The 249,494-nt window shown below is 49.0% G+C and overlaps 1 protein-coding gene across 3 annotated transcripts; it reads right to left on the bottom strand.

Moving 5' to 3' along the window:
- Positions 1-1,462: 1,462 nt before the first annotated feature.
- LOC134983037 (uncharacterized) lies at positions 1,463-242,498 on the bottom strand. 3 transcript variants are annotated; one of them, XM_063948737.1, is made up of 9 exons: positions 242,300-242,498; positions 136,503-136,628; positions 136,037-136,330; positions 118,867-119,106; positions 39,392-39,487; positions 24,129-24,185; positions 19,373-19,435; positions 5,709-5,785; positions 1,463-4,573 (listed from the first exon to the last, which is right to left on the bottom strand). In XM_063948737.1, the coding sequence occupies exons 2-8, from the start codon at positions 136,516-136,518 to the stop codon at positions 5,709-5,711; spliced, it is 843 nt and encodes a 280-aa protein (XP_063804807.1). In that variant the 5' UTR covers positions 136,519-136,628; positions 242,300-242,498; the 3' UTR covers positions 1,463-4,573. The 3 variants fall into 3 exon arrangements, with proteins under 3 accessions (XP_063804807.1, XP_063804806.1, XP_063804805.1); XM_063948736.1 differs by lacking the exon at positions 136,503-136,628 and having other exon boundaries at positions 5,720-5,785; positions 242,300-242,497; XM_063948735.1 differs by lacking the exon at positions 136,503-136,628 and having other exon boundaries at positions 242,300-242,497.
- Positions 242,499-249,494: the final 6,996 nt, after the last annotated feature.

Below are 249,494 nucleotides of genomic sequence, written 5' to 3' on the forward strand. Positions count from 1 at the left end.
TTACATGTCAGATACAGCAAAGCAGGTTCACAAATTCTTAAAAATACACAACCACAAGTTATCCAGTGGACCCTAAGGTCCAGGACCCCTAACAGTAGTCATCCCCTAGCTTATCACCTAGGCAGCTTGTCCACCATCAGGAGCATTGCTTCTTGTGTCTGAAACCCTTTTAGCACAAACTGACAGGTGCCTGCAATCGGCTGCTTTTCAACCCTGGCCAACAGCAATACCTGGCCTGGATTCTCCTCAGACACAATCCTGCAGTTGTAAACCCATGTCAGATTTGCGCTGTCTGTCACAATGTGTTCTGGGTATGTCAAAATGTGCAAACAAAATAAGGGGCGGTAACCACACAGAATGAAATGTTATGACCCTGAAGTGGAAGAATAAGGTGTGATAGTGTTTGGTGGAAAGGGTGGACTGTCAAAGTCAGATACACTGGATAAAGTTAAATTTCTATAGAGAGCGCATATATTCCAATAATATTTATTATATAAAAGTTATTTTACTTCTTAAAAATCAGCATAAATAATGCATACACATACATAATAACACTTATTATGCTAGGAGACACTGCAGTGTCTGATAATCAATTTCACAGCTCCAACATGATCTCAGGATTCCTATGTATCATGGCAGTCCAGAGTCAAGTGTATTAAAAAGTCACTTTTTATGCTCCTATGTCCGAAGATATTTTTGGGGACCGTTGTTGTTTAAATGGCCCACTCTCTTCCTATAAGGATCAGACACCGTGCTAGGAAACATCTGCTGGCTCCTAAGTTTTGCTATCCTGGACGCATCTATCCTGTCTGGCTACGAGTGATCAATCCACCTGGCAGATTAACACAGCTGACTGACGTCCACCATCGGGTTCGTCTGACCGGAGAGAAGGGAGTCCGTCCATCCGGGGGCCCCTCCGTTGGAGAGACGTCTTGCTCTGTGCCGCTGCGGTTGCCGGCTGCTCCATCCTGTAAGAGGCTTCACGACGCGGTCAGCGGAGAAGTGAGGTGAGAAATCCTGCATTGACCTATCCGGTCATTGCACCTGTTCGGACCACACTGTACGCTGGCAATAGAAAAGTGAATTAGAGTGACGGCTGGTCACAGCGGGCTCCCGGCGATTATGTACCTGGTCCTATTGATTTAGAAACTGCACCTTATATCATAATCTGAAAACGCTTGGATCTAAAACCATACATGTTTTTGGTCACCAATTATATTTTTTCTAGCCATAGGAACAGAGTGGGCCATTTAAACAACAACGGTCCCCAAAAATATCTTCGGACATAGGAGCAGAAAAAGAGACTTTTTAATACACTTGACTCTGGACTGCCATGATATATAGGAATCCTGAGATCATGTTGGAGCTGTGTAATTGATTATCAGACACTGCAGTGTCTCCTAGCATAATAAGTGTTATTATGTATGTGTATGCATTATTTATGCTGATTTTTAAGACGTAAAATAACTTCTATATAATAAATATTATTGGAATATATGCGCTCTCTATAGAAATTGAATTGTTCCACAATTATAGTTTACTTCAGACTATTAAGTGGGAGCAGCTTGTTCTAATGGTTGGTGATCAGTACAGTGTATTGGGATTGATTAATTAGGATAATTGTAGATATAATTTATTTGTGCGCCCGGAAATTGTGCAAACACAGACGCACGTGGAGGTGTTCATTTTATTGACCTTTTTCGAGCGCCTGTGTGTGTACAAAAAGTGATTACACTGGATAAAGGCATTGCTTTACACAGCTCACAAGTCGCTCAGCATGACTGTCTGCGGTTTGGTCGCATGCGATTGCAGATTATTTGCATATTTAATACAGGTCACCAGTTATATTAAGATTAATAATGGTGACTTAATTAATGAATTGTGGCTTGTAAATACAGTATTATAACATTGGTGCATTTAAAAGGGATTAGCAACTAAAAGTAATAAAGACTATTTTAGGATTTAGTACACACACTGTGTACTATCTGGAAAGGGATTTGTGTACTCGGGGCCTAATTCAATAATGATTTGCAAAAGTAATCCTTACTGCATTTTGCCGATGTTCTGGTACTGCGCATGTGCAGAACACGTCCTGCGATCTCTTTTTCAAAAAGCAAACTCTGGCTGATTGAGCGGTAAAGGTGTTCGCGGGGAGGGACGGGGGCGGCCGGCGTTGGGGAAAAGAGGGGCGTGAGCCCCCTCTGTCCGGGAGTGGCAAGGCCAAGGTCTGCGTTGTGAGATGCAGTTACCTTGGCCCCGCAAGCCGCACAGCGATGGCAGGGCTGAGTAAGCTGAAGCTAGCTCAGCCTGCCACTGCAGGTGAACATTGCGACCATCTGAGATGCGATCACATAGCAAATGCAGGAAGGAGGTGGTATGGAGGCAGGAGGTGGCATGCAGGCAGGAGGTGGAATGTTCCTCCTTCTGCATTCCTATTGCTAAAGACTGCGAGCAGCTTTGCATTTGCAAACCTTAATGAATCAGTTTGAGTGACAGGAAGCCGGTGTTTCTGGGCGAAAACCCGCTGTTTTCTGGGTGTGTCTGAAAAAACGCAGGCGTGTCCAAGCATTTCAGGAGGGCCTATGACGTCAGCGATGACCACTTTCAGCCTCTTGTTTAGCAAAAATTGAGGACGACCTTGCCTGGCGCAGATAGGAAAAACCTTCAATGTTCCAGTAATTGCGTATGATTTTGCGATCAGCCCGCATGTTGCGATGCATTCGCAGTTTTTATGATGGCCATTCTCTCTCTGTTTCTGGCCGACAACTATTTGATTGCAGAACCGTTTTTTTAGCAGGAACTGCAATCCTCACTGAATGAGGCCCTATGTACTATGTAGATTGTTCTGTTCCGTATCTCAGCAGGATGTATCCGGAGGGTGTGTGGAGGTGAACAGGTGGCTATGAAACATGACGGATATGAAGTTCTGATGTATAAACTGTAGATTAGTAGCATTTCCTAGCTAGACGACACAGGTTCATATCTGCGGGACGCTGAGGGTATACATGTGGTGGGACAAAGACTCTCTTCAGGGGAACAAGACCAGAAGAAGTGACCTATGGGACGCAGAGTACTTGGGATGTCCTGACCTTTCACCCTATGAATGATGACCTGTTCACAGTTGTGATGTCACAGTCTTGTTCATGTATAAAACTGTGACCTGTGTCCCTGAAGGCAGAGCGCTCTGTATATAAGCCTGGGACAGCGCTGTCAGCGTGCCTGCGGATTGTATTGGCGGTACTTATGCTTTATATTATGGGATAAATCGCTCTTTGTGCGTGGGAACCACACGATCGGATTGGATTACCTTATTTGCGACAAAGTACATTACTTTAACAGCGCTGATGACGACGGCTGCTATCGCATACTGAGGAAGTGGAATGTGATATGTACACAGTATGGTGTGTACATAGTCACACTGGCATTCAGAAAAGCATCCGCGTCCGGATCTGCGTGTGACGCAGAACGAGCCGCGGAGTCTCTGGCCAGTGATCTGCTCGCACTCAGGAACTATTTCCTCTTCTAATAGAATACTGGTCACAGTGTCCATACATCTGCAGAAAATAAATATCTCTACATTCCAATACACAACTATATTTCACATTTAGCTTCTTGTCCAGATCCGGACTGAGGAACGTTCTCCCTCCCAGGACATCGCACATTCCAGGAGCAGCTCGGAGTGACCCTAATACTCTGTAATAGACACTGTGCAATATCAGACACAGAAATAGCAGTGATTCCAGGAGCTGACACTCTCCACATAGTCACAGAGGCTGCGTGTTCCAGGACACCGGCTGCGAGTTCCAGGACACCGGCTGCGAGTTCCAGGACACCGGCTGCGAGTTCCAGGACACCGGCTGCGAGTTCCAGGACACCGGCTGCGAGTTCCAGGACACCGGCTGCGAGTTCCAGGACACCGGCTGCGAGTTCCAGGACACCGCCTACGTGTTCCAGGACACCGCCTACGTGTTCCAGGACACCGCCTACGTGTTCCAGGACACCGACTGCGTGTTCCAGCCATTGAGGCTCTGCCATCCTGTCATCAGCTCCGATCGCAGGTTCTGAACTGGAGGCTGCTGCATTTCGCATGTTTTAAATACGTATATAATTTCTTCATGGTTCGGAGTATACAGTCAGCGAGAGAAAGACCACCCGGAGGAGTTACATAATTGGCGTTCCCGTGGCTGGATGTATACATGTCAGTACACTGACCATACACTTCACACCCTACACATGATCCAGACAGCATATAAAATGCAAAAATAAAAATATTTAAAAAAAGTTGCGGAATATAAAAAAGGTTAAAAAAATACCTGTCAGAGTTTGATATTTAGGCTTTAGGCGTGCGCCCCGTACAGAGGCGCGTGACTGGTTATAAGGGCAATACTTTGAGCGCAAGAAAAAGCAGCAGGGTCCATCTGCTGCCTCCAATTAGGCATCAGATAAAAACTTCATGACACATCGGATCTCCACAGCCGGGTGCCGGCGGAGAATTACGTCCCCGGACTGCGCTTATTAAGGCCAGAGATTCCTCCTCCAGGAGACGGGAAACTGAATGTCGGAGATCAGAAATCTGAGGAGGAAACAGAAGATTAGAGACAACACATCGCAGTACGGTAATCGTTACCAGCTGGCGCTACTGTATCATTATAAACGTTCCGTCATCCGACGCCTGGATTCTCATTATATACAAGGTATACCTGACCGAGGCCCTCATTCCGAGTTGTTCGCTCGCAAGGCGAATGTAGCAGAGTTACACACGCTAAGCCGCCGCCTACTGGGAGTGAATCTTAGCTTCTTAAAATTGCGACCGACGTACGCGCAATATTGCGATTACAAACGAGTTAGCAGTTTCTGAGTAGCTTCAGACTTACTCTGCCTGTGCGATCAGTTCAGTGCTTTTCGTTCCTGGCTGACGTCATAAACACTCCCAGCGTTCGCCCAGGCACACCCACCGTTTCTCCGGCCACTCCTGCGTTTTTTCCGGAAACGGTAGCGTTTCCAGCCACACGCCCCTAAAACGCCGTGCATCCGCCCAGTAACACCCATTTCCTGTCAATCACAATGCGAACGTCGGAGCGATGAAAATGCCGTGAGTAAACTTACTTTCTTCATAGTAAAGTTACTTGGCGCAGTCGCAGTGCGAACATTGCGCATGCGCACTAAGAGAATTCTCACTGCGATGCGATGAAAAACTCCGAGCGAACAACTCGGAATGAGGGCCAGAGTTCTACGGATACAGGTAACCTGTCGCAGTGAGAGTAATAATTGATTCATTATATTGATAAATTATCTGTCACAGAGAAATTTATTATTTTTTTCCCAGTGATATAAATCTCTCAAAAGTTTCAGAGAAATCCTCTGATGATAAATTGCATTTAAATAAAGTGAAAGTGAAAAGTACCTTTAGTGCATTACACGTGTATCACGCCTGGTGAAAGCGCCGTTTTAATATTTTTATTACAGGCATAAAACGTGTATGTAATATCGCCTGCAGGTGGCGCAGTGAAGATGGCGATCGGCTAACGCCGTTACTAAGTATATTACAGTATAATAAAGGATTGAGCATTTCCTAGTGATGCAGTCCTGCTCTGAGAACTTCTGTAGTGGAGGCGTTTGGTGTCGCTAGGGGCGTGGCTAGGACATGTGACTGTGATATGCTATGTCCTCTCTCAGACAAGATCAGGATATTCACAGCTGGTAGTCACCTATATCTCACCCGTCGAGTCCTTAGTGTTGGTCTGCGCATCCTGTCCCGGAATATCACGATTCATCCCGTCATCATCTGCGTGATAGAAGTAAAACAGGTCAAACTACCAATAGATATTATTGTGCTGTCCCGATATACAGTAATCTATCGCCCGTCTCACAGGAATTATCTATTGCTCATACCCTACCGATATCTGCCGTCTCACAGGAATTATCTGATGCCGGTACACTAGATATCTGCCGTCTCACAGGAATTATCTGATGCCGGTACCCTACCGATATCTGCCGTCTCACAGGAATTATCTGATGCTGGTACCCTACCGATATCTGCCGTCTCACAGGAATTATCTGATGCTGGTACCCTACCGATATCTGCCGTCTCACAGGAATTATCTGATGCCGGTACACTACCGATATCTGCCGTCTCACAGGAATTATCTGATGCCGGTACCCTACCGATATCTGCCGTCTCACAGGAATTATCTATTGCTCATACCCTACCGATATCTGCCGTCTCACAGGAATTATCTGATGCCGGTACACTAGATATCTGCCGTCTCACAGGAATTATCTGATGCTGGTACCCTACCGATATCTGCCGTCTCACAGGAATTATCTGATGCCGGTACCCTACCGATATCTGCCGTCTCACAGGAATTATCTGATGCTGGTACCCTACCGATATCTGCCGTCTCACAGGAATTATCTGATGCTGGTACCCTACCGATATCTGATATCTCACAGGAAATATCTGATGCTGGTACCCTACCGATATCTGACATCTCACAGTAATTATCTGATGCCGGTACCCTACCGATATCTGCCGTCTCACAGGAATTATCTAATGCTCATACCCTACCGATATCTGACGTCTCACAGGAATTATCTGATGCTGGTACCCTACCGATATCTGCCGTCTCACAGGAATTATCTGATGCTGGTACCCTACCGATATCTGATATCTCACAGGAAATATCTGATGCTGGTACCCTACCGATATCTGACATCTCACAGGAATTATCTGATGCTGGTACACTACAGATATCTGCCGTCTCACAGGAATTATCTGATGCCGGTACACTAGATATCTGCCGTCTCACAGGAATTATCTGATGCCGGTACCCTACCGATATCTGCCGTCTCACAGGAATTATCTGATGCCGGTACACTACAGATATCTGCCGTCTCACAGGAATTATCTGATGCCGGTACACTAGATATCTGCCGTCTCACAGGAATTATCTGATGCCGGTACCCTACCGATATCTGCTGTCTCACTGGAATTATCTGATGCCGGTACACTACCGATATCTGCCGTCTCACAGGAATTATCTAATGCCGGTACCCTACCGATATCTGCCGTCTCACAGGAATTATCTGATGCCGGTACCTTACCGATATCTGACATCTCACAGGAATTATCTGATGCCGGTACCTTACCGATATCTGACATCTCACAGAAATTATCTGATGCCGGTACCCTACCGATATCTGCCGTCTCACAGGAATTATCTAATGCTCATACCCTACCGATATCTGCCGTCTCACAGGAATTATCTGATGCCGGTACACTACCGATATCTGACGTCTCACAGGAATTATCTGATGCCGGTACCCTACCGATATCTGCCGTCTCACAGGAATTATCTGATGCCGGTACCCTACCGATATCTGCCGTCTCACAGGAATTATCTGATGCTGGTACCCTACCGATATCTGCCGTCTCACAGGAATTATCTGATACTCATACCCTACCAATATCTGCCGTCTCACAGGAAATATCTGATGCTGGTACCCTACCAATATCTGCCGTCTCACAGGAAATATCTGATGCTGGTACCCTACCGATATCTGCCGTCTCACAGGAAATATCTGATGCTGGTACCCTACCGATATCTGACGTCTCACAGGAATTATCTGATGCCGGCACCCTACCGGGGATCGGTATGAAATACCTCCAATCAAAATACTGACGTTCAAAATCCCGGCACCAATTGACCGATGGTCAAAATCCCGACAAGGTCAAAATCCCGACATGGACAAAATACCGACATTTAAAACACAGACAAGGTCCAAATACCGACATGTAAACTGCCGACAGGTCAAAATACCGACATGCATTTTTATGGTTTTTTGTGTGTATGTCGACATAAGTCAACATGGACACCATATAAAGTGTACCGCTGCGCTCGGCATGCTTCGGGCACGGTGCCTCGCTGCGCTCGGCACACTATTATATTCCCCCTCCAGATCCACTGGGATGGTAAAGTATGAACAAGTCGGTTTCAATTAAAAAAATCATGAAAAACTAATTTCGGTATTTTGACCTTGTCGGTATTTTAAATGTCGGTATTTTATCCATGTCGGTATTTTGACCTTGTCGGGATTTTGACCATCGGTCAATTGGTATCGGGATTTTGATTGGAGGTAAACTGACTGCATCCCCCCTACCGATATCTGCCTATCTCACAGGTATTATCTGCTGCCGGTACCCTACCGATATCTGACATCTCACAGGAATTATCTGATGCCGGTACCCTACCGATATCTGACGTCTCACAGGAATTATCTGCTGCCGGTACCCTACCGATATCTGACGTCTCACAGGAATTATCTACTGCCGGTACACTACAGATATCGAACGTCTCACAGGAATTATCTGATGCCGGTACACTACCGATATCTAACGTCTCACAGGAATTATCTGATGCCGGTACACTACAGATATCTAACGTCTCACAGGAATTAACGGATGCCGGTACACTACCAATATCTAACGTCTTACAGGAATTATCTGATGCGGGTACCCTACCGATATCTGACGTCTCACAAGAATTATCTGATGCCGGTACACTACCGATATCTGACGTCTCACAGGAATTATCTGCTGCCGGTACCCTACCGATATCTGCCGTCTCACAGGAATTATCTGCTGCCGGTACCCTACCGATATCTGACGTCTCACAGGAATTATCTGCTGCCGGTACCCTACCGATATCTGACGTCTCACAGGAATTATCTGCTGCCGGTACACTACAGATATCTAACGTCTCACAGGAATTATCTGATGCCGGTACACTACCGATATCTAACGTCTCACAGGAATTATCTGATGCCGGTACACTACAGATATCTAACGTCTCACAGGAATTATCTGATGCCGGTACACTACCGATATCTAACGTCTCACAGGAATTATCTGATGCGGGTACCCTACCGATATCTGACGTCTCACAGGAATTATCTGATGCCGGTACCCTACCGATATCTGACGTCTCACAGGAATTATCTGCTGCCGGTACCCTACCGATATCTGTCGTCTCACAGGAATTATCTGCTGCCGGTACCCTACCGATATCTGACGTTTTACAGGAATTATCTGATGCCGGTACCCTACCGATATCTGACGTCTCACAGGAATTATCTGATGCCGGTACCCTACCGATATCTGCCGTCTCACAGGAATTATCTGATGCCGGTACCCTACCGATATCTGACGTCTCACAGGAATTATCTGATGCCGGTACACTACCGATATCTGACGTCTCACAGGAATTATCTGATGCCGGTACCCTACCGATATCTGCCGTCTCACAGGAATTATCTAATGCTCATACCCTACCGATATCTGCCGTCTCACAGGAATTATCTGATGCCGGTACACTACCGATATCTGACGTCTCACAGGAATTATCTGATGCCGGTACCCTACCGATATCTGCCGTCTCACAGGAATTATCTGATGCCGGTACCCTACCGATATCTGCCGTCTCACAGGAATTATCTGATGCTGGTACCCTACCGATATCTGCCGTCTCACAGGAATTATCTGATACTCATACCCTACCAATATCTGCCGTCTCACAGGAAATATCTGATGCTGGTACCCTACCAATATCTGCCGTCTCACAGGAAATATCTGATGCTGGTACCCTACCGATATCTGCCGTCTCACAGGAAATATCTGATGCTGGTACCCTACCGATATCTGACGTCTCACAGGAATTATCTGATGCCGGCACCCTACCGGGGATCGGTATGAAATACCTCCAATCAAAATACTGACGTTCAAAATCCCGGCACCAATTGACCGATGGTCAAAATCCCGACAAGGTCAAAATCCCGACATGGACAAAATACCGACATTTAAAATACAGACAAGGTCCAAATACCGACATGTAAACTGCCGACAGGTCAAAATACCGACATGCATTTTTATGGTTTTTTGTGTGTATGTCGACATAAGTCAACATGGACACCATATAAAGTGTACCGCTGCGCTCGGCATGCTTCGGGCACGGTGCCTCGCTGCGCTCGGCACACTATTATATTCCCCCTCCAGATCCACTGGGATGGTAAAGTATGAACAAGTCGGTTTCAATTAAAAAAATCATGAAAAACTAATTTCGGTATTTTGACCTTGTCGGTATTTTAAATGTCGGTATTTTATCCATGTCGGTATTTTGACCTTGTCGGGATTTTGACCATCGGTCAATTGGTATCGGGATTTTGATTGGAGGTAAACTGACTGCATCCCCCCTACCGATATCTGCCTATCTCACAGGTATTATCTGCTGCCGGTACCCTACCGATATCTGACATCTCACAGGAATTATCTGATGCCGGTACCCTACCGATATCTGACGTCTCACAGGAATTATCTGCTGCCGGTACCCTACCGATATCTGACGTCTCACAGGAATTATCTACTGCCGGTACACTACAGATATCGAACGTCTCACAGGAATTATCTGATGCCGGTACACTACCGATATCTAACGTCTCACAGGAATTATCTGATGCCGGTACACTACAGATATCTAACGTCTCACAGGAATTAACTGATGCCGGTACACTACCAATATCTAACGTCTTACAGGAATTATCTGATGCGGGTACCCTACCGATATCTGACGTCTCACAAGAATTATCTGATGCCGGTACACTACCGATATCTGACGTCTCACAGGAATTATCTGCTGCCGGTACCCTACCGATATCTGCCGTCTCACAGGAATTATCTGCTGCCGGTACCCTACCGATATCTGACGTCTCACAGGAATTATCTGCTGCCGGTACCCTACCGATATCTGACGTCTCACAGGAATTATCTGCTGCCGGTACACTACAGATATCTAACGTCTCACAGGAATTATCTGATGCCGGTACACTACAGATATCTAACGTCTCACAGGAATTATCTGATGCCGGTACACTACCGATATCTAACGTCTCACAGGAATTATCTGATGCGGGTACCCTACCGATATCTGACGTTTTACAGGAATTATCTGATGCCGGTACCCTACCGATATCTGACGTCTCACAGGAATTATCTGATGCCGGTACCCTACCGATATCTGCCGTCTCACAGGAATTATCTGATGCCGGTACCCTACCGATATCTGACGTCTCACAGGAATTATCTGATGCCGGTACACTACCGATATCTGACGTCTCACAGGAATTATCTGATGCTGGCACCCTACCGATATCTGACGTCTCACAGGAATTATCTGATGCTGGTACCCTACCGATATCTGACGTCTCACAGGAATTATCTGATGCCGGTACACTACCGATATCTAACGTCTCACAGGAATTATCTGATGCCGGTACCCTACCGATATCTGACATCTAACAGGAATTATCTGATGCTGGTACACTACCGATATCTGCCGTCTCACAGGAATTATCTGCTGCCGGTACCCTACAGATATCTGCCGTCTCACAGGAATTATCTGCTGCCGGTACCCTATCGATATCTGACGTCTCACAGGAATTATCTGATGCCGGTACCCTACCGATATCCGACGTCTCACAGGAATTATCTGATGCCGGTACACTACCGATATCTGACGTCTCACAGAAATTATCTGATGCCGGTACCCTACCGATATCTGACGTCTCACAGGAATTATCTGATGCCGGTACCCTACCGATATCTGACGTCTCACAGGAATTATCTGATGCCGGTACACTACCGATATCTGACGTCTCACAGGAATTATCTGATGCCGGTACCCTACCGATATCTGACGTCTCACAGGAATTATCTGATGCTGGCACCCTACAGATATCTGACGTCTCACAGGAATTATCTGATGCTGGTACCCTACAGATATCTGCCGTCTCACAGGCATTATCTGATGCCGGTACCCTACCGATATCTGACATCTAACAGGAATTATCTGATGCCGGTACACTACCGATATCTGCCGTCTCACAGGAATTATCTGATGCTGGTACTCTACCGATATCTGACATCTCACAGGAATTATCTAATGCCGGTACACTACCGATATCTGACGTCTCACAGGAATTATCTGATGCCGGTACCCTACCGATATCTGACGTCTCACAGGAATTATCTGCTGCCGGTACCCTACCGATATCTGACGTCTCACAGGAATTATCTGATGCTCATACCCTACCGATATCCGACATCTCACAGGAAATATCTGATGCTCATACCCTACCGATATCTGCCGTCTCACAGGAATAATCTGATGCTCATACCCTACCGATATCTGCCGTCTCACAGGTATTATCTGATGCTCATACCCTACCGATATCTGACATCTCACAGGAAATATCTGATGCTCATACCCTACCGATATCTGAGGTCTCACAGGAATTATCTGATGCCGGTACACTACCGATATCGGACGTCTCACAGGAATTATCTGATGCCGGTAACCTACCGATATCTGACGTCTCACAGGAATTATCTGATGCTGGTACACTACCGATATAGGACGTCTCACAGGAATTATCTGCTGCCGGTACACTACCGATATCTGACGTCTCACAGGATTTATCTGATGCTGGTACCCTACCGATATCTGCCGTCTCACAGGAATGATCGGATGCTCATACCCTACCGATATCTGACGTCTCACAGGAATTATCTGATACCGGTACCCTACCGATATCTGACATCTAACAGGAGATATCTGATGCCGGTACCCTACCGATATCTAACATCTCACAGGAATTATCTGATGCTGGTACACTACCGATATCTGCATATCTCACAGGAATTATCTGATGCTCATACCCTACCGATATCTGACGTCTCACAGGAATTATCTGATGCCGGTACACTACCGATATCTGCCGTCTCACAGGAATTATCTGATGCCGGTACCCTACCGATATCTGCCGTCTCACAGGAATTATCTGATGCCGGTACCCTACCGATATCTGACATCTCACAGGAAATATCTGATGCTGGTACCCTACCGATATCTGACGTCTCACAGTAATTATCTGAAGCCGATACCCTACCGATATCTGACGTCTCACAGGAATTATCTGATGCTGGTACCCTACCGATATCTGACGTCTCACAGGAATTATCTGATGCTGGTACCCTACCGATATCGGACGTCTCACAAGAATTATCTGATGCTGGTACCCTACCGATATCTGACGTCTCACAGGAATTTTCTGATGCTGGTACCCTACCGATATCTGACGTCTCACAGGAATTATCTGATGCCGACACCAGTGGCGTAACTAGAAATTTTTCTCCCCCAAGCCAAAACATTCCCTGGCGCCCCCCCCACACCCATAATTGCCACTAGAATAGTGATGAATATGTGCGTGCCTAGGGGGGCGTGGCCTTGCGGAAATGGGCATGGCTTTGCATAAAGGGGCGTGGCATTGCAGGAAAAGACTACCTTACACCCTACCGATATCGGCCGTCTCACAGGAATTATCTATTGCTCATACCCTACCGATATCTGACATCTCACAGGAAATATCTGATGCCGGTACCCTACCGATATCGGACGTCTCACAGGAATTATCTGATGCTCATACCCTACCGATATCTGCAGTCTCACAGAAATTATCTGATGCTGGTACCCTACCGATATCTGACGTCTCACAGGAATTATCTGATGCGGGTACCCTACCGATATCTGACGTCTCACAGGAATTATCTGATGCCGGCACCCTACCGATATCTGACATCTCACAGGAATTATCTGATGCTGGTACCCTACTGATGTCTGACGTCTCACAGGAATTATCTGATGCTCATACCCTACCGATATCTGACGTCTCACAGGAATTATCTGATGCCGACACCAGTGGCGTAACTAGGAAATTTTCTCCCCCAAGCCAAAACATTCCCTGGCGCCCCCCACCCATAATTGCCACTAGAATAGTGATGAATATGCGCGTGCCTAGGGGGCGTGACCTTGCGGAAATGGGCCTGGCTTTCCAGGAAAAGACTACCTTATACCCTACCGATATCTGCCGTCTCACAGGAATTATCTGATGCCGGCATCCTACCGATATCTGCCGTCTCACAGGAATTATCTGATGCCGGTACACTACCGATATCTGACGTCTCACAGGAAATATCTGATGCTGGTACCCTACCGATATCTCACGTCTCACAGGAATTATCTGATGCTGGTACACTACCGATATCTCACGTCTCACAGGAATTATCTGATGCCGGTACACTACAGATATCTGACATCTCACAGGAATTATCTGATGCTGGTACCCTACTGATGTCTGACGTCTCACAGGAATTATCTGATGCTCATACGCTACCGATATCTGCCGTCTCACAGGAATTATCTGATGCCGGCATCCTACCGATATCTGCCGTCTCACAGGAATTATCTGATGCCGGTACACTACCGATATCTGACGTCTCACAGGAAATATCTGATGCTGGTACCCTACCGATATCTCACGTCTCACAGGAATTATCTGATGCTGGTACACTACCGATATCTCACGTCTCACAGGAATTATCTGATGCCGGTACACTACCGATATCGGACGTCTCACAGGAATTATCTGATGCCGGTACACTACCGATATCGGACGTCTCACAGGAATTATCTGATGCCGGTACACTACCGATATCGGACGTCTCACAGGAATTATCTGATGCCGGTACACTACCGATATCGGACGTCTCACAGGAATTATCTATTTCTCATACCCTACCGATATCTGCCGTCTCACAGAAATTATCTGATGCTGGTACCCTACCGATATCTGCCGTCTCACTGGAATTATCTGATGTTGGTACACTACCGATATCTGCCGTCTTACAGGAATTATCTGATGCTGGTACCATACCGATATCTGACGTCTCACAGGAATTATCTGATGCTGGTACACTACCGATATCTGCCGTCTCACAGGAATTATCTGATGCCGGTACCCTACCGATATCTGACGTCTCACAGGAATTATCTGATGCTGGTACCCTACCGATATCTGCCGTCTCACAGGAATTATCTGATGCTGGCACCCTACCGATATCTGACGTCTCACAGGAATAAACTGATGCTGGTACCCTACCGATATCTGACGTCTCACAGGAATTATCTGATGCTGGTACCCTACCGATATCTGACGTCTCACAGGAATTATCTGATGCTGGTACCCTACCGATATCTGACGTCTCACAAGAATTATCTGATGCTGGTACCCTACCGATATCTGACGTCTCACAGGAATTATCTGATGCCGGTACACTACCGATATCTGCCGTCTCACAGGAATTATCTGATGCCGGTACACTACAGATATCTGATGTCTCACAGGAATTATCTGATGCCGGTACACTACCGATATCTGGCGTCTCACAGGAATTATCTGATGCCGGTACACTACCGATATCTGACATCTCACAGGAATTATCTGATGCCGGTACACTACAGATATCTGATGTCTCACAGGAATTATCTGATGCCGGTACCATACCGATATCCGACATCTCACAGGAATTATCTGATGCTGGTACCCTACCGATATCTGACGTCTCACAGGAATTATCTGATGCCGGTACTCTACCGATATCTGACATCTCACAGGAATTATCTGATGCTGGTACCCTACCGATATCTGACATCTCACAGGAATTATCTGATGCCGGTACACTACCGATATCTGCCGTCTCACAGGAATTATCTGATGCCGGTACCCTACCGATATCCGACGTCTCACAGGAATTATCTGATGCGGGTACCCTACCAATATCTGCCGTCTCACAGGTATTATCTGATGCCGGTACACTACAGATATCTGCCGTCTCACAGGAATTATCTGATGCCGGTACACTACCGATATCTGACGTCTCACAGGAATTATCTGATGCCGGTACCCTACCGATATCTGCCGTCTCACAGGAATTATCTGATGCCGGTACCCTACCGATATCTGCCGTCTCACAGGAATTATCTGATGCGGGTACCCTACCGATATCTGCCGTCTCACAGGAATTATCTGATGCGGGTACACTACCGATATCTGACGTCTCACAGGAATTATCTGATGCGGGTACACTACCGATATCTGACGTCTCACAGGAATTATCTGATGCCGGTACACTACAGATATCTGCCGTCTCACAGGAATTATCTGATGCCGGTACCCTACCGATATCTGACGTCTCACAGGTATTATCTGATGCCGGTACACTACTGATATCTGCCGTCTTACAGGAATTATCTGATGCCGGTACCCTACCGATATCTGACATCTCACAGGAAATATCTGATGCTGGTACCCTACCGATATCTGACGTCTCACAGTAATTATCTGAAGCCGATACCCTACCGATATCTGACGTCTCACAGGAATTATCTGATGCTGGTACCCTACCGATATCTGACATCTCACAGGAAATATCTGATGCTGGTACCCTACCGATATCTGACGTCTCACAGTAATTATCTGAAGCCGATACCCTACCGATATCTGACGTCTCACAGGAATTATCTGATGCTGGTACCCTACCGATATCTGACGTCTCACAGGAATTATCTGATGCCGACACCAGTGGCGTAACTAGAAATTTTTCTCCCCCAAGCCAAAACATTCCCTGGCGCCCCCCCACACCCATAATTGCCACTAGAATAGTGATGAATATGTGCGTGCCTAGGGGGGCGTGGCCTTGCGGAAATGGGCATGGCTTTGCATAAAGGGGCGTGGCATTGCAGGAAAAGACTACCTTACACCCTACCGATATCGGCCGTCTCACAGGAATTATCTATTGCTCATACCCTACCGATATCTGACATCTCACAGGAAATATCTGATGCCGGTACCCTACCGATATCGGACGTCTCACAGGAATTATCTGATGCTCATACCCTACCGATATCTGCAGTCTCACAGAAATTATCTGATGCTCGTACCCTACCGATATCTGACGTCTCACAGGAATTATCTGATGCCGGCACCCTACCGATATCTGACATCTCACAGGAATTATCTGATGCTGGTACCCTACTGATGTCTGACGTCTCACAGGAATTATCTGATGCTCATACCCTACCTATATCTGACGTCTCACAGGAATTATCTGATGCCGACACCAGTGGCGTAACTAGGAAATTTTCTCCCCCAAGCCAAAACATTCCCTGGCGCCCCCCACCCATAATTGCCACTAGAATAGTGATGAATATGCGCGTGCCTAGGGGGCGTGACCTTGCGGAAATGGGCCTGGCTTTCCAGGAAAAGACTACCTTATACCCTACCGATATCTGCCGTCTCACAGGAATTATCTGATGCCGGCACCCTACCGATATCTGCCGTCTCACAGGAATTATCTGATGCCGGTACACTACCGATATCTGACGTCTCACAGGAAATATCTGATGCTGGTACCCTACCGATATCTCACGTCTCACAGGAATTATCTGATGCTGGTACACTACCGATATCTCACGTCTCACAGGAATTATCTGATGCCGGTACACTACCGATATCGGACGTCTCACAGGAATTATCTGATGCCGGTACACTACCGATATCGGACGTCTCACAGGAATTATCTGATGCCGGTACACTACCGATATCGGACGTCTCACAGGAATTATCTGATGCCGGTACACTACCGATATCGGACGTCTCACAGGAATTATCTGATGCCGGTACACTACCGATATCGTACGTCTCACAGGAATTATCTATTTCTCATACCCTACCGATATCTGCCGTCTCACAGAAATTATCTGATGCTGGTACCCTACCGATATCTGCCGTCTCACTGGAATTATCTGATGTTGGTACACTACCGATATCTGCCGTCTCACAGGAATTATCTGATGCTGGTACCATACCGATATCTGACGTCTCACAGGAATTATCTGATGCTGGTACACTACCGATATCTGCCGTCTCACAGGAATTATCTGATGCCGGTACCCTACCGATATCTGACGTCTCACAGGAATTATCTGATGCTGGTACCCTACCGATATCTGCCGTCTCACAGGAATTATCTGATGCTGGCACCCTACCGATATCCGACGTCTCACAGGAATAAACTGATGCTGGTACCCTACCGATATCTGACGTCTCACAGGAATTATCTGATGCTGGTACCCTACCGATATCTGACGTCTCACAGGAATTATCTGATGCTGGTACCCTACCGATATCTGACGTCTCACAAGAATTATCTGATGCTGGTACCCTATCGATATCTGACGTCTCACAGGAATTATCTGATGCCGTTACTCTACCGATATCTGCCGTCTCACAGGAATTATCTGATGCCGGTACACTACAGATATCTGATGTCTCACAGGAATTATCTGATGCCGGTACACTACCGATATCTGCCGTCTCACAGGAATTATCTGATGCCGGTACACTACCGATATCTGACATCTCACAGGAATTATCTGATGCCGGTACACTACCGATATCTGACATCTCACAGGAATTATCTGATGCCGGTACACTACCGATATCTGCCGTCTCACAGGAATTATCTGATGCCGGTACCCTACCGATATCCGACGTCTCACAGGAATTATCTGATGCGGGTACCCTACCGATATCTGCCGTCTCACAGGTATTATCTGATGCCGGTACACTACAGATATCTGCCGTCTCACAGGAATTATCTGATGCCGGTACACTACCGATATCTGACGTCTCACAGGAATTATCTGATGCCGGTACCCTACCGATATCTGCCGTCTCACAGGAATTATCTGATGCGGGTACCCTACCGATATCTGCCGTCTCACAGGAATTATCTGATGCGGGTACACTAACGATATCTGACGTCTCACAGGAATTATCTGATGCCGGTACACTACAGATATCTGACGTCTCACAGGAATTATCTGATGCCGGTACACTACAGATATCTGACGTCTTACAGGAATTATCTGATGCCGGTACACTACCGATATCTGCCGTCTCACAGTAATTATCTGAAGCCGATACCCTACCGATATCTGACGTCTCACAGGAATTATCTGATGCCGGTACACTACAGATATCTGACGTCTCACAGGAATTATCTGATGCCGGTACACTACAGATATCTGACGTCTTACAGGAATTATCTGATGCCGGTACACTACCGATATCTGACGTCTCACAGGTATTATCTGATGCCGGTACACTACAGATATCTGCCGTCTCACAGGAATTATCTGATGCCGGTACCCTACCGATATCTGACGTCTCACAGGTATTATCTGATGCCGGTACACTACCGATATCTGCCGTCTTACAGGTCTCCACTTGTGCCCACATGTAGGAATGAAGAGACGTACAGGGAGCGTGGGGGGAAGGGACAATGGTGACACAGATCAATATACTAGTAGAAAGATTTATATGGACAGTATATTAGAGCCCCCCTTTCCCAGTCACTCACCTCCGCCCAACATAGGGTTTCGTTCCTGCGGTTGTTCATCACGTTTCCCATCCTCACGTGGTCCTTAAATGTTACAAGAATGACATTAACATCTTCTATACACAGAGCCCATGTGACATCTAACCTCACTGCACATGTACAATGTGGAGGGGCGGAGTTAGAACAGCTCCACCCAGAGCAGAATTAAAGCGGAGAGGGCGGAGCTATTGTGGAGGCTGCTGATTATATATATAATATATACTGTACTGTATATTAGAATTTCATGCGTGTCATATAAGGACAGCCTGTGCCACACCTTCAATAAGAGGTCAATGACCCACAAATCAGAAATAAGAACCTGTTCCCTCATTTCTACTCAATCCTCCCCAAATTGCCTCACTCCACTGGTGAAAAGTTACCCCTGGCACAATGGGCGGGGTCTGGACGGACCTGTCCTCCTAACGGAAAGGGGACAGGTATCCCCACTACAGCTTTATACACATGGAAAGCCAAAATGCAGTATTACACCCACCGGGGAAACGCTCTGCAGTGTATTACACCCTCAGGGGAAACGCTCTGCAGTGTATTACACCCACCGGGGAAATGCTCTGCAGTATATTACACCCACAGGGGAAACGCTCTGCAGTGTATTACACCCACCGGGGAAATGCTCTGCGGTATATTACACCCACAGGGGAAACGCTCTGCGGTATATTACACCCACCGGGGAAATGCTCTGCAGTGTATTACACCCACCGGGGAAACGCTCTGCGGTTTATTACACCCACAGGGGAAACGCTCTGCTGTGTATTACACCCACAGGGAAAACGCTCTGCAGTGTATTACACCCACAGGGGAAACGCTCTGCAGTGTGTTACACCCACAGGGGAAACATTCTGCGGTATATTACACCCACAGGGGAAACGCTCTGCAGTGTATTACACCCACAGGGGAAACGTTCTGCAGTGTATTACACCCACAGGGGCAATGCTCTGCGGTGTATTACACCCACCGGGGGGAAATGCTCTGCGGTATATTACACCCACAGGGGAAATGCTCTGCTGTGTATTACACCCACAGGGGAAATGCTCTGCTGTGTATTACACCCACCGAGGAAACGCTCTGCAGTGTATTACACCCACCGGGGAAACGCTCTGCAGTGTATTACACCCACCGGGGAAATGCTCTGCAGTGTATTACACCCACCGGGGAAACGCTCTACAGTATATTACACCCACAGGAGAAATGCCCTGCCGTGTATTACACCAACAGGGAAAACGCTCTGCTGTGTACTACACCCTCTGGGGAAACGCTCTGCAGTGTATTACACCCACCGGGGAAACGCTCTGCAGTGTATTACACCCACCGGGGAAACGCTCTGCAGTGTATTACACCCACAGGGGAAACATTCTGCGGTATATTACACCCACAGGGGAAACGCTCTGCAGTGTATTACACCCACAGGGGAAACGCTCTGCAGTGTATTACACCCCAGGGGAAATGCTCTGCGGTGTATTACACCCACCAGGGGGAAACGCTCTGCGGTATATTACACCCACAGGGGAAACGCTCTGCGGTATATTACACCCACAGGGGAAACGCTCTGCTGTGTATTACACCCACCGGGGGAAACGCTCTGCTGTGTATTACACCCACCGGGGGAAACGCTCTGCAGTGTATTACACCCACCGGGGAAACGCTCTGCAGTGTATTACACCCACCGGGGAAATGCTCTGCAGTGTATTACACCCACCGGGGAAACGCTCTGCAGTATATTACACCCACAGGAGAAATGCCCTGCCGTGTATTACACCAACAGGGAAAACGCTCTGCTGTGTACTACACCCACAGGGGAAACGCTCTGCAGTGTATTACATCCACCGGGTGAAACGCTCTGCGGTATATTACACCCACAGGGGAAACGCTCTGCAGTGTATTACACCCACAGGGGAAACGCTCTGCAGTATATTACACCCACAGGGGAAACGCTCTGCAGTATATTACACCCACAGGGGAAACGCTCTGCAGTATATTACATCCACAGGTGAAACGCTCTGCAGTGTGTTACACCCACCGGGGAAACGCTCTGCGGTATATTACACCCACAGGAGAAACGCTCTGCGGTATATTACACCCACAGGGGAAACGCTCTGCGGTATATTACACCCACAGGGGAAACGCTCTGCGGTATATTACACCCACAGGGGAAACGCTCTGCGGTATATTACACCCACAGGGGAAACGCTCTGCGGTATATTACACCCACAGGGGAAACGCTCTGCGGTATATTACACCCACAGGGGAAACGCTCTGCGGTATATTACACCCACAGGAGAAACACTCTGCGATATATTATACCCACAGGGGAAACGCTCTGCTGTGTATTACACCCACAGGGGAAACGGTCTGCTGTGTATTACACCCACAGGGGAAACGCTCTGCGGTCTATTACACCCACAGGGAAAATGCCCTGCTGTGTATTATACCCACAGGGGAAACTCTCTGCTGTGTATAACACAGACAGGGGAAACGCTCTGCTGTGTACTACACCCACAGGGGAAACGCTCTGCTGTGTATTACACCCACAGGGAAACGCTCTGCTGTGTATTACACCCACAGGGAAACGCTCTGCTGTGTATTACACCTAGGGGAGACGCTCTGCTGTGTATTACACCTAGGGGAAACGCTCTGCTGTGTATTACACCTAGGGGAAACGCTCTGCTGTGTATTACACCCACCGGGGAAACGCTCTGCAGTGTATTACACCCACCGGAGAAACGCTCTGCAGTCTATTACACCCACAGGAGAAATGCCCTGCCGTGTATTACACCAACAGGGAAAACGCTCTGCTGTGTACTACACCCACAGGGGAAACGCTCTGCAGTGTATTACACCCACCGGGGAAATGCTCTGCGGTGTATTACATCCACCGGGTGAAACGCTCTGCGGTATATTACACCCACAGGGGAAACATTCTACGGTATATTACACCCACAGGGGAAACGCTCTGCAGTGTATTACACCCACAGGGGAAACGCTCTGCAGTGTATTACACCCACAGGGGAAACGCTCTGCAGTGTATTACACCCACAGGGGAAACGCTCTGCAGTATATTACACCCACAGGGGAAACGCTCTGCAGTATATTACACCCACAGGGGAAACGCTCTGCAGTATATTACATCCACAGGTGAAACGCTCTGCAGTGTGTTACACCCACCGGGGAAACGCTCTGCGGTATATTACACCCACAGGAGAAACGCTCTGCGGTATATTACACACACAGGGGAAACGCTCTGCGGTATATTACACCCACAGGGGAAACGCTCTGCGGTATATTACACCCACAGGGGAAACGCTCTGCGGTATATTACACCCACAGGGGAAACGCTCTGCGGTATATTACACCCACAGGGGAAACGCTCTGCGGTATATTACACCCACAGGGGAAACGCTCTGCAGTATATTACACCCACAGGAGAAACGCTCTGCGATATATTATACCCACAGGGGAAACGCTCTGCTGTGTATTACACCCACAGGGGAAACGGTCTGCTGTGTATTACACCCACAGGGGAAACGCTCTGCGGTGTATTACACCCACAGGGAAAATGCTCTGCTGTGTATTATACCCACAGGGGAAACTCTCTGCTGTGTATAACACAGACAGGGGAAACGCTCTGCTGTGTACTACACCCACAGGGAAAACGCTCTGTTGTGTATTACACCCTCAGGGGAAACGCTCTGCTGTGTATTACACCCACAGGGAAACGCTCTGCTGTGTATTACACCCACAGGGAAACGCTCTGCTGTGTATTACACCTAGGGGAGACGTTCTGCTGTGTATTACACCCACAGGGAAACGCTCTGCGGTGTATTAAACCCACAGGGAAACGCTCTGCGGTGTATTACACCCACAGGGAAACGCTCTGCGGTGTATTACACCCACAGGGAAACGCTCTGCGGTGTATTACACCCACAGGGAAACGCTCTGCGGTGTATTACACCCACGGGGAAACGCTTTGCTGTGCATTACACCCACAGGGAAACGCTCTGCGGTGTATAACACCCACAGGGAAATGCTATGCAGTGTATTATACCCACAGGGAAACGCTCTGCTGTGTATTACACCTAGGGGGGACGCTCTGCTGTGTATTACACCTAGGGGAAACGCTCTGCTGTGTATTACACCAACAGGGAAACGCTCTGCTGTGTATTACACCTAGGGGAGACGCTCTGCTGTGTATTACACCTAGGTGAAACGCTCTGCTGTGTATTACACCCACAGGGAAACGCTCTGCGGTGTATTACACCCACAGGGAAATGCTCTGCGGAGTATTACACCCACAGGGAAACGCTCTGCGGTGTATTACACCCACGGGGAAACGCTTTGCTGTGCATTACACCCACAGGGAAACGCTCTGCGGTGTATAACACCCACAGGGAAATGCTCTGCAGTGTATTATACCCACAGGGAAACGCTAAAAGCATATATAGAGTGGATGTATGACTGAATGAATGAATGATAGAGGAACTGTACATAATATATACACACCCACTAATAAAAACAAAGCACAAATAAAGTAAATTAACCACATTATATACTGAGAAAAACTATTACAAGAAACAAGTAAAATTAAATTCCCTATAACATTATATATATATATATATATGTATATATATATAGATATATATATATATACATACACACACACACACACACACACACACACACACACACTGCGCACACGGTAGTCTACGCTGCCCCATGGACTCACCTTCACCCTGCTGTGCTCGTTCACCATTTTCTACACGATTCGGAGCTCCACGTTTTTCTTAAATGTGGCAAAAATTGGATTTTAGTTTAAACATTTTTTTAATAACATATTCTAAGATCAAACACACAGATAGGATTACTGTCTGATGTCACTTTAGTAATAAATAGAGGTGACCTGCACAGCCCCTGTACCTACATTACAGTATGTGTAGGCAGATATTCCACGTGCTTAACTACAATACACAGCCATGGTTCACTGATGTCACTGGTTCCTAGTGACTGGATAGGCTGCACTCTCAGTGATGTCACTGGTTCCTAGTGACTGGATAGGCCGCACTGTCAGTGATGTCACTAATCCCTAGTGACTGGATAGGCTGCGCTCTCAGTGATGTCACTGGCTCCTAGTGACTGGATAGGCTGCACTCTCAGTGGGGTCACTAGTTTCTAGTGACTGGATAGGTCGCACAGTCAGTGATGTCACTGGTTTCTTGTGAATGGATAGGCTGCGCTTTCAGTGATGTCACTGGTTCCTAGTGACTGGATAGGCTGCACTCTCAGTGATGTCACTGGCTCCTAGTGACTGGATAGGCTGCACTCTCAGTGGGGTCACTAGTTTCTAGTGACTGGATAGGTCACACTGTCAGTGATGTCACTGGTTTCTTGTGAATGGATAGGCTGCGCTTTCAGTGATGTCACTAATTCCTAGTGACTGGATAGGCTGCGCTCTCAGTGATGTCACTGGCTCCTAGTGACTGGACAGGCTGCACTCTCAAAAAATAGGATTTTAATTACCTACCGGTAAATCCTTTTCTCGTAGTCCGTAGAGGATGCTGGGGTCCATATTAGTACCATGGAGTATGGATGGGTCCACCAGGAGCTATTGGCACTTTAAGAGTTTAATAGTGTGGGTTGGCTCCTCCCTCTATGCCCCTCCTACCAGACTCAGTCTAGAAACTGTGCCCGAGGAGACGACATACTTCAAGAGAAGAAATTACACAGATAGTGGCGAGATTCATACCAGATCACACAACAGGCAAATCCGGCTAACATGCCGAAACAACTCAGCAACAGCTGAAAAAGTAAATAACGCAGAACTTACCTAGGAACCAGGCAGTACTGAACCATAAAAACTATGAAAGAAAACGCAGCGCTGGGCGGGCGCCCAGCATCCTCTACGGACTACGAGAAAAGGATTTACCGGTAGGTAATTAAAATCCTATTTTCTCTTACGTCCTAGAGGATGCTGGGGTCCACATTAGTACCATGGGGATGTACCAAAGCTCCCAGTACGGGAGGGAGAGCACGGAGGCTCCTGCAACACTGCTTGACCAAACCTGAGGTCATCAGAGGCCAAAGTGTCGAACTTGTAAAACTTGGCAAACGTGTTCGACCCAGACCAAGAAGCTGCTCGGCAGAGTTGTACCGCCGAGACACCCCGGGCAGCCGCCCAGGAAGAGCCCACTTTACGAGTAGAGTGGGCCATCACAGATTTTGGACACGGTAATCCTGCCGTGGAATAAGCATGCTGGATAGTGAACCTGATCCAGCGTGAAACCAACTGCTTAGAAGCAGGACACCCAATTTTCTTGGGATCATAGAGGACAAACAGAGTGTTACTTTTCCTATGACGAGCAGTCCTCTTCACATAAATCTTCAAAGTCCTCACTACATCCAAGGCCTTTGACGCAATTGAGGAGTCAGTAGCCACTGGCACCACAATAGGTTGGTTGATATGGAAAGCCGATACAACCTTAGGCAGGAACTGTGAACGAGTCCTTAGTTCCGCCTTGTCTTCATGGAAGATCAGATAGGGGCTTTTACAAGATAAAGTCCCCAATTCCGACACACGTCGTGCAGAAGCCAAGGTCAACAAAGTGACCGCCTTCCACGTGAGAAACTTGAGATCAGCCTCCAGCAGAGGCTCGAACCAAGCAGACTGCAGGAACTGCAACACCACATCAAGATCCCAGGGTGCCATTGGCGCCATAAAGGGAGGCTGGATGTGCAGAACCCCTTTCAAAAAGGTCTGAACCTCAGGGAGGACAGCCAATTGTTTTTGGAAGAAGATGGACAAAGCAGAGATCTGGACCTTGATGGAGCCCAATCTCAGTCCCACATCCACCCTTGCTAGCAGGAAAAGGAGAAAACGTCCGAGTTGAAACTCCACCGCAGGAAACTTCTTGGACTCGCACCAAGAAACATATTTTTTCCAAATGCGATGGTAATGTTTAGACGTTACCCCCCTTCCTAGCCTGTATCAGGGTAGGAATGACCTCACTCGGGATACCCTTCCGAGCTAAGATCTGGCGTTCAACCGCCATGCCGTCAAACGTAGCCGTGGAAAGTCTTGATAAGCGAACGGCCCCTGCAGTAGCAGATCCTCCCGAAGAGGTAACGGCCTTGTATCTTCCGGCCGAAGATCCAGCAGATCCACGTACCAAGCCCTCCTTGGCCAGTCCGGAGCAATGAGGATTGCCAGAACCTTTGTTCTTCTTACGAATTGAAGAACTCTTGGTATCAGAGGAAGTGGAGGGAACACATACACTGACGTGAACACCCACGGTGTTACCAGTGCGTCCACCGCCACTGCCTGTGGGTCTCTCGACCTGGAACAGTACCTCCGCAGCCTCTTGTTGAGGCGGGAGGCCATCATGTCTATGTGAGGAACCCCCCACCAACCGGTAACCTCCTCGAACACCTCCGGATGGAGGACCCACTCTCCTGGATGGAGATCGTGTCTGCTGAGGAAGTCTGCTTCCCAGTTGTCTACACCCGGAATGAAGATTGCCGACATCGCCACCGCGTTCCTTTCTGCCCAGAGGAGGATTTTTGACACCTCTGACATGGCAGCTCTGCTCTTCGTTCCGCCTTGTCGATTTATGTAGGCCACTGTGGTCACGTTGTCAGACTGCACCTGAACAGCCCGATCCTGTAGAAGGTGTGCTGCTTGTAGAAGGCCGTTGTACACGGCTCTTAGCTCCAGAATGTTTATCGGGAGAAGGGATTCTTGATCCGACCTCCGTCCTTGGAAGGTTTTCCCCTGAGCGACTGCTCCCCAACTTAGACTTGCATCCGTGGTTAGAAGGATCCAGTCCTGAACTCTGAACCTTCGGCCTTCCAGAAGGTGAGGCAGTTGTATCCACCAGAGGAGCGAGATCCTGGCTTTCGGAGACAGACGGATCCTCTGATGCATGTGTAGGTGAGATCCCGACCACTGGTCCAAGAGATCCAGCTGAAAGGATCGAGCATGAAACCTTCCGTACTGTAGAGCCTCGTAGGAGGCAACCATCTTCCCCAGAAGGCGGATGCACTGATGAACCGAGACCCGGGTAGGCTTTAAGACATCCCGGACCATTGATTGGATCATCAATGCTTTCTCCACCGGCAGAAACACCCTCTGCACTTCCGTGTCTAGGATCATTCCCAGGAAAGACAGCCTCCTTGTCGGCTCCAGATGAGACTTTGGAAGGTTCAGGATCCAATCGTGCTCATTGAGCAGATGTGTCGTGAGAGCAATGGATCGCAACAACTTCTCCCTGGACGACGCCTTGATCAGGAGATCGTCCAGATATGGAATTATGTTCACCCCTTGCTTGCGCAGGAGAACCATCATCTCCGCCATCACCTTGGTGAAGACCCTCGGTGCTGTGGAGAGGCCAAACGGTAGCGCCTGAAACTGATAGTGATCGCCCAACAGTGCAAACCTGAGATATGCCTGATGTGGAGACCAGATGGGAACGTGGAGGTACGCATCCTTGATGTCCAGGGACACCAGGAACTCCCCCTCCGTCAGACCTGAGATAACAGCTCTCAGAGACTCCATTTTGAATTTGAACTCCCTGAGGTAGGGGTTCAAAGATTTTAAGTTCAGAATTGGCCGTATCGAACCATCCGGCTTCGGTACCACGAAAAGGTTCGAATAGTAACCTTTGTTCCACTGATGAGGTGGAACTGGAACAATGACCCTGGACACCACCAACTTTTGGATAGCTTCCAGAAGAATTGTTCTGTCTGTAAGCCTGACTTGAAGAAACGGTGAGGCGGGAGCTCTTGAAACTCCAGCCTGTACCCTCTGGACACTATATCCAGCACCCAGGAGTCCAGGCCCGACGACACCCAGACGTGGCTGAAATGCCGGAGTCTTGCCCCCACCTGACCTTCCTCCAGGCCCAGCTGTCCACCGTCATGCGGAGGACTTAGGGTATCAGAAGCGGGCTTCTGGTTCTGGGAGCCAGCGGGAGCAGGGTCCTTTCCTTTAGCATGACCACCTCTGAAGAAGGTGTTCGAAGGTTTGTTCTTTCTAGGCCTCACGGGCCGAAAGGACTGTGACGTGGCTGGTGCAAAAGGCTTCTTCGTAGCTGGTGCAGCTGAGGGGAAAAAAATAAGATTTTACTTACCGATAAATCTATTTCTCGGAGTCCGTAGTGGATGCTGGGGTTCCTGAAAGGACCATGGGGAATAGCGGCTCCGCAGGAGACAGGGCACAAAAAGTAAAGCTTTTCCAGATCAGGTGGTGTGCACTGGCTCCTCCCCCTATGACCCTCCTCCAGACTCCAGTTAGGTACTGTGCCCGGACGAGCGTACACAATAAGGGAGGATTTTGAATCCCGGGTAAGACTCATACCAGCCACACCAATCACACCGTACAACTTGTGATCTAAACCCAGTTAACAGTATGATAACCACGGAGCCTCTGAAAGATGGCTTCCTTCAACAATAACCCGAATTTGTTAACAATAACTATGTACAATTATTGCAGATAATCCGCACTTGGGATGGGCGCCCAGCATCCACTACGGACTCCGAGAAATAGATTTATCGGTAAGTAAAATCTTATTTTCTCTATCGTCCTAGTGGATGCTGGGGTTCCTGAAAGGACCATGGGGATTATACCAAAGCTCCCAAACGGGCGGGAGAGTGCGGATGACTCTGCAGTACCGAATGAGAGAACTCCAGGTCCTCCTTAGCCAGAGTATCAAATTTGTAAAATTTTACAAACGTGTTCTCCCCTGACCACGTAGCTGCTCGGCAAAGTTGTAATGCCGAGACCCCTCGGGCAGCCGCCCAAGATGAGCCCACCTTCCTTGTGGAGTGGGCCTTTACAGATTTAGGCTGTGGCAGGCCTGCCACAGAATGTGCAAGTTGGATTGTGCTACAGATCCAACGAGCAATCGTCTGCTTAGACGCAGGAGCACCCATCTTGTTGGGTGCATACAATATAAACAACGAGTCAGATTTTCTGACTCCAGCTGTCCTTGCAATATATATTTTTAATGCTCTGACAACGTCCAGTAACTTGGAGTCCTCCAAGTCACTTGTAGCCGCAGACACTACAATAGGCTGGTTCAGATGAAATGCTGACACCACCTTAGTGAGAAAATGCGGACGAGTCCGCAGTTCTGCCCTGTCCGAATGGAAAATCAGATATGGGCTTTTGTAAAATAAAGCTGCCAGTTCTGACACTCTCCTGGCCGAAGCCAGGGCTAGAAGCATGGTCACTTTCCATGTGAGATATTTCAAATCCACCTTTTTTAGTGGTTCAAACCAATGAGATTTTAGAAAGTCCAAAACCACATTGAGATCCCACGGTGCCACTGGAGGCACCACAGGAGGCTGTATATGCAGCACTCCCTTAACAAAGGTCTGGACTTCAGGGACTGAAGCCAATTCTTTTTGAAAGAAAATCGACAGGGCCGAAATTTGAACCTTAATAGATCCCAATTTGAGACCCATAGACAATCCTGATTGCAGGAAATGTAGGAATCGACCCAGTTGAAATTCCTCCGTCGGAGCACTCCGATCTTCGCACCACGCAACATATTTTCGCCAAATTCGGTGATAATGTTGCACGGTTACTTCCTTCCTTGCTTTAATCAAAGTAGGAATGACTTCTTCCGGCATGCCTTTTTCCTTTAGGATCCGGCGTTCAACCGCCATGCCGTCAAACGCAGCCGCGGTAAGTCTTGAAACAGACAGGGACCCTGCTGAAGCAAGTCCCTCCTTAGAGGTAGAGGCCACGGATCTTCCGTGATCATCTCTTGAAGTTCCGGGTACCAAGTCCTTCTTGGCCAATCCGGAACCACTAGTATCGTTCTTACGCCTCTTTGCCGTATAATTCTCAATACTTTTGGTATGAGAGGCAGAGGAGGAAACACATACACCGACTGGTACACCCAAGGCGTTACCAGCGCGTCCACAGCTATTGCCTGCGGATCTCTTGACCTGGCGCAATACCTGTCCAGTTTTTTGTTGAGGCGAGACGCCATCATATCCACCATTGGTCTTTCCCAACGGGTTACCAGCATGTGGAAGACTTCTGGATGAAGTCCCCACTCTCCCGGGTGAAGATCGTGTCTGCTGAGGAAGTCTGCTTCCCAGTTGTCCACTCCCGGGATGAACACTGCTGACAGTGCTATCACATGATTCTCTGCCCAGCGAAGAATCCTTGCAGCTTCTGCCATTGCACTCCTGCTTCTTGTGCCGCCCTGTCTGTTCACATGGGCGACTGCCGTGATGTTGTCCGACTGGATCAACACCGGTTTTCCCTGAAGCAGAGGTTCTGCCTGGCTTAGAGCATTGTAGATTGCTCTTAGTTCCAGAATGTTTATGTGAAGAGACGTTTCCAGGCTCGTCCATACTCCCTGGAAGTTTCTTCCTTGTGTGACTGCTCCCCAGCCTCTCAGGCTGGCGTCCGTGGTCACCAGGATCCAATCCTGTATGCCGAATCTGCGGCCCTCCAATAGATGAGCACTCTGCAACCACCACAGAAGAGACACCCTTGTCCTTGGAGACAGGGTTATCCGCAGGTGCATCTGAAGATGCGACCCTGACCATTTGTCCAACAGATCCCTTTGGAAAATTCTTGCGTGGAATCTGCCGAATGGAATTGCTTCGTAAGAAGCCACCATTTTTCCCAGGACTCTTGTGCATTGATGTACAGACACCTTTCCTGGTTTTAGGAGGTTCCTGACAAGCTCGGATAACTCCTTGGCTTTTTCCTCCGGGAGAAAAACCTTTTTCTGAACCGTGTCCAGAATCATCCCTAGGAACAGCAGACGAGTTGTCGGCATTAACTGGGATTTTGGAATATTCAGAATCCACCCGTGCTGTTTTAGCACTTCTTGAGACAGTGCTAATCCCATCTCTAGCTGTTCTCTGGACCTTGCTCTTATTAGGAGATCGTCCAAGTATGGGATAATTAATATGCCTTTTCTTCGAAGAAGAATCATCATCTCGGCCATTACCTTTGTAAAGACCCGAGGTGCCGTGGACAATCCGAACGGCAGCGTCTGAAACTGATAGTGACAGTTTTGTACAACGAACCTGAGGTACCCCTGGTGTGAGGGGTAAATTGGAACGTGGAGATACGCATCCTTGATGTCCAAGGATACCATAAAATCCCCCTCTTCCAGGTTCGCTATCATTGCTCTGAGTGACTCCATTTTGAACTTGAACTTCTTTATGTACAGGTTCAAGGACTTCAGATTTAGAATAGGCCTTACCGAGCCATCCGGCTTCGGTACCACAAAAAGAGTGGAATAATACCCCTTCCCTTGTTGTAGAAGAGGTACCTTGACTATCACCTGCTGAGAGTACAGCTTGTGAATGGCTTCCAAAACCGTCTCCCTTTCGGAGGGGGACGTTGGTAAAGCAGACTTCAGGAAACGGCGAGGTGGATCTGTCTCTAATTCCAACCTGTACCCCTGAGATATTATCTGCAGGATCCAGGGATCTACTTGCGAGTGAGCCCACTGCGCGCTGTAATTTTTGAGACGACCGCCCACCGTCTCCGAGTCCGCTTGAGAAGCCCCAGCGTCATGCTGAGGCTTTTGTAGAAGCCGGGGAGGGCTTCTGTTCCTGGGAAGGAGCTGCCTGTTGCTGTCTCTTCCCTCGACCTCTGCCTCGTGGCAGATATGAATAGCCCTTTGCTCTCTTATTTTTAAAGGAACGAAAGGGCTGCGGTTGAAAAGTCGGTGCCTTTTTCTGTTGGGGAGTGACTTGAGGTAGAAAGGTGGATTTCCCGGCTGTAGCCGTGGCCACCAAATCTGATAGACCGACTCCAAATAACTCCTCCCCTTTATACGGCAAAACTTCCATATGCCGTTTTGAATCCGCATCGCCTGTCCACTGTCGCGTCCATAAAGCTCTTCTGGCCGAAATGGACATAGCACTTACCCGTGATGCCAGTGTGCAGATATCCCTCTGTGCATCACGCATATAAAGAAATGCATCCTTTATTTGTTCTAACGACAGTAAAATATTGTCCCTGTCCAGGGTATCAATATTTTCAATCAGGGACTCTGACCAAACTACCCCAGCACTGCACATCCAGGCAGTCGCAATAGCTGGTCGTAGTATAACACCTGCATGTGTGTATATACTTTTTTGGATATTTTCCATCCTCCTATCTGATGGATCTTTAAGTGCGGCCGTCTCAGGAGAGGGTAACGCCACTTGTTTAGATAAGCGTGTTAGCGCCTTGTCCACCCTAGAAGATGTTTCCCAGCGCTCCCTAACCTCTGGCGGGAAAGGGTATAATGCCAATAATTTCTTTGAAATTTTCAGCTTTTTATCAGGAGCAACCCACGCTTCATTACACACGTCATTTAATTCTTCTGATTCAGGAAAAACTATAGGTAGTTTTTTCACACCCCACATAATACCCTGTTTAGTGGTACCTGTAGTATCAGCTAAATGTAACGCCTCCTTCATTGCCAAAATCATATAACGTGTGGCCCTACTGGAAAATACGGTTGATTCGTCACCGTCACCACTGGAGTCAGTGCCTGTGTCTGGGTCTGTGTCGACCGACTGAGGCAAAGGGCGTTTTACAGCCCCTGACGGTGTTTGAGTCGCCTGGACAGGCACTAATTGATTGTCCGGCCGTCTCATGTCGTCAAACGACTGCTTTAGCGTGTTGACACTATCCCGTAGTTCCATAAATAAAGGCATCCATTCTGGTGTCGACTCCCTAGGGGGTGACATCCTCATATTTGGCAATTGCTCCGCCTCCACACCAATATCGTCCTCATACATGTCGACACACACGTACCGACACACAGCAGACACACAGGGAATGCTCCTAACGAAGACAGGACCCACTAGCCCTTTGGGGAGACAGAGGGAGAGTTTGCCAGCACACACCAAAAGCGCTATATATAACAGGGATAGCCTTATAATAAGTGCTCCCTTATAGCTGCTTTATATATATATATAAAAATATCGCCATAAATTTGCCCCCCCTCTCTGTTTTACCCTGTTTCTGTAGTGCAGTGCAGGGGAGAGACCTGGGAGCCGTCCTGACCAGCGGAGCTGTGAGAGGAAATGGCGCCGTGTGCTGAGGAGATAGGCCCCGCCCCTTTTCCGGCGGGCTCGTCTCCCGCTATTTTGTGAATCCAGGCAGGGGTTAAATATCTCCATATAGCCTCTGGGGGCTATATGTGAGGTATTTTTAGCCTTTATATAGGTTACATTTGCCTCCCAGGGCGCCCCCCCCCAGCGCCCTGCACCCTCAGTGACTGCGTGTGAAGTGTGCTGAGAGGAAAATGGCGCACAGCTGCAGTGCTGTGCGCTACCTTTAGAAGACTGCAGGAGTCTTCAGCCGCCGATTTTGGACCTCTTCTGACTTCAGCATCTGCAAGGGGGCCGGCGGCGCGGCTCCGGTGACCATCCAGGCTGTACCTGTGATCGTCCCTCTGGAGCTGATGTCCAGTAGCCAAGAAGCCAATCCATCCTGCACGCAGGTGAGTTCACTTCTTCTCCCCGCAGTCCCTCGTTGCAGTGATCCTGTTGCCAGCAGGACTCACTGTAAAATAAAAAACCTAAGCTAAACTTTTTCTAAGCAGCTCTTTAGGAGAGCCACCTAGATTGCACCCTTCTCGGCCGGGCACAAAAATCTAACTGGAGTCTGGAGGAGGGTCATAGGGGGAGGAGCCAGTGCACACCACCTGATCTGGAAAAGCTTTACTTTTTGTGCCCTGTCTCCTGCGGAGCCGCTATTCCCCATGGTCCTTTCAGGAACCCCAGCATCCACTAGGACGATAGAGAAAGGAGACTTACCCGCTGTAGCCGTGGCAATCCACGCATCTAGTGCCTCCCCAAAGAGAGCCTGACCTGTATAAGGAAACTCCTCCACACTTTTTCTGGATTCCGCATCCGCAGACCATTGGCGCAGCCAGAGACCTCTGCGAGCCGAGACGGACATGGAGGAGATCCCCGCAGCCATGGAACCCAGGTCCTTCATGGAATCTACCAGGAATCCTGCAGAATCCTGAATATGGCGTAAAAATAAATCCATGTCACCTTTATCCATCGTAGTCGACTCCTCCTGCAGAGTGATTGACCACCTGGCAATAGCTTTAGCAATCCAAGCACAGGCTATAGTAGGCCGCAGTATGGCCCCTGAAGCCGTGTCAATGGATTTTAGCGTCGCATCCACCTTGCAAAATGCCGGGTCTTTCAACGCGGTAGATCCAGGGACTGGTAATACCACCTGTTTGGACAGCCTGGAGTCAGAGGCGTCAACTATCGGCGGAGACTCCCACTTTTTCCTATCTTCGTCTGGGAAAGGAAAAGCAACTAAGACCCTCTTAGGGATCTGGAATTTCTTTTCCGGATTTTCCCAGGCTTTTTCAAAGATAGCATTCAATTCTTTGGACTCCGGGAAGGTGAGGGGGGGGGCTTTTTACTGTCTGTGAAAAAGGCCTCCTCCTCCTGCTCAGGAGCTGTGTCAGTGATGTGCAACACATCCCTTACAGCTTCAATCATCAACTGCACCCCCTTAGCAAGTGATGCCGTCCCCCTCGACACATCCCCGTCACCGTTTGCAGCGTCAGAATCGGTACCCGTATCATCCTGCGGAAGCATTGCAAGTGCACGTTTGTGAGAATGTACCGCAGGGAACCCCGAGGAAGCAGTATCAGACCATACAACCATAGAGGACTGGAGGACCTGAGTGGCATGCTCAGTCCTAGCAACCCTATCAGAAATCTGAGAAATAGTCCCCTTCAGAGAGACTAACCATTCTGGCTCTCTAGCTGGGATCTGTGCTACAACAGTGCAATCCTGATTACATGGTATGGAGTCTTCCTGGGAAGATAAATCCTCTGCAGCCTATGAAACAATGTCCCTAGACATGTTGTCACACACACCAAACACCCCACAAACACACAGGGTATTTATTTAGACAGAGTTTCACCCCCAAGAATGGCAGAGACACAGAGATTGGAACCAACCCACCTACAGCGCTATAGGGAAACCCCAACTCGCACTGACTGTGTCCCTTAATAGAGAAAACTGGATATCAGTAAGGATGTTCCCTCAGGCGCTCATCACATTAAACCCATAAAATAGATAAAATGAAGAAAAAGGGAACATCCTTTCTGATATCCAGTTTTCTCTATTTTAGAATTTCTGGGTACTTTTGGAGGGGTACCTTTTGGAAATTGTGATTACTTTTAGGCTGCCGTGTGATAATTGCGCTATTTGAAGGTCCCACAAGAAATTTTACTGTACACAGTTTTGTGTCCCTTAATAGGTGACACAGCCTTTATACAGACACCCCTCCCTTCTACAACCCCCTGGTACCGCACAGATAGCTGGAGTTGCACTGGAGGGACCTGGACATCCACTGGCAGTGATTGCAGGCAGGAAAAATGGTGCTGAACGCTGCTGGGTCCGCTCTGAGGAGAAGCTCCGCCCCTTCAATGGCGCTGTCTTCCCGCTCTTGAAGATTATACTGGCCTGAGGAATTTTGTGCTGGCTGAGATCCGCAAATCCCGACAGGCTAGATGTGGTCAGTGTAGGGTTTTGTGCTGGCTCAGAGCGCCCCTCACAGCGCCGCACCGCAGTACCGCTTCCCGGAGCGCGGCCACCCTTAAGCTGCCTTTTTCACACTGACTCCCCACTTGTAAGGGGGCACAGTGACTAACTCGCCAAACTTCAGCTCTGTGAGGGGATGGCGGCTGGCTGCCGGGGTGAGCGTTCCCCTGTGGCGGGGCGCGATCTGTCTCCTCGGGAGCTCAATGTCCAGTCAGTGGAGATAGTGGCTCAAGACTCCGCAGGGCGGACACTGCTCCCCCCCCCCTCCTCAGTCCCTCGATGCAGGGAGGCTGTTACCAGCAGCCTCCTGTAAAAAAAACAAACTCTAAATAAAACTTTTCTAAAGAAGCTCAGGGGAGCTCCCCTAGCTGTGACCGGCTCCGCCGGGCACATTTTCTAAACTGAGTCTGGTAGGAGGGGCATAGAGGGAGGAGCCAGCCCACACTATAAAACTCTTAAAGTGCCAATGGCTCCTGGTGGACCCGTCTATACCCCATGGTACTGATATGGACCCCAGGATCCTCTAGGACGTAAGAGAAATATTGGTTCAGACAATATGGCTGCCTCCACTGTGGAAGACATTTACAGAAACACTGTCCCATAACACGACCATTGCACATTTGTTATGGAAACTGAAACCAGAAAAGAGCCTATGCAGGTAAAAGGATGAGCAGGTAACCATCTACACTGTGACTGAGTACACATTTCCAGTGATTAGAGGGCCGCCATTTCATTATGAAAAATTATTTTCTGCATAGGGACAATATCTATCTGTAGGGCGGGAGACCTCCGTTCGGGATATTTGTCGGCTTATCTCACCCCACCTGACAGACACCCATTCTGTTTCTGATTAATTATTTATTCTAGAAGTGAAGAAGCCATACCATAGGAGAAACAACAACTTCAGCGCATTGGGTAAAGAGCGGAGAGCAAAAAAAGGGAGGGGGGTGAAAAGGACCATAGTAAGATAAACAGTGGCATTGGGATAAAGTCTGTGGGCGGGATGCACTAAAGGAAAAATGCTGTAAAACCCCGAAAACGGGTGTTTGACCGCATTTTCAAATTTACTAAGACCCTACCGCCGCGTTTTCGCCATCCAGGGTATCGCCATCTCTGGATGGCGATACCCTATAGAAGCCTATGGGCTTCTTATCGCCGTCCGCCACAACTCGCCGCCGCAGACGCCAACCCCCCCTCCTCCCCGGCTTGCCTTCCTCCAGGCTGCCCTGGACCCGGAAGGTAATCTCCTCCTCCCCCTAGCAACGCCGGCGGACGTCCTTCCGGCTGCAGGGGGGAGGTGCTGGGGGCAGCCTGCTGCTGCTTCCCGGCGTCAAGGCAGTGTGGGGACCCCATGGAAGTGACGGAGACCCCCCGCAGACCACCTAACAGGTATCGCCTCCGTCACCGCATTGCGATATTGATCGCATATGTTAGTACATATGCTATCAACATCGCGGCGAGGGGCGTCGATGTATCTTAATATACCCCACCCTGTATATAGGTGGTCAAACAAAAGTGCCAATGTGAGTGTAGGAAATAGGTATGGGGTTATGTTAGGCAAATGTATGGATGAAGAACGGGGAAAGGGCCCAGAGACAGGAACCAGTGAGCAGTAAAAACACTATTATTGGTGAACACTCCCAAGACTCTATTAATGTCATATTTCATGTGCTCTATCTGGTGCTTATCTTATGTGTAGATGTGGGGCAGCACGGATGATGTAGTGGTTAGCATTACTGCCTCACAGCACTGAGGTCATGGGTTCAATTCCCACCATGGCTCTAACTGTGTGGAGTTTGTATATTCTCCCCGTACTTACGTGGGTTTCCTCCGGGTACACCGGTTTCCTCCCACAAGCCAAAAATATACAGGTGGGTTAACTGGCTCCCAACAAAAATTAACCCTAACATGAATGTGTCTGTGTGTACATAGGGAATATAGGGGCAGATGTATTAACCTGGAGAAGACATAAGGAAGTGATAAACCAGTGATATGTGTAAGGTGATAAAGGCACCAGCCAATCAGATCCGAACTGTTAATTTACATATTGGAGCTGATTGCTTCCTTATGCCTTCTCCAGGTTAATACATCTGCCCCATAGATTGTAAGCTCCATGTGAATGGCCAAATATTCTCTGTACAGCGCTGCGGAATATGTGTGCGCTATATAAATAACTGGTAATAATAATAATGTTCAAATTGGTGGACAAGAGCATTAGCTGCATCAAGTAAAATGGCCAGCAAAGACCTAGAGACAAAACGTGTCCTGGGCAAGAGGGCGTCGGAAGGATGTAGTAATGGGTGATCCATCAGCAGCTATCTGCTGTGCCCGGCAACAAGGGGAGTCCTAGTTACTTTCATGACTTTCTTTCATGAGAGTTAGGCAGCTCATTTTCACCCATCTGTCTTTTTTGTTGAGTTAGCTCTCAAATAATTGCACACAGAAAGCGGAGAGGAGCTGCACAGGGAAAGCGGAGAGAAAGAGGAGCTGCACAGGGAAAGCGGAGAGAGAGAGGAGCTGCACAGGGAAAGCGGAGAGAGAGAGGAGCTGCACAGGGAAAGCGGAGAGAGAGAGGAGCTGCACAGGGAAAGCGGAGAGAGAGAGGAGCTGCACAGGGAAAGCGGAGAGAGAGGGGCTGCACAGGGAAAGCGGAGAGAGAGAGGAGCTGCACAGGGAAAGCGGAGAGAGAGAGGAGCTGCACAGGGAAAGCGGAGAGAGAGAGGAGCTGCACAGGGAAAGCGGAGAGAGAGAGGAGCTGCACAGGGAAAGCGGAGAGAGAGAGGAGCTGCACAGGGAAAGCGGAGAGAGGAGCTGCACAGGGAAAGCGGAGAAAGGAGGTGCACAGGGAAAGCGGAGAAAGGAGCTGCACAGGGAAAGCGGAGAGAGAGAGGAGCTGCACAGGGAAAGCGGAGAGAGAGGAGCTGCACAGGGAAAGCGGAGAGAGGAGCTGCACAGGGAAAGCGAAGAGAGAGAGAGGAGATGCACAGGGAAAGCGGAGAGAGAGGAGCTGCACAGGGAAAGCGGAGAGATAGAGGAGCTGCACAGGGAAAGCGGAGAAAGGAGCTGCACAGGGAAAGCGGAGAAAGGAGCTGCACAGGGAAAGCAGAGAAAGGAGCTGCACAGGGAAAGCGGAGAAAGGAGCTGCACAGGGAAAGCGGAGAAAGGAGCTGCACAGGGAAAGCGGAGAAAGGAGCTGCACAGGGAAAGCGGAGAAAGGAGCTGCACAGGGAAAGCGGAGAAAGGAGCTGCACAGGGAAAGCGGAGAAAGGAGCTGCACAGGGAAAGCGGAGAAAGGAGCTGCACAGGGAAAGCGGAGAAAGTAGCTGCACAGGGAAAGTGGAGAAAGGAGCTGCACAGGGAAAGCAGAGAAAGGAGCTGCACAGGGAAAGCGGATGAAGGAGCTGCACAGGGAAAGCTGAGAATGGAGCTGCACACTGTACTCACTTTTTGAGAAATAATATACAAGGAATATTCCAATTCCAATGCCGACTACACAGATTCCAGCAAAAATCCAACCAATCACATGGCCTCTTGAGTTGCCTTTGGGAATAAAAACGAAACATGGCACAGGCATAAGTAATCAGATATGTATTATCATATTTGTGGCGTTGTTTTAGTAATAGTAGTTAGGAAACAGAGAACAGCGATCCCCATAGTAACCTGTAACCCACACATGACAAAAAGCATGTTTTAGCTATAATGGCCGGAGAAAAGGACACTATGCACTAGACACTATGGGAGCACTCTTATATTTGAAAAAAATATAACATTTAATTATGGGAGTTTAAAAAGTAAAGAGGAATGTGACCGGAAGGTGCCGTACGAAAGCCCTCCTCGCCTCACGTCTCGCCCCCAGTCACAAAATGGAGTTTTAGGTCACACGGGACCTGGCCAAATAGGGGATTCCCGCTTACCATCAGTAACAGTCTGTTACTGACTCCACCCACGGCACAGTGGGTGTGTACTACGCTGCCACCACCAGACTCCCTGTTGCCGTGGCGTCTGTAACCACGGGTCTGCTCTGTATGCGTTGACACGCTGTCTCACCACCCCTGTGTGGTGTTGACTAGTCCCCAATAGTCGCTTGCCTAAGCATGGCACGGTAGCAGACGGAAGGCGGAGCTTGGAGACTCTGGGTGCACCCTGGACAGCCGAAGAACGGAGCTAGCTTTGGCCTAGCCCTATAGGTCACAAGATGTTTTATTTGCCCAAATAGTTCTGAAAAGAACTTCAGCAATACAGCAAGATGTTTACAGCAGAGTGAAAATGGTATAAATACACTTTCATAGAGCAGCAGCCCTCCTTTTTATCCTACTCTTATACACAATACCACAGGGGGGGGTGGGGGGGGGGAGTGGTCACTCTCCTTTGACCATCCCATCCTGAAGGATTGGTATCCGCCCTGGTGACGTTCACTCTGGGCAGGGGGAAGTTTTCCCGCCTAAACTTACTTCCAGGAATCAGTCCGGGACCCAGCTCACTATCTGCAGCCTGAAATCGGGCTCCAGAGATGGGCATCCTAGATCCCAGGTCAGGGTTTCCTGCTCACCGAGGGTGATCTCTATGGAGCTCCAGAAAACCACTCAGCTTGTTAGGAAGCTGAGCTTCTCCTCTCGCTCCCCATGATACTTTTATGTGGGAGGCTAGAGGGGAAGGCATTCTGTTTTTGGGGGAAAGGACTGGAGGACTCCAACAGTCTGCGCAGTAATGGATTCCCCCCTCCTGGGACACAAATCAATCAAGTAAGTGCATTTCACTTTAATATTCATTTAGATACATTGTAACTTTCTGTTTAAATACACTTTAAGTCTGTGCCCCGCACAGGCTCCACATACTCAGGCACTGCAGCCTCACAATACAATATATTTACATTGTTTTGAAACCTTTTCTTTACTTGTGTGTTTACTTGTGAGCTCTGCAGCCCAGGAAAATCATCCTGGCTGCAGCAGCAACTTAACCGATTAATGGCTGCACTGGGAGCCGGCTATCCCGATCACCCAGCATTCGGGCAGTCCGCCTCCATACCCCTCGCCTCATGGGTAGCTGGCTAGCCAGGTCCCCCATGAGCGGCGCACTCTGGTCCCTTCGCCGCGTAGGGAGCCGGCTAGCCTCACCGAAGCGTCCGGCGGTGAGCCGGCCTGCAGTACACCCCCCTGAAGTCCAGCATGAGGCCGTGGCTTGCCACCTCCGTAGTGCTGAGGCGCCGGGAACAGAGCTCATACACAGAGCTGCAGCGGGAGCTGATCTCCCAGCTGCAGTGGCTCCCTTCTCCGCTGCGGGCCCCGGCGTTCAGCACAGAGCGCTGCAGCGTGAGCTGATCTTCATGACTGTAGCGACTCCCCTCTCGCCCGGCCCCACACATGCCAGCGCACCGGGGGTTATCCTTACTGCCGCGGTCGCCAGAGAGGTCCGGGACCATGGCGCACACATTAAAACACTTTTTCTTAAAAGATTTCTTACACTTGGCGCCTACAACATTTAAAAATGGTGCCTAACACCAGTGTATTATTAAAAGTGGCGCCAAGCGCCCATTGTTCATTAAAATGGTGCTGGGCAGCTAAGAGTTAAACCCTTTAGTGCCACGGCGGCCATTAACCATGTGGCCAACAGGGTCTCAGGCTACAAGGAGTAAAACAAACTGAAAAACTACAAAAACAAACTGCATATAAAAAGGCAAATACCACTGACTCATCACAAAATCCTGAACCATAAGGATTAGGAACCTGACATTTGGACAGTAGCTTTTGTGACGTAGGCATCCACTAAGAAGGGATTTTTCAAAATATTACCCACAAAGAGGTTAAAAGGGGTGAGATAATTCCCCCGTCACAGAGGAGAGATTAGACAGTCCACCCAGCTGGGGCTATAAAGAATGCATAGTGTCGGCGATGCCAAGTTGCGGAGGGGGGAGGACACAATGCTGTTCCTGGACTTGCAGTGGCAGTTGCAGAGCAGTCCATTATTCAAACAGGAGAGCCACATCAACTGCCACCCCTAAACACTGTCAAACATCGCTTGGTGTGGCTCCCCTATTTGAATAATGGACTGCTCTGCAACTGCCACTGGCAAGGAAGTGCAGACTAATGGTTCAGGAGATTTTGTGTTGAGTCAGTGGTATTTGCCTTTTTTATATATATATATATATATATATATATATATATATATTTCAGATATAAGTACTTAACCAACCTATTTCCAGTCAGGAGAGGATAGTATCTAAATTACCAGAGGTTAACCTGTCACTTCATCTAAACATTGCTGAACCTCTCAGAGACCAATAGGAGGAAAGGAGAGATAGATATTTTGACTCTTACATGCATTACAGGAAAGCTTGATAGTCAGCGACTGCTTATCTGCTGTGTACAGGGCACCGACAGCTCTCACAGTGACCTGAAGTATTGTGCGGAAATCTTTATCTTTTTACCTCAAAGGAGGAGCCCTAAGGAGAGCGAGAAGCTAAGCGAGGAGACCTGGTGCCCTTTGGAATAGAGTCAGCCTAACCCTGCAACCCTTACATATGTAACACACAGCGGGCGGAGCATTTACAGCACTGAGCAGGGCAGCATTAGAGGCAGGACGGGGCAGAGAAGGAGGCGGATTATTCTCCTCAGTACCAGCATGTACAGCACTGAGCAGGGCAGCATTAGAGGCAGGACGGGGCAGAGAAGGAGGCAGATTATTCTCCTAAGCACCAGCATGTACAGCACTGAGCAGGGCAGCATCAGAGGCAGGACGGGGCAGAGAAGGAGGTGGATCATTTTCCTCAGCACCAGCATGAACAGCACTGAGCAGGGCAGCATCAGAGGCGGGACGGGGCAGAGAAGGAGGCGGATTATTCTCCTCAGCACCAGCAGTTACAGCACTGAGCAGGGCAGCATCAGAGGCGGGACGGGGCAGAGAAGGAGGCGGATTATTCTCCTCAGCACCAGCAGTTACAGCACTGAGCAGGGCAGCATCAGAGGCAGGACGGGGCAGAGGAGGCGGATTATTCTCCTCAGCACCAGCAGTTACAGCACTGAGCAGGGCAGCATCAGAGGCGGGACGGGGTAGAGAAGGAGGCGGATTATTCTCCTCAGCACCAGCATGTACAGCTCTTAGCAGGGCAGCATCAGAGGCGAGACGGGGCAGAGAAGGAGGCGGATTATTCTCCTCAGCACCAGCAGCTAAAGCACTGAGCAGGGCAGCATCAGAGGCAGGACGGGCAGAGAAGGAGGTGGATTATTCTCCTCAGCACCAGCATGTACAGTACTGAGAAGGGCAGCATCAGAGGCAGGACGGGCAGAGAAGGAGGCGGATTATTGTCCTCAGCACCAGCATTTACAGCACTGAGCAGGGCAGCATCAGAGGCGGGACGGGGCAGAGAAGGAGGCGGATTATTCTCCTCAGCACCAGCAGTTACAGCACTGAGCAGGGCAGCATCAGAGGAGGGACGGGGCAGAGAAGGAGGCGTATTACTCTCCTCAGCACCAGCATTTACAGCACTGAGCAGGGCAGCATCAGAGGCGGGACGGGGCAGAGAAGGAGGCGGATTATTCTCCTCAGCACCAGCAGTTACAGCACTGAGCAGGGCAGCATCAGAGGAGGGACGGGGCAGAGAAGGAGGTGGATTATTCTCCTTAGCACCAGAATGTACAGCACTGAGCAGGGCAGCATCAGAGGCAGGACGGGGCAGAGAAGGAGACGTATTCCTCTCCTCAGCACCAGCATTTACAGCACTGAGCAAGGCAGCATCAGAGGCGGGACAGGGCAGAGAAGGAGGCGGATTATTCTCCTCAGCACCAGCAGTTACAGCACTGAGCAGGGCAGCATCAGAGGCGGGACGGGGCAGAGAAGGAGGCGGATTATTCTCCTCAGCACCAGCAGTTACAGCACTGAGCAGGGCAGCATCAGAGGTGGGACGGGGCAGAGAAGGAGGTGGATTATTCTCCTCAGCACCAGCAGTTACAGCACTGAGCAGGGCAGCATCAGAGGCGGGACGGGGCAGAGAAGGAGGCGGATTATTCTCCTCAGCACCAGCAGTAACAGCACTGAGCAGGGCAGCATCAGAGGCGGGACGGGGCAGAGAAGGAGACGGATTATTCTCCTCAGCACCAGCAGTTACAGCACTGAGCAGGGCAGCATCACAGGCGGGACGGGGCAGAGAAGGAGGCGGATTATTCTCCTCAGCACCAGCAGTTACAGCACTGAGCAGGGCAGCATCAGAGGTGGGACGGGGCAGAGAAGGAGGCGGATTATTCTCCTCAGCACCAGCAGTTACAGCACTGAGCAGGGCAGCATCAGAGGCGGGACGGGGCAGAGAAGGAGGCGGATTATTCTCCTCAGCACCAGCAGTTACAGCACTGAGCAGGGCAGCATCAGAGGTGGGACGGGGCAGAGAAGGAGGTGGATTATTCTCCTCAGCACCAGCAGTTACAGCACTGAGCAGGGCAGCATCAGAGGCGGGACGGGGCAGAGAAGGAGGCGGATTATTCTCCTCAGCACCAGCAGTAACAGCACTGAGCAGGGCAGCATCAGAGGCGGGACGGGGCAGAGAAAGAGGCGGATTATTCTCCTCAGCACCAGCAGTTACAGCACTGAGAAGGGCAGCATCAGAGGCGGGACGGGGCAGAGAAGGAGGTGGATTATTCTCCTCAGCACCAGTAGTTACAGCACTGAGCAGGACAGCATCATAGACAGGACGGGGCAGTGAAAGAGGCGGATTATTCTCCTCAGCACCAGCATGTACAGCACTGAACAGGGCAGCATCAGACAGGACGGGGCAGTGAAAGAGGCGGATTATTCTCCTCAGCACCAGCATGTACAGCACTGAACAGGGCAGCATCAGACAGGACGGGGCAGTGAAAGAGGCGGATTATTCTCCTCAGCACCAGCAGTTACAGCACTGAGCAGGGCAGCATCAGAGGCGGGACGGGGCAGAGAAGGAGGCGGATTATTGTCCTCAGCACCAGCATGTACAGCACTGAGCAGGGCAGCATCAGAGGCGGGACGAGGCAGAGGAGGGGGATTATTCTCCTCAGCATCAGCAGTTACAGCACTGAGCAGGGCAGCATCAGAGGCGGGACGGGGCAGAGAAAGAGGTGGATTATTCTCAGCACCAGCAGTTACAGCACTGAGCAGAGCAGCATTAGAGGTGGAACGAAGCAGAGAAGGAGGCGGATTATTCTCCTCAGCACCAGCATGTACAGCACTGAGCAGGGCAGCATCAGAGGTTGGATGGGACAGAGAAGGAGGCAGACTATTGTCCTCAGCGCCAGCAGTTACAGCACTGAGCAGAGCAGCATCAGAGGCAGGACGGGGCAGAGAAGGAGGCGGATTATTCTCCTCAGCACCAGCAGTTACAGCACTGAGCAGGACAGCATCAGAGGCCGGACGGGGCACAGAAGGAGGCGGATTATTCTCCTCAGCACCAGCATGCACAGCACTGAGCAGGGCAGCATCAGAGGCGGGACGGGGCAGAGAAGGAGGTGGAATATTCTCCTCAGCACCAGCAGTTACAGCACTGAGCAGGACAGCATCAGAGGTGGGATGGGGCAGAGAAGGAGGTGGATTATTCTCCTCAGCACCAGCAGTTACAGCACTGAGCAGGGCAGCATCAGAGGTGGGATGGGGCAGAGAAGGAGGTGGAATATTCTCCTCAGCACCAGCAGTTACAGCACTGAGCAGGACAGCATCAGAGGTGGGATGGGGCAGAGAAGGAGGTGGATTATTCTCCTCAGCACCAGCAGTTACAGCACTGAGCAGGGCAGCATCAGAGGTGGGATGGGGCAGAGAAGGAGGTGGATTATTCTCCTCAGCACCAGCAGTTACAGCACTGAGCAGGCAGCATCGGAGGCGGGACAGGGCAGAGAAGGAGGCGGATTATTCTCCTCAGCACCAGCATGTACAGCACTGAGCAGGGCAGCATCAGAGGCGGGATGGGGCAGAGAAGGAGGCGGATTATTCTCCTCAGTACCAGCAGTTACAGCACTGAGCAGGACAGCATCAGAGGCAGGACGGGGCAGAGAAGGAGGCGGATTATTCTCCTCAGCACCAGCAGTTACAGCACTGAGCAGGGCAGCATCAGAGGTGGGATGGGGCAGAGAAGGAGGTGGATTATTCTCCTCAGCACCAGCAGTTACAGCACTGAGCAGGACAGCATCAGAGGTGGGATGGGGCAGAGAAGGAGGTGGATTATTCTCCTCAGCACCAGCAGTTACAGCACTGAGCAGGACAGCATCAGAGGTGGGATGGGGCAGAGAAGGAGGTGGATTATTCTCCTCAGCACCAGCAGTTACAGCACTGAGCAGGGCAGCATCAGAGGCAGGACGGGGCAGAGAAGGAGACGGATTATTCTCAGCACCAGCAGTTACAGCACTGAGCAGGACAGCATCAGAGGCGGGACAGGGCAGAGAAGGAGACGGATTATTCTCAGCACCAGCAGTTACAGCACTGAGCAGGGCAGCATCAGAGGCAGGACGGGGCAGAGAAGGAGGCGGATTATTCTCCTCAACACCAGCAGTTACAGCACTGAGCAGGCAGCATCAGAGGCAGGACGGGGCAGAGAAGGAGGCGGATTATTCTCCTCAGCACCAGCAGCTACAGCACTGAGCAGGGCAGCATCAGAGGCAGGACGGGGCAGAGAAGGAGGCGGATTATTCTCCTCAGCACCAGCAGCTACAGCACTGAGCAGGGCAGCATCAGAGGCAGGACGGGGCAGAGAAGGAGGCGGATTATTCTCCTCAGCACCAGCATGTACAGCACTGAGCAGGGCAGCATCAGAGGCGGGACGGGGCAGAGAAGGAGGTGGAATATTCTCCTCAGCACCAGCAGTTACAGCACTGAGCAGGGCAGCATCAGAGGCGGGACGGGGCAGAGAAGGAGGTGGATTATTCTCCTCAGCACCAGCAGTTACAGCACTGAGCAGGGCAGCATCAGAGGTGGGATGGGGCAGAGAAGGAGGTGGAATATTCTCCTCAGCACCAGCAGTTACAGCACTGAGCAGGACAGCATCAGAGGTGGGATGGGGCAGAGAAGGAGGTGGATTATTCTCCTCAGCACCAGCAGTTACAGCACTGAGCAGGGCAGCATCAGAGGTGGGATGGGGCAGAGAAGGAGGTGGATTATTCTCCTCAGCACCAGCAGTTACAGCACTGAGCAGGCAGCATCGGAGGCGGGACAGGGCAGAGAAGGAGGCGGATTATTCTCCTCAGCACCAGCATGTACAGCACTGAGCAGGGCAGCATCAGAGGCGGGATGGGGCAGAGAAGGAGGCGGATTATTCTCCTCAGTACCAGCAGTTACAGCACTGAGCAGGACAGCATCAGAGGCAGGACGGGGCAGAGAAGGAGGCGGATTATTCTCCTCAGCACCAGCAGTTACAGCACTGAGCAGGGCAGCATCAGAGGTGGGATGGGGCAGAGAAGGAGGTGGATTATTCTCCTCAGCACCAGCAGTTACAGCACTGAGCAGGACAGCATCAGAGGTGGGATGGGGCAGAGAAGGAGGTGGATTATTCTCCTCAGCACCAGCAGTTACAGCACTGAGCAGGACAGCATCAGAGGTGGGATGGGGCAGAGAAGGAGGTGGATTATTCTCCTCAGCACCAGCAGTTACAGCACTGAGCAGGGCAGCATCAGAGGCAGGACGGGGCAGAGAAGGAGACGGATTATTCTCAGCACCAGCAGTTACAGCACTGAGCAGGACAGCATCAGAGGCGGGACAGGGCAGAGAAGGAGACGGATTATTCTCAGCACCAGCAGTTACAGCACTGAGCAGGGCAGCATCAGAGGCAGGACGGGGCAGAGAAGGAGGCGGATTATTCTCCTCAGCACCAGCAGTTACAGCACTGAGCAGGCAGCATCAGAGGCAGGACGGGGCAGAGAAGGAGGCGGATTATTCTCCTCAGCACCAGCAGCTACAGCACTGAGCAGGGCAGCATCAGAGGCAGGACGGGGCAGAGAAGGAGGCGGATTATTCTCCTCAGCACCAGCAGCTACAGCACTGAGCAGGGCAGCATCAGAGGCAGGACGGGGCAGAGAAGGAGGCGGATTATTCTCCTCAGCACCAGCATGTACAGCACTGAGCAGGGCAGCATCAGAGGTGGGACGGGGCAGAGAAGGAGGTGGATTATTCTCCTCAGCACCAGCAGTTACAGCACTGAGCAGAGCAGCATCAGAGGCGGGACGGGGCAGAGAAGGAGGCGGATTATTCTCCTCAGCACCAGCATGTACAGCACTGAGCAGGGCAGCATCAGAGGCGGGACGGGGCAGAGAAGGAGGCGGATTATTCTCCTCAGCACCAGCAGTTACAGCACTGAGTATGGCAGCATCAGAGGCGGGACGGGGCAGAGAAGGAGGCGGATTATTCTCCTCAGCAACAGCAGTTACAGCACTGAGCAGGGCAGCATCAGAGGCAGGACGGGGCAGAGAAGGAGGCGGATTATTCTCCTCAGCACCAGCAGCTACAGCACTGAGCAGGGCAGCATCAGAGGTGGGACGGGGCAGAGAAGGAGGCGGATTATTCTTCTCAGCACCAGCATGTACAGCACTGAGCAGGGCAGCATCAGAGGCGGGACGGGGCAGAGAAGGAGGCAGATTATTCTCCTCAGCACCAGCAGTTACAGCACTGAGCAGGGCAGCATCAGAGGCAGGACGGGGCAGAGAAGGAGGCGGATTATTCTCCTCAGCACCAGCAGCTACAGCACTGAGCAGGGCAGCATCAGAGGCAGGACGGGGCAGAGAAGGAGGCGGATTATTCTCCTCAGCACCAGCATGTACAGCACTGAGCAGGGCAGCATCAGAGGTGGGACGGGGCAGAGAAGGAGGTGGATTATTCTCCTCAGCACCAGCAGTTACAGCACTGAGCAGAGCAGCATCAGAGGCGGGACGGGGCAGAGAAGGAGGCGGATTATTCTCCTCAGCACCAGCATGTACAGCACTGAGCAGGGCAGCATCAGAGGCGGGACGGGGCAGAGAAGGAGGCGGATTATTCTCCTCAGCACCAGCAGTTACAGCACTGAGTATGGCAGCATCAGAGGCGGGACGGGGCAGAGAAGGAGGCGGATTATTCTCCTCAGCAACAGCAGTTACAGCACTGAGCAGGGCAGCATCAGAGGCAGGACGGGGCAGAGAAGGAGGCGGATTATTCTCCTCAGCACCAGCAGCTACAGCACTGAGCAGGGCAGCATCAGAGGTGGGACGGGGCAGAGAAGGAGGCGGATTATTCTTCTCAGCACCAGCAGTTACAGCATCAGAGGAGGGACGGGGCAGAGGCGGATTATTCTCCTCAGCACCAGCCTTTTAACAGCATCAATCCGGGAACGGCACGCCCAGAGCTGTGGCCTGACAAAGATTGGAAGCAGCAGGCAGCGCATGTCCTGTTGTAAGTCTAATTGCTGATCTTCTGTGATAAACTAACCAGTTACTTTTAGGTATGTCCCGTTGTCCAGAAAATAACACACAGACTACAGATTCCTGTACAATAAAATCTGTATTGTTTTGGTGTGTTCTCGGGCGGATTCATGGAGGAGCACTATGATACTACCAGTTCTTAACACCACCCTACCACAAGTGAGTCTATGGAATGTGAACCACGCCCGTCCTCCACAGTCGCCCCGTCAGAACCATGTCAGTCCTCCTCCGTGCTTCATCAGCCCTGTCCTGCTCTGTCACCTGATCTCAGTTCTGATGACGCTGTTCCTGCAGCTCAGGCCACATGCAAATGAAAGACAGGAGAAAAAGATTCACGGACGCTACTTGCAAAAAACAATTTAGGGATGCAGCTAAAAAATATACTCAAAATAATCCTGATGTTCATACGAGGGCAGTAAAAAATGATTCAGAATAAACTAAGTACAATGAAAAAAAAAGTGTCAGATTAAACTATTGCTTTGGATCATTAATCTATCAGGTTCAAGTATGACCGCCATGTTGATGACGCTAAGGACAAGGCTGTCGATAGTGGGACTCAGTCAGAGCCGGCATGTGCTGTAGTTGCGGCGACGTCTAGCGGGGTGTCTGAACCTCCGCACACATGTCTCACCCATCAGCACCCAGAGTCCCAGCACCGTCTCTCTGCTATCCGGAAGGACAATGGCTGCTTCCAAATAACATCTTGTGGAGCAAAGGAGGTGAATGAAGGTATATTCATGCCAACGTTCGAGGTGCAGGGCCAGTCTACCACAGAATAGGGAGCCTGATGCCGGCATCTATTACATTTGCTTAAATACCAGCGCTTTTCACCTCTTTGTGATTATACCTGAAAGAAGACCCGGGGGACTACAAACATATCCGAGCACAGAGACACCCATTGTAAACGCTCACACTGGGCCTGCTCCACATGTGGTTGTAGTGCGGCTTGCTTGCAGCAATGCACAGATAGGATAATGCACAGGAGGCATCTGGTATAAGTAGAAGCCTCCTGCATACTCGTGTGATCCAGTGCAGCGTGCGTGGACACAGCATCAGATCACCTGCGACACCATCTGCTGGCTGAGCAACAAATGAGAATGCACAGACTGGCTGCCGTAGCTCCGTCCCCGAGGCCAGGAAAAGGAGGCCATCGCCGTCCCACCCCCCAAATGACTGCAGACTGTCAATCTACAGACGTCCGCAGACTTACTGCGTCCGACAATGAAGGGCCGTGCTGCACATACGCACAGTATCAAACAAGGGTACATTGCGACTATAGCCACAACAGCGATGGGACCTGAATCAGTCCCAGCGTAACAGACAGAAGACCAGGCGTATAAGGGTAACGTTCCCAGAGAGAGGAATTACAGCAGGAACACGCTGCGGCAGGAAAGGGATGTGTGGGACGTGCACTCTGCTGGTGATGCCTGAACACAACACTTTCCTACAACCCATGCTGAGCGCCCCCCTCTCTTCTTTCATTCGGATTCTGCTGGCGATGCCTGAACACAACACTTTCCTACAACGCACGCTGAGCACCCCCTCTCTTCTTCCATTCAGATTCCGCTGGTTATGCCTGAACACAACACTTTCCTACAACCCACACTGAGCACCCCCTCTCTTCTTCCATTCAGATTCTACTGGCGATGCCTGAACACAACACTTTCCTACAACGCACACTGAGCACCCCCTCTCTTCTTCCATTCAGATTCCGCTGGTGATGCCTGAACACAACACTTTCCTACAACCCATGCTGAGCACCCCCCTCTCTTCTTCCATTCAGATTCTACTGGTGATGCCTGAACACAACACTTTCCTACAACGCACACTGAGCACCCCCTCTCCTTCCATTCAGATTCCGCTGGTGATGCCTGAACACAACACTTTCCTACAACCCATGCTGAGCACCCCCTCTCTTCTTCCATTCAGATTCTGCTGGTTATGCCTGAACACAACACTTTCCTACAACCCATGCTGAGCACCCCCTCTCTTCTTCCATTCGGATTCCGCTGGTTATGCCTGAACACAACACTTTCCCACAACACATGCTGACCACCCCCTCTCTTCTTCCATTCGGATTCCGCTGGTGATGCCTGAACACAACACTTTCTACAACCCATGCTGAGCACCCCCTTTCTTCTTCCATTCGGATTCTGCTGGTTATGCCTGAACATAAGACTTTCCTACAACCCATGCTGAGCACCCCCCTCTCTTCTTCCATTCAGATTCTGCTGGCGATACCGGAACACAACACTTTCCTACAACCCATGCTGAGCACCCCCTCTCTTCTTCCATTCAGATTCTACTGGCGATGCCTGAACACAACACTTTCCTACAACCCATGCTGAGCACCCCCTCTCTTCTTCCATTCGGATTCCGCTGGTTATGCCTGAACACAACACTTTCCTACAACCCATGCTGAGCACCCCCTCTCTTCTTCCATTCGGATTCCGCTGGTTATGCCTGAACACAACACTTTCTTACAACGCATACTGAGCACCCCCTCTCTTCTTCCATTCAGATTCTGCTGGCGATGCCTGAACACAACACTTTCCTACAACGCATGCTGAGCACCCCCTCTCTTCTTCCATTCAGATAATACTGGTGATGCCTGAACACAACACTTTCCTACAACCCATGCTGAGCACCCCCTCTCTTCTTCCATTCGGATTCCTCTGGTGATGCCTGAACACAACACTGTCTACAACCCATGCTGAGCACGCCCTCTCTTCTTCCATTCGGATTCCGCTGGTTATGCCTGAACACAACACTTTCCTACAACCCATGCTGAGCACCCCCTCTCTTCTTCCATTCGGATTCCTCTGGTGATGCCTGAACAAAACACTGTCTACAACCCATGCTGAGCACCCCCTCTCTTCTTCCATTCGGATTCCGCTGGTGATGCCTGACCAACACACTTTCTACAACCCATGCTGAGCACTCCCCTCTCTTCTTCCATTCGGATTCCAATGGTTATGCCTGAACACAACACTTTCCTACAACCCATGCTGAGCACGACCTCTCTTCTTCCATTCGGATTCCGCTGGTTATGCCTGAACACAGCACTTTACTACAACCCATGCTGAGCACCCCCTTTCTTCTTCCATTCAGATTCTGCTGGTTATGCCTGAACATAACACTTTCCTACAACCCATGCTGAGCACGACCTCTCTTCTTCCATTCGGATTCCGCTGGTGATGCCTGAACAACACACTTTCCTACAATACATGCTGAGCACCCCCGTCTCTTCTTCTATTCAGATTCCGCTGGTGATGCCTGAACACAACACTTTCCTACATCGCACGCTGAGCACGCATGTCTCTTCTATTCAGATTCCGCTGATGATGTGCCCCAGAAACTGCTAATAGAGCTTTGCGAGTGTGCAGCTATCTGGAGATTATTGCCCCGACAAGAACAATATCTTATTGCCACACAAAACAACATTATCAGGGAAATCTTTCAGTATTTTCGGCAGGGACACAGGCTCCAGTAAGCGCATTACAGTACAGCAATAGCTAATGATACCACTTTTACTTCCACGCTAAGTGCACAGCGTGGTCATCGGGCCACACACTTGTAATCATTACTTACAAGAGGGATCATTCTCTTTACAAAGTTGCATCAATGTCGCTTACAGGCCCGAGTCGCAAACGCCATCTAGAGCGGGCATTTACTACCAGGGGCAACGCATTGGAAAAACGACACTTATCTGTACCTATGGAGGCTGTTTTTGCGAGTTATGGTAAAACCTACCCTGGTTAACTCTTATTCTTCGAGGTTCATGGCATCCACAGGGATAACACTGGAATGATGTTGGATCCACAGGATTCAGGCACCAAACAGCTAAAGCTTTGGTGTCTCCCAAGATGCACTGGTCCCTTTCCACCAAACACCCCACGAACATGCTCAGGCACTCTCATTGTGTTAACAAGCCCAAAGCAGGAGCTGGAGAGGAGAGAAGGAAGGATGGCACACATAAGAAATGGAAACTCACAACCAGGAGACGGGAAACGGTGACCGAGAAGAGTAAAACACTGAAACTAGGTGTGTCACGGTGGGAGTCCTCTTGATGCTATGAAACTCAAAAAAATGGAGTTAACCAAGGTAAGTTTTACCGCAACTTATTTTCTTCTTCAGGGTCCATACAGGGATGAACTTGGGATGTCCCAAAGCAGCTGAAGTAGGAGGAGATGCTCCTAAGCAGTGAGAAGAACACTGGGTCCGAAAGAGGCATCTTGAGAGGCAAACCTATCAAAGGCATAAAACCTACGAAATGTGTGAACAGAAGGCCACATGGCTGCCTTGCAGTTGTTCAGCAGGCGCGCCACGGCGGCTTGCTCACGAAGGTCCCCACAAAGTGAGTAAAGTGAGTGGGGACTGTATCTGGCACAGGAAGGGTAGCCTGGCTATAAGCCTGTGAGATAGTTATGAGAAGCCATCTGACCAGAGCCTGTTTGTTAGCTGTCCAGCCCTGCTTGTGGAATCGATAGAGGATGAAAAGTGAGTCCGTTTTCCTAATGCCCTTAGTACGGTTCATGAAGGTCTTGAGAGCCTGGACTACATCCAAGCAGGCCTCTGCAACCGAGAGGTATGGAGTCTGGAAAGTCTGGAACTACAATTTCTTCATTTAAATGGAAGCTGGAAACCACCTTTGAGAGGTAACAGTTTTTGGTCCTCAGGACTGCCCTTTCAGGATGAAAGATCAGGAATGGAGAGCGATATGATAACGCTCCCAAAATCAGATACTCTTCTCGCTGAAGCTATAGCCAAGAGAAAAAGAGTCTTTGCCATCAACCCTTTGAGGTCCACCAAATCCAGGAGTTCAAACGGTGAATGTTGAAATGCACGTAGAACCAGAAACAAATCCCAAGGAGCCACCGGAGGAAGAAAGGGAGGTTGAATGCAGAGTACCCCCTGCAAGAAGATACGCACATTAGGCAAAAGATCAACTTTCTTCTGGAACCAAAAAGAGCTGAGACCTGTACCTTGGGGAAAACCAGGCACAAGCCCAGATCCAACTCCGCCTGGATCAAGACTAGGATTCTAGGAATCCGAAACTTATATGGATTATAGTGTCAATGGGCACAAAACTGAAAGTAAGTATGCCATACCTGGCAATAGATCACGGCTCAAGCTGGCTTCCTCGCTTGGAGCATAGTCTGAATAACCAAGCAAGAGAACCCTTTAGACCTTAGGAGGGGCTACTCGAGAGCCACGCCGTCAAAGACAGACGAGTCAAACCGGGTGTAAGGCAGGGACCTTGAGACATGAGGTCTGGTCGTAGAGGTAGTAGAACTGGGCTGTCTATGGACAGACTGTGAAGATCCATGAACCAATGGCGTCTGGGCCAGGCCGGAGCTATCAAAATCATGGTGCTGCCTTGCTGCTTGAATTTGCGAAGCACCCTGGTAAGAATACAGACTGGGATCCGAAAACGATTCTTGTCCAGGTGTGAGGTCTGTAACAAACACAAGAGGGACGCTCAAACCTGTGGAGGACAATCATTTCTGATTTTATCCGTTTGTGTTGCCCTTTCCATTTGGCCAAGATGAGGTGCTGAAGAGACCTGGAGTGGAACTGAGCATATTCCACCATGTCGAAGGCGGAAACCATGGAGCCGAGGGTTGCATTGCCGAGTGAATAGACATCCTGTGGTGTGTAACAGTCCGCGAACCTGAAGGTGAAGCTTTGTAATTTTGTCTGCAGGAAGAAAGATTCTTGTACCTGGGTGTCCAGAAGAGCCCCCAGGTGTACCATCCGCTGAGCTGGGACCAGAGAGGACTTTTTCCAGTTTATTATCCAACCCTGTCTCTGCAGTAAGGGCATGGCTATGTGAAGATGGCAGCTGAGGATTTCTGGAGAGTGTAGGGAGTATTCTGATCCCCTGACGATGAAGGTAAGCTGCCATGACTGCCATGAGTTTGGTGAATACGCTCGGTGCGCCAGAAAGTCCAAAAGCCAGTGCCTGAAATTGGAAGTGCTGGTGCAGTACAGCAAACCGAAAGTATTGCTCATTACTGCGAGCTATATGGACATGTAGGCAGGCATCCTGGACATTCAGAGAAACTATAAAGTCCCCAGGCTGCATAGCCAGGACAATGAACTGAAGGGTTTCCATTTAATACCTGGGCACTCTGAGATATTTGTTCAGCAACTTGAGTTTGAGGATGGGCCGGTAGGACCTATTGGATTTCTGAACCAGAAAGAGTGTTGAATAAAATCCTTGTCCCTGAAGTGACGGTGGGAGTGGAATGATCACGCCTGATTGTTGTAAGGAGTGAATAGCCACCGGGAGAGCATGAGCTTTGCGAGGTCTGCGGGAGGGCTTGTAAGAAAGTATTGTCTGGGGAGTCATCTCTTGAATGAGAGGGCATACCCATGAGAGACGACTTCTTGCACCCAGGCATTTATTGTGATCTGATGCCAGTAATGTGTGAACTGCAGAAGTCGGCCTCCTACCGTGGGATCCCCCAGGAGGGGGTCCGAACCGTCAGGCTGAGGGTTTATCTTCAGGTTTGTTAGCCGGCATCTTATAGCCCAGGCCTGCTTGGTTTTTGGCTTAGTTTTCTTAGCAACGAAGGGGCGAAAGGACCAAAAGGAGGCACTGCGGCCTCATCCTGGAGCTGCGAGGAGAAGGGTCCCGCACTGCTGCCTCATCCTGGAGCTGCAAGGAGAAGGGTCCCGCACTGTGGCCTCATCCTGGAGCTGAAAGGAGTAGGGTCCGCACTGTGGCCTCATCCTGGAGCTGCAAGGAGAAGGGTCCCGCACTGTGGCCTCATCCTGGAGCTGAAAGGAGAAGGGTCCGCACTGTGGCCTCATCCTGGAGCTGCAAGGAGAAGGGTCCCGCACTGCGGCCTCATCCTGGAGCTGAAAGGAGAAGGGTCCGCACTGTGGCCTCATCCTGGAGCTGCAAGGAGAAGGGTCCCGTACTGCGGCCTCATCCTGGAGCTGAAAGGAGAAGGGTCCGCACTGTGGCCTCATCCTGGAGCTGCAAGGAGAAGGGTCCCGTACTGCGGCCTCATCCTGGAGCTGCGAGGAGAAGGGTCCCGTACTGCGGCCTCATCCTGGAGCTGCAAGGAGAAGGGTCCTGCACTGCGGCCTCATCCTGGAGCTGCAAGGAGAAGGGTCCCGTACTGCGGCCTCATCCTGGAGCTGCGAGGAGAAGGGTCCCGTACTGCGGCCTCATCCTGGAGATGCAAAGAGAAGGGTCCGCACTGTGGCCTCATCCTGGAGCTGCAAGGAGAAGGGTCCCGTACTGCGGCCTCATCCTGGAGCTGCAAGGAGAAGGGTCCTGCACTGCGGCCTCATCCTGGAGCTGCAAGGAGAAGGGTCCTGCACTACGGCCTCATCCTGGAGCTGCAAGGAGAAGGGTCCTGCACTGCACTACTTTCCAAAGCCGCAATAAAACCAGGTAATAGACCGGAAGTGCAGCCCGGAGTCAGTGGCGGCGGATACAGGATGTAAAACGATCCTCATGAGATACAGTCACACCGAAAAAAGGTGTAAATATTGCCGGCTGGATTTACCACTTCATAGGGGTTTGATTTACCGGCCGTATAGTGTGCACCACGCTAGCAACAGGGGGGCTTTTCTGCCGCTAGTGCAGTGCCGCGGATGCACTACCCACATGTCCAGTAGTCACATCGTGCGAAGCCGCTCATGTTGGTCCAACACTGTCAATGAATCCCAAGCAGCGCTGCGTGCGAGGAGACGCCGGCTTGGACCGAGCGCCCTAGAACCGGGATTCCGCTTCATGTGACAGCTGAAGGCGGTGGCTCAGGTCCGGCGGGCGTTCGGCTGACCTAGCTGAAAGTGGAATGGACTCAGATAGTGAAAAGGGACCAGACAGTATATCGGCTGTAGAGTCCCACTAGAAAGATGATGTATGTGAGGACACTCAACGCGTTTCTCTGCCTCAGTTCCACCAGAAAGATGATGTATGTGAGGACACCTAACGCGTTTCTCTGCCTCAAGCTCATCGGCCACTTCCTCAGAGGTAACATGTGCAGAGGGAGCCTGAGCGGCACTCGCTACCCATCATGGACCAGTGACCTCCCTAGGGGAAGCCACTGATACCTGCGCAGCTGCAGCATGGCCAGCCCCCCTTCCTCGCTGCCCGCTGCTACAAGCCGCGCACAGCACCTATGTAAGAATTGAAAAAAAAGTTAAAGAATAATAGAAAATAAACTCCCAAAATGTGCCCTACTTCTTGAGGCACCTAAAGGACACTGGAATGGTGGGGTTGCAGGGTTTAAGTGCCAAGCTCCAGCCCAACCTGCAATCCCATGTTCCAGTGTCCCCCGGCCTTGCTGCAAGAGATATATAATTAGTGACGTGATCTATAATAAGTGACGTTAGTAAGTAATGTGATATATCAGTCTTCATGCTAGGCTGTATTAGCGGGCTCCTCGCCCTGCCTAATTTTTAAACTGCAAAATGCACTCTGCTCCTTTACTGGCACCCAGCCGCGTAAATATATGCCGTGATATATCATTAATGGCGTGACATATAATAAGTAATGTGATATATAATAAGTGACGTTATATAAAATAAGCAACTAGATATATAAGTATCATGATATAGAATTATCAGCATGATATATAATAAGTAGCATGACATATGATTAGTAAAATGGTATATAATGAGCGACGTGATATATAATAAGTGACGTGATATATTATACGCATGGTGATATAATAGGATTTTGGTACCTACCGGTAAATCCTTTTCTCGTAGTCCGTAGAGGATGCTGGGGTCCACATTAGTACCATGGAGTATAGACGGGTCCACCAGGAGCCATTGACACTTTAAGAGTTGAGAGTGTGGGCTGGCTCCTCCCTCTATTCCCCTCCTACCAGACTCAGTCAAGAAACTGTGCCCGAGGAGACGACCTACTTCGAGAGAAGGACTTAACACAGATAGTGGTGAGATTCATACCAGCTCACACATACAAGGCACATCAAGCTAACGAGCTTGAACAACTCAGCAACAGCTGAAACATTACTTACCAAGTAACAATGCAACTAAAACGAAGTGGTACTGAACCAAATAAAGTGCAGGAAAACGAAGCGCTGGGTGGGCGCCCAGCATCCTCTATGGACTACGAGAAAAGGATTTACCGGTAGGTAACCAAAATCCTATTTTCTCTTACGTCCTAGAGGATGCTGGGGTCCACATTAGTACCATGGGGATGTACCAAAGCTCCCAGAATGGGAGGGAGAGCGCGGAGGCTCCTGCAGAAATGATTGACCGAACTTCAGATCATCAGAAGCCAAAGTATAGAACTATGCAAACGTGTTCGACCCAGACCAAGTTGCAGCTCGGCAAAGTTGCACTGCCAAGACACCCCGGCCAGCCGCCCAGAAAGACCCCACCTTACGAGTAGAGTGGGCCTTAACTGATTTTGGACACGACAATCCTGCCATAGAATGAGCGTGCTGGATAGTGAACCTGATTCAGCGAGAGATCGTCTGCTTAGAAGCAGGACACCCAATTTTATTGGGATCATACAGGACAAACAGAGAGTCCGACTTTCTGTGACGAGCTGTCCTCTTCACATAAATCTTCAGAGCCCTAACGACATCCAAGGACTTTGAAGTAAGTGAGGAGTCAGTAGTCACTGGCACCACAATAGGTTGGTTGATATGAAATGCCGACACAACCTTCGGAAGAAACTGCTGACGTGTCCGGAGCTCAGCTCTATCTTTGTGGAAGATCAAATAAGGGCTTTTACAGGATAAAGCGTCTAGCAGAAGCCAAGGCCAACAAAGTGACAGCCTTCCATGTAAAAATTTGAGCTCCACCTCCTGTAGAGGCTCAAACCAATCCGACTGGAGGAACTGCAACACCACGTTAAGGTCCCATGGGGCCGTAGGCGGTACAAAGGGAGGTTGGATGTGCAGAACTCCCTTCAAAAAGGTCTGAACCTCAGGGAGGGCAGCCAATTGCTTCTGAAAGAAAATGTATAAGGCCGAAATCTGGCCCTTCACAGATCCCAACCTCAGACCCATATCCACTCCTGCTTGCAGGAAGAGGAGGAAATGTCCCAGTTGAAACTCCACCGTAGGAAACTTCTTGGACTCACACCAAGAGACATATTTCTTCCAAATACGATGGTAATGTTTAGACGTTACCCCTTTCCTAGCCTGTATGAGGGTAGGAATAACTTTCTTCGGAATACCCTTCAGAGCAAGAATCAGGCACTCAACTTCCATACCGTCAAACGTAGCCGCGGTAAGTCTTGATAGGCGGACGGCCCCTGCTGTAGCAGGTCCTCCCGAAAAGGAAGAGGAAGAGGGCTCGGCTCTTCTTGCAGTAGATTCAGAAGGTCCGCGTACCAAGCCCTTCTTGGCCAGCCTGGGGCAAAGAGGATCGCTTGAACCCTTGTTCTCCTTATGAGCTTTAGGATTCTTGGGATGAGTGGGAGTGGTGGAAACACGTACACTGACTGGAACACCCACGGAGACACCAGGGCATCCACTGCCAGTGCCTGTGGGTCCCTCGACCTGGAACAATAACGCAGAAGTTTCTTGTTGAGACGTGAGGCCATAAGGTCTATTTGGGGTAGGCCCCAAAGATCCGTTATTTCCTTGGACACCTCCGGATGGAGCCCCCACTCTCCTGGATGGAGATCGAGTCTGCTGAGGAAGTCTGCCTCCCAGTTGTCTACTCCCGGAATGAAGATGGCTGACAGTGCCAAAGCGTGTTTTTCTGTCCAGAGGAGAATTCTTTTCACCTCTGACATTGCCGCTCTGCTCTTCGTTCCGCCCTGTTGGTTTATGTAAACCACTGTTACGTTGTCAGACTGTACTTGAATGGCCCGATTTCTCAGAAGAGGGCCTGCCTGAAGAAGACAGTTGTAGACGGTTCTTAGTTCCAGGATGTTGGGCAGGCCGGCTTCCAGGCTTGACCACTGTCCTTGGAAGGTTACTCCTTGAGTGACTGCTCCCCAGCCCCGGAGGCTCGCATGCATTGTTAGCAGGAACCAGTCCTGAATCCCGAAACTGCGGCATTCCAGAAGGTGAGGCAATTGGAGCCACCAGAGGAAAGAAATCCTCGCTCTTGGCGACAGACGAATTCTCTGATGCATGTGGAGGTGAGATCCCGACCACTTGTCCAGAAGATCCAGTTGGAAGGGCCGAGCATGGAACCTCCCGTACTGGAGAGCCTCGTAGGGGGCTACCATCTTTCCCAATAGCCGAATGAATTGATGAACCGACACCCGTGGTGTCATCAAAACCTCCCGGACCATGGATTGGATCACCAATGCCTTGTCCCTCAGAAGAAACACCTGCTGCACTTCCGTATCCAGGATCATTCCCAGAAATGACAATCTCTGGGTTGGTTCCAAATTTGGAAAATTCAGAATCCACCCGTGACTCTGGAGCAGTCGCGTTGTGAGAAGAATGGACTGCAGTAGCTTCTCCTTGGACGATGCCTTTATCAGCAGATCGTCCAGATAATGGATGACATTCACACCCTAGTAGTATAGTGAACCACCTTTCATCAAACTTTTGACAGGTGCTCCACCCCCTTTTAAGCCCTGCCCCTTTTTAATTGTGTTTAATATAAAACTGATATCAAATGATATAAACTGATATCAAATGATTATTGATTGGCCATTAAGAACAGAATCCGACCCTTAGACAAGCCGCATTTATATTAAATGGCTAATCAAAAAAAGCTTATGAAAAAGGCGTATTATACGGTATTAAAGCCGGGGAGTTATTGCGGTGTCGATAAATATTATAAGGCGAATAAAGGCAAGTTCAAAAGAGCGGAAATTAAAAAATGGTTTCAAGTACAAGACGCTTACACATTACATAAGCAGGCACGAAAAACCTATAAAAGGAACATGATTTGCGTATCGGATATAAATCAACAATGGCAATGTGATCTGGTCTCGCTCATGGACATTGCAAAGTACAATGATGGTTTTAAATATATATTAACCATCATCGATATATTCAGTAAGAAAGCATGGGCGGCTGGTCTAGCAGCCAAGAATGCGACAACCGTCGCTAATGCTTTTGAAAAAATATTCCAACAGGGATGCGTGCCAAAAAAGTTGCAAACCGATAATGGTAAAGAGTTTGTAAACAAAATCTTTAAAAAAGTGTTAGAAAAATACGGCATACATCATTTCACAACCAATAATGAAGTGAAAGCGGCCATTATAGAACGCTTCAATAGGACTTTAAAAACAAGGATGTGGCGTTATTTCACAGCGCGGAACACGTACAGATATATAGATGACTTACAAGATTTCATAAACAGCTATAATAACACATATCATAGAACGATTAAGTGTACACCGTGTGCTGTGGGGCCCTCTAACGCTTTGAGAATTTTCAAGACGACGTACGGCGATTACATTAGAACTAAGAAAATTACACCACGTTTTTACATCGGTGAACATGTACGCATATCCAAATATAAGGATATATTTCAGAAAGGGTATGAACAGAATTTTTCTGAGGAAATATTTGTCATACAGAATGTGAACACTAAAGGTGTTAAGCCGCTTTATAAGTTGACGGATCTCTACGGCGAAGAAATTACCGGCAGTTTTTACCACGATGAGTTACAAAGTGTGCCAAAAAACTATAATAGAATATACAAAGTGGAAAAGATTTTAAAACATAAGACGGTAACCGGTCGAAAATACGCGTTAGTCAAGTGGCGCGGGTACCCCGCAAAATTTAACAGTTGGGTTGATGCATCAGAGATAAAAGATATATAAAACGTGCAGCACGCTAAACAAGACGAGCGATGGATGACAAATCGTTTTACATAACATTACCCAGCAATGCCTCAGCGGATACTTTTCCGCAAAATAAGATTTCAAACTATACAACAAAGCTTGCAAAGTCAATACACTTAAGCGGTGAGTGGGAAGTCGCTCTTACAGAAATACAATATCCACACACGTGGAATACCTTGGATATACATGATTGTAAGTTACAAATAACACAGGATGTTATGTTTTCCAATCCAGTTGTGGAATTTGCAGCCGTGTGCGTTAAACCCGGATTTTATAAAACAATCGACTCGCTACTGGACGTAATCAACGCTGAAATAGGGCGACATAAACTGGATGGGGGATTAAGACTAGTGTACGATCCGCTTGAACGCGTAGTAACATGCGATAGTAAGCGGCTGTATCATCTTACAGCTGGTGATAAACTGACGACGATCCTTGGATTACAACCTAAAACTAAGATTTCTAAACCATGCGCAGACATCAAAGGCGGCCAGTATACGCTGTATGTGTATACTGACATTATCGAGCACCAGCGGGTCGGTGATAGCTACGTACCGCTACTACGCACAGTTGAAATGAAGGGTTATAACAATGAGGTTGTCACAATACGATATGAGAAACCCGATTACGTACCATTGTGCAAAGCGCATTTTGACACTGTAGCCATAGAGATAAAGAACGACCAGAACAAGAACATCTCATTTAAGTTTGGTAAAGTGATCGTGAAACTACACTTTAGACGTCGCAAACACGAAATTTATTAACTAAACAGGATGGTCGCTGTTAAAAATTATGGCAATCCGGATCTCTACGCGCAATATTATAAAACGCAGGCCGGTAATGGATTACCAGGTTTTCACGGCAGCGCATACATGTACGGCTGCGGTTTAGGCGGTATTTTTCGAAGTCTTTTCAGAAAAGCTGTTCCTCTTTTCCGGAGAGGTTTAGAGTTAGCTAAACCGCATATGAAGACCGCGGCACGTAATATAGCGAAAGACGTTATCGGACAAGCCACAACATCCGTAATGAATAAGATACACGATGCGAACCAAGCAAAACAAGACGGTTCAGGACTAATATATACAAGAAAAGCGTATGATAGCACTTCCGCCTTGGGACATACCCTTTTTAAATAAAAAACAGAGACGACCCAACTCAAAGAAGAAGAGAAAGCCGAAGCGCTCCGTTGGTGATATTTTTTAAACATGTCTTTCATACACCACGAGTCCGTTGAATGTGCAAAAACAGAGCTGGATCTTTTTGACGTGCCCCCGACACAAACAAGCATAGAGAAAAGTCTATACGTCGAAGTTCAACCTTTAGCGGCATTATCCGACACAGCGCCGCTTGAATTTTATATAGCGGCCAGCGGCGAACACTACTACGATCTGAACAACACGTTGCTGTACGTGACGTGCAAGATCGTACGAACCGATAACACACCGATACCGCAAGGTGCACGGGTCGCACTTATTAATTACCCCATAGCGACTTTATTCAACCAAGTGGATGTAACTTTGGGTGACAGGCTCATATCGCAATCCAACAATCTTTACGCATACCGCGCGTACATTGAGACTATATTGAATTACAGCTCAGACGCTTTGTCAACAAAGCACACAACAGGATTATTTTACAAAGATTCGGCTGAAGAATTTAACAACACGGCGCTGGACGGACCGAATACGGGGTTCAAAAAACGAGCAAGTGCGACAGAGCAGAGTCGCACGGTTGAATTGCTAGGACCGCTTCACTGCGACCTTTTTCATCAACATAAACTCATTTTAAATGCCGTTGACCTGAAGATTAAACTAACCAGAAACAAAGACGCATTCTGCTTAATGTCAGCGGACGCGGATGCCTTTAAAATACAGATCACAGCGGCGTCACTGTTCGTGAAAAGAGTGCAAGTCTCACCGGCCGTGCGGATTGGGCACGCGCAGGCCCTGCTAAACGGCAACGCGAAATACGCGATTGACCGCGTTGGGATGAAAATCTACAGCGTACCAGCAGGCAGTAGAGTATTTAATCTAGAAAATCTATTTTTAGGTCAAGTGCCGAAAACAGTCATAGTCGGCTTTGTGGATAACGAAGCATTTTCAGGAATCCATAACCGTAATCCCCTTTGCTTTGAACATAAAAATGTAAGTTTTGCATCCCTTTATCTGGATGGAACACCGCACCCTGCAAAACCATTTCAACCAGACTTTGAACACGGTAATGCTGTAAGAGAGTATATGTCACTCATACAGATCACAAATAAACAGAAATCTGACAATGGTATACTGATTGACCGCGAAGAGTACCTCAGAGGTTACTCACTATTTGCTTTGACCTATCGCCGGAGCAGGAATGTGGAGAACACCTTTCCCTGATAAGAACAGGCAATCTACGTGCCGAATTCCGCTTTGCAGAAGCGTTGGACAGGACAGTCAATGTGATAATATACGCTCTATTTGATAACATCATCGAGATTAATCAAAGGCGCGATGTGCTGTACGATTATCTATAAATGAAATAAACTAACACTACGCTGCTGAAAAATGAACACATTACAGATAAACTGTATTCTGTATGCTGCGCAAAGCACAAGGCATATTTTTAAAGGCACGTATCCGTGTGATCTATTGCCTGCCGATAAACTGATGCATTACCCCTGCGCATTTGTAATCAACACGCATAGCAGTGGTCAGCCTGGCGAACACTGGTTGGCTGTTTATTTTAATGAAAATGGCATTTGTTATTTCTTTGATTCCTACGGTCTCTCGCCGGACAGTGACATTTTCCCAAAGAATATCATAAAGTTTTTACATTATAATTCAAAAAGTATTTGTCACCAAAACCGTGACTATGACTGTTTTCGGCACTTGACCTAAAAATAGATTTTCTAGATTAAATACTCTACTGCCTGCTGGTACGCTGTAGATTTTCATCCCAACGCGGTCAATCGCGTATTTCGCGTTGCCGTTTAGCAGGGCCTGCGCGTGCCCAATCCGCACGGCCGGTGAGACTTGCACTCTTTTCACGAACAGTGACGCCGCTGTGATCTGTATTTTAAAGGCATCCGCGTCCGCTGACATTAAGCAGAATGCGTCTTTGTTTCTGGTTAGTTTAATCTTCAGGTCAACGGCATTTAAAATTAGTTTATGTTGATGAAAAAGGTCGCAGTGAAGCGGTCCTAGCAATTCAACCGTGCGACTCTGCTCTGTCGCACCTGCTCGTTTTTTGAACCCCGTATTCAGTCCGTCCAGCGCCGTGTTGTTAAATTCTCCAGCCGAATCTTTGTAAAATAATCCTGTTGTGTGCTTTGTTGACAAAGCGTCTGAGCTGTAATTCAATATAGTCTCAATGTACGCGCGGTATGCGTAAAGATTGTTGGATTGCGATATGAGCCTGTCACCCAAAGTTACATCCACTTTGTTGAATAAAGTCGCTATGGGGTAATTAATAAGTGCGACCCGTGCACCTTGCGGTATCGGTGTGTTATCGGTTCGTACGATCTTGCACGTCACGTACAGCAACGTGTTGTTCAGATCGTAGTAGTGTTCGCCGCTGGCCTCTATATAAAATTCAAGCGGCGCTGTGTCGGATGATGCCGCTAAAGGCTGAACTTCGACGTATAGACTTTTCTCTATGCTTGTTTGTGTCGGGGGCACGTCAAAAAGATCCAGCTCTGTTTTTGCACATTCAACGGACTCGTGGTATATGAAAGACATGTTTAAAAAATATCACCAACGGAGCGCTTCGGCTTTCTCTTCTTCTTTGAGTTGGGTCGTCTCTGTTTTTTATTTAAAAAGGGTATGTCCCAAGGCGGAAGTGCTATCATACGCTTCCGTTTTCTTTTAGACACGCCTTTTCTTGTATATATTAGTCCTGAACCGTCTTGTTTTGCTTGGTTCGCATCGTGTATCTTATTCATTACGGACGTTGTGGCTTGTCCGATAACGTCTTTCGCTATATTACGTGCCGCGGTCTTCATATGCGGTTTAGCTAACTCTAAACCTCTCCGGAAAAGAGGAACAGCTTTTCTGAAAAGACTTCGAAAAATACCGCCTAAACCGCAGCCGTACATGTATGCGCTGCCGTGAAAACCTGGTAATCCATTACCGGCCTGCGTTTTATAATATTGCGCGTAGAGATCCGGATTGCCATAATTTTTAACAGCGACCATCCTGTTTAGTTAATAAATTTCGTGTTTGCGACGTCTAAAGTGTAGTTTCACGATCACTTTACCAAACTTAAATGAGATGTTCTTGTTCTGGTCGTTCTTTATCTCTATGGCTACAGTGTCAAAATGCGCTTTGCACAATGGTACGTAATCGGGTTTCTCATATCGTATTGTGACCACCTCATTGTTATATCCCTTAATTTCAACTGTGCGTAGTAGCGGTACGTAGCTATCACCGACCCGCTGGTGCTCGATAATGTCAGTATACACATACAGCGTATACTGGCCGCCTTTGATGTCTGCGCATGGTTTAGAAATCTTAGTTTTAGGTTGTAATCCAAGGATCGTCGTCAGTTTATCACCAGCTGTAAGATGATACAGCCGCTTACTATCGCATGTTACTACGCGTTCAAGCGGATCGTACACTAGTCTTAATCCCCCATCCAGTTTATGTCGCCCTATTTCAGCGTTGATTACGTCCAGTAGCGAGTCGATTGTTTTATAAAATCCAGGTTTAACGCACACGGCTGCAAATTCCACAACTGGATTGGAAAACATAACATCCTGTGTTATTTGTAACTTACAATCATGTATATCCAAGGTATTCCACGTGTGTGGATATTGTATTTCTGTAAGAGCGACTTCCCACTCACCGCTTAAGTGTATTGACTTTGCAAGCTTTGTTGTATAGTTTGAAATCTTATTTTGCGGAAAAGTATCCGCTGAGGCATTGCTGGGTAATGTTATGTAAAACGATTTGTCATCCATCGCTCGTCTTGTTTAGCGTGCTGCACGTTTTATATATCTTTTATCTCTGATGCATCAACCCAACTGTTAAATTTTGCGGGGTACCCGCGCCACTTGACTAACGCGTATTTTCGACCGGTTACCGTCTTATGTTTTAAAATCTTTTCCACTTTGTATATTCTATTATAGTTTTTTGGCACACTTTGTAACTCATCGTGGTAAAAACTGCCGGTAATTTCTTCGCCGTAGAGATCCGTCAACTTATAAAGCGGCTTAACACCTTTAGTGTTCACATTCTGTATGACAAATATTTCCTCAGAAAAATTCTGTTCATACCCTTTCTGAAATATATCCTTATATTTGGATATGCGTACATGTTCACCGATGTAAAAACGTGGTGTAATTTTCTTAGTTCTAAAGTAATCGCCGTACGTCGTCTTGAAAATTCTCAAAGCGTTAGAGGGCCCCACAGCACACGGTGTACACTTAATCGTTCTATGATATGTGTTATTATAGCTGTTTATGAAATCTTGTAAGTCATCTATATATCTGTACGTGTTCCGCGCTGTGAAATAACGCCACATCCTTGTTTTTAAAGTCCTATTGAAGCGTTCTATAATGGCCGCTTTCACTTCATTATTGGTTGTGAAATGATGTATGCCGTATTTTTCTAACACTTTTTTAAAGATTTTGTTTACAAACTCTTTACCATTATCGGTTTGCAACTTTTTTGGCACGCATCCCTGTTGGAATATTTTTTCAAAAGCATTAGCGACGGTTGTCGCATTCTTGGCTGCTAGACCAGCCGCCCATGCTTTCTTACTGAATATATCGATGATGGTTAATATATATTTAAAACCATCATTGTACTTTGCAATGTCCATGAGCGAGACCAGATCACATTGCCATTGTTGATTTATATCCGATACGCAAATCATGTTCCTTTTATAGGTTTTTCGTGCCGGCTTATGTAATGTGTAAGCGTCTTGAACTTGAAACCATTTTTTAATTTCCGCTCTTTTGAACTTGCCTTTATTCGCCTTATAATATTTATCGACACCGCAATAACTCCCCGGCTTTAATACCGTATAATACGCCTTTTTCATAAGCTTTTTTTGATTAGCCATTTAATATAAATGCGGCTTGTCTAAGGGTCGGATTCTGTTCTTAATGGCCAATCAATAATCATTTGATATCAGTTTATATCATTTGATATCAGTTTTATATTAAACACAATTAAAAAGGGGCAGGGCTTAAAAGGGGGTGGAGCACCTGTCAAAAGTTTGATGAAAGGTGGTTCACTATACTACTCACCCTGCTTGCGGAGTAGCATCATAATTTCCGCCATCACCTTGGTAAACACCGTCGGTGCTGTGGAGAGGCCGAATGGCAGGGCCTGAAACTGAAAATGACAGTCCAGGAGTGCAAAGCGGAGATCAGCCTGATGCGGCAGCCAGATCGGAATGTGAAGGTACGCATCCTTGATATCCAGTGATCCCAGGAATTCCCCCTCTTCCAGACCTGATATCACCGTCCTGAGAGAATCCATCTTGAACTTCTTTAGAAAGGGGTTCAATGATTTTAGGTTCAGAATGGGCCTGACCGAACTATCCTGTTTCGGTACCACGAAAAGGTTAGAATAGTAACCCTTTGTCAGCATGTGAGGTGGTACCGACACAATGACCTGTGCCTCCACCAGCTTTTGGACAGCGTCTTGAAGCACTGTGCTGTCCTCCAACAGTGTTGGTAAGCCCGACTTGAAGAAACAATGAGGAGGGAGACTTTGAAATTCCAGCCAGTATCCCTGAGACACGATATCCATCACCCAGGGATCCAGGCCGGACGATACCAAGACATGACTGAACTGTCTGAGTCTCGCTCCCACAGGCCCCACCTCCAGGCCTTCCCATCCATCGTCATGCAGAGGACTTTGGGGTACCTGAAGCAGGCTTTTGTTCCTGGGAACCGGCAGCGGCAGGATTTTTGGACTTAACCTTACCTCCCCTGAAGAAGGTATTGGATGATCTGGCCTTTCTAGGCTTGTTAGGCCGAAAGGACTGCTGCTCAACTGAGGAGAAGGATTTCTTCGGAGCAGGTGTAGCTGAGGGAAGAAACGGAGACTTGCCCCTTGTAGCGGTGGATATCCACACGTCTAGAGCTTCCCCAAAGAGAGCCTGACCTGTATAAGGTAGCGACTCCACACTTCTTCTGGATTCCGCGTCGGCCGACCACTGGCGGAGCCACAGTCCCTGATGAGCTGAAACAGGCATGGAAGAAATTCCCGCAGCCATGGAAACTAGGTCTTTCATGGATTCTACCATAAAACCTGCAGAATCGTGAATGTTGCGTAAATACAATGCAATGTCATCCTTATCCATCGTATCCCAATCCTCAATTGAGGTAGCCGACCACTTCACTATTGCCTTTGCAATCCATGCACTAGCAATAGTGGGACGTAATATGGCCCCCGAAGCGGTGTACATTGATTTCAGCGTGTTATCAATTTTCCTATCTGCTGGTTCCTTTAAGGCGGTAGATCCCGGAACAAGTAAAAATAAGAATTTACTCACCGGTAATTCTATTTCTCATACTCCGTAGTGGATGCTGGGAACTCCGTAAGGACCATGGGGAATAGACGGCTCCGCAGGAGACTGGGCACAATTAAAGAAAGCTTTAGAACTATCTGGTGTGCACTGGCTCCTCCCCCTATAACCCTCCTCCAGACCTCAGTTAAGATACTGTGCCCGGAAGAGTTGACACAATAAGGAAGGATTTTGAATCCCGGGTAAGACTCATACCAGCCACACCAATCACACCGTACAACTCGTGATATTAAACCCAGTTAACAGTATGATAACAACGGAGCCTCTGAACAGATGGCTCTCAACAATAACCCGTTTTGTTAACAATACAAGTATATGTACAAGTATTGCAGACAATCCGCACTTGGGATGGGCGCCCAGCATCCACTACGGACTATGAGAAATAGAATTACCGGTGAGTAAAATCTTATTTTCTCTGACGTCCTAGTGGATGCTGGGAACTCCGTAAGGACCATGGGGATTATACCAAAGCTCCCAAACGGGCGGGAGAGTGCGGATGACTCTGCAGCACCGAATGAGCAAACTCAAGGTCCTCCTCAGCCAGGGTATCAAATTTGTTAAATTTTGCAAAAGTGTTAGACCCTGACCAAGTAGCCGCTCGGCAAAGTTGTAAAGCCGAGACCCCTCGGGCAGCCGCCTAAGATGAGCCCACCTTCCTTGTGGAATGGGCTTTCACTGATTTAGGATGCGGCAGTCCCGCCGCAGAATGCGCAAGCTGAATTGTGCTACAAATCCAGCGAGCAATAGTCTGCTTAGAAGCAGGAGCACCCAGCTTGTTGGGTGTGTACAGGATAAATAGAGAGTCAGTTTTCCTGACTCTAGCAGTCCTGGAAACATAAATTTTCAGTGCCCTGACTACGTCCAGTAACTTGGAATCCTCTAAGTCCCTAGTAGCCGCAGGCACCACAATCGGTGGGTTCAAGTGAAAAGCTGATACCACCTTCGGTTAGAAACTGAGGACGAGTCCTCAACTCTGCCCTATCCATATGGAAAATCAGATAAGGGCTTTTACAAGACAAGGCCGCCAATTCTGACACACGCCTGGCCGAAGCCAGGGCCAACAGCATGACCACTTTCCACGTGAGATATTTTAAATCCACAGTTTTAAGTGTCTCAAACCAATGTGATTTCAGGAAACCCAAAACCACATTGAGATCCCAAGGTGCCACTGGAGGCACAAAAGGGGGCTGAATATGCAGAACTCCCTTAACAAATGTCTGAACTTCAGGCAGTGAAGCCAGTTCTTTCTGGAAGAAAATCGACAGAGCCGAAATCTGGACCTTAATGGACCCCAATTTGAGGCTCATCGTCACCCCTGCTTGCAGGAAATGCAGGAATCGACCCAGTTGAAATTCCTCCGTTGGGGCCTTCCTGGCCTCACACCAAGCAACATATTCCCGCCAAATGCTGTGATAATGTTTTGCAGTTACATCCTTCCCGGCTTTGATCAGGGTAGGGATGACTTCCTCCGGAATGCCCTTTTCCTTCAGGATCCGGTGTTCAACCGCCATGCCGTCAAACGCAGCCGCGGTAAGTCTTGGAACAGGCAGGGCCCCTGCTGCAGCAGGTCCCGCCTTAGCGGTAGAGGCCATGGGTCCCCTGAGAGCATCTCTTGAAGTTCTGGGTACCAAGCCCTTCTTGGCCAATCCGGAACCACGAGTATAGTTCTTACTCCTCTCCTTCGTATTATTTTCAGTACCTTGGGAATGAGAGGCAGAGGAGGGAACACATAAACCGACTGGTACACCCACGGTGTCACTAGAGCGTCCACAGCTATCGCCTGAGGGTCCCTTGACCTGGCGCAATATCTTTTTAGTTTTTTGTTGAGGCGGGACGCCATCATATTCACCTTTGGCCGTTCCCAACGGTCTACAATCATCTGGAAGACTTCTGGATGAAGTCCCCACTCTCCCGGGTGGAGGTCGTGTCTGCTGAGGAAGTCTGCTTCCCAGTTGTCCACTCCCGGAATGAACACTGCTGACAGTGCTAACACGTGATATTCCGCCCATCGGAGAATCCTTGTGGCTTCTGCCATTGCCCTCCTGCTCCTTGTGCCGCCCTGTCTGTTTACATGGGTGACCGCCGTGATGTTGTCTGATTGGATCAGTACCAGCTGGTTTTGAAGCAGGGGTCTTGCTTGGCTTAGGGCATTGTAAATGGCTCTTAGCTCCAGAATATTTATGTGTAGTGAAATCTCCTGGTTTGACCACAGTCCCTGGAAATTTCTTCCCTGTGTGACTGCCCCCCAGCCTCGAAGGCTGGCATCCGTGGTCACCAGGACCCAGTCCTGTATTCCGAATCTGCGGCCCTCTAGAAGATGAGCACTCTGCAGCCACCACAGTAGAGACACCCTGGTCCTTGGCGACAGGGTTATCCGCTGATGCATCTGAAGATGCGATCCGGACCACTTGTCCAACAGGTCCCACTGGAAGGTTCTTGCGTGGAACCTGCCGAACGGAATTGCTTCGTATGAAGCTACCATCTTTCCCAGGACTCGCGTGCATTGATGCACCGACACCTGTCCTGGTTTTAGGAGATTTCTGACTAGAGATGACAACTCCTTGGGTTTCTCCTCTGGAAGAAACACTTTTTTCTGGTCTGTGTCCAGAATCATTCCCAGGAACTGAAGACGTGTCGTAGGGACCAGCTGTGACTTTGGGATATTGAGAACCCAACAGTGCTATTGTAGCACTTCCCGAGAAAGTGCTACCCCCACCAACAACTGTTCCTTGGATCTCGCCTTTATCAGGAGATCGTCCAAGTACGGGATAATTAAAACTCCCTTCTTTCGAAGGAGTATCATCATTTCGGCCATTACCTTGGTAAAGACCCTCGGTGCCGTGGATAACCCAAACGGCAGCGTCTGAAACTGATAGTGACAGTCCTGTACCACAAATCTGAGGTACTCCTGGGGAGGAGGGTAAATGGGGACATGCAGGTAAGCATCCTTGATGTCCAGTGAACCCCTCGTCCAGGCTTGCAATAACCGCCCTGAGCGATTCCATCTTGAACTTGAATCTTTTTATATATGTGTTCAAGGATTTCAAATTTAAAATGGGTCTCACCGAACCGTCCAGTTTCGGTACCACAAACATTGTGGAATAGTAACCCCGTCCTTGTTGAAGTAGGGGCACCTTGATTATCACCTGCTGTGAATACAGCTTGTGTATAGCCTCTAACACTGCCTCCCTGTCTGAGGGAGTTGTTGGTAAGGCAGATTTTAGGAAATGGCAAGGGGGAGGCGTCTCGAATTCCAGCATGTACCCCATAGATACTACCTGAAGGATCCAGGGATCCACCTGTGAGCGAGCCCACTGTGTGCTGAAATTTGTGAGACTGGCCTCCACCGTACCTGGGTCCGCCTGTGGAGCCCCAGGGTCATGCGGTGGACTTAGCGGAAGCGGGGGATGACTTCTGCTCCTGGGAACTGGCTGTATGCTGCAGCTTTTTCCCCCTACCTCTGCCTTTTGGCAGAAAGGACGCGCCTTTAGCCCTCTTGCTCTTATGGGGCCGAAAGGACTGTACTTGATAATACGGTGCTTTCTTTTGCTGTGAGGTAACCTGGGGCAAAAATGCTGATTTCCCAGCCGTTGCCGTGGAAACGAGGTCTGAAAGACCATCCCCAAACAATTCCTCCCCTTTATAAGGCAAAACTTCCATGTGCCTTTTTGAATCGGCATCACCTGACCACTGCCGAGTCCATAACCCTCTCCTGGCGGCAATGGACATTGCACTTATTTTGATGCCAGCCGGCAAATATCCCTCTGTGCATCACGCATGTATAAGACAGCGTCTTTTATATGCTCTATGGTCAGTAATATATTGTCCCTATCCAGGGTATCAATATTTTCCGACAGGGAATCCGACCACGCAGCCGCAGCACTGCACATCCATGCTGAGGCAATAGCTGGTCGCAGTATAATGCCCGTGTGTGTATATATAGACTTCAGGGTAGCCTCCTGCTTTCTATCAGCAGGTTCCTTTAGGGCGGCCGTATCCGGAGACGGTAGTGCCACCTTCTTTGACAAACGTGTGAGCGCTTTATCTACCCTAGGGGGTGTTTCCCAACGTGTCCTATCCTCTGGTGGGAAAGGGTACATTACTAACAACCGTTTAGAAATTACCAATTTCTTTTCGGGGGAAGCCCACGCTTCTTCACACACTTCATTTCATTCCTCAGATGCGGGAAAAACTATTGGTAGTTTTTTCTCACCAAACATAATACCCTTTTTTGTGGTACCTGGGGTAATATCAGTAATGTGTAAAACATTTTTCATTGCCTCAATCATGTAACGGGTGGCCCTATTGGAAGTTACATTAGTCTCCTCGTCGTCAACACTGGAGTCGGTATCCGTGTCGACGTCTGTGTCTGCCATCTGAGGTAGCGGGCGTTTCAATGCCCCTGATGGCCTTTGAGACGCCTGGACAGGCACAAGCTGAGTAGCCGGCTGTCCCATGTCGTCAAACCTTTTATGCAAGGAGTTGAACACTTTCACGTAATTCCTTCCATAAGTCCATCCACTCAGGTGTCGACCCCGCAGGGGGTGACATCACATTTACCGGCATTTGCTCCGCCTCCACATAATTTTCCTCATCATACATGTCGACACAGCCGTACCGACACACCACACACACACAGGGAATGCTCTGATAGAGGACAGGACCCCACAAAGCCCTTTGGGGAGACAGAGGGAGAGTATGCCAGCACACACCAGAGCGCTATATACACTGGGATATCACTATAACAGAGTGTTTTCCCCTATAGCTGCTTAATATATATATATTGCGCCTAAATTTAGTCCCCCCCTCTCTTTTTTACCCTTTTGTATGCAGGACTGCAGGGGAGAGCCAGGGAGCGATCCTTCCAGCGGAGCTGTGAGGGAAAAAGGACGCCAGTGTGCTGAGGGAGATAGCCCCGCCCCTTTTTCGGCTGACTTTCTCCCGCTTTTTCTGGAAATCTGGCAGGGGTTAATTTACACCTATATAGCCTTTTGGACTATATACGGTGTATATTTGCCAGCCAAGGTGTTTATATTGCTGCTCAGGGCGCCCCCCCCCAGCACCCTGCACCCAACAGTGACCAGAGTGTGAGGTGTGCATGAGGCGCAATGGCGCACAGCTGCAGTGCTGTGCGCTACCTTGTTGAAGACCGAAGTCTTCTGCCGCCGATTTTCTGGACCAACTTCTTGCTTCTGGCTCTGTAAGGGGGACGGCGGCGCGGCTTCGAGACCGAACGATCGAGGTCGGGCCCTGTGTTCGATCCCTCTGGAGCTAATGGTGTCCAGTAGCCTAAGAAGCCCAAGCTAGCTGCAAGCAGGTAGGTTCGCTTCTTCTCCCCTTAGTCCCACGTTGCAGGGAGTCTGTTGCCAGCAGATCTCACTGAAAATAAAAAACCTAAACTATTACTTTCTTCTAGGAGCTCAGGAGAGCCCCTAGTGTGCATCCAGCTCAGCCGGGCACAAAAATCTAACTGAGGCTTGGAGGAGGGTCATAGGGGGAGGAGCCAGTGCACACCAGGTAGTCCTAAAGCTTTCTTTAATTGTGCCCAGTCTCCTGCGGAGCCGTCTATTCCCCATGGTCCTTACGGAGTTCCCAGCATCCACTAGGACGTCAGAGAAACCACCTTCTTTGAGAGTCTGGATACAGATGCGTCAACAATCGGCGGGTTTTCCCACCTTTTCCTATCCTCCTCAGGGAAAGGAAAAGCCACCAGAATCCTCTTAGGGATCTGAAACTTCTTTTCAGGGTTTACCCATGCTTTTTCAAATATAGCATTCAGCTCCTTTGACGCAGGGAAGGTTAGTGAGGTCTTTTTATTTTCAGTGAAAGAAGCCTCCTCAACCTGCTCAGGTGTGGTATCATTAACATTCAACACATCCCTGATAGCCTCTATCAACAATTGCACCCCCATTTGCAAGAGAGGCGGACCCCCGCAACACATCCCCCTCACCGTCTGTGGTGTCAGAATCGGTATCTGTGTCATCTTGTGTGACGTGCACATGCGCACGTTTGTGGGGGTATATAGCGGGGCGTCCTGAGGTACCAAACACAGGCCGTACTGCCATAGAGTTCTGTAATACCTGGGGTGCAGATTCATTACTTGCAACCCTGTCAGAAATCTGAGAAATCCAAGTTTTGATAGAGGAAAATCACCAGGCTCCCTTGCTGGTATCTGTGCTAAACCAGTGCTATCCTGATTACATGAATGGGATCATCCTGGGAGGATAAATCCTCTACAGCATATGACACAGTGTCCCTGGACATAGCTAAAGGAGACCACACACACACACACACACACACACACAGGGGAGGGAAGACAGAGTGTCCCCCCCCCCCCCCCCCCCCCAGAATGGCAAGAGACACAGAGATCGGAGCCAACCCACACACAGCGCTTTTATACCAAAGGGAGACCCCTTGTCAGCGCTGACTATGCTCCTTAATAGGACACACAGTCTAATTACAGCCTCCCCTCCCTTCTACAACCCCCTGGTACCGTGTACAGATAGCTGGAGTTGCTGTGGAGGGACCTGAATCTTGCTCTCAGCACTTGCAGGCAGGAAAATGGCGCTGAAACGCTGCTGGGTCTGCTCTAAAAAAAAGCTCCGCCCCCTTAATGGCGCCGTCTTCCCGCTCTTCAGATGATTATACTGGCCTGAGGAAAGTTGCTGGCTGAGATCCCTGGACCTGCCAGGGGGGTCAGTGTCTCACTCACCACTTTCTTCAGCTCTGTAAGGGGGTGGCGGCATGCTGCTGGGGCGAGCGGTTCCCCTGTGGCGGAGACAGATCAGACCCCTCTGGAACTTAGTGTCCAGTCAGCGGAGATAGTGGCTCAGACCCCGCAGGGCGGACACTGCTCCCCCCCCTTAGTCCCTCGCTGCAAGCAGGCTGTTGCCAACAGCCTCCTGTAAAAAAATTAACTCTAAAATAAAACTTTTCTAGAAAAGCTCAGGAGAGCTCCCCTAACTGTGACCGGCTCCTCCGGGCACATTTTCTAAACGGAGTCTGGTAGGAGGGGCATAGAGGGAGGAGCCAGCCCACACTCTCAAACTCTTAAAGTGCCCATGGCTCCTGGTGGACCAGTCTATACCCCATGGTACTAATGTGGACCCCAGCATCCTCTAGGACGTAAGAGAAATAATAAGTAATGATATATATTAAGCAGCGTGACGTGATATATAATTAGCAGCATGATATATAATAAGTAGCGTAACATATGATTAGTGAAATGGTATCTAATGAGCGACGTGATATATAATAAGTGACGTGATATATTATACGCGAGGTGATATATAATAAGTAATGATATATAATAAGCAGCATGATATATGAGTAGCATGACATATGATTAGTGACATGGTTGGTCATTCCGAATTGATCGCAGCCAGCAACTTTTAGCTGCTGGTGCGATCAACTAGTCCACGCCTATGGGGGAGTGTATTGTAGCTTAGCAGGGCTGCGATCGCTTGTGCAGTTCTGCTAAGCTAAAAAAAATTCACACAAAACAAGACCAGCCCTGGACATACTCACCCTGTGTGATGGATCCAGCGATGATGGGCCCGGCTTTGACGTCAGACATCCGCCCTCCGTTCTCCTGGGCACGCCTGCGTTTTACGCACCACTCCCCGAAAACAGCTCCAAACGGTCCGGATCCGCCTTGCACCGCCCACTTTCTGTCAATCTTCTTTGCGTTCTGTCCTGCGACCGCTTTCTTTTTAAGCCGCGATGTAACCCGACGACACCTGTCGCCGGGAAACGTTGCGCACTGCGGCTGCCGCGCATGCGCATTCCGCACCCGTTCGCACCGCAGCGATAAACCGAATGACCCCCATCATAAATAATGAGCGACGTGATATATAAGTGACGTGTTATATAAAAAGCAGCATGATATATAATAAGTAGCGTGACATATGATTAGTGACATCATATATAATGAGCGATATGATATATAAGTGACGTGATAAATAATTAGTGACATGATACATAATTAGTAGTGTGATATATAAGTGACGTGATATATTATACGCAAGGTGATATATAATAAGTAGAGTGATATATAATTAGTGACATGATATATAATAAGTAGCGTTATATATATAATTGACGTGATATATATTTATTTATTTATTTATTTATTAACAGTTTCTTATATAGCGCAGCATATTCCGTTGCGCTTTACAATTAGAACAACAGTGATAGAACAAAACTGGGTAAAAACAGACAGACATAGAGGTAGGAAGGCCCTGCTCGCAAGCTTACACTCTATAGGGAAATAGGCATAGATACACAAGGATAGATGCTACCTATTGCATAATGGTCCACCAGATTGCTAGGTTCTTAATGGGTTGTATGATGATACCCCACAAAGTTATCCAAGTGTCAGGAGGGTGTGAGACTAAAGAAAGACAAGATATGTGATGTTATGAATACTCTACAGAGGATGTAATTAGATAGGGAAGCACTGACGGTTATGTAAGGGACCTGATATACAATAAGCAGCATGATATATACGTTATGGTAAGAACTTACCGTTGATAACGTGATTTCTCTTATGTCCACAGGATAACATTGGGATATGGTTGAGCGACAGCGAAAATGGCACCAACACGGTCACAAGCTTTCTGGCCTCCCAGGATGCATCGGGGCCTTCACCATATAGTCCCGCCCACTGACTCAGTCAGATCAGTTCTTTCCACAGTGATTTTAGGCAGGAACATTAGGTAGAGACCTGTACAGGCGATAAGAACACACATGCACACCCTTCCATACAAGAAGGAAAAGGTTTAGCGATTGTCTAGATCCTCAAATCAGATGCGTCAGGGTGGGATCCCTGTGGATACCTGTGGACATAAGAGAAATCACGTTATCAACGGTAAGTTCTTACCATAACGTATATTTCTCTGGCTGGGTCCACAGGATTATCCACAGGATAACATTGGGATTCCCAAAGCCATTTGTATGTATGTTCAAATCTCCCCATGTAATCTGGCTATTGCTATCTGCACCTATGCAAAACATTCATATTTCAAATGTATGTTCAAATCTCCCCATGTAATCTGGCTATTGCTATCTGCACCTATGCAAAACATTCATATTTCAAATGTATGTTCAAATCTCCCCATGTAATCTGGCTATTGCTATCTGCACCTATGCAAAACATTCATATTTCAAATGTATGTTCAAATCTCCCCATGTAATCTGGCTATTGCTATCTGCACCTATGCAAAACATTCATATTTCAAATGTATGTTCAAATCTCCCCATGTAATCTGGCTATTGCTATCTGCACCTATGCAAAACATTCATATTTCAAATGTATGTTCAAATCTCCCCATCTAATCTGGCTATTGCTATCCGCACCTATGCAAAACATTCATATTTCAAATGTATGTTCAAATCATTTGTTAGACAGTTTTGTGATTTTTGCTTTTGTTCGTAATTTAAAAGACCTGTGTTTCAAAGCTTGGTCAGTGCCGCATATTTAATTAAGGCTCACTGGGCTGGTGTTTGTTTAGTCAATCACTGTGTAACGTAACACCTTTGATTAGTGGAACATTTGCCTCAGCTGTAGTTGGGTCAATTTCCCATAGTATATCTGCAACTTCAACCATGCACAGCTGTGCATGTCAGCTGTGCGTTCCAATACTCAAAGCGTTCCTTCTTTAAGCGTTTTGAAAATGAACAGTTAAAAACAAGAATTTACTTACCGATAATTCTATTTCTCGTAGTCCGTAGTGGATGCTGGGGACTCCGTAAGGACCATGGGGAATAGCGGCTCCGCAGGAGACTGGGCACAAAAGTAAAGCTTTAGAACTACCTGGTGTGCACTGGCTCCTCCCCCTATGACCCTCCTCCAAGCCTCAGTTAGGATACTGTGCCCGGACGAGCGTACACAATAAGGAAGGATTTTGAATCCCGGGTAAGACTCATACCAGCCACACCAATCACACCGTATAACTTGTGATCTAAACCAAGTTAACAGCATGATAACAGAGGAGCCTCTAGAAAAGATGGCTCATTACAGCAATAACCCGATTTTTGGTAACAATAACTATGTACCAGTATTGCAGACAATCCGCACTTGGGATGGGCGCCCAGCATCCACTACGGACTACGAGAAATAGAATTATCGGTAAGTAAATTCTTATTTTCTCTGACGTCCTAGTGGATGCTGGGGACTCCGTAAGGACCATGGGGATTATATCAAAGCTCCCAAACGGGCGGGAGAGTGCGGATGACTCTGCAGCACCAAATGAGAGAACTCCAGGTCCTCCTCAGCCAGGGTATCAAATTTGTAGAATCTTACAAACGTATTTGCTCCTGACCAAGTAGCTGCTCGGCAAAGTTGTAAAGCCGAGACCCCCCGGGCAGCCGCCCAAGATGAGCCTACCTTCCTTGTGGAGTGGGCATTTACAGATTTTTGGCTGTGGCAGGCCTGCCACAGAATGTGCAAGCTGAATTGTACTATAAATCCAACGAGCAATATTCTGCTTAGAAGCAGGAGCACCCAGCTTGTTGGGTGCATACAGGATAAACAGCGAGTCAGATCTTCTGACTCCAGCCGTCCTGGAAACATATATTTTCAGGGCCCTGACAACGTCTAGCAACTTGGAGTCCTCCAAGTCCCTAGTAGCCGCAGGCACCACCATAGGTTGGTTCAGGTGAAACGCTGAAACCACCTTAGGGAGAAACTGAGGACGAGTCCTCAATTCCGCCCTGTCCGAATGGAAAATCAGATAAGGGCTTTTACAGGATAAAGCCGCCAATTCTGACACGCGCCTGGCCCAGGCCAGGGCCAACAACATGACCACTTTCCATGTGAGATATTTTAACTCCACAGATTTAAGTGGTTCAAACCAATGTGACTTTTGGAACCCAAAAAACTACATTGAGATCCCAAGGTGCCACTGGAGGCACAAAAAGGAGGCTGTATATGCAGTACCCCTTTTACAAACATCTGAACTTCAGGGACTGAAGCTAGTTCTTTTTGGAAGAAAATTGACAGGGCCGAAATTTGAACCTTAATGGATCCCAATTTCAGGCCCATAGACACTCCTGTTTGCAGGAAATGTAGGAATCGACCCAGTTGAATTTCCTCCGTCGGGCCTTACTGGCCTCGCACCACGCAACATATTTTCGCCAAATGCGGTGATAATGTTTTGCGGTTACATCCTTCCTGGCTTTGATCAGGATAGGGATGACTTCATCCGGAATGCCTTTTTCCTACAGGATCCGGCGTTCAACCGCCATGCCGTCAAACGCAGCCGCGGTAAGTCTTGGAACAGACAGGGTCCTTGCTGGAGCAGGTCCCTTCTTAGAGGTAGAGGCCACGGATCCTCCGTGAGCATCTCTGGAAGTTCCGGTTACCAAGTCCTTCTTGGTCAATCCGGAGCCACGAATATAGTGCATACTCCTCTCCATCTTATAATTCTCAGTACCTTGGGTATGAGAGGCAGAGGAGGGAACACATACACTGACTGGTACACCCATGGTGTTACCAGAGCGTCTACAGCTATTGCCTGAGGGTCTCTTGACCTGGCGCAATACCTGTCGAGTTTTTCCCAACGGTTTATAATCATGTGGAAGACTTCTGGGTGAAGTCCCCACTCTCCCGGGTGGAAGTCGTGTCTGCTGAGGAAGTCTGCTTCCCAGTTGTCCACTCCCGGAATAAATACTGCTGACAGTGCTATCACATGATTTTCCGCCCAGCGAAGAATCCTTGCAGCTTCTGCCATTGCCCTCCTGCTTCTTGTGCCACCCTGTCTGTTTACGTGGTTGACTGCCATAATGTTGTCCGACTGGATCAACCCCGGCTGACCTTGAAGCAGAGGTCTTGCTAAGCTTAGAGCATTGTAAATGGCCCTTAGCTTCAGGATATTTATGTGAAGTGATGTCTCCAGGCTTGACCATAAGCCCTGGAAATTTCTTCCCTGTGTGACTGCTCCCCAGCCTCGAAGGCTGGCATCCGTGGTCACCAGGACCCAGTCCTGAATGCCGAATCTGCGGCCCTCTAGAAGATGAGCACTCTGCAACCACCACAGGAGAGACACCCTTGTCCTTGGTGACAGGGTTATCCGCTGATGCATCTGAAGATGCGACCCGGACCATTTGTCCAGCAGGTCCCACTGGAAAGTTCTTGCGTGGAATCTGCCGAATGGGATTGCTTCGTAGGAAGCCACCATTTTTCCCAGAACCCTTTCACTGGTGTACTGAGACTTGGCTCGGTTATAGGAGGTTCCCGACTAGCTCGGATAACTCCCTGACTTTCTCCTCCGGGAGAAACACCTTTTTCTGGACTGTGTCCAGGATCATCCCCTAGGAACAGAAGACGAGTCGTCGGAATCAGCTGCGATTTTGGAATATTGAGAACCCAATCGTGCTGCCTCAACACTACCTGAGATAGTGCTACACCGACCTCCAACTGTTCCCTCGATCTTACCCTTATCAGGGAATCGTCCAAGTAAGGGATAACTAAAATTCCCTTCCTTCGAAGGAGTATCATCATTTTGGCCAATACCTTGGTAAAGACCCGGGGTGCCGTGGACCATCCATACGGCAGCGTCTGAACTGATAGTGACAGTTCTGTACCACAAACCTGAGGTACCCTTGGTGAGAAAGGTAAATTGGGACATGAAGGTAAGCATCCTTGATGTCCCGAGACATCATGTAGTCCCCTTCTTCCAGGTTCGCAATCACTGCTCTGAGTGACTCAATCTTGAATTTGAACCTCCGTATGTAAGTGTTCAAGATTTTAGATTTAGAATCGGTCTCACCGAGCCGTCCGGCTTCGGTACCACAACAGTGTGGAATAATACCCCGTTCCCTGTTGCAGGAGGGGTACCTTGATTATCACCTGCTGGGAATACAGCTTGTGAATGGCTTCCAAAACTGCCTCCCTGTCAGAGGGAGACATCGGTAAAGCCGACTTTAGGAAACGGCGAGGGGGAGACGTCTCGAATTCCAATTTGTACCCCTGAGATATGCCTTGAAGGATCCAGGGGTCTACTTGCGAGTGAGCCCACTGCGTGCTGAAATTCATTGAGACGGGCCCCCACCGTGCCTGATTCTGCTTGTAAAGCCCCAGCGTCATACTGAGGGCTTGGCAGAGGCGGGAGAGGGCTTCTGTTCCTGGGAACTGGCTGATTTCTGCAGCCTTTTTCCTCTCCCTCTGTCACGGGGCAGAAATGAGGAACCTTTTGCCCGCTTGCCCACGAAAAGTCTGCGCCTGATAATACGGCGTCTTCTTATGTTGAGAGGCGACCTGGGGTACAAACGTGGATTTCCCAGCTGTTGCCGTGGCCACCAGGTCTGAAAGACCGACCCCAAATAACTTCTCCCTTTAATAAGGCAATACTTTCAAATGCCGTTTGGAATCCGCATCACCTGACCACTGTCGTGTCCATAACCCTCTACTGGCAGAAATGGACAACGCACTTAGACTTGATGACAGTCGGCAAATATTCCGCTGTGCATCACGCATATATAGAAATGCATCTTTTAAATGTTCTATAGGCAATAATATACTGTCCCTATCTAGGGTATCAATATTTTCAGTCAGGGAATCCGACCACACCAACCCAGCACTGCACATCCAGGCTGAGGCGATTGCTGGTCGCAGTATAACACCAGTATGTGTGTAAATACATTTTAGGATACCCTCCTGCTTTCTATCAGCAGGATCCTTAAGGGCGGCCATCTCAGGAGAGGGTAGAGCCCTTGTTCTTACCAGCGTGTGAGCGCTTTATCCACCCTAGGGGATGTTTCCCAACGCACCCTAACCTCTGGCGGGAAAGGATATAATGCCAATAACATTTTAGAAATTATCAGTTGTTATCGGGGGAAACCCACGCATCATCACACACCTCATTTTATTTCTCAGATTCAGGAAAACTACAGGTAGTTTTTCCTCACCGAACATAATACCCCTTTTTGGTAGTACTCGTATTATCAGAAATGTGTAAAACATTTTTCATTGCCTCCATCATGTAACGTGTGGCCCTACTGGAAGTCACATTTGTCTCTTCACCGTCGACACTGGAGTCAGTATCCGTGTCGGCGTCTATATCTGCCATCTGAGGTAACGGGCGCTTTAGAGCCCCTGGCGGCCTATGAGACGTCTGGACAGGCACAAGCTGAGTAGCCGGCTGTCTCATGTCAACCACTGTCTTTTATACAGAGCTGACACTGTCACGTAATTCCTTCCAACAGTTCATCCACTCAGATGTCGACCCCCTAGGGGGTGACATCACTATTACAGGCAATCTGCTCCGTCTCCACATCATTTTTCTCCTCATACATGTCGACACAAACGTACCGACACACAGCACACACACAGGGAATGCTCTGATAGAGGACAGGACCCCACTAGCCCTTTGGGGAGACAGAGGGAGAGTTTGCCAGCACACACCAGAGCGCTATATATATACAGGGATAACCTTATATAAGTGTTTTTCCCCTTATATCTGCTGTATTTTTAATACTGCGCGTAATTAGTGCCCCCCTCTCTTTTTTAACCCTTTCTGTAGTGTAGTGACTGCAGGGGAGAGCCAGGGAGCTTCCCTCCAACGGAGCTGTGAGGGAAAATGGCGCCAATGTGCTGAGGAGATAGGCTCCGCACCCTTCTCGGCGGCCTTATCTCCCGTTTTTCTGTGAATTCTGGCAGGGGTTAAATTCATCCATATAGCCCAGGAGCTATATGTGATGCATTTTTTGCCATCCAAGGTGTTTTTATTGCGTCTCAGGGCGCCCCCCCCCCCCAGCGCCCTGCACCCTCAGTGACCGGAGTGTGAAGTGTGCTGAGAGCAATGGCGCACAGCTGCAGTGCTGTGCGCTACCTTGTTGAAGACAGGACGTCTTCTGCCGCCGATTTTCCGGACCTCTTCTGTCTTCTGGCTCTGTAAGGGGGCCGGCGGCGCGGCTCCGGTGACCCATCCATGGCTGGGCCTGTGATCGTCCCTCTGGAGCTAATGTCCAGTAGCCTAAGAAGCCCAATCCACTCTGCACGCAGGTGAGTTCGCTTCTTCTCCCCTTAGTCCCTCGATGCAGTGAGCCTGTTGCCAGCAGGTCTCACTGAACATAAAAAACCTAAAACTAAACTTTTCACTAAGCAGCTCAGGAGAGCCACCTAGTCTGCACCCTTCTCGTTCGGGCACAAAAATCTAACTGAGGTTTGGAGGAGGGTCATAGGGGGAGGAGCCAGTGCACACCAGGTAGTTCTAAAGCTTTACTTTTGTGCCCAGTCTCCTGCGGAGCCGCTATTCCCCATGGTCCTTACGGAGTCCCAGCATCCACTAGGACGTCAGAGAAAAAACAGTTGAACAAACATTGAACAGCATCAAGAAAGAAGTCTGGAACATTATGTGGCCTCTCCTCACCTCTGCCATGAGAACACCAGGACCAATGCCTACTACTTCTGTGACCAAGAACATCATGACTGCCCCCAGGACTACCCCCAAGCTCAGCAGGGAACTGAGGGACGTACCCATCAGGACCAGACTTTGCTGGGTCAGTTCCATTGGACATTAGTGTGCTCCCCACACTCTCACACCCACCCGCACTGCTTTCCTGAGACCAGGACATTTATCTTTTTCACAAAATAATGTTAGTACAGTTTTTTCCTGCAAATGTGTCTTTCTCTTCCTTCTTACACGATACTTCCACCCCACTGTGTGCTATTCCCGTAAATGTGTACCTCCATTGGTTGCACACCCTGCCAGCAGTAACCTATGCAGTGCGCCCCACATGGCTGCCTCGGTGGTTCCCCTGTGGGCGGGGTGTGCTTCATTTGGATCTTTCCATGCAGGGTATAGCATACGCCTACACACGTGTCAGTGCTCCCATACATGCATTTGGCCCTTGTATGGCTCATCTCCCTCTGTGTAACCTTGTAGTGCGCCCAACATGGCTGCCTTATCTGGTGCGCTTGTGGATGGGATGAAAAATGCGTGGACCTGATGTTTCTATTGGAACCCTACTCTGAACTTAAGGACTCTGCAATCTCCCCATTTTGTGTTCTCTTCTAGGGGTGGACTATTCCACCGTGGGTAATCCTACGCAGTGCGCCTAAGATGGCTGCCGCACCTGGTACCTTGTGATGGTGGAATACACAACCCCTGGAGGTTATTACTCAAAATGCCTACACCAATCATGCATTATTCCTTCTGTGTCTTTGTCTGTGTGGTTTATCTTTTGATGTAATACCTAAATCTTCTGTATTATGTGCATTGTGTGAGTTCTAGTTGGCTCCGCGGATGGCTGCCTCGGTGCTGCTCTGCCAAGCAGCCTTAGTTTTTAGTCTTAAATGTATAATATGTCTACTGTACAGTTGCATATGTGCAGTATGAACTCATATGTGTAATGTTTGTTATGTATGCTACGTTTTTTTCCTCCATGTTGCTGCTTGGCGATGCATTGTACCACAAAGAATTCCTAGTGTACGTGAGTACACCTGGCCAATAAAGCTGATTCTGATTTTAGTGGTGGGGACGCTCCTGATTGCACAGGAGGACCTTTCGCCCGAAGTCTGCGTCATGAGAGGCAAAAGTATCCAAGGCATAATGTCTAATGAATGTGTTTATGGAAGACCATGTGGCTGCCCTACATATCTGTTCTGCTGAAGCACCCTGTTGTGCTGCCCATGAAGGATCTACCTTACGTGTAGAGTGTGCAGAGACATTAGCCGGAATAGGAAGATCTGCATGAGAATAAGCTTCTGATATTACCATTCGGAGCCATCTCGCCAGCGTCTGTTTACTAGCAGGCCATCCCCTTCTATGAAATCTATAGAGGATGAAGAGAGAATCTGTTTTCCTGATGGCACTAGCACGATCTACGTAGATTCTAAACGCCCGGACCACGTCCTGCAACGCTTCTCCCGCTGAAAGTCCCGATACCTGAAAAGCTGGGACTACAATCTCTTCATTCAGGTGAAACTTTGATACCACCTTTGGAAGATAACTAGATCTCGTTCTAAGAACTGCTCTGTCTGGAAAAAAACTTAGGAAAGGAGACTTACACGATAACGCTCCTAAATCTGACACTCTTCTGGCTGACGCCATTGCCAGTAGAAAAAGAACTTTAACCGTTAACCACTTAAGATCTGCTCTCCTAAGCGGTTCAAATGGAGGACCCTGGAGGAATTTAAGAATTAAATTCAAATCATAGGGAGCAGTAGCGGATCTTGCCACGGGCAAGCAGGACTTTTGCCCGGGGCGCCGCCTTCCGGAGGGCGCCGCACCGTGGCAAGATCCGCCACTGCTGCCCGCTGTGTCCCCCGTCCGCCTCCGCTGCCCGCTGCCGTCCACCTCCTGTGAAGGGAACTAGACGCTATGCGTCTAGTTTCCCTTCATGAAGAGTAACTTTGCTGAGCGGTGCGCGATGACGTCATCGCGCACCGCACAGCAAAGGTCCTCTCCACGAAGGGAACTAGACGCATAGCGTCTAGTTTCCCTTCATGGAGAGAACCTTTTGCTGTGCGGTGCGCGATGACGTCATTGCGCACCGCTCAGCATTCAAGCGGCGCTAACAATGTACAGGGGGCGTAACTGACCACGCCTCCTGTATTAGGCCACGCCCCGTTTCCTGCCCTGATAGGGAGCTGCAGGAGGAACAAATGGAGGTTGAATATGTACTACTTGAAAAAACGTACGTACATCCTGTAAATCAGCAATCTTTTGCTGGAACCATACAGTTAACGCTGATACTTGAACCCTCAAGGAAGCAACTTTCAAACCTTTATCCAATCCTGCTTGAAGGAAATCCAAAATCCTGGATACTTTAAAAGATCTCGGATTTGGGGCGTGGCCTGACTAAGGAGACGGCTGGAAGCAGGAAAGCAGAGCTCCTGCTAAAATCATTTAAATCCTCACCTATTATCATCTCTGCTATCCCATTCCTCCCCCTGCAGTCCCCCCTGGTGCTCTGGTTACCTGGGCACTTGGTCGCGGAGCCGGGAGACCGTTTTTACGCTTTGCGGGTTGGGGCCTGTGCCGGGTGCCGGAGCAGCGTGCTAGATTTTTGGCCGGAACCCGACGGGAGGCTCCGTGGGCGGTGCGGGAGCCGGAGCGACCTGCGACGGCCAGAACGTGTGGATTCCCTCGCTCCTGTGTGCCGCGAGACCGCTGGGACCCCCTCTGTGGTAAGGCTGGTGCGGTGTCCAGGGCCTGCTGGTGCCCGGCGCCCGAACGGAGAGGAGACGGAGAGACCCGCGAGGCTGCACTTCCGGTCCTGCGGCAGCGCGGCTCTCTCTCCCTGCCAGACGCAGAGTCTCGGAGAGGTGAGGTGACAGTCCCCTCTCTACACCCTTCTCCCCCTGACAATATAAGCTACTCCAGCTACCCAAGATTAAGGAGATCTGTGCAATTGGGGAGACCTCTATACACTATAGTTAAAGGGGAAGGCTGGAGGAGATCAAATGACACACTGACACCACAGATCTAATAAGCCTCACTTCCCTCCATCCCCAGCTGGTCAGATCCTTTCTCCAAGCTGGCCATCTTACATCTTCCAGATTACACTGCAGAAGAAAAGGGAATATAACATTACTATTGATTCTCAGAAGAGGTGCTGTTTCTCCAGTCTGCTGCCACAAAGTGAATTACATCTACTACCCCCCTCTTGTCGCCACGTATGTGGGAGGTGAAAACGACTAATCCACTACTTACTGATTACTCTTTCGGAGACGTGCTCATACGGTGATGCCGCTGGCCGGATTGCCGTTATAATTGATATATTACACCACTGAATATATTTACCACGCTCTCTAAATCAACCTGCTCGCCCCCCCGCGTGGATTGGCGACATCAAATCTATATCCCGTTGACTACTTGGTGAACTGCGCCCATCCTCAGTTTGCCCGCAGTTGGCACATTTCACAGCATTATGTGTACTTGCACCACCCGCAGCTGTGATGTAGAATTCTCCACTCTTGCATGACCTAAGGCATACCATCCCACCTATCCGACCCTCATGAGCTCATAATTACTACTATGGACAAATTTCTAAGTTCTTCTACACCAAAACCACAAAGAAATAGAAGTGGAAATAAACGTGGGGAGCCGTGCCCCGTCTCTCCGCCACTGTCTTCCAACCCTGACGGTTTAAACGACGAAGTTGAATCATCATCTACCATGGCCCCAAAAGCTCCTCCCCCTCCTCCTTCCTATTTGGAAATAGTGAAAGCAATCAAGGAAACCGTGGAACCGTTACTACAAGCACAGGCGGACAAATTTATGACTGCGGTATCAGACCTTAAATCGGAGCTTGGGTCTATGACCCGCAGAATCTCCGTAAAGGAAAATAGAATTGGAGCCAATTTCAAAGAAATCGAAGATCTCAGGGAACAGGTCGTATCTTTAACATCTTCACGCCAACATATGATGATGAAGATAGACGACATGGAAAATCGCTCGAGACGTAACAATCTGAGAATTGTGGGCCTTAAAGAATCACTGAAAGGCCCTGATCTTCTAAAGTTTTTACTCTCTGACCTCCCAGGCCTCTTAGGCATACCGGAAGACCTGTCTTCGATGGAGATTGAACGAGCTCATAGATTGTTTCCGCCACGCGACTCTAACCAAACCAGACCCCGCCCGGTTATCTTTAAATGCTTAAACTTTAAACATAAAGAACTGATGTGGTCTGCGGCGCGAAGCCAGGGTCCACTTCACTGGGATGGACAACGGCTATTTCTCTTTCAGGATTATTCCGCAGAAGTCTCTAGAGCCAGAAGAGAAATGTCTCCATTATGCTCTCACCTAGTGAAAAGCGGTATCCGATTTGCCCTCCTTTATCCTGCGCGGCTGCGCATTTTGACCCCACAAGGCCCGAAAGATTTCACTTCAGTTGACTCAGCTAAGGAATTTATGACGGAGCTTGAGGGACCCATGCGGTCACCCTCGGCCTCACACTCGTCTCCTCCAAGCAGAGCAGACGATAACAGTTGAAACTCGATTTCAGGTCTTCGTTCATATTATTATGTGGATCGATATAGTTGATGTTTTTCATCTATTGCGGGGTGGAGTTGATTTGATATGATTTGATTTAACTGCTACCGGAATAGTTTAGTTATTACTCCATTCTCTTTATATAAGGGTCATAAAGTTGTTTCTAAAGTCCATCCTAGGTATTGCCGGTTGGTTATACTGTTACTCTCTTTCTTTTTATCAATGTTCTACATAGCAGCGAACCCATACAGACAGCGTATACTGATGTATGCTGGTGGGAATGCTCCCATATATCGTTCAGATCTTAGTTCATATTATTATGTAGATCAATACGGTTGATGTTTCTCATCTATTGCGGGGTGGATTTGATTTGATTTGATTGGATTTGATTTAACTGCTACCGGGATAGTTTAGTTATTACTCCATTCTCTTTATATAAGGGTCATAAAGATGTTTCTAAAGTTCATTCTAGGTATTGCCTGTTGGTTATGCTGTTATTCTTTTTATTTTTATTGATGTTCTACACTGCAGCGAACCCATGCAGACAGTATATACTGATGTATACTGGTGGGAACGCTCCCATATATTGTTCTTGTCTTAACCTCTATGTTTACTTTCTTTTCTATTTTCTGACTTTTTCTTTTCTCTTCTCTACTCCTCCTTCCCTGAAGATGCTTAGCTGGTGGGGGTGGAAACAGTCTGTATCCATGATATTCTCGATTACTTATATAAGGAGGCTTATTGTTCCAGGACCTGATAAGGCCCTTATGTGTTCTCCTACTGGTGGTATAAATGTCACAACTTAACATAATATCGTGGAATGTCAGGGGTATTAATTCTCCTATTAAACGGAGACGTATCCTTACATACTTAAATAAAATAAAAGTGGATGTCTCTATGCTTCAGGAGACACATCTGACCCCCGCTGAACACGCTAAACTCACCATGCTTAGACAAGAAGTTGTAGCATTTTCCTCATTCACCTCTAAGGCGAGAGGGGTTGCGATCCTTATACGTAAGGGGGTGGCCTTCGATGTACACCATCAGATTATTGACCCTATGGGTAGATACATTGTCCTAGATATAACTTTGGAGGGCACCAGACTGACTTTGTGCAACATTTATGCCCCGGCTGTCTATGACAAATCATTCTATCTAGAAATAACAAATATTCTCCGCCCATATTCGCATACATCCCTCATTGTTGGGGGAGATATGAATATGGTGTCCTCTCTGGTCTTGGACAAGAAGGGTGCCTCGTCTCAGAGAACCCGACTTCCCAAGATCAACTTAGATTACATGTCTGCACAACTGGGACTGATTGATATATGGCGTCTCCGTAATCCCGTAGAATTGGAATATACTTACTACTCTTCAACCCATAATTCCTTTTCACGTATTGATTATTTTTTCATTTCCACTGATCTGTCCACCAGGATCATTGAGACAACTATCAAACCCATAACCATTTCAGACCATGCACCTATATCGATAGTACTACAGGGTAGACTCACTTTAGGTACTAACTCCCATTGGAGATTCCCTGCTAAGATGGCGGCTTCTCCAGACTTTAAAACTATGCTGACGACATCCTGGGAATCTTACGCACTTAATAACTCCACCCACGCGTCTGACCCCGCATTATTTTGGCAGACAGCCAAAGCTGTCTTACGAGGAGACATAATCGCATACATGGCGAAATATAGACGAGAACAAGACGCCGCATACAGGACGGCACAGTTTGAACTCACTTCCTCATTTCAAAAATTTAAATCCTCACCCACGCTATCTAACAAACAGAAATATAGAGACGCTAAGACTCAATTTGATCACACTCTGACACAAATGGACAATAAATTCCTTATTGCAGGAAAATATAAATTTTTTCAATATGGAGATAAGCCTAGCCGAATGCTTTCCAACCTGCTTAAATGTGATAAGGGGCCCCAACATGTAACTGCTCTGAAAGACCCTTCTTCAGGTATACAATCTGAGGGAAAGGCGATCACAGATATTTTTCACTCCTTTTATACCGATCTCTACTCACACAGTGACATCGAACAACCTACTAAAAACTCCTTTTGGGAAAAAATACAGCTGCCTCAGATCTCCCCAGATCAGTCAGATTCTATCATGACCCCTGTCACTGAAGTGACAGAAGCTATTAAAAACCTTAAACCATTGAAAACCCCGGGACCAGATGGTTTATCCGGAGAATTCTTTAAATTGCTCTCTCCTAAAATAGTGGACTCTTTAACGGCCTTTTTTAATTCTATTTTATCCAACCTTACTATCCCACAGTATTTCAACTCGGCCCTGCTTCGAGTTATACCCAAACCTGGTAGAGACCCGTTACTCCCGTCCTCTTATCGCCCTATCTCCTTGCTTAATGTAGACTACAAACTGTTTACTAAACTGTTGTCAGATCGCCTAAAATTTATACTGCCTGAAATAATTCATGAAGACCAAACCGGTTTTATCTCAGGCAGACACTCTGTAACCAATATCCGCAAGGTCCTGACAGTTATACAGTCCCTGAGCGGGATAGAGACTGGTGATCCCAGTTTCCTATTGTCTTTAGACGCCGAAAAGGCGTTTGATTTGGTGACGTGGGACCACCTGTTTGAGACACTCCAACGTTTCGGTTTTCCTGACAGATTTATAGCCGTTATACGCACTATCTATCATAACGCATCTACACAAATTTTCACAAACAGATATCTATCACGGCCCTTAATGATCCATAGGGGGACTAGACAGGGATGCCCCTTATCCCCTCTGCTTTTTGCGGCTGCATTGGAACCACTGGCCATAGCACTGAGACAATTACCAACCTTTTCGGGGATCTCGGTAGGAGAAAGAGAAGTTAAACTTGGATTATTTGCAGATGATATGATTTTATTTGTCTCCAACCCCCGTACTTCGATACCAGCCATTTTTGACACCATACGCTGCTTTAGTACCTTTGCTGGCTACCGCATAAACACACATAAATCCGAATTACTCCCACTGACTAACATAAAAGACCCCCACATCTATACTGAATTCACTTCCCAATTTACGCTGACTCCTACTAAACTAAAATACTTGGGTATTTATATCCCCTCAGAACTCTCCCGACTGTATATACTCAACTACACACCCATTATCCAACAAATCAAAACACGATTAGAAACCTGGAAAGACCTTAAACTTTCCCTACTAGGCAGAATAGTCGTGATAAAATCCGTTATATTCCCTAAACTGGCTTATTTGCTCCAAATGCTCCCTGTCACGATTACTAAACAAGACTCCCTACTCTGCTCGCAAATATTTTCAAAATTCATATGGAAAAACGCCAAACCTCGTATGCCCAAAGCCCGAACTTATATTAACAAACGAAAAGGTGGTCTGAGTATGCCCAATGTGACGATGTTTGCTAGAACAGCACTATTTAAATTCGCCTCAGATTGGCTCCTCCGGTCAGATCTATTTACGAACCTGGAATTGGAAGCAGCACTATTTTTTCCTTACTCCCCTGCAGCGTTGCTTCACACACCACACTCTAAATTACCCCAGAAACTAAAGACTAACATTCTGTTTTGGGACACTTATAGGGCCTGGATCTCCACTCATAAATTATTCCATACTAACCCTTTTGAGTCTCCATATATTCCCTTATGGGGCAACCCTAATTTCCCCTCTTCTTTAGATAATCGCCACTTTTACATGTGGAAGTGTAGAGGAATTTATTCTATCAGGGATGTCTTTGATCCTGGTGGCCAGATGCTCTCCTTTCAGCAGCTACGTGACAGATTCTCTTTGTCCCACACTAATTTTTTTATGTATCTCCAAGCACGACACTACATTACCTCCCTAGGTGATCCCCTGGGTAAAAAGGTCACTACTCGAACAATACTCGATACTCTCACGTTTTGCAGACATAACCCATTCAAAATTCGCTACCTTTATAGTGACCTGATTGAAGCGTCAGCACCCTCTTGGTCCCCCCTCTCTGCTTCATGGCGGCGGGAACTCCCGGAAGCACCCGCGATGGACGAGATATCTAAGAACACTGAACTGGTCCTCAAAGCTCTAAAATCTGCCACACTACAGGAAATACATTTAAGAACTTTAAACAGGATGTATATAGCCCCCTCTCAAAGACAACACTTCCGCCCCGGTGAGACGGGTAGTTGCCCTAAATGTGGAGAGAGTGGAGCATCCCTCATGCACAATTTCTGGTTATGTGGGAAAATCAAACGGTTCTGGCGCAAGTTTCTCCAATATCTATCCCGTTTACTTAAATTACCCCTTCCAGAAGAGGTGGGACCGATGCTGTTTGCGGACTTTTCATCCTGGTTGTCTCGGTTTGACCTTGCTCCTATGATCCCACTACTGACTGTGATGGTCACGGTGGCGAGACAGGTGATACTGAGACACTGGATATATAAAACTGCTCCATCAATGGGAGAATGGGAATCTGCCTTACTAGATATATTGTTTTGCGAGAGGCGAATGGCCACTTTTCAAATTGAAAATGGAGTGAAGCTTTTCCACAAAAAATGGGGAACCTATATAGAGACTTTACCCCTAGACAGGCGTGAATGTATCTGGAAGGTATTCCGCGACACTACATGGTATTGGACTAGTCGGATAGTAGGAACCATTACTTGACCACAGGTGGGATGAAAGAGGGATTTAACTGAGATGCCTAGCTCATAGCGTAGACAGTCCTCATTAGAGATTAACATAGCATAACATTCACTCCAAACCCATGAGCTGCTCTCCCTGCCCAAAATAAGGATTTGACCCCCCCCCGGCAACGAACACCAATCACCTATGGTACCTCGGTACTAAGGCCTTCTCTTTGCTCTCTAACATATCTGTTTCTCCTTTATTTCCTCCCTTTTTTCTTTCTTCCTTTCTCTTTCCTATCCCTACTTTCCCTCAACTGATGTGATATTTAACTCATTTGTTTGGTCTGTTTTTATTATTGGAGGAGGGGGTGCACGTATGTTAACCACTCCCCCCCCCCCCCCCCCCTGGTACCACTACTACCATTATTACTAGACAGCTGAGTTTGCATTATTTGCTGTGAATTGCATTTATTTTTCTTCTTCTCTTACAAAAAAAAAAAAAAAAAAAACGGTACAGCCTTCAATCCTCTGTATTTTATTCATACTAGAATTTGAATGTATGTCACTGCTGAATAACCTTGTACTTTAATGTTTGACAATGTATGTTGTGACTTTATGGCTGTCTAATAATAAGAATTTACTTACCGATAATTCTATTTCTCGTAGTCCGTAGTAGATGCTGGGACTCCGTCAGGACCATGGGGAATAGCGGCTCCGCAGGAGACGGGGCACAAAAGTAAAAGCTTTAGGATCAGGTGGTGTGCACTGGCTCCTCCCCCTATGACCCTCCTCCAAGCCTCAGTTAGGATACTGAGCCCGGACGAGCGTACACAATAAGGAAGGATTTTGAATCCCGGGTAAGACTCATACCAGCCACACCAATCACACTGTACAACCTGTGATCTGAACCCAGTTAACAGCATGATAACAGCGGAGCCTCTGAAAAGATGGCTCACAACAATAATAACCCGATTCTTGTAACAATAACTATGTACAAGTATTGCAGACAATCCGCACTTGGGATGGGCGCCCAGCATCCACTACGGACTACGAGAAATAGAATTATCGGTAAGTAAATTTTTATTTTCTCTGACGTCCTAGTGGATGCTGGGACTCCGTCAGGACCATGGGGATTATACCAAAGCTCCCAAACGGGCAGGAGAGTGCGGATGACTCTGCAGCACCGAATGAGAGAACTCCAGGTCCTCCTCAGCCAGGGTATCAAATTTGTAGAATTTAGCAAACGTGTTTGCTTCTGACCAAGTAGCTGCTCGGCAAAGTTGTAAAGCCGAGACCCCTTGGGCAGCCGCCCAAGATGAGCCCACCTTCCTTGTGGAATGGGCATTGACAGATTTTGGCTGTGGCAGGCCTGCCACAGAATGTGCAAGCTGAATTGTACTACAAATCCAACGAGCAATAGTCTGCTTAGAAGCAGGAGCACCCAGCTTGTTGGGTGCATACAGTATAAACAGCGAGTCAGATTTTCTGACTCCAGCCGTCCTGGAAACATATATTTTCAAGGCCCTGACTACGTCCAGCAACTTGGAGTCCTCCAAGTCCCTAGTAGCCGCAGGATAAGCTGGTTCAGGTGAAACGCTGACACCACCTTAGGGAGAAACTGGGGACGAGTCCGCAGCACTGCCCTGTCCGAATGGACAATCAGATATGGGCTTTTGTGAGACAAAGCCGCCAATTCTGACACTCGCCTGGCCGAGGCCAGGGCCAACATCATGGTCACTTACCATGTGAGATATTTCAAATCCACAGATTTGAGCGGTTTAAACCAATGTGATTTGAGGAATCCCAGAACTACGTTGAGATCCCACAGTGCCACTGGAGGCACAAAAGGGGGTTGTATATGCAGTACTCCCTTGGCAAACTTCTGGGCTTCAGGAACTGAAGCCAATTCTTAATGGAAGAAAACCGACAGGGCCGAAATTTGAACCTTAATGGACCCCAATTTGCGGCCCATAGACACTCCTGTTTGCAGGAAATGCAGGAATCGACCGAGTTGAAATTTCTTCGTGGGGCCTTCCTGGCCTCACACCACGCAACATATTTTCGCCACATGTGGTGATAATGTTGTGCGGTCACCTCCTTCCTGGCTTTGACCAGGGTAGGAATGACCTCTTCCGGAATGCCTTTTTCCCTTAGGATCCGGCGTTCAACCGCCATGCCGTCAAACGTAGCCGCGGTAAGTCTTGGAACAGACATGGTACTTGCTGAAGCAAGTCCCTTCTTAGCGGCAGAGGCCATGAGTCCTCTGTGAGCATCTCTTGAAGTTCCGGGTACCAAGTCCTTCTTGGCCAATCCGGAGCCACGAGTATAGTTCTTACTCCTCTACGTCTTATAATTCTCAGTACCTTGGGTATGAGAAGCAGAGGAGGGAACACATACACCGACTGGTACACCCACTGTGTTACCAGAACGTCCACAGCTATTGCCTGAGGGTCTCTTGACCTGGCGCAATACCTGTCCAGTTTTTTGTTCAGGCGGGACGCCATCATGTCCACCTTTGGTCTTTCCCAACGGTTCACAATCATGTGGAAGACTTCCCGATGAAGTCCCCACTCTCCCGGGTGGAGGTCGTGCCTGCTGAGGAAGTCTGCTTCCCAGTTGTCCACTCCCGGAATGAACACTGCTGACAGTGCTATCACATGATTTTCCGCCCAGCGAAGAATCCTTGCAGTTTCTGCCATTGCCCTCCTGCTTCTTGTGCCGCCCTGTCTGTTTACGTGGGCGACTGCCGTGATGTTGTCCCACTGGATCAATACCGGCTGACCTTGAAGCAGAGGTCTTGCTAAGCTTAGAGCATTGTAAATTGCCCTTAGCTCCAATATATTTATGTGGAGAGAAGTCTCCAGACTTGATCACACTCCCTGGAAATTTTTTCCTTGTGTGACTGCTCCCCAGCCTCTCAGGCTGGCATCCGTGGTCACCAGGACCCAGTCCTGAATGGCGAATCTGCGGCCCTTTAGTAGATGAGCACTCTGCAGACACCACAGAAGAGACACCCTTGTCCTTGGAGACAGGGTTATCCGCTGATGCATCTGAAGATGCGATCCGGACCATTTTTCCACCAGATCCCACTGAAAAGTTCTTGCGTGAAATCTGCCGAATGGAATCGCTTCGTAAGAAGCCACCATTTTTCCCAGGACCCTTGTGCAATGATGCACTGACACTTTTCCTGGTTTTAGGAGGTTCCTGACTAGCTCGGATAACTCCCTGGCTCTCTCCTCCGGGAGAAACACCTTTTTCTGGACTGTGTCCAGAATCATCCCTAGGAACAGCAGACGTGTCGTCGGAAACAGCTGCGATTTTGGAATATTTAGAATCCACCCGTGCTGTCGTAGAACTACTTGAGAAAGTGCTACTCCGACCTCCAACTGTTCTCTGGACCTTGCCCTTATCAGGAGATCGTCCAAGTAAGGGATAATTAAGACGCCTTTTCTTTGAAGAAGAATCATCATTTCGGCCATTACCTTGGTAAAGACCCGGGGTGCCGTGGACAATCCAAACGGCAGCGTCTGAAACTGATAGTGACAGTTCTGTACCACGAACCTGAGGTACCCTTGGTGAGAAGGGCAAATTGGGACATGGAGGTAATCATCCTTGATGTCCAGGGACACCATATAGTCCCCTTCTTCCTGGTTCGCTATCACTGCTCTGAGTGACTCCATCTTGATTTGAACCTTTGTATGTAAGTGTTCAAATATTTCAGATTTAGAATAGGTCTCACCGAGCCGTCTGGCTTCAGTACCACAATATAGTGTGGAATAATACCCCTTTCCTTGTTGTAGGAGGGGTACTTTGATTATCACCTGCTGGGAATACAGCTTGTGAATTGTTTCCAATACTGCCTTCCTGTCGGAGGGAGACGTTGGTAAAGCAGACTTCAGGAACCGGCGAGGGGGAGACGTCTCGAATTTCCAATCTGTACCCCTGGGATACTACTTGTAGGATCCAGGGGTCCACTTGCGAGTGAGCCCACTGCGCGCTGAAACTCTTGAGACGACCCCCCACCGCACCTGAGTCCGCTTGTACGGCCCCAGCGTCATGCTGAGGACTTGGCAGAAGCGGTGGAGGGCTTCTGTTCCTGGGAATGGGCTGCCTGCTGCAGTCTTCTTCCCTTTCCTCTATCCCTGGGCAGATATGACTGGCCTTTTGCCCGCTTGCCCTTATGGGGACGAAAGGACTGAGGCTGAAAAGACGGTGTCTTTTTCTGCTGAGATGTGACTTGGGGTAAAAAGGGTGGATTTTCCAGCTGTTGTCGTGGCCACCAGGTCCGATGGACCGACCCCAAATAACTCCTCCCCTTTATACGGCAATACTTCCATGTGCCGTTTGGAATCTGCATCACCTGACCACTGTCGTGTCCATAAACATCTTCTGGCAGATATGGACATCGCACTTACTCTTGATGCCAGAGTGCAAATATCCCTCTGTGCTCTATAGTCAATAAAATACTGTCCCTGTCAAGGGTATCAATATTTTCAGTCAGGGAATCCGACCAAGCCACCCCAGCGCTGCACATCCAGGCTGAGGCGATAGCTGGTCGCAGTATAACACCAGTATGTGTGTATATACTTTTTAGGATATTTTTCAGCCTCCTATCAGCTGGCTCCTTGAGGGCGGCCGTATCTGGAGACGGTAACGCCACTTGTTTTAATAAGCGTGTGAGCGCCTTATCCACCCTAAAGGGTGTTTCCCAACGCGCCCTGACTTCTGGCGGGAAAGGGTATACCACCAATAATTTTCTATCGGGGGAAACCCACGCATCATCACACACTTCATTTAATTTCTCTGATTCAGGAAAAACTACATGTAGTTTTTTCACACCCCACATAATACCCTTTTTTGTGGTACTTGTAGTATCAGAAATATGTAACCCCTCCTTCATTGCCCTTAACATGTAACGTGTGGCCCTAAAGGAAAATACGTTTGTTTCTTCACCGTCGACACTGGAGTCAGTGTCCCTGTCTGTGTCTGTGTCGACCGACTGAGGTAAATGGGCGTTTTAAAGCCCCTGACGGTGTTTGAGACGCCTGGACAGGTACTAATTTGTTTGCCGGCCGTCTCATGTCGTCAACCGACCTTGCAGCGTGTTGACATTATCACGTAATTCCTTAAATAAGCCATCCATTCCGGTGTCGACTCCCTAGAGAGTGACATCACCATTACAGGCAATTGCTCCGCCTCCTCACCAACATCGTCCTCATACATGTCGACACACACGTACCGACACACAGCACACACACAGGGAATGCTCTGATAGAGGACAGGACCCCACTAGCCCATTGGGGAGACAGAGGGAGAGTTTGCCAGCACACACCAAAACGCTATAATTATACAGGGACAACCTTTATATAAGTGTTTTCCCTTATAGCATCTTAATATATAATCATATCGCCAAATAAGTGCCCCCCCTCTCTGTTTTAACCCTGTTTCTGTAGTGCAGTGCAGGGGAGAGCCTGGGAGCCTTCCCACCAGCAGTTCTGTGAGGGAAAATGGTGCTGTGTGCTGAGGAGATAGGCCCCGCCCCCTATTCCGGCGGGCTCTTCTCCCGGTTTTTCTGAGACCTGGCAGGGGTGAAATACATCCATATAGCCTCAGGGACTATATGTGATGTATTCTTTTTAGCCAGAAAGGTATTAACATTGCTGCCCAGGGCGCCCCCCCCAGCGCCCTGCACCCTCAGTGACCGCTGGTGTGAAGTGTGCCTGAGCGCAATGGCGCACAGCTGCAGTGCTGTGCGCTACCTCATGAAGACTGAAAAGCCTTCAGCCGCCGGTTTCTGGACCTCTTCATACTTCGGCAACTGCAAGGGGGTCGGCGGCGCGGCTCCGGTGACCCATCCAGGCTGTACCTGTGATCGTCCCTCTGGAGCTAGTGTCCAGTAGCCTAAGAAGCAAATCCATCCTGCACGCAGGTGAGTTCACTTCTTCTCCCCTAAGTCCCTCGTTGCAGTGAGCCTGTTGCCAGCAGGACTCACTGAAAATAAGAAAACTATCAAAACTTTTACTCTAAGCAGCTCTTTATGAGAGCCACCTAGATTGCACCCTTCTCGGCCGGGCACAAAAACCTAACTGAGGCTTGGAGGAGGGTCATAGGGGGAGGAGCCAGTGCACACCACCTGATCCTAAAGCTTTTACTTTTGTGCCCTGTCTCCTGCGGAGCCGCTATTCCCCATGGTCCTGACGGAGTCCCAGCATCCACTAGGACGTCAGAGAAAAAGAAATATATTAAAAAAAAAAAAAAAAAAAGATCTCGGATTTAATTTTTTTCAGTAACCAATGAATATAGGCTTGCCATATTCTATGATACACACGAGCTGAAGGCTTTCTTGCTCTATGCATGGTTTGGATAACTTGTTTCGAAAATCCTTTAGCCTCTAAGATAGAGGTTTCAACAGCCACGCCGTCAAAGACAGGCGATCCAGATGACTGTGACAACAAGGACCCTGAGTTATCAGATCTGGACATTGAGGGAGCAGTATCGTGCTTCCACGGACATTCTCAGTAGATCTGTGTACCAATGCCTTCTTGGCCAAGCTGGAGCTATTAGAATGATTGCTCCTTTTGCCTGTTTTATCTTTCTCACTACTCTGGGTAACAGAGATATTGGAGGGAACAGATATGACAGCTGAAACCTCCATTCTGACAGTGTGTCTACCAGGACTGCTCCTGGGTCCCTTGTTCTCGATCCATATCTTGGAACTTTGTTGTTTAGACGAGACGCCATGAGGTCTATCTCTGGTAGACCCCATCTGTTCACCAGTGTCTGAAACACTTCTGGGTGTAGTGCCCATTCGGTTTCCTGAATGGTGTGCCGACTGAGAAAATCCGCTTACCAGTTTAGTACACCCGGGACAAATACTGCTGACAATGCCGGGAGATGGAGTTCTGCCCATTTTAAAATGGGAGTTACTTCCTCCATCAGTCTCTTGCTGTGAGTTCCTCCTTGATGATTGAGGTAGGCTACTGCCGTCGCATTGTCTGAGCGGATCTGGACCGGTCTTCCTTGCAGATTGTCCTTTGCCTGAACTAGAGCCAAGTAAATGGCTCTTATCTCCAACAGATTTATTGGCAGGCGACTTTCCCTTGCGTTCCATTTTCCCTGGAACCATAGGCTTCCGAGTACCGCACCCCTGCAGGCTGGCATCTGTCGTCAGGACTTGCCACTCCTTTATCCAAAATGGTCTCCCCTTGTTTAAATGGTCTGTCTGTAGCCACCACGCTAGAGACCTTTTTACATTTACTGGAAACTTTTATAATCTGCTTTTTTATCGTCTGATGATCTCCATTCCATTTGATCAGAATAAGGTGCTACGATGGTCTGGAGTGGAATTGCGCATATTCCACAATGTCGAAGGTTGATACCATCAGACCCAACAGTCGCATTGCTGCATGGACTGACATTGTCTGGCCGTGCAACGCTTCCTGAGCCATGACCTGCACCTTGATTATCTTTTTCTCTGATAAGAGAACTTTCTGTAGGTCTGAATCCAATATGGCCCCCAAATGAACCATCCGCTGTGACGGATTCAGAGACGACTTTTCCCAATTTATGAGCCACCCGTGTCTCTGTAAACAAACTATTGTCTGTTGAAGATGGCTCAAAACTACATCCTGCGAATGTGCTAAGATTAACAGGTCGTCGAGGTATGGGAATATTCTTATCCCTTGTTTGCGCAGACAAGCTGCTATAACCACCATGATCTTGGTAAACACCCTGGGTGCTGTAGCTAGCCCAAAGGGCAGAGCTTGGAACTGGAAATGTTCCTGGAGGATGGTAAACCTTAGGTAACACTGATGTGACAGTGCTATAGGCACATGTAGGTAAGCATCCCGTACATCCAGAGATACCATGTAATCTCCCGGTTCCATAGCCAACATTATGGAGCGTAATGTCTCCATAAGGAACTTGGGTCTGGGACTCAGGGTCGACAGCACAAAGGTCGACACACTTTAGGTCGACACCAATTGGTCGACACACATTAGGTCGACAGGGTCAAAAGGTCGACAGGGTCAAAAGGTCGACAAGAACAAGGTCGACATGGAAAAAGGTCGACATGAGTTTTTTATGTTTTTTTGGTGTCATTTTCTTCGTAGAGTGACCGGGAACCCGAATTAGTGCACCGCGTCGCTTCACTCGCCATGCTTCGGGCATGGTGCCTTCGCTCCGCTACCGCTTCGCTCGGCACACTTTACCGTTCCAATCGTAGTCCGCGTGGATCGTTAAGTATGAAAAGGTTCAAAAAAAAGAAAAAAATCGTGAAAAACTCATGTCGACCTTTTTCCATGTCGACCTTGTTCCTGTCGACCTTTTGACCCTGTCGACCTAATGTGTGTCGACCAATTGGCGTCGACCTAAAGTGTGTCGACCTGGAGTCCGGATACCAAGGAACTTTGGGATCCAAATGTATTTGTTTAACATTTTCAGATTGGGAATCGGTCGATATGACCCATTTGGCTTCTGGATTAGAAATAGATTGCAGTAAAACCCCTGTCCCTTTTGTGATGGAGGTACTGGGACAATCACACCTGACTGCAGTAATTTTTGGACTGCTTCTTGCAGGGCATTGGCCTTCGACTCTATACAAGACGGGCTGGTGCAAAAAAATATTTGAGGAGGCTGCCTCCTGAATGGGAAGCCATACCCCTGAGATACTACCTTCTGCACCCAAGCATCTGCTGTTGACTGTTGCCATATGTGTGCAAAATGAAGGTGTCGGCCCCCAACCCTGGAATCCTCCAGGCGGAGGCCCGTCTCTTCAGGCTGATGGTTTCTGTTCAGGTTTGGAAGCTGGCTTTTTGCTAGCCCACTGCTTCCTACCCCTGGATTTAAACTGGGGTTGCTTAGGCTCCTCTTTAGCTTTCGCTTTGCCAACGAAAAGAGCAAAATTTTAAACCCTTAGACTTAGGGTTATAGGTAGCCAGAAATCTGACCTTTTTCGATTCAGCCTCTGATTCTAGGATATCCGATAAAGGTTTTCCAAATAATATATTACCAACAAAAGGCAATGTTTCCAATTCTTTCTTGGATTCCGCATCTGCCTTCCAGGTACGTAGCCAAACTGCTCTACGAGCGACTACTGTCAAGGCTGAGGCTTTAGAAGCAACTGTACCTACATCAATTGCTGCTTCTTCCAAATACTGGGCAGATTGTCTTAAACGGCAAAAACGATCCTCTTGCTCCCTAGGAGGAGAAGGGATGTCATTCTCTAGTTCCTCTATCCATTCGCCCATTACCTTTGCTACCCAGGCTGAAGCCATAGCAGGTCTTACCACTGCTCCTATTAGAGAAAATAAGATTTTAAACCTACCGGTAAATCTTTTTCTCTGACGTCCTTGTGGATGCTGGGACTCCGTCAGGACCATGGGGAATAGCGGCTCCGCAGGAGACTGGGCACAAAAGTAAAAGCTTTAGGACTACCTGGTGTGCACTGGCTCCTCCCCCCATGACCCTCCTCCAAGCCTCAGTTAGATTTTTGTGCCCGAACGAGAAGGGTGCACACTAGGGGCTCTCCTGAGCTGCTTAGTGAAAAAGTTTAAGTTAGGTTTTTTATTTTCAGTGAGTCCTGCTGGCAACAGGCTCATTGCATCGAGGGACTAAGGGGAGAAGAAGCGAACTCACCTGCGTGCAGAGTGGATTGGGCTTCTTAGGCTACTGGACATTAGCTCCAGAGGGATCGATCACAGGCCCAGCCATGGATAGGTACCAGAGCCGCGCCGCCGGCCCCCTTACAGAGCCAGAAGACAGAAGAGGTCCGGAAAATCGGCGGCAGAAGACGTCCTGTCTTCAACAAGGTAGCGCACAGCACCGCAGCTGTGCGCCATTGCTCTCAGCACACTTCACACTCCGGTCACTGAGGGTGCAGGGCGCTGGGGGGGGGCGCCCTGAGACGCAATAAAAACACCTTGGATGGCGAAAAATGCATCACATATAGCTCCTGGGCTATATGTAAGCATTTAACCCCTGCCAGTTTTCCTTAAAAAAGCGGGAGAAAGGCCGCCGAGAAGGGGGCGGAGCCTATCTCCTCAGCACACAAGCGCCATTTTCCCTCACAGCTCCGCTGGAAGGACGTCTCCCTGACTCTCCCCTGCAGTCCTGCACTACAGAAACAGGGTAAAACAAGAGAGGGGGGGGCACTAAATTGGCATAAGAATCTATACAGCAGCTATATAAGGGAGAAACACTTATATAAGGTTATCCCTATACATTATATATAGCGCTCTGGTGTGTGCTGGCAAACTCTCCCTCTGTCTCCCCAAAGGGCTAGTGGGGTCCTGTCCTCTATCAGAGCATTCCCTGTGTGTGTGCTGTGTGTCGGTACATTTGTGTCGACATGTATGAGGAGGAAAATGGTGTGGAGGCGGAGCAATTGCCGGTAATAGTGATGTCACCCCCTAGGGAGTCGACACCTGACTGGATGGTCTTATGGAAGGAATTACGTGATAGCGTCAGCACTTTACAAAAGACTGTTGACGACATGAGACAGCCGGCAAATCAGTTAGTACCTGTCCAGGCGTCTCAAACACCGTCAGGGGCTCTAAAGCGCCCGTTACCTCAGATGGTCGATACAGACCCAGACACGGACACTGACTCCAGTGTCGACGGTGAGGAGACAAACGTGACTTCCAGTAGGGCCACACGTTACATGATCACGGCAATGAAGGAGGTTTTGAACATTTCTGATACTACAAGTACCACAAAAAAGGGTATTATGTGGGGTGTGAAAAAACTACCCGTAGTTTTTCCTGAATCAGATGAATTAAATGAGGTGTGTGATGAAGCGTGGGTTTCCCCCGATAAAAAACTGATAATTTCTAAAAAATTATTGGCATTATACCCTTTCCCGCCAGAGGTTAGGGCGCGTTGGGAAACACCCCCTAGGGTAGATAAAGCGCTCACACGCTTATCAAAACAAGTGGCGTTACCGTCTCCTGATACGGCCGCCCTCAAGGAACCAGCTGATAGGAAGCTGGAAAATATCCTAAAAAGTATATACACACATACTGGTGTTATACTGCGACCAGCAATCGCCTCAGCCTGGATGTGCAGTGCTGGGGTGGCTTGGTCGGATTCCCTGACTGAAAATATTGATACCCTGGATAGGGACAGTATATTATTGACTATAGAGCATTTAAAGGATGCATTTCTATATATGCGAGATGCACAGAGGGATATTTGCACTCTGGCATCAAGAGTAAGTGCGCTGTCCATTTCTGCCAGAAGAGGGTTATGGACGCGACAGTGGTCAGGTGATGCGGATTCCAAACGGCATATGGAAGTATTGCCGTATAAAGGGGAGAAGTTATTTGGGGTTGGTCTATCGGACCTGGTGGCCACGGCAACGGCTGGGAAATCCACTTTTTTACCCCAGGTCCCCTCTCAGCAGAAAAAGACACCGTCTTTTCAGGCTCAGTCCTTTCGTCCCCATAAGGGCAAGCGGGCAAAAGGCTCCTCATTTCTGCCCCGGGGCAGAGGAAGGGGAAAAAGACTGCATCAGGCAGCCTCTTCCCAGGAACAGAAGCCCTCCCCCCCTTCTGCCAAGTCCTCAGCATGACGCTGGGGCCTTACAAGCGGACTCAGGCACGGTGGGGGGCCGTCTCAAGAATTTCAGCGCGCAGTGGGCTCACTCGCAAGTGGACCCCTGGATCCTGCAGGTAGTATCTCAGGGGTACAAATTGGAATCGAGACGTCTCCCCCTCGCCGGTTCCTGAAGTCTGCTTTACCAACGTCTCCCTCCGACAGGGAGGCGGTATTGGAAGCCATTCACAAGCTGTATTCCCAGCAGGTGATAATCAAGGTAGCCCTCCTGCAACAGGGAAAGGGGTATTATTCCACGCTGTTTGTGGTGCCGAAGCCAGACGGCTCGGTGAGACCTATTTTAAATCTGAAATCCTTGAACACTTACATACAAAGGTTCAAATTCAAGATGGAATCACTCAGAGCAGTGATAGCGAACCTGGAAGAAGGGGACTATATGGTGTCTCTGGACATCAAGGATGCTTACCTCCATGTCCCAATTTGCCCTTCTCACCAAGGGTACCTCAGGTTCGTAGTACAGAACTGTCATTATCAGTTTCAGACGCTGCCGTTTGGATTGTCCACGGCACCCCGGGTCTTTACCAAGGTAATGGCCGAAATGATGATTCTTCTTCGAAGAAAAGGCGTCTTAATTATCCCTTACTTGGACGATCTCCTGATAAGGGCAAGGTCCAGGGAACAGTTAGAGGTCGGAGTAGCACTATCTCAAGTAGTGTTACGACAGCACGGGTGGATTCTAAATATTCCAAAATCGCAGCTGATTCCGACGACACGTCTGTTGTTCCTAGGGATGATTCTGGACACAGTCCAGAAAAAGGTGTTTCTCCCGGAGGAGAAAGCCAGGGAGTTATCCGAGCTAGTCAGGAACCTCCTAAAACCAGGCCAAGTGTCAGTGCATCAATGCACAAGGGTCCTGGGAAAAATGGTGGCTTCTTACGAAGCGATTCCATTCGGCAGATTCCACGCAAGAACCTTTCAGTGGGATCTGCTAGACAAATGGTCCGGATCGCATCTTCAGATGCATCAGCGGATAACCCTGTCTCCGAGGACAAGGGTGTCTCTCCTGTGGTGGTTGCAGAGTGCTCATCTTCTAGAGGGCCGCAGATTCGGCATTCAGGACTGGGTCCTGGTGACCACGGATGCCAGCCTGAGAGGCTGGGGAGCAGTCACACACGGAAGAAATTTCCAGGGCTTGTGGTCAAGCATGGAAACGTCATTTCACATAAATATCCTGGAACTAAGGGCCATTTACAATGCCCTAAGTCAAGCAAGGCCTCTGCTTCAGGGTCAGGCGGTGTTGATCCAGTCGGACAACATCACGGCAGTCGCCCTCGTAAACAGACAGGGCGGCACAAGAAGCAGGAGAGCGATGGCAGAAGCTGCAAGGATTCTTCGCTGGGCGGAAAATCATGTGATAGCACTGTCAGCAGTGTTCATTCCCGGAGTGGACAACTGGGAAGCAGATTTTCTCAGCAGACACGATCTCCACCCGGGAGAGTGGGGACTTCATCCAGAAGTCTTCCAATTGATTGTAAACCGTTGGGAAAAACCAAAAGGTGGACATGATGGCGTCCCGCCTCAACAAAAAACTAGACAGGTATTGCGCCAGGTCAAGGGACCCTCAGGCAATAGCGGTGGACGCTCTGGTAACACCGTGGGTGTACCAGTCAGTGTATGTGTTCCCTCCTCTGCCTCTCATACCCAAGGTGCTGAGGATTATAAGACGGAGAGGAGTAAGAACTATACTCGTGGCTCCGGATTGGCCAAGAAGGACTTGGTACCCAGAACTTCAAGAGATGCTCACGGAGGATCCGTGGCCTCTACCTCTAAGAAGGGACCTGCTTCAGCAAGGACCCTGTCTGTTCCAAGACTTACCGCGGCTGCGTTTGACGGCATGGCGGTTGAACGCCGGATCCTGAAGGAAAAAGGCATTCCAGATGAAGTCATCCCTGCCCTGATCAAAGCCAGGAAGGATGTAACTGCACAACATTATCACCGTATTTGGAGGAAATATGTTGCGTGGTGCGAGGCCAGGAAGGCCCCGACAGAGGAATTTCAACTAGGTCGTTTCCTGCATTTCCTGCAAACAGGACTGTCCATGGGCCTAAAATTAGGATCCATTAAGGTTCAAATTTCGGCCTTGTCGATTTTCTTCCAGAAAGAATTGGCTTCAGTTCCTGAAGTCCAGACTTTTGTAAAGGGGGTACTGCATATACAGCCTCCTTTTGTGCCTCCAGTGGCACCCTGGGATCTCAATGTGGTTTTGGGATTCCTAAAATCACATTGGTTCGAACCACTTGCCACAGTGGATTTAAAATATCTCACATGGAAAGTGGTAATGCTGTTGGCCCTGGCTTCAGCCAGGCGCGTATCAGAATTGGCGGCTTTATCCTATAAAAGCCCTTACCTGATATTTCATTCGGATAGGGCGGAATTGAGGACTCGCCCTCAATTTCTCCCTAAGGTGGTTTCAGCGTTTCACCTAAACCAACCTATTGTGGTGCCTGCGGCTACTGGGGACTTGGAGGATTCCAAGTTACTGGATGTAGTCAGGGCCCTGAAAATATATGTTTCCAGGACGGCTGGAGTCAGGAAATCTGACTCGCTGTTTATATTGTATGCACCCAACAAGCTGGGTGCTCCTGCTTCTAAGCAGACTATTGCTCGTTGGATTTGTAGTACAATTCAGCTTGCACATTCTGTGGCAGGCCTGCCACAGCCAAAATCTGTAAATGCCCATTCCACAAGGAAGGTGGGCTCATCTTGGGCGGCTGCCCGAGGGGTCTCGGCTTTACAACTTTGCCGAGCAGCTACGTGGTCAGGGGAAAACACGTTTGTAAAATTCTACAAACTTGATACCCTGGCTAAGGAGGACCTGGAGTTCTCTCATTCGGTGCTGCAGAGTCATCCGCACTCTCCCGCCCGTTTGGGAGCTTTGGTATAATCCCCATGGTCCTGACGGAGTCCCAGCATCCACAAGGACGTCAGAGAAAATAAGAATTTACTTACCGATAATTCTATTTCTCGTAGTCCGTAGTGGATGCTGGGCGCCCATCCCAAGTGCGGATTGTCTGCAATACTTGTACATAGTTATTGTTGCCAAAAATTTGGGTTTTGTTGTAGTGAGCCATCTGTTCTGGAGGCTCCTCATGTTATCATACTGTTAACTGGGTTTAAATCACAAGTTATATGGTGTGATTGGTGTGGCTGGTATGAGTCTTACCCGGGATTCAAAAATCCTTCCTTATTGTGTACGCTCGTCCGGGCACAGTATCCTAACTGAGGCTTGGAGGAGGGTCATGGGGGGAGGAGCCAGTGCACACCAGGTAGTCCTAAAGCTTTTACTTTTGTGCCCAGTCTCCTGCGGAGCCGCTATTCCCCATGGTCCTGACGGAGTCCCAGCATCCACTACGGACTACGAGAAATAGAATTATCGGTTAGTAAATTCTTATTTTCTCGTAGTCCGTAGAGGATGCTGGGGACCATGGGGATAAACGGGCTCCGCAGGAGACATGGGCACTTTAAGAAAGACTTTAGATATGGGTGTGCACTGGCTCCTCCCTCTATGCCCCTCCTCCAGACCTCAGTTAGAGAAACTGTGCCCAGGGGAGACAGACAGTACGAAGAAAGGATTTTTGTTAAACAAAGGGCAAGATTCATACCAGCCCACCATTCACACCGTATAACTTGTGTTAACAGTATGAAAAAAACAACATAGCATCAGTCGGAAACCGATGAAAACTATAACATAACCCTTATGTAAGCAAAACTATATACAAGTCTTGCAGAAGTAGTCCGCACTTTGGACAGGCGCCCAGCATCCTCTACGGACTACGAGAAAAAGATTTACCGGTAGGTTTAAAATCTTATTTTCTCTTACGTCCTAGAGGATGCTGGGGACTCCGTAAGGACCATGGGGATTATACCAAAGCTCCCAAACGGGCGGAAGAGTGCGGATGACTCTGCAGCACCGATTGAGCAAACAGGAGGTCCTCCTCAGCCAGGGTATCAACTTATAGAACCTTGCAAAGGTGTTTGAACCCGACCAAGTAGCAGCTCGGCACAGCTTTAGTGCCGAGACCCCTCGGGCAGCCGCCCAAGACGAGCCCACCTTCCTAGTGGAATGGGCCTTGACTGATTTTGGTAACGGCAATCCAGCCGTCGCATGCGCCTGCTGAATCGTGTTACAGATCCAGCGAGCAATAGTCTGCTTTGAAGCAGGAGCGCCAACCTTGTTGGCTGCATACAGGACAAACAATGCTTCTGTTTTTCTGACTCTAGCCGTTCTGGCCACGTAAATTTTCAAAGCCCTGACCACATCCAGGGACTCTGAATCCTCCAAGTCTCGTATAGCCACAGGCACCACAATAGGTTGGTTCATATGAAAAGATGACACCACCTTAGGCAAAAATTGAGGACGGGTCCGCAATTCCGCTCTATCCATATGGAAAACCAGATAGGGGCTTTTATGAGACAAAGCCGCCAATTCCGACACTCGCCTAGCCGAAGCCAAGGCTAACAACATGACCACCTTCCAAGTGAGGTATTTTAACTCCACCGTTTTAAGTGGTTCAAACCAATGCGACTTAAGGAAACTCAACACCACGTTCATGTCCCAAGGCTCCACCGGAGGTACAAAAGGAGGCTGAATATGCAGCACTCCCTTCACAAAAGTCTGTACTTCTGGGAGAGAAGCCAATTCTTTTTGAAAGAAAATGGATAAGGTCGAAATCTGAACCTTAATAGAGCCTAATTTTAGGCCCAAATTCACTCCAGTTTGTAGGAAGTGAAGTAAACGGCCGAGATGGAATTCTTCCGTAGGAGCATTCCTGGCCTCACACCAAGAAACATATTTTCGCCAGATACGGTGATAATATTTAGCTGTCCTAGCCTTTATCAGAGAAGGAATGACCTCATCCGGAATGCCCTTTTCCGCTAGGATCCGGCGTTCAACCGCCATGCCGTCAAACGCAGCCGCGGTAAGTCTTGGAACAGACAGGGCCCCTGTTGCAACAGGTCCTGTCTTAGAGGAAGAGGCCACGGATCTTCTGTGAGCATCTCCTGCAGATCCGGATACCAGGCCCTTCGTGGCCAATCTGGAACAATGAGAATTGTCTGTACTCCTCTTTTTCTTATTATTCTCAACACCTTTGGGATGAGAGGAAGAGGAGGAAACACATAGACAGACTGGAACACCCATGGTGTCACTAGGGCGTCCACAGCTACCGCCTGAGGGTCTCTTGACATGGCGCAATACCTCTGCAGCTTTTTGTTGAGGCGGGACGCCATCATGTCTATCTGGGGCAGTCCCCACTGACTTTCAATCTGTGCGAAGACTTCCTGATGAAGTCCCCACTCTCCTGGATGCAGGTCATGTCTGCTGAGGAAGTCTGCTTTCCAGTTGTCCACTCCCGGAATGAACACTGCTGACAGTGTGCTTACATGATTTTCCGCCCAGCGAAGAATCCTGGTGGCTTCCGCCATTGCCACTCTGCTCCTTGTGCCGCACAGGCGGTTTCCATGAGCCACTGTGGTGATGTTGTCTGACTGGATCAATACTGGTAAGTCGCGAAGCAAGGTCTCCGCTTGACGAAGGGCGTTGAATATGGCCCTCAGCTCCACGTTGATGTGAAGATAAGTCTCTTGACTTGACCAAAGACCCTGGAAGTTCCTTCCTTGTGTGACTGCTCCCCAACCTTGGAGGCTCGCGTCCGTGGTCACCAGAACCCAGTCCTGAATGCCGAACCTGCGGCCCTCTAGAAGGTGAGAACTCTGCAGCCACCACAGGAGAGATACCCTGGCCCTGGGGGACAGGGTGATCAACTGATGAATCTGTAGATGTGACCCGGACCACTTGTCCAGCAAGTCCCATTGGAAGGTCCTCGCATGGAACCTGCCGAATGGAATGGCCTCGTAAGATGCCACCATCTTTCCCAGGACTCGAGTGCAGTGATGCACTGACACCTGTTTTGGTTTCAATAGGTTCCTGACCAGAGTCATGAGTTCTTGAGCCTTTTCCATCGGAAGATAAACCCTTTTCTGGTCCGTATCCAGAAGCATGCCCAAGAAGGTCAGACGAGTCGTAGGAACCAGCTGCGACTTCGGGATATTGAGAATCCAGCCATGTTGCTGTAACACCTTCAGTGAAAGTGACACGCTGTTCAGTAACTGCTCTCGTGATGTCGCTTTTATGAGGAGATCGTCCCAGTACGGGATAATTGTGACACCCTGCTTGCGCAGGAGCACCATCATTTCCGCCATTACCTTGGTGAAAATTCTCGGGGCCGTGGAAAGCCCAAACGGCAACGTCTGAAATTGGTAATGACAATCCTGTACCGCAAATCTCAGGTACGCCTGATGAGGTGGATATATGGGAACATGAAGGTATGCATCCTTTATGTCCAGAGATACCATAAAGTCCCCCCTTTCCAGGCTGGCGATGACCGCCCTGAGCGATTCCATCTTGAATTTGAACCTTTTCAAGTATAGGTTCTGGGATTTTAAATTTAAAATGGGTCTGACCGAACCGTCCGGTTTCGGGACTACAAACAGGGTCGAGTAATATCCCCTTCCTTGTTGAAGCAGGGGAACCTTGACCACCACCTGCTAAAGACACAATTTGTGAATTGCATTTAACAATATCTTCGTTTCTGGGTGAGAAGTCGGCAGGGCCGATTTTAAAAACCAGCGAGGAGGCACCTCTTCGAATTCCAGCTTGTAACCCTGAGAAACAATTTCTATTGCCCAGGGATCCACCTGCGAGTGAACCCAGATGTGGCTGAAAATTCGAAGACGTGCCCCCAGTGGGGCGCACTCCCTTAGCGGAGCCCCAGCATCATGCGGTGGATTTTGTAGAGGCCGGGGAGTACTTCTGTTCCTGGGAACTAGCTGTGTTGTGCAGCTTTTTCCCTCTGCCCCTACCTCTGGCAAGAAAGGACGCACCTCGTACTCTCTTGTTTCTTTGTGACCGAAAGGACTGCATTTGATAATGTGGTGCTTTCTTAGGCTGTGAGGGAATATAAGGCAAAAAAATTGATTTACCAGCTGTAGCTGTGGAGACCAGGTCCGAGAGACCTTCCCCAAACAATTCCTCTCCCCTGTAAGGTAAAACCTGCATATGCCTCTTTGAGTCGGCATCACCTGTCCATTGCCGGGTCCATAGGACTCGTCTAGCAGAAAATCGACATAGCGTTGATTCTAGAACCCAGTAGACCAATGTCTCTTTGAGCATCTTTCATATATAAGACAGCATCTTTTATATGTCCTAGTGTCAATAAGATGGTATCATTATCCAGGGTTTCAATTTCCGCTGATAAGGTATCTGTCCATGCTGCTACAGCGCTACAAACCCAAGCCAACGCAATCTCCGGTCTGAGTAAAGTATCAGAATGTGTGTAAATGGACTTCAAGGTAGCCTCCTGCTTGCTATGAGCAGGATTCCTGAGGGTAGCCGTATCTTGGGATGGCAGCGCTACCTTTTTGGATAAGCGTGTCAACGCTTTGTCCACCCTAGGGAAGAATTCCCACCGTATCCTGTCCGTTGGCGGGAAAGGATACGCCATAAGAATCCTTTTGGGAATCTGCAGTTTTTTGTCTGGAGATTCCCAAGCCTTTTCACATAACTTGTTCAGCTCATGTGAGGGGAGGAAAGGTGACCTCAGGTTTCTTTCCCTTATACATGTGTACCCTCGTGTCAGGGACAGGGGGTTCCTCTGTGATATGCAAAACATCTTTTATTGCAATAATCATATATCGAATACATTTAGCCAATTTTGGCTGTAACTTTGCATCATCGTAGTCGACACTGGAGTCAGAATCCGTGTCGGTATCTGTGTCTACTATTTGGGAGAGTGGGCGCATTTGAGACCCCGAAGGTCCCTGCGACATAGGGACAGACATGGGTTGACTTCCTGGCTGTTCCCTAGCTTCAGCTTTGTCTAATCTTTTGTGCAATAAATTTACATTAGCACTTAGAACATTCCACATATCCATCCAGTCAGGTGTCGGCGTTGTCGACGGAGACACCACAGTCATTTGCTCCTCCTCCTCCCTAGGAAAGCCTTCTACCTCAGACATGTCGACACACGCGTACCAACACACCACACACTCAGGGAATCCTCTTATCTGAAGACAGTTCCCCCACAAGGCCCTTTGGAGAGACAGAGAGAGAGTATGCCAGCACACACCCAGCGCTATATGACCCAGGAAAAAAACACACACAATATGTTTACCTAACTAAAGACGGACACTGGGAATCTTGTTGAAGGAGACAATTTAATAGCAGATCATCTTAATGATTATTTTTGCTCAGTATTTACTACTGAAAGAGAGGGGAAGGGGCCACAGTTAAGTTGCAGGGATATTCAGGAAAATGAAACAAGTACATTTACAGAGGAGAAGGTCCTAACAGAACTCTCAAAGCTGAAAGTGGACAAATCTATGGGGCCAGATGGGATACATCCAAGGATACTAAAAGAACTTAAAGAGGTGCTGGTAGCACCATTGACAGAATTATTCAACCAGTCATTAGCTACAGGAGAAATTCCAGGGGACTGGAAAAGAGCAAACGTAGTCCCACTGCACAAAAGTGGAAGCAAGGAAGAGGCAAACAACTACAGACCAGTGAGTCTTACATCAGTAGTAGGAAATTGATGGAAACACTCTTAAAAGAAAGAGTTGTAGATCATCTCAAATCCGGCAATTTACTGGATCCCAAACAGCATGGATTCACTGGGGGAAGATCATGTCAAACAAATCTTATTGACTTTTTTGATTGTGTGACTAAAGTGATGGATAAAGGTGGAGCCATGGATATAGCTTATCTTGACTTTAGTAAGGCTTTTGACACAGTTCCACATCGCAGACTGCTAAATAAACTTGAAAGTTTGGGATTGGATATTAGGATTATTGAATGGATAAGATCTTGGTTGAAGGATAGAAAACAGAGAGTTGTGGTAAATGGAGTGCATTCACAGGAGGGAAATGTTACCAGTGGAGTACCCCAGGGATCTGTACTTGGACCAGTGCTTTTTAATATCTTTATTGGTGACATTGCAAATGGGATTAAAGGGAAAGTATGCCTTTTTGCAGATGACACAAAGGTATGCAACAGGGTAGACACACCAGGTGGGGTAAAACAAATGATTGAGGATCTAGGTAGACTAGAGGAATGGTCAAGAGTCTGGCAATTACAGTTTAATGCCAAAAAATGCAAAATCATGCACTTGGGTCTCAAAAATCCTAAAGCTAAATACAGTATTAATGGCACTATACTGGAAACTACTGAGGAGGAAAGGGATCTAGGAGTCACTATTTCAGATGACTTAAAGGCAGGTAAGCAATGTAACAAGGCAATGAGGAAGGCTAGTCAGATGCTTGGCTGCATTGGGAGAGGAATCAGCAGCAGAAAGAAAGAAGTAATAATGCCACTGTATAGGTCATTGGTACGGCCTCATCTAGAATACTGTATTCAGTTCTGGAGGCCATATCTTCAAAAGGATATTAATACATTAGAAACTGTACAAAGGAGGGCAACTAAAATGGTGCATGGCCTACATCACAAAACATACCCAGAAAGACTAAGAAATCTCAATATGTATAGTTTGGAGCAGAGAAGAGAAAGGGGGGACATGATAGAAACTTTCAAATATATGAAGGGTTTTAACAAAGTCCAGGAGGGAAACATTCTCCAAATGAAGAGAAGCAATAGGACACGAGGACATGCACTGAGACTGGAGGGGGGGAGGTTCAGGGGAAATTTGCGGAAAAATTATTTCACAGAAAGGGTAGTGGACAAGTGGAATAGCCTCCCATCAGAGGTGGTAGAGGCTAAGACAGTAGAGCAATTTAAACATGCATGGGATAGACATAAGGATATCCTTACAAAGAAATAAGGATCAAATAAGGTTAGTGATAAAAAAAAACTAATATATAAAAAAAAAAGGGGCAGACTAGATGGGCCAAGTGGTTCTTATCTGCCGACAAATTCTATGTTTCTATGTTTCTATGCTTCTATGTAGACAGCGCTGTATGTATTTTGCGCCAAATATGTGCCCCCCCCTTCTTTAAAACCCTCTTTCACCGTGGATAAGCAGGGGAGAGTCCAGGGAGCTTCCTCTCAGCGCTGTGCTGTGGAGAAAATGGCGCTGGTGAGTGCTGAGGAAGAAGCCCCGCCCCCTCGGCGGCGGGCTTCTGTCCCGCTCAAATATCTAAAAACCTGGCTGGGGCTCTTTATATATACAGTGCCCAAGCTGTATATATATATATAATTTGCCAGAAAACGAGGTTTATTGCTGCCCAGGGCGCCCCCCCTGCGCCCTGCACCCTTACAGTGAGTGCCGTGTGTGAGGTGTATGGGAGCAATGGCGCACAGCGTTACTGCTGTGCGTTACCTCAGTGGATATCTGAAGTCTTCTGCCGCCTCTGAAGTCTTCTTTCTTCTCATACTCACCCGGCTTCTATCTTCCGGCTCTGCGAGGAGGACGGTGGCGCGGCTCTGGGACGGACGGCGAGTGTGAGACCTGCTTACCGATTCCTCTGGAGCTAATGGTGTCCAGTAACCTAAGAAACAGAGCCTAACATTAATGTAGGTCTGCTTCTCTCCCCTCAGTCCCTCGATGCAGAGAGTCTGTTGCCAGCAGTGCTCCCTGAAAATAAAAAACCTAACAAATGTACTTTCTTTCAGGAAACTCAGGAGAGCTCCCTGTAATGCACCCAGTCTCCTCTGGGCACAGTAATAAACTGAGGTCTAGAGGAGGGGCATAGAGGGAGGAGCCAGTGCACACCCATACCTAAAGTCTTTCTTAAAGTGCCCATGTCTCCTGTGGAGCCCGTCTATCCCCATGGTCCTTACGGAGTCCCCAGCATCCTCTAGGACGTAAGAGAAAATATATTTTTCAGAAGGCTATCTACCCTTCTGTCTGTGACATCATTTAGTGAGGTAGATGACAGTGGTAAAGCAGATTTATGCACGAGTCGCAGAACATTTGCATCTACTTTTGGAGGAACTTTTTTTTTCGATCAATCCACAGCTGGAAATGGATAATAAGAATCCAATATTTTAGGAATCTTATACTTTTTACTAGGCGCCGCCCAAGACTCATCCATCATTTCCGTCAGCTCATCTGACGCTGGGAATTCAGATTTCACTGATTTTGTTCGTTTAAATACAGGTGCTTTAGCTTTTAACACTGACTTGGCTGGTTCTTCCAACGAGAGAACAGCCTTCACAGCATTAATAAGTTCAGCTACATCATCTGAACTAAAACTCTGCGACTGATCATCATACGGCGTATATGAATATACTGTATCATCATCTGTTGTATCATCTTGTGTAGTCTGCCACATAGACGTATATCTGTCTTAGTCTTACCTGTCCCTTGGTTGCTTGTAGAGGCTACTGGAACCAAGCCATAGGAAGGGAGCTGCATGTATGGGTTCATAGTGTAACCTAACCCCTGAGGTGGTGCTACTGGAGCTAACCTGTCCGCTATTGAAGACAGAGTCTTTGCGAACATATTCCATGGTGGCTCTACTGGAGGTTGAACTAACTCCTGTTTTTTACTTAGCTGAAAAGCGAAACAGTTTGCGCACAAACCCTCATAAGTGACCAATTGATTCATATCAATTACCCCTGACTTACAAGATAAGCATGTTAGGGATGTAGGAGTGCTTGATAAATTCTCATCACTTTTGCCGCTCACAGACATGGTAATAATCTGTTATTGACTACACAACTTGTGACTAAAAATCACCCTATATGTCAGTATATAGAGGGGAGATCAATCTGACCACAGTGCACCTGATTTGAGGGTCAGAACAGGACTGACATTACACAGAAAAGTCAGCACACATACTAGCAGTCAGTCACATGTTAAAGCATTAGACATTGTCATATGAGAATACAACCTCCATAATAACTTATACATAAGTAGGAAAATTGTATTTCTGTTTAACTGGTTCTATTTTCAACATAACATGCAGAAAACACAGTAATATACAGGTCTCATATGCAATAGGTACTAAAAATTAACAATTCATACTAACAAGAAGAAGGAATTTTTAGTACTGTATACCCTGCCTCCAGGGAGCGGGATACAGGGAGACTCACCACACTTCCATATCCAAGCAAAGACGCTCGTAAAACGCTGAGTGGATTCAGACGCTACTGGTGAACACTGCCGCTCTTGATAACTGATAACGGACACGGACGCTGAGCGACTTCCACGTGTATGCAGATGCTAAGGCCTTCGACTCGGTCTGGGCGGGTTTATATCCAGTGTACACAACCGCAGCGTCAAAGCTGCAACCGAGTACCCTCTTGGTAGCGTCTGAGCCGGAAGTGAGGTCATTCAGTTCATGAAACGAGAGACACGCGGGAACTGCCCATGAACTTGGAGGAGGGACTGCCAGGAGAGCGTCTGAATCCCCCTGTTGACTTAAACTCCCAGGATCGCGGCCTCTACCTAGTCTTGGCGCCTATGATCTTCGGAGCGTAGCGCTGTCACACTCGAGATGTTCGGCGCATCAACACACTGTTTGTAGTCTCCACAAATCAGCGTAGCTGTGTCCTGACCCCTCTAGTAAGAGGAAGTCCATAGACTCACTGTCTCCCCATGCTCCGGCCACAGCCTGGTTACGTCTGCTGGACCTGCTAGAACATCTGACACAGACGCCCGTCGAGACAGCACTAATACCCGAAGGTAAGCGTTGTTGCGACCCGGTGGGGAGTTGTTGGAGCGACTATTTCTAGTATGTGTTGAAGTCGCTTAAAAAACAATATAGTAAGTCTATGAAAATAAAATAATAAAAGCTTGAGGATGCTCTCTCAGCAGCCCTGTGACCATGCGGCTTCCTGCCGCACCAAGCAAAAAACTGATCTGACTGAGTCAGTGGGCGGGACTATATAGTGGAGGCCCCAATGCATCCTGGGAGGCCAGAAAGCTTGTGACCGTGTTGGTGCCATTTCCGCTGTCGCTCAACCATATCCCAATGTTATCCTGTGGATAATCCTGTGGACCCAGCCAGAGAAATCTAATTAGTCATGTGATATATAAGGGATGTGATATATGTAATAAGTAGCGTTATATATAATAACTGACGTGATATAAAATAAGTGACATAATATGGAGGCACTTACCTGCTATAGGGGGAAATGTATAGGTCTCGTTATTCTCAGAGGCCGGGTTCCTTACGACACAAGTGACTGTCTCCTCCTCAGCCCCAGGGTCCCTGGTCACTGTGTAGTTCTGTCCTTTAGACACAACTGCGTTGGTGCTGTTCCGCCATTCATACGTCACACCAGGAGTGCGGCAGATACATTGCAGTGTGAAATTGTTCCCGACGCTGGAAAAAGTGATATTGGGCTTAACAGCACCATCTGTAAGAAAGAGATATATCCATCAAATGCAGGTTTTCCTGTCCCTGCGTCACCTCATCTGACCCCCAAACACTCATCCCCTCACCAAGTAGATATATCCATCAGATGCAGATCTCCCTGTCCCTGCGTCACCTCATCTGTCCCCCAAACTCTCATCCCCTCACCAAGTAGATACGTCCATCAGATGCAGGTCTCCCTGTCCCTGTGTCACCTCATCTGACCCCCAAACTCTCATCCCCTCACCAAGTAGATATATCCATCAGATGCAGGTCTCCCAGTCCCTGCGACACCTCATCTGTCCCCCAAACTCTCATCCCCTCACCAAGTATATATATCCATCAGATGCAGATCTCCCTGTCCCTGCGTCACCTCATCTGACCCCCAAACACTCATCCCCTCACCAAGTAGATATATCCATCAGATGCAGATCTCCCAGTCCCTGCGTCACCTCATCTGTCCCCAAACTCTCATCCCCTCACCAAGTAGATATATCCATCAGATGCAAGTCTCCCTGTCCCTGCGTCACCTCAACTGTCCCCCAAACTCTCATCCCCTCACCAAGTAGATAAGTCCATCAGATGCAGGTCTCCCTGTCCCTGCGTCACCTCATCTGTCCCCAAACTCTCATCCCCTCACCAAGTAGATATATCCATCAGATGCAGGTCTCCCTGTCCCTGCGTCACCTCATCTGACCCCCAAACTCTCATCCCCTCACCAAGTAGATATATCCATCAGATGCAGGTCTCCCTGTCCCTGCGTCACCTCATCTGACCCCCAAACTCTCATCCCCTCACCAAGTAGATATATCCATCAGATGCAGATCTCCCTGTCCCTGCGTCACCTCATCTGTCCCCCAAACTCTCATCCCCTCACCAAGTAGATACGTCCATCAGATGCAGGTCTCCCTGTCCCTGTGTCACCTCATCTGACCCCCAAACTCTCATCCCCTCACCAAGTAGATATATCCATCAGATGCAGGTCTCCCAGTCCCTGCGACACCTCATCTGTCCCCCAAACTCTCATCCCCTCACCAAGTATATATATCCATCAGATGCAGATCTCCCTGTCCCTGCGTCACCTCATCTGACCCCCAAACACTCATCCCCTCACCAAGTAGATATATCCATCAGATGCAGATCTCCCAGTCCCTGCGTCACCTCATCTGTCCCCAAACTCTCATCCCCTCACCAAGTAGATATATCCATCAGATGCAAGTCTCCCTGTCCCTGCGTCACCTCAACTGTCCCCCAAACTCTCATCCCCTCACCAAGTAGATAAGTCCATCAGATGCAGGTCTCCCTGTCCCTGCGTCACCTCATCTGTCCCCAAACTCTCATCCCCTCACCAAGTAAATATATCCATCAGATGCAGGTCTCCCTGTCCCTGCGTCACCTCATCTGACCCCCAAACTCTCATCCCCTCACCAAGTAGATATATCCATCAGATGCAGGTCTCCCTGTCCCTGCGTCACCTCATCTGACCCCCAAACTCTCATCCCCTCACCAAGTAGATATATCCATCAGATGCAGGTCTCCCTGTCCCTGCGTCACCTCATCTGACCCCCAAACTCTCATCCCCTCACCAAGTAGATACGTCCATCAGATGCAGGTCTCCCTGTCCCTGCGTCACCTCATCTGACCCCCAAACTATCATCCCCTCACCAAGTAGATACGTCCATCAGATGCAGGTCTCCCTGTCCCTGCGTCACCTCATCTGACCCCCAAACCTCATCCCCTCACCAAGTAGATATATCCATCAGATGCAGGTCTCCCTGTCCCTGCGTCACCTCATCTGTCCCCTCACCAAGTAGATATATCCATCAGATGCAGATCTCCCTGTCCCTGCGTCACCTCATCTGTCCCCCAAACTCTCATCCCCTCACCAAGTAGATATATCCATCAGATGCAGATCTCCCTGTCCCTGCATCACCTCATCTCTCCCCCAAACTCTCATCCCCTCACCAAGTAGATATATCCATCAGATGCAGGTCTCCCTGTCCCCGCGTCACCTCATCTGTCCCCCAAACTCTCATCCCCTCACCAAGTAGATACGTCCATCAGATGCAGATCTCCCTGCGTCACCTCATCTGTCCCCCAAACTCTCATCCCCTCACCAAGTAGATACGTCCATCAGATGCAGGTCTCCCTGTCCCTGCGTCACCTCATCTGTCCCGCAAACTCTCATCCCCTCACCAAGTAGATACGTCCATCAGATGCAGGTCTCCCTGTCCCTGCGTCACCTCATCTGACCCCCAAACTCTCATCCCCTCACCAAGTAGATATATACATCAGATGCAGGTCTCCCTGTCCCTGCGTCACCTCATCTCTCCCCCAAACTCTCATCCCCTCACCAAGTAGATACGTCCATCAGATGCAGGTCTCCCTGTCCCTGCGTCACCTCATCTGTCCCCCAAACTCTCATCCCCTCACCAAGTAGATATATACATCAGATGCAGGTCTCCCTGTCCCTGCGTCACCTCATCTCTCCCCCAAACTCTCATCCCCTCACCAAGTAGATACGTCCATCAGATGCAGGTCTCCCTGTCCCTGCGTCACCTCATCTGACCCCCAAACTCTCATCCCCTCACCAAGTAGATATATCCATCAGATGCAGGTCTCCCTGTCCCTGCGTCACCTCATCTGACCCCCAAACTCTCATCCCCTTACCAAGTAGATATATACATCAGATGCAGGTCTCCCTGTCCCTGCGTCACCTCAACTGTCTCCCAAACTCTCATCCCCTCACCAAGTAGATATATACATCAGATGCAGGTCTCCCTGTCCCTGCGTCACCTCATCTGTCCCCCAAACTCTCATCCCCTCACCAAGTAGATATATCCATCAGATGCAGATCTCCCTGTCCCTGCGTCACCTCATCTCACCCCCAAACTCTCATCCCCTCACCAAGTAGATATATCCATCAGATGCAGGTCTCCCTGTCCCTGCGTCACCTCATCTGTCCCCCAAACTCTCATCCCCTCACCAAGTATATATATCCATCAGATGCAGATCTCCCTGTCCCTGCGTCACCTCATCTGACCCCCAAACTCTCATCCCCTCACCAAGTAGATATATCCATCAGATGCAGATCTCCCTGTCCCTGTGTCACCTCATCTGACCCCCAAACTCTCATCCCCTCACCAAGTAGATATATCCATCAGATGCAGGTCTCCCTGTCCCTGCGTCACCTCAACTGTCCCCCAAACTCTCATCCCCTCACCAAGTAGATATATCCATCAGATGCAGATCTCCCTGTCCCTGCGTCACCTCATCTGACCCCCAAACTCTCATCCCCTCACCAAGTAGATATATCCATCAGATGCAGATCTCCCTGTCCCTGCGTCACCTCATCTGACCCCCAAACTCTCATCCCCTCACCAAGTAGATATATCCATCAGATGCAGGTCTCCCTGTCCCTGCGTCACCTCATCTGTCCCCAAACTCTCATCCCCTCACCAAGTAGATACGTCCATCAGATGCAGGTCTCCCTGTCCCTGCGTCACCTCATCTGTCCCCCAAACACTCATCCCCTCACCAAGTATATATATCCATCAGATGCAGGTCTCCCTGTCCCTGCGTCACCTCATCTGTCCCCAAACTCTCATCCCCTCACCAAGTAGATACGTCCATCAGATGCAGGTCTCCCTGTCCCTGCGTCACCTCATCTGACCCCCAAACTCTCATCCCCTCACCAAGTAGATATATCCATCAGATGCAGGTCTCCCTGTCCCTGCGTCACCTCATCTGTCCCCCAAACACTCATCCCCTCACCAAGTAGATATATCCATCAGATGCAGGTCTCCCTGTCCCTGCGTCACCTCAACTGTCCCCCAAACTCTCATCCTCTCACCAAGTAGATATATACATCAGATGCAGGTCTCCCTGTCCCTGCGTCACCTCATCTGTCCCCCAAACTCTCATCCCCTCACCAAGTAGATATATCCATCAGATGCAGGTCTCCCTGTCCCTGCGTCACCTCATCTGTCCCCCAAACTCTCATCCCCTCACCAAGTAGATACATCCATCAGATGCAGATCTCCCTGTCCCTGCGTCACCTCATCTGTCCCTAACCCCAAACTCTCATCCTCTCACCAAGTAGATATATCCATCAGATGCAGGTCTCCCTGTCCCTGCGTCACCTCATCTGTCCCCAAACTCTCATCCCCTCACCAAGTAGATATATCCATCAGATGCAGGTCTCCCTGTCCCTGCGTCACCTCATCTGTCCCCCAAACTCTCATCCCCTCACCAAGTAGATATATCCATCAGATGCAGGTCTCCCTGTCCCTGCGTCACCTCATCTGTCCCCCAAACTCTCATCCCCTCACCAAGTATATATATCCATCAGATGCAGGTCTCCCTGTCCCTGCGTCACCTCATCTGTCCCCCAAACTCTCATCCCCTCACCAAGTATATATATCCATCAGATGCAGGTCTCCCTGCTTCACCTCATCTGTCCCCCAAACTCTCATCCCCTCACCAAGTAGATATATACATCAGATGCAGGTCTCCCTGTCCCTGCGTCACCTCATCTGTCCCCAAACTCTCATCCCCTCACCAAGTAGATATATCCATCAGATGCAGGTCTCCCTGTCCCTGCGTCACCTCACCTGTCCCCCAAACTCTCATCCCCTCACCAAGTAGATATATCCATCAGATGCAGATCTCCCTGTCCCTACGTCACCTCAACTGTCTCCCAAACTCTCATCCCCTCACCAAGTAGATATATACATCAGATGCAGGTCTCCCTGTCCCTGCGTCACCTCATCTGTCCCCAAACTCTCATCCCCTCACCAAGTAGATATATCCATCAGATGCAGGTCTCCCTGTCCCTGCGTCACCTCACCTGTCCCCCAAACTCTCATCCCCTCACCAAGTATATATATCCATCAGATGCAGATCTCCCTGTCCCTGCGTCACCTCATCTGACCCCCAAACTCTCATCCCCTCACCAAGTAGATACGTCCATCAGATGCAGATCTCCCTGTCCCTGCATCACCTCATCTGTCCCCAAACTCTCATCCCCTCACCAAGTAGATATATCCATCAGATGCAGGTCTCCCTGTCCCTGCGTCACCTCATCTGTCCCCAAACTCTCATCCCCTCACCAAGTAGATATATCTATCAGAGGCAGATCACCCTGTCCCTGCGTCACCTCATCTGACCCCCAAACTCTCATCCCCTCACCAAGTAGATATATCCATCAGATGCAAGTCTCCATGTCCCTGCGTCACCTCATCTGACCCCCAAACTCTCATCCCCTCACCAAGTCACCCATTACCCCCAGTCACACGGCGGTGGAGGCTCAGGTTCTGCAATCCCCAGCTCTGTCACCACCGTACACTACAACATAAATATCAGAAGCCGGGACAGTGACGGAATGGGATAGAGACTGATGACCTCCGCTGGGGTCCGGGTTATTGTCCTGGTGATGTCACTTATCATCCGTCCTTTAAGAGATCTTCTGACAAAGGAACATAATGTGTCTCAATGTAACAGTCTTACGGGGCAATTCAGCGTGACGTGCTGCCGTGCATCCCCATCCACCTGCGCACATTACTCCTCATTACCATGGCAATCCTCGCTCCTCTTCCTGCAAACTACTATGGGGTGCGAGGAAACATCAGCAAAGTTTATTGGTTGCAGAGATCCATCGCCTGGCCGTTCCATATGCATTCCGCAGAGGGGGGATTGTAAGTGGTCGGGCTGTAAGGGGGGGGGAGGTACTGTGGCCGGTGGTCTCCTGACAGCCAGTCACATAACTACATCCCCTCCGCACTAGTGTTCTGTAAATGTCACGTTTTGTCATTTATAACCACTATATGCCAGCCATGGTGATCAGCCAAGTCTGGCCTACATTACGGCCACACACGGTTTATCTTATCTCACTTTTAATGACTGCATAAGAATCAGAATCAGCTTTATTGGCCAGGTGTACTCGCTAGGAATTTTTTGTGGTACAATGCATCGCCAAGCAGCAACATGAAGGGGGAATACACAGCATAAGAAGGGGGGAAACGTAGCATACGTAACAAACATTGCACGTATGCGTTCATACTGCACATTGCAACTGTACAATAGACTCGACATATTAGACATAATAAGAATTTACTTACCGATAATTCTATTTCTCGGAGTCCGTAGTGGATGCTGGGGTTCCTGAAAGGACCATGGGGAATAGCGGCTCCGCAGGAGACAGGGCACAAAAAGTAAAGCTTTTCCAGATCAGGTGGTGTGCACTGGCTCCTCCCCCTATGACCCTCCTCCAGACTCCAGTTAGGTACTGTGCCCCGACGAGCGTACACAATAAGGGAGGATTTTGAATCCCGGGTAAGACTCATACCAGCCACACCAATCACACCGTACAACTTGTGATCTAAACCCAGTTAACAGTATGATAACAGAGGAGCCTCTGAAAGATGGCTCCCTAAACAATAACCCGAATTAGTTAATAACTATGTACAAGTATTGCAGATAATCCGCACTTGGGATGGGCGCCCAGCATCCACTACGGACTCCGAGAAATAGAATTATCGGTAAGTAAATTCTTATTTTCTCTATCGTCCTAGTGGATGCTGGGGTTCCTGAAAGGACCATGGGGATTATACCAAAGCTCCCAAACGGGCGGGAGAGTGCGGATGACTCTGCAGCACCGAATGAGAGAACTCCAGGTCCTCTTTTGCCAGGGTATCAAATTTGTAGAATTTTACAAACGTGTTCTCCCCTGACCACGTAGCTGCTCGGCAGAGTTGTAATGCCGAGACCCCTCGGGCAGCCGCCCAAGATGAGCCCACCTTCCTTGTGGAATGGGCCTTAACAGATTTAGGCTGTGGCAGGCCTGCCACAGAATGTGCAAGTTGAATTGTGTTACAAATCCAACGAGCAATCGACTGCTTAGAAGCAGGCGCACCCAACTTGTTGGGTGCATACAGTATAAACAGCGAGTCAGATTTTCTGACTCCAGCCGTCCTTGAAATGTATATTTTTAAAGCTCTGACAACGTCCAACAACTTGGAGTCCTCCAAGTCGCTTGTAGCCGCAGGCACTACAATAGGCTGGTTCAGGTGAAACGCTGATACCACCTTAGGGAGAAAATGCGGACGCGTCCGCAGCTCTGCCCTATCCGAATGGAAAATTAAATAAGGGCTTTTATAAGATAAAGCCGCCAGTTCAGATACTCTCCTGGCGGAAGCCAGGGCCAGTAACATAGTCACTTTCCATGTGAGATATTTCAAATCCACATTTTTTAGTGGTTCAAACCAATGGGATTTGAGGAAATCTAAAACTACATTTAGATCCCACGGTGCCACCGGAGGCACCACAGGAGGCTGTATATGCAGTACTCCTTTGACAAAAGTCTGAACCTCAGGGACTGAGGCCAATTCTTTTTGGAAGAATATTGACAGGGCCGAAATATGAACCTTAATAGATCCCAACTTGAGACCCATAGACAATCCTGATTGCAGGAAATGTAGGAAACGACCCAGTTGAAATTCCTCCGTCGGAGCACTCCGATCCTCGCACCACGCAACATATTTCCGCCAAATGCGGTGATAATGCTTCGCGGTGACTTCCTTTCTTGCCTTAATCAAGGTAGGAATGACTTCTTCTGGAATGCCTTTTCCTTTTAGGATCTGGCGTTCAACCGCCATGCCGTCAAACGCAGCCGCGGTAAGTCTTGAAAGAGGCAGGGACCCTGTTGAAGCAGGTCCCTTCTCAGAGGTAGAGGCCACGGATCGTCCGTGACCATCTCTTGAAGTTCCGGGTACCAAGACCTTCTTGGCCAATCCGGAGCCACTAGTATCGTTCTTACTCCGCTTTGCCGTATGATTCTCAATACCTTTGGTATGAGAGGCAGAGGAGGAAACACATACACCGACTGGTACACCCAAGGTGTTACCAGCGCGTCCACAGCTATTGCCTGCGGATCTCTTGACCTGGCGCAATACCTGTCCAGTTTTTTGTTGAGGCGAGACGCCATCATGTCCACCATTGGTCTTTCCCAACGGTTTATTAGCATGTGGAAAACTTCCGGATGAAGTCCCCACTCTCCCGGGTGAAGATCGTGTCTGCTGAGGAAGTCTGCTTCCCAGTTGTCCACGCCCGGGATGAACACTGCTGACAGTGCTATCACGTGATTCTCCGCCCAGCGAAGGATCCTGGCAGCTTCTGCCATTGCACTCCTGCTTCTTGTGCCGCCCTGTCTGTTTACATGGGCGACTGCCGTGATGTTGTCCGACTGGATCAACACCGGTCTTCCTTGAAGCAGAGGTTCCGCCTGGCTTAGAGCATTGTAGATTGCTCTTAGTTCCAGAATGTTTATGTGAAGAGACTTTTCCAGGCTCGACCACACTCCCTGGAAGTTTCTTCCTTGTGTGACTGCTCCCCAGCCTCTCAGGCTGGCGTCCGTGGTCACCAGGATCCAATCCTGTATGCCGAATCTGCGGCCCTCCAATAGATGAGCCCTCTGCAACCACCACAGAAGAGATACCCTTGTCCTTGGAGACAGGGTTATCCGCAGGTGCATCTGAAGATGCGACCCTGACCATTTGTCCAACAGATCCCTTTGGAAAATTCTTGCATGGAATCTGCCGAATGGAATTGCTTCGTAAGAAGCCACCATTTTTCCCAGGACTCTTGTGCATTGATGTACAGACACCTTTCCTGGTATTAGGAAGTTCCTGACCAGGTCGGATAACTCCTTGGCTTTTTCCTCGGGAAGAAAAACCTTTTTCTGAACCGTGTCCAGAATCATCCCTAGGAACAGCAGACGAGTTGTCGGCATTAATTGGGATTTTGGAATATTCAGAATCCATCCGTGCTGCTTTAGCACCTCTTGAGATAGTGCTAATCCCATCTCTAGCTGTTCTCTGGACCTTGCCCTTATTAGGAGATCGTCCAAGTATGGGATAATTAATACGCCTTTTCTTCGAAGAAGAATCATCATCTCGGCCATTACCTTTGTAAAGACCCGAGGTGCCGTGGACAAACCAAACGGCAGCGTCTGAAACTGATAGTGACAGTTTTGTACAACGAACCTGAGGTACCCCTGGTGTGAGGGGTAAATTGGAACGTGGAGATACGCATCCTTGATGTCCAAGGATACCATAAAGTCCCCTTCTTCCAGGTTCGCTATCACTGCTCTGAGTGACTCCATCTTGAACTTGAACTTCTTTATGTACAGGTTCAAGGACTTCAGATTTAGAATAGGCCTTACCGAGCCATCCGGCTTCGGTACCACAAATAGAGTGGAATAATACCCCTTCCCTTGTTGTAGAAGAGGTACCTTGACTATCACCTGCTGAGAGTACAGCTTGTGAATGGCTTCCAAAACCGTCTCCCTTTCGGAGGGGGACGTCGGTAAAGCAGACTTCAGGAAACGGCGAGGTGGATCTGTCTCTAATTCTAACCTGTACCCCTGAGATATTATCTGCAGGATCCAGGGATCTACCTGCGAGTGAGCCCACTGCGCGCTGTAATTTTTGAGACGACCGCCCACCGTCCCCGAGTCCGCTTGAGAAGCCCCAGCGTCATGCTGAGGCTTTTGTAGAAGCCGGGGAGGGCTTCTGTTCCTGGGAAGGAGCTGCCTGTTGCTGTCTCTTCCCTCGACCTCTGCCTCGTGGCAGATATGAATAGCCCTTTGCTCTCTTATTTTTAAAGGAACGAAAGGGCTGCGGTTGAAAAGTCGGTGCCTTTTTCTGTTGGGGAGTGACTTGAGGTAGAAAGGTGGATTTCCCGGCTGTAGCCGTGGCCACCAAATCTGATAGACCGACTCCAAATAACTCCTCCCCTTTATACGGCAAAACTTCCATATGCCGTTTTGAATCCGCATCGCCTGTCCACTGTCGCGTCCATAAAGCTCTTCTGGCCGAAATGGACATAGCACTTACCCGTGATGCCAGTGTGCAGATATCCCTCTGTGCATCACGCATATAAAGAAATGCATCCTTTATTTGTTCTAACGACAGTAAAATATTGTCCCTGTCCAGGGTATCAATATTTTCAATCAGGGACTCTGACCAAACTACCCCAGCACTGCACATCCAGGCAGTCGCTATAGCTGGTCGTAGTATAACACCTGCATGTGTGTATATACTTTTTTGGATATTTTCCATCCTCCTATCTGATGGATCTTTAAGTGCGGCCGTCTCAGGAGAGGGTAACGCCACTTGTTTAGATAAGCGTGTTAGCGCCTTGTCCACCCTAGGAGGTGTTTCCCAGCGCTCCCTAACCTCTGGCGGGAAAGGGTATAATGCCAATAATTTCTTTGAAATTATCAGCTTTTTATCAGGGGCAACCCACGCTTCATCACACACGTCATTTAATTCTTCTGATTCAGGAAAAACTATAGGTAGTTTTTTCACACCCCACATAATACCCTGTTTAGTGGTACCTGTAGTATCAGCTAAATGTAACGCCTCCTTCATTGCCAAAATCATATAACGTGTGGCCCTACTGGAAAATACGGTTGATTCGTCACCGTCACCACTGGAATCAGTGCCTGTGTCTGGGTCTGTGTCGACCGACTGAGGCAAAGGGCGTTTCACAGCCCCTGACGGTGTTTGAGGCGCCTGGACAGGCACTAATTGATTGTCCGGCCGCCTCATGTCGTCAAACGACTGCTTAAGCGAGTTGACGCTATCCCGTAATTCCACAAATAAAGGCATCCATTCTGGTGTCGACCCCCTAGGAGGTGACATCCCCATATTTGGCAATTGCTCCGCCTCCACACCAATATCGTCCTCATACATGTCGACACACACGTACCGACACACAGCAGACACACAGGGAATGCTCTACACGAAGACAGGACCCACTAGCCCTTTGGGGAGACAGAGGGAGAGTCTGCCAGCACACACCAAAAAAGCGCTATATATGACAGGGATAGCCTTATAATAAGTGCTCCCTTATAGCTGCTTTATATATATCAAAATATTGCCATTAAATTTGCCCCCCCTCTCTGTTTTACCCTGTTTCTGTAGTGCAGTGCAGGGGAGAGACCTGGGAGCCGTCCTGACCAGCGGAGCTGTGAGAGGAAATGGCGCCGTGTGCTGAGGAGATAGGCCCCGCCCCTTTTCCGGCGGGCTCGTCTCCCGCTATTTTGTGAATCCAGGCAGGGGTTAAATATCTCCATATAGCCTCTGGGGGCTATATGTGAGGTATTTTTAGCCTTTTAATAGGTTTTCATTTGCCTCCCAGGGCGCCCCCCCCAGCGCCCTGCACCCTCAGTGACTGCGTGTGAAGTGTGCTGAGAGGAAAATGGCGCACAGCTGCAGTGCTGTGCGCTACCTTTAGAAGACTGCAGGAGTCTTCAGCCGCCGATTCTGGACCTCTTCTTACTTCAGCATCTGCAAGGGGGCCGGCGGCGCGGCTCCGGTGACCATCCAGGCTGTACCTGTGATCGTCCCTCTGGAGCTGATGTCCAGTAGCCAAGAAACCAATCCATCCTGCACGCAGGTGAGTTCACTTCTTCTCCCCTCAGTCCCTCGTTGCAGTGATCCTGTTGCCAGCAGGAATCACTGTAAAATAAAAAACCTAAGCTAAACTCTCTAAGCAGCTCTTTATGAGAGCCACCTAGAATTGCACCCTTCTCGGCCGGGCACAAAAATCTAACTGGAGTCTGGAGGAGGGTCATAGGGGGAGGAGCCAGTGCACACCACCTGATCTGGAAAAGCTTTACTTTTTGTGCCCTGTCTCCTGCGGAGCCGCTATTCCCCATGGTCCTTTCAGGAACCCCAGCATCCACTAGGACGATAGAGAAATATACGTTAGACTTTTCATGTGTTGTTCAGCTAGTGGGAAGACGCTTTTAATGGATCTAGTTGACTTCGCGGGAGTGGACCTGTAGCGTCTGCCTGATGGAAGCGGTTCAAACAGTTTGTGACCTGGGTGCTGCATATCTGCCACAATTTTCTCCGCTCGCTTCCTGACCCCTGACTGGTATAATTCCTGGACAGGAGGGAGATCAGCCCCAACGATCTTTTCAGGTCTCCTCACCACCCTTTGCAGCCTCCGTCCATCACTCTCATGGGCAGCTCTATACCAGACTGTGATGGAGGAACATAGGACCGATTCTACCATCGCTGTGTAGAAGATGAGCAGCAGCTTCTGCGGGACGTTGAATTTCCTGGGTTGCCTCAGAAAGAACATCCACTGCTGGGTCTTCTTTACGACTTTATGTTGGGTCCCCATTTGAGGTCTCGGGAAATTTTTGACCCTAGGATTTTGAAGGAGTCGACCCACGAAACCACACTGTCGGCAATTACGAGTGGTTGCATGGCATTGGGTTTCCTTCTGAAGTCCACCACCATCTCAACTGTTTTGAGGGGAGTTAGATCAAGGTTGTTCCTGCCGCACCACTGCGTGAGCCGTTCCACTTCACGTCCGTATGCAGATTCATCTTCGTCTTTGATTAAGCAGATGGCGGTGGTGTCGTCTGCAAATTTTATAATTTTTACTGATTTGCTCGGCTGAGGTGCAGTAGTTGGTATATAGAGGACACATATATAGAGCAGGGAGGAGAGGACACACTCTTGGGGCTCACTCAGAACAAATTATTTGTGAAATGATGATTTCTCTTGCGTCCTAGAGGATGCTGGGGTCCACATTATTACCATGGGGTATAGACGGGTCCCTTGGGAGCCATGGGCACTTTAAGAGTTTGAGAGTGTGGGCTGGCCCCTCCTACCAGACTCTGTTTAGAAAATGTGCCCGGAGGAGCCGGTCAGAGCTAGGGGAGCTCCTAGGAGTTTTTCTATTTTTTTTTTTTAAAGAGTTAGGTACAGGCAGGCTGCTGGCAACGGCCTCCCTGCTTCGTGGGACTTGGGGGAGGGGGGGAAGGATCCAACCCTAGAGGTTAATGGTTCTCTATCTCCGCTGACAGGACACTGAGCTCCTGAGGGTGATGATCGCAAGCCCCCGAGGTGACCGCTCACTCCCGCAGCACGGGCGCCACCCCCTAACAGCCAGAAGAAGAGTGGCGAGTATGATGCCGGTGGCCCGGGAAGCGGGTCGCCGGTGGTAATGGCGGCACAAGGGTGAGAGCGCAGTCCTGTCAGGCTGCACTCCGGAGGCTCAGCAACGTGGATGTATAGCGCTGTGAGGGGCGTCCTGGGCTGCAACATACCCTAACACTGGTCAAACTACGCTAACAGGGGCTAATCCCGCAGCAAGGTACCTCAGGCCAGTATAAAAATATAAGTGCGGGAAGATGCGCCATTACAGGGGCCATTTTCTCCCTGCAGATCACACAGACAGAAGCTGCCAGGGAGCGCTGCCCCCCACATAACTCCAGCTTACCTCTGCGGTACTAGGGTGTTATAGACGGGGGGGGGGGGAGGAGAGTGTTATATATTTATATAGTAACCCATTAAGGTGTTATATCAGCGCTGGGCTTATTGTATATTACACTGCCTATTGAAGCGCTGTGTGGCTGGCTCCTTATACTCTGTGTCTTGTGCAGCAGAGTGCATCTTCTCCTGAGGAGTCTATTCCATGTACTCAGGACTGCGTTTTCTCCTCTTTCTGCAAGCAGGTATGGATATGGGCCTGCACTTGGGTTCCATAAAAGTCCAGATTTTGGCCTTGTCCATTTTCTTCCAGAAACAATTGGCTGCCCTCCCTGAGGTTCAGACTTTCTTGAAGGGGGTTCTGCACATGCAACCTCCCTTTGTGCCTACTACAGCACCTTGGGATCTTAACGTGGTGCTGCAGTTCCTACAGTCGGATTGGTTGATGTCAAGTTTCTTACTTGGAAGGCGGTCACGTTCTTGGCGTTGGCATCAGCTAGACGCGTGTCAGAATTGGTGGCATTGTCCTGCAAGAGCCCCTACTTGATTTTTCCTGAAGATAGAGCTGAGCTCAGGACACGTCAGCAATTTCTACCAAAGGTTGATTCAGCTTTTCATATCAACCAATCTATTGTGGTGCCAGTGGCTACCGACTTCTCAATTACCTCAAAGTCCTTGGATGTAGTGAGGGATTTGAGAATTTACGCTAAGAGAACTTCTCGTCACAGAAAGTCGGACTTTGTACTTTATGATGCCAACAAGATTGGGTGTCCTGCTTCTAAGCAGACGATTTCTCGCTGGATCCGGTTTACTATCCAGCATGCTTATTCTACGGCAGGATTGCCGTGTCCATGATCTGTCAAAGCCCACTCTACTTGTAAGGTGGGTTCTTCCGGGGCGGCTGCCCGGTGTGTCTCGGCTTTACAACTTTGCCGAGCGGCTACTTGGTCAGGGTCGAACACGTTTGCTAAGTTCTACATGTCAGGAACCGGCGCTCTGCTGCGTCTCACCTACCAGCGCGCTGGTGTGCAGGCCTCCGGAGGTCATGGCCCCAGTTGCGGCTACATGGGTGTATGGACCGCGAGCGCCATCTTCCGCATTGCTGAGTACCCCTGAGTCTGGTCCTGTGTGTATTCTGCTGTGTGCCGGCGTCCTGCCTGTGTGGTCGTTGCCATGACTCCTGCACTCAGCTGATCCCGGTGTGCAATCCAGCACTGTGTCTCCACCCAGAGTTCACTGACCAATCACTGCTGAGCAAGGGGTATAACTTCCAGCCCGTGGCTCATTCACATTGCCTCGGACAACGAGTCACATACAGTGTGTCTAGTTCTCCTGGTTCCTGTGTTCCTGTTTCCAGCGTTCCCCTGTGGTTATCTTCATTGTTCCAGTTACCATTCCTACAGCTCTCCTGTTACTCCGGACTCCAGCTACATCCAGCCACAATCCACCAGCAGTAAGAGACTCTCCTCAGGTGTTCATATCATTATCTACCTGTGCATTCATTACCTGCATACCATCTGTGCTTCTCAGCAATTATTCCACCTATTTGCTTAGAGACTGTCTCCTGCTTAAGCCTAGTGCGGCTATATGGACTTGTGCTGTAATAGAGACTGTGTGTTTCTCAAGAATATCGGAGTTCTGCTTTTCCAAAGTTTATCTCATTTGTGTTATACCAAATCTGTGTTCTTTCAAGTATAATTGGAGTTCTGTTCATATCACCTGCATTCAGTATCAAGTTGTTTTACTGCAAGAGACTTTCAGTTATCTGGATTCAGTTACCTATCATTGTTTTCCACATTACCGGTTTTCTGTTTGTTCAGAGTTATACCATCTGCTTTGTGACAATAAACATCAGCGCATATGCGCAGGACCTTTATACTGCCTCCACGATTTATACATCGCACCAACACTGACCCACTAGCGCCCCCGCTGGGGACAGACAAACCCAGAGACCTGACACTACAAGTTCGATACTTTGGCTTCTGAGGACCTAAAGTTTGGTCTATCGATTCTGCAGGAGTCTCCGCGCTCTCCCTCCTGTTCTGGGAGCTTTGGTACATCCTCATGGTACTAATGTGGACCCCAGCATCCTCTAGGACGTAAGAGAAAATAGGATTTTAATTACCCATCGTTGGTGCCATGTTGCTTATACATGCAGGCCAATATGGACAATCTCGTCCATACTAGCATGCACTGCTATGGAGCCGGGGGAAGTGAAGAAATTTCACTCCGCCAGTCACTCCCCCCTGCCGCCGGGTGGCCCGTATCGGCCGTCTGACACCTCGGCGGCACATCGCCGGGTGTGTAGGGCCCATAATTTATACTTTCACCAGCCCAGTTTTTTATTTTTGTTTTTATAGGTTGGATTGATATGGCCATTCCAGGAAGCGTTATACGATTGCGGCACGATAAGTGCAGTACAGTACATCTCCCCATTATTACTACACACACGGACACGACAGGCTTCTATTCCAGTATGCTCACGCATCCTGCACCGGCCGAGCTACAAGGAGTGTCACGCAGACCCGGGTCTATCATGCCTCTTATAGTGTCACCCAATCGTACTCCGTGGAATCATTCCTGACCTCTGACATGTGAGTGGCACAGCTGGATTAACCATTAAGCAAAATAAGCATGTGCTTAGGGCATCAAGGTAAGGGGCACCACAGAGAATGTTCCATTGCTAGATTTACTATGGACCATATAGTGCAAAACTGCAAATGGTGCAGCTGCTCCAGGTTGCACAACAAGGGGCTCCCACAGTAACTACATGATATATAAAACAATAAAAATAATCACAACAATACAGGTTAATGATATACATTAATGTTGGGAATACAACAGAATTAGAATCTGGTAACTGCCGGACGGCCCACCGAGGCTGGCGTGACCGTTCCCGTCTTGGTCATGTCTGCGGTCGCCTTCAGTCATCCGCTGAGAGTGAGGGCAGCGGCGCGCAGTACAGTATTACCAGATGGAGGGTTTCTCCGAATCTGGAGGTTTTTAAAGGCCTTGGCGAGAATTTTGGAGATAACTTTGAGGATCCGATTAAAGACTTCGCAGTTAGAAAAAGTAGGAGAAAACTTTTGAAAAATAAATAAACTGGAAATATCCCAAAATACACTTACTGGAAGTTTTGTGTCCTCTCTACAAATAAAATTTTATTTTACGGTTTACATTATAAATTAGATATATATGGGGGCACCAAAATCTAAGTGCTTAGGTCATCTAAAGGTCTCAGGGTGGGCACACAATGGAACGATATCACCCGACTTGTCGTTTCCAGGCATATAGTTAAGTGTGTATGCCCGATTTGTGCGGTTCTTCTGGTCGGCTCAGCTGCAGGGTCAACCGAAGAGGTCACCGGCGATGTCGAGTGTCAGATTGCACCGTTGTCCCCCGATTGTGTGTGCGCGCTTGTCGATCATTGTTCTGATGTGTAGCCGTCCTTAACCCAGCCCAGGTGAGGGCGCTATCATTATTATGGAAGATTTGCGCACTTCTGTATTGGTTGCTAAGGACAGATGTAGCCGGGGAACAGTCTATGACACGCGTTTCATGTTCATAGAATCTTTCATATTAAGTAACATGATGAATAACACAGACGGCCTGTGACTGAATGAGTGTTAGTGACACACTTACCTAGCACACGCAGAGAGAACGTTGTGGGTGTGATGACACTCAGAGTAACGATGACGTCTGCATTGTACGTCCCGGAATCCTCTGCAGACGCGTTTCTTATAGTCAGACGTCCGGACGTGAGATCCGCTTCCACTCTCTCAGCCCAATTACTATAAAAATCCGGTGGATAGGACACGTGTAAGTCCACAATTTTATTGCCATTAAATGTCCAGCTAATTTCCTTGGGGGTTCCAGATAATCCGGCTTGCAGCGTTACGTCACTTCCCGTGACGGCATATTTTATCTGAGTTTGCGCTGTGGAGATATAAGAGTAACAGGGTAACAATGTAGCAGGAAGTAACCAGGACACGGGACATACAGAGTGTTTACTGCGCAGCTGGCGTACAGGCGAATCCCTGCACATCGTACAGACTAATCGCAGCACACCAGACTCATCCGCCATGATCAGCGGGCTCTGCGCACACACCTGTGATCCACAGCATGGCATGGGTGCGAGCGTTCCCACGAACAGATCACAGCCGGGACGTGAAGTGGTAATAGCGGCACATCCACACTCGCAACACATCTGCAGGTAAGATGAGCAGAGCCACATCTGTACATCAGGGTATAAAGACAGCGGGATGTAGTCATGTGACCAGCGGTCTAATACCTCCCCCTACATACCACCCCCCTCACCGTGCCGACCAACAGGGACTATTATCACTCCTGGGTGTCCACGACACCACAGAGTGAGAATAGAACCTGCAGCGATTGGAGGTCAACACCGAGCCTACAGCGTGGCGAGCTCGCAAGGAGCTGTTTGCGCTCGCCCCCTTCCGCCCCGCCGGCATTCCACTACCGGTCACGCATACCCAACCCCACACAGCATGTGCCTTTACCCGTCACAGCTCCGTCTCTCTCAGAGTCTTTCCTAAGAATGTGTCCTTCTCCATCTATACACAAGTGCGGAGGTGGGGAGGGGGAGGGGGAGGGGGAGAACAGTGGCGCACATATCCCCCCCAGACCAGACTTACAGAACAACTTACTGTATGAGAGTAGCTGCGGCACTGCGCAGACCCCACACAGACGCCGTTCTGCAGGCAGGGTGTAACGGTATACATATACTCAGAGCTGTGACCGGACATACTGGTGCCCTGAGCCAGTGTCAGTCTCAGGGACCCCTAACACTACAAAACTGGGGTCCTACCTGCCCATTACTAGGTCCCGTCATAAGTTATGCTTTAGAACTCCCCACATGCCCCTTACACCTCCCCACACACGCGCCCCATACACCTCCCCACACGCGCCCCATACACCTCCCCACACGCGCCCCATACACCTCCCCACACGCGCCCCATACACCTCCCCACACGCGCCCCATACACCTCCCCACACGCGCCCCTCACACCTCCCCACACGCGCCCCTCACACCTCCCCACACGCGCCCCTCACACCTCCCCACACACCTCCCCACACACGCCCCTCACACCTCCCCACACGTGCCCTCACACTTCCCCACACGTGCCCCTTACACCTCCCCACACGTGCCCCTCACACCTCCCCACACGTGCCCCTCACACCTCCCCACACGTGCCCCTCACACCTCCCCACACGTGCCCTCACACTTCCCCCTCACACCTCCCCACACGTGCCCCTCACACCTCCCCACACGTGCCCTCACACCTCCCCACACGCGCCCCTCACACCTCCCCACACACGCCCCTCACACCTCCCCACACGTGCCCTCACACTTCCCCACACGTGCCCCTCACACCTCCCCACACGTGCCCTCACACCTCCCCACACGTGCCCTCACACTTCCCCCTCACACCTCCCCACACGTGCCCCTCACACCTCCCCACACGTGCCCTCACACCTCCCCACACGTGCCCTCACACCTCCCCACACGTTCCCTCACACCTCCCCACACGCGCCCCACACGCGCCCCTCACACCTCCCCACACGCGCCCCTCACACCTCCCCACACGCGCCCCTCACACCTCCCCACACGTTCCCCATACACCTCCCAACACGTGCCCCTCACACCTCCCAACGCGTGCCCCTCACACCTCCCCACGCGTGCCCTCACACCTCCCCACACGTGCCCCATACACCTCCCAACACGTGCCCTCACACCTCCCCACACGCGCCCCTCACACCTCCCCACACGCGCCCCTCACACCTCCCCACACGTTCCCCATACACCTCCCAACACGTGCCCCTCACACCTCCCCACGCGTGCCCTCACACCTCCCCACAGGTGCCCCATACACCTCCCAACACGTGCCCCATACACCTCCCAACACGTGCCCCATACACCTCTTAACACGTGCCCCATACACCTCCCCACACGCGCCCCTCACCTCCCCACACGCGCCCCTCACACCTCCCAACACGTGCCCTCACAACTCCCCACACGCGCCCCTCACACCTCCCCACACGCGCCCCACACACCTTCCCACACGCGGCCCTCACACCTCCCCACACGTGCCCTCACACCTCCCCACACGTGCCCTCACACCTCCCCACACGTGCCCTCACACCTCCCCACACGTGCCCTCACACCTCCCCAACACCTCCCCACACGTGCCCTTACACCTCCCCACACGCGCCCCTTACACCTCCCCACACGCGCCCCTCACACCTCCCCACACGCGCCCTCACACCTCCCCACACGCGCCCTCACACCTCCCCACACGTGCCCTCACACCTCCCCACACGCGCCCCTTACACCTCCCCACACGCGCCCCTTACACCTCCCCACACGCGCCCCTCACACCTCCCCACACACCTCCCCACACGTGCCCTCACACCTCCCCACACGTGCCCTCACACCTCCCCCACACCTCCCCACACGTGCCCTCACACCTCCCCACACGTGCCCCTTACACCTCCCCACACGTGCCCTCACACCTCCCCACACGTGCCCTCACACCTCCCCCACACCTCCCCACACGTGCCCCTTACACCTCCCCACACGCGCCCCTCACACCTCCCCACACGCGCCCCTCACACCTCCCCACACGTGCCCTCACACCTCCCCACACGCGCCCCTCACACCTCCCCACACGCGCCCCTCACACCTCCCCACACGCGCCCCTCACACCTCCCCACACGCGCCCCTCACACCTCCCCACACGCTCCCCATACACCTCCCCACACGTGCCCCTCACACCTCCCCACGCGTGCCCTCACACCTCCCCACGCGTGCCCTCACACCTCCCCACACGTGCCCCATACACCTCCCAACACGTGCCCCATACACCTCCCCACACGCGCCCCTCACACCTCCCCACACGCGCCCCTCACACCTCCCAACACGTGCCCTCACAACTCCCCACACGCGCCCCTCACACCTCCCCACACGCGCCCCACACACCTTCCCACACGCGGCCCTCACACCTCCCCACACGTGCCCTCACACCTCCCCACACGTGCCCTCACACCTCCCCACACGTGCCCTCACACCTCCCCACACGTGCCCTCACACCTCCCCCACACCTCCCCACACGTGCCCTCACACCTCCCCACACGCGCCCTCACACCTCCCCACACGTGCCCTCACACCTCCCCCACACGCGCACCTCACACCTCCCCACACGCGCCCCTCACACCTCCCCACACGTGCCCTCACACCTCCCCACACGTGCCCTCACACCTCCCCCACACGCGCCCCTCACACTTCCCCACACGTGCCCCTCACACCTCCCCACACACGCGCCCCTCACACCTCCCCACACACGCGCCCCTCACACCTCCCCACACACGCGCCCCATACACCTCCCCACACACGCGCCCCTCACACCTCCCCACACACGCGCCCCTCACACCTCCCCACACACGCGCCCCTCACACCTCCCCACACACGCGCCCCTCACACCTCCCCACACACGCGCCCCTCACACCTCCCCACACACGCGCCCCTCACACCTCCCCACACACGCGCCCCTCACACCTCCCCACACCTCCCCACACACGCGCCCCTCACACCTCCCCACACACGTGCCCCTCACACCTCCCCACACACGCGCCTCACACCTCCCCACACGCGCCCCATACACCTCTCCACACGCGCCCCATACACCTCTCCACACGCGCCCCATACACTTCTCCACACGCGCCCCATACACTTCTCCACACGCGCCCCATACACCTCTCCACACGCGCCCCATACACCTCTCCCCACATGCCCCATACACCTCTCCACATGAAATGTTGGTGAAAATCCCCATTTTAAAGGTAAGAATGTTGGGACTTGATCAGAACTACTTGGACCCCCAATGACTAATTAGGCACATAGGAGTGTTGTATGGATGGGACAGGTATATGGGGGTGCTGTATGAATGGGACAGGTACATGGGGGTGCTGTATGAATAGAACAGCTATATGGGGTGCTGTATGAGTGGGACAGGTATATGGGGGTGCTGTATGAGTGGGACAGGTATATGGGGTGTTGTATGGATGGGACAGGTATATGGGGGTGCTGTATGAATGGGACAGGAATAGGGGGGTGCTGTATGAATGGAACAGCTATATGGGGGTGCTGTATGAGTGGGACAGGTATATGGGGATGCTGTATGAGTGGGACAGGTATATATGGGGTGCTGTATGAGTGGGACAGATATATGGGGGTGCTGTATGAATGGGACAGGTACATGGGGGTGCTGTATGAATAGGACAGGTATGTAGGGGTGCTGTATGAATGGGACAGGCATATGGGGGTGCTGTATGAATGGGACAGGTATATGGGGGTGCTGTATGAATGGGACAGGTATATGGGAGTGCTGTATGAATAGGACAGGTATATGGGAGTGCTGTATGAATGGGACAGGTATATGGGAGTGCTGTATGAATGGGACAGGTATATGGGAGTGCTGTATGAATGGGACAGGTATATGGGGGTGCTGTATGGATGGGACAGGTATATGGGGGTGCTGTATGGATGGGATAGGTATATGGGGGTGCTGTATGAATAGGACAGCTATATGGGGGTGCTGTATGAGTGGGACAGGTATATGGGGGTGCTGTATGAATAGGACAGGTATATGGGGGTGCTGTATGAGTGGGACAGGTATATGGGGGTGCTGTATGAGTGGGACAGGTATATGGGGGTGCTGTATGAGTGGGACATGTATATGGGGGTGCTGTATGAGTGGGACAGGTATATGGGAGTGCTGTATGAGTGGGACAGGTATATGGGAGTGCTGTATGAGTGGGACAGGTATATGGGGGTGCTGTATGGATGGGACAGGTATATGGGGGTGCTGTATGGATGGGACAGGTATATGGGGGTGCTGTATGAATAGGACAGGTATATGGGGGTGCTGTATGATTAGGACAGGTATATGGGGGTGCTGTATGAGTGGGACAGGTATATGGGGTGCTGTATGAGTGGGACAGGTATATGCGGGTACTGTATGAATGGGACAGGTATATGGGAGTGCTGTATGGATGGGACAGGTATATAGGGGTGCTGTATGAACGGGACAGGTATATAGGGGTGCTGTATGAACGGGACAGGTATATGGGGGTGCTGTATGAACGGGACAGGTATATAGGGGTGCTGTATGAACGGGACAGGTATATAGGGGTGCTGTATGAACGGTACAGGTATATGGGGGTGCTGTATGAACGGGACAGGTATATGGGGTGCTGTATGAATGGGACAGGTATATGGGGGTGATGTATGAATGGGACAGGTATATGGGGGTGATGTATGAATGGGACAGGTATATGGGGGTGCTGTATGAGTGGGACAGGTATATGGGGTGCTGTATGAATGGGACAGGTATATGGGGTGATGTATAAATGGGACAGGTATATGGGGGTGCTGTATGAATGGGACAGGTATATGGGGGTGCTGTATGAGTGGGACAGGTATATGGGGTGATGTATGAATGGGACAGGTATATGGTGGTGCTGTATGAGTGGGACAGGCATATGGGGGTACTGTATGAATGGGACAGGTATATGGGAGTGCTGTATGGATGGGACAGGTATATGGGGGTGCTGTATGAATGGGACAGGTATATGGGGGTGCTGTATGAGTGAAACAGGGATATGGGGGTGCTGTATGAGTGGGACAGGTATATGGGGGTGATGTATGGATGGGACAGGTATATGGGGTGCTGTATGAATGGGACAGCTATATGGGGTGCTGTATGAGTGGGACAGGTATATGGGGGTGCTGTATGAGTGGGACAGGTATATATGGGGTGCTGTATGAATGGGACAGGTATATGGGGTGATGTATAAATGGGACAGGTATATGGGGTGTTGTATGAATGGGACAGGTATATGGGGGTGCTGTATGAATGGGACAGGTATATGGGGGTATTGTATGAATTGGACAGGCATATGGGGGTGCTGTATGAATGGGACAGGTATATGGGGGTGCTGTATGAATGGGACAGGTATATGGGGGTATTGTATGAATTTGACAGGCATATGGTGGTGCTGTATGAATGGGACAGGCATATGGGGGTGCTGTATGAATTAGAGATGAGCGCCGGACATTTTTCGGGTTTTGTGTTTTGGTTTTGGGTTCGGTTCCGCGGCCGTGTTTTGGGTTCGAACGCGTTTTGGCAAAACCTCACCGAATATTTTTTGTCGGATTCGGGTGTGTTTTGGATTCGGGTGTTTTTTTCAAAAAACCCTAAAAAACAGCTTAAATCATAGAATTTGGGGGTCATTTTGATCCCAAAGTATTATTAACCTCAAAAACCATAATTTCCACTCATTTTCAGTCTATTCTGAACACCTCACACCTCACAATATTATTTTTAGTCCTAAAATTTGCACCGAGGTCGCTGGATGGCTAAGCTAAGCGACCCAAGTGGCCGACACAAACACCTGGCCCATCTAGGAGTGGCACTGCAGTGTCACGCAGGATGGCCCTTCCAAAAAACACCCCCCAAACAGCACATGACGCAAAGAAAAAAAAGAGGCGCAATGAGGTAGCTGTGTGAGTAAGCTAAGCGACCCTAGTGGCCGACACAAACACCAGGCCCATCTAGGAGTGGCACTGCAGTGTCACGCAGGCTGGCCCTTCAAAAAACTACTCCCCAAACAGCACATGACGCAAAGAAAAAAAGAGGCGCAATGAGGTAGCTCTGTGACTAAGATAAGCTACCCAAGTGGCCGACACAAACACCTGGCCCATCTAGGAGTGGCACTGCAGTGTCACGCAGGATGGCCCTTCAAAAAACTACTCCCCAAACAGCACATGACGCAAAGAAAAAAAGAGGCCCAATGAGGTAGCTGTGTGAGTAAGCTAAGCGACCCAAGTGGCCGACACAAACACCTGGCCCATCTAGGAGTGGCACTGCAGTGTCACGCAGGCTGGCCCTTCAAAAAACTACTCCCCAAACAGCACATGACGCAAAGAAAAAAAGAGGCGCAATGAGGTAGCTGTGTGAGTAAGCTAAGCGACCCTAGTGGCCGACACAAACACCTGGCCCATCTAGGAGTGGCACTGCAGTGTCACGCAGGATGGCCCTTCAAAAAACTACTCCCCAAACAGCACATGATGCAAAGAAAAATTAAAGAAAAAAGAGGTGCAAGATGGAATTGTCCTTGGGCCCTCCCACCCACCCACCCTTATGTTGTATAAACAGGACATGCACACTTTAACCAACCCATCATTTCAGTGACAGGGTCTGCCACACGACTGTGACTGAAATGACGGGTTGGTTTGGACCCCCACCAAAAAAGAAGCAATTAATCTCTCCTTGCACAAACTGGCTCTACAGAGGCAAGATGTCCACCTCATCATCTTCCTCCGATATATCACCGTGTACATCCCCCTCCTCACAGATTATCAATTCGTCCCCACTGGAATCCACCATCTCAGCTTCCTGTGTACTTTGTGGAGGCAATTGCTGCTGGTCAATGTCTCCACGGAGGAATTGATTATAATTCATTTTAATGAACATCATCTTCTCCACATTTTCTGGATGTAACCTCGTACGCCGATTGCTGACAAGGTGAGCGGCGGCACTAAACACTCTTTCGGAGTACACACTTGTGGGAGGGCAACTTAGGTAGAATAAAGCCAGTTTGTGCAAGGGCCTCCAAATTGCCTCTTTTTCCTGCCAGTATAAGTACGGACTTTCTGACGTGCCTACTTGGATGCGGTCACTCATATAATCCTCCACAATTCTTTCAATGGTGAGAGAATCATATGCAGTGACAGTAGACGACATGTCCGTAATCGTTGTCAGGTCCTTCAGTCCGGACCAGATGTCAGCATCAGCAGTCGCTCCAGACTGCCCTGCATCACCGCCAGCGGGTGGGCTCGGAATTCTGAGCCTTTTCCTCGCACCCCCAGTTGCGGGAGAATGTGAAGGAGGAGATGTTGACAGGTCGCGTTCCGCTTGACTTGACAATTTTGTCACCAGCAGTTCTTTGAACCCCAGCAGACTTGTGTCTGCCGGAAAGAGAGATCCAAGGTAGGTTTTAAATCTAGGATCGAGCACGGTGGCCAAAATGTAGTGCTCTGATTTCAACAGATTGACCACCCGTGAATCCTTGTTAAGCGAATTAAGGGCTCCATCCACAAGTCCCACATGCCTAGCGGAATCGCTCCCTTTTAGCTCCTCCTTCAATGTCTCCAGCTTCTTCTGCAAAAGCCTGATGAGGGGAATGACCTGACTCAGGCTGGCAGTGTCTGAACTGACTTCACGTGTGGCAAGTTTAAAGGGCAGCAGAACCTTGCACAACGTTGAAATCATTCTCCACTGCGCTTGAGACAGGTGCATTCCACCTCCTATATCGTGCTCAATTGTATAGGCTTGAATGGCCTTTTGCTGCTCCTCCAACCTCTGAAGCATATAGAGGGTTGAATTCCACCTCGTTACCACTTCTTGCTTCAGATGATGGCAGGGCAGGTTCAGGCGTTTTTGGTGTTGCTCCAGTCTTCTGTACGTGGTGCCTGTACGCCGAAAGTGTCCCGCAATTCTTCTGGCCACTGACAGCATCTCTTGCACGCCCCTCTCGTTTTTTAAATAATTCTGCACCACCAAATTCAAGGTATGTGCAAAACATGGGACGTGCTGGAATTTGCCCAGATTTAATGCACACACAATATTGCTGGCGTTGTCCGATGCCACAAATCCACAGGAGAGTCCAATTGGGGTAAGCCATTCCGCGATGATCTTCCTCAGTTGCCGTAAGAGGTTTTTAGCTGTGTGCGTATTCTGGAAAGCGGTGATACAAAGCGTAGCCTGCCTAGGAAAGAGTTGGCGTTTGCGAGATGCTGCTACTGGTGCCGCCGCTGCTGTTCTTGCGGCGGGAGTCCATACATCTACCCAGTGGGCTGTCACAGTCATATAGTCCTGAGTCTGCCCTGCTCCACTTGTCCACATGTCCGTGGTTAAGTGGACATTGGGTACAACTGCATTTTTTAGGACACTGGTGAGTCTTTTTCTGAGGTCTGTGTACATTTTCGGTATCGCCTGCCTAGAGAAATGGAACCTAGATGGTATTTGGTACCGGGGACACAGTACCTCCAACAAGTCTCTAGTTGCCTCTGCAGTAATGATGGATACCGGAACCACGTTTCTCACCGCCCAGGATGCCAAGGCCTCAGTTATCCGCTTTGCAGCAGGATGACTGCTGTGATATTTCATCTTCCTCGCAAAGTACTGTTGGACAGTCAATTGCTTGGTGGAAGTAGTAAAAGTGGTCTTACGATTTCCCCTCTGGGATGACCATTGACTCCCAGCAGCAACAACAGCAGCGCCAGCAGCAGTAGGCGTTACACGCAAGGATGCATCGGAGGAATCCCAGGCAGGAGAGGACTCGTCAGAATTGCCAGTGACATGGCCTGCAGGACTATTGGCATTCCTGGGGAAGGAGGACATTGACACTGAGGGAGTTGGTGGGGTGGTTTGCGTGAGCTTGGTTACAAGAGGAAGGGATTTACTGGTCAGTGGACTGCTTCCGCTGTCGCCCAAAGTTTTTGAACTTGTCACTGACTTATGATGAATGCGCTGCAGGTGACGTATAAGGGAGGATGTTCCGAGGTGGTTAACGTCCTTACCCCTACTTATTACAGCTTGACAAAGGCAACACACGGCTTGACAAATGTTGTCCGCATTTCTGTTGAAATACTTCCACACCGAAGAGCTGATTTTTTTGGTATTTTCACCAGGCATGTCAATGGCCATATTCCTCCCACGGACAACAGGTGTTTCCCCGGGTGCCTGACTTAAACAAACCACCTCACCATCAGAATCCTCCTGGTCAATTTCCTCCCCAGCGCCAGCAACACCCATATCCTCCTCATCCTGGTGTACTTCAACACTGACATCTTCAATCTGACTATCAGGAACTGGACTGCGGGTGCTCCTTCCAGCACTTGCAGGGGGCGTGCAAATGGTGGAAGGCGCATGCTCTTCACGTCCAGTGTTGGGAAGGTCAGGCATCGCAAACGACACAATTGGACTCTCCTTGTGGATTTGTGATTTCGAAGAACGCACAGTTCTTTGCTGTGCTTTTGCCAGCTTGAGTCTTTTCATTTTTCTAGCGAGAGGCTGAGTGCTTCCATCCTCATGTGAAGCTGAACCACTAGCCATGAACATAGGCCAGGGCCTCAGCCGTTCCTTGCCACTCCGTGTGGTAAATGGCATATTGGCAAGTTTACGCTTCTCCTCCGACAATTTTATTTTAGATTTTTGAGTCCTTTTTTTACTGATATTTGGTGTTTTGGATTTTACATGCTCTGTACTATGACATTGGGCATCGGCCTTGGCAGACGACGTTGATGGCATTTCATCGTCTCGGCCATGACTAGTGGCAGCAGCTTCAGCACGAGGTGGAAGTCGTTCTTGATCTTTCCCTATTTTTGGAACCTCAACATTTTTGTTCTCCATATTTTAATAGGCACAACTAAAAGGCACCTCAGGTAAACAATGGAGATGGATGGATACTAGTATACTTATGGATGACGAGCGACTGCCGACACAGAGGTAGCTACAGCCGTGGACTACCGTACTGCGTCTGCTGCTAATATAGACTGGATGATAATGAGATATAAAATATATATATATCACTACTGCAGCCGGACAGGTATATATTATATAATGACGGACCTGCTGGACCCTGTCAGCTCAGCACTGCAGACTCCTAAAGTAAGCTACTAGTATCAAGAAAATAGAAAAAAAAAAAAAAACCACGGGTAGGTGGTATACAATTATGGATGGACGAGCGACTGCCGACACAGAGGTAGCTACAGCCGTGGACTACCGCACTGCGTCTGCTGCTAATATAGACTGGATGATAATGAGATATAAAATATATATATATCACTACTGCAGCCGGACAGGTATATATTATATAATGACGGACCTGCTGGACACTGTCAGCAGAATGCGTTTATAGAATAAAAAACACCACAAGACGAGTGTTTAACTTTTTCAGGCAGACAATCACAATATACTGGTGGTCAGTGGTCACTGGTCAGTCACACTGGCAGTGGCACTCTGGCAGCAAAAGTGTGCACTGTACTTAAAATATGTACTCCTGCTATAACTGCTCCCCAGTCTCCCCCACAATTAAGCTGTGTGAGCAGTGAGCACTCAGCACAGTCAGATATACAGTATTACATATGATGCAGCACACTGAGGCTGAGCACAGATATGGTATGTGACTGTGTCACTGTGTATCGTTTTTTTTCAGGCAGAGAACGAATTAATTAAACTGGTGGTCACTGGTCACACTATCAGCAAGTAGTACTCCTAATATGCTCCCCAAAATTAGTAAATCAACAATCAAGTGTCTCTACTCTAGTCTAAACGGAGAGGACGCCAGCCACGTCCTCTCCCTATCAATCTCAATGCACGTGTGAAAATGGCGGCGACGCGCGGCTCCTTATATAGAATCCAAGTCTCGCGATAGAATACGAGCCTCGCGAGAATCCGACAGCGGGATGATGACGTTCGGGCGCGCTCGGGTTAGCCGAGCAAGGCGGGAAGATCCGAGTCTGCCTCGGACCCGTGTAAAAAGCGTGAAGTTCGGGGGGGTTCGGTTTCCGAGAAACCGAACCCGCTCATCTCTAGTATGAATGGGACAGGCATATGGGGGTGCTGTATGAATGGGACAGGCATATGGGGGTGCTGTATGAATGGGACAGGTATATGGGGTGCTGTATGAATGGGACAGGTATATGGGGGTGCTGTATGAATGGGACAGGTATATGGGGGTGCTGTATGAGTGGGACAGGTATATGGGGTGATGTATGAATGGGACAGGTATATGGGGTGCTGTATGAATGGGACAGGTATATGGGGTGCTGTATGAATGGGACAGGTATATGGGGGGGCTGTATGAGTGGGACAGGTATATGCGGGTACTGTATGAATGGGACAGGTATATGGGGGGCTGTATGAATGGGACAGGTATATGGGGGTGCTGTATGAGTGGGACAGGTATATGGGGTGCTGTATGAGTGGGACAGGTATATGTGGGTGATGTATGGACGGGACAGGTATATGGGGTGCTGTATGAATGGGACAGGTATATGGGGGTGCTGTATGAATGGGACAGGTATATTGGGTGCTATATGGATGGGACAGGTATATGGGGGTGCTGTATGAATGGGACAGGTATATGGGGTGCTGTATGAATGGGACAGGTATATGGGGGTATTGTATGAATTGGACAGGCATATGGGGGTGCTGTATGAATGGGACAGGCATATGGGGGTGCTGTATGAATGGGACAGGCATATGGGGGTGCTGTATGAATGGGACAGGCATATGGGGGTGCTGTATGAATGGGACAGGCATATGGGGGTGCTGTATGAATGGGACAGGTATATGGGGTGCTGTATGAATGGGACAGGTATATGGGGGTGCTGTATGAGTGGGACAGGTATATGGGGTGATGTATGAATGGGACAGGTATATGGGGTGCTGTATGAATGGGACAGGTATATGGGGTGCTGTATGAATGGGACAGGTATATGGGGGGGCTGTATGAGTGGGACAGGTATATGCGGGTACTGTATGAATGGGACAGGTATATGGGGGGGCTGTATGAGTGGAACAGGTATATAGGGGTGCTGTATGAACGGGACAGGTATATGGGGGTGATGTATGAATGGGACAGGTATATGGGGGTGCTGTATGGATGGGACAGGTATATGGGGGTGCTGTATGAATGGGACAGGTATATGGGGGTGCTGTATGAATGGGACAGGTATATGGGGGTGCTGTATGAGAGGGACAGGTATATGGGGTGCTGTATGAATGGGACAGGTATATGGGGGTGCTGTATGAATGGGACAGGTATATGGGGTGCTGTATGAATGGGACAGGTATATGGGAGTGCTGTATGGATGGGACAGGTATATAGGAGTGCTGTATGAATGGGACAGGTATATGGGGGTGCTGTATGAATGGGACAGGTATATGGGGGTGCTGTATGAGTGAAACAGTGATATGGGGGTGCTGTATGAGTGTGACAGGTATATGGGGGTGATGTATGGATGGGACAGGTATATGGGGGTGCTGTATGAATGGCACAGGTATATAGGGGTGCTGTATGAATGGGACAGGTATATGGGGTGCTGTATGAATGGGACAGGTATATGGGTGCTGTATGAATGGGACAGGTATATGGGGGTGATGTATGGATGGGACAGGTATATGGGGGTGCTGTATGAATGGGACAGCTATATGGGGTGCTGTATGAGTGGGACAGGTATATGGGGGTGCTGTATGAGTGGGACAGGTATATATGGGGTGCTGTATGAGTGGGACAGGTATATGGGGTGTTGTATGAATGGGACAGGTATAATAAGAATTTACTTACCGATAATTCTATTTCTCGTAGTCCGTAGTGGATGCTGGGGACTCCGTCAGGACCATGGGGAATAGCGGCTCCGCAGGAGACAGGGCACAAAAATAAAGCTTTAGGATTAGGTGGTGTGTACTGGCTCCTCCCCCTATGACCCTCCTCCAAGCCTCAGTTAGGATACTGTGCCCGGACGAGCGTACACAATAAGGAAGGATATTGAATCCCGGGTAAGACTCATACCAGCCACACCAATCACACCGTATAACTTGTGATCTAAACCCAGTTAACAGTATGACAAACGTAGGAGCCTCTGAACAGACGGCTCACAACAATAACAACCCGATTTTTTTTTTTGTAACAATAACTATGTACAAGTATTGCAGACAATCCGCACTTGGGATGGGCGCCCAGCATCCACTACGGACTACGAGAAATAGATTTATCGGTAAGTAAAATCTTATTTTCTCTGACGAGAGTGCGGATGACTCTGCAGCACCGAGTGAGAGAACTCCAGGTCCTCCTCAGCCAGGGTGTGCCCCTGACCAAGTAGCAGCTCGGCAAAGTTGTAAAGCCGAGACCCCTCGGGCAGTCGCCCAAGATGAGCCCACCTTCCTTGTGGAATGGGCATTTATATATTTTGGCTGTGGCAGTCCTGCCACAGAATGTGCAAGCTGAATTGTACTACACATTCAACTAGCAATCGTCTGCTTAGAAGCAAGAGCACCCAGTTTTTTGGGTGCATACAGGATAACAGCAAGTCAGTTTTCCTGACTCCAGCCGTCCTGGAAATCTATATTTTCAGGGCCCTGACAACATCTAGCAACTTGGAGTCCTCCAAGTCTCTAGTAGCCGCAGGTACCACAATAAGCTGGTTCAGATGAAACGCTGACACCACCTTAGGGAGAAACTGGGGACGAGTCCGCAGCTCTGCCCTGTCCGAATGGACAATCAGATATGGGCTTTTGTGAGACAAAGCCGCCAATTCTGACACTCGCCTGGCCGAGGCCAGGGCCAACATCATGGTCACTTTCCATGTGAGATATTTCAAATCCACAGATTTGAGCGGTTTAAACCAACGTGATTTGAGGAATCCCAGGACTACGTTGAGATCCCACAGTGCCACTGGAGGCACAAAAGGGGGTTGTATATGCAGTACTCCCTTGTCAAATTTCTGGACTTCAGGAACTGAAGCCAATTCTTTCTGGAAGAAAATCGACAGGACCGAAATTTGAACCTTAATGGACCCCAATTTGAGGCCCATAGACACTCCTGTTTTCAGGAAATGCAAGAATCGACCGAGTTGAAATTTCTTCGTGGGGCCTTCCTGGCCTCACACCACGCAACATATTTTCGCCACATGTGGTGATAATGTTGTGCGGTCACCTCCTTCCTGGCTTTGACCAGGGTAGGAATGACCTCTTCCGGAATGCCTTTTTTTTCTTCTTAGGATCCGGCGTTCAACCGCCATGCCGTCAAACGCACCCGCGGTAAGTCTTGGAACAGACATGGTACTTGCTGAAGCAAGTCCCTTCTTATCGGCAGAGGCCCTGAGTCCTCTGTGAGCATCTCATGAAGTTCCGGGTACCAAGTCCTTCTTGGCCCATCCGGAGCCACGAGTATAGTTCTTACTCCTCTACGTCTTATAATTCTCAGTACCTTTGGTATGAGAAGCAGAGGAGGGAACACATACACCGACTGGTACACCCATGGTGTTACCAGAACGTCCACAGCTATTTCCTGAGGGTCTCTTGACCTGGCGCAATACCTGTCCAGTTTTTTGTTCAGGCGGGACGCCATCATGTCCACCTTTGGTCTTTCCCAACGGTGCACAATCATGTGGAAACAACTTCTCGATGAAGTCCCCACTCTCCCGGGTGGAGGTCGTGCTGAGGAAGTCTGCTTCCCAGTTGTCCACTCCCGGAATGAAAACTGCTGACAGTGCTATCACATGATTTTCCGCCCAGCGAAGAATCCTTGCAGTTTCTGCCATTGTCCTCCTGCTTCTTGTGTCGCCCTGTCTGTTTACGTGGGCGACTGCCGTGATGTTGTCCCACTGGATCAATACCGGCTGACCTTGAAGCAGAGGTCTTGCTAAGCTTAGAGCATTGTAAATTGCTCTTAGCTCCAGTATATTTATGCGGAGAGAAGTCCCCAGACTTGATCACACTCCCTGGAAATTTTTTCCCTGTGTGACTGCTCCCCAGCCTTTCAAGCTGGAATCCGTGGTCACCAGGACCCAGTCCTGAATGCATAACTGTGGCACTTTAGTAGATGAGCACTCTGCAGCCACCACAGAAGAGACACCCTTGTCCTTGGAGACAGGGTTATCCGCTGATGCATCTGAAGATGCGATCCGGACCATTTGTCCAGCAGATCCCACTGAAAAGTTCTTGCGTGAAATCTGCCGAATGGAATCGCTTCGTAAGAAGCCACCATTTTTCCCAGGACCCTTGTGCAATGATGCACTGACACTTTTCCTGGTTTTTGGAGGTTCCTGACTAGCTCGGATAACTCCCTGGCTTTCTCCTCCGGGAGAAACACCTTTTTCTGGACTGTGTCCAGAATCATCCCTAGGGACAGCAGACGTGTCGTCGGAGACAGCTGCGATTTTGGAATATTTAGAATCCACCCGTGCTGTCGTAGAACTACTTGAGATAGTGCTACTCCGACCTCCAACTGTTCTCTGGACCTTGCCCTTATCAGGAGATCGTCCAAGTAAGGGATAATTAAGACGCCTTTCCTTTGAAGAAGAATCATCATTTCGGCCATTACCTTGGTAAAGACCCGGGGTGCCGTGGACAATCCAAACGGCAGCGTCTGAAACTGATAGTGACAGTTTTGTACCACGAACCTGAGGTACCCTTTGTGAGAAGGGCAAATTTGGACATGGAGGTAAGCATCCTTGATGTCCAGGGACACCATATAGTCCCCTTCTTCCTGGTTCGCTATCACTGCTCTGAGTGACTCCATTTAGAATAGGTCTCACCGAGCCGTCTGGCTTCAGTACCACAATATAGTGTGGAATAATACCCCTTTACTTGTTGTAGGAGGGGTACTTTGATTATCACCTGCTGGGAATACAGCTTGTGAATTGTTTCCAATACTGCCTCCCTGTCGGAGGTAGACGTTGGTAAAGCAAACTTCAGGAACATGCGAGGGGGAGACGTCTCGAATTTCCAATCTGTACCCCTGGGATACTACTTGTAGGATCCAGGGGTCCACTTGCGAGTGAGCCCACTGCGTGCTGAAACTCTTGAGACGACCCCCCACCGCACCTGTTTGTACGGCCCCAGCGTCATGCTGAGGACTTGGCAGAAGCGGTGGAAGGCTTCTGTTCCTGGGAATGGGCTGCCTGCTGCAGTCTTCTTCCCTTACCTCTATCCCTGAGCAGATATTATGGGGACGAAAGGACTGAGGCTGAAAAGACTATGTCTTTTTCTGCTGAGATGTGACTTGGGGTAAAAAAGGTGGATTTTCTAGCTGTTGCCGTGGCCACCAGGTCCGATGGACCGACCCCAAATAACTCCTCCCCTTTATACGGCAATACTTCCATGTGCCGTTTGGAATCTGCATCACCTGACCACTGTCGTGTCCAGAAACATCGTCTGGCAGATATGGACATCGCACTTACTCTTGATGCCAGAGTTTCGCATATATATAGAAATGCATCTTTTAAATGCTCTATAGTCAATAAAATACTGTCCCTGTCAAGGGTATCAATATTTCCAGTCAGGGAATCCGACCAAGCCACCCCAGCGCTGCCCATCCAGGCTGAGGCGATCGCTGGTCGCAGTATAACACCAGTATGTGTGTATATACTTTTTAGGATATTTTCCAACCTCCTATCAGTTGGCTCCTTGAGGGCGTCCGTATCTGGAGACGGTAACGCCACTTGTTTTTATAAGCGTGTGAGCGCCTTATCCACCCTAAGGTGTGTTTCCCAACGCGCCATAACTTCTGGCGGGAAAAGGTATACCGCCAATAATTTTCTATCGGGGGAAACCCACGCATCATCACACACTTCATTTAATTTATCTGATTCAGGAAAAACCACATGTAGTTTTTTCACCCTCCACATAATACCCTTTTTTGTGGTACTTGTAGTATCAGAAATATGTAACATCTCCTTATTGCCCTTAACAAGTAACGTGTGGCCCTAAAGGAAAATACGTTTGTTTCTTCACCGTCGACACTGGAGTCAGTGTCCGTGTCTGTGTCGACCGACTGAGGTAAAAGGCCGTTTTAACGCCCCTGACGGTGTTTTAGACGCCTGGACAGGTACTAATTGGTTTGCCGGCCGTCTCATGTCGTCAACCGACCTTGCAGCGTGTTGACATTATCACGTAATTCCTTAAATAAGCCATCCATTCCGGTGTCGACTCCCTAGAGAGTGACATCACCATTACCGGCAATTGCTCCGCCTCCTCACCAACATCGTCCTCATACATGTCGACACACAAGTACCGACACACAGCACACACACAGGGAATGCTCTGATAGAGGACAGGACCCCACTAGCCCTTTGGGGAGACAGAGGGAGAGTTTGCCAGCACACACCAAAAACGCTATATTATACAGGGACAACCTTTATATAAGTGTTTTTCCCTTATAGCATTTTAATATATATACATATCGCCAAATAAGTGCCTCCCCTCTCTGTTTTAACCCTGTTTCTGTAGTGCAGTGCAGGGGAGAGCCTGGGAGCCTTCCCACCAGCCTTTCTGTGAGGGAAAATGGCGCTGTGTGCTGAGGAGAATAGGCCCCGCCCCCTTTTCGGCGGGCTTCTTCTCCCGTTTTTCTGAGACCTGGCAGGGGTTAAATACATCCATATAGCCTCCAGGGGCTATATGTGATGTATTTTTAGCCAGAATAAGGTATTATACATTGCTGCCCAGGGCGCCCCCAGCAACGCCCTGCACCCTCCGTGACCGTTGGTGTGAAGTGTGTGACAACAATGGCGCACAGCTGCAGTGCTGTGCGCTACCTTCATGAAGACTGAAAAGCCTTCTGCCGCCGGTTTCTGGACCTTCAATCTTCAGCATCTGCAAGGGGGGTCGGCGGCGCGGCTCCGGGACGAACCCCAGGGTGAGACCTGTGTTCCGACTCCCTCTGGAGCTAATGGTGTCCAGTAGCCTAAGAAGCCAATCCATCCTGCACGCAGGTGAGTTGAACTTCTCTCCCCTAAGTCCCTCGAAGCAGTGAGCCTGTTGCCAGCAGGACTCACTGAAAATAAGAAACCTAAAAACTTTTTCTAAGCAGCTCCTTAAGAGAGCCACCTAGATTGCACCCTGCTCGGACGGGCACAAAAACCTAGCTGGGGCTTGGAGGAGGGTCATAGGGGGAGGAGCCAGTACACACCACCTGATCCTAAAGCTTTAGTTTTGTGCCCTGGCTCCTGCGGAGCCGATAATCCCCATGGTCCTGACGGAGTCCCCAGCATCCACTTAGGACGTCAGAGAAAACAACCCGAATTTGTTTGTAACAATAACTATGTACAAGTATTGCAGACAATCCGCACTTGGGATGGGCGCCCAGCATCCACTACGGACTACGAGAAATAGAATTATCGGTAAGTAAATTCTTATTTTCTCTAACGTCCTAAGTGGATGCTGGGGACTCCGTCAGGACCATGGGGATTATACCAAAGCTCCCAAACGGGCGGGAGAGTGCGGATGACTCTGCAGCACCGAATGAGAGAACTCCAGGTCCTCCTCAGCCAGGGTATCAAATTTGTAGAATTTTGCAAATGTGTTTGCCCCTGACCAAGTAGCAGCTCGGCAGAGTTGTAATGCTGAGACCCCCCGGGCAGCCGCCCAGGATGAGCCCACTTTCCTTGTGGAATGGGCCTTGACAGATTTAGGTTGTGGCAAGCCTGCCACAGAATGTGCAAGTTGAATTGTGCTACAAATCCAACGAGCAATCGTCTGCTTAGAAGCAGGAGCACCCATCTTGTTGGGTGCATACAATATAAACAGTGAGTCAGACTTTCTGACTCCCGCCGTTCTTGAAATATATATTTTAAATGCCCGGACCACGTCCAACAACTTGGAATCCTCCAAATCGTTAGTAGCCGCAGGCACCACAATAGGCTGGTTCAGGTGAAACGCTGACACCACCTTAGGCAGAAAATGAGGACGTGTCCGCAGTTCTGCCCTGTCCGTATGGAAAATCAGATATGGGCTCTTATATGATAAAGCCGCCAATTCTGATACTCTCCTGGCTGAAGCCAGGGCCAGTAGCATGGTTACTTTCCATGTAAGATACTTCAACTCCACCGATTTGAGCGGCTCAAACCAATCCAAGACTACATTAAGATCCCACGGTGCCACTGGGGGCACAACCGGGGGCTGTATATGTAGTACTCCTTTTACAAAAGTCTGGACTTCAGGAACTGAAGCCAATTCTTTCTGGAAGAAAATCGACAGGGCCGAAATTTGAACCTTAATGGACCCCAATTTGAGGCCCATAGACAATCCTGTTTGCAGGAAATGTAGGAATCGACCCAGTTGAAATTCCTCCGTGGGGGCCTTCCTGGCCTCACACCACGCAACATATTTTCTCCAAATGCGGTGATAATGTTGTGCAGTCACCTCCTTCCTGGCTTTTACCAGTGTAGGAATGACCTCTTCCGGAATGCCTTTTTCCCTTAGAATTCGGCATTCAACCGCCATGCCGTCAAACGCAGCCGCGGTAAGTCTTGGAATAGACACGGTCCCTGCTGAAGCAGGTCCGGTCTTAGAGGTAGAGGCCACGGATCCTCCGTGAGCATCTCTTGAAGTTCCGGGTACCAAGTTCTTCTTGGCCAATCCGGAGCCACTAGTATCGTTCTTACTCCCTTTTGCCGTATAATTCTCAGTACCTTTGGTATGAGAGGCAGAGGAGGGAACACATACACTGACTGGAACACCCACGGTGTTACCAGAGCGTCCACAGCTATTGCCTGAGGGTCTCTTGACCTGGCGCAATACCTGTCCAGTTTTTTGTTGAGGCGGGACGCCATCATATCCACCATTGGTTTTTCCCAACGGTTCACAATCATGTGGAAGACTTCTGGATGAAGTCCCCACTCTCCCGGGTGTAGATCGTGTCTGCTGAGGAAGTCTGCTTCCCAGTTGTCCACTCCCGGAATGAATACTGCTGACAGTGCTATCACATGATCTTCCGCCCAGCGAAGAATCCTTGCAGCTTCTGCCATTGCTGTCCTGCTTCTTGTGCCGCCCTGTCTGTTTACGTGGGCGACTGCCGTGATGTTGTCCGACTGGATCAACATCGGCTGACCCTGAAGCAGGGGTTTTGCCAGACTTAGAGCATTGTAAATCGCTCTTAGCTCCAGTATATTTATGTGAAGAGACATCTCCAGGCTTGACCATACTCCCTGGAAGTTTCTTCCCTGTGTGACCGCTCCCCAGCCTCTCAGACTGGCATCGGTGGTCACCAGGACCCAGTCCTGTATGCCGAATCTGCGGCCCTCTAACAGATGAGCACTCTGCAACCACCACAGAAGAGACACCCTTGTCCGTGGCGATAAGGTTATCCGCTGATGCATCTGCAGATGCGATCCGGACCATTTGTCCAGCAGATCCCACTGAAAAGTTCGTGCGTGGAATCTGCCGAATGGAATCGCTTCGTAAGAAGCCACCATCTTTCCCAGGACTCTTGTGCATTGATGCACAGACACTTTCCCTGGTTTTAGGAGGTTCCTGACAAGTTCGGATAACTCCCTGGCTTTCTCCTCCGGAAGAAACACCTTTTTCTGAACCGTGTCCAGAATCATTCCCAGGAACAGCAGACGTGTCGTCGGGGTCAACTGAGATTTTGGAAAATTCAGAATCCACCCGTGTTGTTGCAGCACTAGTTGGGTTAGTGCTACTCCGTCCTCCAGCTGTTCTCTGGACCTTGCCCTTATCAGGAGATCGTCCAAGTAAGGGATAATTAATACGCCTCTTCTTCGCAGAAGAATCATCATTTCAGCCATTACCTTGGTAAAGACCCGAGGTGCCGTGGACAATCCAAACGGCAGCGTCTGAAACTGATAATGACAGTTTTGCACCACGAACCTGAGGTACCCTTGATGTGAAGGGCAAATTGGGACATGTAGGTAAGCATCCTTTATGTCCAGGGACACCATAAAGTCCCCTTCTTCCAGATTCGCTATCACTGCTCTGAGTGACTCCATCTTGAACTTGAATTTTTGTATGTACAGGTTCAAAGATTTCAGATTTAGAATAGGTCTTACCGAGCCGTCCGGCTTCGGTACCACAAATAGCGTGGAGTAATACCCCTTTCCCTGTTGTAGGAGGGGTACCTTGACTATCACCTGCTGAGAAAACAGCTTGTGAATGGCTTCCAATACCGTCGCCCTGTCTGAGGGAGACGTTGGCAAAGCAGACTTTAGGAACCGGCGAGGGGGAGACTTCTCGAATTCCAACCTGTAACCCTGAGATACTACCTGCAGAATCCAGGGGTCCACCTGTGAGCAAGCCCACTGTGCGCTGAAATTCTTGAGTCGACCCCCCACCGCTCCTGAGTCCGCTTGTAAGGCCCCAGCGTCATGCTGAGGGCTTTGCAGAACCCTGGGAGGGCTTCTGTTCCTGGGCAGGGGCTGCTTGCTGCCCTCTCTTACCCCTTCCTCTGCCCCGAGGCAGATATGACTGTCCTTTTGTCCGCTTGTTCTTATAGGACCGAAAGGACTGCGGCTGAAAAGACGGTGTCTTTTTCTGTTGGGAGGGGGTCTGAGGTAAAAAGGTGGATTTTCCGGCAGATGCCGTGGCCACCAGATCCGATAGACCGACGCCAAATAATTCCTCCCCTTTATACGGCAATACTTCCATATGTCGTTTGGAATCCGCATCACCTGACCACTGTCGCGTCCATAAACTCCTTCTGGCAGATATGGACATCGCATTTACTCTCGATGCCAGAGTGCAAATATCTCTCTGAGCATCTCGCATATAAAGGAAAGCATCCTTTAATTGCTCTATAGTCAATAAAATACTGTCCCTATCCAGGGTATCAATATTTTCAGTCAGGGAATCCAACCAGACGACCCCAGCACTGCACATCCAGGCTGAGGCGATGGCTGGTCGCAGTATAACACCAGTATGTGTGTATATACTTTTTAGGGTAGTTTCCAGTCTCCTATCAGCTGGATCCCTGAGGGCGGCCGTATCAGGAGACGGTAACGCCACTTGTTTTGATAAGCGTGTGAGCGCCTTATCCACCCTAGGGGGTGTTTCCCAGCGCGCCCTAACCTCTGGCGGGAAAGGGTATAATGCTAATAACTTTTTTGAAATTAGCATTTTTCTATCTGGGTTAACCCACGCTTCATCACATACATCATTTAATTCCTCTGATTCAGGAAAAACTACAGGTAGTTTTTTCACCCCCCACGTAATACCCCTTTTTGTGGTACTTGCAGTATCAGAGATATGCAAAGCCTCCTTCATTGCCGTGATCATATAACGTGTGGCCCTACTTGAAAATACGTTTGTTTCATCACCGTCGACACTAGATTCAGTGTCTGTGTCTGGGTCTGTGTCGACCGACTGAGGTAAAGGGCGCTTTACAGCCCCTGACGGTGTCTGAGACGCCTGGGCAGGTACTAACTGGTTATACAGAAACGAGTGTACAGATGGCGCTTCAGTTCAGAGGTGCTGCAATCTCCCAGCTGGGATGGTTATCAATTTCCCAAAAAAGTTCAATCCTAATTCTATAGTTTTTGCTGGGGTGCGCTCCCTGGGTCACTGAGGGTAATAATTCTTTGTGTAGAAAGGGAAAGTTCTCCTCACTGGACAGTTTATCAGCAGTACTTCTTTGTTCGTGATATATCACGATGTCCTCAAAGAAAGAAATAGTATATAGTGAAGTCCCGCTTGGGGTCCAAAAATTATCAGAAATTTCAATCACATATATAGTGTAATGTAAAATAAAAAAATTTCCGCCTAGGTGCGGCGGACCTACGTACCGGACTTAGTGGGGTGTCAGCAGTGCCCACCCAAATACGCTTGTAGTATCACTTCCTTTAGTCTGTAGATTCCAATAATGGTTCTTCCCTAGTTCACCTTTGCCTCTCCATCCAGGTAAAGGATTTCCGTGAGTAGGAAAAAAATATACCAATATATAGTGAAGTATTGCTTGTATTGAGATGTAAAAATTATTTATTCATAAAGTGCAGAAGAAAGTATTTGTTTAAAAACACTAGACGTCTTGTTCACAATAACAATTAAAAATTGAAAATCCACCACAGATTAGTGGACCCACGTACCAAAGGTTGTGGGGTGTCACAATGGCCCACCCAAACAACGCTTGTAATGTAGCTCCCTGGGGTATATAGCAGCAGACAGCGTGTTTCCTCTGGCTTCAGTAGGTCCCTCCAAACAGTCACCAACGCGTTTCTGCCCTCTGGGGGCCTTTTTCAAGGTGTGTGGTGTTGATGTGTAGTGGGTCTATTTAAACCCCATAGTGTGCCCTGATTGGAGGAGACCTTACCGGTGGAAATTAGCTTTAAAACATATTATATTCAACTTATGTTTACTAATAGGTTATAGGCATGCTTAGATCATTGTTCCCTTCAATGGGTAATATTATGCTTAGCGCCAGAAACGAGTTATAAACTCGTTCCTTGTCTCGGCGTGCGTTCCACTGCCAGTGGAACGCACGCCTTCCTCCACTTCCGGGCGCGTGCGTTCCACAGTCCGTGGAACGCAGGCCGCTTCCTGTTTACACCGGAAGTGTCGCGTATAGCGCTGCGGGTCCGTGATAGAGGTCTCAGTGTCCTGAAATCAATATCTACATATCACAGTGGTTAATATCGCCAATTATACTATAAAACAGAAAACATGTCTGGATATGGGTATACTGTATAAAAAGACATTCTACATAAATATCAGAATATCCTAAAAATTAATCGACTTCATATAAAACCTTAATAAAAGTAGAAACAATTAAAAATATACACATGAAGAGAGGGTATAAAACTCATAAAAACCACTTTAGTTCGAAATCCATATTTAGCCCTTTTGGATTGAGGGTACCCATTTCATAAATAAGTCTCATTTCTGTTTGTGCTAAAATTTCTTCTCCATTGTTTCGTCTCCAGTGATTTTGCACAGCTTTAATCCCTATCACGTTGGTTAAACCCTCACACTTACTTTTATGGACTGATTTAAAATGGTTGGATACAGAATGGGTGATGAGCCCCTTTTCTAGATTTCTAACATGCTCCGCCCATCTTATTTTTAATGACCTACAAGTACGTCCAATGTATTGCAAGCCACATTTGCATTCCATCAAGTATATACAATTCTTCGTATTGCACGTGATGAATTCCTTGATGTCATATCTAATTCCAGTAGATGTTGATTGATAGTATTCAGTTTTTGATGCCTGTGTTGTATGCGTTTGACACATTTTACACAGGCCACACCTGTGGAAACCTTTGGTCTTTATTCTATTAGATTTTTTGGGAGGAATGGCACTTTTCACCATCTTCTGTCTCAGGTTCGGAGCCCTGCGATAAATGAATTTGGGTTGTGGCTTAATCAGGGGTTTTAAAACCGGGTCCCTGGATAGCAGGTGCCAATGTTTTCTTATAATGTTTTCCATCTCTCTATATTGGCTATTAAAAGTGGTAATAAAGGGTAACATAATGTCCTCTTCTTCTCTCGGAGTTTTCGGTCTCAAAATGTCCTCCCTATCCATTTTTGCTATTTCTTCTATATGTATATCCATGGATTGTTTCTGGTATCCTTTTCTAAGGAATTTCTTTTTCATATTATCTGCCTGTTTTTTATATATTTCTATTTCCGTGCAGTTCCTTCTCATACGTCTAAACTGGCTCTTAGGAATATTTTTAATCCAGTTAGGATGGTGATTACTTCCCGTAGGAATATAAGAATTGGTATCCGTAGGTTTAAAAAAGGATTTGGTGTGCATACATCCCTCTTTTATGTATATCGTCAGGTCTAAAAAGTTAATTTCTTCCTTACTTATACTGAAAGTTAGGTCAATATTAAAGTTATTAGAATTCAATAATGTACAGAATTCATCTAGTAACTCTTTCTCGCCTTCCCAAATGAATATTATGTCGATGAACCTATACCAAAGTTTAATGTATTGGAGGAACCTGTTATTACCCCAAATATGGTTGTCCTCCCATAGGCTCATGAAGAGATTAGCGTATGAAGGCGCAAAACGAGTTCCCATTGCAGTCCCTCTTGTTTGTTGGAAAAATTTTCCATTATACCAAAAAAAGTTATTTTTTAAGATGAAGTTAATGCTTTCCAATAGAAAGGGAATTTTACTATCGGCATTCTCATTTTTCTCAAGATGGTATTTTACTGCTTGAATGCCTTTTTCGTGCTCTATAATTGTGTATAAACTCCGCACATCCGCGGTGCAGAGGAGGGAGTTTTCATTCCACGTTATAGTTTTCAGTTTATTTAGAACGTCGGTGGTATCCTTGACGTACGACCTAATTTTTAACACCTCAGGTTGCAGGTGATGGTCAATAAAATGAGACAAATTTGATGTTACTGAATTTGTGCCTGCGACTATAGGTCTCCCGGGGGGGTTTTTTACATCCTTGTGTATTTTTGGGAGTACATAAAATACTGGAAGACTGGGATCCGTAATTTTCATGTATTTTTCCTCTTTCTCTGTGATGACTTTCTGTTCTTTGTATTTAGACAATAGAAGTGCCAAATTTTTCTCTATTCTCTCACTCGGATTTCCTCTTAATGTCGTGTAGGTCTCTTTGTCTTCTAGTTGTTTCTTGACCTCTTCATCATATTTTTCTACATCCATTATGACTATCCCCCCCCCCCTTATCTGCTGGTTTTATCACAATATTGGTGTTTTCACTTAAATTGTCAATAGCAGTCTTCTGGAGTTTCGTTATATTCCTTGGGGCTTTCATCTTGAAGTTAGTGTCTTCCAGATCAGTCGTCACCGCTCTGTTGAAACTTTCTATAAAACAACCACGATTAAATGTGGGGTTAAACGTGGATTTAGGCCTAAAAGGGTCCCTGGCCGATGTAGTTTCCCCTTTTTGTGTTAGAAAATATTTTTTTAGTGAGACTTTCCTGACAAATTTTTGTAAATCTAAATAAGTTTGGAATTTGTTCAGTTTATTATTTGGAGCAAATTTTAGGCCCTTTTCAAGGACAGCTTGTTCATCTTTAGAGAGCTGATGTTTACTCAGATTAAATACAGTTACCTTTTCTGGGGTTGGAATTTTATCAATATTGTCCTTCTTTTTAGTCAGACCCTTCCCTCTTTTTCCCCTTTTCTTAGTGGTACGCTTAAAGACTAGTACCTTCTTTGTCTCCTCCTGCTCCCACCTAAAAAATCATTCCTATTGAGGGTTTGGTATCTATTTTCCGTTCTCAAAGGTGGAGTAGGACGTGCTTCCTGACTTCTTCTCCATTCATCTTTGGTATAGAACCTTCTCCGATCGAAATGCTCTCGCCTATGTTCTTTTTCTGTATTGTATCGTATTTTTTCTCCTCTGTTGGCATCTCTGGTCATCTGGTAGTTCCTTCTTCTATTATTTCCCGGATGATAGGTTCTTCTTCTAGATTGTGGAGTTGTGGGTTTTTCAGGGGTTAAATTTCTATTATAATATGTCTTATCTCTGAAAGTCAACTTCGTTGATCTTTCTGGGGTGGGATTGTTTTCACAATTGCAAGGTGTTTCCTCTCTATAATCTCTTATTACCTCTACTGAGTTCCGTAATCTATCCTCTTTATCATTATTATCATTCTTTTTATCGTGTTTATCCCTGATAAACTTCCTTTTTTTTCTTAATATAGTCTCTTTTTCTTTTCTGACTATCCTTCTTTCCATTTCCCCTTTTATTCGGATATATTCATCCAGATCTCTATATGGTGTTAATAACTCTGTATATTGTTCTATCTCAGTTTCTAATTGGGCTAAATTCTTTTTCCTTTCGTTAATGATTAAATTGATCAATGCGGAAAAACATTCTTCCAGGATGGTGTCCCATTGATCGTAGAATTCACTACTTTCCTGATCTGAAGAGGGTCTTTTATCTATTCTTAGACCTCTTGGTATAAGTTTCTCTGTATTGTATCTTTCTAGGGTCGCGGCCTCCCACCATACCCGACTTTCTTTAAGAAGTATATATTCTAATTTTTTCATATTGCTTTCTATGTCTTTCATGTCTAATTTTTCTTTATTTGAGGGAATTTCATCTACTGTGTTTGACGTAAATACTGAGTTAATAAGCAGATTTCTTTGTCCCCTGTAACCCAGCATGATGCTGCCAATCTTGTACTAATAACCAAGAACAATAATATACAGAAACGAGTGTACAGATGGCGCTTCAGTTCAGAGGTGCTGCAATCTCCCAGCTGGGATGGTTATCAATTTCCCAAAAAAGTTCAATCCTAATTCTATAGTTTTTGCTGGGGTGCGCTCCCTGGGTCACTGAGGGTAATAATTCTTTGTGTAGAAAGGGAAAGTTCTCCTCACTGGACAGTTTATCAGCAGTACTTCTTTGTTCGTGATATATCACGATGTCCTCAAAGAAAGAAATAGTATATAGTGAAGTCCCGCTTGGGTTCCAAAAATTATCAGAAATTTCAATCACATATATAGTGTAATGTAAAATAAAAAAATTTCCGCCTAGGTGCGGCGGACCTACGTACCGGACTTAGTGGGGTGTCAGCAGTGCCCACCCAAATACGCTTGTAATATCACTTCCTTTAGTCTGTAGATTCCAATAATGGTTCTTCCCTAGTTCACCTTTGCCTCTCCGTCCAGGTAAAGGATTTCCGTGAGTAGGAAAAAAATATACCAATATATAGTGAAGTATTGCTTGTATTGAGATGTAAAAATTATTTATTCATAAAGTGCAGAAGAAAGTATTTGTTTAAAAACACTAGACGTCTTGTTCACAATAACAATTAAAAATTGAAAATCCACCACAGATTAGTGGACCCACGTACCAGAGGTTGTGGGGTGTCACAATGGCCCACCCAAACAACGCTTGTAATGTAGCTCCCCGGGGTATATAGCAGCAGACAGCGTGTTTCCTCTGGCTTCAGTAGGTCCCTCCAAACAGTCACCAACGCGTTTCTGCCCTCTGGGGGCCTTTTTCAAGGTGTGTGGTGTTGATGTGTAGTGGGTCTATTTAAACCCCATAGTGTGCCCTGATTGGAGGAGACCTTACCGGTGGAAATTAGCTTTAAAACATATTATATTCAACTTATGTTTACTAATAGGTTATAGGCATGCTTAGATCATTGTTCCCTTCAATGGGTAATATTATGCTTAGCGCCAGAAACGAGTTATAAACTCGTTCCTTGTCAGCTGTCTGCTGCTATATACCCCGGGGAGCTACATTACAAGCGTTGTTTGGGTGGGCCATTGTGACACCCCACAACCTCTGGTACGTGGGTCCACTAATCTGTGGTGGATTTTCAATTTTTAATTGTTATTGTGAACAAGACGTCTAGTGTTTTTAAACAAATACTTTCTTCTGCACTTTATGAATAAATAATTTTTACATCTCAATACAAGCAATACTTCACTATATATTGGTATATTTTTTTCCTACTCACGGAAATCCTTTACCTGGATGGAGAGGCAAAGGTGAACTAGGGAAGAACCATTATTGGAATCTACAGACTAAAGGAAGTGATACTACAAGCGTATTTGGGTGGGCACTGCTGACACCCCACTAAGTCCGGTACGTAGGTCCGCCGCACCTAGGCGGAAAATTTTTTATTTTACATTACACTATATATGTGATTGAAATTTCTGATAATTTTTGGACCCCAAGCGGGACTTCACTATATACTATTTCTTTCTTTGAGGACATCGTGATATATCACGAACAAAGAAGTACTGCTGATAAACTGTCCAGTGAGGAGAACTTTCCCTTTCTACACAAAGAATTATTACCCTCAGTGACCCAGGGAGCGCACCCCAGCAAAAACTATAGAATTAGGATTGAACTTTTTTGGGAAATTGATAACCATCCCAGCTGGGAGATTGCAGCACCTCTGAACTGAAGCGCCATCTGTACACTCGTTTCTGTATATTATTGTTCTTGGTTATTAGTACAAGATTGGCAGCATCATGCTGGGTTACAGGGGACAAAGAAATCTGCTTATTAACTCAGTATTTACGTCAAACACAGTAGATGAAATTCCCTCAAATAAAGAAAAATTAGACATGAAAGACATAGAAAGCAATATGAAAAAATTAGAATATATACTTCTTAAAGAAAGTCGGGTATGGTGGGAGGCCGCGACCCTAGAAAGATACAATACAGAGAAACTTATACCAAGAGGTCTAAGAATAGATAAAAGACCCTCTTCAGATCAGGAAAGTAGTGAATTCTACGATCAATGGGACACCATCCTGGAAGAATGTTCTTCCGCATTGATCAATTTAATCATTAACGAAAGGAAAAAGAATTTAGCCCAATTAGAAACTGAGATAGAACAATATACAGAGTTATTAACACCATATAGAGATCTGGATGAATATATCCGAATAGAAGGGGAAATGGAAAGAAGGATAGTCATTAAAGAAAAAGAGACTATATTAAGAAAAAAAAGGAAGTTTATCAGGGATAAACACGATAAAAAGAATGATAATAATGATAAAGAGGATAGATTACGGAACTCAGTAGAGGTAATAAGAGATTATAGAGAGGAAACACCTTGCAATTGTGAAAACAATCCCACCCCAGAAAGATCAACGAAGTTGACTTTCAGAGATAAGACATATTATAATAGAAATTTAACCCCTGAAAAACCCACAACTCCACAATCTAGAAGAAGAACCTATCATCCGGGAAATAATAGAAGAAGGAACTACCAGATGACCAGAGATGCCAACAGAGGAGAAAAAATACGATACAATACAGAAAAAGAACATAGGCGAGAGCATTTCGATCGGAGAAGGTTCTATACCAAAGATGAATGGAGAAGAAGTCAGGAAGCACGTCCTACTCCACCTTTGAGAACGGAAAATAGATACCAAACCCTCAATAGGAATGATTTTTTAGGTGGGAGCAGGAGGAGACAAAGAAGGTACTAGTCTTTAAGCGTACCACTAAGAAAAGGGGAAAAAGAGGGAAGGGTCTGACTAAAAAGAAGGACAATATTGATAAAATTCCAACCGCAAAAAAGGTAACTGTATTTAATCTGAGTAAACATCAGCTCTCTAAAGATGAACAAGCTGTCCTTGAAAAGGGCCTAAAATTTGCTCCAAATAATAAACTGAACAAATTCCAAACTTATTTAGATTTACAAAAATTTGTCAGGAAAGTCTCACTAAAAAAATATTTTCTAACACAAAAAGGGGAAACTACATCGGCCAGGGACCCTTTTAGGCCTAAATCCACGTTTAACCCCACATTTAATCGTGGTTGTTTTATAGAAAGTTTCAACAGAGCGGTGACGACTGATCTGGAAGACACTAACTTCAAGATGAAAGCCCCAAGGAATATAACGAAACTCCAGAAGACTGCTATTGACAATTTAAGTGAAAACACCAATATTGTGATAAAACCAGCAGATAAGGGGGGGGGGATAGTCATCATGGATGTAGAAAAATAAGAATTTACTTACCGATAATTCTATTTCTCGGAGTCCGTAGTGGATGCTGGGGTTCCTGAAAGGACCATGGGGAATAGCGGCTCCGCAGGAGACAGGGCACAAAAGTAAAGCTTTTACAGGTCAGGTGGTGTGTACTGGCTCCTCCCCCTATGACCCTCCTCCAGACTCCAGTTAGGTACTGTGCCCGGACGAGCGTACACAATAAGGGAGGATTTTGAATCCCGGGTAAGACTCATACCAGCCACACCAATCACACCGTACAACTTGTGATCTAAACCCAGTTAACAGTATGATAACAGAGGAGCCTCTGAAAGATGGCTTCCTAAACAATAACCCGAATTAGTTAACAATAACTATGTACAAGTATTGCAGATAATCCGCACTTGGGATGGGCGCCCAGCATCCACTACGGACTCCGAGAAATAGAATTATCGGTAAGTAAATTCTTATTTTCTCTATCGTCCTAAGTGGATGCTGGGGTTCCTGAAAGGACCATGGGGATTATACCAAAGCTCCCAAACGGGCGGGAGAGTGCGGATGACTCTGCAGCACCGAATGAGAGAACTCCAGGTCCTCCTTTTCCAGGGTATCAAATTTGTAAAAATTTACAAACGTGTTCTCCCCTGACCACGTAGCTGCTCGGCAGAGTTGTAATGCCGAGACCCCTCGGGCAGCCGCCCAAGATGAGCCCACCTTCCTTGCGGAATGGGCCTTAACAGATTTAGGCTGTGGCAGGCCTGCCACAGAATGTACAAGTTGAATTTTGTTACAAATCCAACGAGCAATCGACTGCTTAGAAGCAGGTGCACCCAACTTGTTGGGTGCATACAGTATAAACAGCGAGTCAGATTTTCTGACTCCAGCCGTCCTTTAAATGTATATTTTTAAGGCTCTGACAACGTCCAACAACTTGGAGTCCTTCAAGTCGTCTGTAGCCGCAGGCACTACAATAGGCTGGTTCAGGTGAAACGCTGATACCACCTTAGGGAGAAAATGCGGACGCGTCCGCAGCTCTGCCCTATGTCGAATGGAAAATTAAATAAGGGCTTTTATAAAACAAAGCCGCCAGTTCAGATACTCTCCCGGCCGAAGCCAGGGCCAGTAACATAGTCACTTTCCATGTGAGATATTTCAAATCCACATTCTTTAGTGGTTCAAACCAATTGGATTTGAGGAAATCTAAAACTACATTTAGATCCCACGGTGCCACCTTAGGCACCACAGGAGGCTGTATATGCAGTACTCCTTTGATAAAAATCTGGACCTCAGGGACTGAGGCCAATTCTTTTTGGAAGAATATTGATAGGGCCGAAATTTGAACCTTAATAGATCCCAATTTGAGACCCATAGACAATCCTGATTGCAGGAAATGTAGGAAAACGACCCAGTTGAAATTCCTCCATCGGAGCACTCCGCTGCTCGCACCACGCAACATATTTTCGCCAAATACGGCGATAATGCTTCGCGGTGACTTCCTTCCTTGCCTTTATCAAGGTAGGAATGACTTCTTCTGGAATGCCTTTTCCTTTTAGGATCTGGCATTCAAACGCCATGCCGTCAAACGCAGCCGCGGTAAGTCTTGAAAAAGACAAGGACCCTGCTGAAGCAGGTCCCTTCTCAGAAGTAGAGGCCACGGATCGTCCGTGACCATCTCTTGAAGTTCCGGGTACCAAGTCCTTCTTGGCCAATCCGGAGCCACTAGTCTTACTCCTCTTTGCCGTATAATCCTCAATACCTTTGGTATGAGAGGCAGAGGAGGAAACACATATACCGACTGGTACACCCAAGGTGTTACCAGCGCGTCCACAGCTATTGCCTGCGGATCTCTTGACCTGGCGCAATACCTGTCCAGTGTTTTGTTGAGGCAAGACGCCATCATGTCCACCATTGGTTTTACCCAACGGTTTAATAGCATGTGGAAAACTTCTGGATGAAGTCCCCACTCTCCCGGGTGAAGGTCGTGTCTGCTGAGGAAGTCTGCTTCCCAGTTGTCCACGCCCGGGATGAATACTGCTGACAGTGCTATCACGTGATTCTCCGCCCAGCGAAGGATCCTGGCAGCTTCTGCCATTGCCCTCCTGCTTCTTGTGCCGCCCTGTCTGTTTACATGGGCGACTGCCGTGATGTTGTCCGACTGGATCAACACCGGTCTTCCTTGAAGCAGAGGTTCCGCCTGGCTTAGAGCATTGTAGATTGCTCTTAGTTCCAGAATGCTTATGTGAAGAGACTTTTTCAGGCTCGACCACACTCCCTGGAAATTTCTTCCCTGTGTGACTGCTCCCCAGCCTCTCAGGTTGGCATCCGTGGTCACCAGGATCCAATCCTGCATGCCGAATCTGCGGCCCTCCAATAGATGAGCCTCCTGCAACCACCACAGAAGGGATACCCTTGTCCTCGGCGACAGGGTTATCCGCAGGTGCATCTGAAGATGCGACCCTGACCATTTGTCCAACAGATCCCTTTGCATGGAATCTGCCGAAAGGGATTGCTTCGTAAGAAGCTACCATTTTTTCCCAGGACTCTTGTGCATTGATGTACAGACACCTTTCCTGGTTTTAGGAGGTTCCTGACCAGGTCAGATAACTCCTTGGCTTTTTCTTCGGGAAGAAAAACCTTTTTCTGAACTGTGTCCAGAATCATCCCCAGGAACAGCAGACGAGTTGTCGGCATTAATTGGGATTTTGGAATATTCAGAATCCATCCGTGCTGCTTTAGCACCTCTTGAGATAGTGCTAAACCCATCTCTAGCTGTTCTCTGGACCTTGCCCTTATTAGGAGATCGTCCAAGTATGGGATAATTAATACGCCTTTTCTTCGAAGAAGAAATATTATCTCGGCCATTACCTTTGTAAAGACCCGAGGTGCCGTGGACAAACCAAACGGCAGCGTCTGAAACTGATAGTGACAGTTTTGTACAACGAACCTGAGGTACCCCTGGTGTGAGGGGTAATTGGAACGTGGAGATACGCATCCTTGATGTCCAAGGATACCATAAAGTCCCCTTCTTCCAGGTTCGCTATCACTGCTCTGAGTGACTCCATCTCGAACTTGAACTTCTTTATGTACAGGTTCAAGGACTTCAGATTTAGAATAGGCCTTACCGAGCCATCCGGCTTCGGTACCACAAAAAGAGTGGAATAATACCCCTTCCCTTGTTGTAGAAGAGGTACCTTGACTATCACCTGCTGAGAATACAGCTTGTGAATGGCTTCCAAAACCGTCTCCCTTTCTGAGGGGGACGTTGGTAAAGCAGACTTCAGGAAACGGCGAGGTGGCTCTGTCTCTAATTTCAACCTGTACCCCTGAGATATTATCTGCAGGATCCAGGGATTTACCTGCGAGTGAGCCCACTGCGCGCTGTAATTCTTGACGACGACCGCCTACCGCCCCCGAGTCCGCTTGCGAAGCCCCAGCGTCATGCTGAGGCTTTTGTAGAAGCCGGGGAGGGCTTCTGTTCCTGGGAAGGAGCTGCCTGTTGCTGTCTCTTCCCTCGTCCTCTGCCTCGTGGCAGATATGAATAGCCCTTTGCTCTCTTATTTTTAAAGGAACGAAAGGGCTGCGGTTGAAAGGTCGGTGCCTTTTTCTGTTGGGGAGTGACTTGAGGTAGAAAGGTGGATTTCCCGGCCGTAGCCGTGGCCACCAAATCCGATAGACCGACCCCAAATAACTCCTCTACGCATCGCCTGTCCACTGTCGTGTCCATAAAGCTCTTCTGGCCGAAATGGACATAGCACTTACCCGTGATGCCAGTGTGCAGATATCTCTCTGTGCATCACGCATATAAAGAAATGCATCCTTTATTTGTTCTAACGACAGTAAAATATTGTCCCTGTCCAGGGTATCAATATTTTCGATCAGGGACTCAGACCAAACTACCCCAGCACTGCACATCCAGGCAGTCGCAATAGCTGGTCGTAGTATAACACCTGCATGTGTGTATATACCTTTTTGGATATTTTCCATCCTCCTATCTGATGGATCTTTAAGTGCGGCCGTCTCAGGAGAGGGTAACGCCACTTGTTTAGATAAGCGTGTTAGCGCTTTGTCCACCCTAGGAGGTGTTTCCCAGCGCTCCCTAACCTCTGGCGGGAAAGGGTATAAAGCCAATAACTTCTTTGAAATTAGCAGTTTTTTATCGGGGCACCCCACGCTTCATCATACACGTCATTTAATTCTTCTGATTCGGTAAAAACTACTGGTAGTTTTTTCACACCCCACATAATACCCTGTTTAGTGGTACCTGTAGTATCAGCTAAATGTAACATCTCCTTTATTGCCAAAATCATATAACGTGTGGCCCTACTGGAAAATACGGTTGATTCGTCACCTTCACCACCGGAATCAGTGCCTGCGTCTGGGTCTGTGTCGACCGACTGAGGCAAGGGGCGTTTTACAGCCCCTGACGGTGTTTGAGGCGCCTGGACAGGCACTAATTGAGTGTCCGGCCGCCTCATGTCGGCAAACGACTGCTTAAGCGAGTTGACGCTATCCCGTAATTCCACAAATAAAGGCATCCATTCTGGTGTCGACCCCCTAGGAGGTGACATCCTCATATTTGGCAATTGCTCCGCCTCCACACCAATAACGTCCTCATACATGTCGACACACACGTACCGACACACAGCAGACACACAGGGAATGCTCTATACGAAGACAGGACCCACTAGCCCTTTGGGGAGACAGAGGGAGAGTCTGCCAGCACACACCAAAAAGCGCTATATATGACAGGGATAGCCTTATGATTAAGTGCTCCCTTATAGCTGCTTTTATATTAATATATTGCCATTTATTTTGCCCCCCCTCTCTGTTATACCCTGTTTCTGTAGTGCAGTGCAGGGGAGAGACCTGGGAGCCTTCCTGACCAGCGGAGCTGTGACAGAAAATGGCGCCGTGTGCTGAGGAGATAGGCCCCGCCCCTTTTCCGGCGGGCTCGTCTCCCGCTATTTAGTACATTTAGGCAGGGGTAAATATCTCCATATAGCCTCTGGGGCTATATGTGAGGTATTTTTAGCCTTTTTAAAGGTTTTCATTTGCCTCCCAGGGCGCCCCCCCCCCCCAGCGCCCTGCACCCTCAGTGACTGCCGTGTGAAGTGTGCTGAGAGGAAAATGGCGCACAGCTGCAGTGCTGTGCGCTACCTTAAGAAGACTGCAGGAGTCTTCAGCCGCCGATTCTGGACCTCTTCTTGCTTCAGCATCTGTGAGGGGGCCGGCGGCGTGGCTCCGGTGACCATCCAGGCTGTACCTGTGATCGTCCCTCTGGAGCTTCATGTCCAGTAGCCAAGAAGCCAATCCATCCTGCACGCAGGTGAGTTCACTTCTTCTCCCCTCTGTCCCTCGTTGCAGTGATCCTGTTGCCAGCAGGACTCACTGTAAAATAAAAAACCTAAGCTAAACTTTCTCTAAGCAGCTCTTTATGAGAGCCACCTAGAATTGCACCCTTCTCGGCCGGGCACAAAAATCTAACTGGAGTCTGGAGGAGGGTCATAGGGGGAGGAGCCAGTACACACCACCTGACCTGTAAAAGCTTTACTTTTGTGCCCTGTCTCCTGTGGAGCCGCTATTCCCCATGGTCCTTTCAGGAACCCCAGCATCCACTTAGGACGATAGAGAAAATATGATGAAGAGGTCAAGAAACAACTAGAAGACAAAGAGACCTACACGACATTAAGAGGAAATCCGAGTGAGAGAATAGAGAAAAATTTGGCACTTCTATTGTCTAAATACAAAGAACAGAAAGTCATCACAGAGAAAGAGGAAAAATACATGAAAATTACGGATCCCAGTCTTCCAGTATTTTATGTACTCCCAAAAATACACAAGGATGTAAAAAAAAACCCCGGGAGACCTATAGTCGCAGGCACAAATTCAGTAACATCAAATTTGTCTCATTTTATTGACCATCACCTGCAACCTGAGGTGTTAAAAATTAGGTCGTACGTCAAGGATACCACCGACGTTCTAAATAAACTGAAAACTATAACGTGGAATGAAAACTCCCTCCTCTGCACCGCGGATGTGCGGAGTTTATACACAATTATAGAGCACGAAAAAGGCATTCAAGCAGTAAAATACCATCTTGAGAAAAATGAGAATGCCGATAGTAAAATTCCCTTTCTATTGGAAAGCATTAACTTCATCTTAAAAAATAACTTTTTTTGGTATAATGGAAAATTTTTCCAACAAACAAGAGGGACTGCAATGGGAACTCGTTTTGCGCCTTCATACGCTAATCTCTTCATGAGCCTATGGGAGGACAACCATATTTGGGGTAATAACAGGTTCCTCCAATACATTAAACTTTGGTATAGGTTCATCGACGACATAATATTCATTTGGGAAGGCGAGAAAGAGTTACTAGATGAATTCTGTACATTATTGAATTCTAATAACTTTAATATTGACCTAACTTTCAGTATAAGTAAGGAAGAAATTAACTTTTTAGACCTGACGATATACATAAAAGAGGGATGTATGCACACCAAATCCTTTTTTAAACCTACGGATACCAATTCTTATATTCCTACGGGAAGTAATCACCATCCTAACTGGATTAAAAATATTCCTAAGAGCCAGTTTAGACGTATGAGAAGGAACTGCACGGAAATAGAAATATATAAAAAACAGGCAGATAATATGAAAAAGAAATTCCTTAGAAAAGGATACCAGAAACAATCCATGGATATACATATAGAAGAAATAGCAAAAATGGATAGGGAGGACATTTTGAGACCGAAAACTCCGAGAGAAGAAGAGGACATTATGTTACCCTTTATTACCACTTTTAATAGCCAATATAGAGAGATGGAAAACATTATAAGAAAACATTGGCACCTGCTATCCAGGGACCCGGTTTTAAAACCCCTGATTAAGCCACAACCCAAATTCATTTATCGCAGGGCTCCGAACCTGAGACAGAAGATGGTGAAAAGTGCCATTCCTCCCAAAAAATCTAATAGAATAAAGACCAAAGGTTTCCACAGGTGTGGCCTGTGTAAAATGTGTCAAATGCATACAACACAGGCATCAAAAACTGAATACTATCAATCAACATCTACTGGAATTAGATATGACATCAAGGAATTCATCACGTGCAATACGAAGAATTGTATATACTTGATGGAATGCAAATGTGGCTTGCAATACATTGGACGTACTTGTAGGTCATTAAAAATAAGATGGGCGGAGCATGTTAGAAATATAGAAAAGGGGCTCATCACCCATTCTGTATCCAACCATTTTAAATCAGTCCATAAAAGTAAGTGTGAGGGTTTAACCAACGTGATAGGGATTAAAGCTGTGCAAAATCACTGGAGACGAAACAATGGAGAAGAAATTTTAGCACAAACAGAAATGAGACTTATTTATGAAATGGGTACCCTCAATCCAAAAGGGCTAAATATGGATTTCGAACTAAAGTGGTTTTTATGAGTTTTATACCCTCTCTTCATGTGTATATTTTTAATTGTTTCTACTTTTATTAAGGTTTTATATGAAGTCGATTAATTTTTAGGATATTCTGATATTTATGTAGAATATGTCTTTTTATACAGTATACCCATATCCAGACATGTTTTCTGTTTTATAGTATAATTGGCGATATTAACCACTGTGATATGTAGATATTGATTTCAGGACACTGAGACCTCTATCACGGACCCGCAGCGCTATACGCGACACTTCCGGTGTAAACAGGAAGCGGCCTGCGTTCCACGGACTGTGGAACGCACGCGCCCGGAAGTGGAGGAAGGCGTGCGTTCCACTGGCAGTGGAACGCACGCCGAGACAAGGAACGAGTTTATAACTCGTTTCTGGCGCTAAGCATAATATTACCCATTGAAGGGAACAATGATCTAAGCATGCCTATAACCTATTAGTAAACATAAGTTGAATATAATATGTTTTAAAGCTAATTTCCACCGGTAAGGTCTCCTCCAATCAGGGCACACTATGGGGTTTAAATAGACCCACTACACATCAACACCACACACCTTGAAAAAGGCCCCCAGAGGGCAGAAACGCGTTGGTGACTGTTTGGAGGGACCTACTGAAGCCAGAGGAAACACGCTGTCTGCTGCTATATACCCCGGGGAGCTACATTACAAGCGTTGTTTGGGTGGGCCATTGTGACACCCCACAACCTCTGGTACGTGGGTCCACTAATCTGTGGTGGATTTTCAATTTTTAATTGTTATTGTGAACAAGACGTCTAGTGTTTTTAAACAAATACTTTCTTCTGCACTTTATGAATAAATAATTTTTACATCTCAATACAAGCAATACTTCACTATATATTGGTATATTTTTTTCCTACTCACGGAAATCCTTTACCTGGACGGAGAGGCAAAGGTGAACTAGGGAAGAACCATTATTGGAATCTACAGACTAAAGGAAGTGATACTACAAGCGTATTTGGGTGGGCACTGCTGACACCCCACTAAGTCCGGTACGTAGGTCCGCCGCACCTAGGCGGAAAATTTTTTATTTTACATTACACTATATATGTGATTGAAATTTCTGATAATTTTTGGACCCCAAGCGGGACTTCACTATATACTATTTCTTTCTTTGAGGACATCGTGATATATCACGAACAAAGAAGTACTGCTGATAAACTGTCCAGTGAGGAGAACTTTCCCTTTCTACACAAAGAATTATTACCCTCAGTGACCCAGGGAGCGCACCCCAGCAAAAACTATAGAATTAGGTACTAACTGGTTTGCCGGCCGTCTCATGTCGTCAACTGATTTTTGTAATGTGCTGACATTATCACGTAATTCCATAAACAAAGCCATCCATTCCGGTGTCGACTCCCTGGGGGGTGACATCACCATTATCGGCAATTGCTCTGCCTCCACACCAACATCGTCCTCATACATGTCGACACACACGTACCGACACACAGCAGACACACAGGGAATGCTCTTATCGAAGACAGGACCCCACTAGCCCTTTGGGGAGACAGAGGGAGAGTTTGCCAGCACACACCCAAGCGCTATAATATATATGAGAACAACCTTATATAAGTGTTGTTCTTTATAGCAGCTTAAATATATCAAAATATCGCCAAAAAAGTGCCCCCCCTCTCTGTTTTACCCTGTTTCTGTAGTGCAGTGCAGGGGAGAGTCCTGGGAGCCTTCCTCACAGCGGAGCTGAGCAGGAAAATGGCGCTGTGTGCTGAGGAGAATAAGCCCCGCCCCCTATTTCGGCGGGCTTTTCTCCCGTAGTTTTAGATAACTGGCATGGGTTAAATACATACATATAGCCTCAATGGCTATATGTGATGTATTCTTTTGCCATAAGGTATTAAATATTGCTGCCCAGGGCGCCCCCAGCAGCGCCCTGCACCCTCCGTGACCGCTTGGTGTGAAGTGTGTGACAACAATGGCGCACAGCTGCAGTGCTGTGCGCTACCTTCATGAAGACTGAAGAGCCTTCTGCCGCCTGTTTCCGGACCTTCAATCTTCAGCATCTGTAAGGGGGGTCGGCGGCGCGGCTCCGGGACGAACCCCAGGGTGAGACCTGTGTTCCGACTCCCTCTGGAGCTAATGGTGTCCAGTAGCCTAAGAATCCAATCCATCCTGCACGCAGGTGAGTTGAAATTCTCTCCCGTAAGTCCCTCGATGCAGTGAGCCTGTTGCCAGCAGGACTCACTGAAAATAAAAAACCTAAAAACTTTTTCTAAGCAGCTCTTTAGGAGAGCCACCTAGATTGCACCCTGCTCGGACGGGCACAAAAACCTAACTGAGGCTTGGAGGAGGGTCATAGGGGGAGGAGCCAGTGCACACCACCTGATCCTAAAGCTTTATTTTTGTGCCCTGTCTCCTGCGGAGCCGCTATTCCCCATGGTCCTGACGGAGTCCCCAGCATCCACTTAGGACGTTAGAGAAATAGGGGTGCTGTATGAATGGGACAGGCATATGGGGGTGCTGTATGAATAGGACAGACATATGGGGGTGCTGTATGAATGGGACAGGCATATGGGGGTGCTGTATGAATGGGACAGGCATATGGGGGTGCTGTATGAATGGGACAGGTATATGGGGTGCTGTATGAATGGGACAGGTATATGGGGTGCTGTATGAATGGGACATGTATATGGGGGTGCAATGTGAAAGGGACATGTATATAGGGGGTGCAGAGTGAAAGGGACAGGTATATAGGGGGTGCAGAGTGAAAGGGACAGGTATATTGGGGTGCTGTATGAAAGGTATAGGTATATGGGGGTGCTGTATGGATGGGACAGGTATATTGGGGTGTATGGATGGGACAGTTATATGGGGTGCTGTATGGATGGGACAGGTATATTGGGGTGTATGGATAGGACAGGTATATGGGGGTGCTGTGTGGATGGGACAGGTATATTGGGGTACGGTATGAATAGGACAGGTATATAGGGGTGCAGTGTGAAAGGGACAGGTATATAGGGGTGCAGTGTGAAAGGGACAGGTATATAGGGGTGCAGTGTGAAAGGGACAGGTATATAGGGGTGCAGTGTGAAAGGGACAGGTATATAGGGGTGCTGTATGAAAGGGACAGTTATATTGGGGTGCAGTGTGAAAGGGACAGGTATATGGGGGTGCAGTGTGAAAGGGACAGGTATATGGGGGTCCAGTGTGAAAGGGACAGGTATATGGGGGTCCAGTGTGAAAGGGACAGGTATATAGGGGGTGCAGAGTGAAAGGGACATGTATATAGGGGTGCTGTATGAAAGGTACATGTATATGGGGGTGCTGTATGAATATGACAGGTATATTGGGGTGCAGTGTGAAAGGGACAGGTATATAGGGGTGCAGTGTGAAAGGGACAGGTATATGGGGGTGCAGTGTGAAAGGGACAGGTATTTCAGTGTGAAAGGGACAGGTATATAGGGGTGCAGTGTGAAAGGGACAGGTATATAGGGGTGCAGTGTGAAAGGGACAGGTATTGCAGTGTGAAAGGGACAGGTATATAGGGGTGCAGTGTGAAAGGGACAGGTATATAGGGGTGCAGTGTGAAAGGGACAGGTTTATAGGGGTGCAGTGTGAAAGGGACAGGTATATAGGGGTGCATTGCGAAAGGGACAGGTATATAGGGGTGCAGTGTGAAAGGGACAGGTATATAGGGGTGCAGTGTGAAAGGGACAGGTATATAGGGGTGCAGTGTGAAAGGGACAGGTATATAGGGGTGCATTGCGAAAGGCACAGGTATATAGGGGTGCAGTGTGAAAGGGACAGGTATATAGGGGTGCAGTGTGAAAGGGACAGGTATATGGGGGTGCTGTATGAATGGGACAGGTATATAGGGGTGCTGTATGAATGGGACGGGTATATGGGGGTGCAGTGTGAAAGGGACAGGTATATAGGGGGTGCAGAGTGAAAGGGACAGGTATATAGGGGTGCTGTATGAAAGGTACAGGTATATTGGGGTGCTGTATGAATGGGACAGGTATATTGGGGTGCTGTATGAATAGGACAGGTATACAGGGGTGCAGTGTGAAAGGGACAGGTATATTGGGGTGCTGTATGAATAGGACAGGTATATAGGGGTGCTGTATGAAAGGGACAGGTATATGGGGGCTGAATGAATGGGACAGGTATATGGGGGTGCTGTATGAATGGGACAGGTATATTGGGGTGCTGTATGAATAGGACAGGTATATAGGGATGCAGTGTGAAAGGGACAAGTATTGCAGTGTGAAAGGGACAGGTATATGGGGATGCAGTATGAAAGGGACAAGTATTGCAATGTGAAAGGGACAGGTATATGGGGGTGCAGTGTGAAAGGGACAGGTATATAGGGGTGCAGTGTGAACGGGACAGGTATATAGGGGTGTTTTATGAATGGGACAGGTATATGGGGGTGCTGTATGAATGGGACAGGTATATTGGGGTGCTGTATGAATAGGACAGGTATATAGGGATGCAGTGTGAAAGGGACGAGTATTGCAGTGTGAAAGGGACAGGTATATGGGGATGCAGTGTGAAAGGGACAAGTATTGCAGTGTGAAAGGGACAGGTATATGGGGGTGCAGTGTGAAAGGGACAGGTATATAGGGGTGCAGTGTAAAAAGGGACAGGTATATAGGGGTGCTGTATGAATGGGACAGGTATATGGGGGTGCTGTATGAATGGGACAGGTATATAGGGGTGCTGTATGAATGGGACAGGTATATAGGGGTGCTTTTTGAATGGGACAGATATATGGGGGTGCTGTATGAATGGGACAGGTATATAGGGGTGCCGTGTGAAAGGGACAGGCATTGCAGTGTGAAAGGGACAGGTATATAGGGGTGCAGTGTGAAAGGGACAGGTATATAGGGGTGCAGTGTGAAAGGGACAGGTATATAGGGGTGCAGTGTGAAAGGGACAGGTATATAGGGGTGCAGTGTGAAAGGGACAGGTATATAGGGGTGCAGTGTGAAAGGGACAGGTATATAGGGGTGCAGAGTGAAAGGGACAGGTATATAGGGGTGCAGTGTGAAAGGGACAGGTATATAGGGGTGCAGAGTGAAAGGGACAGGTATATAGGGGTGCAGAGTGAACGGGAAAGGTGTTGTTAGGTGGGAGTTACTGGTGTTTTTTTTGTAAGATTTTTTAAAAGTCCCCTAAATTGACACAATAACCTGGTAACTGGCATTGTTATGCAAACCTAATTTTATTTTACCGAAAACACTTCTTTTCAAAAGGTTTTTTTTTTGTTTTAGAATAACACATATAATAGCCACTTGACACCTTTTAAAAAACCGCAACGGGTGTGAGATCGGGTGCCATTGCGGGCGTTGAAACCCTGCAGCAACGGCACATCGCAGCTAATTGCATCGATTCCTTTTTGTCAATTAAATCTTCTATGTCAGAATGAGACTGTGTACATAAGATGTGGAAAGGTCGTCTATAAGGCTGGGTACACACTTACCGATATATCATACGTACAGCCGGCCAGCGATGTATGGACCATCGGCTCCCATGTATCAGGTATATTATGCAGATATACCGCTGCCTGTGTGTACGGGTGACGATTTACATCGGCCACAGAATCATTCACTATAACGTCAAAAGTGAAATTCGTCTGATCATCGAATGGGCGATGGTGAGTGTGTATACACAAAATCCTTTGATTAGTTAGTTGATTCAATGGCCACGTGTGTACCCAGCTGCGGCCAGAGTCCCGGCCCACAGGGCCAGGATGGCGGCTGTGGCACTGAGGGGGTTAATCCCTTGTGCAGCAGCGTCATTTTCATATGAACCATCATATTACATGTACTGTGATATATATTACCGTGTCACGTGTAGAGCGCTGTGCACAACTGAGAAATGAGGGGAATGCATGGACTACAGTATACACGTACAGGAAGGTGTTTTGTGTTACAAGGCTTTGGCATGTGGAAACAGACTGTTCATAGGACATTCTCAGGTGACCTGGTAATAGTCGTGGTGGTTATGAAGAGAGACCGTTACAGCCGACATCACATAGTGATTAAACAAAGTGGTTTTGGGAGGTAGTTACATGAGAAGAAGGAGGAAACTGCAAGGTGCATTAAGCCTGGAGAAGTGATAAAGTGGAAGGATATAACGCACCATCCAATCAGCTCCTAGCTGACATGTCACAGGCTGAGTTTGAAAAATGACAAGAGTTGATTGGCTGGTGCGTTATCACCTTCCACTTTATCACTTCACCAGGCTTAATACATCTGCCCCTTGGCTAGCTCCTTTGAAATGGAAGCTGAATTTATTTATATTCTGTGAGATAGTTTGATTGGTTAAGGGAACCCAGGGCAGTTTTACCCCCTGTGGTATTTTGTGTTGGGATGGGATAAAAACAGGGACAGTAGGGGGGAGGGGGGGGGGGGGGTTAATACAACTTAGCATCAGACTTTTTTTTTTTTTTAAGACTTTTGAGCAATAAACATCTTGCCTTTAAAGACGACTGCATCTGTATTCTGTGACCACCAGAGTAGAGCGGAGCGTTATTCTGCTCTCCAGCTGTCCTAGATTGAGCCCACAGTCTCCACGCTCAGGCCCTATGCCAGATATCCTGCAGAGACTGGTCTATGGTGAGGTACCAGTGTACCAGTAATCAGCCAACACTAACCAGGAGGACTGTATGCACCTGTGACCGGATGCCCCTCACTGCCTGCGCCAAACGGTCACATATTTGTTTGGGTCTCACAGGACCTGGACCAATAGGGAATTCCTTCTTACCATCAGTAACCGCCTGTTACCGACTCCTCCCGGCCACTGGTGCTGTTCAAGTTTTTTACACACACTTCTCTTGTCTGTTTATGGGCTGCGTATACCCACTGAATAAGCTGCAGGTATCTGGTTAGTAAATAGGCGCCTGGTCATGCAGTCTTTCTTTTTTCATTGTGTTACTGACTCCACCCACTGCACAGTGGACGGCTACTTTATTGCCACCATAAGGTCCTACCACTGGCCCTGGAACCACTTGCTGCTGTGTATGCATCGACATGCTGCTGACAAGCCCCCTAACTGGCGTCGGCTGATTCCCTCTGGTCCCTCACATGGACCAGGCACTGCACGGTAGCTGTTTGTCGCACTCCTGTAGGGGAATCAGATAGTCATCTTAAAAGGCAAGATGTTTATTGTTCAAATACTCTTAAAAAGAGACTTCCCCTTTACAAGGGGGGTACATCATACACATAGTCACAGCAGTACAATCTTCGCGATGTCACAGAAGATCTACATTATAATAGTGCACGCAGACTCCTCTTATCCTCATCCAACCCACAATACCACAGGGGGTAGTCAACCAATCTAGCAAAGCGCATGTGCCTTACATGCCCAAAGCATCATCACCTTCAACATTGTCTCCAATGGACAGTGGGGAGTGGTCACTAAGCCCACCTGCGGTGTCAGGAACCGCCCCCAGGTGCCGGCATGTTTGGAGTGGGGGGGGGGAGTTCTAGCCCAAACCCAAGCTCCGAAATGGGACTCATCAACTCAAAGGGTTGGGTGGCTCATTCCAAGCCAAATCATCACAGCTTCCAACCCGACCGTCTGAGATTTCCCTGAAATGTGGTAGGATGATAGATGATGTAAAGTTACTTTTATATGTAACATTTAAGCCCTCAGTGATACAGTGTTCATTGTGACAGGGCTGCAAACGTGACAGAAAATGCTAAATGTATGCGTGCACGGTCATCTAAACAATAAAATCATAACTTTGCCTCTAATTGCGGCAGAACGTTCATGTCATGTTTTGAAGCTAAGGCACCATAGGTTTTCATTAAAATAATGTTTTAGATTTAAATATTGACTTCTACATTTCAAGGTCACGTGATGTGACCTTTGACCTTGAATATCTAGAAAAGTGTACTTTTAATTATTTTGTACATAAAGTATGTTATACTGTTAAATACAATCTCTCTTTGGTATAAGTTTCATTTTGGGATGCCCTTGGGAGCAGGAGTATGAAAAATCTGAAAATCCAAAACGCAGGTTCAGGAATGTGAGTCGCCATCTCTGGCCTGAGCCTGAGCTACAAGATGGCCAGAGAAGAGCCGCGGCCGGGTTTCCTGGCCACCAAGTGGACGCTCCCTGAGACCGCTGAGCTGGGAGTGTTACGCTAGGCACACACTTGTACAATCACACTTTCCACGCGATAGTTCCATCAAACGTACATCCGTTCGGAAGTCCCAATGGCAGTGCCAATACGCGCGTACACACATATACAATCATACGTGCGACCTGCGCTGCCGAAATGTCGCAAGGAAATGATTGTACCAGCTTACACGATTTCCCGATTTCAGGTAGCCGTCGCAGTGGGTCTACCTGAGATTAGCAGAATGGGCCGGGAGGAGGTGTGAGTACAAGACCAAACCAAGGGCATAATTCACACCTGGTCACACGCAGGCTATTTATTGAACTGCTGCGACCAGGTAATCGCCGCGATCGGCTGTGCAGTGAGCTGCACAGTCTCTGCACAGCCCAGGACTTACTCAGCAGCTGCAACGATCCGGGATGTTGCTGACGTCAGGAACCCTCTCTGGAAACGGCCGGGCACGCCTGCGTTTTTTCGGACACTCCCAGAAAATGTAGAGTTGCCGCCCATGAACGCCTTCTGTCTGTCAATCTTCTTGTGATCGCTTTCTTCATAGGATTCGTCGCTGCCCGTCGCCCCCCGGCTGACGCAACTGCGCATTGCTGGTCAAACGCATGCGCAGTTCAGACCCGATCGAACGGCTGCAAAAAAATGCAGTGTGCGATCAGGTCCGAATGACCCCCCAAGCCTGCTGGATTACCTCATCACAGTTATAAGGTAAAGGATGTATGCTGTGACCATTATCAGCTGCAGCACTACATATCCCAGCTGGTTGGGGAACTAGATATAGTTTATAATGATCTTGAAAACACACTTGGAGTAACCAGTATATGGCAGGGAAGAGGGTGTATACGTGTGCGCACTGGCACCTGCAGAATTACTCACGCCAGCAAGTCCTGGATTGCAGTTTAGGTGGTAAGGGAAAGGTAAAAGGATGTATACAGCAGTGCAGAACAAACAGTGCAGCTACACAGCAGTGCAGAACAAACAGTGCAGCTGCACAGCAGTGCAGAACAAACAGTGCAGCTGCACAGCAGTGCAGAACAAACAGTGCAGCTGCACAGCAGTGCAGAACAAACAGTGCAGCTGCACAGCAGTGCAGAACAAACAGTGCAGCTGCACAGCAGTGCAGAACAAACAGTGCAGCTGCACAGCAGTGCAGAACAAACAGTGCAGCTGCACAGCAGTGCAGAACAAACAGTGCAGCTACACAGCAGTGCAGAACAAACAACAAAAGGGCAAATGTTAGCAAGAAGAGGAGCACAACGCTTCCTGACCAGAGTGTCATTATGCCGACACATAGAGGCCGACTTGGGGGCTCAATGTAGCACATATACTATCAGTTACTATGACATGCGGGGGGACGCCCAGCACACGGCTAGTCCGCCCCGCATGTCAGGCAGGAATGGTTTATTAGGTCGACAGTCATTAGATCGACATGGAAAAAGGTCGGCATGAGTTATTTTTACTTTTTTTGGTGTAATTTTCTCTGTAAAGTGACGGGGAACACCAATTAGTGCACCGTGTCCCCTCGCTTCGCTCGCCATGCTTCAGGCGGGTTCACTACGATATGCCGGCGGTCGGGCTCCCGGCGACCAGCATACCGGCGCCAGGAGCCCGACCGCCGGCTAACCGACAGTGTGGCGAGCGCAAATGAGCCCCATGCGGGCTCGCTGCGCTCGCCACGCTACGGGCACGGTGGCGCGCTACCACGCTATTTAATTCTCCCTCCAGGGGGGTCGTGGACCCCCACGAGGGAGAATAAGTGTCGGTATGCCGGCTGTCGGGATCCCGGCGCCGGTTTACTGTGCGCCGGGATCCCGTCAGTCGGCATACTGAAGACCACCCCTTCAGGCAAGGTGCCTCGCTCCACTACCGCTGCGCTCCGCAGATTCCCAATCGTAGTCCACGTGGTCGTTAAATATGAAAAAGTTCCAAAAATGAAAAAAAAAAAAAATCGAATAACTCATGTTGACCTTTTTGCATGTCGACCTAGTGACCATGTCGACCAATAGTGATCGACCTAATGACTGTTGACCTAATGACCCTACCCCTATCAGGCCCTGCCGCCCCCCCCCGCCCCCTGCATAGGTACAAAAGCATTGCACGGCGGTGATGCTTTTGTACCTGACACGCAGCTCCTGCTCGCTGGCAAAGGCCTAACCGCCGCGTACCAGGTCGTAGCGGCTGCGTGTGACGTCACGCAGCCGCCATGGCCCACCCACCCAACAGTCCGGACACGCCTCCATTGTCCGTACCGCGCCCCGCCAACAGTGTTCTAACGCTATTGGAACGCCCCTTCCCGCACCGCGACCGCCACTGCATGTCAATCAGGCCAAGGCGGTTGCACCAGTAAGATACTTTTGCGTCTCACTGGTTGCACGTGTGCAGTGCGCATAGTAATTCACACTGCGATGGCTGCCGCTGCAGCGATGTAATCTGAGTTACCCACTTGGTTTGGTGTATAAACGCAAGACCGGTGGAAGGTGCGCACACAGCGCTTCTGGTCCAACCTGGCCCTGTGGAATTGGGGGAGAATGAAAGTGCACAGAAGGTCTAGGGGTTCCAGCAGCGCACAGAGAGCTCTGCATTCCCCCTACACCACCAGGGATGCAAGTAATACCGCTTTCAGATCACAAATGCCGGATCCCACCCAGGAAGAGAAACGTGTCCTTACCGGGTGGGATCCGGCATTTGCTCTCCTCTGCTGGCTTTCTGACCCGGCAATATACCGGGTCGGTTGCCATAGCAGCGGGGGGCGCAGCAGCAGCAGGGGCGGGGGTGGAGGCGGCGCTGGGAGATGAGCTCATCTCCTGCGCCGCCTCTCCCTATGCTGTGAATGGGAGCCGTGTCGCATCGACGCGGCTCCCATTCACAACTACGCCGACCCGGTATTCAACCCAGTAATAACCCTTTTTTTTTACCGGGCTGAATTACCGGGTCAGGCGACCCACTAATTCAGACAAAGTGCTTTCACATCGCACACTGACCCGTGTCGACATGGCAATATGCCGTGTCGATACCGGGTTATTTGTGCGATGTGAAAGGGGTATAAGTGCATTTTTTTACTTTAAATACATTTAAAACCACATTTTAAATAAACGCATTGTACCTGGTGCCTGCAGCCGGCTTTGGGTGTGGATCATCAAATCGACAATGTTTAGGTCGACCACTATAGGTCGACAGTCACTAGGTCGACAAGGATGGAAGGTCGACAGAGATGGAAGGTCGACAGGGTTTTTAGGTCGACATGTGCTAGGTCGACATGAGGTTTTTTTGGAGGGTTTTGGTGTCGTTTTCTTTGTAGAGTGACCGGGAACCCCAATTTGTGCACGTCTCCTCGCATGGCTCGCGGCTTCGGGCAAGGTGCCTCCCTCCCCTACCGCTGCGCTCGGCACGGGTTACCGTTCCAATTGTAGTCCACGTGGATCGTTAAGTATGAAAAAGTAAAAAAAATAAGAATTTACTCACCGGTAATTCTATTTCTCGTAGTCCGTAGTGGATGCTGGGAACTCCGTAAGGACCATGGGGAATAGCGGGCTCCGAAGGAGGCTGGGCACTCTAGAAAGATCTTAGACTACCTGGTGTGCACTGGCTCCTCCCACTATGACCCTCCTCCAAGCCTCAGTTAGGATACCGTGCCCGGACGAGCGTACACAATAAGGAAGGATTTTGAATCCCGGGTAAGACTCATACCAGCCACACCAATCACACCGTATAACTCGTGATATGAAACCCAGTTAACAGTATGAAACAACCGAGCCTCTCAACAGATGGCTCAACAATAACCCGATTTAGTTAACAATAACTACGTACAAGTATTGCAGATAAACCGCACTTGGGACGGGCGCCCAGCATCCACTACGGACTACGAGAAATAGAATTACCGGTGAGTAAATTCTTATTTTCTCTGACGTCCTAGTGGATGCTGGGAACTCCGTAAGGACCATGGGGATTATACCAAAGCTCCCAAACGGGCGGGAGAGTGCGGATGACTCTGCAACACCGAATGAGAGAACTCCAGGTCCTCCTCAGCCAGGGTATCAAATTTATAGAATTTAGCAAACATGTTTGCCTCTGACCAAGTAGCAGCTCTGCAAAGCTGTAAAGCCGAGACCCCTAGGGCAGCCGCCCAAGATGAGCCCACCTTCCTTGTGGAATGGGCATTGACAGATTTTGGCTGTGGCAGGCCTGCCACAGAATGTGCAAGCTGAATTGTACTACAAATCCAACGAGCAATAGTCTGCTTAGAAGCAGGAGCACCCAGCTTGTTGGGTGCATATAGGATAAACAGCGAGTCAGATTTTCTGACTCCAGCCGTCCTGGAAACATATATTTTCAGGGCCCTGACAACGTCTAACAACTTGGAGTCCTCCAAGTCCCTAGTAGCCGCAGGCACCACAATAGGCTGGTTCAGGTGAAACGCCGACACCACCTTAGGGAGAAACTGGGGACGAGTCCTCAATTCTGCCCTATCCATATGGAAAATCAGATAAGGGCTTTTACAGGACAAAGCCGCCAATTTTGATACTCGCCTGGCCGAAGCCAAGGCCAATAACATGACCACCTTCCACGTGAGATATTTCAGATCCACGGTTTTTAGTGGTACAAACCAATGTGATTTTAAGAAACTCAACACCACGTTGAGATCCCAAGGTGCCACAGGGGGCACAAACGGGGGCTGAATATGCAGCACTCCCTTTACAATGTCTGAACTTCAGGTACTGAAGCTAGTTCTTTTTGAAAGAAAATCGACAGAGCCGAGATCTGTACCTTAATGGAGCCCAGTTTTAGGCCCATATTCACTCCTGCTTGCAGGAAATGCAGAAATCGACCTAGTTGAAATTCCTCTGTTGGGGCCTTTTCGGCCTCACACCATGCAACATACTTCCGCCATATGCGGTGATAATGATTTGCTGTAACCTCTTTCCTAGCTTTAATAAGCGTAGGAATTACTTCCTCCGGAATTCCCTTTTCCTTCAGGATCCGGCGTTCAACCGCCATGCCGTCAAACGCAGCCGCGGTAAGTTTTGGAACAGACAGGGCCCCTGCTGCCGCAGGTCCTGTCTGAGCGGCAGAGGCCATGGGTCCTCTGATATAATTTTTTGAAGTTCTGGGTACCACGCTCTTCTTGGCCAATCCGGAACCACGAGTATAGTTCTTACTCCTCGCCTTCTTATTATTATTCTCAATACCTTTGGTATGAGGGGCAGAGGAGGGAACACATAAAACGACTGGTACACCCACGGTGTTACCAGAGCGTCCACAACTATCGCCTGAGGGTCCCTTGACCTGGCGCAATATCTTTTATAGCTTTTTGTTGAGGCGGGACGCCATCATGTCCACATGTGGCCTTTCCCAAAGGTGTACAATCCTTTGGAAGACTTCTGGATGAAGTCCCCACTCTCCCGGGTGGAGGTCGTGTCTGCTGAGAAGATCAGCTTCCCAGTTGTCCACTCCAGGAATGAACACTGTTGACAGTGCTAACACATGATTTTCCGTCCATCGGAGAATCCTTGTGGCTTTTGCCATCGCCATCCTGCTTCTTGTGTCGCCCTGTCGGTTTGCATGGGCGACCGCCGTGATGTTGTCTGATTGGATCAGTACCGGCTGGTTTTGAAGCAGAGGCCTTGCCTGTGTAGAGAAGTCACCTGACTTGACCAAAGTCCTTGGAATTTTCTTCCCTGTGTGACTGCCCCCAGCCTCAAAGGCTGGCCTCCATGGTCACTAGGACCTAGTCCAGTATGTCGAACCTGCGGCCCTCCTTAAGATGGGCACTCTGCAGCCACCATTTTAGAGATACCCTGGTTCTTGGAGACAGGGTTATCAGCCGATGCATTTGAAGATGCGATCCGGACCACTTGTCCAACAGGTCCCACTGAAAAGTTCTTGCATGGAACCTGCCGAATGGGATTGCTTCGTAGGAAGCTACCCTTTTTCCCAGGATTTGCGTGCAATGATGCACCGATACCTGTTTTGGCTTCAGGAGGTCTCTGACTAGAGATGACAGCTCCTTGGCTTACTCCTCCCGGAGAAACACTTATTTCTGGTCTGTGTCCAGAACCATCCCCAGGAACAGTAGACGTGTCATAGGAACCAGCTGTGACTTTGGACTGTTTAGAATCCAACTCTGCTGCTGTAGCACTTTCCAAAATAGTGCTACCCCGACTAGCAACTGCTCCTTGGACCTCGCCCTTATAAGGAGATTGTCCAAGTACGGGATAATTAAAACTCCCTTTTTTCGAAGGAGTATCATCATTTCGGCCATTACCCCGGTAAACACCCTCGGTGCCTTGTACAGTCCTGTCTGGACTTGGTAATGGTAATCCTGTACCACAAATCTGAGGTACTTCTGGCGAGGATGGTAAATGGGGACATGCAGGTAAGCATCCTTGATGTCCTGGGATACCATGTAATCCCCCTCGTCCAGGCTTGCAATAACCGCCCCGAGCGATTCCATCTTGAACTTGAATTTTTTTATGTATGTGTTCAAGGATTTTAATATAAATGGGTCACACCGAACCATGCGGTTTCGGTACCCCAACCCATGTAGAATAGTAACCCCGTCCTTGTTGAAGTAGGGGCACTTGAGTATTACCTGTTGGGAATACTGCTTATTAATTGCCTTTAGTACAGCCTCCCTGCCTGAGGGAGTTGTCGGCAAGCCATAATCTAGGAAACGGCTGGGGGGAGATATCTCGAATTCCAGCTTGTACCCCTGACATACTTCTTGAAAGAAACAGGGATCCACCTGTGAGCGAGCCCACTTATCGCTGAAATTTTTTTAGACGGCCCCCCACCGTACCTGGCTACACCTGTGGAGCCCCCGCGTCATGCTGTGGGCTCAGAGGAAGCGAGAGAAGAATTTTGAATCTGGGAGCAGGCTGACTGGTGCAGCTTTTTCCCTCTTCCCTTGTCTCTGTACAGAAGGGAAACGCCTTTGACCCGCTTGCTTTTCTGAAGCCGAAAGGACTGTACCTGATACAGTGCTTTCTTAGTCTGTGAGGAAAACTGAGGTAAAAATATTTCTTCCCAGCAGTTGCTGTGGATACGAGGTCCCAGAGACCATCCCCAAATAATTCCTCACCCTTATAAGGCAGAATCTTTTTAAAGTCAGCATCACCTGTCCCGTGACAGGTCTCTAATACCCTCCTGACAGAATGGACATTACATTCATTTTGGATGCCAGCCGGCAAAATATCCCTCTGTGCATCCCTCATATATAAGACGACGTCTTTAATATGTTCTCATGTTTGACAGGGTCACCGACCACGCTGCAGCAGCCCGATCTGCAGGTCTCCGTCTAGTACCTGAGTGTGTAAATACAGACTTCAGGATATCCTCCTGTCTTTTATCAACAGGTACCTTCAAAGTGGCCGTTCCTAAAACGGCAGTGCCACCTTTTTTGACAACCGTGTGAGCGCCTTATCCACCCTAGGGGATATCTCCCAGCGTAACTTATCCTCCTGGCGGGAAAGGGTATTTCACCTATCCATCCACTCTGGTGTCGGCCCCACAGGGGTCTACATCACATATATCGGCCTCTGCTCCGTCACCATATAAGCCTCCTCATTCAACATGTCGACACAGCCGTACCGACACACCGCAGACACACAGGGAATGCTCTAAACAAGGACAGTACCCACAAAAGCCCTTTGGGGGGACAGAGTGAGAGTATGCCAGCACACACCAGAGCGCTATATAATGCAGGGACTAACTGAGTTATGTCCCCTATAGCTGCTTTTTTTATATATGTATACTGCGCCTAAATTAAATGCCCCTCCTCTCTTTTTTAACCCTTTTCTGTGTTGTAAACTGCAGGGAAGAGCTAGGGAGCTTCCCTCCATCGGAGCTGTGAGGGAAAATGGCGCCAGTGTGCTTGAGGGAGATAGCTCCGCCCCTTTTCCGCTGCCTATTCTCCCGCTTTTTTATGGAATCTGGCAGGGGTATTTACCTCATATATAGCCCCTGGGGCTATATATTGAGGTATTTTTGCCAGCCAAGGTGTTTTTATTGCTGCCTCAGGGCGCCCCCCCCCAGCGCCCTGCACCCTCAGTGACCGGAGTGTGAAGTGTGTGAAAGGAGCAATGGCGCACAGCTGCAGTGCTGTGCGCTACCTTGGTGAAGACTGAGTCTTCATGCCGCCGATTTTCCAGACCATCTTCTTGCTTCTGGCTCTGTAAGGGGGACGGCGGCGCGGCTCCGGGACCGAACACCAAGGACTGGGCCTGCGGTCGATCCCTCTGGAGCTAATGGTGTCCAGTAGCCTAAGAAGCCCAATCCGGCTGCAAGCAGGCGAGTTCGCTTCTTCTCCCCTTAGTCCCTCGCTGCAGTGAGCCTGTTGCCAGCAGGTCTCACTGAAAATAAAAAAACCTAAGTCTATTTCTTTCTAAGAGCTCAGGAGAGCCCCTAGTGTGCATCCAACCTCGGCCGGGCACGAAATCTAACTGAGGCTTGGAGGAGGGTCATAGTGGGAGGAGCCAGTGCACACCAGGTAGTCTAAGATCTTTCTAGAGTGCCCAGCCTCCTTCGGAGCCCGCTATTCCCCATGGTCCTTACGGAGTTCCCAGCATCCACTAGGACGTCAGAGAAAAAGAATTTTTTTTTTTTAAAAACTCATGTCGACCCTTTGTCCTAGAAACCCTGTCGACCTTCCATCCCTGTCGACATATAGTGGTCAACCTGGACAGTGTCGACCTTTCAACCTTCAGACCGGATCCCGCCGGCTTTACCCAGCACAGCGCTGCAGCTGTGGATCTGCAGTCCTGTACTCAGTGCTGCACATACCGCTTACATAACATTTACACATTACATACACGCATTGTGCCTGGTGCTGCAGCCGGTGTTACTCAGCACAGCGCTGCAGCTGGGGATATGGTGTCCTGTACTCATTGCTGCACATACCGCTTACATAACATTTACACATTACATACACGCATTGTACCTGGTGCTGCAGCCGGCGTTACTCAGCACAGCGCTGCAGCTGGGGATCTGCTGTCCTGTACTCAGTGCTGTACATACCGCTTACATAACATTTACACATTACATACACGCATTGTACCTGGTGCTGCAGCCGGCGTTACTCAGCACAGCGCTGCAGCTGGGGATCTGCTGTCCTGTACTCAGTGCTGCACATACCGCTTACATAACATTTACACATTACATACACGCATTGTACCTGGTGCTGCAGCCGGTGTTACTCAGCACAGCGCTGCAGCTGGGGATCTGCTGTCCTGTACTCAGTGCTGCACATACCGCTTACATAACATTTACACATTACATACACGCATTGTACCTGGTGCTGCAGCCGGTGTTACTCAGCACAGCGCTGTAGCTGGGGATCTGCTGTCCTGTGCTCAGTGCTGCACATACCGCTTACATAACATTTACACATTACATACACGCATTGTACCTGGTGCTGCAGCCGGTGTTACTCAGCACAGCAGCTGGGGATCTGCTGTCCTGTACTCAGTGCTGCACATACCGCTTACATAACATTTACACATTACATACACGCATTGTACCTGGTGCTGCAGCCGGCGTTACTCAGCACAGCGCTGCAGCTGGGGATCTGCTGTCCTGTACTCAGTGCTGCACATACCGCTTACATAACATTTACACATTACATACACGCATTGTACCTGGTCCTGCAGCCGGCGTTACTCAGCACAGCGCTGCAGCTGGGGATCTGCTGTCCTGTACTCAGTGCTGCACATACCGCTTACATAACATTTACACATTACATACACGCATTGTACCTGGTGCTGCAGCCGGTGTTACTCAGCACAGCGCTGCAGCTGGGGATCTGCTGTCCTGTACTCAGTGCTGCACATACCGCTTACATAACATTTACACATTACATACACGCATTGTGCCTGGTGCTGCAGCCGGTGTTACTCAGCACAGCGCTGCAGCTGGGGATATGCTGTCCTGTACTCAGTGCTGTACATACAGCTTACATAACATTTACACATTACATACACGCATTGTACCTGGTGCTGCAGCCGGTGTTACTCAGCACAGCGCTGCAGCTGGGGATCTGCTGTCCTGTACTCAGTGCTGCACATACCGCTTACATAACATTTACACATTACATACACGCATTGTACCTGGTGCTGCAGCCGGTGTTACTCAGCACAGCGCTGCAGCTGGGGATCTGCTGTCCTGTACTCAGTGCTGCACATGCCGCTCACATAACATTTACACATTACATACACGCATTGTACCTGGTGCTGCAGCCGGTGTTACTCAGCACAGCGCTGCAGCTGGGGATCTGCTGTCCTGTACTCAGTGCTGCACATGCCGCTCACATAACATTTACACATTACATACACGCATTGTACCTGGTGCTGCAGCCGGCGTTACTCAGCACAGCGCTGCAGCTGGGGATCTGCTATCCTGTACTCAGTGCTGTACATACAGCTTACATAACATTTACACATTACATACACGCATTGTACCTGGTGCTGCAGCCGGCGTTACTCAGCACAGCGCTGCAGCTGGGGATCTGCTGTCCTGTACTCAGCGCTGCACATACCGCTTACATAACATTTACACATTACATACACGCATTGTACCTGGTGCTGCAGCCGGTGTTACTCAGCACAGCGCTGCAGCTGGGGATCTGCTGTCCTGTACTCAGTGCTGCACATACCGCTTACATAACATTTACACATTACATACACGCATTGTACCTGGTGCTGCAGCCGGTGTTACTCAGCACAGCGCTGCAGCTGGGGATCTGCTGTCCTGTACTCAGTGCTGCACATACCGCTTACATAACATTTACACATTACATACACGCATTGTGCCTGGTGCTGCAGCCGGTGTTACTCAGCACAGCGCTGTAGCTGGGGCTCTACTGTCCTGTACTCAGTGCTGTACATACAGCTTACATAACATTTACACATTACATACACGCATTGTACCTGGTGCTGCAGCCGGTGTTACTCAGCACAGCGCTGCAGCTGGGGATCTGCTGTCCTGTACTCCGTGCTGCACATACCGCTTACATAACATTTACACATTACATACACGCATTGTACCTGGTGCTGCAGCCGGTGTTACTCAGCACAGCGATGCAGCTGGGGATCTGCTGTCCTGTACTCAGTGCTGCACATACCGCTTACATAACATTTACACATTACATACACGCATTGTGCCTGGTGCTGCAGCCTGTGTTACTCAGCACAGCGCTGCAGCTGGGGATCTGCTGTCCTGTACTCAGTGCTGCACATACCGCTTACATAACATTTACACATTACATACACGCATTGTACCTGGTGCTGCAGCCTGTGTTACTCAGCACAGCGCTGCAGCTGGGGATCTGCTGTCCTGTACTCAGTGCTGCACATACCGCTTACATAACATTTACACATTACATACACGCATTGTACCTGGTGCTGCAGCCGGTGTTACTCAGCACAGCGCTGCAGCTGGGGATCTGCTGTCCTGTACTCAGTGCTGCACATACCGCTTACATAACATTTACACATTACATACACGCATTGTACCTGGTGCTGCAGCCGGCGTTACTCAGCACAGCGCTGCAGCTGGGGATATGCTGTCCTGTACTCAGTGCTGCACATACCGCTTACATAACATTTACACATTACATACACGCATTGTACCTGGTGCTGCAGCCGGTGTTACTCAGCACAGCGCTGCAGCTGGGGATCTGCTGTCCTGTACTCAGTGCTGCACATACCGCTTACATAACATTTACACATTACATACACGCATTGTACCTGGTGCTGCAGCCGGCGTTACTCAGCACAGCGCTGCAGCTGGGGATCTGCTGTCCTGTACTCAGTGCTGCACATACCGCTTACATAACATTTACACATTACATACACGCATTGTACCTGGTGCTGCAGCCGGCGTTACTCAGCACAGCGCTGCAGCTGGGGATATGCTGTCCTGTACTCAGTGCTGTACATACCGCTTACATAACATTTACACATTACATACACGCATTGTACCTGGTGCTGCAGCCGGTGTTACTCAGCACAGCGCTGCAGCTGGGGATATGCTGTCCTGTACTCAGTGCTGTACATACCGCTTACATAACATTTACACATTACATACACGCATTGTACCTGGTGCTGCAGCCGGTGTTACTCAGCACAGCGCTGCAGCTGGGGATCTGCTGTCCTGTACTCAGTGCTGCACATACCGCTTACATAACATTTACACATTACATACACGCATTGTACCTGGTGCTGCAGCCGGTGTTACTCAGCACAGCGCTGCAGCTGGGGATCTGCTGTCCTGTACTCAGTGCTGCACATACCGCTTACATAACATTTACACATTACATACACGCATTGTACCTGGTGCTGCAGCCGGTGTTACTCAGCACAGCGCTGCAGCTGGGGATCTGCTGTCCTGTACTCAGTGCTGCACATACCGCTTACAGAACATTTACACATTACATACACGCATTGTGCCTGGTGCTGCAGCCGGCGTTACTCAGCACAGCGCTGCAGCTGGGGATCTGCTGTCCTGTGCTCAGTGCTGTACATACCGCTTACATAACATTTACACATTACATACACGCATTGTACCTGGTGCTGCAGCCGGTGTTACTCAGCACAGCGCTGCAGCTGGGGATCTGCTGTCCTGTACTCAGTGCTGCACATACCGCTTACATAACATTTACACATTACATACACGCATTGTACCTGGTGCTGCAGCCGGCGTTACTCAGCACAGCGCTGCAGCTGGGGATATGCTGTCCTGTACTCAGTGCTGCACATACCGCTTACATAACATTTACACATTACATACACGCATTGTACCTGGTGCTGCAGCCGGTGTTACTCAGCACAGCGCTGCAGCTGGGGATATGCTGTCCTGTACTCAGTGCTGCACATACCGCTTACATAACATTTACACATTACATACACGCATTGTACCTGGTGCTGCAGCCGGTGTTACTCAGCACAGCGCTGCAGCTGGGGATCTGCTGTCCTGTACTCAGTGCTGCACATACCGCTTACATAACATTTACACATTACATACACGCATTGTACCTGGTGCTGCAGCCGGCGTTACTCAGCACAGCGCTGCAGCTGGGGATCTGCTGTCCTGTACTCAGTGCTGCACATACCGCTTACATAACATTTACACATTACATACACGCATTGTACCTGGTGCTGCAGCCGGTGTTACTCAGCACAGCGCTGCAGCTGGGGATCTGCTGTCCTGTACTCAGTGCTGCACATACCACTTACATAACATTTACACATTACATACACGCATTGTACCTGGTGCTGCAGCCGGTGTTACTCAGCACAGCGCTGCAGCTGGGGATCTGCTGTCCTGTACTCAGTGCTGCACATACCGCTTACATAACATTTACACATTACATACACGCATTGTACCTGGTGCTGCAGCCGGTGTTACTCAGCACAGCGCTGCAGCTGGGGATCTGCTGTCCTGTACTCAGTGCTGCACATACCGCTTACATAACATTTACACATTACATACACGCATTGTGCCTGGTGCTGCAGCCGGCGTTACTCAGCACAGCGCTGCAGCTGGGGATCTGCTGTCCTGTACTCAGTGCTGCACATACCGCTTACATAACATTTACACATTACATACACGCATTGTACCTGGTGCTGCAGCCGGTGTTACTCAGCACAGCGCTGCAGCTGGGGATCTGCTGTCCTGTACTCAGTGCTGCACATACCGCTTACATAACATTTACACATTACATACACGCATTGTACCTGGTGCTGCAGCCGGTGTTACTCAGCACAGCGCTGCAGCTGGGGATCTGCTGTCCTGTACTCAGTGCTGCACATACCGCTTACATAACATTTACACATTACATACACGCATTGTACCTGGTGCTGCAGCCGGCGTTACTCAGCACAGCGCTGCAGCTGGGGATCTGCTGTCCTGTACTCAGTGCTGTACATACAGCTTACATAACATTTACACATTACATACACGCATTGTACCTGGTGCTGCAGCCGGCGTTACTCAGCACAGCGCTGCAGCTGGGGATCTGCTGTCCTGTACTCAGTGCTGTACATACAGCTTACATAGCATTTACACATTACATACACGCATTGTACCTGGTGCTGCAGCCGGTGTTACTCAGCACAGCGCTGCAGCTGGGGATCTGCTGTCCTGTACTCAGTGCTGCACATACCACTTACATAACATTTACAAATTACATACACGCATTGTACCTGGTGCTGCAGCCGGTGTTACTCAGCACAGCGCTGCAGCTGGGGATCTGCTGTCCTGTACTCAGTGCTGCACATACCACTTACATAACATTTACAAATTACATACACGCATTGTACCTGGTGCTGCAGCCGGTGTTACTCAGCACAGCGCTGCAGCTGGGGATATGCTGTCCTGTACTCAGTGCTGTACATACCGCTTACATAACATTTACACATTACATACACGCATTGTACCTGGTGCTGCAGCCGGCGTTACTCAGCACAGCGCTGCAGCTGGGGATCTGCTGTCCTGTGCTCAGTGCTGCACATACCGCTTACATAACATTTACACATTACATACACGCATTGTACCTGGTGCTGCAGCAGGCGTTACTCAGCACAGCGCTGCAGCTGGGGATCTGCTGTCCTGTACTCAGTGCTGTACATACCGCTTACATAACATTTACACATTACATACACGCATTGTACCTGGTGCTGCAGCCGGCGTTACTCAGCACAGCGCTGCAGCTGGGGATCTGCTGTCCTGTACTCAGTGCTGCACATACCGCTTACATAACATTTACACATTACATACACGCATTGTACCTGGTGCTGCAGCCGGTGTTACTCAGCACAGCGCTGCAGCTGGGGATATGCTGTCCTGTACTCAGTGCTGCACATACCGCTTACATAACATTTACACATTACATACACGCATTGTACCTGGTGCTGCAGCCGGTGTTACTCAGCACAGCGCTGCAGCTGGGGATCTGCTGTCCTGTACTCAGTGCTGCACATACCACTTACATAACATTTACACATTACATACACGCATTGTACCTGGTGCTGCAGCCGGTGTTACTCAGCACAGCGCTGCAGCTGGGGATCTGCTGTCCTGTACTCAGTGCTGCACATACCGCTTACATAACATTTACACATTACATACACGCATTGTGCCTGGTGCTGCAGCCGGTGTTACTCAGCACAGCGCTGCAGCTGGGGATCTGCTGTCCTGTACTCAGTGCTGCACATACCGCTTACATAACATTTACACATTACATACACGCATTGTGCCTGGTGCTGCAGCCGGTGTTACTCAGCACAGCGCTGCAGCTGGGGATCTGCTGTCCTGTACTCAGTGCTGCACATACCGCTTACATAACATTTACACATTACATACACGCATTGTACCTGGTGCTGCAGCCGGTGTTACTCAGCACAGCGCTGCAGCTGGGGATATGCTGTCCTGTACTCAGTGCTGCACATACCGCTTACATAACATTTACACATTACATACACGCATTGTACCTGGTGCTGCAGCCGGTGTTACTCAGCACAGCGCTGCAGCTGGGGATCTGCTGTCCTGTACTCAGTGCTGCACATACCACTTACATAACATTTACACATTACATACACGCATTGTACCTGGTGCTGCAGCCGGTGTTACTCAGCACAGCGCTGCAGCTGGGGATCTGCTGTCCTGTACTCAGTGCTGCACATACCGCTTACATAACATTTACACATTACATACACGCATTGTGCCTGGTGCTGCAGCCGGTGTTACTCAGCACAGCGCTGCAGCTGGGGATCTGCTGTCCTGTACTCAGTGCTGCACATACCGCTTACATAACATTTACACATTACATACACGCATTGTGCCTGGTGCTGCAGCCGGTGTTACTCAGCACAGCGCTGCAGCTGGGGATCTGCTGTCCTGTACTCAGTGCTGCACATGCCGCTTACATAACATTTACACATTACATACACGCATTGTACCTGGTGCTGCAGCCGGTGTTACTCAGCACAGCGCTGCAGCTGGGGATCTGCTGTCCTGTACTCAGTGCTGCACATACCGCTTACATAACATTTACACATTACATACACGCATTGTACCTGGTGCTGCAGCCGGTGTTACTCAGCACAGCGCTGCAGCTGGGGATATGCTGTCCTGTACTCAGTGCTGCACATACCGCTTACATAACATTTACACATTACATACACGCATTGTACCTGGTGCTGCAGCCGGTGTTACTCAGCACAGCGCTGCAGCTGGGGATCTGCTGTCCTGTACTCAGTGCTGCACATACCGCTTACATAACATTTACACATTATATACACACATTGTACCTGGTGCTGCAGCCGGCGTTACTCAGCACAGCGCTGCAGCTGGGGATCTGCTGTCCTGTACTCAGTGCTGCACATACCGCTTACATAACATTTACACATTATATACACGCATTGTACCTGGTGCTGCAGCCGGCGTTACTCAGCACAGCGCTGCAGCTGGGGATATGCTGTCCTGTACTCAGTGCTGCACATACCGCTTACATAACATTTACACATTACATACACGCATTGTACCTGGTGCTGCAGCCGGCGTTACTCAGCACAGCACTGCAGCTGGGGATCTGCTGTCCTGTACTCAGTGCTGCACATACCGCTTACATAACATTTACACATTACATACACGCATTGTACCTGGTGCTGCAGCCGGCGTTACTCAGCACAGCGCTGCAGCTGGGGATCTGCTGTCCTGTACTCAGTGCTGCACATACCGCTTACATAACATTTACACATTACATACACGCATTGTGCCTGGTGCTGCAGCCGGTGTTACTCAGCACAGCGCTGCAGCTGGGGATCTGCTGTCCTGTACTTAGTGCTGCACATACCGCTTACATAACATTTACACATTACATACACGCATTGTACCTGGTGCTGCAGCCGGCGTTACTCAGCACAGCGCTGCAGCTGGGGATCTGCTGTCCTGTACTCAGTGCTGCACATACCGCTTACATAACATTTACACATTACATACACGCATTGTACCTGGTGCTGCAGCCGGCGTTACTCAGCACAGCGCTGCAGCTGGGGATCTGCTGTCCTGTACTCAGTGCTGCACATACCGCTTACATAACATTTACACATTACATACACGCATTGTACCTGGTGCTGCAGCCGGTGTTACTCAGCACAGCGCTGCAGCTGGGGATCTGCTGTCCTGTACTCAGTGCTGCACATGCCGCTCACATAACATTTACACATTACATACACGCATTGTACCTGGTGCTGCAGCCGGTGTTACTCAGCACAGCGCTGCAGCTGGGGATCTGCTGTCCTGTACTCAGTGCTGCACATACCGCTTACATAACATTTACACATTACATACACGCATTGTGCCTGGTGCTGCAGCCGGTGTTACTCAGCACAGCGCTGCAGCTGGGGATCTGCTGTCCTGTACTCAGTGCTGCACATACCGCTTACATAACATTTACACATTACATACACGCATTGTACCTGGTGCTGCAGCCGGCGTTACTCAGCACAGCGCTGCAGCTGGGGATCTGCTGTCCTGTACTCAGTGCTGCACATACCACTTACATAACATTTACACATTACATACACGCATTGTACCTGGTGCTGCAGCCGGCGTTACTCAGCACAGCGCTGCAGCTGGGGATCTGCTGTCCTGTACTCAGTGCTGCACATACCGCTCACATAACATTTACACATTACATACACGCATTGTACCTGGTGCTGCAGCCGGTGTTACTCAGCACAGCGCTGCAGCTGGGGATCTGCTGTCCTGTACTCAGTGCTGCACATGCCGCTCACATAACATTTACACATTACATACACGCATTGTACCTGGTGCTGCAGCCGGTGTTACTCAGCACAGCGCTGCAGCTGGGGATCTGCTGTCCTGTACTCAGTGCTGCACATACCGCTCACATAACATTTACACATTACATACACGCATTGTACCTGGTGCTGCAGCCGGTGTTACTCAGCACAGCGCTGCAGCTGGGGATCTGCTGTCCTGTACTCAGTGCTGCACATGCCGCTCACATAACATTTACACATTACATACACGCATTGTACCTGGTGCTGCAGCCGGTGTTACTCAGCACAGCGCTGCAGCTGGGGATCTGCTGTCCTGTACTCAGTGCTGCACATACCGCTTACATAACATTTACACATTACATACACGCATTGTGCCTGGTGCTGCAGCCGGTGTTACTCAGCACAGCGCTGCAGCTGGGGATCTGCTGTCCTGTACTCAGTGCTGCACATACCGCTTACATAACATTTACACATTACATACACGCATTGTACCTGGTGCTGCAGCCGGTGTTACTCAGCACAGCGCTGCAGCTGGGGATCTGCTGTCCTGTACTCAGTGCTGCACATACCGCTTACATAACATTTACACATTACATACACGCATTGTACCTGGTGCTGCAGCCGGCGTTACTCAGCACAGCGCTGCAGCTGGGAATCTGCTGTCCTGTACTCAGTGCTGCACATACCGCTTACATAACATTTACACATTACATACACGCATTGTACCTGGTGCTGCAGCCGGCGTTACTCAGCACAGCGCTGCAGCTGGGGATCTGCTGTCCTGTACTCAGTGCTGCACATACCGCTTACATAACATTTACACATTACATACACGCATTGTACCTGGTGCTGCAGCCGGCGTTACTCAGCACAGCGCTGCAGCTGGGGATCTGCTGTCCTGTACTCAGTGCTGCACATACCGCTTACATAACATTTACACATTACATACACGCATTGTACCTGGTGCTGCAGCCGGTGTTACTCAGCACAGCGCTGCAGCTGGGGATCTGCTGTCCTGTACTCAGTGCTGCACATACCGCTTACATAACATTTACACATTACATACACGCATTGTACCTGGTGCTGCAGCCGGTGTTACTCAGCACAGCGCTGCAGCTGGGGATCTGCTGTCCTGTACTCAGTGCTGCACATACCGCTTACATAACATTTACACATTACATACACGCATTGTACCTGGTGCTGCAGCCGGCGTTACTCAGCACAGCGCTGCAGCTGGGGATCTGCTGTCCTGTACTCAGTGCTGTACATACAGCTTACATAACATTTACACATTACATACACGCATTGTACCTGGTGCTGCAGCCGGCGTTACTCAGCACAGCGCTGCAGCTGGGGATCTGCTGTCCTGTACTCAGTGCTGTACATACAGCTTACATAGCATTTACACATTACATACACGCATTGTACCTGGTGCTGCAGCCGGTGTTACTCAGCACAGCGCTGCAGCTGGGGATCTGCTGTCCTGTACTCAGTGCTGCACATACCGCTTACATAACATTTACACATTACATACACGCATTGTACCTGGTGCTGCAGCCGGTGTTACTCAGCACAGCGCTGCAGCTGGGGATCTGCTGTCCTGTACTCAGTGCTGCACATACCACTTACATAACATTTACACATTACATACACGCATTGTACCTGGTGCTGCAGCCGGTGTTACTCAGCACAGCGCTGCAGCTGGGGATCTGCTGTCCTGTACTCAGTGCTGCACATACCGCTTACATAACATTTACACATTACATACACGCATTGTGCCTGGTGCTGCAGCCGGTGTTACTCAGCACAGCGCTGCAGCTGGGGATCTGCTGTCCTGTACTCAGTGCTGCACATACCGCTTACATAACATTTACACATTACATACACGCATTGTACCTGGTGCTGCAGCCGGTGTTACTCAGCACAGCGCTGCAGCTGGGGATCTGCTGTCCTGTACTCAGTGCTGCACATACCGCTTACATAACATTTACACATTACATACACGCATTGTACCTGGTGCTGCAGCCGGTGTTACTCAGCACAGCGCTGCAGCTGGGGATCTGCTGTCCTGTACTCAGTGCTGCACATACCGCTTACATAACATTTACACATTACATACACACATTGTAACTGGTGCTGCAGCCGGCGTTACTCAGCACAGCGCTGCAGCTGGGGATCTGCTGTCCTGTACTCAGTGCTGCACATACCGCTTACATAACATTTACACATTATATACACGCATTGTACCTGGTGCTGCAGCCGGCGTTACTCAGCACAGCGCTGCAGCTGGGGATATGCTGTCCTGTACTCAGTGCTGCACATACCGCTTACATAACATTTACACATTACATACACGCATTGTACCTGGTGCTGCAGCCGGCGTTACTCAGCACAGCACTGCAGCTGGGGATCTGCTGTCCTGTACTCAGTGCAGCACATACCGCTTACATAACATTTACACATTACATACACGCATTGTACCTGGTGCTGCAGCCGGTGTTACTCAGCACAGCGCTGCAGCTGGGGATCTGCTGTCCTGTACTCAGTGCTGCACATACCGCTTACATAACATTTACACATTACATACACGCATTGTGCCTGGTGCTGCAGCCGGTGTTACTCAGCACAGCGCTGCAGCTGGGGATCTGCTGTCCTGTACTCAGTGCTGCACATACCGCTTACATAACATTTACACATTACATACACGCATTGTACCTGGTGCTGCAGCCGGCGTTACTCAGCACAGCGCTGCAGCTGGGGATCTGCTGTCCTGTACTCAGTGCTGCACATACCGCTTACATAACATTTACACATTACATACACGCATTGTACCTGGTGCTGCAGCCGGCGTTACTCAGCACAGCGCTGCAGCTGGGGATCTGCTGTCCTGTACTCAGTGCTGCACATACCGCTTACATAACATTTACACATTACATACACGCATTGTACCTGGTGCTGCAGCCGGTGTTACTCAGCACAGCGCTGCAGCTGGGGATCTGCTGTCCTGTACTCAGTGCTGCACATGCCGCTCACATAACATTTACACATTACATACACGCATTGTACCTGGTGCTGCAGCCGGTGTTACTCAGCACAGCGCTGCAGCTGGGGATCTGCTGTCCTGTACTCAGTGCTGCACATACCGCTTACATAACATTTACACATTACATACACGCATTGTGCCTGGTGCTGCAGCCGGTGTTACTCAGCACAGCGCTGCAGCTGGGGATCTGCTGTCCTGTACTCAGTGCTGCACATACCGCTTACATAACATTTACACATTACATACACGCATTGTACCTGGTGCTGCAGCCGGCGTTACTCAGCACAGCGCTGCAGCTGGGGATCTGCTGTCCTGTACTCAGTGCTGCACATACCGCTTACATAACATTTACACATTACATACACGCATTGTACCTGGTGCTGCAGCCGGTGTTACTCAGCACAGCGCTGCAGCTGGGGATCTGCTGTCCTGTACTCAGTGCTGCACATACCGCTTACATAACATTTACACATTACATACACGCATTGTACCTGGTGCTGCAGCCGGTGTTACTCAGCACAGCGCTGCAGCAGGGGATCTGCTGTCCTGTACTCAGTGCTGCACATACCGCTTACATAACATTTACACATTACAAACACGCATTGTACCTGGTGCTGCAGCCGGCGTTACTCAGCACAGCGCTGCAGCTGGGGATCTGCTGTCCTGTACTCAGTGCTGTACATACAGCTTACATAACATTTACACATTACATACACGCATTGTACCTGGTGCTGCAGCCGGCGTTACTCAGCACAGCGCTGCAGCTGGGGATCTGCTGTCCTGTACTCAGTGCTGTACATACAGCTTACATAGCATTTACACATTACATACACGCATTGTACCTGGTGCTGCAGCCGGTGTTACTCAGCACAGCGCTGCAGCTGGGGATCTGCTGTCCTGTACTCAGTGCTGCACATACCGCTTACATAACATTTACACATTACATACACGCATTGTACCTGGTGCTGCAGCCGGTGTTACTCAGCACAGCGCTGCAGCTGGGGATCTGCTGTCCTGTACTCAGTGCTGCACATACCACTTACATAACATTTACACATTACATACACGCATTGTACCTGGTGCTGCAGCCGGTGTTACTCAGCACAGCGCTGCAGCTGGGGATCTGCTGTCCTGTACTCAGTGCTGCACATACCGCTTACATAACATTTACACATTACATACACGCATTGTGCCTGGTGCTGCAGCCGGTGTTACTCAGCACAGCGCTGCAGCTGGGGATCTGCTGTCCTGTACTCAGTGCTGCACATACCGCTTACATAACATTTACACATTACATACACGCATTGTACCTGGTGCTGCAGCCGGTGTTACTCAGCACAGCGCTGCAGCTGGGGATCTGCTGTCCTGTACTCAGTGCTGCACATACCGCTTACATAACATTTACACATTACATACACACATTGTACCTGGTGCTGCAGCCGGCGTTACTCAGCACAGCGCTGCAGCTGGGGATCTGCTGTCCTGTACTCAGTGCTGCACATACCGCTTACATAACATTTACACATTATATACACGCATTGTACCTGGTGCTGCAGCCGGCGTTACTCAGCACAGCGCTGCAGCTGGGGATATGCTGTCCTGTACTCAGTGCTGCACATACCGCTTACATAACATTTACACATTACATACACGCATTGTACCTGGTGCTGCAGCCGGCGTTACTCAGCACAGCACTGCAGCTGGGGATCTGCTGTCCTGTACTCAGTGCTGCACATACCGCTTACATAACATTTACACATTACATACACGCATTGTACCTGGTGCTGCAGCCGGCGTTACTCAGCACAGCGCTGCAGCTGGGGATCTGCTGTCCTGTACTCAGTGCTGCACATACCGCTTACATAACATTTACACATTACATACACGCATTGTGCCTGGTGCTGCAGCCGGTGTTACTCAGCACAGCGCTGCAGCTGGGGATCTGCTGTCCTGTACTCAGTGCTGCACATACCGCTTACATAACATTTACACATTACATACACGCATTGTACCTGGTGCTGCAGCCGGCGTTACTCAGCACAGCGCTGCAGCTGGGGATCTGCTGTCCTGTACTCAGTGCTGCACATACCGCTTACATAACATTTACACATTACATACACGCATTGTACCTGGTGCTGCAGCTGGTGTTACTCAGCAGAGCGCTGCAGCTGGGGATCTGCTGTCCTGTACTCAGTGCTGCACATACCGCTTACATAACATTTACACATTACATACACGCATTGTACCTGGTGCTGCAGCCGGCGTTACTCAGCACAGCGCTGCAGCTGGGGATCTGCTGTCCTGTACTCAGTGCTGCACATACCGCTTACATAACATTTACACATTACATACACGCATTGTACCTGGTGCTGCAGCCGGTGTTACTCAGCACAGCGCTGCAGCTGGGGATCTGCTGTCCTGTACTCAGTGCTGCACATGCCGCTCACATAACATTTACACATTACATACACGCATTGTACCTGGTGCTGCAGCCGGTGTTACTCAGCACAGCGCTGCAGCTGGGGATCTGCTGTCCTGTACTCAGTGCTGCACATACCGCTTACATAACATTTACACATTACATACACGCATTGTGCCTGGTGCTGCAGCCGGTGTTACTCAGCACAGCGCTGCAGCTGGGGATCTGCTGTCCTGTACTCAGTGCTGCACATACCGCTTACATAACATTTACACATTACATACACGCATTGTACCTGGTGCTGCAGCCGGCGTTACTCAGCACAGCGCTGCAGCTGGGGATCTGCTGTCCTGTACTCAGTGCTGCACATACCACTTACATAACATTTACACATTACATACACGCATTGTACCTGGTGCTGCAGCCGGCGTTACTCAGCACAGCGCTGCAGCTGGGGATCTGCTGTCCTGTACTCAGTGCTGCACATACCACTTACATAACATTTACACATTACATACACGCATTGTACCTGGTGCTGCAGCCGGCGTTACTCAGCACAGCGCTGCAGCTGGGGATCTGCTGTCCTGTACTCAGTGCTGCACATACCGCTCACATAACATTTACACATTACATACACGCATTGTGCCTGGTGCTGCAGCCGGTGTTACTCAGCACAGCGCTGCAGCTGGGGATCTGCTGTCCTGTACTCAGTGCTGCACATACCGCTTACATAACATTTACACATTACATACACGCATTGTACCTGGTGCTGCAGCCGGTGTTACTCAGCACAGCGCTGCAGCTGGGGATCTGCTGTCCTGTACTCAGTGCTGCACATACCGCTTACATAACATTTACACATTATATACACGCATTGTACCTGGTGCTGCAGCCGGCGTTACTCAGCACAGCGCTGCAGCTGGGGATCTGCTGTCCTGTACTCAGTGCTGCACATACCGCTCACATAACATTTACACATTACATACACGCATTGTGCCTGGTGCTGCAGCCGGTGTTACTCAGCACAGCGCTGCAGCTGGGGATCTGCTGTCCTGTACTCAGTGCTGCACATACCGCTTACATAACATTTACACATTACATACACGCATTGTACCTGGTGCTGCAGCCGGTGTTACTCAGCACAGCGCTGCAGCTGGGGATCTGCTGTCCTGTACTCAGTGCTGCACATACCGCTTACATAACATTTACACATTACATACACACATTGTACCTGGTGCTGCAGCCGGCGTTACTCAGCACAGCGCTGCAGCTGGGGATCTGCTGTCCTGTACTCAGTGCTGCACATACCGCTTACATAACATTTACACATTATATACACGCATTGTACCTGGTGCTGCAGCCGGCGTTACTCAGCACAGCGCTGCAGCTGGGGATATGCTGTCCTGTACTCAGTGCTGCACATACCGCTTACATAACATTTACACATTACATACACGCATTGTACCTGGTGCTGCAGCCGGCGTTACTCAGCACAGCACTGCAGCTGGGGATCTGCTGTCCTGTACTCAGTGCTGCACATACCGCTTACATAACATTTACACATTACATACACGCATTGTACCTGGTGCTGCAGCCGGCGTTACTCAGCACAGCGCTGCAGCTGGGGATCTGCTGTCCTGTACTCAGTGCTGCACATACCGCTTACATAACATTTACACATTACATACACGCATTGTGCCTGGTGCTGCAGCCGGTGTTACTCAGCACAGCGCTGCAGCTGGGGATCTGCTGTCCTGTACTCAGTGCTGCACATACCGCTTACATAACATTTACACATTACATACACGCATTGTACCTGGTGCTGCAGCCGGCGTTACTCAGCACAGCGCTGCAGCTGGGGATCTGCTGTCCTGTACTCAGTGCTGCACATACCGCTTACATAACATTTACACATTACATACACGCATTGTACCTGGTGCTGCAGCTGGTGTTACTCAGCAGAGCGCTGCAGCTGGGGATCTGCTGTCCTGTACTCAGTGCTGCACATACCGCTTACATAACATTTACACATTACATACACGCATTGTACCTGGTGCTGCAGCCGGCGTTACTCAGCACAGCGCTGCAGCTGGGGATCTGCTGTCCTGTACTCAGTGCTGCACATACCGCTTACATAACATTTACACATTACATACACGCATTGTACCTGGTGCTGCAGCCGGTGTTACTCAGCACAGCGCTGCAGCTGGGGATCTGCTGTCCTGTACTCAGTGCTGCACATGCCGCTCACATAACATTTACACATTACATACACGCATTGTACCTGGTGCTGCAGCCGGTGTTACTCAGCACAGCGCTGCAGCTGGGGATCTGCTGTCCTGTACTCAGTGCTGCACACACCGCTTACATAACATTTACACATTACATACACGCATTGTGCCTGGTGCTGCAGCCGGTGTTACTCAGCACAGCGCTGCAGCTGGGGATCTGCTGTCCTGTACTCAGTGCTGCACATACCGCTTACATAACATTTACACATTACATACACGCATTGTACCTGGTGCTGCAGCCGGCGTTACTCAGCACAGCGCTGCAGCTGGGGATCTGCTGTCCTGTACTCAGTGCTGCACATACCACTTACATAACATTTACACATTACATACACGCATTGTACCTGGTGCTGCAGCCGGCGTTACTCAGCACAGCGCTGCAGCTGGGGATCTGCTGTCCTGTACTCAGTGCTGCACATACCGCTCACATAACATTTACACATTACATACACGCATTGTACCTGGTGCTGCAGCCGGTGTTACTCAGCACAGCGCTGCAGCTGGGGATCTGCTGTCCTGTACTCAGTGCTGCACATGCCGCTCACATAACATTTACACATTACATACACGCATTGTACCTGGTGCTGCAGCCGGTGTTACTCAGCACAGCGCTGCAGCTGGGGATCTGCTGTCCTGTACTCAGTGCTGCACATACCGCTCACATAACATTTACACATTACATACACGCATTGTACCTGGTGCTGCAGCCGGTGTTACTCAGCACAGCGCTGCAGCTGGGGATCTGCTGTCCTGTACTCAGTGCTGCACATGCCGCTCACATAACATTTACACATTACATACACGCATTGTACCTGGTGCTGCAGCCGGTGTTACTCAGCACAGCGCTGCAGCTGGGGATCTGCTGTCCTGTACTCAGTGCTGCACATACCGCTTACATAACATTTACACATTACATACACGCATTGTGCCTGGTGCTGCAGCCGGTGTTACTCAGCACAGCGCTGCAGCTGGGGATCTGCTGTCCTGTACTCAGTGCTGCACATACCGCTTACATAACATTTACACATTACATACACGCATTGTACCTGGTGCTGCAGCCGGCGTTACTCAGCACAGCGCTGCAGCTGGGAATCTGCTGTCCTGTACTCAGTGCTGCACATACCGCTTACATAACATTTACACATTACATACACGCATTGTACCTGGTGCTGCAGCCGGCGTTACTCAGCACAGCGCTGCAGCTGGGGATCTGCTGTCCTGTACTCAGTGCTGCACATACCGCTTACATAACATTTACACATTACATACACGCATTGTACCTGGTGCTGCAGCCGGCGTTACTCAGCACAGCGCTGCAGCTGGGGATCTGCTGTCCTGTACTCAGTGCTGCACATACCGCTTACATAACATTTACACATTACATACACGCATTGTACCTGGTGCTGCAGCCGGCGTTACTCAGCACAGCGCTGCAGCTGGGGATCTGCTGTCCTGTACTCAGTGCTGCACATACCGCTTACATAACATTTACACATTACATACACGCATTGTACCTGGTGCTGCAGCCGGCGTTACTCAGCACAGCGCTGCAGCTGGGGATCTGCTGTCCTGTACTCAGTGCTGCACATACCGCTTACATAACATTTACACATTACATACACGCATTGTACCTGGTGCTGCAGCCGGTGTTACTCAGCACAGCGCTGCAGCTGGGGATCTGCTGTCCTGTACTCAGTGCTGCACATACCGCTTACATAACATTTACACATTACATACACGCATTGTACCTGGTGCTGCAGCCGGTGTTACTCAGCACAGCGCTGCAGCTGGGGATCTGCTGTCCTGTACTCAGTGCTGCACATACCGCTTACATAACATTTACACATTACATACACGCATTGTACCTGGTGCTGCAGCCGGCGTTACTCAGCACAGCGCTGCAGCTGGGGATCTGCTGTCCTGTACTCAGTGCTGTACATACAGCTTACATAACATTTACACATTACATACACGCATTGTACCTGGTGCTGCAGCCGGCGTTACTCAGCACAGCGCTGCAGCTGGGGATCTGCTGTCCTGTACTCAGTGCTGTACATACAGCTTACATAGCATTTACACATTACATACACGCATTGTACCTGGTGCTGCAGCCGGTGTTACTCAGCACAGCGCTGCAGCTGGGGATCTGCTGTCCTGTACTCAGTGCTGCACATACCGCTTACATAACATTTACACATTACATACACGCATTGTACCTGGTGCTGCAGCCGGTGTTACTCAGCACAGCGCTGCAGCTGGGGATCTGCTGTCCTGTACTCAGTGCTGCACATACCACTTACATAACATTTACACATTACATACACGCATTGTACCTGGTGCTGCAGCCGGTGTTACTCAGCACAGCGCTGCAGCTGGGGATCTGCTGTCCTGTACTCAGTGCTGCACATACCGCTTACATAACATTTACACATTACATACACGCATTGTGCCTGGTGCTGCAGCCGGTGTTACTCAGCACAGCGCTGCAGCTGGGGATCTGCTGTCCTGTACTCAGTGCTGCACATACCGCTTACATAACATTTACACATTACATACACGCATTGTACCTGGTGCTGCAGCCGGTGTTACTCAGCACAGCGCTGCAGCTGGGGATCTGCTGTCCTGTACTCAGTGCTGCACATACCGCTTACATAACATTTACACATTACATACACGCATTGTACCTGGTGCTGCAGCCGGTGTTACTCAGCACAGCGCTGCAGCTGGGGATCTGCTGTCCTGTACTCAGTGCTGCACATACCGCTTACATAACATTTACACATTACATACACACATTGTACCTGGTGCTGCAGCCGGCGTTACTCAGCACAGCGCTGCAGCTGGGGATCTGCTGTCCTGTACTCAGTGCTGCACATACCGCTTACATAACATTTACACATTATATACACGCATTGTACCTGGTGCTGCAGCCGGCGTTACTCAGCACAGCGCTGCAGCTGGGGATATGCTGTCCTGTACTCAGTGCTGCACATACCGCTTACATAACATTTACACATTACATACACGCATTGTACCTGGTGCTGCAGCCGGCGTTACTCAGCACAGCACTGCAGCTGGGGATCTGCTGTCCTGTACTCAGTGCTGCACATACCGCTTACATAACATTTACACATTACATACACGCATTGTACCTGGTGCTGCAGCCGGCGTTACTCAGCACAGCGCTGCAGCTGGGGATCTGCTGTCCTGTACTCAGTGCTGCACATACCGCTTACATAACATTTACACATTACATACACGCATTGTGCCTGGTGCTGCAGCCGGTGTTACTCAGCACAGCGCTGCAGCTGGGGATCTGCTGTCCTGTACTCAGTGCTGCACATACCGCTTACATAACATTTACACATTACATACACGCATTGTACCTGGTGCTGCAGCCGGCGTTACTCAGCACAGCGCTGCAGCTGGGGATCTGCTGTCCTGTACTCAGTGCTGCACATACCGCTTACATAACATTTACACATTACATACACGCATTGTACCTGGTGCTGCAGCCGGCGTTACTCAGCACAGCGCTGCAGCTGGGGATCTGCTGTCCTGTACTCAGTGCTGCACATACCGCTTACATAACATTTACACATTACATACACGCATTGTACCTGGTGCTGCAGCCGGTGTTACTCAGCACAGCGCTGCAGCTGGGGATCTGCTGTCCTGTACTCAGTGCTGCACATGCCGCTCACATAACATTTACACATTACATACACGCATTGTACCTGGTGCTGCAGCCGGTGTTACTCAGCACAGCGCTGCAGCTGGGGATCTGCTGTCTTGTACTCAGTGCTGCACATACCGCTTACATAACATTTACACATTACATACACGCATTGTGCCTGGTGCTGCAGCCGGTGTTACTCAGCACAGCGCTGCAGCTGGGGATCTGCTGTCCTGTACTCAGTGCTGCACATACCGCTTACATAACATTTACACATTACATACACGCATTGTACCTGGTGCTGCAGCCGGCGTTACTCAGCACAGCGCTGCAGCTGGGGATCTGCTGTCCTGTACTCAGTGCTGCACATACCGCTTACATAACATTTACACATTACATACACGCATTGTACCTGGTGCTGCAGCCGGTGTTACTCAGCACAGCGCTGCAGCTGGGGATCTGCTGTCCTGTACTCAGTGCTGCACATACCGCTTACATAACATTTACACATTACATACACGCATTGTACCTGGTGCTGCAGCCGGTGTTACTCAGCACAGCGCTGCAGCTGGGGATCTGCTGTCCTGTACTCAGTGCTGCACATACCGCTTACATAACATTTACACATTACATACACGCATTGTACCTGGTGCTGCAGCCGGCGTTACTCAGCACAGCGCTGCAGCTGGGGATCTGCTGTCCTGTACTCAGTGCTGTACATACAGCTTACATAACATTTACACATTACATACACGCATTGTACCTGGTGCTGCAGCCGGCGTTACTCAGCACAGCGCTGCAGCTGGGGATCTGCTGTCCTGTACTCAGTGCTGTACATACAGCTTACATAGCATTTACACATTACATACACGCATTGTACCTGGTGCTGCAGCCGGTGTTACTCAGCACAGCGCTGCAGCTGGGGATCTGCTGTCCTGTACTCAGTGCTGCACATACCGCTTACATAACATTTACACATTACATACACGCATTGTACCTGGTGCTGCAGCCGGTGTTACTCAGCACAGCGCTGCAGCTGGGGATCTGCTGTCCTGTACTCAGTGCTGCACATACCACTTACATAACATTTACACATTACATACACGCATTGTACCTGGTGCTGCAGCCGGTGTTACTCAGCACAGCGCTGCAGCTGGGGATCTGCTGTCCTGTACTCAGTGCTGCACATACCGCTTACATAACATTTACACATTACATACACGCATTGTGCCTGGTGCTGCAGCCGGTGTTACTCAGCACAGCGCTGCAGCTGGGGATCTGCTGTCCTGTACTCAGTGCTGCACATACCGCTTACATAACATTTACACATTACATACACGCATTGTACCTGGTGCTGCAGCCGGTGTTACTCAGCACAGCGCTGCAGCTGGGGATCTGCTGTCCTGTACTCAGTGCTGCACATACCGCTTACATAACATTTACACATTACATACACGCATTGTACCTGGTGCTGCAGCCGGTGTTACTCAGCACAGCGCTGCAGCTGGGGATCTGCTGTCCTGTACTCAGTGCTGCACATACCGCTTACATAACATTTACACATTACATACACACATTGTACCTGGTGCTGCAGCCGGCGTTACTCAGCACAGCGCTGCAGCTGGGGATATGCTGTCCTGTACTCAGTGCTGCACATACCGCTTACATAACATTTACACATTACATACACGCATTGTACCTGGTGCTGCAGCCGGCGTTACTCAGCACAGCGCTGCAGCTGGGGATCTGCTGTCCTGTACTCAGTGCTGCACATACCGCTTACATAACATTTACACATTACATACACGCATTGTGCCTGGTGCTGCAGCCGGTGTTACTCAGCACAGCGCTGCAGCTGGGGATCTGCTGTCCTGTACTCAGTGCTGCACATACCGCTTACATAACATTTACACATTACATACACGCATTGTACCTGGTGCTGCAGCCGGCGTTACTCAGCACAGCGCTGCAGCTGGGGATCTGCTGTCCTGTACTCAGTGCTGCACATACCGCTTACATAACATTTACACATTACATACACGCATTGTACCTGGTGCTGCAGCCGGTGTTACTCAGCACAGCGCTGCAGCTGGGGATCTGCTGTCCTGTACTCAGTGCTGCACATACCGCTTACATAACATTTACACATTACATACACGCATTGTACCTGGTGCTGCAGCCGGCGTTACTCAGCACAGCGCTGCAGCTGGGGATCTGCTGTCCTGTACTCAGTGCTGCACATACCGCTTACATAACATTTACACATTACATACACGCATTGTACCTGGTGCTGCAGCCGGTGTTACTCAGCACAGCGCTGCAGCTGGGGATCTGCTGTCCTGTACTCAGTGCTGCACATGCCGCTCACATAACATTTACACATTACATACACGCATTGTACCTGGTGCTGCAGCCGGTGTTACTCAGCACAGCGCTGCAGCTGGGGATCTGCTGTCCTGTACTCAGTGCTGCACATACCGCTTACATAACATTTACACATTACATACACGCATTGTGCCTGGTGCTGCAGCCGGTGTTACTCAGCACAGCGCTGCAGCTGGGGATCTGCTGTCCTGTACTCAGTGCTGCACATACCGCTTACATAACATTTACACATTACATACACGCATTGTACCTGGTGCTGCAGCCGGCGTTACTCAGCACAGCGCTGCAGCTGGGGATCTGCTGTCCTGTACTCAGTGCTGCACATACCACTTACATAACATTTACACATTACATACACGCATTGTACCTGGTGCTGCAGCCGGCGTTACTCAGCACAGCGCTGCAGCTGGGGATCTGCTGTCCTGTACTCAGTGCTGCACATACCGCTCACATAACATTTACACATTACATACACGCATTGTACCTGGTGCTGCAGCCGGTGTTACTCAGCACAGCGCTGCAGCTGGGGATCTGCTGTCCTGTACTCAGTGCTGCACATGCCGCTCACATAACATTTACACATTACATACACGCATTGTACCTGGTGCTGCAGCCGGTGTTACTCAGCACAGCGCTGCAGCTGGGGATCTGCTGTCCTGTACTCAGTGCTGCACATACCGCTCACATAACATTTACACATTACATACACGCATTGTACCTGGTGCTGCAGCCGGTGTTACTCAGCACAGCGCTGCAGCTGGGGATCTGCTGTCCTGTACTCAGTGCTGCACATGCCGCTCACATAACATTTACACATTACATACACGCATTGTACCTGGTGCTGCAGCCGGTGTTACTCAGCACAGCGCTGCAGCTGGGGATCTGCTGTCCTGTACTCAGTGCTGCACATACCGCTTACATAACATTTACACATTACATACACGCATTGTGCCTGGTGCTGCAGCCGGTGTTACTCAGCACAGCGCTGCAGCTGGGGATCTGCTGTCCTGTACTCAGTGCTGCACATACCGCTTACATAACATTTACACATTACATACACGCATTGTACCTGGTGCTGCAGCCGGCGTTACTCAGCACAGCGCTGCAGCTGGGAATCTGCTGTCCTGTACTCAGTGCTGCACATACCGCTTACATAACATTTACACATTACATACACGCATTGTACCTGGTGCTGCAGCCGGCGTTACTCAGCACAGCGCTGCAGCTGGGGATCTGCTGTCCTGTACTCAGTGCTGCACATACCGCTTACATAACATTTACACATTACATACACGCATTGTACCTGGTGCTGCAGCCGGCGTTACTCAGCACAGCGCTGCAGCTGGGGATCTGCTGTCCTGTACTCAGTGCTGTACATACAGCTTACATAACATTTACACATTACATACACGCATTGTACCTGGTGCTGCAGCCGGCGTTACTCAGCACAGCGCTGCAGCTGGGGATCTGCTGTCCTGTACTCAGTGCTGTACATACAGCTTACATAGCATTTACACATTACATACACGCATTGTACCTGGTGCTGCAGCCGGTGTTACTCAGCACAGCGCTGCAGCTGGGGATCTGCTGTCCTGTACTCAGTGCTGCACATACCACTTACATAACATTTACAAATTACATACACACATTGTACCTGGTGCTGCAGCCGGCGTTACTCAGCACAGCGCTGCAGCTGGGGATCTGCTGTCCTGTGCTCAGTGCTGCACATACCGCTTACATAACATTTACACATTACATACACGCATTGTACCTGGTGCTGCAGCAGGCGTTACTCAGCACAGCGCTGCAGCTGGGGATCTGCTGTCCTGTACTCAGTGCTGCACATACCGCTTACATAACATTTACACATTACATACACGCATTGTGCCTGGTGCTGCAGCCGGTGTTACTCAGCACAGCGCTGCAGCTGGGGATCTGCTGTCCTGTACTCAGTGCTGTACATACAGCTTACATAACATTTACACATTACATACACGCATTGTACCTGGTGCTGCAGCCGGTGTTACTCAGCACAGCGCTGCAGCTGGGGATCTGCTGTCCTGTACTCAGTGCTGCACATACCGCTTACATAACATTTACACATTACATACACGCATTGTACCTGGTGCTGCAGCCGGTGTTACTCAGCACAGCGCTGCAGCTGGGGATATGCTGTCCTGTACTCAGTGCTGCACATACCGCTTACATAACATTTACACATTACATACACGCATTGTACCTGGTGCTGCAGCCGGTGTTACTCAGCACAGCGCTGCAGCTGGGGATCTGCTATCCTGTACTCAGTGCTGCACATACCGCTTACATAACATTTACACATTACATACACGCATTGTGCCTGGTGCTGCAGCCGGTGTTACTCAGCACAGCGCTGCAGCTGGGGATCTGCTGTCCTGTACTCAGTGCTGCACATACCGCTTACATAACATTTACACATTACATACACGCATTGTACCTGGTGCTGCAGCCGGTGTTACTCAGCACAGCGCTGCAGCTGGGGATCTGCTGTCCTGTACTCAGTGCTGCACATACCGCTTACATAACATTTACACATTACATACACGCATTGTACCTGGTGCTGCAGCCGGCGTTACTCAGCACAGCGCTGCAGCTGGGGATCTGCTGTCCTGTACTCAGTGCTGCACATACCGCTTACATAACATTTACACATTACATACACGCATTGTACCTGGTGCTGCAGCCGGTGTTACTCAGCACAGCGCTGCAGCTGGGGATCTGCTGTCCTGTACTCAGTGCTGCACATACCGCTTACATAACATTTACACATTACATACACGCATTGTACCTGGTGCTGCAGCCGGTGTTACTCAGCACAGCGCTGCAGCTGGGGATCTGCTGTCCTGTGCTCAGTGCTGCACATACCGCTTACATAACATTTACACATTACATACACACATTGTACCTGGTGCTGCAGCCGGTGTTACTCAGCACAGCGCTGCAGCTGGGGATCTGCTGTCCTGTACTCAGTGCTGCACATACCGCTTACATAACATTTACACATTACATACACGCATTGTGCCTGGTGCTGCAGCCGGCGTTACTCAGCACAGCGCTGCAGCTGGGGATCTGCTGTCCTGTACTCAGTGCTGCACATACCGCTTACATAACATTTACACATTACATACACGCATTGTACCTGGTGCTGCAGCCGGCGTTACTCAGCACAGCGCTGCAGCTGGGGATCTGCTGTCCTGTACTCAGTGCTGCACATACCGCTTACATAACATTTACACATTACATACACGCATTGTACCTGGTGCTGCAGCCGGTGTTACTCAGCACAGCGCTGCAGCTGGGGATATGCTGTCCTGTACTCAGTGCTGCACATACCGCTTACATAACATTTACACATTACATACACGCATTGTACCTGGTGCTGCAGCCGGCGTTACTCAGCACAGCGCTGCAGCTGGGGATCTGCTGTCCTGTACTCAGTGCTGCACATACCGCTTACATAACATTTACACATTACATACACGCATTGTACCTGGTGCTGCAGCCGGCGTTACTCAGCACAGCGCTGCAGCTGGGGATCTGCTGTCCTGTACTCAGTGCTGCACATACCGCTTACATAACATTTACACATTACATACACGCATTGTACCTGGTGCTGCAGCCGGTGTTACTCAGCACAGCGCTGCAGCTGGGGATCTGCTGTCCTGTACTCAGTGCTGCACATACCGCTTACATAACATTTACACATTACATACACGCATTGTACCTGGTGCTGCAGCCGGCGTTACTCAGCACAGCGCTGCAGCTGGGGATCTGCTATCCTGTACTCAGTGCTGTACATACAGCTTACATAACATTTACACATTACATACACGCATTGTACCTGGTGCTGCAGCCGGCGTTACTCAGCACAGCGCTGCAGCTGGGGATCTGCTGTCCTGTGCTCAGTGCTGTACATACCGCTTACATAACATTTACACATTACATACACGCATTGTACCTGGTGCTGCAGCCGGCGTTACTCAGCACAGCGCTGCAGCTGGGGATCTGCTGTCCTGTGCTCAGTGCTGCACATACCGCTTACATAACAATTACACATTACATACACGCATTGTACCTGGTGCTGCAGCCGGCGTTACTCAGCACAGCGCTGCAGCTGGGGATCTGCTGTCCTGTACTCAGTGCTGCACATACCGCTTACATAACATTTACACATTACATACACGCATTGTACCTGGTGCTGCAGCCGGTGTTACTCAGCACAGCGCTGCAGCTGGGGATCTGCTGTCCTGTACTCAGTGCTGCACATACCACTTACATAACATTTACACATTACATACACGCATTGTACCTGGTGCTGCAGCCGGTGTTACTCAGCACAGCGCTGCAGCTGGGGATCTGCTGTCCTGTACTCAGTGCTGCACATACCGCTTACATAACATATACACATTACATACACGCATTGTGCCTGGTGCTGCAGCCGGTGTTACTCAGCACAGCGCTGCAGCTGGGGATCTGCTGTCCTGTACTCAGTGCTGCACATGCCGCTTACAGAACATTTACACATTAGATTTTTTTCCAAAACTTATTTAAACTCGGGGTTAACAGTATACTGCTACCCAAGCGCCCCGGGGCTGCCGCACATCCAAAAGCAATAAAAAATAATGTTTTACACACCCGGCGCCAGGTAACACCGTTAAAACATGGCGCCTACTGCTGCCGATACATTTAAAATTGGCACCTAGCGCCGCAACGGCCATTTTATCCACGTGGGTCGGGTTTTACATGGGGTCAGTAAGATGTACATAGTGTGTAGGGTACAGTATATATATATATTAGTGATGAGCGAGGTTCGGTTTTACTCGGTTTTACTCGGTTTTACTCGGTTCTCAAAACGGCATCTTATTGGCTATCCAAAACACGTGACATCCGTGAGCCAATAAGATGCCGTTTTGAGAACCGAGTAAAACCGAGTAAAACCGAGTAAAACCGAATCCGCTCATCACTAATATATATATATATTTATTTCCAACGGCGGCACTCCGGACAGGTAAATAAATCGCAAATAGACTGCATCTCTTTGCAACGTTTCAGCTCCTTTATTGAGCTTTATTCAAGCAGGTAACCTGCTTGAAAAAAGCTCAATAAAGGAGCTGAAACGTTGCAAAGAGATGCAGTCTATTTGAGATTTATTTACCTGTCCGGAGTGCCGCCGTTGGAAGTTGTATGAGACACGCCATTTGACATGATCTCTGGAGGGCACCCGGCAAAGTTACAAGTCTGTTCTCGTGGAGTGCCGGATTTTGCGATACATACATACATACATATATATATATATATATATATGTATACATATACACACACACACACACACACACAAACAATTAGGGCCCCAGTGTCACCCCCCCCCCCTCCCCCCGACCTCCCCGGCAAAGGAAACATGTATTATATACACAGGGCATGCAAGGTATAATAGGATTTTAATACCTACCGGTAAATCCTTTTCTCTTAGTCCGTAGAGGATGCTGGGGACTCCGTAAGGACCATGGGGTAGACGGGATCCGCAGGAGACAGGGGCACACTATAAGACTTTGAATGGGTGTGCTCTGGCTCCTCCCTCTATGCCCCTCATCCAGACCTCAGTTAGAAAACTGTGCCCAGGGAGACGGACATTTCGAGGAAATAATTTATTGTTTAAACACGGTGAGTGTCATGCCAGCTCACACCACGAACATACCGCAGAACGTGGCATTCAATAGAACACCAGCCAACGGCATGAACAAAACACAGCCACATGAGAGAATATGTAACACAACCTGTGTGTCAACACAACCAATAATAAGATACCGCCTGCCATGGCATGAACAACGTCCCAACAGCCTGACAGAACAGCCACTAGAGTGTAACCAAAACCAATAACTGCAGACACAGTACGCACTGGGACGGGTGCCCAGCATCCTCTACGGACTAAGAGAAAAGGATTTACCGGTAGGAATTAAAATCATATTTTCTCATACGTCCTAGTGGATGCTGGGGACTCCATAAGGACCATGGGGTTTATACCAAAGCTCCAGACCGGGCGGGAGAGTGCGGACAACTCTGCAGCACCGATTGAGCAACCATGAGGTCCCCATCAGCCAGGGTATCAAACTTGTAGAACTTAGCAAATGTGTTCGAACCCAACCAAGTAGCCGCTCGGCAAAGTTGAACCGCCGAGACTCCTCGGGCATCCGCCCAAAAAGAGCCCATCTTCCTGTTAGAATGGGTCTCCCCCGACTTCGGTAACGGCAATCCAGCCGTAGAACGAGCACGCCGAATCGTATCACAGATCTAGCGTGTAACAGACTGCAGAGTCGCAGGCACCCCAATCACGCTTGAAGCATACCGGACAAACAGAGCCTCTGTTTCCCGAATCTGAGCCAAATTGGAAACATAAATATTCAAAGCCCTGACTACATCGAGAGACCCTGACTCAGCCAATGCTTAAGCCACCACAGGCATCAAATAGGCTGGTTTCTGCGAAACACCGAAAACACTTTTGGCAGAACTATTATCTGAGTTCTCAATTCCGCTCTATCTACCAGGAAAATCAAACAGGGGCTCTTGTGAGACCCAGCCGCTACTTCAGACACCCGCCTTGCGGACGTCAAAACCAAAAGCAAGACCACTGTCCAAGAGAGGAATTTTTACCACAACCTTTCATAAAGGTTCCAATCATTGTGACACAAGAAAACGCAACACCACGTCAAGGGCCCACGGTGCCAATGGGAGCACAAACGGAGGTTGGATGTGCCGTATTCCTTCCACGAAGGACCGAACTTCCGGAAAGGTTGCCAATTCTTTCTGTAAAGAACATTTATAAGGCCAAAAACCGCACTTAAATGGAGCCTAACTTTAGGCCTGCACCCACACCTGCTTGCAAAGAAAGGAGAAGAACGACCCAGCTGAAACCTTCCGTAGTAGCTGTCTTGGATTCACCCCAAGACACATATATTCTCCAAACCTGGAGGTAAGGCTTTGCCGTTACTTCTTTTCTAGCCTGAAGAAGTGTGGAAACGACTTCACTGGGAATACCCTTTCTGGCTAGGACATGTCGTTCAACCGCCACACCGTCAAACGCAGCCTCGGTAAGTCTTGATACACGCCTGGATCTTGCTGTAACAGTTCCTCACGTAGAGGAAGAGGCCAGGGATCTTCTATGAGTAAATCTTGAAGAACTGGATACCAAGCCCTCCTTATTTAGACCGGAACAATGAGGATCGCCTGAACCTTTGTTCTTCCTACGTGAATTTTCATGTTCTTCTTACGAATATCACCTTCAGAAGAGTGAAAAACGGAGGGGACACATAGACCGACTGAAAACACCCAGGGTGTCCCGAGGACGTCCACCGCCATGGCTTGGGTGTCCCCTGACCTGGAACAATATCCTTGAGATCTCTCGTTGAGGCGAGACATTAACATGTCCAATTGAGGCACTCCTCCAAGACTTGTCGCTTCATTGAAAGCTTCTCGAGGACGACCGTATTTCTCCCGGATGGGAGATCGCGTCTGCAGAGGAATCTATTTCTCCGTCGTTCACATCCGAAACGAAGACTGCTAATATAGCGTTTACCAGTCTTTCCACCCAGCGGAAAACTTTTTCGGCATCTGCCATTGCCACTTTGCTCCTTGTTCCGCCCTAGCGGCCTACTTACACCACTGCTGTCAAGTCGTCCGACAGAATTAACACGGGCAGATCACTAAGCATATGTTCATTGAAAATAGCTCTTAATTAAAGAAACTTATTTCAGACAAGCTTCCCAGCTTGACCTTTTCCTCTGGAAATACTTCCCTTGCAAGGACTGCTCCCCAGTCTCGGAGATCTGCATGCATGGACACCAGGATCTAATTCTGGATCCCGAACCTTCGTCCCTCTAGAAGGTGAGAACCGAGCAGACACCACAGGAGCGATATCCTGGTCATTAGGATTATAGTCTGGCATTTTACCTGCTCACCGAAAAGGCCTCTTAGGCCGCACCATCTTCTTCATCAACGGAACATATTGATGGATTGTCACAGCAAATCTGATCCGACTCCGGATCCTCAGACCTCTTTCCACAGGAACACACAGAATCTCAACCGTTCAGTATCTACTCTGATACCCACCCCCGACGCCTGCGTCGTTTGGGAATAACAGCCTTCCCCTGTGTGGAAGAACAGTCAGAGAAAACAACGATTTGCACCATTTTTTATTTTTTTTAAACAGGGACAGCAGGACAATGCCCTGAACCTGGCGCCACTCTGGTATGGTGTCGCGTACTACCTCCCCATTCAAGAGGGGAAACGGCAAGATCTATTTGAAAAATCAGTGAGGGAAACCATCTGTAAATGCCAGAATGTCCCCCTTTTGGTTCTCTAATTAACTCACAGGTCCTAGCCTATTCCCGGACTGACTGAAAAGTAGTAGACGAGTGGTCACCGGAGTGGGCTCCAGCCAGATAGACCCAGCGTCATGCGGTGGATGTGGTAGATACAGAAAACGACATCCGCTTCTGTGAATCTCACAAGGCTGCAGAAATCTTACCTTTCACCTTCCACTGTCTGCACAGAAAGGGAAAAAAGAACGGTATCGAACCGGTTAAAATGACTGCATCCCACAAAAGAATGCGTCACCAACCGTTGTGAAGGAGACTAACTCACGAAGTTAGATTTACCAGTGGTAACCGCCGAGATTGACTGAACTGCGGTACACCGTCCCAGGGAAAAACTCCAGTATCTCTCGGAGTCAGCCTCAGCATTCCCCCGGCCACACCTCCTGCATTCGCACGGCAGCCTGCCGCAATGTTATAGAGAAGAACCAACATAAGGAACCTCCCCTCTCTCTTTAGGGTAATGCTATCGGATGTCTTTCCGAATATAACCACTCCCCCATGTGCATGTAATGCCAATAACTCCAAAGCATAGAAATAAAATATCACTTAGCTTCCTGTGTACGATCCTTTGCGACAGGGCCCCGTGACGACCAGGAGTTGACTTTCACAGTATTCTATCCGCGTTGGGAAAAGGAATAAACATTCGAACTCCTTGAGAGGATCTGAGACCAACTCGTCGCGGCCGACCTAGAGCTTAATCAACAGAGCGACAAGCACATGAGACGAAATTATTTTACTTCAGCATTCATTATAAATCATACTATGAATATACATAATGTAATACACAATTACAGACATAGTATATATATATATATATATATATATATCATACATATAAGCGGATTGTACCGTCGGGTCCCTAGTGACATTAATGTGTTCTGAATGTGTATGACCATGTACTGAATGCCCCAGTTGTGAATCTACCAGGAAACGTTATGGTCGACAGAAAACCTAGTATCCGTCGACAGCAGGGAGTAGTAACCAGGCAAAATAACATTCTTGCGACCCCGAGGGGTCTGATGGAAGTATACATAAATAAGTTTTATAACACTCCCCCACATATACTACCATGTCTGTGCTCGAGCTACAGGCCCATGGAAGCGTACCATATATATATACACATAAATATATATACAGGTATAAGGTAGTTACAGCATGTTAATTTACACCCAGTAATAACAGTTGGTGCCGACAGGGTCACTCACACACTACTGTGTCTCCCATACAGTGTTTACTATTGACAAGCATACAACTACCGACCTGCTGATACTGCATCTACTGAATCAAGTACCAACAGGCGTCGGCAATGCCGACAGTGATCCCAACAGCTGTTTTTGACAGAGCAGTCACGCATGTCGACACATGTGGACTAAAAAGCTATAGTGGGTATATCTGACAGGGAACACACAGACATATATGCAAAACACAATGATTACATGCCCTTTATCAAACTAGTGCTATATTTCCCACTATATAGCACTAAAACACTGTGCCCCCCCTCGTTTGCACTGTACACATTGCTTTGGCGGGGACATGGAGAAAATGGCGCTGAATCCTGTTGTGAGGGCTAAGCCCCGCTCCTTCTCGACGCGCTTCAGCCCCGCTATTAATATAGCTTTTTATGCTGGCAGGAGACCGTATACAGTGCTTACGCACTGTATACATATTTTGCCAGACTCAATTGAAGGTATATATTGCTGCCCAGGGCACACCCCCTGCGCCCTTGGAAAGCCGTTGGTGTGTGGGAGTAATGGCGCGCAGCGGGACCGCTGCTTTATACTGGCGGGGGTATCGTACACGGTGCCCGGGCACCGAATATACATCTCATGCCAGTGGAGAGACCCTCAGTAACTTGCTGCCCAGGGCGCTCCACCCCAGCGCCCTGCACCCTGTGAGTGAAGTTGGTGTGTGGGAGCATGGCGCGCAGCGCGACCGCGGCGCTGTACCTCCGTTACTGAAGTCTTCTGCCGTCACTGAACTCTTCTGTTCTTCAACCGGCTTCTTTCTTCTGGCTTCTGTGAGGGGGGTGACGGCGCGGCTCCGGGAACGAGCAGCTAGGCGCACCAAGTGATCGAACCCTCTGGAGCTAATGGTGTCCAGTAGCCTAAGAAGCAGAGCCCTTAACTCACAGAAGTAGGTCCTGCTTCTCTCCCCTCACTCCCACTATGCAGGGAGCCTGTAGCTATTTCTCATAGTCCGTAGTGGATGCTGGGGACTCCGTAAGGACCATGGGGAATAGCGGCTCCGCAGGAGACTGGGCACAAAAGTAAAAGCTTTAGGACTACCTGGTGTGCACTGGCTCCTCCCCCTATGACCCTCCTCCAAGCCTCAGTTAGGATACTGTGCCCGGACGAGCGTACACAATAAGGAAGAATTTTGAATCCCGGGTAAGACTCATACCAGCCACACCAATCACACTGTACAACCTGTGATCTGAACCCAGTTAACAGCATGATAACAGCGGAGCCTCTGAAAAGATGGCTCACAACAATAATAACCCGATTTTTGTAACAATAACTATGTACAAGTATTGCAGACAATCCGCACTTGGGTTGGGCACCCAGCATCCACTACGGACTACGAGAAATAGAATTATCGGTAAGTAAATTCTTATTTTCTCTGACGTCCTAAGTGGATGCTGGGGACTCCGTCAGGACCATGGGGATTATACCAAAGCTCCCAAACGGGCGGGAGAGTGCGGATGACTCTGCAGCACCGAATGAGAGAACTCCAGGTCCTCCTCAGCCAGGGTATCGAATTTGTAAAATTTTGCAAACGTGTTTGCCCCTGACCAAGTAGCAGCTCGGCAAAGTTGTAAAGCCAAGACCCCTCGGGCAGCCGCCCAAGATGAGCCCACCTTCCTTGTGGAGTGGGCTTTAACAGATTTTACAATTACAAATTGAGAATAGTCCACAAGCGCTACCAACAAACAGCTAAACACAATGAGGTGATTTTATATATATATGTGAATCTTTTTGAGGTTTCAGTCCTCAGGATATTGGATAGAGTCCGCCTTGCGGTTCGCACCTCTGGACTGACCTCCTCACAACGGGGGATGTTCCTCAAAAGGTTTCTTTTCCGCACTCTTTAACACATCAAATTTCCTGGATCTCATCCCTCCTTCATAAAAAGACGCTCACCTCATATATGTGCCCTATGTGCCTTGAAAGGTTTCTTTATTTCACTTCTTTTTTCACATAACCCTCTTTATATATATCATCCGAAGCTGATCCTGTCCCATATATATTATGCTCACCTTAAGGTAAGGCCCTATATGCCTTAAAAGGTCTTTTTCTCCGTCTGTCCTCCGTGCTTTCTTTCCACACCTCAAAGAGTCCGTATGCAGTGTATCAAAAAGGTATAGAAAGTTCAAAGTCCAAAGTTGTATAAAAATGTTCAAAAATTTATTTTCGGTAAAACATTCCATAAAACATAGAATAAAAATAATGGTATATAACCCATTAAAATATACCCCTAAATAATAGTGGCCACAGGTTCATCCCACAGTATGCCTCTCGGAACCCGTCAGGGAGTGATGTCTTACCCTGAAAAAAACGGATTCTAGGGATTCCTCCTAGGAGATCAAATTCCTCACACAGAAGAAAAAGTGGGAAGCCTTACCACTTGGGGTCAAAAAGATTGTGCCAACGCGTTTCGGATAACAAATCCTTCCTCAGGGCATAATGTGGGATCAACCTGGTAGGCCTTTTATACTCTACTACAGTCTCCCCTGATTCCCTCAACCAATCAGGAATCCTTGCTCTCTAATCTTCATAAAAACCACATAAAATTTCCAGACTTCCACTTTGGACTTTCCCTTACATCGATAACAACCATAACAGTGAATCAAAAAAATTGTAAAACAAGTATAATTTGTATAATAAATACTTTTTAAACATTAATTGGTAAAATACAATATAAGGTACAGAGTAACGGATCCGTAAATTCCCATATTTCTCTTTTGTCTAAATAGAGTCAAATCCAAATCCGTTTGTCCATATTTCATCCTTTGCTCCGTTCGTGCCGTAGTCCATAGTTTCCGGTTATTACGTCACTTCCTGTTCGTGTGTCCGTCACTCATTACGGACCCCTCACCCTTTTACAAGGTTCCCGTCTGTTCGGAGGTGTAATGTCCCCCGCCGTTAGCGGTTGTGACGTACTTCCGGTCTTTGGCACGCAAACAGGAAGTTTGCTTAGAGCGCAACGGTACCTCCTCAATGTTATTACACCGGAACCATCGTACGGGAGCATATAGATAAATAGAAGACAATTTGTTAGAGAAATATACACAAGCTTCATATATTCTCTTATATAACATTCCGCTATTCAATGAGACTTAATAATAAAAAGTTCATACGGAATTCCGTCTCGATATACTAGATCGATTGTACATCTTCATTCCTCCATCATACCTTTTTTGCCATATAAACCTTTATATCTTTAGGTACAACTTCCTAAGCCTATGTAGATGACATATCAGTAGACCTATAGTTGTGCCTTAATTACTCACTGCCCGACATCAATTAGGTCTTCTTCCAACGATACTGGGAATACAGCCATTCAAAGGAACCACTTGACCTCAAAATCTATATTCAACCCTTTAGGCGTCAGGGTTCCCAATTCATAAATGGCTCTCATCTCTGTCCTTGCTAAGTGTGCCTCCCCACTCTTCATTCTCCAACTTGGTGTTACTATTTTAATACCACAGAATCCAACTAGGTGGCCAATGTTACACATATGGGTTTTGCCAAAATGAGATGAAACACTATGGGATTCGAGGCCTTTTTTAATATTACGGACATGCTCCGCCATTCTTACTTTGAGCATCCGTGTGGTTCTCCCCACATACTGTAGTCCACACGAACATTCCAGTAGGTATATACAGTTCTTACTATTGCAGGTGATAAAGTCTTTAATGTTATAGACTTTATTCGTTTGTGTAGACCTGTATTGTGTTATTTTACTTTCTTTGTTTTTACACGCCTTACACATAATACACAGACCACACCTGAAAAAGCCCTTAGATACATTTCTAGTGGGCATCCTCGGAGCCGTTACTACACTGCTAACTATATTTTCTTTTAGATTCTTAGCCCTCCTGTCAAGGGAATCAGGGGAGACTGTAGTAGAGTATAAAAGGCCTACCAGGTTGATCCCACATTATGCCCTGAGGAAGGATTTGTTATCCGAAACGCGTTGGCACAATCTTTTTGACCCCAAGTGGTAAGGTTTCCCACTTTTTCTTCTGTGTGAGGAATTTGATCTCCTAGGAGGAATCCCTAGAATCCGTTTTTTTCAGGGTAAGACATCACTCCCTGACGGGTTCCGAGAGGCATACTGTGGGATGAACCTGTGGCCACTATTATTTAGGGGTATATTTTAATGGGTTATATACCATTATTTTTATTCTATGTTTTATGGAATGTTTTACCGAAAATAAATTTTTGAACATTTTTATACAACTTTGGACTTTGAACTTTCTATACCTTTTTGATACACTGCATACGGACTCTTTGAGGTGTGGAAAGAAAGCACGGAGGACAGACGGAGAAAAAGAGACCTTTTAAGGCATATAGGGCCTTACCTTAAGGTGAGCATAATATATATGGGACAGGATCAGCTTCGGATGATATATATATATATATATAAAGAGGGTTATGTGAAAAAAGAAGTGAAATAAAGAAACCTTTCAAGGCACATAGGGCACATATATGAGGTGAGCGTCTTTTTATGAAGGAGGGGTGAGATCCAGGAAATTTGATGTGTTAAAGAGTGCGGAAAAGAAACCTTTTGAGGAACATCCCCCGTTGTGAGGAGGTCAGTCCAGAGGTGCGAACCGCAAGGCGGACTCTATCCAATATCCTGAGGACTGAAACCTCAAAAAGATTCACATATATATATAAAATCACCTCATTGTGTTTAGCTGTTTGTTGGTAGCGCTTGTGGACTATTCTCAATTTGTAATTGTAAATATATAACTGGATGTGGTGTATCCCAGAGTTTTAGTACAAAGCAGCTCCATAGGCGCAAGTTATACCTTTCTTTTTTCTTTTTTGTTTACTTTAACAGATTTTGGCTGTGGCAGGCCTGCCACAGAATGTGCAAGCTGAAATGTACTACAAATCCAACGAGCAATCGTCTGCTTAGAAGCAGGAGCACCCTGTCACAACTGAGGGCCTGAGCTGACGGGAGGCAGCCTCAGTTGTAGGGGCTGAGATGTAACGGAACCTGGGAGGTTGTATCAGACCCCTAGACATGTAAGTAACATGTAGAATAACTGCCCGAAGGCGTGACCACGACAACCAGGATAAAAGTCAATGATGTTTATTATGACAAACTCCGTAACACAGCAGCAGTAAAAGGAAACCTAAAAGTCAACAGAGGATAAATACAATTCCTGGGTACTACAGGGTGGCAAGGGCCACAGGCACTGGTAGTGTGAGACAGTTCTTATAATCTTCTAGTTGGAAAGTTCTTACCAGGCCTGACTGTAGCAATGGAGAGAACCCAGGATCGTACCAGCCGGTGTTCCAGGAAAGGCAGGGCTGCTGAAGATAAAACGGCTGCTGTGGATACTGGCTGGAACCAGACTGTTGTTGATACGGAGTGGATACTGGCTGGGACCAGTTAAATAATAAACGAACTTGAGAGCGATGAAATAATAATGAAGTTTGGAGTTTGAGAGCGGTGAAATAATAATACCGGTGGAGAGTGGTAAACTGCAGAAAAGGACACCGGCCCTTTAAGAGAAGCTGTACACTGCTGGAAGCTGGGCTGGAAGCAGGTGATTGTTTGAGAGCGGTGAAATAATAATACCGGTGGAGAGTGGTAAACTGCAGAAAAGGACACCGGCCCTTTAAGAGAAGCTCTACACTGCTGGAAGCTGGGCTGGAAGCAGGTGATTGTTGTAGCTGGAAACAGGTGAGTCCAGAATGGATCGGAGAGTCAGGCTACACCGCAGATGGAATGCTGGTGCGGGTCTCTGTAGCAGAAGTCTGGAGACAGGAGCTGGAACCTGGAAGACAACCACAGGAGAGAGACAAACTGGAACTAGGTTAGACAACCAAAGCACTGACGCCTTCCTTGCTCAGGCACAGCTTACTTATACCTGCAGCAAGGAAGGGGTTGGCTAGGCAATTATGCAAATCAACAATACAGACAGCAGATTGGTGGAAATGATCAGATGACAAAATCCAAGATGGCTGCGCCCATGCAGACACTTGGAGGGAAGTTTGGTTTGTAATCCATGTGAGAATTGAAACAGTAATGGCGACGCCGGCCACAGGAGACAGGAGACGCCAGACTGACAAGCGCACATTTAACCACGCGGGCACAGCGGAGGCCGCGGCTGATGAAATCACCACTCTGACATTCTGCATGTGGAAACTCAGGAACAGCGGGATCCGGTCCTGGAACGCTGAGCAAGCCTTAGGAGGCATCTGAAGGGTAAGTAATGGCGTCCAGATACCCGGATCGTGACAGCACCCCCCCCTTTAGGAGTGGCCCCAGGACACTTCTTAGGCTTTAAAGGAAACTTTGCGTGGAAATTTCGGACCAAGGCAGGAGCATGGACGTCTGAGGCATTGGTCCAAGAGCGTTCTTCAGGACCATAGCCCTTCCAGTCAATGAGGTATTGTAACTGACCGTAACGGAAACGTGAGTCCAAAATCTTGGCCACCTCGTACTCGACTCCCCGTTGAGTCTGAACTTTGGGAGCTGGAGGAAGTGCGGAATGAAACCGATTCAGGATCAGCGGTTTCAACAAAGAAACATGAAATGTCCTGGGTATTTTCAAGAAGGATGGTAACTGTAACCTGTAGGCAACAGGATTGATGACTTGTTCAATCTTGAAGGGTCCGATGTAGCGAGGTGCAAATTTCATGCTGGGAACTCTCAACCTCAAATTCTTCGTGGACAGCCACACACGATCACCCACCTTGAGAGCAGGAACCGCTCTACGCTTTCTATCGGCAAACTTCTTATACCTGAATGAGGCTTTAAGCAGGGCTGCGCGGACGTTCCTCCAGTTATTTGAAAACTGACGCAAGGTGACATCCACTGCTGGAACAGAAGTTGCGGGAAGCGGTTGGAATTCTGGGACTTTAGGGTGGAATCCATAATTAATGAAGAATGGTGTAGAAGAAGATGAGGAATGGTATTGATTGTTGTGGCTGAACTCGGCCCAAGGAAGGAGTTGAACCCAGTCATCTTGAGAGGAAGACACATATATACGGAGGAAGGCCTCCAAGTCCTGATTCACCCTCTCGGTTTGACCATTGGTCTGAGGATGGTAAGCCGTGGAAAACTTTAACTTGACTTGGAGGGCTTGACACAAACTTCGCCAAAATTTGGCTACAAATTGTACTCCACGATCCGAGATGATCTCTTCAGGAAGACCGTGAAGTCGGAAGATCTCTTGTATAAACACTTGAGCCAACTTGGAAGCTGACGGAAGACCGGTGAGAGGAATGAAATGTGCCATCTTGGTGAACCGGTCAACTACCACCCAGATGGTATTAAACTTGTTGCAGATAGGTAGATCGGAAACAAAGTCCATCGACAAATGGGTCCATGGTCGACGGGGAACAGATAATGGAACCAGTTGCCCCGCAGGCGACTGGCGGGAGACTTTGTGTTGGGCACACTTTGGGCAGGAGGCAATAAATTCCATAACGTCCTTCTTCAGAGTTGGCCACCAGTAGGACCTAGAAATAAATTCAAGGGTTTTCTGAATGCCTGTATGTCCAGCAAAACGGGAAGCATGGGCCCAATGCATGAGCTTCTTCCTTAGAACTGGCTTAACAAAACTTTTCCCTGGTGGAGGCGTAGAGTCCATCCCTACCGTGGAGAATGCCAACGGATTAATAATAGGATGCTTGTCTGCAGACTCGGACTCATTTTCTTGCTCCCATGAGCGGGAAAGGGCATCGGCCTTACGATTCTGAGAACCCGGACAGAACTGGAGTTTAAAGTCAAACCTAGAGAAGAAAAGTGCCCATCTGGCCTGACGAGGATTCAGACATTGTGCGCCTTTGAGATATAAAAGATTTTTGTGGTCGGTGAGTATGGTGATTGAGTGGGAAGCTCCCTCCAACAGGTATCTCCACTCCTCCAGAGCGAGCTTGATGGCTAGCAACTCCTGATCGCCAATGGCATAGTTGCGCTCAGCTGGAGAGAACTTCCGGGAGAAGAAACTGCAAGGATGTAGATGTCCATCTTTGGCCCTCTGGGATAACACTGCTCCTACTCCAACGGAGGAGGCGTCTACCTCTAAGATAAAAGGAGAGTCGGTGTCAGGCTGTTTCAGAACTGGTGCAGAGATGAACCGTTGCTTCAGAAGGTGAAAGGCCTGTGTAGCTTCCTCGGACCACTTGGACGGAGTAGCACCTTTCTTGGTTAATGCAGTGATAGGCGCCACAATGGTGGAAAAGTCTCGTATAAATTTTCTATAATAATTGGCGAACCCTAAGAACCTCTGGACCCCTTTGAGGCTTAAGGGTATAGGCCAATTCTGGATTGCTTGGAGTTTCTCAGGATCCATCTCTAGTCCGGAACCGGACACAATGTAACCTAGAAACGGAATGGTTTTAACTTCAAACACACACTTCTCCAATTTACAATAGAGGTGATTGACACGGAGACGGGAAAGAACCTCTTTTACCCAGAAACGATGATCTTCGAGATTATTAGCAAAGATGAGGATGTCGTCTAGATAAACCACGACATGGCGGTACAAGATTTCCCTGAAGATCTCATTCACGAAGTGCTGGAAGACTGCTGGAGCGTTGCTCAATCCGAAGGGCATGACGAGGTACTCATAATGTCCGTCACGGGTGTTAAAGGCGGTCTTCCACTCGTCACCCTCACGGATTCGGATGAGATTGTAGGCACCCCTCAAGTCCAGCTTTGTGAAAATGGTTGCACCACTAACTCTATCAAAGAGCTCGGTAATCAGGGGTAAAGGGTATCGGTTCTTGACGGTAATGTCGTTCAGACCTCTGTAGTCGATGCACGGACGCAGACCACCGTCTTTCTTCTTAACGAAGAAGAAGCCTGCGCCGGCTGGAGAAGAAGATGGTCGGATGAAACCCTTCGCCAGGTTCTCTTTGATGTACTCTTCCATGGAGTGTGTCTCGGGCAGAGACAACGGATAAGTTCGACCTCGCGGTGGAACCTTCCCTGGAATGAGGTCGATTGGGCAGTCCCATTCTCTATGAGGAGGAAGGATATCAGCAGAGGCTTTACTGAACACATCCGTGAAGTCTTGATATGGAGGAGGCGGAACATCAGTTGACCTGGGGAAGGAAGAACAAACAGGAAGAACTTTGGCTAAACAAGTCTCAGCACAGGAGGGACCCCATGCCAGTATTTGCGTAGTCGTCCAGTCAATTGATGGGTTGTGGAGACGGAGCCATGGAAGGCCTAAAACCACTGGATGTGTGGCTCTTGGAATCACTAAAAAAGAAATATACTCAGAATGAAGAACTCCCACTCTCAGACGAACTGGAAGAGTCCTTAAGGAAATGACTGCGTCAAAAATCTTGCTGCCATCCACGGCAGTCAAAGAGATGGACGAGGACAGTCTCTCGGTGGGTAGGGACCACCGTTTAACATAAGCTTCGGTTATGAAATTCCCAGCTGCTCCGGAATCAAGGAGGGCAATGACGTTCCTGTAACGTTGAGCAATTTGGAGCGACACTGGGAGGTTACAGTCATGAGGAGATGGAGAGGAGATCATTACTCCTAGCCGGCCCTCTCCTTGGCGAGCTAGGATCTGGAGTCCCGGACGTTTGGGACAGGCATTGATAGTGTGCGACGGAGCTGCACAGTAGAGACAGAGAGACTCAGAGAGACGTCTTCGGCGCTCAGCGGGAGATAGACGGGAACGACTAATTTGCATAGGCTCATCCTTGGATGGAGATGGTTGACGAGGAGGAGGAGCAGAAGATTTAGGAGTAGATGATCTTCCTCGCTCGGTTGCTCTCTCTCTGAAACGTAGATCAACCTTCGTGCAAAGAGAAATTAGCTCATCCAACTTAGAGGGCAAGTCTCTGGTAGCTAACTCATCCTTGATGCGTTCTGATAAGCCATGCCAGAATGCAGCATACAGGGCCTCGTCATTCCATGCCAGTTCGGATGCCAGGATTTTAAACTGTATAAGATACTGTCCCACAGTACGTGTTCCCTGGCGTAAACGAAGAATCTCAGATGAAGCAGATGTTATCCGGCCTGGCTCGTCGAAGATGCGCCTGAATGTAGCTACAAAGTCAATATAGGAGGATAGCAGGGGATCAGACTTCTCCCATAAAGGTGATGCCCAGTCAAGGGCTGAGCCACTGAGAAGGGAGATGACATAGGCAATTTTGGTACGGTCACTGAAGAAATTGCCAGGTAGAAGCTCAAAGTGGATTTCACATTGATTGAGAAATCCCCTGCAGAACCTTGGAGATCCATCAAATTTTGCTGGCGTTGGAAGATGAAGATGTGGACTGGAAATGGGTAAGGCGGGTGGGGTTACAGCTGGTGTCACTGTAGTGGACGCACCGGACGTGCCAGGTCCACGGAGGGTCGTTTGAATCCCATCCAGCCGTGTAGAGAGATCCTGGAGACAGCGGATGATGTGGCCCTGTGCAGCCTCCTGATGTTCAAGTCGGGCTGCCAGTTCTTGCATCGGCCTGGCCGCTTGATCCTGGTCTCCGGCTGGATTCATTAGGTCAGTGCTTACTGTCACAACTGAGGGCCTGAGCTGACGGGAGGCAGCCTCAGTTGTAGGGGCTGAGATGTAACGGAACCTGGGAGGTTGTATCAGACCCCTAGACATGTAAGTAACATGTAGAATAACTGCCCGAAGGCGTGACCACGACAACCAGGATAAAAGTCAATGATGTTTATTATGACAAACTCCGTAACACAGCAGCAGTAAAAGGAAACATAAAAGTCAACAGAGGATAAATACAATTCCTGGGTACTACAGGGTGGCAAGGGCCACAGGCACTGGTAGTGTGAGACAGTTCTTATAATCTTCTAGTTGGAAAGTTCTTACCAGGCCTGACTGTAGCAATGGAGAGAACCCAGGATCGTACCAGCCGGTGTTCCAGGAAAGGCAGGGCTGCTGAAGATAAAACGGCTGCTGTGGATACTGGCTGGAACCAGACTGTTGTTGATACGGAGTGGATACTGGCTGGGACCAGTTAAATAATAAACGAACTTGAGAGCGATGAAATAATAATGAAGTTTGGAGTTTGAGAGCGGTGAAATAATAATACCCGTGGAGAGTGGTAAACTGCAGAAAAGGACACCGGCCCTTTAAGAGAAGCTGTACACTGCTGGAAGCTGGGCTGGAAGCAGGTGATTGTTGTAGCTGGAAACAGGTGAGTCCAGAATGGATCGGAGAGTCAGGCTACACCGCAGATGGAATGCTGGTGCGGGTCTCTGTAGCAGAAGTCTGGAGACAGGAGCTGGAACCTGGAAGACAACCACAGGAGAGAGACAAACTGGAACTAGGTTAGACAACCAAAGCACTGACGCCTTCCTTGCTCAGGCACAGCTTACTTATACCTGCAGCAAGGAAGGGGTTGGCTAGGCAATTATGCAAATCAACAATACAGACAGCAGATTGGTGGAAATGATCAGATGACAAAATCCAAGATGGCTGCGCCCATGCAGACACTTGGAGGGAAGTTTGGTTTGTAATCCATGTGAGAATTGAAACAGTAATGGCGACGCCAGCCACAGGAGACGCCAGACTGACAAGCGCACATTTAACCACGCGGGCACAGCGGAGGCCGCGGCTGATGAAATCACCACTCTGACATTCTGCATGTGGAAACTCAGGAACAGCGGGATCCGGTCCTGGAACGCTGAGCCAGCCTTAGGAGGCATCTGAAGGGTAAGTAATGGCGTCCAGATACCCGGATCGTGACACACCCAGCTTGTTGGGTGCATACAGTATAAACAGCGAGTCAGATTTTCTGACTCCAGCCGTCCTGGAAACATATTTTCAGGGCCCTGACTACGTCCAGCAACTTGGAGTCCTCCAAGTCCCTAGTAGCCGCAGGTACCACAATAGGTTGGTTCATGTGAAACGCTGAAACCACCTTAGGGAGAAATTGAAGACGAGTCCTCAATTCCGCCCTATCCGAATGAAATATCAGGTAAGGGCTTTTATAGGATAAAGCCGCCAATTCTGATACGCGCCTGGCTGAAGCCAGGGCCAACAGCATTACCACTTTCCATGTGAGATATTTTAAATCCACCGTGGCAAGTGGTTCAAACCAATGTGATTTTAGGAACCCTAAAACTACATTGAGATCCCAAGGTGCCACTGGAGGCACAAAAGGAGGCTGTATATGCAGTACCCCCTTGACAAACGTCTGAACTTCAGGCACTGAAGCCAGTTCTTTCTGGAAGAATATCGACAGGGCCGAAATTTGAACCTTAATGGATCCTAATTTTAGGCCCATAGACAATCCTGCTTGTAGGAAATGTAGGAAACGACCCAGTTGAAATTCCTCTGTAGGGGCCTTCTTGGCCTCACCCCACGCAACATATTTCCGCCAAATGCGGTGATAATGTTTTGCGGTTACATCCTTCCTGGCTTTGATCAGGGTAGGGATGACTTCATCTGGAATGCCTTTTTCCTTCAGGATCCGGCGTTCAACCGCCATGCCGTCAAACGCAGCCGCGGTAAGTCTTGGAACAGACAAGGTCCCTGCTGGAGCAGGTCCTTTCTTAGAGGTAGAGGCCACGGGTCCTCCGTGAGCATCTCTTGCAGTTCCGGGTACCAAGTTCTTCTTGGCCAATCCGGAGCCACGAGTATAGTTCTTACTCCTCTCCTTCTTATGATTCTCAGTACTTTGGGTATGAGAGGCAGAGGAGGGAACACATACACCGACTGGTACACCCACGGTGTTACCACAGCGTCCACCGCTATTGCCTGAGGGTCCCTTGACCTGGCGCAATATCTGTCCAGTTTTTTGTTGAGACGGGACGCCAGCATGTCCACCTTTGGTTTTTCCCAATGGTTTACAATCACTTGGAAGACTTCTGGGTGAAGTCCCCACTCCCCCGGGTGGAGGTCGTGTCTGCTGAGGAAGTCTGCTTCCCAGTTGTCCACTCCCGGAATGAACACTGCTGACAGTGCTATCACATGATTTTCCGCCCAGCGGAGAATCCTTGCAGCTTCTGCCATTGCCCTCCTGCTTCTTGTGCCGCCCTGTCTGTTTACGTGGGCGACAGCCGTGATGTTGTCCGACTGGATCAATACTGGTTGACCCTGAAGCAGAGGCCTAGCTTGACTTAGGGCATTGTAAATGGCCCTTAGTTCCAGGATATTTATGTGAAGAGACGTTTCCATGCTTGACCACAAGCCCTGGAAATTCCTTCCCTGTGTGACTGCTCCCCAGCCTCTTAGACTGGCATCCGTGGTCACCAGCATCCAATCCTGAATGCCGAATCTGCGGCCCTCTAGAAGATGAGCCCTCTGTAACCACCACAGGAGAGACACCCTTGTCCTTGGAGATAGGGTTATCCGCTGATGCATCTGAAGATGCGATCCGGACCATTTGTCCAGCAGATCCCACTGAAAAGTTCTTGCATGGAATCTTCCGAATGGAATCGCTTCGTAAGAAGCCACCATTTTTCCCAGGACTCTCGTGCACTGATGCACTGACACTTGGCCTGGTTTTAGGAGGTTCCTGACTAGCTCGGATAACTCCCTGGCCTTCTCCTCCGGGAGAAACACCTTTTTCTGGACTGTGTCCAGAATCATCCCCAGGAACAGTAGACGTGTTGTTGGAATCAGCTGCGATTTTGGGATATTTAGAATCCACCCGTGCTGACGTAGCACTACCTGAGACAGTGCTACTCCGAACTCTAACTGTTCCCTGGACCTTGCCCTTATCAGGAGATCGTCCAAGTAAGGGATAATTAAGACGCCTTTTCTTCGAAGAAGAATCATCATTTCGGCCATTACCTTGGTAAAGACCCGGGGTGCCGTGGACAATCCAAACGGCAGCGTCTGAAACTGATAATGACAGTTTTGTACCACAAACCTGAGGTACCCTTGGTGAGAAGGTTAAACGGGGACATGGAGATAGGCATCTTTGATGTCCAGAGATACCATATAGTCCCCTTCTTCCAGGTTCGCTATCACTGCTCTGAGTGATTCCATCTTGAATTTGAACCTTTTTATGTAAGTGTTCAAGGATTTTAGATTTAAAATTGGTCTCACCGAGCCGTCCGGCTTCGGTACCACAAACAGCGTGGAATAATACCCCTTTCCCTGTTGTAGGAGGGGTACCTTGATTATCACCTGCTGGGAATACAGCTTGTGAATAGCTTCCAATACTGCCTCCCTGTCGGAGGGAGACGTTGGTAGAGCAGACTTCAGGAACCGGCGAGGGGGAGACGTCTCGAATTCCAATTTGTACCCCTGTGATACTACCTGCAGGATCCAGGGGTCCACTTGCGAGTGAGCCCACTGCGCGTTGAAATTTTTGAGACGGGCCCCCACCGTGCCTGAGTCCGCTCGTAAAGCCCCAGCGTCATGCTGAAGACTTGGCAGAAGCGGGGGAGGGCTTCTGTTCCTGGGAAGAGGCTGTCTGGTGCAGTCTTTTTCCTCTTCCTCTGCCCCGGGGCAGAAATGAGTGGCCTTTTGCCCGCTTGTTCTTATGGGAACGAAAGGACTGAGTTTGAAAAGACGGTGTCTTTTTCTGCTGAGAGGTGACCTGGGGTAAAAAGGTGGACTTTCCAGCCGTTGTCGTGGCCACCAGGTCCAATAGACCGACCCCAAATAACTCCTCCCCTTTATACGGCAATACTTCCATATGTCGTTTGGAATCCGCATCACCTGACCACTGTCGCGTCCATAACGCCCTTCTGGCAGAAATGGACATCGCACTCACTCTTGATGCCAGGGTGCAAATATCCCTCTGTGCATCTCGCATATATAGTAATGCATCCTTTAAATGCTCTATAGTTAATAATATACTGTCCCTATCCAGGGTATCAATATTTTCAGTCAGGGAATCCGACCAAGCCACTCCAGCGCTGCACATCCAGGCTGAGGCGATTGCTGGTCGCAGTATAACACCAGTATGTGTGTATATACCTTTTAAGATACTTTCCAGCCTTCTATCAGCTGGTTCCTTGAGAGCGGCCGTATCAGGAGACGGTAACGCCACTTGTTTTGATAAGCGTGTGAGCGCCTTATCTACCCTAGGGGGTGTTTCCCAACGTGCCCTAACCTCTGGCGGGAAAGGGTATAGTGCCAATAATTTATTAGAAATCAGCAGTTTTTTATCGGGGGAAACCCACGCTTTATCACACACCTCATTTAATTCATCTGATTCAGGAAAAACTACTGGTAGTTTTTTCACACCCCACATAATACCCTTTTTTGTGGTACTTGTAGTATCAGAAATGTTCAAAACCTCCTTCATTGCCGTGATCATGTAACGTGTGGCCCTACTGGACATTACGTTTGTCTCCTCACCGTCGACACTGGATTCAGTATCCGTGTCTGGGTCTGTGTCAACCATCTGAGGTAACGGGCGTTTTAGCGCCCCTGACGGTGTCTGAGACGCCTGAACAGGCACTAACTGATTTGCCGGCTGTCTCATGTCTTCAACAGTTTTTTGCAAAGTGCTGACATTGTCACGTAATTCTTTAAATACGACCATCCAGTCAGGTGTCGACTCCCTAGGGGGTGACATCACTAACACAGGCAATTGCTCTGCTTCCACATCATTTTCCTCCTCATACATGTCGACACAATCGTACCGACACCCAGCACACACACAGGGAATGCTCTGATAGAGGACAGGACCCCACTAGCCCTTTGGGGAGACAGAGGGAGAGTTTGCCAGCACACACCAGAGCGCTATATATGTATAGGGATAACCATATATAAGTGTTTCTCCCTTTTATAGCTGCTGTTATATATTAGCTGCCAATAGTGCCCCCCCTCTCTTGTTTTACCCTGTTTCTGTAGTGCAGGACTGCAGGGGAGAGTCAGGGAGCCGTCCTTCCAGCGGAGCTGTGAGGGAAAATGGCGCTTGTGTGCTGAGGAGATAGGCTCCGCCCCCTTCACGGCGGCCTTTTCTCCCGCTTTTTTTCGGAAAACTGGCAGGGGTTAAATGCATCCATATAGCCCAGGAGCTATATGTGATGCATTACTTTAGCCATATAAGGTGTAAACAGTGTTTTATTGCGTCTCAGGGCGCTCCCCCCCAGCGCCCTGCACCCTCAGTGACCGGAGTGTGAAGTGTGCTGAGAGCAATGGCGCACAGCTGCGGTGCTGTGCGCTACCTTATTTGAAGACTGGAACGTCTTCTGCCGCCGCTTTCTTCGCTCTTCTGGCTCTGTAAGGGGGCCGGCGGCGCGGCTCCGGGACCCATCCAGGCTGAACCTGTGATCGTCCCTCTGGAGCTAATGTCCAGTAGCCAAGAAGCCCAATCCACTCTGCACGCAGGTGAGTTCGCTTCTTCTCCCCTTAGTCCCACGATGCAGTGAGCCTGTTGCCAGCAGGTCTCACTGAAAATAAAAAACCTATTTAAACTTTTACTTCTAAGCAGCTCAGGAGAGCTACCTAGCATGCACCCTTCTCGGCCGGGCACAAAAATCTAACTGAGGCTTAGAGGAGGGTCATAGGGGGAGGAGCCAGTGCACACCAGGTAGTCCTAAAGCTTTTACTTTTGTGCCCAGTCTCCTGCGGAGCCACTATTCCCCATGGTCCTTACGGAGTCCCCAGCATCCACTTAGGACGTTAGAGAAATACAGGTAAATGCACGGGGGCGCGCATTTACCCGTGTTTTTTGCAAGTGGAAAAGGGTAAACCCGGATCAAGTGACCCGTGAATCCTACCCGGCTATTTACCTGGGTAGGACACGGGACTGATCCGGGTAGGGTTGTAGTGTAAACGGGAGCCGTGTCGATGCGACACGGCTCCCGTTTACACTGTATGGAAGGGCGGCGCTGGGAGATCATGTGATCTCCCTGCGCCGCCCCTGCCGCGTCACTAGAAGCGTCACCAACCCGGCATATGCCGGGTTGTGACTGCTGATGGGAAAGGGGCCGAGCACGGGTCGCAGCCGGTCGGCAGCTCCCGTGTCAGGCTCCCGGCTGCGACCCGTGCTCGTAAGTGGAAAAGGGGTATCACTGAGGTCTGGAGGAAGGGCATAGAGGGAGGAGCCAGTTCACACCCATTCAAAGTCTTACAGTGTGCCCATGTCTCCTGCGGATCCCGTCTATACCCCATGGTCCTTACGGAGTCTCCAGCATCCTCTAGGACGTATGAGAAATATAGATATACAGGGGGTATATTATATACACAGGGTATGTGTACACACACAGAAGGTATATAAGGAGTATATTATATATACAGGGTATATACACAGGAGGTATGAGATAGATAGATAGATAGATAGATAGATAGATAGATAGATAGATAATATACACAGGGAGAATCTTAGATATACAAGGTATATACACACAGGGGGTATATATACAGTGAGTATACACACACACAGTGAGGATATATTATATACACAGGGGGTATATATACAGTGAGTATACGCACACAGGGGGTATATATACAGTGAGTATACGCACACAGGGGGTTTATATGATACAGTGAGTATACGCACACAGTGGGGGGTATATTATAAACACAAAGTATATACACAGTGGGGGTATATTATATACATAGGGGGTACATAGTGAGTACACACACACAGTGGAGGGTATATTATATATACAGGGTATATACACAGTGGGGGTATATTCTATACACAGGGGGTATATAGTGAGTACACAAACAGTGGGGGGTATGTTATATACACAGTGGGGGTATATTATATACACGGGGTATATAAACAGTGAGTGTACACAGCATACTTGCCTACCTGCCCCTCTCCATGAGGGAGAAAATGCTCTGTCCCTGGACTTTCCTGGTAATGTATGATTGCCATCACCTGTGGTGAAACACCATTCTTATCAATTACCTAGCTCACCACAGGTGATGGCAATCATACATTACCAGGAAACTCCAGGAACAGAGCATTTTCTCCCTCATGGAGAGGGTCAGGTAGGCAAGTATGATACACACAGTAAGGGGTATATTATATACACAGGGTATATAAACAGTGAGTGTACACAGTCATACACACAGTGGGGGGTATGTTATATACACAGTGGGGGTATATTATATATACAGGGTATATACACAGTGGGGGTATATTATATATACCGGGTATATACACAGTGGGGGTATATTATATATACAGGGGGTATATACACATGGCGGGTGTACAGGTGTCGCACTCACCCCAGCACAGGGCGCAGCGGGTGAGCAGGATCAGGAGGCCGCTGCGGATCATGTCTCCCCGGGCGGTGGCGGGCAGCAGTGCGGGGACACGGAGAGGAGGAGCCGGGGGATGTACCGGAGACAGACCGCTCACACCGAAACCGAAACCGAAACTAAGCGCTGCCGGACGGGGAACATGGCGGCGCCGGGGTGTGTCCCTGTACTCCCCTCCCATCTACTGCCCCATGCCTCCTGTCACCTCACACGCTGACCCTGGAGAGAGATAAACTACCATCCGCCTCCTGTCACCTCACACACTGACCCTGGAGAGAGATAAACTACCAGCCGCCTCCTGTCACCTCACACACTGACCCTGGAGAGAGATAATGTACCAGCCGCCTCCTGTCACCTCACACACTGACCCTGGAGAGAGATAAACTACCATCCGCCTCCTGTCACCTCACACACTGACCCTGGAGAGAGATAATGTACCAGCCGCCTCCTGTCACCTCACACACTGACCCTGGAGAGAGATAAACTACCAGCCGCCTCCTGTCACCTTACACACTGACCCTGGAGAGAGATAATGTAGCAGCCGCCTCTTGTCACCTCACACACTGACCCTGGAGAGAGATAAACTACCAGCCGCCTCCTGTCACCTCACACACTGACCCTGGAGAGAGATAAACTACCAGCCGCCTCCTGTCACCTCACACACTGACCCTGGAGAGAGATAAACTACCATCCGCCTCCTGTCACCTCACACACTGACCCTGGAGAGAGATAATGTACCAGCCGCCTCCTGTCACCTCACACACTGACCCTGGAGAGAGATAAACTACCATCCGCCTCCTGTCACCTCACACGCTGACCCTGGAGAGAGATAAACTACCATCCGCCTCCTGTCACCTCACACGCTGACCCTGGAGAGAGATAAACTACCATCCGCCTCCTGTCACCTCACACACTGACCCTGGAGAGAGATAAACTACCAGCCGCCTCCTGTCACCTCACACACTGACCCTGGAGAGAGATAAACTACCAGCCGCCTCCTGTCACCTCACACACTGACCCTGGAGAGAGATAAACTACCAGCCGCCTCCTGTCACCTCACACACTGACCCTGGAGAGAGATAAACTACCAGCCGCCTCCTGTCACCTCACACACTGACCCTGGAGAGAGATAAACTACCATCCGCCTCCTGTCACCTCACACACTGACCCTGGAGAGAGATAAACTACCAGCCGCCTCCTGTCACCTCACACACTGACCCTGGAGAGAGATAAACTACCATCCGCCTCCTGTCACCTCACACACTGACCCTGGAGAGAGATACAGTACCATCCGCCTCCTGTCACCTCACACACTGACCCTGGAGAGAGATAAACTACCATCCGCCTCCTGTCACCTCACACACTGACCCTGGAGAGAGATAAACTACCAGCCGCCTCCTGTCACCTCACACACTGACCCTGGAGAGAGATAAACTACCAGCCGCCTCCTGTCACCTCACACACTGACCCTGGAGAGAGATAAACTACCAGCCGCCTCCTGTCACCTCACACACTGACCCTGGAGAGAGATACAGTACCAGCCGCCTCCTGTCACCTCACACACTGACCCTGGAGAGAGATAAACTACCATCCGCCTCCTGTCACCTCACACACTGACCCTGGAGAGAGATAAACTACCAGCCGCCTCCTGTCACCTCACACACTGACCCTGGAGAGAGATAAACTACCAGCCGCCTCCTGTCACCTCACACACTGACCCTGGAGAGAGATAAACTACCATCCGCCTCCTGTCACCTCACACACTGACCCTGGAGAGAGATAAACTACCAGCCGCCTCCTGTCACCTCACACACTGACCCTGGAGAGAGATAAACTACCATCCGCCTCCTGTCACCTCACACACTGAACCTGGAGAGAGATAAACTACCAGCCGCCTCCTGTCACCTCACACACTGACCCTGGAGAGAGATACAGTGCCAGCCGCCTCCTGTCACCTCACACACTGACCCTAGAGAGAGATACAGTACCAGCCGCCTCCTGTCACCTCACACACTGACCCTGGAGAGAGATACAGTACCAGCCGCCTCCTGTCACCTCACACACTGACCCTGGAGAGAGATAAACTACCAGCCGCCTCCTGTCACCTCACACACTGACCCTGGAGAGAGATAAACTACCAGCCGCCTCCTGTCACCTCACACACTGACCCTGGAGAGAGATAAACTACCAGCCGCCTCCTGTCACCTCACACACTGACCCTGGAGAGAGATAAACTACCATCCGCCCCCTGTCACCTCACACACTGACCCTGGAGAGAGATAAACTACCAGCCGCCTCCTGTCACCTCACACACTGACCCTGGAGAGATATAATGTAGCAGCCGCCTCCTGTCACCTCACACACTGACCCTGGAGAGAGATAAACTACCAGCCGCCTCCTGTCACCTCACACACCGACCCTGGAGAGAGATAAACTACCAGCCGCCTCCTGTCACCTCACACACTGACCCTGGAGAGAGATAAACTACCAGCCGCCTCCTGTCACCTCACACACTGACCCTGGAGAGAGATAATGTAGCAGCCGCCTCCTGTCACCTCACACACTGACCCTGGAGAGAGATAAACTACCAGACGCCTCCTGTCACCTCACACACTGACCCTGGAGAGAGATAATGTAGCAGCCGCCTCCTGTCACCTCACACACTGACCCTGGAGAGAGATAAACTACCAGCCGCCTCCTGTCACCTCACACACTGACACTGGAGAGAGATAAACTACCATCCGCCTCCTGTCACCTCACACACTGAGCCCTGGAGAGAGATAAACTACCAGCCAGCTCCTGCCACCTCACACACTGACCCTGGAGAGAGATAAACTACCAGCCGCCTCCTGTCACCTCACACACTGACCCTGGAGAGAGATAAACTACCAGCCGCCTCCTGTCACCTCACACACTGACCCTGGAGAGAGATAATGTAGCAGCCACCTCCTGTCACCTCACACACTGACCCTGGAGAGAGATAAACTACCAGCCGCCTCCTGTCACCTCACACACTGACCCTGGAGAGAGATAATGTAGCAGCCGCCTCCTGTCACCTCACACACTGACCCTGGAGAGAGATAAACTACCAGCCGCCTCCTGTCACCTTACACACTGACCCTGGAGAGAGATAATGTAGCAGCCGCCTCTTGTCACCTCACACACTGACCCTGGAGAGAGATAAACTACCAGCCGCCTCCTGTCACCTCACACACTGACCCTGGAGAGAGATAAACTACCAGCCGCCTCCTGTCACCTCACACACTGACCCTGGAGAGAGATAAACTACCAGCCGCCTCCTGTCACCTCACACACTGACCCTGGAGAGCGATAAACTACCAGCCGCCTCCTGTCACCTCACACACTGACCCTGGAGAGAGATACAGTACCAGCCGGCTCCTGTCACCTAACACACTGAGCCCTGGAGAGAGATAAAGTACCAGCCGGCTCCTGTCACCTCACACACCGAGCCCTGGAGAGAGATAAAGTACCAGCCGGCTCCTGTCATCTCACACACCGAGCCTTGGAGAGAGATAAAGTACCAGCCAGCTCCTGTTACCTCACACACCGAGCCCTGGAGAGAGATACAGTACCAGCCGGCTCCTGTCACCTCACACACTGAGCCCTGGAGAGAGATAAAGTACCAGCCGGCTCATGTCACCTCACACACCGACCCTGGAGAGAGATAAACTACCAGCCGCCTCCTGTCACCTCACACACTGACCCTGGAGAGAGATAAACTACCAGCCGCCTCCTGTCACCTCACACACTGACCCTGGAGAGAGATACAGTACCAGCCGGCTCCTGTCACCTAACACACTGAGCCCTGGAGAGAGATACAGTACCAGCCGGCTCCTGTCACCTCACACACTGAGCCCTGGAGAGAGATAAAGTACCAGCCGGCTCATGTCACCTCACACACTGAGCCCTGGAGAGAGATAATGTAGCAGCCACCTCCTGTCACCTCACACACCGAGCCCCGGAGAGAGATAAACTACCAGCTGGCTCCTGTCACCTCACACACTGAGCCCTGGAGAGAGATACAGTACCAGCCGCCTCCTGTCACTTATCTAACACAGACTATATCCTGGCAGAAACTGATCACTAGTTTATCTCTCTCCAAGGCTTAGTACAAAGACTTCATACTACTGTGTATTGGGGTGTGTGAGATGTCACTCTGTGTATAGGGGTGTGTGGTGTCACTTTGCGTATAGGGGTGTGTGAGGTGTCACTGTGTGTATAGGGGTGTGTAGGTGTCAATGTGTGTAACTGTATAAGGGTGTGTGAGGTGTCACTGTGTATAGGGGTGTGTGGTGTCACTGTGCATATAGGGGTGTGTGGTGTCACTGTGCGTATAGGGGTGTGTGAGGTGTCACTGTGTATAGGAGTGTGTAAGTTGTCACTGTGCGTATAGGGGTGTGTGGTGTGTAAGATGTCACTGTGCGTATAGGGGTGTGTGAGGTGTCACTGTGCGTATAGGGGTGTGTGAGGTGTCACTGTGTGTGTAGGGGTGTGTTGTGTCACTGTGCATATAGGGGTGTGTGAGGTGTCACTGTATATAGGGGTGTAAGTGGTGTCACTTTGTATATAGGGGTGTGTGAGATGTCACTGTGCGTATAGGGGTGTGTGAGGTGTCACTGTGCGTATAGGGGTGTAAGTGGTGTCACTTTGTGTATAGGGGTTTGTGAGGTGTCACTGTGCGTATAGGGGTGTGTGGTGTCACTGTGCGTATAGGAGTGTGTGAGGTGTCACTGTGCATATAGGGGTGTAAGTGGTGTCACTTTGTGTATAGGGGTGTGTGAGGTGTCACTGTGTGTATAGGGGTGTGTGAGATGTCACTGTGTATAGGGGTGTGTGAGGTGTCACTGTGTGTATTGGGGTGTGTGGTGTCACTGTGCGTATAGGGTGTGTAAGATGTCACTGTGCGTATAGGGGTGTGTGAGGTGTCACTGTGCATATAGGGGTGTGTGAGGTGTCACTGTTTGTGTAGGGGTATGTGGTGTCACTGTGTGTATAGGGGTGTGTGAAGTGTCACTGTGTATATTGGGGTGTAAGTGGTGTCACTTTGTATAAAGGGGTGTGTGAGATGTCACTGTGTGTATAGAGGTGAGAGGTGTCACTGTGCGTATAGGGGTGTGTGAGGTGTCACTGTGCATATAGGGGTTTGTGAAGTGTCACTGTGGGTATAGGGGTGTGTGAGATGCCACTGTGTATAGGGGTGTGTGAGGTGTCACTGTGTGTATAGGGGTGTGAGGTGTCACTGTGCGTATAGGGGTGTGTGAGGTGTCACTGTGCGTATAGGGGTGTGTGAGGTGTCACTGTGCATATAGGGGTGTGTGAGGTGTCACTGTGTGTATAGGGGTGTGTGAGGTGCCACTGTGTATAGGGGTGTGTGAGGTGTCACTGTGTATTGGGGTGTGTGGTGTCACTGCGTATAGGGGTGTGTGAGGTGTCACTGTGTGTATAGGAGTGTGTAAGGTGTCACTGCGTATAGGGGTGTGTGGTGTCACTGCGTATTGGGGTGTGTGAGGTGTCACTGTGCATATAGGGGTGTGTGAGGTGTCACTGCATATAGGGGTGTGTGAGGTGTCACTGTGCATATAGGGGTGTGAGAGGTGTCACTGTGTATAGGGGTGTGTGAGATGTCACTGTGTATAGGGGTGTGTGAGGTGTCACTGCGTATAGTAGTGTGTGGTGTCACTGTGCGTGTAGGGTTGTGTGAGGTGTCACCGTGTGTATAGGGGTGTGTGAGGTGTCACCGTGTATATAGGGGTGTGTGAGGTGTCACTGTATGTATTGGAGTGTGAGATGTCACTGTGTATAGGGGTGTGTGGTGTCACTGTGCGTATAGGGTTGTAAGTGGTGTCACTGTGCGTATTGGGGTGTGTGAGATGTCACTGTGTATGGGCGTGTGAGGTGTCACTGTGTATATAGGGGTGTGTGCGGTGTCACTGTGTGCGTATAGGGGTATATAAGGGGTATCACTGTTTGTGTATAGGGGTATATATGGGGTGTTTCTCTGTGTGTGTATAGGGGTATATATGGGGCGTCACTGTGTGTGTGTGTGTGTGTGTGTGTGTGTGTGTGTGTGTGTGTGTGTGTGTGTGTGTGTGTGTGTATAAGGGTGTATAAGGGTGTATATATAGGGTGTCGGTGTGTGTGTATAGGGGCATATATATGGGGTGTCACTGTGCATATAGAGGTATATATGGGGTATCAGTGTGTGTATAGGGGTGTGTGTGTGTGTGTGTGTGTGTGTGTGTGTGTGTGTGTGTGTGTGTGTGTGTGTGTGTGTGTGTGTGTGTGTGTAGGGGTATATATGGGGTGTCAGTGTGCATGTATAGGGTATATGTAGGGTATCACTGTGTTTATGGGGGTATATATGGGGTGCCACTGTGTGTATAGGGGTATATATGGGGTGTCATTGTGTATAGGGGTATATATGGGGTGTCACTATGTGTATAGGGGTATATATATATGGGGTGTCACTGTGTGTATAGGGGTATATATGGGGGTGTCACTGTGTATACGGATATATATGGGGTCACTGTGTATAGGGGTATATATGGGGTGTCGCTGTGTGTATAGGGGGTGTCACTGTTTGTATAGGGGTATATGGGGTGTCACTGTGCGTATAGGGGTATATATGGGGTGTCACTGTTTATATAGGTATATATATGGGGTGTCACTGTGTGTGTATAGGGGTGTAAGGTATTTCACTGTGTGTATAGGGGTATATATGGGGTGTCACTGTGTGTATAGTGGTATATATGGTGTGTCACTGTGTGTGTGTGTATAGGGGTATATATAGGGTGTCACTGTGTGTATAGGGTTGTCACTGTATGTGTGTATAGGAGTGTGTGTATATATGGGGTGTCACTGTGTGTATAGGGGTATATATGGGGTGTCACTGTGTGTATATGGGTATATATAGGGTGTCACTGTGTGTATAGGGGTGTAAGGGGGTGTCACTGTGTGTATAGTGGTGTAAGAGGTTTCACTGTGTGTGTAGGGGTATGTATGGGGTGTCACTGTGTGTATATGGGTATATATGGGGTGTCAGTGTGTGGGTATTGTGGTATATATGTGGTGTCACTGTGTGTATAGGGGTATATATGGGGTGTCACTATGTGTATATAGGGGTGTAAGGGGTGTCACTGTT

This window comes from Pseudophryne corroboree (assembly GCF_028390025.1).
Source record: "Pseudophryne corroboree isolate aPseCor3 chromosome 2 unlocalized genomic scaffold, aPseCor3.hap2 SUPER_2_unloc_1, whole genome shotgun sequence".
Classification (NCBI taxonomy): Eukaryota; Metazoa; Chordata; class Amphibia; order Anura; family Myobatrachidae; genus Pseudophryne; species Pseudophryne corroboree.

What these genes read in the sequence shown, in the direction of transcription:
- LOC134983037 (XM_063948735.1), bottom strand. Translation starts at nt 242,351, where the DNA reads ATGATCCGCAGCGGCCTCCTGATCCTGCTCACCCGCTGCGCCCTGTGC. An exon ending in TACATTTCCCCCTATAGCAG is followed by an intron (nt 39,488 to 118,866) that starts GTAAGTGCCTCC and finishes TTATTCCCAAAG; the next exon opens with GCAACTCAAGAGGCCATGTG. An exon ending in AAACCCTATGTTGGGCGGAG is followed by an intron (nt 5,786 to 19,372) that starts GTGAGTGACTGG and finishes TCTATCACGCAG; the next exon opens with ATGATGACGGGATGAATCGT.